General features: G+C 41.1%; 1 protein-coding gene, 1 non-coding gene and 1 pseudogene across 2 annotated transcripts; 2 read left to right on the forward strand and 1 right to left on the reverse strand.

The window, feature by feature from the left end:
• Window positions 1-6,520: 6,520 nt before the first annotated feature.
• On the forward strand, window positions 6,521-6,638 carry LOC126102494 (5S ribosomal RNA; annotated as a pseudogene).
• Window positions 6,639-15,701: 9,063 nt separating this feature from the next.
• On the reverse strand, window positions 15,702-197,729 carry LOC126101247 (brachyurin-like). Its single transcript, XM_049911934.1, has 8 exons — window positions 197,657-197,729; window positions 176,511-176,639; window positions 157,738-157,891; window positions 98,588-98,760; window positions 90,382-90,480; window positions 65,412-65,498; window positions 29,985-30,124; window positions 15,702-15,881 (listed from the first exon to the last, which is right to left on the reverse strand). The coding sequence occupies exons 1-8, from the start codon at window positions 197,727-197,729 to the stop codon at window positions 15,702-15,704; spliced, it is 1,035 nt and encodes a 344-aa protein (XP_049767891.1).
• A 35,624-nt stretch (window positions 197,730-233,353) lies between these two features.
• Trnat-ugu (transfer RNA threonine (anticodon UGU)) lies at window positions 233,354-233,427 on the forward strand. The gene has a single exon. It is a non-coding gene; the product is annotated as a tRNA-Thr (tRNA).
• The last annotated feature ends 54,931 nt before the right edge of the window (window positions 233,428-288,358 follow it).

The following is a 288,358-nucleotide window of genomic DNA, read 5'->3' on the forward strand; positions in this document are numbered from 1 at the left end:
TGTATAGTACGATAGACCATTAATGAAATTTATTCCAGGTCTTACAGAAATATTTGAGTTGTGAATCCTGTGTTCACTGCTGAATGTTGATACTTGAGGGTGGTTAGACTTTTGTGTGGTGCGTTGCTTCTATTTGGCTTTGAATATGTGTTTGACAACAAGTTTTCTGGACACATTGTGTGTTCCCACCTTTCGCCATACAAGGGTGTGGACAGAACCACTTTTCAGGCTAAATCTGCTCTTATCTGAGTAAAGCCTGTGACCCCCATCTCTGTTGATCCAGACTGTATTCTATCGAAACCATTGGAAATGGAGATGCTGATGTGGGGATTTCAACGCAATGCAATGTACTTATCGTTGGCAAAGACACCAACCCCTATGCATTAGTCACTAACTATCGATCGTGAGACTGTGTGCCCTGCAATCGTGTTAAATATTGTTGCAACTGCACCTGCTCTTTGACATTGATCCCGTCTTTCCTGTTGCACAATTTAGTGGTCGTCTACTGCTGTAGCTGACCATGCTCCTTAAGGCAGCAGTGCCTGTGGTTCGGAATGCTCCCCATGCAAGTGAAAAAACGCTGTGAGCAATACAGTTCACAGTTCATCTTTCTTCCTGTTTTTAATTGGTGCTTCCCTGTGTGATGTCATTCAAATATCGTCTTCCGTCCATGTTGCAATGAAGAGCGATAAAACTGTTACACTGTTTTCAGGACATCATCCAAATATTGTCTCCAGTCAATGTTGTAACGAAAAGCAGCAACATAGTTCGCTGTAATTGCTCGCTGATTGATACACATTGTTTTCCCGTTCCTTCAAGTGCCTCGTGTTGTGGGGCCAGCCATAATTGGTGCTATAGTCATGCTGATCTCGCACTAAGTGACATCCAACATTTCTTGTAACCGAGCAAGGTAGCGCAGTGGTTAGCACACTGGACTCGCATTCGGAGTTCAAACCTGCGTCTGGGAATCTTGATTTACGTTTTCCGCGATTTCCTTAAATAGCTTCAGGCAAATGCCGGTATGTTTATGTTTCCTGTGAAAAGGCACGACGGACTTCTTTCCCGATGCTTTCCTAATCCGATGCGATCGATGACCTAGGTGTTTGGTCCCCCGAATCAACCAACCATTTCTTCCACGACTTGGACTTATCTGTCAACGTGCTCCTGAACAGTAACTCATTTACACTGAGTAGTTGATATGCTGTGTTACTCCTTAAGGTCTGCAGGACAGTGTTTAACCAAAGGAACCATTTCCAGAAGCACATAAGAAACAACCTCAAGGACATCAAACTGAGTCATGCGTACATAACAAGTTTGCCAGTATCGGTTCTACTGTTGCAGCTATCCCCCTAGCCATTGCTTGCCGACGAGATGGCGCTGGACTGCGAGAGTGCACGTGTGAGTGGCCACAAATGGGATATATTCCGGTGTTGGGCTTGATTCTGGAAATAGTTATCTCGCGTAATTCGTAGTTAGAGGTCCCTTTTGATGGCGGATGTGTGAATGCTCCATATTGGACGAACACTGTTATAAGGCGGCGGCCTCGTATGTGATGAGTGACCGGCGTCATCACACAGGTTTGGAACTGGAATTTCTCTTACCTCACCGTCGATAAGATCAAGTCAAATCTGGGAATTTTTGCTCGCACTTATCGTAGACTGCGGTGAGGCTCTTGAGTACTGGCTTTAAATTCATGTTAGTATTACGAAAACAGTCTTAATCGCGTTTTTATGTATTTAGTACCGACCGGTTCAGCCCATCGCAGGGGCCATCTTCAGGGAGAACATACTGTAAAATTACAATATGTATCTTAGACAAAACTAATGACAATTATACATTATGCTGAGAGAAGTGTCAGCTATGTCTATTACCAGTTTATGGTATGGATATCATCATTAGGACACCGACACGCTATATGACACATAAGATTATCATAAAGCTATGTAAAACTTAAAGTAAAGGTCTTAAGGTCATGGTAGGTGTCATGTAACTAGAAAACTTATGGACGTCAGTTACAAAGGAAAACATAATGGTAATTATCGTATATATAGGATGATAATTAAAAAAATTAAAATCAAACTTACAAGAAAGGAAAAGTATCATCTTACCTTAAGACATTTACTTTAAGTTTTACACAGCTTTATGATAATCCTATGTGGCATGTAGCGCGACGGTGCCCTAATGATGATATCCATACCATAAACTAGTAATGGACATAGCTGATACTTCTCTCAGCGTAATGTATAGTTTGACAACTACATAACTACTTAGAAAATATTTTCTTTTATGCAACTAACAGCAACACGACAATCCGACATCCGTTAAAGATCAATACATCGTCACTCACTAAATATCGTTTATACAGTCATATTAAATATAAAGGCAAAATGTTCGTATTTTTGGGCGGACGCCTCTACACACAGTGTAGGCTGCGAATATCTTCTGCACTATGACGATGGATTCCCCCTGAAGTGTGGTATCGATCCTATCGTTGCCTAGGCGACGGACAGCAGCGCGGCAAAGGAGGCAGCCATATTGCGCCGCTGCCAGGACAACAGCGTCCATAGGGCTTGGACTAGGCTACAGATAACATCGTAGCAGAGTGGCAGTCATGTTGGGCCACTACCATGGCAACGGCGTCCACAGTACCTGGACTAGAGGGCTCTGTACATACGATTACAGATAGGCACACTTAAGCTTGTTACGTTATTAAATAATAGAAATAGGATATTAATAAGTATAAAGTAAATATAATACAGACAGGAAATTGTTTCCTTCCCCCATAGTATATTACGAATTAAGATAAAGTAACATACTAACGTTCTTTTATATGTTTGACGTAGAAAAGTATTTCACGTACTTTTTTATGTTTACTTATATAACAGTGTTTTTTAAAATGAACATGGTTTCTTTAAATTGTAAACCTAACACAAATTGTATTTACGCTTCAATTTTTAAGCCTAGACGTCTGCCATTGGTCACCGCTGGAAGCGTTGCTTATGCTCACGTGCTCATAGCTTGCTATATAAACCCAGGCAAAAGGTAAATTCCTTACAGTCTTCGGCCACACCCTAGCAGACGTGACGTCACCAGCAGTCGACCAGCGGGTAAAACACTATATTTACGTAATCCACTCTTATAAGATGGTTGTTATTAGTTTTTTCCAAGATATTTATTGTAATCTTACAGTATATTCGCCCTGAAGATGGCCCCTGCGATGGGCTGAAACCGGTCAGCACTAAATTAAAAAACGCGATTAAGGTTATTTTCATAATACTAAGTTAATTTTATATCAATCGCTGTTACTGCACGACCATGTTGTCCAAACATTTAAATTCACGTGCCCTGGTTCCCCATGCACCTTCTTAACAGTTGTGACATTACTCCCATCTAATACTGTGGGCCAAAGTCACCGGTACCTCTTTTGACAACTAAGCATGTAGTTTGTGATGGAATGTTCATTAACTGCGTAAGCTTGTTATTTATTGAGCAATGTGAGTGCCTCGTGGTGTGTGTAAATGGTGGCTTTCTGTTTTGTAGTTTCGTAGATTCCCTCATCTGCCTTTCGCCTCACGTTGTCAGTGTGTTAAGTAGATTATTATTTGCTTAAACAGCGTTCTAGGCGCCTACTCTTAAGGTAGCCTACAGTATTTTTCTTTTCTCATGTGTTATCCAGTGTCATGTGTTCTATCAACGTAGTACTTATTCAGTTTATTTTGTTGTTGCGTTAATTCCTTCTTAAACTTGCTTTACACACTGGCTTTGACTGCCATATTGTTTAATTCAATGTGTGTCTTACAGGACATTTAATCCCTTTTTTGAAAGTTTGTGTCGGACATCACAGTATTTCTTACTGCTGTGACGTATGTCATATAGAAGTGGTAATACGTTCGTTAATAGTGATCTACTTTGTAAGACATGTGGCCAGTCGAGTATTTTAGATCCATATTATTTTCCATTCATTACTTTTTGTGAACCAGCCCTCTGTCCAGTAATTAGTCAATTTCCTGGACCAGCAGCGCGGAGTAGCCGTGCTGTTTAAGACCCCATGTTACGGATTGCGCGGCCCCTCCCGTCGGAGGCCCGAGTCCTTCCTCGGTCATAGGTGTGGGTGTTGTTCTTAGCATAAGTTAGTGTAAGTAGTGTGTAAGTATAAAGCCCGTTGACCTCAAATGTTTTGTCCCTTAAGATTTCATACACATTTTACCACATTTTTTCCTGGACCTTGCCCAGTCAGTCAATAGGTCTGAACGTCTACCACTGTTACGTCCCTGAAGTTAAGAGTTGTCTTAGTCTGCTACTGGCCGTAGCCCCTCGCCAGTGAGAACTTTTATAGTTATTTATGGACTTACTGTGTCTTCATAAAATTTCAGGCGCATCCGAAGGTACCTCTGCCATTTGTGAAGCTTGCTTAAGTGGCTGCCAGCCGTTAACTAAGTGTATGTCTTTTCTTTAAAGTACTGTAAAAATTGTAAATCTTAAAATTTCGGTCTGGCTGTAATATCTGTTTGCTTAATCTGTAACTATTCTTGTTACTCTCTCTGCAACAGGTCACAACACTTGAATATTTTAATCACGAAAGTACAATTGTATGAAACTTACAGATTAAGTAAAGAAACACTGACTAGAGACAGCCTGTAATATAAGCTCCAAGAATTGTTTGCTAGGCCACTGTATTGTGAATCTCACTAGGATGTCATGCATTTTAGGGAAATTTTCGGCAAACCTTAAACCTGCTTCACTGATTCTAAACATGTTTCCGTAACCACCTGCCATTTATTAAAATATGTACATGCTCTGACGTATTTAAATACCACTTAAGCTCAGTGTTTGTGAAATATGTAGGCCTCTAAAATTTCGTGTTGCTTCATCGTGGTTAGTACTTTCATTGGGCTATATGCGCTGTGATGAAACTGTCTAGTGTAAATCAATGACTTCGCTTTTGTATTTTTAATCTTTAAATATTCCCTGTATTTGCGTTTCTTATTCAAAAACGAATTTGTCATTAGGTTTTACGCAATTGCTGTAATTGTTTAGAATAATTTTCGAATTACTTTGTTAAATATACCTGTTTGCAACAAATATTTTGCGGAGCACTCTGATGACGCAATGTTAATTCTGCCTAGAGCCAGTTTAATAGTTGCTAGGTCAGTCAGCGATTAACTACTTAGCAGCTGTTTGATTATTCATTCACTTTTTATTACTGCAACAATTCAAAATTTAAGTATCGATTATTTACCCCTTAACCATTTATTTTACTGTTCTTAGTTTAATTCCTTGTTAAGTGCTTGTGATTGTGGTCCACTTAATGGTGTACATTTATTATGTGATTTTAATTGTATTTAATAAATTATTTTTTTATAACTCCCTTTTTTATGGTCCCAGCACTTTCGCACTCCGCAACCAGCTCCCCAACAATTCACAAACATAGGTTCACAGACATAAACATCACACGCCATACAGAAGGTTAACCACCCTCACACACCAACATACAGAAGTAAACCCAGCATTCACAGATGAAGTATTCTTGTAAGAACTAACATAAATTTCATTAATGGATCATCATAATAGATGGAAAAACCCATAAACAAAACCATAATACAATAGTATAAAATGAAGAAGAACAGAACAATGAAAACCACAAACGAATTTGTAACACAAATAAAGAATGTACACATTCCACTATTACCTTCTCACATTTATTTTCACATGGAGCATATGTACACCTGAGTACCAGCTGCAGACACAGTAAAATTAACTGAGGGGAACTCAATGACATACCACAGAATACCACTAATAAACTCTGAGAACCACCCAATAACCTTCAAACAACAATATCTCAAAATTACTTCAAATTTAAAAAAAAAGAATACATTGTCTGCCAGTAGAATCTCCAACTCGTCATTTGCTGATTATTTATTAATTACAGTCCGTAATCCCAAAGAAGTTCATGACATCAGCATCCTGCAAACAGGGCTTCAGGCTTAATATTTGCTGAACAGTTAGACATTTTCAGACACCTTAGATTCATTCTTAATGAACAGTCGCAGCTACATAATAACAGTATAAAGCTATTATATAGAAATACCTAAGGTTTACTTCTCTATTTCTTCGGAACAGACTCCAAAATACCGTTTCCCTCTCTTCTTTTCATTAAAACATTGTACTCGTTCCATTGAAAAATGTATGTAATATTTGGTGTTCTGTTGTCTAATATGATTTTTCATTTTGCGTGATACTTGCTCTTCATACGTGAAGATGTATCCTAGTTACAATTTTTTTTTGTGAATTAAGCAGGTGGTATATTTGACTGTTACTAGATGGTGTGAATTGTTTTGTGTCCATATTGTGGCAAATTTGACGTATTATCCTTTTAGTCTGATACCACATCCAGAGACTTTTTGGTATTGAAGCCCTTAGCGGCGTGTACTGTACTATGCTAAATAGCTACAGGTTTACTAGCAGTTACCAGCCTTATGTCAGTTACAGTGTGGTTTTGACATTACCTTCTGAATGAAGTGGCAACGGCCTTGCCGCAGTGGATTCACCGGTTCCCGTCAGATCACCGAAGTTAAGCGCTGTCGGGCGTGGCTGGCACTTGGATGGGTGACCATCCGGGCCGCCATGTGCCGACGGAATAGTAGCAGCTCCTGTCAAAGAAAACCAGCGTAACGACCGGGAGAGCGGTGTGCTAACCACATTCCCCTCCTATCCGCATCCTATGCTGAGGATGACACGAAGGTCGGAGGGTCCCGATGGGCCACTTGTGGCCTGAAGATGGAGTGCTTTCTCAAGGAAGTATTCTTATGCAACAAGAGCATTATTGCTCTTAAATTTGTTGGTCACTTGCTACATGTTGGTGCAGTCTTCTTATAAATCTGTTTGCAATAAAAACTTTACATACCATAATTTTTCTGTATGTTAATGTTTCTTAATAACCTTTTAAGTAACTGTGTATTTTCTGATGAATACATTCATATGAGGTGGTGAAACTTGATTAAAGTAAAACTTTGTTGCAACCAGTAGGCTGTTTTATATTTATTGGATTTGCTTTGTTTTGGCCCAAGTGCAAAGTGCTTTCCATGCATGTTTTTGCATTCGGCTGTAAAGCTAACACCTTATGGGGAAAAAAGTTTTGCTCGAAGGAACGTCGTTTCATAGAATGCCCAATTAGTTGTGTCGTTTCTGTGAAAGCTAATATGTTTAAACGTTTATTTGAATGGGGAATGATATTTATGAAATTTAACCAGCGGCTTTAATTTTTGAGTTTAAAATACGCTGAAAGATGTAATCGTTTAAGTGGATTCTGTATGCAGCGTATGTTTCTTGATGATGATGATGATGTTTGGTTTGTGGGGCGCTCAACTGCGTGGTTATCAGCGCCCGTACAATTACCCAATCTTTGCTCAGTCCAATTTCGCCACTGTCCTGGATGATGATGAAATGATGAGGACAACACAAACACCCAGCGTATGTTTCCCTATATTAGTGGAATCAAGGATAATTCGGCTACAACAAGAACACAACACAGCTCTGTCCCTGAGTCGCTAACAAAGACAGTACGATAATCCTAAGCAAAACTGTTTCAGGTCGCAGTAGGAAATGAAGGTACATTTAGACCCAACAATTAAAACACACAGGAAGTGCAGACATTGGCTCTGACAGGACATTTATTGAAATCAGTGGGGAAGTGGAAAATCTGTGCCATCCCAGGACCCCAACCCAAGTATCCTAAACACTTGGCAGATGCTCTGACCTCAGATGCCATATGGACACAGAGGCTATTGCTACTGCACAGACCACCTCAGCATGCCTGCCGTCAGACCCAAATTCTGAACTCAACCACACACTACTAATGTAGTGCCCCTTGCCCATTATCCTCATTACTCACGGCATTTCGTCGAATCTCGTTAAGAGTTCGAGCGTGTTGTGCATTTGCAGTGAAGAGATCATTGGCCGTCTCACATTAATTATTCATAAGGTGTCTGCTTTGTGCCAAGGTTTATTAGCTAACAACTTCCATACTGAATGCATTTTACTTGCTAATTATAGCAGCTTACGTTTTATAATGTTGTGGTTTCATTGCTATCTCAAGTCTAGCGAACCCTTCATTATGTCTGGGACCAGAAGGTCACAACAGAAACAGTTAATATTGGGCATCCTTCCGAGATTCAGTACTATGTCTCATACTTTTCTCGTTCTGTGTCAATGACAAGTCATCAGTTTGGTCTCACAGGAAATGCAACATATATGCAGATGACCTACGCTTATATTTATGTAATGAAGCAGTTAACTTGGTGGAGGATCTCGATAATGTTAATAGTGACATTTGTATTATGAAAGGGCACTACAATCAACCCAGACATGTTTCCAGACCAGCAAGAGACTTGTACAAATTGGACTGTGACGCATTGATGCAGTAAAATGGCATTGGTAACTAAATGATTGATTGAATAGGATTTTATAACTTTCCCCTCCAACTCCAAACACAGACCAGTACGAGGAGCCCCTGTTAGGCCGAGTAACCTAGTGGAAAGTTGGGTAATCAATCCCAATGGGAAGCTGGGTCGATGAGCTGACAGAGTTGCAAGGCTGGGAAATTAACCTCAGCTTATGAGCTAACAAAGAGAAAAGCAATACAAAAAAACGCTATGGGAGCCCAACCCCACAGAAAAGCCAGCAACCTTGTAAGCTGTGATGGAAACACCTAAGGCTGAACAAGAAGCAAGCAACCGTTCTTCATAAAACAAATTAACATGTTTTCAGAGCTACTAGTAAGCTTCGGACCGATGATGAAAATACCAGACGTTGACAATGGAAAAGAAATGGTATATGATTCGGAAAAGTGAATCTGAGAAGTCTATACAAAGCAGAAGCTGCAACCAGCGTGGTGAAAGAAATTCGGAAATATAGACAAGATGTAACTCCTGTGCAAGAAATCCTGTGGGAAGACTCTGGCAGCCTCTGTGACGAGGATTATACTGTCGTTTATGGATCCTGTGAGCGAGTACATATGCTACGTTGTAGTTTTTGAGTGAGAAAGATCTCGGCCACTAATATTTTAGAGTTTCTGTCTGTCAACTCAAGAATCTCTGCCTTAACAGTAAACGCAAACCATAAGAAGACGACTTTTGTGATCACAGAACAAAGTACCACTGAAGTGAAATACCAGTTTTACACTCATCTCAAAAATTGACACTTTAAGATGCTCACCGATGATATGAATGCTAGAATTTATAGGAACAAGAATTCCAAGACACCATAAGAAGACACAGTCAACATGAGCAAAGCGACAGTTGTGTGAGGTTCATCAGCTTCGCTATGTCGACAGGTCTATTCGGCACCAGCACGAACTTCCAGCGTAAGGACATACATAAAGGCACCTGGGTGTTAGCAGGTGGGAGGAAAGTAAACCAGATAGACCCACATCATCAGGGCTATAAGAGAAAAACGATATTAATACGTTTTTCAAGACGGTTCAGGGTACAACAAGTACAGTGTACAGGAAGGACCAGCGATAAACTATAGAAGGCTGTCAGATACTATTTTGGAAGGTTAAAAGATAAAGCAATGAAGACCGATTATCAGATGCATTTTAACAACGGTTTCGAAACGCTTGGTGAATGGGACGGCAGTGAAGGTCTTGAACAAATGAGGATAGACGTTAAGAGCCCAGTGACAGTCACAGCAAAGGAAACAATCAAGAGAAACCTAGTTGGAAGAAATGGTTTGGAAACGAATGCACGGATGGTACGAAACAGAGACAAGAAGTCAGCAGAAAGTGACTTTAAGAGACAGATCTGGTGCAGGGCAAAGCACGATTTGAGGGATTTCGAAGAGCATCTCTGAGAAAAACGAAAAGAAAATATCTTAAGGACATCATCATTGACGTGGAAGCAGACTTAAGAGGAAAAAAGACCATGGAAATGTTCCAAAATGTGGGCCGACAAAAGTTTGCCAAAGACTCGGATGATAAAATCCTGACCAATGATAGTGAAATCGCTGAAAGCAACCAGCTTCTCAACTGTGATGCAAACAAAGTACAATTCAGTTTCACAGCTGGCACAGACTACCCTCCAACTACATTGGTTGAAATCAAAATGCATATCAGGGGGTTAGGAGTATTAAAGTACAAGCGAAAATGATCCAGGCAGGTGGAGAGAAACTTGCAGAACGACTAAACTGGCTGATACAAATAATCTGGACCAAGAAGAATACCAAGAATGGAAAACGACCCTGATCTATCCACCTCATAATAAGGGTGAAAAATTGAAGTGTGAAGACTGTCGAGGAATCGTCCTGCTTAATTTATGCTACAAGATTCTGTCCAACTTTCGCATACATAGAACTCAGCCGATCCCAGAATCATTAATTGGTGAATATCAGGGAGGGTTTCGGCCAGGACGATCAACAATAGCTCACATCTTCCCCAATCGCCCATTGAAAACCTGAGAGAGTAAGGTAAAGACCTCCAAACTTTCGTCGTAGACATCAAAGGCTTGTGTTTGCATGTACCACAAGAGAGTGTTCAGTTCTCTAAGAGCGGCTGGAATGCAGAGAAGCTCGTCAATAGTGGAACGATCTGCGTCAGTGAAACACATGGTAACGTGAAGAGGGAAAGTCGTGTAACAAGTGACTGACTTTGTGAAATGTCTCAGGCAAGGAAATGCTTCATCTCTTTCTCTATTCAGTTTTTTCCTCGAGAGTGTCATATGTGAGACTTTTGAAAAGAACTTTGAAGAGATTCAAGTATAAGGGACGAACATGGCATATCTAGTCTCTGCAGATGACATCTGCTCAATCAGCAGCTTTGAAGAGGAGTTAATGCAATGGAGATAGCATCCAGCAACAACAATAAACCAAATCAAGACGATTACCTCGGTATGAGTTGTCAACAAGGTCAGGATACTGAGTAATTACAGACACTGCGGTCCTACAAGAAAGTCTGCGAATTTAAATAGGAGCATCCTTTTCACAGAGAACTTCTCATACAATGGTAGAGATCAACGCGAGGGCAAGGGCAGGGGCTGGAAACCAATCCTTCTACAGCCCAAAGCAACTGCTTCTGTCCAGATGTCTCTCCAGACAATTCAAAATTTGGCTACGTAAAACCCTGATCAAACTTATGGTACTCTAAGGCTGTGAGAAGTGTAGCATCTGAAAGCAGTGCAAGCTAGCCTATGGTGGCGGAAATTCTCCGTCTGCCAAACGACTAAAAGTCGTAACCAACACAGCCAAGAGGTGCCACGTTTATGAATAGCACAAGGAAATCTGACTTTCGTAAACAGTGGGCCTTGTGTGGAAAATCTAATGAGCTGACTAACTTGACATAAAATTAATTTATTGCCTTCAAACCCACAACAAAATAAATGACATTGTAGGAAATGAGAAAAGGTGCTGTTTACAAATTAATAACAAGGACTACAGTATCACAAAGAAATTTATTAACTAATATCAAGGACAAAAGAGAACAAGCATATAATGAGAAACTTTAACGGTATAACATTTCGTGAACATGAACTCAGGTTGGTTGGCAACGGTCTTGGGGAACCTAACTGGAATTTCCGTGTTCATGAGACTGGCTACTGTGAGTGGAAGAATGCCAGTCTAGGCAAGAACATTCTGCTGTATCGTTCCACTGACTGGTCTCTTGCGTCAAAATATAATTAAGCATGCAATGGACACCGGGAATGACTACTGCGAGTATGATTCTGCTATAAGAAATACGGCCATGACAACGATTGAGAAGCTCCTGATCTTGCCGAAGCTGCACAACGTTACCAGTTAGGTGGTGTAAGACGAGATGCTGTCGTCTGCGTGCGGGTGCTGCCGAAGCTGCTGGGTTCGGTGGTGGATCGTACTGCAGGAGATGACCCCACGTCCACTGGTGATTGTCTCACGTGCGCGAACATTTACAGCTCATTCTGCAGAAACGGAAGATCCCTAGCAACTCTACTTCTTGACAGTCGAGAAGCAAGTCCCTACATCTCCCGTTGCTCAAAACCTTCCCAAAAACAGTCGTTTCCTTCGATGTTCTTGAGTAATCCTATCATGGCCCAGCAGTGGTTACTGTACCAATCATTGTTTTCTAACTAGGAGACTCGATCTTCCTCAACTAATCACTGCAGTGCAGTAATCATTCTGTTCTCTGAAGAAACAGTACACAATGCCTAGAGGTTCCGCAGTTAAACCCCTGGCGCATTTCACAAGATGAGGGAAGCTTCTTAGTGAAAACAAGCTCGGCCTCATCCATAAAACGAGTTAGTGGGGGCCGTTTTGGCGAGGCGCAGCGGCACCTAAGAAATGCGACATCGAGAGAAATGCGTCGTGCTGTCTCACAAGGCACGCTGTTCTTGTAATAAAAACGTTAGCCAGGTGCCAGCCCAATCCTGCTTTACCTAGACCCGCAGATGGGATCAGGAGACCAGACTCCCACACTACATCCATTTGCTAATGAAGCGGTTAAGATCCCTGGCACCTCCAGTTTCTAAGGAGTGTAATTTCGCATCCAACCACGGCGTTCCCACCCGCTTGCTTCGGCCGCTAGTGGAACAAACCTGACTGCCAGAATGGCAGCCCGTAAACCAGTGCCCTGGTGGTCCCATATCCAGTTTCTGTTACTAGAAAGTGTGACAGACAATGACAAGTTTCCACGAACCCACGTGCTGCTCAAGGAAAGTTCTAAAGGTACCCCTAAAGCAATGGTCACCTCCAGCGTCCAAAATCTGTCTCAGCTGTCGAATTAAGTTCCACTACTGCTACTCAAGGCATGAAAGTACTGTGATATCAATCGGTGGTTTACCGTAACCCTAAAAGTCCATCAGATAAATATAAATCAGAGAAAATTTAGCTACACCAAAGGCAAATGAAGTTCTATGATAATCACCGAAACAAAAATGAAAGGGGAAATGCCTGATGGATATAACCACGGCAGTGGCCGGCTCAGAATGCAGCACTTTCTTTCAGCGGGATCGTCATATTTTAGAGGAAAGTGCTGTGGACGGTCTTTGGTTCGTGTTGGATGCACACACTGGTGAACAGAAGGCCAAACACAATCATGTGTTAGATAAAATATATTGGGATGCCAATATAGCAGGAATCATATTATGCAAGCTACTACAATAGGCTGGACATGTGGCTCGGATAGGAGACAACAGGTTGCCACAGAAGCTCCTGGATTTCATCCCCACAAGTAGAAGACCCCCAGGAAGACAAAGGAAAAGATAGAGCGATTTCCTCCAGGAATACCTACAACAGCTAACGATGGATATGGATGAATGATGGAAGGCAGCGATGGATACACGGAAACTTGTAGCAGCTTGCAATTCCTTGGCCTGATCGTCTAAAAATAAAAGTAATATTATAGGATATGCCTTTTCAGAACAGCATAGAATATAGCATTAAGATGGAACCCACCCAAATCCCAAGCATTCATGGTTATTTATTGGAGGCTTACTTGCTCCACATTCTGTAAATCTGTTATCTGTAAACCTAAGCTAGTAAACCCAGAAAACTTACAAATTTTTGATTTCACATCATTGTATCCCTTTTTCGACTAATTTCAGATGAAGTCCTGCCCCATCTGCAAAAACATTATTTTGCTTTACGAATGGTGACCCATCAACGTCCGATTGCAATTTCTCCAAGCTTACACTTGTACAGCACTGTTACACTTACACAGCACCAGTTTCCCTCCTTACGTCAATAATAAGTCTCGTAGCGTTCCATTATCATCACAGCACGTTGAAGAGCTATACTGAAAGACACACACAAATAAACATATGTACTCTAAGCCCAGAAACCACGCACCATGAAAGAGTCATGCAAATTGACCAAAAATTGATATTCGTGCAAGTATCAATGGAAAATGCAAAATTGCTAACTTTGGTGTCAGATTAATGAATCTGTGCCTTTGCAGAAAACAGGGTAAAAGTCGATACCAGGATGCAGAGTCTTCACGAATTTCCTCCTGTGTACTCAGGTGGATTGTTAACTATGTCCGCAGACTGTGTGTTAGCAGTATACGCAGATTTTAACGTTGGACAAGGGACATGCAGTTGAGATTAAAAAAAAAAAAAAACAACGCAGGAGTAAGCTGTGAATCAAGGAGGAGGTGGTCGACATAGGGAGATGACAGAACGTTAGAACCAGGTACTAGTCAGAGAGGCATTCACAGCCCCATATTAATCACTATCTTCGATCCCACGTACAAGTGGCACTTCAGTGATCACAAAGACCATTATTAAAAGGTTCACAGAAAGGGGGCTGAGGTTATGGCACCCTTTGAACTGACTACCACTGACATCTGTATTCTAAGAAGTCCATCTGCAGTGGTGTCAGGCATGTTTGGTGTGGAATCTCAATTACTGGAGTAGATCTGTCTTCGGTGATGAGTCCCGCTTCGCACTGAGCCCAGATGACCAACGAAGACATGTCTGGAGACGTCTCAAACAGCCGTAGGACTCCAACCTGTTTGTCGCCTGCCTTAGGTCCTGACAACCAGGAGTGATGTTGTGGGGTGCCACTTCATTTCATAGCAGTACCGCTTTCGTTGTCATCCGCGGCTCTCTTACAGCAGAGCGATAAGTCGACGAAATTCTACGCCCCAATTTGTTGACCCTCGGGGCTAGCCATTCTGGGCTTAAGTTTCAGCAAGACAACACCATCACGCACGCAGCAACAGTTTCCACTGCTTACCTTCATGCTTCTTAAACCCTACCTCGGTTAGCAGGATCACCGGATCTCTTCCCAATTGAGAAGTTTGCTACATTATGAGCAATCCCCCCCCCCCACCCACACCCCCCACCCCTCCTCCCCGAATCAGCTTTGCATGTTGGCGATCGATAAGCGACAATTGGATGGAATTAGGAACGATGTCGCTCAAGAGCATATCCAACACTTCTGACAGTCAATGCAAAGCATAATAAATGCCAGCATAAACGCTAGGGGGGTGGACCAACGTGTTACTGACTCGCTCAGTTACTGAACCTCTGAACCTCTTCCCCTTGAATGAATCATTACATCTACCGATTTCCGTGTGATTCCGATAATTCCTTCGAGTTCTTCCTTTTTTTCAGTTTATATACCGGGTGTCTCTCCTTACATTTGTCAGTCACATTTCCTATAGTGTTTCGAAGTGGAATTTTACATGTCCATTCGATAGAGCGGTCCTAAATTAGTCTAATTTGGTGTTCGTTTTTGCAATATGGGACTTCAGAGCATGATTAGCAACAAATATTCCAGCAGCGACTGATCAGCGATACTGCATGGCACTAGCCGTCACAGCAGGATAGGGCACAATACGAGTCACTGCTGGCTCTCAGGTTATTCACCGGGCCTTTTGCCCAATGTCGTTAAAAGTAAAGTCGTGTTGGACTAATTTAGGACCGCTCTACCGTGTGGGCACATAAAATCGGTTATAACCAGAAACAACAACCTGTCGCTTTTCGTCGACGCTCGACACCCAATGTACCACGTGATGAACGGTATTTGCTTGGCCTGATTCTAGCTACAGAGTGCGAAAACTAAATTGTAGATATTCAGTAAAGCACCAAGGACTATACGCCAATGAGTCTCAGTGGGAACAATATACACTGACAAGGGTACATTTTACCAGTATATTTTATTTATCTTATTTCCATTAGGTACATATAGCTGCAGATACTGGAGCAGATACAAAAGTCACTGTTCACGAGTCATTACTACTGTGTCGAATTGATCTTCATACCGGCTGCTGATTCGATCCACGTCAGATAACTGGTGACTCGGGTGAAGGCAACTGGAATTCCTTGTTCGCAACCCCTAACGGATCCGAAGCTGACCACGCCGACGAGTATGTGTCCTCCATTGTGGTCGACCGTGAGAGGACCGCCGCTGTCTCCCTGTGACAGAATTTGATGCACCTCTCAAACATATATGCTGGACCGATGGACGAAATGAAAAGGCATCGAAAGACGAAGCCACCTAGTGAAATTTTCATCAGAGCATTACTTATTTTTCGCTAACACTGAGTTTTAAGGATGACGTAGGAAATTCATGTGGAAAGGATTGGCTACACTGGAATGTTTCACATTGATTATATAGTAGTAAGACAAACATTTCGAATCCAGATTTTAAAATAAACCCAATAACACATCTACTATGTGATAACCAGATATCCGCCATACTATTGTGTCTGAACAACAACTGACATGTACTTAGAAGAAAGCGATCTTCCAAACATCGCCTGAGAGACGTTACAGTCTGCACCACTCGATCTGTGGCGTGTTTGAGAACATCGTAGGTGTACTGTTCATTTATTAATAGTTGTTCATTCGTTAACAATACTTAATAGTTGTTAATTTACTAACAATACTTAAAAGTTCAGTAGTTAAATCATTATATTATTCTGTAAGCTAGGAACATACGAGACAAACTGTGTGATGGAGTAATACTTTTCTACATATTTTCATAGTAACTACGAAATCAGAGCTTTTATGAATATAATAATTTCCGTATTTGTGATGGGGAGGGGAAGGAAGGAGGATTGAAATAACAGAGGTGACAGTTGGAAAAGGAGGTAGATAGTTTGATGAAGCAGATAATGAGGAGGGTGGAGGGGTAATCGAATATTTATAAAATATTTGAGACACATTTACGTATCCCAAACACTTTAAGTAACCATTATAAATATGTGTTTATAAAAGTATTGGCGAACATAGTCACATTTTAAAGAGACATTTAAGTAACCATTACGAGTATATGCACTTACGTCTACGTCTCTAACTGTTAATACATTAAGTGTCAAATCACATATAAAACAGAAAATATGTTAGGTGAGAAGCTACTGATATAAGCAGATGTAAACAAGTGTTTTGACAAGGACAGGAAGTTGGAGGGAGCAAAATAACTCATTCGACTAAAAACTACAGGAAGCAGTTTAACATTTGGTGTAATGTATGTATTTACACATCTGTAATGCTTACATTTATTCTCACATAAAACAGACATAAAATAAAGTTCGGTGTAAAAATCTCAGTGGTTGGGAGAATAGGGTATTCTGTAAACTGGCAACACATAAAAATGTGCTGAGTAATAGCACATTTATAGATTAATTCCTATGGCTGTTACGTAATGTTGATAAACACAGAGCTAAAGTACGTACAAAAATAAAAATAAATAATTTTTTTAACAATATTATTTTAAATGTGTGGTGGACGGCAGGGTAGGTAGGAATATACAAAAATAAAACAGGGGAGTAAATTGTGGAGAGGCTGGTATAAGCTGTAACGTGAAAAAAGGAGGTTGTTTGTTTGAGGAAGCAGATGATTTGGGAGGAGGGGTATATATTTACAAAATATTTGAAAATATCTTTTAAGCCACGTGGAGTGGCCGCGCGGTTAGAGGCGCCATGTCACTGATTGCGCGCCCCCTCCCTCTGGCATAGGTGTGTGTGTTGTTCTTAGCATAAGTTAGTTTAAGTAGTGTGCAAGTCTAGGGACCAATGACCGTAGCAGTTTGGTCCCACACGAATTCACACACATTTGAACAATTTGAACATGTTTTAATTTTCCAAGCTACCTTAAGTAACCACTAGAAATATGCAGGCTCATTTAGTGTTTATAAAAGTATTGCAGAGCATAGTTATATATTTGATAACTCATTTAAGTATTCATTTGAATTATTTGCACCCATATCTCCATTTGCAACAATCAAACACAATAGAAAATAAGCTACTGAACTGTGAAAAAGGAAGGAAAATAGTAACACTGAACGGTCCAAGGTTAATTTGTGCAACATCATCGGCTGAATACAAGTACCACGGCGTCTACGTCGTGTGGTTCCAGTGTTGAACTGCTAAGTGGGAGATCTGTGTTCATATCCCCTTCCTGTCCAGTTTTTTTTTTTTTTCAAAATTAAGAACTTTCTACCTCATCATTGATGGGTCTGTTCTCCTTCTGTAATCTTGGTTATTGTCATACCGTACATTGCTTATAGCCTACGAGACACGTGTAATAATGTATTACTGTTGTAAGTAAATGTGATGAATAGTGAAAGCAGGTGAGATGACCTCTCACAGAAATGAAAGCAACAAATGAATAGGTGTACACTATGTTACAACAAAGGAATTCTACAGTCAAAACTTCAAATACATATCGCAAGAGGCATAAGGTGTGGTACTTGTGTAGAAAAAATAGGAGAGATGTACGTCTAGACATCCCTCCCTTACACCTTGCTGTTGCAAATGGACGTTATATCATGACACAGACACAAATTTGAATACAGCTAACAGATACGTCAATGACAGGACGAACAGCTCATAAGTTTGTTAAAAAAAAGAAAACGGGTAAACGATGGAGCCTCTTTGCACTCCAACACTGTGATCACATTACCATGACGCCGTAGCTATTCAGGTTTGGTCGGTGTTGTACATCTTGATCGTTCACTGCCTCTATTTTGTTTCTTTTTTCATAGGTCGGTACACCTTTCTCCTGTTTTCATTCTTGCCTGTGTTCAGTTTTTGATGATCTGTCCATAGTTCCATCTTGCCACTAAATCTGAGGTTGGTGCGATGGGGAGGTTGTAAGAATAATGTAAGTTAGTTTACACTCGTTAAAATATTTTGTATATATGTTACTGTAAAAGTAAGATGATTGGTAAATCCTAGAATGAACTAGTGAAACCAAAGACTTACCATCACAGTGTGGTAAGAGGCCGAAATTTCTTATTATATGCATAGATTCCTAACTTTTACCAAGAGACGTTGGTAAATGTTAGGATGTACCCATACCAAATGGTAAAACCGTGTTCATTAAAAAAAACCGTTCTAAAAAAATGTTATCTTGTGAACGTTAATTTTTGTTGCAACAAGGCTAACTATTGTGATATTTCGAATTACATAATATGGAAAATGATTTACACAAACATTTTTCAGTTGAACACTTCTTTAAGCAATTTCACATTTTGAATCCTTGTCCTCCAACGAAAGATTGTTTGGCAACCACTTCCCATAGACCAATTTCTTCTCTTGCTACTTCTTCGACGTTGATAAAATATTCCTTGCACAATGTAAATTGGCTCCTAGTGTACAATGACTTCAGTTTACCAGCTTTGGTACCAAGCTGATAAAATTCATCATCCTTAATATTTATCACTACTGCTATTACAGATTTTGCATCAGTTCTTGCCCTGTCTACATCCCGTACTTTAATTCTCGCATTCTGTCCAGCTGAAGGTTTTGGAATTTTGTGACATGAGATTGCTTTCATTTTCTTTGCCTACAATTGAAGACCTTCTTTGGCAGCTTCTCAGCTCTGTTTCACCTTATTACCACTGTTGGATTTGTCAGCGTCCCGTTACAACCATCAGCTGGTGCCTGTGTCTCGTCGTTAACTGTGTCTCTGGTGATTCCTCACCTGCTGCCTCCGTTCCTTCTGTTCCAGTACTTCATTCACTGGGCATCAATTCCTTGGCCGTCATTTTCAATTTCCTGTGAGTCAGTGGAAGTGGTGTTTAACATTCTTTCCAAGTCTTCTTCAGTGTTTATATTTTTTTATTTTCATTGGAACCCCAAACTTGGCTTCATATGGTGAACATTTGATCCCTTCAAGATAAGCCCTAGTTTTCACTGTCTTTACAAACCTCAGCCCTTCAGACCATTTTGAAATTTCATTTGTTTCCATCCAAGTTGACAACATATTTTCGATATCTTGATTTGCTCTTTCGACTTATCCCTGAGACTGACTGTGCCTCAGCTTCCCGTGTACGATATTTATATCATTCCACAACCCACATAAACTTTGAATAACTTGGTTACAAAACTCTCTACCATTATCAGAATTAAGGATACTTGGGGCACCAAAGGTGGTAAAAATGTCAAAACGATGATATGCTACTTCATGAGCCCCTTTAGAAGTTAGTGCAAGGAGAATAACAAATTTTATCAAATGATTTTGTTATACAAGTATGAACTTCGACTTATTGTCTGGGTTTGCCTGCATGTCGATTAAGTCAATTTGGCGTCGTAAATTAATTTCACTGTGTATGACAATTTTCACTACAACATCCCTTTTCAGTGTTTCTTGTTTTTTTTTTTCTGACATGGTTCACATACTCTCAGATAAGTAACGATTGATTCAACGGTCGCATTATTACGATTCAGTTCCACAGTCATTCGTGTTCGGCCGCCATGGGCTATAGCAATGTGGGTCTCATGTGGTACGTTAAACAGTTCATCAAAACGAACGTAATAACGAATTTCTTCTTTTTCCAATTGACACCGGTGCTGTGAGTTTCTCAGCACCGATGTTGAGAACATTATATCGCTTCAAACGTCCCTAATGAATAGATTTTTTTATTGAAAACGAGTTTTGCATTTTTCACTTCACTTAAAAGAATATTACATTGCTCAGCAGGTACATAAAAATTGATGTCCTCCTTCTTATTCACTGATTCACTTAAAAGTTAGTAAAATCTGTTATACATAACATTACTTATTCTGATGGAAAGCTTCACAAGAAGCATCACTAAAACGAGTCGCAAAGATGACCATACGTTAGATGCTCGATGCAGCGGTGAGTGGACTGAAAACTCATAATTGCCAACAAAGAAACTTATCTGAACACAGAATTGGCAACAATGAAACTTATCTGAACCTGCACGACGCAGGCGGGAGTCTTCGATCCAGCTTTTACCAGTTTGCGTTGGTAAATCCTAAGATTTACAAATGTCTCTTGTTAAAAGTTCGAAATCTATGCATATTTTGAGAAATTTGGGACTTTTACCACACTGCGATGGTATATCTTAGGTCTCACTGGTTAACTCTAGGATTTACCACTTATCTTACTTTTACAGTAACATACACTCCTGGAAATGGAAAACAGAACACATTGACACCGGTGTGTCAGACCCACCATACTTGCTCCGGACACTGCGAGAGGGCTGTACAAGCAATGATCACACGCACGGCACAGCGGACACACCAGGAACCGCGGTGTTGGCCGTCGAATGGCGCTAGCTGCGCAGCATTTGTGCACCGCCGCCGTCAGTGTCAGCCAGTTTGCCGTGGCATACGGAGCTCCATCGCAGTCTTTAACACTGGTAGCATGCCGCGACAGCTTGGACGTGAACCGTATGTGCAGTTGACGGACTTTGGGCGAGGGCGTATAGTGGGCATGCGGGAGGCCGGGTGGACGTACCGCCGAATTGCTCAACACGTGGGGCGTGAGGTCTCCACAGTACATCGATGTTGTCGCCAGAGGTCGGCGGAAGGTGCACGTGGCCGTCGACCTGGGACCGGACCGCAGCGACGCACGGATGCACGCCAAGACCGTAGGATCCTACGCAGTGCCGTAGGGGACCGCACCGCCACTTCCCAGCAAATTAGGGACACTGTTGCTCCTGGGGTATCGGCGAGGACCATTCGCAACCGTCTCCATGAAGCTGGGCTACGGTCCCGCACACCGTTAGGTCGTCTTCCGCTCACGCCCCAACATCGTGCAGCCCGCCTCCAGTGGTGTCGCGACAGGCGTGAATGGAGGGACGAATGGAGACGTGTCGTCTTCAGCGATGAGAGTCGCTTCTGCCAAGGTGCCAATGATGGTCGTATGCGTGTTTGGCGCCGTGCAGGTGAGCGCCACAATCAGGACTGCATACGACCGAGGCACACAGGGCCAACACCCGGCATCATGGTGTGGGAAGCGATCTCCTACACTGGCCGTACACCACTGGTGATCGTCGAGGGGACACTGAATAGTGCACGGTACATCCAAACCGTCATCGAACCCATCGTTCTACCATTCCTAGACCGGCAAGGGAACTTGCTGTTCCAACAGGACAATGCAAGTCCGCACGTATCCCGTGCCACCCAACGTGCTCTAGAAGGTGTAAGTCAACTACCCTGGCCAGCAAGATCTCCGGATCTGTCCCCCATTGAGCATGTTTGGGACTGGATGAAGCGTCGTCTCACGCGGTGTGCACGTCCAGCACGAACGCTGGTCCAACTGAGGCGCCAGGTGGAAATGGCATGGCAAGCCGTTCCACAGGACTACATCCAGCATCTCTACGATCGTCTCCATGGGAGAATAGCAGCCTGCATTGCTGCGAAAGGTGGATATACACTGTACTAGTGCCGACATTGTGCATGCTCTGTTGCCTGTGTCTATGTGCCTGTGGTTCTGTCAGTGTGATCATGTGATGTATGTGGCCCCAGGAATGTGTCAATAAAGTTTCCCCTTCCTGGGACAATGAATTCACGGTGTTCTTATTTCAATTTCCAGGAGTGTATATACCAATAACAACTGTTAGGGTATAGTTAATTTTACCTACATTTATGTTTACATATTTTACTGTAATATAATTCTAGAGTAAGGTAATGGAAGTATCACCACAAATAAAGTAGAATTTAATAACCACAGAGAGTGCCTTGCACAAGCTCCACTGGACACATGGATGCCCAGGTGAATGTTCCCCAGAGCATAATGGAGGAGCTGCCAGCTTGTCTCCATCCCACAGTACAGTTGTCAAGCAGCTGTTGCTCTGGAAGACGACTGATTCGCGCCCTCCCATCGGCACTATGGATAAGATATCGGGATTCATCATAGCATGCAAACTCAGCCACTGCACCAACGTCTGATGTCGATGTCATGGTGTTAACACTGACACTTGCATTGGTCGTCGGCTGCGGAGGCCGTGTCGTTAGCAGTGTTTTGTGCACAGTGTGTTCAGACACAAATTCAGCCCAGCATTAAATTCTGATGTTAGTTCTGGCAAAGTTCGCTGTCTGTCCTGTTTTAACAGTCTGCCCAGCCTTCGACATCCAGCATCTATAATAAAGGGTGGCAGGTCCAAACCCACGTTATTTGGATGTGGTTTCACCTTGGTTTCGCCAGGTGTTGAGGACGCTCACCACAATACTTCTCGAACAAAGGACAAGTCGTGCAGTTTCCAAAACTGCCGAGCCTCCAGGCCATCACAATATGCCCTCGGTCAAACTCAGATAGATCACGCACCTTCGCGATTCACTACGCACTGACAGCACGCTCGCTGGTACTACATGCACAGTGTTTTAGACTGACAAACAGTCATTCCTCTCTAGGAGACGCCGATATCGCCAGGAGGGTTAATGTCGATAGTAGGTCGATGGACATAATTTTCTACCAGGTCAGTGTACGTATCAGTTAATGAATAAAATGGATACATTAGACCTTACATTTCCAGTAATGACACACAAAAAATGTTGCACAGAGGAACTAATTAAAATACATTCTTCCTTATATTTTAAAACACTTAAATAGGTAATATGGAAAAAATAATAAGTACTGGTTACACTATGAGTTTACATACAGGGTGGGGAAAAATTGTGTCACGAAATCTTAATCCTGTATAGGAAGTGCCAATAGGACCGAAAATTACTAAATTTTTAAACTATGGAAATTGGCGCAACGCGGTCGTATTGGCCGCGTGATCGCCCTGCTGCCGGATTCTCTGGACAACGCATGACCGTGAATGCCTTACCTGCCGGAGATCGCTATGTATCGAAGTCGGCCCGCGCGATCGGTGGTAGCGTGCCAGCCTTCCACTCTAGGGGCAAATTCGCCAGGGTACCGCCACATACATTGTACTTTCATGATAAGACGTACCGGGAAAAAAGCCGTCAACAGCTGTTAGTTCTCGTACAGAAAGTGTTTCACAAATTGTGTCGGCCCTGAAAAGTACCTTTTTCGTAGCTAGGACATTGTTTACTTATAGCAGGTGCTCTAACTGGCGACCTTCTGACGCGACACAAGCTTGATAACGTCGAAGGGTGTTTTACCTAACTCTTTCAAAGATTTCTGACATTGCCCTGACGTGACTGGCGGCATGCTGAATGTGATCCATTAATTCCTCTGCTTTTCTAGGTGGTTCGCGTCCGGGTAGTTTAACGAGAACCTTGAAGAATCCACACAGGAAAAAGTCCGGTGGCGTGTGGTCTGGTTATCGTGGGGGCCATGTCCTACGAGCACCTCTGCCAATTACCCGGCCGTCGAAGAGCTCTTTTAAATGTCCGCGCACAGCACGACTCTTGTGTGTGGGCGCCCCATCATGCTGCAACTACATGCGTAGCCTTGGGTCCACAAGATCATCTTCCAGCAGGCCAGGTAGAGTTTCTTGCAAAAAGTGAAGGTAATTTGCCCCGGAGGTAGACGGACAGGCCCAATTAGATGGTCACCCACAATGCCTGTCCAAATGTTGAGCGAAAATCTTTCCTGGTGTCCATTGACGTACGTGACGTGGTGATTTCCCTTTGTTCAGTAATGAACGTATCGAGTGTTGTAAAGGCCATCCCGATGGAAGATGCACTCGTCGGTGAATGACAAAATGGCAGAGAGGTCGGAATCTCGTGCAACACATCGCAGAAACCACCGACAGAACCCTAGCCTGTATTCATAGTCCACCACAGAGTAGGGAAATCCCATGGCCAATAGTAGCTCGTGGCGCCAAGTTTCAGTAGTTTAAAAATGGTGCGTTGTCGACCTATACAACACTACTAATTTTGGTTCCTACTCGCATCAGCTATCGTGACAGTCTTTCTCCGCCCTGTAAGTAAGGTTATAGGTACATATAACTTAATATGGAAAAAAAGAATTTATACTTCCAATTGTAAGGCAAATGGTAGAGAAAAGTTACACAGTCGTCATTCAATGTATGGGTCTATTCTAGTTTAAAAACCTATTGCATTCTTGGGATATAAAACAGATATTTGCAGAGGGTACAGTATTTGAGTAAACAGATACACACTAAACCGTGGCGGGATTAATTTTGGCGGGCATGTTACTCTACTGGCGCCACTAACTACTCGTACAGCCGATATCGATCCCGGTCGTATGCCAGAGCTGGGGTTTTGGTCGAAGATTGTGGTGTTGCATTTAGCAGGCCATGATACCTGCAGTTAGCGGGAGGCCACGTGACTGGAAAGTGGATCTGGCAGCACTCCTACTGACCAGGCGTGAAGCTCATGAAGGCGCGAGTTTTTAAGTTGATTGCAGGCAAACTTTAAGTACTGATAGCGGCGACTGCAGGAAGCGCAGCTGACGCTGTGCGAAACCTCGCCAGGAAGCACCAACGCTGGAAGTTGAAGCATTACAACATCTGTACATCACTTGCACGGACTGGAGGCAAAACCACCCCTGTCCCGAATCCTGGAAGTCAGGTATTCTTCCCAACTGAGTAGAGTGTCGATCTTTTATTTGTACTTGTTATCGTAAGCTACATCTGTGTTAATGTTGAATTAGACTCTTCATATCCATTAGAGCTACGAGTGATTGTGTGCAAGGTCACCAGCCAGTGGAACTAATTTTAATCTGTTTGTTCCATATCATATTCATTGCAAGTGTATGAAACACTCTCTGTTGTAAAGTGAGTTGATATAATTGGGGCTGTAGTTTAGTCTGTGACGAAGGCAATGCACTGTTAAAACAGGGTGTGCCCTGGCATTTGGATTAAGTTGATATTTCCTACATCTTATGTATTGTCATTGGTAGCCATATTTGGGCAAATTACTGTTTTCTTTGCTATGCATGTTGGCAGGGTAGTTCTGGCAGCGACCGACGCGTTTAACGTTTCCTGGGCCAGGAGCAGAGATGTTTCCTTCCTGCTGCGGCGATACTCTCGTCCTTCCACGACGTCTGGGTTTGCCTGCAGCCAGGTATCTTTATCAGCTGCCTCGTGTTAGCTCCCGTTAAGATACTTTGAACGTTTTTGTATGTGGCACGACAGAGTGTCCCCCAGTTAATTCTGGAACTCTTGATCTATTCAAATATTGAGAGTTGAGCAAGCGCACAAGCCTTAATGTGTGTGCAGTAAATCCGAAGTTCCTTGTGATTATATTTGCCCTTTAAAACTTGTTTGAATCTTGCAGGCCCTCTTTTGCTACTTCTGGGTCGTGTATAGTTTTAAGGGCTTATAGTTATGAGTGTGAACTTTTTTCTTCTTCTGCAGTCGTTAGCTAATTCTTCCCATTGTCAATCTTTCTTGTATGTTGTGGGATTGTGCATTTGTTTAATGGTCTTTATTAATATTCCTGCTTGTGTGTACCAGCTGGGAGTTATAATGGTCACCTAGTCGTAGATATTGCTATAATCGCACTATTTCACTCCCATTTTCGGAGCTTGTTAGCACTTGATGTTAGGTTGGTGCCATTAAAATGCATTGTGGTAATCGCTGCTGCTTGCTGGATCGCTGCTGTGTCTCAATGCTGATGCTGGCTCTAAATGTCGTTGTCTAGGGGTAAAAAGATGAGGTCCCGTGTTTTTTATGTGCTTTTGATGATAACTAACGAGCGAAACCAACAAATATTTAATCTTCAAATATCTATTACTCTGGTAGCCATCTTAATTCCACTGTCCAGCAAAGACAATGACACAACACAAAGTAGCACTTCCTTTACATGTGTTTTTCAATGTTTATCCACCTCGAACAATAACACCCATACACTTCACCAAAGTGACATTCAGACTCCGCTCCCGACCCTTCTTGCTGCTTGTATTTATAACCTTGTCAAAGAACTACTAAAAAGAGATATATTTTATATGTACATCTGTTATCGTAATTTGTGCAGAAAAGTTATTAATTTATTTCGAGTGACATAATTTAACAGGTTATTAAAATGACATACAGATTTGTTGACTTGACAGAATTATTCTTTGTTACAAAAAGGCCGTTTTTTAGGAGTTTGTCAATTGACTTCTCTAATTTGCGTAAATAAGTAAATAACATGAATTATTAAGAATTACATTGGTTTTCGTCTAAAATAGGAGTGTTTACGTAAATACTGAGTGAAAACGGTCCTAGTGAATAAATAGGTTTCACTGGGTGATTTTTATTTAAGGAGATCCAAAATACGTCAGCTGGTCACTATTTTTCGTACTTCATATTAATTATTTAAGACGAACTTAGTGTTTTTACATGATGATATTTGCTGTATCAGTGATCAAGTGATATTAACTTTTGTGTGGGTCAGTTGTACAGTATAATTTAATGAGTTGACTGTTTATGGAGACATGTTATACAGTCATTGTTAACATACACAATAACTTTTCTATAATCATACATACTCGTTAAACTGGTTGAATTTGGAGGATATCGTATACTTCGGTAAAGTAAAGCCTTTAATAGGTTCCGTTACAGAGTCACGTTTAAATTGTATGCCTTCCCAACTTTTCTTTTGTTTGGGGGATTGTGTATTTTACTGCTTAAGGGGTTTTATTAAGGTTTATAAATTAAGGGCTTTGCAACAGCCACAGTCACTAGATTGACTTTTTGTCCTTTTTCATTTTGGGTGGTCATTGTCTATTTGTTTAAATTTTAACCACGGTTGGGATTTTTTTAGTACTTTTAGTGGCAGTCATTTGTAATTCATTTTGCCACTAAAACTCAGTTTGTTGCACAAACTTGCACTCACACCTAGTTGGTGCCACTTATTATTCGTGTTTGGAGACATATGTACATTCCTGGTTTTAAGCCCTGTTCTTAATGGTATAAATTGTTAGTTTTCTATTAATGAACTGATTCTGTTAAAGTTCTTTAAATTATCATGAGTGTTTTAATTTGTAATCATGATAATTGTTAAGCAATAAAGTGTATTCCATGAAACAAAAATGACAAGATATAAAGCTCTACCTTCGATGTGTTTTCCTTAAAATTATCCCAGCCCTTGTTTTGAGGTATCGCATTCATTAAATTGTGTTTAACTAATCACAGTTACGTAAAACCTCTGAAGAAGGCAACTAATTGAAACAATTTGCTAAGAATATTGTTCTAAAGTTACCTAATAATGTTTTGTTTTTAATTCTAGCTTCTCATTCAGAATTTATCAGCAGATATTTTTTACTTCACTGTCTGTTTCAGATCCTGTTGCGCTAATTGCCCAGTTTATTGTTAGTTTCCTATTAACACTTTTTGCAGTTTTGTAGTATTCATTGGTCTTATTACTGAAGCCACTAGTTTTGTATGTATCTAATTGCTGTTTGATAATTCCAGTTATTTTACTAGTTACTTGGTTTTGTTTCTCAACTGGCAGCTTTGCCATATCTAAATCAACTTAAGTGCAAGGAATTAGGTTATTAATTGCACACCCTTGTAACTTTTTCAACCATTTATTTAAAACATCAGACTCTTTTTCAGTAAATCTAATATTTGTTAAATTCTTTATTCTCCTAAGAAATCTGAAGTTACTACATACTACTAGAATAAACATACATTATGCTCTACCATATTACCTTCATTGACTAAAGTCATCACATGAACATAATGTAAAGGTGGAACCACTTTTGCTAACTTCAGATGTGCTAGGTATAGTTTGTCACTAGGTTCTTTTTTTATGTCTGAGTTGTTTGTGCAGACACAGGGAGATTTGCTTAATTTGCAAAGAAGGAATATAAAACTAACCAATGCAATAAAATGTATAAAATTTAATCAAAAAATGTAAGGTAAACAAAGTTATACCCTAATAAATCCTTGTGATGACCAAGTCCACCTTAAAAGCAGTGAAACAAGCAATACAGGTATGTGAATGAGTGTGGTTATCACAAGTTGCTTTCACTAACTTGCTCCAATGAAAGATGTGAACATGGATGTAAATAAAGTTGTATTCCAGATGTGGATGTACAAAATATTTTAGCAAATGTAGAACTACCTTCCGCTATTGTTACTAATGTTGGTTATACTTCTCCCCTTCCCCATCCCTCACATTTGTTTCCACTTGTCATTTGTCTCAACCACTTTACCATGCTTTATTTCCAATTATGTTTGATTGATGAAAATGCAGATAAGGATGCATATAATTCTAAGGAATATTTAAATGTGTTTTCAAAAATATAACTATGCTCTCCAGTACTTTTATAGACACTGGATGGCCTCATAGTGTCTAATGTTACTCAAGGTAGCTTGGAATATGTAAATATTTCCAAATATTATGTCAATATTTTGTGATCATTCCACCCCATACCCACTCCTCATCACCTGCCTCCAGAGATTTCTCTGATCTTATACGTAAAATACGAAAACTATAGAAAGTATTTGGAATCACTCCATCATACAGTTTGTATAATATGTTACTAGTCTGAAGAACTACATACTGAATTAACCACTGAACTTTCAGATACTGTTAATAACCAAACAACTATAATTTTACATTTGAGGAAATATTTTATGATACATTTATTTTCCTGTGAAATTTTTATTTCCTTAATCTGTGTGCACATTGTGGTTTACATGTTGATGAAGCACATGTTCAAAACACTTTACAAAGCTTTTATACATAGGACTACACAGATTTTATTAGTACTTCAGTAAGTTTTATAACACAAGTCCTACAAACATTCCTTTGGACACTCACTTCTACAGGCTACCCCCTCCCCCTAAATTTGCCCCCTTCCTTGCCACCCACACCACTGCCACCCTTACCCTGTTTGAATAATGTATCATGTTCTGTTGGCTCCACAGCTGCATCCAAGTTCCTTCCCCCTCACCACCATTTTGTCATCACCAGTTTATACTTCCACTGTTTATTCTATTTTTTACTTGAAAATGGCTTAAGACCGAAAACTGGGTTGTATAACAATAAAATAGAAATTATTGCATGCAAGTGGTGCCAGCATCTTCCAGAATAATTTATAATGACTGTGGCCCCAGCCAAAATAAAAATTATCATTTTATTTAACAAGCTACCAAAGAATATAATTAGACTTTTGAAAAGACTGGCACTTTGAAGAGAAAATTCGATGGTTTTCTCTTGGACACTTCGTTTTCTTCAATCAAACAATATCGTCATGAACATAGACAAAAAAGTTACTTGCAGTGTGAATCATAATATAATATTATTAAGCTGTATTATTTAACTACTTAATGTTCTTGTACTGTGTTACATTTCAATAAAATGTTCTACTTTCAAGAATTTGATCGCCTAAGAAATTCATTAGCACTAGTTTCATGTAATTTGATGCAGTGCTCGAGAGTGAACTACTCACATTACATGTGCTCCTGTTTTTGTCTCCTTGGGCGCATAGAATGGATGAAGTCACCGACATCCTACCGTAGTACTTCCAACATTTCTCATTGGAGATGATGTCCAACGTTACCTTCTGCAGATATGCCGAAGTGCCATCCACTGTAGTCAGAAAAAAAAACTGCAACAGTTTTTATTTCCATTTGTCTGCTAATGGCAATTTCCATTTAAAACCTGAAACACAGTGGTGGTCCTTGTTATAAAACAAAGCTCAAAGCCTCCTTCCACTTGTCAGGGAAGATCCACTAGAGTTTTCATTTCCACCTGTCTCCTAATGAGAGCTACCATTTACAATGTAAGACAATGTGGTGGTCCTTGGTATCATACATCCTTCAAAGCCTGTGTTGTATATGAAATGACTCAAGAGTAGTATGGTTACAGGTAAGCTGGTTCACATTCAGCAGCCACAGCTAGACAACGCTCCAGTCATGGCACTGCAGTCAGTGAAGCCAAGTTGGTGCTGTCCAGAAATTCAAAACCAAAGAGGGTGTCACTGGGAAATTCAAAAATGCAAGAAGGCCATGGTGGAAAATTAAAAGAACCATTGTGTTGGGTTAAATCAAGTTGTGAGAACGAAGCCTTTTGCGATGGCTGTGATATGTAAAATGTTCTGGATTTTCTTGTCGCATCAGTTGCGGATAAAATTTCTAGCTTTCGATTATAGCCTCCATCATGGGTCAGCAGCAACTGACTGTCTTCATTACTGCTGTGGTGGCCTTATATAGCCCGTGGACAGTTTCTGATTGGTTACTTTGTGATTGGTCAGCGATTACAAACTGCTGTAACAGACGGTGTCAATGTCTACGCTGGTGGCGCCACCGCTTGGATGGGAATGTAAACACTGCAAGGAATGTCTCTGCTGCTTCTCTGCATTGAGCGCTCGTTTCCATGCACAGCTTAGATAGTATCCGCTATTACGGTTAAACTTCTTTACGCTCATTTGTATTTCAACAACCTCCTTGATAACAGAATCCCGGTATGTAGAGGCATGGGACAAAGTTCGTTTCTTCAAACAGTATTTTATGTCTGTTAGTGAGGCTGCGATCCGCAATTGCCTATTTCTCTAGTTCTCTATTTTTAATATATCGTTGGTGTTGTACGCAGCGGTCGGAAACAGTACGAATGGTCTGACCTATATACAGTATTTGCTACCACACTCACAGGAGATATTATAAATTCCAAGGACTCTGAGGTCGAGAGTGTCCTCAACAGGGGGCATCATCTTGTTAATTTTCTTGGAAGACGAAAAGTCCGTCTTATACCCTGCCTAACCAGGACTCTTCCTGTTTTACTGGATATAGCGCCAAAAACAGGAAGAACTGCAATCGGTGGTTCATCCTGTGAGTGTGCAGCATTTTCACGTTTCCTTTTCTTGGAGAACGGGGCCTTTATATCGCATGCATCATAACCAGTCTTTCGTTAATAAAGGTTTGAATTTTGCTCATGTCATGTACTACACCCATCAAGGATCTTATCAGTGCTGCATCTTGCACAGGACGACGCCGACGAATTGAGACTTATTGCCAGTCGCGTTTTGGCCTCAGCTAAGCCTCCCTAACTTAACATCAGTAGAGAGGAAGGAGAGGGGCTCCGTTTACTTGGGAGAGATGATCTTGTCACCTTAACAGCTGGCAAAGGAAATGCCACTGTCGTTCTTAATACTACCGAATATCATAGTAAAATGACATCACTACACCAACACTTCCCCGCCTTTTGGAAGACGGCCAAGGTCCTGATGTTCAGGAAGCCGGGGAAAGACCACAGCCTTCCACAAAATTACCGACCCATCAGCCTTCTGAGCTCGCTCAGTAAGATTGTTAAGAAGGTGATTCTCAAACGCATCACTACGCTCTGCATAACAAATGACATCCTGAGACCGGAGCAATTCGGCTTCAGGAATCACCACTCCACAACACAACAACTCCTACGGGTCGTGAAACATATAAAATATGGCTTCAACATAAACAAAGCTACAGGGGCGGTGTTCCTGGACATCGAAAAGGCCGTCTATGGCACAACGGCCTCATCCGCAAACTCAGCGACGCGGGATACCCCGACGGGCTGCTGCGTCTAATACACTCATGCCTCACAGACAGGAGTTTCGACACTGACGTGTAGGGAAAACAATCAACACGACACGGTATACACGCAGGAGTACCCCAGGGAAGCATCCTAGGGCCTCTACTGTTTAACCTTTACATAAACCATCTCTCAGCCACACACAACACAACGATGGCAATCTACGCGGATGACACAGCCATCCTCGCGCAAGATTGGAAACCATAAAACATTACGTCACGCTTACAGACTGCGCGCAGAGTGTTAGAGTAAACGTCGACAATTGGGCGAAGCCGTTCTGTTCACTAGAAGACCGAAGCAACTGCGCAAACACCGCTACTGCAGACCAATAACTCTACATGTACGCCCAATACGTTTCCGCGAGAAAGTCAAATACCTCGGTGTCTGGCTCGACCGGAAATTACTCTGGGGGGACCACATACAACACATGATCAACCGAGCTAGCGCGAGGCTCAAACAGCTCTATCCTATTCTCAACAGGCGTAGCACACTGAACAGAAGGGTGTCAAGGTCCATGTACATGACAGTTATCCGACCCCTGATGACGTACGCAGCTCCTGTCTGGGGATACGCTGCGCCTACACGCCTGCGCCGTCTGCAGCTCATACAAAACAAAGTACTCAAATTCATAAGCAATGCTCCACGATACACACGCGTCGCGGACCTTCACCGGGAATACCGACTTGAGACTCTCACGGAGGTAATCCACAAACTCACCACAAGACTATACAGAAACTCCAGACATTCGCAGAACCCGTTTATTCTGAATATGGGGAACTACGACCACAACCATAGATGGAAACATAAAAGAACAAAAGACATACTTGTAAGAACCTAACATCTATGGCCAAGCATACGCAAACATAACGGCACAGGCGAGCCCCTCTTAATCAGACACCATTACTGGATGTCCAGCTGGAATACGCTGCCGAATAACGGGCACCACGCAGGGAAGCCGTACCGTACACTGCATGCAGACAAGCTCCACACGTCCCCCACACAGCGAGATGATCTATGGCCGATCTCCCAATACTGTATAACGATCTTGATTGTTCCAGGAATGTAGCAGCTGCGGCAACTGGGATACATCGCCATCGCTTGCCACGGTAATGATGCATGATACCTATACTAACAAATCCAACCTTGCATGAACTATCGCAGCTAGTAAGCCACTACTGCTCTTACTACCCATCCCACTGTCACACAGGTTTTTTTCCCACGGCACGAGCCATGGCACTTTTTCCCTCTATTCTTCAAATCGCTACCCTCACTCGCGTTTCGTCCACTATCTATCACCTGATGGACTGTGTTAATGCGAAGTCTTACCCAGACGCACGGATAACATCACAGCCCAGCATCCTGTGATCCACTTACTAGATAACTAACATGTTTACGGAGGTGACAGTAGAACTTTTGGTTTGGTCACCACGTTGGTGCGGGCGTGGAGGGGCCCCATCTCTGACTATTGGAGCACAGTACGTACAAATGTCTTAAACGGGACCCAACTTTGACATACAGCAGATAAACTACGGAGCTAGTGAAGAATTTCGGTCTACCAGATGATGTTACGAAGGATCTCAGTCCGAGCTCCTAGACCTCCCAGGTTGTACGTACTACCGAAGATATACAAGGATAAAGTTCCCTTGAGACCTATTGTCAGTGCAATTGGTTCTCCTACCTACAAGCTGACCAAATACCTGACAAAGTTGATAACTCCTATAGTCAGCCTTTGTGACCTGCATATCAAAACAACCCAGACGTTCACTGAGAAAATCAGATTATAGTCGGTCCAAATGACATTTTAGTCAGCCGGGATGTGGTATGGCTGTTCAAAAGTGTTTTCGTGGAGGACACTTCGAAAATGCTGGCAGATCTTTTTCCTCCTGAAACTATAAAATTGTTGTGGTATGCGATGACGACCACCTACCTCTTGTACGGCAGCAATTTTTATGAAATGACGGAGGGTATGGCGATGGCCTCTCCGTTTCCTCCATCATTGGCTAACTTTTTTATGAAGAATTTTGAGGAACGTGCATTAAATTTGGTTGCCCTCCGTCCATCCTTATTTTTTCGTTATGTTGTCGATACATTTATGATCTGGCAACATGGCGTAGAGGCTCTCGAACAATTCACGGAACACATGGTTCAAATGGCTCTGAGCACTATGGGACTTAACATCAATGGTCATCAGTCCCCTAGAACTTAGAACTACTTAAACCTACCTAACCTAAGGACATCACACAACATCCAGTCATAACGAGGCAGAGAAAATCCCTGACCCCGCCGGGAATCGAATCCGGGAACCCGGGCGCGGGAAGCGAGAACGCTACCTCACGACCACGAGCTGCGGACGGAACACATGAACAGTATACATCCGAACATCAGGTTCACTGTCCAGATGGAGAAGGAAGGAAAGTTTCATTATTAGACGATTTATATCTTAATGCACAGAGTTTCCATCATCCTGTTTAGAAGACACCCGATTAGAGCAAAAACTGTTTCTGACGAGGACCATTTGAAGTCCGAAATCAACCACCTGAAGTACGTGTTCCGAAAGAATGGATACGGTGCACACTATATAAAGCCCCCTTTTCCAAGAAAAGGAAACGTGTAAATGCTACACACTCTCAGGATGAGCCACCGATTGCAGCTCTTCCTTTTTGTGGCGCTATATCCAGTGAAACAGGAAGAGTCCTGGTTAGACGGTGTATAAGACCGACTTTTCGTCTTCCTAAGAAAATTAATGAGATGGTGCGTACTGCTTGGTCAGGATCTGTAGGGGGGGGGGGGGGGTTGGAGATAGAGAGAGAGAGAGAGAGAGAGAGAGAGAGAGAGACCATTCTGGAATCCATGCTCTGCCCACAACTTCTGGAGGCCCATGTGACATTCCTTCCACGTTTCCCATGGATGGCTTGTTGCAGGTGACACTTATTAGCATGCCTTATTAGCGTTATCCAACTAAGGAAACCTTCCTCGGCCAGCAACATGGGCTGTTTCTGCTGCTCAAGTCGTGGAAAGAGTCCTGTGAACATATACAACCTGTAACACGAGAAAAGGAAAAGGAAATTTTACAATTCACTAATACTAATAAATAATTCACGAACTCTTCCACATGGGTGGATTTTCCTTTCCAGAGGAGTGGTGACTCACAGAGCGTACAAAATGGTGTCACATTCCCTTTCAAAGGCAACTTGCTCTGGTAGAAGGGTTACAAGCAATGGGATAGTGCAGCGTGTATTGAAGGACATTCTTTGAAAGAGGATTGATTTTATTAACAAAATATTCAACAAGGAGGACATCCGAATACTGAATTTGCTATATGAATCACTATAGTATTGCTGGATGTAGCATACTCTAAGAACTTGTTCACTAAAGATCAAGTAGACAGTATTTTTTAACCGAATCATACTCATACACTGAATGTTACAAAATATGTTATAATTAAGCAAACTTTGATTAAGAAAAGATTTTTGTAAGTTGATACAGAGAGTAAATAAGTTCATCGAAAGAACATTTTAAAACATTAATGTAAGTAGTAAAAAAAATATTGTATTTTCTGCACTCATAGTGCGGCAAAACAGCAGCAAAGAAACTGTCAGAGACACTTTGTCACTTCATGTGATGGTAATCTTAAAATAATGTTAACAGTTACACATCACGATAAAGTGCCTCCCATCACATCAGCTTCTATATCGAGTAGGCTCTCACATCGAACTGACACAATGATACACAAGTACACAACACAACAGTGTTCACCAAGCTACAGAGCTTGCTCCCCAGGATACCCTCTGAAACCCACATCATGGACTTTTAATGATCTGAAGATGATTGAACCACTATCGAAACCGATTACCTAATTAGTAAATTTTAGTAACTTACATGCAATCCTGGTCAGTTTTTATTTAAAGACATTTATTAAGTTCTCAGATAGATAGGTCAAAGCGTGCAACAATATGTTATGCCATTGTAACTGTGTTATATCGAGCCCCTGCATCCATCGAACAGATATGGAACTAATAATGAGCAAGTAATACAAATGTTTCAGTTTCTTCACACAGTAATGAGAATTCACATCTTTTCATAGTACCGCAACTGGCGACAGGTGACCCTTTCAGATAAATCGAATTTTATGCCTTATCAGACAGATGGCCTTTGCCGTGTACAGTGTTAAATGTGTGGTTGCTAACACGGTGCAACAATCGTCAGAAGGTTCAAGGCTGGAGAGCATTCCGTGACTGATCACATTCTGGTAGGCACAATGCATCAACGAGGTATGCATCTTTCCTTGGGAACCATGTCCACTGCTACGTACAGTTTTTTTCCTCGGCATGATGGCATCTACCAGCTGGAGAATATAACTTGTCACGCAGCTCGCATTGTATGCGCGTGGTTCAAAGAGGATCAGAATTTTACCATATTCTCCTGACCACTAGACTCCCAATTTTAAAAACCAACCTAAAAGCTGTGGGACCATACCATTTGGGCTGTTCGCGCAGAGGTTCCTCAGCCGAGAAACCTAACGCGGCTGGCCACAGCACTGCAATCGGCCTAACTGCACATCGCTGTCGATACCTTCCAGAACTCTACTCCATGTGCTGAAGCATATGCAAAATTTTTGTGCACATAAAATCCAGTCTGAGGTGGAAAATTAGTTTTGTGCAATTTCAATTTCACGTAAGCAAGCTATAACTATTTTATGGACTTATGAATTTTTTTTTTTTTTTTTTGAGATTAGTAACATTCCTTGGAGCCACTTCAAACAGTAAGATATTTACCTGTCATAAATGTCTGTGGCACATCGTTTTATTTAGGCATTTACAATGCTACTACCAGTATGTGTTGACATTTTAGTCTTGGACTGCAGAATGGTTTTATTTATTTGGATGTTTTATTTCAATTACACAAATATCCTCAGACCGCCTAGGCATCCGCACTAGCTTGCACAGCCACTGTACTGGATGTGGGTTACACAGCATTTTGCTAACTCTACAATAGGATTAATGGCTGTGTGTATCTAATGCAACGTAAACTAAGCAAAACGTCTTAAATGGCAACTTCACTTCAGTGTCTCCCTTATGTTTTTGGGTGGATGTTATCAGCAGTCTTTTCTCTATTCTCGTCTACAGAACTAGATTTTTTACCACTTTAGCGAACGAATGGCTGTTTGCTACCATACACCACAACAAAAGTGTGTTTCAGATGACCCACTGTAAATGCAGCTTGGTAGTGTGGAAAATACGTAGCACCACCATGGAAATATAAACAGCATCTAAATACTATGTTCATTAGACAGGAAGACACTTATTGGACCATTTTATAAATTCGGTAAGGTGATGTTTGTGGCCTTGTATCTCAAAGGCAATGTAAACTACACAGAATATCAAAATTTCTACTTATAGTCAATGTCTCCATTGTCTGAAGCATAATGTAAGGTAATATAGATTTCTGTATGTTGCACCAGTACAGAATTCATTTCCTGGAACACTTAGAAGGTATAGCAAATATACTAAAGAGACTGCATACACTATGCTTACCACTGTAGGCCCACTGACACCTGCTACCCCAATAGTGGTGATATGTGAGCCATGTGCATTTTTATACTGCCTTAGTTTTATGCTCAAAATATTTAACAGCGGATGGTTTAAGTCTGACACATTGGTTCTTTTTGTTGAAACCTGTAGAATAATATTGTTCGTAGGAACAAATCGTAATATGGAAATGGCTTTATTTGATAGCATTGCGAAGAATATTCTCCTATATGGAGAACAATATGTTTCTCCACTTTAAATATAACACCTCTATATGATAGTTACGTCACCTTGTCCCCACATGCTTTACAGGCAGTTAATTAAAACTGTCAAAGTAAAGAACTTATTTTTTAATCTTTCTCATTCTTGACTGTCTGGAAGATTTAATTGCACACCAGTCAACTCCAGAAGAAAATCTGCAGTATGCCATTAAAAATAGCATAGCATCTGTTTTGGAAACCACCCGATAATTCACACCACTGGAAGTGCCTGACACAGAGTATAGTGACGCACACTGCAAATACTATTTGCTTACATTTAATATATTTAGATGTCTTCCATCACGTGAAACGTACCTTACACTCCACAGTCATAAATTTTAGTTTATAGTCTGATAACACCGCGTTCCTTAGGCAAGGAAGATGTAAGAGATTCTTGTAGTCACATATCAAGGTAGTTTATAAAGTTGATGAAATGGGTATTCATAACTTTGTTCACTCATTGGCTTGAGATTTGACATCTAAATTTGTTATGTGTCATTCATCTATAACTGACGATCACCGATGTTAAACAGTCTTTTCGTTGCTTACAATAACATTACCATTTCTCTGGCAGTCTTCTTCTTTCACACAGATGTCATGGTATGATGTTAGTTACTAATGCATCTCCACTTTGTTAAAAATCTCGACGAAAAGCTTGTGGTATAGTCACGGACATTAGGTAATAGTCATCTACACGAAACTGCTTCATTATTTCAGGTACTTGATATATTAAAACATCTATTTTAACGTATAGAAAATCTGTTTGGATAGTATAGCCACAGGATATGTACTTTAAATGGTTTCCAATGCTTTCTTGCCAATTTCTCTAATAACGTCTTTCTGTCGCAGTAATGGCCCTACGTAAGAAAAACGGTAGTTTTGTCTTGACAGCATGTCTCTAGAATGTTTCGTCTGTTCTCTATGAAAGTACAGATAAGTGTTATCGCCCAGATATGTGTTATCATCCGCCTCTTACATCTAGTGCTTACATTAAAGCTCAACAGGTTCTGCCACAAATTCCAAATACGTACACTGTATAATGTTTTTAAGAGTGAATCTGTAAGATTTGTGTACAATTACTAATGTGGTGATTTTAAAGGATTCAAGCATATAGATGTAGGCAATGAATTATAATCATTGTTTAACAGAGTTGAGTGTTCTCCATAGTATGCATCGAGCTGAAATCTTGAGTCGTTACTAGGTTACTAGGTTATCGTAGTGTACACGCTGCCTCTGGCGTCCCATTCCTACATGACAAAGCAGTTGTTGCCAAATGATTCGCAACTGTGTAATACACTCCTGGAAATTGAAATAAGAACACCGTGAATTCATTGTCCCAGGAAGGGGAAACTTTATTGACACATTCCTGGGGTCAGATACATCACATGATCACACTGACAGAACCACAGGCAACAGAGCATGCACAATGTCGGCACTAGTACAGTGTATATCCACCTTTCGCAGCAATGCAGGCTGCTATTCTCCCATGGAGACGATCGTAGAGATGCTGGATGTAGTCCTGTGGAACGGCTTGCCATGCCATTTCCACCTGGCGCCTCAGTTGGACCAGCGTTCGTGCTGGACGTGCAGACCGCGTGAGACGACGCTTCATCCAGTCCCAAACATGCTCAATGGGGGACAGATCCGGAGATCTTGCTGGCCAGGGTAGTTGACTTACACCTTCTAGAGCACGTTGGGTGGCACGGGATACATGCGGACGTGCATTGTCCTGTTGGAACAGCAAGTTCCCTTGCCGGTCTAGGAATGGTAGAACGATGGGTTCGAAGACGGTTTGGATGTACCGTGCACTATTCAGTGTCCCCTCGACGATCACCAGTGGTGTACGGCCAGTGTAGGAGATCGCTCCCCACACCATGATGCCGGGTGTTGGCCCTGTGTGCCTCGGTCGTATGCAGTCCTGATTGTGGCGCTCACCTGCACGGCGCCAAACACGCATACGACCATCATTGGCACCAAGGCAGAAGCGACTCTCATCGCTGAAGGCCTAACGGTGTGCGGGACCGTAGCCCAGCTTCATGGAGACGGTTGCGAATGGTCCTCGCCGATACCCCAGGAGCAACAGTGTCCCTAATTTGCTGGGAAGTGGCGGTGCGGTCCCCTACGGCACTGCGTAGGATCCTACGGTCTTGGCGTGCATCCGTGCGTCGCTGCGGTCCGGTCCCAGGTCGACGGGCACGTGCACCTTCCGCCGACCACTGGCGACAACATCGGTGTACTGTGGAGACCTCACGCCCCACGTGTTGAGCAATTCGACGGTACGTCCACCCGGCCTCCCGCATGCCCACTATACGCCCTCGCTCAAAGTCCGTCAACTGCACATACGGTTCACGTCCACGCTGTCGCGGCATGCTACCAGTGTTAAAGACTGCGATGGAGCTCCGTATGCCACGGCAAACTGGCTGACACTGACGGCGGCGGTGCACAAATGCTGCGCAGCTAGCGCCATTCGACGGCCAACACCGCGGTTCCTGGTGTGTCCGCTGTGCCGTGCGTGTGATCATTGCTTGTACAGCCCTCTCGCAGTGTCCGGAGCAAGTATGGTGGGTCTGACACACCGGTGTCAATGTGTTCTTTTTTCCATTTCCAGGAGTGTAGATGTCTTAACAATAGCAGTCTGCAAGGAATAAAATGGTGTTTTAATCCTGTGGAAGACAGTCTACATCGACAATTGGTGGTACTGTCTGTCAACCTTACGTATTGACACTAAAATCATCATTCTTCAACGCTTGTCAGTGTTTTACAAAAGAAGATTTAATACCACAGTGTAATCACAGCAATGACATTTAGAGCTAATCTATTAGGTGTTATATGTCTCTATATAGACTGTTGATGTGCAGTATACTCCTTTAACAAGAAACAGTTATATTCTTTGGACATACATAATTACCTCAAGCTGTAACAGAGTTGTGGGCTAAAAAGAGAAAATGTACCTTAAATTTCTTTTACTTCCGTCAATGACAGCAAAACTGTTTGGTTCTTAGACTACCGATTTCGGCCAGCGATGACTATCAGCAGACTTGTTTCACAACATGTCCAATACAATGACGCCACAATGGCTTCGTCAAGAAATACTCACTAAATCATCCTCTATTCGTCGCACATGTTTAAAATTTGGTGTAAACTAGTTCACAAGGCGGCAGCGTCTTCCTATTAATGACGATATTGTTAAAAGTACTTGTTTATTTCAAAATATTTTTTTGAATACTAGCGCTGTTAACAGGATGAATGCTGGCACTGTGGCCTCGCTTACATCACATTTTAAATATGTGTGACGAAGGTAAGCTGATTTTATGTGTATTTGTTGATGATGACACTACGACCTCATTATATTCGAATACGTTGTAAAACAGCTCTGAAAATCATCATTGCTGACCAAAACGTTTTGTGGTCATTGATAGAAATGATCCAAGTTTTCCCTACATATAATTATAGAACATTTTTTGGCTAACTCTAACACAGAAATTTCCCTGTGTATCACTAATGTAATATAAAATACGCATGATGTCGAAGAATATATTTATCTCCTAGATCTCCCACATCCGAACAATCATGTAACTAACACATGTAGTAAACACTTTTGAATCCATCATGTCTCTGCAAGTATGGCAGCGTGGGACCATTTTCCATTAATATTTACAGCAAATGCAGTTATCTTGTATCCTCCTTTCACATCCCGATTTGTTCCATGTATTCTGCTTAAAGTAATATTTGTGCCTTCCTTACACATCGACAGTGATCGATACTTGTTTGAGTAACAGTTTATAGTTTTCATTCATGGCAAAGGTTTCCACATTAGTTGAACTTAAAAGAGTAATTCCTTTAATAGGGATTGGCCTTAGTCTATTTGATACACAACTTCTTCTTTCTTAACACCTGTGGTGTAACATTAATCATGGAAAGCGCAGTAGTTTATGATACTTATTATTTTTCTGTCGAATACTGCATACAAGAAAATTAAAGAGACCTTTGGTGAAAAGTTGTATGAATATCAAGAGCTCAGATGGAAACCCAGTTCTAAACAAAGAAGGGAAACAGAAAGGTGGAAGGAGTGTATAGAGGGTCTATACAAGAGCGATGTACTTGAGGACAATATTATGGAAATGGAAGAGGATGTAGATGAAGATGAAAAGGTAGATACGATACTAAGCGAAGAGTTTGACAGAGCACTGAAAGACCTGAGTCGAAACAAGGCCCCCGGAGTAGACAACATTCCATTAGAACTACCGACGACCTAAGGAGAGCCAGTCCTGACAAATCTACCATCTGGTGAGCAAGATGTGTGAGACAGGGGAAATACCCTCAGACTTCAAGAGGAATATAATAATTCCAATCCCAAAGAAAGCAGGTGTTGACAAATGTGAAAATTACCGAACTATCAGTTTAATAAGTCACAGCTGCAAAATACTAACGCGAATTCCTTATAGACGAGTGGAAAAACTGGTGGAAGCCGACCTGGAAGATCAGTTTGGATTCCATAGAAATATTGGAACACGTGAGGCAATACTGACCCTACGGCGTAGCTTAGAAAATAGATTAAGGAAAGGCAAACCTACGTTTCTAGCATTCGTAGACTTAGAGAAAGCTTTTGACAATGTTTACTGGAATACTCTCTTTCAAATTCTAAAGGTGGCAGGGGTAAATACAGGGAGCGAACTCTATTTACAATTTGTACAGAAACCAGATGACAGTTATAAGAGTCGAGGGGCACGATAGGGAATCAATGGTTGGGAAGGGAGTGAGACAGGGTTGTAGTCTCTCCCCGATGTTACTCAATCTGTGTATTGAGCAAGCAATAAAGGAAACAAAAAAAATTTGGAGTAGGTATTAAAATCCATGGAGAAGAAATAAAAACTTTGAGGTTCGCCGATGACATTGTAATTCTGTCAGAGATAGCAAAGGACTTGGAAGAGCAGTTGACCGGAATGGACAGTGTCTAGAAAGGAGGATATAAGATAAACATCAACAAAAGATAAACGAGGATAATCGAATGTAGTCGGATTAAGTCGGGTGATGCTGAGGGAATTAGATTAGGAAATGAGACACTTAAAGTAGTAAAGGAGTTTTGCTATTTGGGGAGCAAAATAACTGATGATGGTCGAAGTAGAGAGGATATAAAGTGTAGACTGGCAATGGTAAGGAAAGCGTTTCTGAAGAACAGAAATTTGTTAACCTCCAGTATTGATTTAAGTGTCAGTAAGTCGTTTCTGAAAGTATTTGTATGGAGTGTAGCCATGTATGGAAGTGAAACATTGACGATAAATAGTTTGGACAAGAAGAGAATAGAAGCTTTTGAAATTTAGTGCTACAGAAGAATGCTGTAGATTAGATGCGTAGATCACATAACTAATGATGAAGTATTGAATAGAATTGGGGAGAAGAGTAGTTTGTGGCACAATTTGACAAGAAGAAGGGACCGGTTGGTAGGACATGTTCTGAGGCATCAGGGGATCACAAATTTAGCACTGGAGGACAGCGTGGAGTGTAAAAATCGTAGAGACCAAGATATGAATACAGTAAGCAGATTAAGAAGTATGTAGGTTGCAGTAAGTACTGGGAGATGAAGAAGCTTGCACAGGATAGAGTAGCATGGAGAGCTGCATCAAACCAGTCTCAGGACTGAAGACCACCACAACAACAACAACAACAGTGTGCACAATCTCCACTCAAGGGTATGTTAATACTGCTGCGACACGAATAAGCACTGGCGTGGATTTGAGGAATCCTTGTAAATTTCGTTCAGCTATGGCTGGAACACAATAGTTAAGGGACTGGGGAGGTAGTAGTTATGGGACTGACTGGCACATCGGATGACAGGTGCAGGCAGTGCTGATATTCAGCAAACAATTCTGCTGGGCAGGTGGGAAGGCACGGCGAGGAGGACACTGCATACAAGTGTGATTCAATCAGGGCAACACAGGGCACTGACGCGCTGTGAGGAAGCCGTATGTTGCATTTACAGCAGTGCCTAGTGACCTGGTGTAAGGACCGAAGCAGGTTGAGGAAAACTTACATTGTAATTATTAAAGAGCACTCCACTTGAATCCTTCAAAGGCGTAAGGAAAAGACGTGTAAATAAACGAGCCCAGAGGCTCAAATCAGGCAGTTGTGTCGCCATTCTGTCCGCGTCTAGAACCCGAGAGAATGGAAAGTTGCAGACCGACCTCTTCGACCTTTCGGTGAAGGATATCGGCGGTCAGCCTGCCTGCTGAAACTACCTCCAACCTCTGCGGCACGGACGCGTCATAGCCATGGCGGGGGGCGCTGCACCGGCGCGAGGAGCGAGAGGGCTGCTAGCCTCCACTCTCTGGTAGCGTCCCCCGCCCGACTGCAAGCTGCCGTTCTCAGGGGCGGCGCCGCGGCGTGAACTCGCGGCCTCCCGGGTGCAGAGCTGTCTGCGATCACTGACTGAGCTGCCCCGGGTGGACGGGCGGAGCTGCTAAGGCTCACTACAGCAAAAAAATGGCTCTGAGCACTATGGGACTTAAGGGGCTCCGGAAAGGCTCAAAATCATGAAAAGTTCAATTTTTACTTTTTTGCGTTCTGAATCTGCAGACTATTACCTTTTAATAGATATATAATTTATTCAATTCCGAAGACTACAACTATTTTTAATTTTTTTTGAAATGTGTTCTACATGGGCGTGACCCACTGTGGTGCTGTTAAACTGCTGTCAAATGGTGTTATTATTAACGTCCCTGTTCATCAGGTACATTTTAGTGATGTGAGATAAAGTATGTGTTGTGGCTAACCTGTGATGGTTCAATATATATCGCTGGTGTGATTGTCGGTTGTTTCATGTTTATTTACTCTGTCGTTATATCGAAAATATTCGTAATTAATTCTGTTTCTTGAGTCTCTGTTTTGTTGAAGTATAATAATGAGTAAAAGTAAAGTTGCTGTTGCGACTTTCAATGATGGCAACATTGTAAGGTGCAAGGTATTTAGAAATATGGGAATGAAGATAGGTTCTAACATGGTACGAGCGATGCTTGCTTTAGACAAGGAACGCCTTCGGGCTGCAGACAGGGCTGTAAAGAGTCTAGAAATACAAGCAAGAGTAAACAGGAGGAGGAACAAGAGGAAGCTGGAGGAGGAGTTTGCAGAGGATGAAGATAATCCATCCTATGGACCTGGAATGCAGTAAAAAGTTAATCCAATCTTTGTCGCTCGATTCCCAAAACTTTTATTTTCTCATACTAATTACATGTTTTCTAAGGATCTTCCAAACATATTTGTTTCAAACTTTCAGTAAATGTTACACAGTACCTTCTGCATTATTTAACACAGCCTTTTTCCAAAAAACTGTATATTTTTGAATATATAAATAAAAAATTGCAAAAAAATGTTGTGAATTTTCATTACAATTGAAAAAAATCATCTTTAATAACTGAATTAAAATTTTGTAAAATCCCTCTGTTAAGTTGTAGCCCATATTCCAATAAATAATCTGTAAAAAGTTCAACTTCCTACCTCAAATACTTTGTGAGGAAAGATGTAATTTATAAGCGTTATTTTAACATTGCAAGTATAGGGCGTTCCGGAGCCCCTTAACTGCTGAGGTCATCAGTCCCCTCACTACAACACGGCGGTCGGCTGCTTCCCTTCACCGAGGGAGCAGTCAGCCACGGGCGCAGTTAACGCACGCAGCGGCCATTTAGCCGTGGCGTGAGCAGGAGCGCTATGTCTGCAAGGCCGGCAGACCGGACGTCGACGCTGCAGGTTCCGGCATTGGTACTGGCGCTCACCCACGCACGCCGGCTGTGCGCCGCGGTCAGTATAAGGCCCGATGTGTACCTTAATTGTAATAAAGTCAAAGACACATTTGCCTGCGTTTCTCTTGACGCTTCAGCATGAGTTACCTCTCTCCCCCAAACCAACCTCTCGGTCGTTCTAACACACGTTCTACAACCCCTGAGCTCGGGTATAACCAACCTCTGCTTACACCTTCATTGCTCGTGCGAGTAACACTCATCATCCACATGACTTTCTTTCTCTGTTTTGTCTGACTGGATTGGACTGAGTTCCGGACATTTTCTGTACCTTCCCGCTGACTCTCCATCTCTTGGCTTGTCATTGAGTTACGCAGTTGCATTACTTATGCAACATCATTATAGCTCGTAGGACACTGGTCATCCGTGTGAGCTCTATTGCTAAGTGTGTCTTACTTTATGGCCTTCCTAAATTCAATCCAACTTTCATTTGCGTAATTTTATAGTCATCGAAACTAAGTACAGTTAATTTGCTTTTTACCTAGAATACTAACCTAAGATAAGTAAATATTCTCTTTACTTTTATTTTGTGAAAAAAATCTCAAAAGGTAAAAACAAAATCTAGGACACAGTTTAGCCCAAATCCTGCTGTACGACTGAAATGGTTCAAGTGATGAGTAATGAAGATTCGGACAGGGCGAGGATTCATGAACAGATCAAGAAGAGTCAGAACATGATGAATTTGAATCACTGTAAGAATTAATTGAAGAGGATGTATTTCTTTTGGGGAAAATGGAATAACTAAATGGAGGGAAAACAAGTATCCTTCTAACTTTAGAACAGGATCTTGTAATATAACTATGCATTTACCTGGACAAAGAAATTAAATTCGTATAACAAAGACAGAAATAGATATTCAGGAGTTATTCTTGGATGAAAATATAATGCACGTTATTGCAACATGTACTAATATTTACGTCAATGTAGTTTCTGGTAACTTTTCCAGCGAAAGTAATGCTAAGGAAACAGGTGTGACACAGATAAGAGCTTTCATTGGGTTGTTGTATACACGTAGATCTCTAAGATGTTCTAGAAATAATTTGTCGTAGTAGTGGGATACTTCAAAGAGCAACGAACTTGAATAATGTTACTCATGTAAGAGTCAAAACCGATTCAGCTTGCTCTTGAGACTTCTGAGGTTTGATATCATCCTTGAGACAGGTGTTCGCAAAGATATTGACAAGTTGGGTGCCATAAAATATTTATCACACAGTATATACCTTACTGCATATGTGTCTTAAATGTATTATACTTAGATTTAAATAAAACACTCCTAAGGTCATTCACACACACCGTTCAAAGTGTCCGAAAGCACTGTTTATGATGTGGACGACACCCGCCATCCAAGCGAGTGACTATGTCAGGAAATATAGCGTAAATAACGGATGGTTAAGCAGATACCAACGGGAATGCACGTTTATGAACATATTATTTAGTATATCCCCTAAGCAGTAAATATTCCCGAGGCCATAATTTTACTGCAGTATTACAATATGTGACAACTTTCTCTTAGTATTTACAGTAATTCTATTCCTCTTACATATCCAGATTTTTTCCAAGTTCTACAAATATTATAGATACATACTCTGCTGGCACATTTTGACCCAGAAACTACTACTGAAGTTCCTGAAGGTGCTAACGTGATCATGAAAGTCATACATGACGTCATCAACAGACTTGAGCTTCTGACGTCATCTGTCTTACAGTGATGTCATCGTCTTTGTCGGTGATAAGCCACGCCTTCTTTTCCCTTCTACTCCCTTCTCTCGCCAGGCTCTCCTTTCCTCCCCACCTCCCCCTCATCCCAACCATTCACAGTGCAGTGCTTAAATGAAACACCCAATAAAAAATTCAAGAAGGCGGTCATAACCCAATTGTTTTAATGGGAAATTTAAAAACGCCTCCTATACTCTTTCCAATCGCATCAGAGCATAGTACTAGAATGTGGATAGAAATTGCATCAGACAAGCAGTAAAAAAGTTACATTCCATGAGCTCGAAAGTCAAAGAAATAGGTCATAAGTCAACAAAACCATTCAATCTAAGTATCTCAATTGTGCCTTATACCCTTCCTCTCCTCTTTTTAACAATCCAAAGTGTACTGTTAAAATGAGGCATAAAATGGCACCACGAAGACAGTAAAATATTATGGGTCCTCTGCCTGAAAGTAAAAGATCATATAGTCTACATTATTCCTCAAACCAACATTCCTTTTCTTCAAGATGTACTAATCAAGCAGGGATGAATGGAGGATCGTTACAAAGATTTTCGACAGGCTTCTGACATTGCATGCCGATTTTGCGCTAAAACATACTATCTGTGGAAATTTTTAACATAAAAGACAATTTTAATTATGATAAGTTAAAGGGCATCAAGATGCCCAGCTTCATACCTATATTTTACGGAGCTAACTAATTAATCACGAACAAGATGCTCTGTTTTCACAGTATTGCATTAGAAATACCATTTTACTTCTTTTAAAATAATTATCAACTGGATTATTTGTGTACAGCATTTTCATAGATAATAAACTTGACCCCTCCAGTAGTCCGTTATCTCTGCCCGTCGTATAAGTTGACTTTTCTGAACGAATATGTTTCCTGAAATGACAAACATATATGCCATTGTCGCCTTTAATTCTCTTTAACTATTTCTGTTAAAGCGTAATGTTCTTACATAAATTATAAAGTGCAATTAAAATCTCAGATTGCAGTTAGAAGTTATTGTGGCCTTAGTGACAGTGCAGGTAAGAAGAGAACACTACATTCGTACCTATGCATTTCGCATTTACTTATTTCTTTGTGTGTTGTATTCAAACGTCTCATTAAACTTCTATTCAAAAACAGGTAAATGTAACTACTACAGTCGAAAGTCAGAAACTGCAGACTATTGATGACAGTCAGCTATTGTCATGAGGAATAAATTACTTTTCTTTACATTAGAAGAGGGCACAGATGGTTATTTTACAGGTTACTAACTTTTCTCACCTACGCGTCAATAGTTATATCATTTATGTACACATACAATGTTCTGGCATAAAATTAAATTGATGACAAGTTAAAACCTGTGCATTACTCAAGTAAAAATTGTGTAAACTTGCATACCGCTTCCATAATGTTAAAATGTCTCCAAGGTCAGAGATATTCATTATGTACGTAAAATGGTGTACTGGATCATTTACACACATATCTCTGTATAATCTATGTTATACTAAATACACATGTGCGCTCTCTCTCTCTCTCTCTCTCTCTCTCTCTGTATTTTGTGTGCCAAATATCGTACTCCTTACACAGATGTGATCGCTCTCATGGTAAAAAATCATTTATTTCTCTGTATTTTATATGTGAAATAATGCGCTCCTTAAATAGGCATGTTATCGCTTTCAGACAAAGTAATCATTTCATCTCTCTCTCATTTGCACTATTAGGCAAGAGCAGAGAAGGTTATTTTAAAGATTCCTAACATGTTCCCCCTACGTGTCCACAGTTTCCCTTCTAATTGTCCACAATTCCCCTCCTAGGTGGTCATAATACTCCTAGGTATCCACCACTCCCTCTAGGTGTCCAACATTCTCACTAGGAAACGAGTCACCATATAATAAAATGATGCTTAAGGGTAATGCAAAGAATGGACAGTGCAAGCAATGATGGTAAATAAAACTGTAACAAATTAAAGCAAAACTATTACAAATATAACAAATTTCCCTAAAATTGTTAAATTTTTGTAGAAAATACATCGACTGTTTCTGAACTTGTAACAAATTTCCCCAAAATCGTAACAAATTGTTCTCTGTGCTGCACTTTCTCATTAAATCTCATCTCACGTAACTGTGTAGACATTTTTTCCAATCTTTGTAGACATGAAATGTCATATAACAACTTTCTGCGGAAAAGTATAAATATTTAAGCCCTCTGTTTCCGTCACTAAAACATACACTTGCGTACTATACACTTGTGAAGGAGGATCTGTGCAATTCGTCACTCTGTAAGAGAGAGGTAAGCCTAGTTCAGGGTGTTATGCTCACACCTCTCATATTTTGTGATAAAATGCACCACAGCTAATCAATTGACAGATATACCGACTAACGTTATGCTACATGAAGCTAAGAAACTACAGAGTAATGGAAAGGAAAAAAGAAGAAATATTTTGCATGTACTTTTTATTTTCTTTTTGATCAACCAGGATCACGTATCAAATTCAATTCCCGTTCTTTCTGTGTCTTTGTTTCCTATTTTTCCAGTGGTCCCTCACTGTCTCCCCATGTTGTCTTTTCCTTTCTTCTCTCAATATTGTTCCCAGTTTCTTGTTTCTTCTGGTTCTCAATATTTTATTCTTAAAAGTATTTCTTCCTGTTATTTCTGATTATTTGACATTGTTCCTTTCTACTTCTTTCCTTATTTCTGTAGTCTTTGCTACTGTCGATGTTTCTTCCAGAAATACAGGCATATCTGTTTCGGTAGACTCCTCTCATTCACTCAGTAGAGCTGTTGAGAAAGATTAATCTTTGCTTAGCCGCTACTTCTGATATTGTCTCTATACATTTGTAAATGTGTACATTTCTTTTTATTTTCAACCATCTGTAGTTTGTATGCACCCATTATTTTTCTGATAATCCATCTTTCCAGCTTACAGTTAATCGTTAGGCATTCACATCCATATAAACATTCTCATTGTACAACAGTGGTATAGTGTTAAATTCGTTTTTAGATATGTATTTCTTTTTGTAAATATTCATCAAACCATGTATTCTTTCTATTTTCTTAATTATTACATCTCTTAAAGCTTTTTCTAGACCATTTTGTTGTATAGTTTCTCCATGATATTTAAATTGACTTATGTGCTCTCTTTTACGTATTTTTTTCAGCTGAATTTTTTTTTCAGCTGAAATTTTGAGACCAGTTCTATTTGATGTGTTCTTCCAGGAGGTTCTTCTCAACAGCTGCTTCTGTCAGATTTACTGAAATTATTGCAAAATCATCTACAAAAATCAGGCCTTTTACTTTAATTGCATTTTATTCCCTTCCCAGGATTACTGGTTTAATTTTGTGAGATGTTTACAATTTTTTTTTCTTTTAGGAACTCAGTTAAACAGTAAAGGTAATAAACTTCCCTCTTTTCTAACACAAGTTTTGACTTCAAATGACAGAGATACATGTCCCATGAATTTAAATTTAAATTTCGTATTTGTTAGAGTTCTACAAATTATGTTTGTTAATTTTAATGTAACGTCGAATTTTCTTCTTATTTTATGTACTGTTTCTGTGTCTAGGAAATCGGATGTTTTCTTGAAATCAATAAATGATAATTTTGTAGGTCCAATTATTGCTTTTAAGTATGTTCCTTTCAGGATTGCCCCTTTCAAAACCCAGCCTAATATTCTACAAGTTGCTTGTCTAAAGCTACTACAACTCTGTCGAGTTGAATTTTCGGTAACATTTTGTATGCCACTGGCAGAAGTGACACTCGTCTGTAATTGTTGGCATTTTGATTTTGCATACAATGTCATTCCATGCATTTACATTCTTTACAATATTGAGTCACACTATTGTCGATTTTTTTACATTATATAGATTTTTACAGGTATTTGTATTTTGTACAGTAAAATCGAATTGCGATGGATCAGTAAATATTTCAATAGAATAAAGGTGGTATTCACTTCAGGTTATAATCTACAACTTACATTACTTACATTTCTACACTATTTACAATTCTCAGTTCTCAATTGGTAATGGCCTCGGGCTAGTGTATTTACTTTATCAGGAAGTACATGGCGTTTTTCTCTTGTGGTAATAAAGGAAGTTTCTTGTCTAGTAATCAAAACTACTTGCTGCTTCGACTGAATGACAAACTATAGAATGGTGTTTACTTCTGAATCCAAGACGCAAAGCCTGTACTTGTAAATGATTAGCCTATTTAGACAAAATTATTTTATGCCATTTGCTCGGCACATTACGTACCCAGACTCGGTCTTAAAGGCATATCGTTTTGGAGGCAAGTCAAAATTGTACATAATACGTTATTAGCCCAACTACGTTTTTATTAACCAGTGAAATATCGTATTTGATTTTCGTTGGGAGTCCCGAAGTATGGAAACGTTTGTGAACATCACTCCCAATATCTTCGTAGAAGTTACGGGCTTTAATTTGTATGTGAGGCTACTGTGGTCTGTATAAAACAGTTTTACACAATTTGGCGGTAATTTGTTCAAAATATATCTTTAGTGATCGCTATTCCCAGTGTAATGGGTTTATCGAAGGATGCATTGAGTCTGCTAAGTTCGATGGCGACTAAATGTTGGTTAAAAGGATTCTTTGGAAACCCCACTTTTGGAATTAATACAGCTGCCCCAAAACAGCCCTCGCATGAGTTTAACATTCTCCTCCTTTACATGGGGTTCCCAAAACCGGATTCCGCAAAGCGATTTCCCAATATCGCATTTGGGTGGTCATGTAAAGACTTCAAAATCTATTCTGGAAATCCGCTTCTAGTTGCCGGTTTCTCAATCCTGCAATAGATTTTTGTGCCCATATAAAAGCATCCGGTTTTGAAACATGTTTGGACTATCAGGTTTTGTCTTGTTTTTAAAAAAATTCGATTTATATATATAAAGTGGCGTTCTGTACAGTGAGGGATAGGTAGAAATATTAGACTGAAGCTGAATAAACCTTTTCTAACTGAAGAGAAATAGCGACTGTACTGCCTCAATCAGAAGCTGTAACAGCTGTTTTCCAGGCGCCATATTTAACTGGCCTACCAAATACGCATCAGACCGCATCAGACATACAAACAGCGAAAAATGGTTTCCGAAATTCGGTTTTCGTCTTTCGGAAGATGTGTCACATGTACACTTAGAGAATCAGCTCAGACTCATTCTGTGCACTAGTGCGGTTTTGTGCGTTAATATCTTTGTATGGCTTCATCCAGGAAGCTTGTGTAAGCGATAAGACTCGATTAATCTTTTCTGAAATCAACTGATTTTATAAATATTGTTTCAAATTTCTGTAATGAATGACATATTTTTTCTTTGGTGTGTTACTGTCGGATGGTGTCGCCATTTTCTCCATTTTCTATGGACACAGAGGCAAATGCAAAAATAACTACTGAATATGGCCTTCATTTATTTATTCATAATTGCAGCCTCTGATTTGAAAAGCTAATATGGGCCATACAAATCACATTTCCTTGGATAGTAATAAATTTATATATTAACTATTTACTTCTGATACTTGTTTTTTAAATACTACAACTAACTCTACAACTACAATAAAACCATTAACCAGTCATCCAACTATTAATACTAGTACAATCCCTACAGAATCAGTACTCTATTTGTTCATTTATTTTAATGCTTTTAACTTGCTACTGGATCCGTCTTCATATTACCCCGATCAACAGTTATTATGTGTTTGACTCCTTGGGCGTCGGGCAGCACTTCAGAAGCGTTTCATCTATAGCAAGCAATTCCCCCTGTCACTGTTACGTCTTCAAGTTAACACTTCCATAATCACTTGAACCAATGCCATGTAGAATCTTAGGAAATTATTTCATTTGGTGGTCGCCGACCTCAGTTATCTTCTCTCCATATGCAGAGTACGATATTTAGTCCGGATGGCACGGTTGAATGCTTCCTAAGTCTTCCTTGGCTTTCCCGATACTGCGGTTGCAATATCGTCCAAGATGCACCAGGTAGACTCGCTTCTTAATGCTGCTTTGGGGTCCAGTATCCTTAATACCAGCCGTCCATTACCCACCACATCTTCATAGAGGACGCAGTCCTATATTGTGTGTCCTGGTGTGACCACAATGCCTGGGCGCAGCTGTCATTCACCTACTGCTTTGATTTTGTATAGATGCGTGTGATACAGGTCATGGCCAGTCAGGTTATGTGTCAGTCAGCTCTTTTTTTGGTCACCAGTATACTGACTCGTTTGATGCGGCCCGCCACGAATTCCTTTCCTGTGCAAACCTCTTCATCTCAGAGAAGCACTTGCAACCTACGTCCTCAATTATTTGCTTGACGTATTCCAATCTCTGTCTTCCTCTACAGTTTTTGCCCTCTACAGCTCCCTCTAATACCATGGAAGTCATTCCCTTACGTCTTAGCAGATGTCCTATCATCCTGTCCCTTCTCCTTATCAGTGTTTTCCACATATTCCTTTCCTCTCCGATTCTGCGTAGAACCTCCTCATTCCTTACCTTATCAGTCCACCTAATTTTCAACATTCGTCTATAGCACCACATCTCAAATGCTTCGATTCTCTTCTGTTCCGGTTTTCCCACAGTCCATGTTTCACTACCATACAATGCTGTACTCCAGACGTACATCCTCAGAAATTTCTTCCTCAAATTAAGGCCGGTATTTGATATTAGTAGACCTCTCTTGGCCAGAAATGCCTTTTTTGCCATAGTGAGACTGCTTTTGATGTCCTCCTTGCTCCGTCCGCCATTGGTTATTTTACTGCCTAGGTAGCAGAATTCCTTAACTTCATTGACTTCGTGACCATCAATCCTGATGTTAAGTTTCTCGCTGTTCTCATTTCTACTACTTCTCATTACCTTCGTCTTTCTCCGATTTACTCTCAAACCATACTGTGTACTCATTAGACTGTTCATTCCGTTCAGCAGATCATTTAATTCTTCTTCACTTTCACTCAGGATAGCAATGTCATCAGCGAATCGTATCATTGATATCCTTTCACCTTGTATTTTAATTCCACTCCTGAACCTTTCTTTTATTTCCATCATTGCTTCCTCGATGTACAGATTGAAGAGTAGGGGCGAAAGGCTACAGCCTTGTCTTACAGCCTTCTTAATACGAGCACTTCGTTCTTGATCGTCCAATCTTATTATTCCCTCTTGGTTGTTGTACATATTGTATATGACCCGTCTCTCCCTATAGCTTACTCCTACATTTTTCAGAATTTCGAACAGCTTGCACCATTTTATGTTGTCGAACGCTTTTTCCAGGTCGCCAAATCCTATGAAAGTGTCTTGATTTTTCTTTAGCCTTGCTTCCATTATTAGCTGTAGCGTCAGAATTGCCTCTCTCGACCCTTTACTTTTCCTAAAGCTAAACTGATCGTCACCTAGCGCATTCTCAATTTTCTCTACGGACTAAGAAATTTCATTTTTAATCTCTCCCTGATGTTATTCTCTTGTCTGTCCTGAAGTGCCCCATTGATTTTGCCACAGTTGTAACAGGTGATATTTTATTACCTTTATGGAGTTGCCCTCAGTCGCAAGCACTCTCCATGCTCCCATTTGATTGCTTTTCTTCAACCGGTAAAACGTTCCTCACTTCCTAACTTTCATGTCCAGTGGGTATATTCCTAGAATTACTAACAAAGTATCATTCGGCGTAGGGCAGTATGCGCCCGTTAATCTAAATAGCACTTGTCATTGAACTCTTCTCTCTAATTTGGCGGCTTCACTAGCTACAATCTACGAACCCAAACGCTCGAACAATATTCTACGACTGACGCTAATATAGATTGGTAGTACACTCTGATTGTTTTCAAGGGACGCCGAAATCGCCTATTTGCAATTGTTGTAATTTGATTCATCACATTTCTCTGTTTTCTGCCTGATAAATCTATAAGATGTGCAATGTTACGAAGTTCGGCCGAAATACCCCTAGATATCGTTACTGCGCTTCTCCTGATAGTTACATCTTTTGATTTTATTTTATGGTTCTCTTTCAGAAGGAGGTACTTTGTTTTGTGAGGTGCTAGTAACAGTTTTACACTTGGTCACCAGCCCTCAAGTTCGTGTAATGTCGCATTACATTTGTCTTGTATAATTCTTTGGTAGTCACCACCTACAACGAGCAGCATGTCATCTGAAAATGTTACCAGCCCACTTATGTTACCGTTGTCAAGCAACTTCCACATTCTAAAACTCTGGACCACACTCTGATTCCTGCGAACAGCCTTTTCTTTTTGTCTTCGTAATTTTCTTTCCTAGGCATGTTAAAGAAGCACGTCGCCCGTGGCAATAATCAATCAGGAAATTCTACAGTGCTTTTGGACATTCCATATATGAAAGGTGATCAAAGAAAGGCAGCCACCATAGGTTATCGAAAGCGCCAGCAATATCGATCTTGAGCGCTGGAGTGTACGAAGAATGAATATTTGTCGCTATCGAAATTGCCTTATTAACTGCGTCTTCAATTGACTTACATCTTCAACCAGTAAAACGTTCCTTTCTTCCTAACTTCTCAAGTCCAGTGGGCATATTCCTAGAATTACTAGCAAAGCATCATTCCTCATCCTGTGTAGCGGTCCATGATCTTGTAATCTTTTCCATTATAGCTATTCACATTTTTTGCCAAGGACATTCAAAAGACAAATTGCTCTGTAGGATTTGAGTGTCATTGGATCCTTATCTTGCCCTTTACTACTTATTATCGCTTCAACGTCCTTCCACGGTGCAGGGACCATTCCTTGAAAAAGACACCCATTGTACAATTCGCGCATTTAACTATCTAATCGGTCACAAAGGGCTTGTATTACTTCACGAGGCCCTGGAGATTTTTTCTTTTTCAATCATAAAATTATTTGTTTAATTTCTTCTTGTGCGAAGGGGTACAAGCATTTTTTGTTTCTGTACTCTTCCCATAACATCTATGTGCCTTCTTTTCCATCGTCAGGAATTAGTGCATCCATTAGCAGAGCACCTGACTGTTTCCAACTTTGTTGCCGTCCCATCATTCCTTTTGTGCGTAGATAAATCTGATGGTGATCGTATTTTTTTGCAGACTGTTTTATATGGTACAGTGATTGGTTTCTAAGTTAGCCTCCACAAATTGCTTCCATCGTTCCATTTTTGTTTTCCGTAAATCTTACTTAAAATGTTGTTTAACATATTAATATATTCTTCTTGGGTCATGCTGCTCTGGTACAGCTTCCTGACCGTTCTAGTTTCACATCCTAATCTCTGCAGCGCCTCGGTCTAGATGCAAGGCACTCCTTTAGAATGACCTCTGATCACAGGTATCGATGCCTCCATTGATCTGAGTATAGCCACCGCCAATTCTTGATCTTTGGCATCTACGTTATCTCCTGGCGATTACTTCCCAGACGCTGAAACATCCTTCTTGGTTCTTCCATGTTAGCGTCCTTGATGTTGTACTTGGGTCTTATGCGCATGTTTTCCGTGGCGTCTTGGGTTTCCCTTCCAGTGATGGTATAGTGTATGATATTGTGGTCACTCGAAGTCATTCCATTCTCTCTTCACAAGGCGCGCCGGTGCCATGTTTGCTGAAGTGCTAAAGTATTTGACGTTGTTCTGACCCTCTCTTCGTAGGTTGGCGGATTGTGTGGGTGCATTCAATACCTGTAGGTTGTGTCACATAATGGCTTCTTCTGGTTGTCTTCCACAGACATCAGATAGGCGACTATGCCTCGATACTGACTTCGCATTTGCATGCATGGAGTACACAAGAGGCTTAGTTCGCTCTAGGTGACTAATATCCTTTAGTCTTAGCAGATACTCGCCGATCTCATCACTAAATTGAAAATGTATGGAGACCAGGAGGCAGTTCACCATTTTGGTTAAATTTTCACACAGATTACGTGTTCCGAACAATACTGTTATATTCTTGTCAATGTTATGGTCTTGTTAATTACTGTTATTGCTGCCCACAGTACGTTGCCTTTGTGTGACTATCTGGACAACTATTGGCCTACTGGGGATCTTTCCTGCCTTTGCATACGATTCTTGGAGGAACAACACACCTAACTACAACTTTCTGCCACTCTCCTAGTTGCTGACACTTCTCAAGGCATTAAGCTGTCCCATGTTTATCTCCATTAGGGATGATGGGTATATATTCGCCGATCTTGCCCTACTCGCCAGTAATGCTATGCTATACGACCATGCATCGTCACAAAGTGTTTCTACGACGTATCTAAGAAGAATGATTCCTTTCTTCTGGCAGAAACCTGCTTCAGTAACATCTCCAGTTTTTCCACGTCCGATGGCAGATTGCTCACATTTATATGTATTCTATCTACGATATCAGGTATAAGAAAAGTAATATACTCTCATTTTGATGCTTATACTTTGTACGTATATATGTATGTGTGTATTTACTGAACTGGGGACCTAGAAACGATGGGGACGCTTCCTCCCCGCCGTAGCCCTTAGTTGTACACAACCCCACAACAGGCTACAGCAGTCGACTCACCCCACCGTTGCCCCACACCGAACCCAAGGTTATTGTGCAGTTCAACCCCCAGTGGATCCCCGCGGGAACGTCTCATTCCACACGAGTGCAACCCCAATGTTTGCGTAGTAGAGCAATTATGGTGTACGCGTATTTGGAGACAGTGAATGCACAGCAATCGCCGAGATAGTGTAACCGAGGCAGAATAAGGGGAACCAGGCCGCATTCACCGAGACAGATGGGAAACCACCTAAAGAACAATCCAGAGGCTGGCAGGCACACCGGACCTCGACATAAGTCCGCCGGGCGGATTCGTGCCGGCGATCGGCAAGCCTTTTCGCTCGGGAAACAGCGCGTCAGACCACGCGGCTACCTGGGCGGTCTGCTTATACCTTACTAGAAGTCTTAATGGTGTAGTAAACGTCATCCGCCTTCAAGTACAGTGAGTTATATAATGTTCTCTATGCTTTCACAAATCTGTTGCGGATCGGTTCTGGTGTGACTTATTGTTTAGTTCCTAGTAGTAGGTGTAACCTGTACGAAATGGCTCTGAGACTACTGCTGCTTTTGTTGGAGATTCGCGTCCCGCATTGGCGAATCTTCATTTACTTCTGTAAGCCGAGCAGTGTATTCGTCGTGATGTGTGCTGTCGCAGTCAACGTACACTTGTATAGCTTGTGTCCTCAAATCCTGGTCGCCTGTATCGTCTGACAATCCTACATCCACATCTGACTTTGCTTCTCTGTTATACCACATAGTTCACACTTTTCGCCAAAACTAATTTCCTGCCTTTTCGTAAATGCATGATGCTCTGCTTTGGTCCATGTCGTATGCACTTTCCTGTGGTGCTTATGTCTCACTTTTTGCCAGAAATTCCTCACTCTTTTGGCATCCCACCTCCTCCTCGATGGAGTATACGCAAGATCTTCTAGGATGCACCCTGCGTTCGAATGGTGTCATACATCCTCCAACGCAAAGCTCTGGACACTATCTGAAGGAAGACATTCAAAATTACATACAGAAAGGTGCTACACTACTGCAAGGTGTATAGGCTATTCACATCAAGAGATAAGATGTAAGATTCCTCGATTTTACCATCATAGCCGAGCATGACTGTTTTTGGCAGCTGCACGTTGCAAGAACAATGAACATATCTGCCTCAGATGAATCGTTCAGTATCGGTAATAAGCTACAGTTCTGCATTATTAATTTTCAGCAGAACATCCCACGCCAAGCCAGGTCAGGTAGCACAGTGTGATGGATCTAACTCATACGTCTTAAGGTAGAGCCTGTGAAACTTCTTGCGTAAGTTAGTGAGCGCGAATATGTACCACACCCCATTGCTTCGCCCATTAATTAATTTTTAAACTTTTCGATTGACAGTACGCGACTTTCCAGTAAAATTGATTCATTACTCAGATATTCACATAGGAAAAGTCCCTTCTGATCAACTCGACAGAACTCTCGATCATCAGGAAAACGTACCCTCATTATTTTGAGTTCATTTTATTTTAAGTGTGAGGGAACTTGTTAAGACATTTAGCGAGCTGATGAATCGAAATTTCGTTTTTCATCTTTTATCTTGAAGTATTACTGGAACCCTCTATAAATGATCGGTTATTTTACATATTTGATGGCTAAATAGACATTTAAGCTGGATTTAGTTTAGCTTATTTTTCATTTTCGTCCACCTTTATTCACAAACGTTGCTGGTGGACATATACCCACATTAACTGCTAAGTTTGTGAAATATGAGAGTCACTGTATAGTGACACCTATAACTAACATTTCAACGGGATTGCACTGCTCCTCGGTATGTAACTATGAAATGAAAATTGTTTCGATGTTTTAAATTGTCTTCCTCAAATGATTTCTCTCAAATCTTTCCAGAGCAAAAGGCTGATTCCTCATTGTGGGTAAATACCATAGTTCCATTTTGTAATAAAAAACCATTTACAATCGCAGCAACTGCATAGAGCTATTGAGTCGACCATTGTGTGCAGTATCTGCTCAGTACAACTGAAATTCGAAGTATTCTTGGTCATAGCTGCACTGTATGTAGTAAGCGAATCTAAATGATTAATGCAAATGCATCTGATCGGATACAAAATCAGACACAGTAACACAACGGCAACTAACAATTTGTTCCAATATGCATTCCGTAGCGGTATAAGTAACCAAAGGTGATTTAGCTTCATACCATAATTTGTAAACTATACATGCTCCTTTTCACCAGTAGGAAATATTGTGCAGACCACTTTAATTCGACAGAGTCAACAAAACATACATTAACAATTCCTCAGAGTAAAACTAACATAGACCACGTTCACATATAACACCATACTGATTGGGAGTTTTGCTATCCCGTGCGACTCGGGAAATATTTTGTAAAATAGAGGTGACATATATCTGTAATATCAAACTGCAATATAAATATATTATTTTAGAGGCCGGACAACCGCAGCCTCAGTTCCAAACGGCGAATAAAATGTCCATACTCGCTGTAGGCTATTATTAAATGATTAAATAGTTACGACCAGTCTCGTATCAATGAAGACGAATTTGAGGTGTGAGGATTTTTTTTTTTTTTTTAAGAAAGGGTCATAGCGCGGAAATGAAAGACTTTTAACAGCCAGTGAGGACGATTTCATTCACCATGTGCAATATAAATAGATTGTCATGTATATCATGTCTGTGTTTTGTATTATGTAGTGATGCGATCTAGAATTCCTTGTCTTCCGCTATACCTTCCACAGTGTATGTTCAACATACAGTTTTATAATGCAAAATTACAGTTGGGAAAGTGGCTTCATGGACTAGAATATGATTCCATAACCGAAAAAATCAGAAAGTACACCGAGTTCGTAGTACAGAAAACAAAAGCCACACTGAAGAAAAAACTAGCCAATCTTATAAAGCAACCTGACAAACTGAACCAAAACAGCAGAAGGAGACACACATTCTACACACCCTTCCTCAACTACACCGACATAATACTTACTGTAGAAGAAGAGGCACTACTCTGCAAAGGTTTGAAACAAACCTTTCAAGTTCCACTGGACCGAAAGAACCAAGAAAAGGTCATCACTAGTGCCATGCAGATCTCAACCACCGCGTTTAAGAAGCAAACTGACAGAATAGCAGTCCGCCACAAAATTAACGAAATTATTGAGAAGGAAATTGCAAAACCATTCCCATCATACAAGAAAAGAGAGGAAAGCCTTACACATACCATTAAAACTAAATTAAACATGATTAATGCAGTAATTGTAAACGCTGACACGGGTAACACAGCTGTTGTAATGGATGGAGCAACATATGTAGAAAAAACTGTAGCCAAACCAACAGCATTATCAGAGATACTTAAAGATCCAACAGCCAGAATACAAAAAGAGATTAAACACATTTCAAACAAGATCAACTTTCTACTCACCACCTAAGAAGCAAGAAATATTGTAACAATGAGCCCACAAGCACCTTGCCTTAGATGACAAGCACATATACACAAAAATGGGACCCCATCAGCCCTATAGTGAAGTATAGGAACAGCTCAACATTCAAATTCAACAAAATACTCTCCAAAATTCTCAAAGAAGCATATACATTCAATAGTAAGAGAACACTTAAAAATACAACAGTATTTACACGACATGTCAAAAACATAGAAGTACCTGATGGAGCCACACTTGCCTCATTTGACATACAAAACCTTTAATCCTCTGTGCCAATAGACCCCACGCTGCAAGTAATCAATGCCAACCTATAAAGGCACAAAAAAATCCTTTCAACTCACATTACTGAACTAATGGACCTGCTTGAATTCACAATTTCATACAACTATTTTAAATTTAACAATAAAATCTACAAACAAACAGATGGTATGGCAATGGGCTTGAATCTTTCAGGATTGCTAGCTGAAATATTTATAAGTAACTTAGAAGACAAAATCCTCAATTCCAATCACAACCTCCCCAAAAAAATCATCTACTATTACCGATATGTAGATGAAACCATCTTATTAAGCAAACGCACTAAAGATGATATCAGTGAGTTGAACCAGTTATTCAATAACTCCCATGAAAATATAAAATTCACAGTTGAACATCAAATATATTACAGAATAAATTTATTAGACCTTACCATTAACATAAGGAATAACATACATCACTTTGACATTTATCGGAAGCCTACCACAACACATACTGCAATCCACAAAACCTCTTGTCACCCCACAGCCCAAAAAATGGCACCATTCCGGTGTATGAATAATAGAGCTATCCAACTACCACTCTCTGAGGAAATGTGATCAAGAAATTAAAATAAAAAAAAACAAACAGCTATTGCAAATGGTTATAGCAGCTCCATAGTAGACACCCTAAAACACTCAATAATGGCAAAGCAATCACAACACAAAAACCAAAAAGAAAGTAACATCTTCCATACAACCCCTTTCTAGGTAACATTTCATATCAGATTGTCAATGTCATCAAACGAAACGGCATAAGCATATCCTTTACCACAGAGAACAAAATTGGACAGAAGCTATCCCACAACATCAGCACATGAAACCCACTTCACCACAGAGGTGTGTAGAACATTGAATGTTTGGACTGTGACTGCTTCTACATAGGCCACACAGGCAGATCATTTGAGATTAGATTCAAAGAACACATTGTAGCACTAAGAAACAGAAAGTACCACACATCAGCAATAGCCACCCACCTGCATTAAACAAAACACCATGTTAACAACACAAGTATCAGCATCCTACACTTCGATCAAACAGGCAGAAAACTAGACATCCTTGAAACACTCCAAATATACAAACACCAAACAAAACAACCTGAATCCATCTTAAATGACAATATTTACAATAGTATCATCTCTGTTTTCAGCAACTGCCTACATCACTAAAATTGCAGAGCATGCATGCGCTCACGCACAGACACACACACACACACACACACACGCACACACACACACACACACACACACACACACACACACACACTCATATCCCAATATTTGCCATAAATATTTAGTTATGTTACCATGACAGCCGCCAAGTGTACAAGAGATTGACCTCATTTACACATATGTGATCACACCCACATTTTGTACCACTTGTCAGCTTGAAAGTATATCTACATCAAATACTAGCACAAATTTCATATCCATCTGCATATTTTTAAGCATTAACCAATGTTTTACCCCATCCTTTAGGCAATTATTACATGTGAAAGATGTAATCTTAAGACACCTTGCCTTGTGCAGTTCACTTTTATACAATCAATTCTTTCCTCCCTCTCCCTTCCTCTCACTTTCTCTTTCTCTTCCTCCCCCTCTGCCTCCAGCCTTTCATATCTATCTATAAATCCCAACCAAACTCGTTATTTGTATATAATTTTACCACTGTATCCAATATGATTATTGTACTTAATGTTTGTATCTCTTCACCTGAATGTATAAATTCTTATGAAGTTTAAGCTATTTTAAATTGTCAAAATCAGATTTATATACCACCTGAAGTATTTATTCCAACAAATGTATTTGAGAGCTCAAAATAACACCTCCAAATCCTTTAAAATTTATTCTGTAATAATTTTTTATGACATATATTCTTCATACTTTGTGATAATGTTTTCTCTTGTGCTATATGATTCATGCACACAATAGTGTCCGATGTCATATTTGTTTACAAAATATGACAGTATACGTGTGATGTGTTACAACAGTAAATGGATGCCATGACCACTGGAGGTACTTTATTTTAGTTGTTTTATGTTTACCGTTAGATAAACGTTTAATTTTTTGGCAAAACAAATCCAAAACTATGTTCTAAAACAGGGTTTTGTTTCTCCACTAGATAGTGCCACAAGTTCCTTCAAAAAATCGTAACACAACACACACACACAAATGTCATACTAAAAAATGTAAATCCACCTGATGATGTAGATTGAAACCTTTGAAACGCGTCGTAGAGATAAATAAACAATGACTGGTGACAGTAAACATGTTGCTTCATTATGTGTCAATAACAGTTACAGTAAAGCCTAACCTAAAATGTTCGTATTTAGAGAGATATTTCTTTTTTCTCTGATCTGACTTCATAAAGACAAAGTTGCAAACTAGTAAACAGTAGGTCTTAGGAGGTTGATTAGTCAAAAGAACTGCGGTCTTGAAAACGTGAAAACAGGTATCCAAGAAATACCTAGGCTCCTAAAATCAAAGCGTATTTTCTACCCCACAAGTATATGTGTGTTTTATAAATTGAGACTCGACAGCAATCCATTCGAGATCGTCTAGTTTAAAACGTTTTGTTCCCAGTTCCCTAATTATACAAATAACATTATTCGGTTAGTCGAAGAAGGGGCTATTGCGTGACTAAATGTCAAAAAATTGATTGCTTAATTATTTTCTTAAAATTCTCTGTAGTTTTCTGAAGAGAAAAGTTTACTTCGAGGAAATGGTACGATAGAAAACTCCAAAACTAGAGGAATTTAAAAGTGATTGCACACGTGACGGTTACACCACGTCACGCAGAGAGACCTATTAAAAACAGAATTTTGTTCTCAGTTGTTTTTTATTACTTTTTATGTTTCTAATATTGGCTAACGTGTAAAAGCATCATGGTTGCTTCGCTTTTAGTCATACAGACAGTTTACCAGTTGTTTTGCTGCTGCATATGGAAATGCATACCAATAATTGTTCTGGCGGGACTACATAGATGAGCAGCGTGAATGCACTGTTACTTTTAGTGATAGCACAGGTTTAAGGTTATGGAGTAGATGGGAGTGCCTGGTGGACTATAACTGCAAACAGCTTACATTGCCATTGACTGCAGGAGAATTTTCGAAGCAGAGACATCATTGTTGGAGGCCACCAAAGAAGGAAGAATACCAAGTCTGAAAAAGAGAAGGGAGAAATCTTAACACTAGAAATTAGGTGTACATAGACCTTGGGATGCCTTAATGATATGCAAGTGATATGGAGATACGAGTTTTAACTTTAACTTGAATTTCTCGAAAGTACACTTCTTTTGATGTCCTGGTACAAACTGCTTAAAAACTGGTAACGATAGAGGGCTGACGTTTTGTATACTCTCTTAGAACATAAGACATCACTTATGATTTAAATTTAAAAATTAAAGACTTTTTTAAAAAAAACGATTAGCTAATTCCTGAACTTTTTACAATCGTTATTAAATATCTTTTTATCATAATTTATGACAGCAGCATCTTTTTAAAAGCCTGCTCTAAGATAATAATGTCGAGAACTTCTTGAAAACATCAGACTTCTACTTTTTTTTATTTCGAGATACGTGTAACTATATTGTACATAGAGATTAACTGGCTACATTTAATTTACAACGCAAAACAGAGTTTAGAAAAAAGTATGAGACCAAAGACAGTGGTCTGCACATCAAAATATTCCCAAAAGATCTGTCAAAAGATGGTACGAATTAAATGGACTTACAAGTCTTATTCTTTGGTCCATACTATTTAGAAAACTGACGAATTTTTCAAGATTAACCCTTCTCTTCACAAACCAGTCTTCCTAAGCCTACCAAGGTAGCCTTCTTCTTCTGCAGATTCTTTGCTGCTGCTGCTGCTTCTTGCAATTTTATTCCAGCTGTCTGACAAGACTGCAGATTCTGTAACATTGAAAGAAAAACATGTCTGAGTTGTATTCACAAATATGAAATATATATATGATAGACTGCATAACAAGAATATGAATACTTACATATTTTCGAATTTGCTCTCTCACTCCCAACTGCTTGCAGAGACAATGATTCTACTTGCAATTGTTTTTCCAACTGCTAGATCAGATATCCAGGATATGAGTCTGCTTTCACTTCAGAATGTCCAAGTACGTTTACAGCGCTGAAGATACAGCAGAAATAGCTTCATCGAGTTGAAGCTGTGCTTTTTGTACACTCTGTCTCCCTGAAAATTTTGGAGTAGTGGATTCTCCAGAAATTTATTGCCGAATAGGAGCTTGTAGACCGCATGAACTCTGAGTTGTATTCATATATACGAAATATACATTTCCGGCTCTGTTCACTCGGCTCTCAATTGATCCAGCATGTTGATGATTCAGTTGGTGAAAGAGAAATGCCATCAGCGTATTGAAGTTATGCTTTCCGTACTCAGAACTTTTTGCACAGTCAGCAGAGACTCGTTCAATCAGCAGACATATCTCATTTCATGTGCTGGGTCAAAGATTACACAAACCACATGAAATCCGAGATTTTCAGATAGACAATAACTCCAAGATGATGTACCATGTGTTGAGTGGCATCATGAAAAAAAGACAACCTGTTAGCGTATTTGAAAAATAATCTTGTTCACCTTGTCATTTGCGGTGGTGAGAGCAGCAGTCTTCTGTATTTAAGAGTTGTAGTGTGAGATATGCTGTCAGTTGTTTTTTAGATCATGAGTGAATGACGGTGTTTAAAGCCATAGCACAGATCACAATTAATTGCCTCATAATATTGATTCAGCACACAGGTGGTTAATAAAACCATGAATCCACGGTGTGTAATTACCCTTATCGTATCCATTTTCATTATTTCAGATGGTTACTAAATATGCACGAAAGACAGTGCGAGGTACATGGTCTGCAGACGGTTTACGAAAGGAGAAATAGGTTGTTTTTGGAGGATAATTGGTTAAAAAGAGGAGCTGAAACTCTTAAAAATACGTTTTAACGCATTTCAAGAGAGATTATAGAGTGGAAACGAATGGGACCGGAAGGGACGTCCTACATCGTACCAAGTAGCTGTCGAATGAAGCCATAAGATGATTATCTTTTTCAGATGGATAGGAAATAGACTGCAGAAGATTTAGAAAAAGCGAAACAAGGTGTTGACAACTTCAAAATACCTCGTAGCATACTGAAAATCACATTAAAGAGTGGACTTGAATTGGAGCTGAGGTTAGGAAAGAAATTTGCATTCCATGCTAAGATCCATGAAGTTACAAAGTGTATGAAATGTGACTTTTCACAAAATGCAGTTCAATGTCACTTCCATTAATTAATATAGATTAAATTGTTAAAACTTCGTTAGCTGTGTAACAGTGATAACGAAATAATACGAATCCACCTGTGTTTAATGAGGGGTTTCGCAATCAATATGGACTTTACTACGTCTGACGAAAATGATAAAGTAGAAACTAGGAGGTTGTACATGAGGACATTCCTTCAGTTGAGAGACGTCTGCAAAAAAAGTTCATTTCGCATATTCACAAACGTTTCATGCAATTGTTACATGTAGTTTTGCATCTCGAACAGTTAGCATTGGATTATAGGAACAGATTCCGAGAGAACGTATTTGCTTCAGCAGCGTGGACCGAAAATCAAAGCGTCGTTATGTTTGGCCCCAAGTGTCGTAATTTTATCTCGTGAAACTATGGCGAGTGCTTATCGTCTCTCGGGAAACATGGGCGACTGTGTGAAACTACTACAACGCACATTAAAAGGAAAAAAATATGTTTTTACTGCATTTTTTTCAGCGAAGCTGCAATGCAGCTGTTATCTGTCTCCTCTCCAACAGGTTCAAGACGATAGAGGATGAGTTCCCAGGATACCGCTCAGGGAGCTAATGTTTCAGCTGGAGAACACTCAGAAACTACCGTATAATAAGGTAGCAAAGCTGCCGACAAATGTTAACTAATCACATTGTTATCACGTTTTTGCTGTAGACTTAGCAGGTATGCATACTATAAAAGCAGAAAGACTCGCTAGGACGCTTTCAGTTCATGCTGAACTGTCAGAGGGATAATTATCATCAATACAATCAACATCTTCTCAAAATGGATGTACAGCTTACAATGTTATTAATAAAAATATATACGTATTTTGCTTATCACTCAGTTTTAGTAATGCATGAAAGCAGGAATTCCACGTTAAACAAACAGAAGAATCAGGAGAGCACGGTTAAGACTGTAGACATTTGAGAAGGGACGGCGCCATCCAATACTGAGCGTGACAACAACCTGTGCGATCCTGTTCATCTGAAAGACTGCGTGGTATATCTACCATCAACAATCTTAGCCATCAGTCCCGCCAAATTCAGGGTCTGTTCGTCACGGAAGAGTGAGAAACATGGATACGGTTGATTCCGAAAATATTGATATGTAGTTGTTTGTGAAAAGAAATGTCAGTTTTCATTCACAATCATACAGTGGATCCATGAGAGATGTTAGTTCTTGAAGAGAAGACTGTTGTGGTTCCTTGTTTTACCCACAAGAGTCTTCATTTCTCACAGACAAAGTCATTGGCGATATAAAAGACTTTGCAGAAGCGAATGATAACAGAAAACACTCTTACATCAGAGACCATGTGTTGCTGATTCTGAGAACTTTCTTGTTTTTTAAATGTACGATATGTACGAATTTAGTTACTACACAAAACCGTTTCTGTTACAATATAACAAACTGTTCGATTCCTATGTTAAAGATATAATATTCATATTGTATGCTGCTTGCCCACACAATGTAATTCAGTCTCATTTCGATTTTATTAGGGCAGATACAGTAGTCACACCTTGGTTGTGCACAGGAGGTGTCTCAGATACATACTCAAATTGGAACAATCTACTGCCTGCAGTAGATGATTTTCTAAAAAATGTGGGAAACAACATAGATTGTGCGTTACGTTCATATACGCCCATTGAGAGAGATATGTCATATCTCTCTCATATCTTTTTTGTTTTCTAAACTTTTCATCAGCTTTATCGAACGCCAGAGTTGGAGATACGAAAAGATTTGAGGGACATTCCGTTCTTGGGATCAGTGGACAGACCATTCAGCTTAAGGAGACGGTGGAATTTCAGCTTTCTAGGTCTGAGATACATGGAGAGTTGTTGGTGTTTGTTCCAGCTGCGATATTAGGATTTAACTGAAATCAGCACCGTGAGAAACTTAGGAACGTTGAGATCAATCTAGAGAGGTTTTTCAGCTATAGTTATTCTTAATTTTATCATTTCAGTGGTTTTGCAATTTGGACACGACTTTTGTTACAGTGAACCTTGAGTTACCATGACTTGCTCGTACGCCATGACTTGCTCGTACGCTTTCCCAGTGCACGTACTAATTTTGGTACATGTCTAACCCGTCCATTATGCCATTCTAATCGAATTATTTCTGCCACATGATTTACAGTCGATTCCATCGTGAACTTTGGAAATATTACCACTTTTATACTGTGTTTCCTAGAACCTTGCGGAGCACAATATGCGTATTTATTGTAAATGAGACAACTTGATGCTTCGTGTATTTCTTTTTATTTTGAAGGAAGACGTTCGTCATATTCCATTTATTCCACGTATGTAGATCTTTGTGAAATAAATTTCCAGTAATTTAACTCCTCTTGATATCGTTTCAGTAGCTAGTTAAGCTCATGTTACCTGAACATAGATTACCGGAGGCCACCATCAGCCATACTGAGCTGTGGGGGACATTGTTTCTTACGACAACTATGTTTTCCAAATCATATATACAGGGTGAGTTACCTAACGTTACCGCTGGATATATTTCGTAAACCACATCAAATACTGACGAACAGATTCCACAGGCCGAACGTGAGGAGAGGGGCTAGTGTAATTGTTTAATACAAACCATACAAAAATGCACGGAAGTATGTTTTTTAACACGAACCTACGTTTTTTAAAATGGAACCACGTTAGTTTTGTTAGCACATCTGAACATATAAACAAATACGTAATCAGTGCCGTTTGTTGCATTGTAAAATGTTAATTACATCCGGAGATATTGTAACCTAAAGTTGACGCTTGAAACCTCCGACGTTCGGTTGCGTGTTGTAACAAACACGGGCCACGGTCGGCGAGCAGTGTCATGCGCATACTTCATCGTCACCGCTTTCACCCGTTTCATGTGTCGCTGCATCAGCAATTACATGGTGATGACTTTAATCATCGAGTGCAATTCTGTCAATGGGCATTAACAGAGAAAGCGTTGCAGTTCTACCTGTTAACCGATGAAGCGGGTTTCACAAACCACGGGGCAGTGAATCTACGGAACATGCATTACTGGTCCGTGGACAATCCTCGCTGGCTCAGACAGGTAGAGCGACACAGACCGTGGACTGGCGACCACCTCATTGGTCCTCACTTCATAGGAGGGGCCCAAAAAGCTGCAACATACATCGCGTTTCTACAGAATGATCTGCCAAGGTTGCTCGAAAATGTCCCACTGGAAACGCGTCGACGTATGTGGTATCAGCATGATGGTGCACCTGCACATTCCGCAATTAACACTAGGCTGACCCTTGACAGGATGTTCGACGGGCATTTCATAAGACGTGGAGGACGCATAAATTGGCCAGCCCGTTCTCCTGATCTTACACCTCTGGACTTCTTTCTGTGGGGCACGTTAAAGGAGAATGTGTACCGTGATGTGCCTACAACCCCAGAGGATATGAAACAACGTACTGAGGCAGCCTGCGGCGACATTACACCAGATGCACTGCGGCGTGTACGACATTCATTACGCCAGAGACTGCAATTGTTTGCAGCAAATGATGGCCACCACATTGAACATCTATTGGCCTGACATGTCGGGACACACTCTATTCCACTCCGTAATTGAAAACGGACACCACGTGTGTACGTGTACCTCACTCCTCATGGTAATGTACATGTGCGTCAGTGGAAAAGACCAATAAAAAGGTGTTAGCATGTGGACGTAATGTGCTGTTCCAGTCTCTTCTGTACCTAAGGTCCATCACCGTTCCCTTTGGATCCCTACGTAATTCGGTGCTCTCCGATACACACGATCGAACAGCGCAGGAGTGGTACTCAAGCGTCAACTTTAGGTTACAATATCTCCGGATGTAATTAACATTTTACAATGCAACAAACGGCACTGATTACGTATTTGTTTATATGTTCAGATGTGCTAACAAAACTAACGTGGTTCCATTTGAAAAAACGTAGGTTTGTGTTAAAAAACATACTTCCGTGCATTTTTTACGGTTTGTATTAACCAATTACACTAGCCCCTCTCCTCACGTTCGGTCGGTGGAATCGATTCGTCAGTATTTTATGTGGTTTACGAAACATATCCAGCGGTAATGTTAGGTGACTCACCCTGTATATATACATATATATACATATATAAAAGGGTCGCCAGATGTCTGAGCATCAAAGTTTAATACAAAATTATATATATATATATATATTATTTTGTATTAAACTTTGATGCTCAGACATCTGGCGACCCTTTTATTGCGTCATTAGTAGAATTAAATGGCAGCTTACGTACACAGTACCCCATAGTAGTAGGGCAACTTTCATTTTTGTTCAGCGGGCTAGGCTGTTCTGTTCCTTGCCACGTAGTGCTGGATACATTACAGTTAACTCACCCTGCCAGAGGTCGTGACTGGTCACTAATAAGGATGATGACGTTGCTGATAAGAGTGATAACGTCAGGAATTCAAGTTTACTGATGATGTCATGTAAGACCTTCCGACGGATGACCTCAGCAGTTTGGTCCCTTAGGAATTCACACACGTAAGAGCCTCGTGTTCAGATGACGGTCACTTGATCACCTTCAAGATTTTAAGGAGATGATTCAAGGTGAAACTGCACCAAAGATTTGGTATCTACTTTACTTTTATGCGTAAATGTATATGCAAATTAATAAACGCTATAAATAATGATGTTTCCTATTGGTTACCGTTCTCGGTGTATTGGTTTCTCTAACATCCAACCATGACACAGATTACGCAAGTTAGAATACGTACATATTGCTTGCAGGGGTGCTTTCTCTTCCTCATCGAAATGTCTGTCGGAAAAAACATTCCTGCCCTCTGCAAGAAGGGGATCACCAGGGAAACTGTACGCAACGTTCAGAATGTTTAACAGAGATGAGTTTCAACTGTAGAGTAATGATATAAAACTAATTTGTACGTCAAATCACAAGCCAAGGAATGAACAAAGTTAGAGGAATTCATTTTATAAGTGTTTTATAAACTGCCCTTACAAACGTTTACTAGAAACGTTACGTCTTCATTGGCTTAAATTTAATGTACTATTTATAACTGTGGAGAATGTATGTTGATGCGATGTGTTTGGCATTATGGAAGACAATCTAAACCTATTAAATTCAATCAAATAGTACTTACAATGTAATGTGCTCCGCTGTACTTTTTGCTGATCACTGCCGCGTGGTGTGAATTGTTGGATAGGTTACAAAACAACTCCTGTGCTGTATTTAAGAGCGTTTCGAAATTTGGCTGGTGAGACAATAACAAGACATATAAGTTACGTGGTGTGGAAGTAAGCCTTCCAGACAATCTAGAACGAGGAAAGATTATAAACTAAACTGACGGAAAAAAAATCGCAACACCGATAATTAGCTGTGCGACACAAACGAAATTTGGCAGGCTTGTTTGTACATCTGAAAGAATATGATAAACTATGTTCTATTTGCCTGGAATTTCAATGAATGTGCTTAAGGTACGTCGGAAATGTTCAGACAGACTCCAACAAATTCAACGAAATTAGGTAGAAAAGATGCATGAGTGATATGGAAGGCTATAGCCAGAGACTGTATTCCTGGAACATTCTGAAGCTCTTAACGTAGTAGGGGATGTTGAATGATTAATAATGATGCTATTATAAGTCTCAGAAACAACTTATTGACGTATCAGGAGAAAAATACTAGCTGTTTAGACGCATTTGTCTGCTTGCTCAGTATTTATGGAATTCTTTTGAACTACTAAGCTATTACCCAACTCTATACAGCTAATTCTTATCTCTCAGTTTGAAAAAGAAACGTTTAATACAACGGAGAACTATTTATAGTGAATTCTTACAATGATTATGAAAATATTGGCAATGTCAGAGTTCGAAACACTGAGACAGGAAATTCATTCTCGGTTCTCAGTAACTGATGAAGTCCCAGAACTTTAGCTCGTCAGATTTACTAAATTAGTTTACACAAAATTTTAACATCGCACTTGTCTACCAAGGACGTTGCTACAGCTAACACTTACGAAATTTCTACAATAACAAATCTACAGATTCTGAATTTGTATTTAGAAATTTGAGTCAGTTAAATAGTGAATTATTATATGGATCAGTTATAATTATGTAAAGGATTAATCGTTAAGTTGAAAATTAGCGCAATTATGATTCTTGCAAATATGTTACGTTGATCACTTTAGTTAGTTTAGTCTCAGTATACGGCATCGGTATTTAAACTAACGTTGTCCCAAATTCTTACGGCTGTTAGGTGTCGAAATATGCGATAAGTGAACGAAAAACAACAGAAGTACGGTAAAAAGAAACTTATCATGTTCTTGATACACCTCTTCTTACTGTTATCACACAATTTCACATTCAGTACGCGGCTTACAGTAAGTTAAATCACAGAAATGGCGAAATTATGATTACGTAGCGTGCTGAACTGTGGTAGTCACGTTTTCTCGCTTCGAATGTACTAGTCTCGAATATACACCTACTTTTCCTCAGTCAGTAAGTAAATGATGTCTGTTTGCGAACGCATGCATTCTCGTGCTAATGCAAGAACAGTCTGGCACCAAACAGTTGATGCTATGTGAGAATGTACTATTTAATAATAAGAAAGAAACACAACTAAATGCCACTGTTGGTCTCACTGAAGGCATTATATTTTCCATGAATAGTCTGTATGTACACCGTACTGAGAAGGTGCTAAATATTCTGCACAAAAATTTTACATTCTTCATTCATTATGCAGAATAATCGATAGCAAATCGATATTTCTGACAAATACTGCTGACTTAGTTTATAACGAAAAACAGTTTTATCAGTTGAAGAACTCTTAGCTACAATCCATTTCAATTCAAAGTAAGATTAAAGTATAGTATCTTAAATGTGTTGTTGTTTTCCTTTAAGGAAGATATCAAGATTTCGCTGAAAATTTGCCTATACGTGCTCCACCATGTCACGATCTCTTTGTTGACATGTCCCGCTTGACAGCTTAGTTTACTTGTCTAAGATGCTGTCACTCATCCTTCAGTACAGAATACGGTTGCTAGGCTATTCAAGGTAATAATATTCAAATTGTCGTTATAGATTTACTTGCTTATAGATCCACTTTTTTTACGATTACCTTTTATTATATTTTAGAGGATGTTTTCTAATCATACACTGATTATGAATATAGTTACAGTCTGTGGTATCTTAAACACAACACAATTTTATTACTGTTTTTAGTTTCTTGTTAACCTTTACAGCTGAAGATATCATAAACGTTCTACTACCAGGTTCTAAGAACTTTTAATACTGTGCTGCTCAAGAACCATTTTTTTGTTCTAATTTCAAATATAGTATGTAAAACATAACATTTTATGTCCGTGAAAGTATTTATTTTCAATTCTATATATTATATGCTCACTAACTCTTATGCAATCTCCTTGCAGTGGGTTAAACCCACACTTTCTTCATCCATTTCCCGACTGGAAATGGGGTAAGAAAGGTTCTATGAACTTATGTCCGGAAATGCACGGTAGCCACGGTAGATGGGGCTGACGAATGAAATTTCCTCTGACCTCGTGTCAAGTCTTCCTTGTGTGTTGCAGGCTGTGTGTTTGACGCAGCGTACTGTCCGGTATTCAAGTCGAGAACAAGCCAAGATGGTATTTGTATATGGACAAACAAATGGAAACGGTCGAGAGGCAGCACGGCTAACCGAAGACAAGTACAGTCTCAGACACCAGCCACACCACACAACCTGTCAAGCTCTTTTTGGGAGTTCATCTGATCATGGGTTACAACATGCTGAGGTGTTACTTGTAACAGGGTTGGTCTCAACATCCTGTAGAACCTGGTCTTCCAAATCTGATGTACACACAAGCCTCCTCCTGCCTGCACGCTCGTCTGTCTGATAGAACCCACGGTCACACAAAAGCCCACAAATGGCTTGAAATGCTGTGAGATGTGGTTGGTGTTGGTGTTTGTTAGGGTATTTGTTTTGCTGTAGCCGTGCTGCCTCTCGATCGTTTCCATCTGCTTAGCCGTACACAAACACCATCTCGTCTTGTTCTCGGCATGAATGGCGGACCATTCTGCTGTTTGCAGTACGCTGCGTCAATCACACACCCTGCAGCACACAAGGAACAAATGGCACGTGGTCAGAAGAACTTCTATTCGTCAGTGGCGTCTACCGTGGCAACGGTGCGTTTCCAGACACATGTTCATAGCACCGTTTTCTTCATTTCCAGTCAGAAATCTGTCCCTGCAGTTTATCGCTTTTATTAATGTTCACCCTGTGTAGTTGAATGATGAGCGTCGAAGAACCTCGCATGATCCTCGTGGGCGGTGATAAGAACTTTTTCACTGTACGCGGATGAATACGCAATTCTTTATGTTATGAAGCCAAGAAAAATGTTTCCGTACTGATTACTTCGACTTCTTATATTCCAGTCCTACCAGTCTAAATGGGTCTCCCAATGAAGTACAATGCTTTCACTCGTACCTACTATACCTTCAGAATCCGTCACTACTGGGAAAATAAAATCGCAATTCTCCCCGATTGTTCGGTATTTGGTCCGATCCTCTGTTCGTAGCAAACCAGTGGCATGTCCAATGAAGAAACTTATACACATGCTTGAGTATAGCAATTTTATTCTGCGTGGTCTTTCTCGAGAAAGTTCACATATCTTGGATCTGACGATGATCGCGTCGAATTAAACATCTCCATCTTATATTAATATCTTTCACTCAGATCTTCTGATTACCATAAGTGCAGTCTTTTCTTATACTCTATCAGTTTTACCACTTGATGGGCCTATGACTCCCTCACATCTCTCCCCGACTTCAACGATTTTGTATGAACAGTATCGCAGAAACGCTGATTATAGCCAGAACATAACCCTGTCTGCTCCACTCGATCACACGACCACATTCTCTCTTACAACAAAATGGCTACCTTTATTTTTGTACACTCCGACTTACCACGTAACAACTACCCTCATCTCCAACCAGAGCTTTTTTCATTTCCATAGTCCCTAACTACGGCATTATATAGTACTGGACGCCCTTAAATATTATTGTATATAATAGTATAACTGTATACAATAAAAAATTATTATTATGAATGAAACACACACAACACTAGTGTAATATTCTACAATATTTGTTATTCATTGCAAGAAGCGGCTTTCTGCTGTTGCGCATATCATCAGGTACAAAGATAAGCATATGGTGCAGTGAAATTTTGTTGGAACAAAGACTTTAAACTAGTGTATCTACAGAATATCTTCATTTCCAGAGACGAAAAATGTTATTTCAGTTACTTTAATTCCTCTCGTTGTGTTAAAAAATTTACTTTTTAGAATCACAGCTGCTTCACTCAGCTGTTTAGTATCACTGTTATATCTTGTATGATTGTAATTTAGGACCTATTAAAGACAAGAGTATTTTGTTCAGCCATATCACTGGAATATGTCAGCAACGTTTATTATTCAATTATTTCATTCCATGTACAATTGTTGCAGTTTGTCTACATTTCATTACTTACTGTCTCACGTATTTCATATTGGTTAAATAATCTTACGCCACATTTCTGATGGAATAACCATTTTGTTTTATTTATAATTCTAACTTTAACATTTTTCCGCGAACAGTCAATCAATGTAATATAATTATTATTTTCATTTCGTTATTCGGCCATCTTAGATCCACAGTAACCTTATAACAGTTATGGAGGTATTTTCTCATGTTTGTTTCTTCGTTTAAGATTTTTTTTTCATCAACAATCTGTGTTCAGCTTGGTGTTAATCTATGTAATATGAGTTGTTTTTCTCTTCCACAGACGATCTGATGCTTTTATTTGATGTGCCTTTCGGTTCTGCAATCGGTTTCTTTGGATGTCTCTTGACGTAGATGTATCCCGATATTCTAGATTTTAGAGTCAGGTCAAATAAGTTGAAGATGCTTTTCGTCCAGTGGGGTCATCCATTGTTCACCCGAGGCCATATAACTAAATCTGCGCTTCCGCTTTGATTTTTTCTCTCTCTTTGAATTTACTTAGTTTTTAGAATTTTGTTTAGGACCAAAAATATTGCGACTCCTTACTTTATAATTCTGCTTGTAAATATTTCACATAGAGGATAAGGAATTCGGACGCATGGAGCTGCACTACTTTATAACAGTGTTGAAATAAAGTATTTCGTTATATAGGGAAAAGAAGTTTTTGTCATAAATTTTCCATGTTGAAAGATGGTGTGTGTGTGTGTGTGTGTGTGAAAAAAGCATCAACCTCTCACAGATACCGACGAACAAACTCTGATATTCCAATAATATACAAAATGAAATACGGAACGACTACCAAACAGTTTCTAAAGCTAACTAACTCGACTAAGCACCTTTAAATACTCACAGAGCACACAATTACACACGAATTAGCACAGCGTATGTAAGGGCAGAAATTCATGAAAGCAGTAAGTTGTACTAATATGTGTTAGCTTCTCACTTACAGCGATCTGGTGAACCATGGGGCAGTTTCCATAATCGTGTACTCATCGGCTGACTGAAATGCAATAGTTCACAGTCTGAAAAATCGTTTAATAGTGCTCCCGTAACTCCCGTTTGTGAAGTGATAGTAATATAATAATTCAGGGATACAGTATTAGGACACGTAATATATCGGCGACAAGCGACTCAGCAACATCCGTCATCTTACCGAATTGAAATCCTGAAAAACTAGCTAGCATGCAAAGGGAACGTACTAAATTTTATCGTTAGCCTCCAATTTTACTCACTGTGCGTAAAATTAATCGTGAAAATGAATTTCACCTCAGCCATCACTTTGTCTAACATCATGACAAAAACTTGGTGGTGCCCTATTTGAAGCACATTTAAGTAAAGCATGAAATGAATATATTTCCAGTAAATCGCTGCACAATACGTGCAGTTGATAATAATCATGGACAGAAATTACAGTCTCATGTTTGAATACTACCGAAAGTACTCTTTACAAAAACAATCTTCTCTTCACAAAAGTAATCCAATACTGTAAAAGACAAGCTTCGACGTGGAAGATATAATAGAATGACATGAAGTCTAAATGATTCAGTAACAGGCCTCCAAATATTTAATAACTGTCTGTCTCTTAAAGCTTAATCCACTGCATGTAAGTATGCGGAAGTACAATTGTATCGGGGCATGTGTGTGATGTCCTTAGGTTAGTTAGGTTTAATTAGTTCTAAGTTCTAGGCGACTGATGACCTCAGAAGTTAAGTCGCATAGTGCTCAGAGCGATTCGAACCTTTCTTTTTTTTTTTTTTTTTCTGTGGCACCCTGTGACGTTAATCTCGTGCTAGGGATGTCGGTTATCGATGAAACAAGCTGTTTCTGCTTATATCGGTTTCTTTCCACGGCAGTTTAATCTGACTATTAGAACTAGACAAAATAACCGGTTTCTGAAATCAGCGATTTTTTACGCATAACTTTTTTTGTAGTAAATGTAGAAATTGGGCAGGGATTGAAAAATTTTGTGTCTCTCAGTTTCAAGATACATAGATGCAAAATAGTAAATTGAGTAGGCAAATAAAAGAAAACTTAATCCGTTCACCGTTCGCCGCTTTTCTCTAAAAGTGATAAGTGCTTGAATACTACAGAAAATCACCAGTATTCTCCTATTACTTCTAATTTTTTGAAACTCTACTCAAATATCATGTTGTACTCGGTGTCATACCACCACTTCGGCATTACGAATAGTCAGTGCTAAAGGGTGAAAACTGAGGTTGATCAACTCTATTTTTCTTGTTAATTTGTTCGTTTTCGAGAGCTACACGCAGATAAAGGCATACTATATAGGCAAAAGCAGCAGATCAGCAACTTTCTATTTTTATCGTATAGTGTGAATGAAGTGTTGATGAGTTTTTAATTTACTACTATAATTTACTTCCCCTCTTATTATTTCATAGAAAAGGCAGACAAATCCCTAATCTAGTAAAGCAAATTAAGCTTTGTATTTCATCAGTACATCACTTCCCCAAAATATTTCCAGACTAGGGCCGCTGCCATTCTGCAGTACAACGGATGTCCGGAGACGGCAGCGAGAAACTACCCTACATACCACGTCTTGCACGCTGCATGCACACGAGTACCTTAAGCTACGATATACGGCAACGCGGACAGTATCGTCTCAGCGATGCTGCAGCAGTCCATATGGCGTATGCTTATTGCTCACTTCTGTCGGCGTTGTTACTAAATAGCACTGATCACTTTTCCCATTTTCTATTGTAAAGCAGTATTTCAAATCAATGCAAATTTTATGAATAAAAATTACTCCTCTCTTTAAAAAAAGGTTTATTTAAAAATTGATATTTCAGTTCTTTTATTCGATTATTATCAAAAAGTAAAAAATCCCTATTATAGTCAAGAGCAAACAAACACTGAAATACTTTCAGAACTGAAATATTGGTATCGATTTTTTAACTGGTCTGTTTTCACCATCCCTACCTCATGCTCGGCGACGTTTGAAGCAACGAGATGTCAACACACTCGAAAAAATGGCCAAAGCTCGGAAGTTCATGTGACTTCTAAGGTGGGTCAGTTATGCCGGATTGGAACCGAATTTCACCACAGTTCTGCCCATTGCATTTGTGGTTGTGTCACATGGTGGAAAAGACGTCACATCCACTCTTACCCACGTTTCAGCCCTGCTCTTGATGCTTTTGCCATAGAGATCATAACCGTGACGCCCACCATTCAAATTTTCTTATTGGTAGTCGAGGAAAACATCTCAGACACTCGGCCGCCCACTATCGTCAGGAAATACCTCAGCTGTTACCACAAACGTCGTCAATGGGAACTGGAAACACTGCTTCTCTTGGAGCGTTGATTCCCATAAATCTCTTTGTTGGAAACGACAGTTGCCAGTGCAATGAACAATAAGACGGCGTTCTTGACGCTCTTTGACACCGCTGATTCCCCACAGAAAATTCAGTGCTTCGCTAAGGAAATATTGGTACTGCAATCCCATTAAATGTGTTCGCATCTCACTGGCGTGTAGGGCGTAAAACATGAGGGCTGAAGAAGCATTTTCTGCCATGGGTCAATTTCAAATTTCGTCGCATGGTTTTTAACGGTCCCTAGTGGACACATCCCGTATACCAGTGCAACTGTTTCGGTCGCGCTACACTCCAAAGGCATGTGATCGTGTTCGATAAGGTTGCAGGCCTACGATGTCCTTAGAGACATCCAGCCGGGGGCGGGGGGTGTCAGAGTCTCAAAGGTTGTCAACAACTACATCGTCTTTCTCATCGCACTACGACTTCGAAGTCAGTGGGAATCAACGTCCAGAGGGAAGGGGTGTTTTAATTGACACGTTTTACGGCACGCCCTGTACTTAGCCACGGTGCGTAGGACATATTTTTCTCTCACACTGGACATCGCTGTTCTAAACTCTACCGCAGACTCGTCAAAAAAAGAGTTGAAAGGTGGGTACGAGACAGTGTGACGACATTTTCATCATGTGACACTTCCACGAATGCGTTCGGCTTCATTGTGATGAAATTTTATTGCAGTGTGGCACTGTTAACCTTCCTTACTCACATGAACTTCTGAGCTCTGGCCTTTCTTCCGCATGTCCAACACCTTGCAGTTTGAAACGTCGCCGAGTCCGTGGGATACGGTGTAGGACGCCACGTTTTTGCACCATTACAGAGGAAGGACCTTTGAGAACATATACTACTAGCCATTAAAATTGCTACACCAAGAAGAAATGCAGATGATAAACGGGTATTCATTGGACAAATATATAATACTAGAACTGACATGTGATTACGTTTTCACGCAATTTCGTTGCACAGACCCTGAGAAATCAGTACCCAGAACAAACACCTATGGCCGTAATAACAGCTTTGATACGCCTGGGCATTGAGTCAAACACAGCTTGGATGGCGTGTACAGGTACAGCTCCCCATGCAGCTTCAACACGATACCACAGTTCATCAAGAGTAGTGAATGGCGTATTGTGACGAGCCAGTTGCGTGGCCACCATTGACCAGACGTTTTCAATTGGTGAGAGATCTGGCGAATGTTCTAGCCAAGGCAGCCAGGACAGCAGTCGAACATTTTCTGTATCCAGAAAGGCCCGTACAGGACCTGAAACATGCGGTCGTGCATTGTTCTGCTGAAATGTAAGGTTTTGCAGGGATAGAATGAAGGGTAGAGCCACGGGTCGTAACACATCTGAAATGTAACGTCCACTGTTCGAAGTGACGTCAACCAGAACAAGAGGTGACCGAGACGTGTAACCAATGGCACCCCATACCATCACGCCGGGTGATTCGCCAGTATGGCGATGACGAATACACGCTTCCAATGTGCGTTCAGTGCGATGTCGCCAATCACGGATGCGACCATCATGATGCTGTAAACAGAACCTAGATTCATCCGAAAAAATTGACGTTTTGCCATTCGAGTACCCAGGTTCGTCGTTGAGTACACCATCGCAGGTGCTCCTGTCTGTGATGCAGCGTCAAGGGTAACCGCAGCCATGGTCTCCGAGCTGATAGTCCATGCCGCTGCAGGCGTCGTCGAACTGTTCGTGCAGATGGTTCTTGTCTTGCAAACGCCCCATCTGTTGCCTCAGGAATCGAGGTGTGGCTGCACGATCCGTTACAGCCATGCGGACAACATGCCTGTCATCTCGACTGCTAGTGTGCTAGTGATATGAGGCCGTTGGTATCGGCACGGCGTTCCGTTTTACCCTCCTGCACCCACCGATTCCATATTCTGCTAACAGTCATTGGATCTCGACCTACACGAGCAGCAATGTCGCGATACGATAAACCGCAATCGCGATAGGCTACAATCCGACTTTTATCAAAGTCGGAAACGTGATGGTACGCATTTCTCCTCCTTACACAAGGCATCACAACAACGTTTCACCAGGCAACGTCGCTCAACTGCTGTTTGTGTATGAGAAATCGTTGGAAACTTTCCTCATGTCAGCACGTTGTAGATGTCGCCACCGGCGCCAACCTTCTGTGAATGCTCTGAAAAGCTAATCATTTGCATATCACAGCATCTTCTTCCTGGCGGTTAAATTTCGCATCTGTAGCTCGTCATCTTCTAGGTGTAGCAGTTTTAATGGCCAGTAGTGTAGTTGCAGAATAAATATTAAAGTTTCTGAAAAAGGTAAAATCTGGATGAGGAATCGAAAGTGCCAAGAAACTGGCAGCTTCCAATGTGATTTCGTAAGATGTTTCAATTTCTCTGCCTACTATTACCAAGGCTCCTTCATCTAGTCCATCGTCTGCAATCTTCTCATCCAGATATACAAAGCTATACGAACTTTTAGTGTTTCATATCTAGCGTTTATTATATTTGGAAATAAGGCTTTTTTTCGAAAGATAATTCCAAGCGAATTTGTTGCCTTACTTCTTTCAATGCACTAATTTGTATTATTGTTCCAGAACTTCTGTCTCCGTGGGTATCTCAGCTACGAAAGCTAAAGTATATTCGACTCCATCCTTCTTGGTCTCAGTCCTCAAAAATACACTCCTGGAAATTGAAATAAGAACACCGTGAATTCATTGTCCCAGGAAGGGGAAACTTTATTGACACATTCCTGGGGTCAGATACATCACATGATCACACTGACAGAACCACAGGCACATAGACACAGGCAACAGAGCATGCACAATGTCGGAACTAGTACAGTGTATATCCACCTTTCGCAGCAATGCAGGCTGCTATTCTCCCATGGAGACGATCGTAGAGATGCTGGATGTAGTCCTGTGGAACGGCTTGCCATGCCATTTCCACCTGGCGCCTCAGTTGGACCAGCGTTCGTGCTGGACGTGCAGACCGCGTGAGACGACGGTTCATCCAGTCCCAAACATGCTCAATGGGGGACAGATCCGGAGATCTTGCTGGCCAGGGTAGTTGACTTACACCTTCTAGAGCACGTTGGGTGGCACGGGATACATGCGGACGTGCATTGTCCTGTTGGAACAGCAAGTTTCCTTGCCGGTCTAGGAATGGTAGAACGATGGGTTCGATGACGGTTTGGATGTACCATGCACTATTCAGTGTCCCCTCGACGATCACGAGTGGTGTACGGCCAGTGTAGGAGATCGCTCCCCACACCATGATGCCGGGTGTTGGCCCTGTGTGCCTCGGTCGTATGCAGTCCTGATTGTGGCGCTCACCTGCACGGCGCCAAACACGCATACGACCATCATTGGCACCAAGGCAGAAGCGACTCTCATCGCTGAAGACGACACGTCTCCATTCGTCCCTCCATTCACGCCTGTCGCGACACCACTGGAGGCGGGCTGCACGATGTTGGGGCGTGAGCGGAAGACGGCATAACGGTGTGCGGGACCGTAGCCCAGCTTCATGGAGACGGTTGCGAATGGTCCTCGCCGATATCCCAGGAGCAACAGTGTCCCTAATTTGCTGGGAAGTGGCGGTGCGGTCCCCTACGGCACTGCGTAGGATCCTACGGTCTTGGCGTGCATTCGTGCGTCGCTTCGGTCCGGTCCCAGGTCGACGGGCACGTGCACCTTCCGCCGACCACTGGCGACAACATCGATGTACTGTGGAGACCTCACGCCCCACGTGTTGAGCAATTCGGCCGTACGTCCACCCGGCCTCCCGCATGCCCACTATACGCCCTCGCTCAAAGTCCGTCAACTGCAAATACGGTTCACGTCCACGCTGTCGCGGCATGCTACCAGTGTTAAAGACTGCGATGGAGCTCCGTATGCCACGGCAAACTGGCTGACACTGACGGCGGCGGTGCACAAATGCTGCGCAGCTAGCGCCATTCGACGGCCAACACCGCGGTTCCTGGTGTGTCCGCTGTGCCGTGCGTGTGATCATTGCTTGTACAGCCCTCTCGCAGTGTCCGGAGCAAGTATGGTGGGCCTGACACACCGGTGTCAATGTGTTCTTTTTTCCATTTCCAGGAGTGTATAAATAGGTTCCGAAGTTTCAATCCGTGGCCCCATTCTTGAGTCATTTGTCTGTTACACAGGGACAGGATTGGTGTATGTCCATCTCCTTGTAAAGCTTCAGATTTGATTACAAAGGATTTAGATAAATATATTTTGAATTTTATTTTCGAATTGTTGTTAGTAAGCGTTGCATTAGTAATCACTAGTATCATTTCGCACAATTCCCAATAGTGTTATGTGACACAGCATAACCAGAACAGTTACATACCATCATAACCATTACAGAGGTAGATCTGTACTCCCTTACCACTGTTTCCTCATGCATTATTTCTTGTACTGTCCACTCACCTTTTCAAAATCCTCTTTCATCTAATTTCAGTTTATGCTCGAATTATTCCATTCTGTTTTAGACGGTGTGGCATAGAAAGCAGTAATATATATGTATAAGCGCAGATATGTTTGTTAGTGACTGAGGACAGTGTAATTAACAACATAAATCAGTATTTACTTCATTTACAGATTAGTAACTATAGCTGTTAGGGGTAATATGTTCTTAGCTTGGTTAGAACCTCCAAATAAGTGTAGCTAGAGAAACATGTTAACGCTCATTTTCCCTTGGGCAGCATGTCAGGTGTTTAAGTGTGAATCTGTGGACGCAAAATGGTTAGTATGCCCTGACACGCATATTCCATATTGTGGTGCAGTTACTACCATGCAGAAAACATCAGGTAGTTAATTATTTGATGTGTTAGTGGGAAGACTGTTAGATGCAAAGAAAATACAACTAACACATTGAAGCGGGTAGATATTAAGGTACCAGTGATCACAATATCAGTACTTACACGCCTAACACTCTGTATGGACCGTTGATGGTATGGAAGGTTCAATTGAGTGTTATGTTACTGACAAGTTAAGGTAGAGTGGCAAGGCCGGACAGGTAAGCGAAAGCCGTCACACGGCCAGAGGTCCAGCAGCAAGCCAAGGAAGAAAATGTGTAAGTAGCTGACAAGCTAATGAGTGGATGTGGTTTGGATTACCACGGCAGGAGGGGGGGGGACGGGGGAGGCGAGGCTACGCCACCACATGACTGTGGAAGGTAACAGCACGCCAAGGTTGTGTCTGTATCTAAAGCTAAAATTTACTTTGTCGCCAGCGACATTAAAATCCCTTCCAAATGAGTATAGACAATCTAAAGACGTTGATGTCGCATCAAATAGACTATTCCCGTAAAATATTGTCTTGTTTGTACAATTAATAATAACAAATTTATTAACATTTATATGTGAAATTGTTTACAGCACCAGTAACAAAAGCTTTTGTTCTTTGGTGCTCACAATGCAAAATATGTCCTATAATGACATGAAATTTATGTATGTCACCCAGTTACATGGCTCTTTAAATGGTTTTCATTTTATAAATTACTCATTATGAGCCCTTTTCGGCATACCGTCATCATCAAGTGTCTTGTAGATACATAAGTAAGTGATAGTCTTAATATAACAGTCTGTAGCTGTGATCATAAAAGCTATAATATATTCGTTTGGTGTTTTTACCTTACATGTAATATCGTTGCTGCCATGTCCCATGTTTTTTTTTTAGGAAAATTAGTTTCTCTGTAGATGTGTGATGGAAAAACATATCTGACTTTAGGTTTTTATTTATGCTATTTTTCTCTTGACAGCTTGCATGACAGTGGATAGGCGCTGTTACATGTTTACATAGTTACCACTATATGTTAGTTACATGGAGAAAGGTACAAACATGCTGCAAATTCCTACATGAACCAGTGTTTATCAAACAGCGCAGAATTGGTAAGAGAAAATATCCACGTCACTAACAATTGCTGTTCAGGATAATGCGGAATACAAAATAAAATTTGTGTTAGTAATCAGACAATATGTAACTAAAGAAATAGGATAATCAATTACACTTCCTCGTGCTTGTGTAGTGTACGTGTTTCAATCACTTAAAACCCATATAAAACTGAATTCATCAAATGGTGGTCAGGCATGCTGTAACACTTCTAAGGAAGTCAGTCACAGAATACAGCTGAGGAGGCAGGAGGAGTTAGTTTAGGGGAGTGACCTCTTGGCACCACATTGCAACTTGACAATGTATTCATTGCGAATTAAAGAGACATTTTGTACTGAAAATTGTTGTTAGACATATGGTATTCAGGTAGACTTGAGTGAACTGTTAAATGTGCGGATTTTTTTTCAGATAATCGTTCAGGTACATTGCACAATGTGAGTGGCAAATGTTAAAAGCTGCCTGTGTGCACTCAGATTACTGTAGCTGTACTGCTATCAACTCCTTTTTGTGTCACAATATAAAATATTGGCCTTCGCAACTCCCCATCAAATGTAACTTGTTTGTTGATGTAAATAAAATGGAGATTCAGTATTGTACCAGTCTCAGGGTACACCCTTGTCCCAATGGACTGTTCTTATATCGTCTTATTTAATTGAAATTTATTTGTGTTTTGCAGTTTATTAATCAATAATTTGCTGGGGTTTTATGATTCATAAAATTTCGTTAGGATAAATGCAATAGTGCACAACCAGATGCCTAGACTAGTAATTGAACCTCTATATGAATTTATGCGTGTTTGTTCGATCTTCCCTCGCAGGAAAGTAAAAAGTTACTTCATATGATGATTAAGATTACGTTACATTAGGTTACGTTTACTTTCATTCCAATTGATCCACAGTGAGGAGCTTCTCCAGGATGCACAACATGCCAGAAGAGCAATATACATGACATATATTTACAACTAAAACAAATAAGGTAATGTATCTTTTTAATGGACACTGTTTAAAAGGATCATTTTACAACACTCATTTACTAAGATTGCATTAATGCACGGAATTTAAAAGTAAAAAAAATGTTGTTTTTCATTTATAAAGTAATAAACATATAACAAAACTACTAAATACTTATTTACAATAAACACATCACTAAACACACACACACACACACACACACACACACACACACAGTCAGATGGTTCTACTGAGAAATGGAGTAGAAGGAGTTGGCCAGAAATAAAACCTTTAGGCTTCTCTTAAACTAAATTTCATTGGTTGTTAGGGTTTTTATGGCTGTTGGCAAGGTATTGAAAATGTGTGTTCAGGAATAATGCACACCTCTCTGTACAACAGGAAATGACTTTAAATCCTTGTGAAGTTTATTCTCATTTCTAGTATTGACTCCATGAACTGAGCTGTTGGTTTGAAAAAGTGATACATTTTTAATGGCAAATATCATTAACGAATAAATATACTGGGAAGCATTAGTTAGTATCCCTAGTTCCCTAAACAGGCCTCTGCAGGGTGTTCTTGAGTTCAGATCACATATAACTCTTATTGCACGTTTTTGGGCCCAGAAAACTTTAGCTTGGCTTGATGAATTACCCCAAAAAATAATCCCATATGACATTATGGAATGACAGTATGCATAGTATGCCAGCTTTTTCATTTTTATATCCCCTATGTCTGACACAATTCGCATTGCAAATAGAGATTTGTTTATATGCTTCAGCAGTTCTGTGGTGTGCTCCTCCCAGTTGAATTTATTATCAAGCTGTAATTCCAAGAATTTAATGCTGTCTACTTCTTATATCTGCTTGTCGTTGTATGTTAGACGTATACTCATGGGACACCCCTTACAAGTTCTGAACTGCATGTATTGTGTTTTTTCAAAGTTTAGTGACAAAGAATTGGCTACGAACCAGTGATTAATGTCCACAAATACTTCAGTAGTCGATCTTTCTAAGAGTACACTTGATTTTCTATTTATTACAATGTTTGTATCATCAGCAAACAAAACAGTCTTGGCATCTGGTAATGTTACTGATGAAAGGTTATTGATATATACAAGAAAAAGTAAGGGTCATAAGATGGAATCTTGTGGGACCCCACATGTAATTAGTTCCCAGTTGGATGACGCCTGATAGCTTGATACATGTCTCTTTCCTAATAACACGCTTTGTTTCCTGCCAGAGATATAAGATTTGAACCATATTACAGCATTTCCTGTTACACCATAATATTCTAATTTACTTAAAAGGACATTGTGATTTACAAAGTCAAATGTCTTTGACACCAGCTGCCTGCGAGTTTTTGTCTAATGAATTAAGTACACTTTCACAGTTAGTGTAGACAGTATTCTCAATATCAGATCTCTTTAGAAATTCTAACTGCGACTTTGACTGTATGTTATTTGTGATAAGATGGATATATAGCCAATTGTATATTAACTTTTCAAAAATTTTTGAGAATGCTGGCAAAAGTGAAATTGAATGGAAATTTGATGCTATTTCTTTATCTCTCTTCTCAAACAGTGGCTTAGCTTTGGCATATTTCAACCATTCAGGAAATATTCCACTGATAAACAACTGGTTACACAGATAGCTTAATATGTCACTAAAATCCGAATCACATTCTTTAATCAACTTCGTTGACATTTCATCCTAGATGTTTTTGATTTTAAAAATTTTATTATGATTGACATTACTTCTGCTGGGATAGTGAGGTTCAAATCCATATTATGGAAGTTACTAGAAATCTCTGGTCTGAGGTATCCCATGCCAGCAACTACAGAACCTGACAATCCCATCTTTTTAGTAACAGTTATAAAATGTTTGTTAGAACGTTCTGCAACACTATACCCATCTGGCGCCAACATATCATTTACTCTTAATTCTATTTGCCCCTCTTAATGTCTGGTTCTACCTGTCTCCTCCTTCAGTACATCTCATATTGTCTTTATTTTGTTACCTGATATGACTATCTTTTCCTTGTATTATATTTGCTTTGATGTCTGTGTTACAGTCTTTAATATTTTGCAGTATTTCTTGTAATGTGCTATAACATCAACATCAGAACTGTTTCAGATTGACGGATACAGTTTTCTTTTTTTTTTTACAAGATACCTCAGTGCCTTGAGTAATCTGTGGCTTCTTTGTAGACCTTGTCTAATGTGGGTTAGTTTTGGGGGGAAACAGTGTTCAAATAAGATAAGCACTTTATTAGCAAAGGTATCATATTCTTCATTCATTCCACAAGCACTGTAAACATCACTCCAGTCAATATCTCTGAGGAGTGTCCTAAAATAATCCATTTTTGGCTTATTGATTACCCTCTTGAGTTCAGATATAACAGATTTTATATCCTGTTCAGCATTAACATAAATCAGAAAGACCTGTATGTCATGGTCTGAGAGGCCATTGACTTTTGGTTTTGTAATATAATTTTCTTCATTGGAGTTTTCTATGAAGGTATTATCAATGTCTGTTTTTGAGCAATTGGCTACACTAGTTGAAAAATTTACAGTGGGAATTAAGTTGAATGACAGTGATACTAACTCAGATATGTCATTTGGAAAGTCTTTAAGGAAATCTACGTTGAAGTCACCAGCAAACATTATTTCTTTGTTTTGGTTGTTAAATGGGCAATTACATCTTCAAGGTGGTTTATGAACAGATTAAAGTTACTTGCAGGTGCTCGATATACACTTAGTACTATGAAGGATTTTTTGTGAAATTCTACTTCTGTTGCACATGCTTCCATATGGTGTTCTAGGCAAAATTGATGGATGTCTATGTTATTAAATTTATGACCATTTGTGATAAATGTGGCCACACCTCCTTTGTCCATTACTGCTCTACAAAAGTGAGATGCTAACCTAAATCCTGTAACACTTAAAAGTTCTACACCAGTGGTCACATTACGTTCAGAGAGGCACATTATTAATTTCAATTCATAATTTCGTTACCATGAGCCATTCCTTTCTTTGTAGGGTATGTGACAAAAAGTTGTGCATTGCTTGGGACTATTCAAGTGCTACTATGTATATTCAAATCTCCATTGATTGTAAACTTATGTGAAGGATGATTCTGGGCTCATTTCGAATCCTCTTGAAGTTCTTCTTTTACTATGGTTGTATGTAAAAAAATGTACTTTTACTTGAGATACAGACCTCCATTATTATGCTGTTATGATGTGTCCTTACCAGACATACCTCTTTTTTGCTTGGATACTGTATTTAATGTCACAGCAGACCAGGTAAGGAGACAATTAAATTTGATCTATCGGTTTATTAGTTCTCGTTGGAGTATTATTATTAGTATCACTGTTTATAAGTAGTAAGTGTACAGATCATTTTCTGTAAGTTTTCAATCAATAGTGTCATTAAAAATAGCATCAAATATATGAAAATACTGATTCAACATATCTTTCTCTTCTGTTACAATATTTGCCATTATCCTTTGTAATATTATAGCTAATATGCTCATTTAAGTAAATTGTAATCTAAAAATTCTTGTGTGTTCAACGCTATTATCTGATATAAGAGGTGATCTGAAGGACCAAATGGGATCAGATAATTGGTAACTATTAATTCATCCTGAAGTACCATTGTAAAAAATCAGGGATTATTATGTAAGAGAGCTATAGCTGACAAAGGAATATGCAGGAGGATGGTACTTCTTGATATCCATGTGTCTTATGCACGTTCTCAGAATTTCTGTAGACAAGGAATTACATTTGTATGCACTTACAGTACTATGAGGTGTTTTAATATATGAAAATAGTAACTTAACTTACTGTCTGCTGTTCTGCCCCAACCAGAAGCAGTGGCTTTATAATCTGCAAATGTCTCATTAGCAATCGAATATGAAGGCAGGTCCACTAATTGGATGTACGCTGTAATAATAATAAGAAATATTCATTTGAAGCATAATAACAAAACGATAGCCAGAAAGTGCATATGTCACTTTAAAACACTGTGTACAACTTGTTTCTACCTTGCTGTAGTTTGTGAAAGGAGTCCACACTGTACCCAAAGTCAGTTAGCGCATTGTCACTAAACCCATTAGCTTTCATTTTTAATTCCAAAGTTTTTAATTCTAAAGGTGTGGTAAGTAACTGCATAAATTAGTTAATGTTTAACCTAAGGAAGAGGAATGTAAGAAATGTAAATTAGGTCTTTTGACTTCATTGATTTTTTCATTACCCAAGCACATTGCTGCTCTTTTAAATGCAACTTCATCAGGACAGAAGTGAACAAACATCAAACTGTCATCAGTTGCTCAGATATGGAAATTATTGTCATCTCAGGACAACGGAAAAATACAATGGTGACCATTAAAATACCAACATCATGAAGGAAGTATTCTTGATATGTCAAATTGACATGAGTGTGTTATACACTTGTATACAACCTAGTAGAGATACCATTTTGGACTGAAAAAGATAGAGTAACTCTCATGATCATACATGTTGTATGCATTACTCTTCTCATGAAAAATCCAAGTTTTAGACCTCCTCTTTCTTGTGCCTTAATCGCAATCTCGAAAAAATCGGTAAGAAATGGCACTTTTTTACTTTCGCCTCAGTACTTTGCTCCCAACAAGTTTTCTGCAAACTTTAAAGTTTCACACAAAACATGACAGAAAATTCGGAACAGCTACTAAGACACAAGGCTGTGAAAATCTGGAAAGATGTCTAGAAATCACAAAAAGTTAGGTAATTAGTAATTCACTTTAATAACTTTTTTGTAGAGCTGGTACACATTGTATAATAACCATTGTTGTAGATGACTTAATTTCGCAAGATTCATACAAAATATTTGTAATACATGCCGAGAAATACTGCATTAACAAATGTAGTGAAAGTGGAATTGAAACTGAAAAAGCCTTCCTCGGTCAAAAGTAGTACTCCTAAATGTAATATCAGCTTTAAGCAGCTACTTATGCAATATTTAAATGTAGATCATGAGAGTCATTTAATTTCCTGACAACAAGTACCTCTGTAAAAGTAAACACACTCATTTTCAACTCATCTATATATACTTACATACAATTAAAAAGTAGATCTTAAATTTTATTTTAATGATAAATACGAAAAATTTATATTGTGCATATTTTTGTATTAATTATAAAAGTATTAATTACTGTAAAATTGTAACATTAATTGTAAAATTTCATAAGTTTCTGTTATTTTTGCTCATATGTTGACGTATGCATTCATCACTTCCACCAATTGGCAGTGGATCTCGTAACTCGTCTTCTTCGATGTTGAATCCAACGTCTGATAAATTTCCGTGTAATTCGAACAACACTGAACATATACAATGGAGAATCGAAGTCCTGCTTTTCTACAGCAGCATTTGCTGCCACAAATCTTTTTGCATTGGCATGAAATCATGTTAAGAAATGCCTGTAGACCGTGTCTTTTATTCATTGGCGCTGTAGTCACATCGCCAATATCCTTTTTCCGGCCCCACTTCAGGACGTTTTTTCCATAAACTCATCATTGTCTGAACTTGCAGATAAGTTCTGCATGTGTGATAATGAACTGCATTCTTAGCTGGATGTAATGATGATAAGGTCCCATACTCCGAGGAGTGTAGGGGACGACGTGGGAGACCTGCACCACCGAGTAGCCAAGGTCCTAGCGGAGGTTGTTTGCCGTTGCCTTCCTCCGATCGTAATGGGGATGAATTATGATGATGAAGACGACATAACAACACCCACTCATCTCGAGGCTGGAGGTAGGCGTGCTAAATTGGATTAGATGTTCGTAGCAGCTTTAGAAAAGCGAAGAAATTGCAGATCGTCTATAGAAGTTTTCAAGACACCTCCATAAAGTTCCACAAGGAAATTTTCTGTTTTTTCCACAATCTTCCCTTCTTGTGCAGCTAGATCTTTCGAAAACAGAATAACTTTTACTGTGGGAAAAATCACTCCCAAGTGTAGTGCAAAATTTATGTTTCCTCTGTCGAAACAGAGTACAGGTGATATCTCAACCAGTTATTGCAAGGAGAAGAAGAATGTTGTCAATAACATCTTTATATCTGAAGAACGTTTTAATGTACAGTGCATCTGCTATGTTACCCCTTATCTATTTGCAAACCACATTGTCTGGCACTAAAGCCATCATCAAACCCGAAAGATGAATGTTTCTCCCAGCATACAGAACAGAATCGTGTTCAGAAGAAAATGAAATGGTAGTTTTCACAATCAACACATCTCTATCCTTTATTACCTGCTTGGGTATCATTTGTGTTCGCTGAAGTTCCTTCTGGAGCAATGAAATGAAGCAGGATTTTTTTTCGTCTTTTGATAACAATTTATCCATTGGCATCTGCCGAAACATCAACGAGAACTGCCGCACAATATTTTAACCAGAAGCGAACAGCTATTTTGGTGTTTTTTGCTCCTTTTATTTTCTATTGCGGGATACCCACCGAAGTCAACCACAAATGTTGACCATGATGTCGCTGTGAGTAGGCCACAAATCGTTTTGAAATGGCAGAAATACATTCTTTGCTCTTACCCATGTCTATGTCACTTGGTTAGGGTATCAAGGGAGCGTAAAATCTGGACTTTCTCCCTTTGCGAATGCCTTCCTCAGAAAAAATTATAGTGGAACTTGAGAAAGTTTGAGCTTGATGTAGTTCTTCAGATCATCAGGCTGCTTAGAGACGATCATCCTGTTGTAAAGCATGAAAAGATTCAGAGCTATTTTTCCTTTTTTCATTTTTATATGGGTAGAAATTACCGACAGAGACGCCACTGCATAGTTACGTCAGAAACGCATGTTCTCAAAATTTCTGTTCACAATTCTATCTATTCCAGTTGAAGTCTTCACCTTCACTCGCTCCATTACTTATTGACATTAAATATTTAACAGTTGGAAAAGGATTGTGACTGTAAAACGGCTGTGTTAGCAAATTAACGTCACTGTTGTCCCTTGCGACATGGGAAGATGTCACGTCAATGTGTTTTTCCATAGTACCCCATTCACCCCTGCAGAAGTTCTCAATTTCGTCAGTTGCGTTTTAAAATGCAGCTAACCCTATAGTCTAGCGAGTGAGGAAGCTGTCCGGTACACCTTGTCCACGAGCCATCTCACCAGAACTCTTCACTGTTTTCATGAGAGTTTGCTCAAATTTCACATCCATTGTAATATTATTCATATTAACATCCATACTAACGTTATAATTACGAAAGTAACACCGTTTGTTACGCTTTCACGACCAAACTGTTGAACCGTTTTTGATAAATTTGATATGGAGATGGCTCGAATGCTGAGGAAGAGTATAGCCTACTGTAGAGAGTGAGTAGAAAACCATTTTTATTGATTTGAAGGGTATAACGCCTTTCCCCATGAACCATGGACCTTACTGTTGGTGTGGGGGGAGGGGTGGAGGGGGGGGGGGAGGGATTGCGTACCTGAGCGATACAGATAGCAACCACAACAGTGGGGTAACTGTTAAGAGGCCAGACAAATGTGTGGTTCCTGAAGACGGGCAGCAACCTTTTCAGTCGTTGCAGGGGAAGCAGTCTGGATGATTGAGTAATCTGGCCTTTTAACATTAACCAAAACGGTGTTTCCTTTTGCTTGTTCTGCGAACAGCTGAAAGCAAGGGAAAACTACAGCCGTAATTTTTCCCGAGGACATGCAGATTTACTGTATGGTTAAATGATGATGGCGCCTCTTGAGTAAAATATTCCGGAGACAAAATAGTCCCCCATTCGGATCTGGGTAGGGACTACTCTGGAGGACGTCGTTACCTGGAGAAACAAAACTGAAGTTCTACGGATTGGAGTGTGGAAAATCAGATCCCTTAATAGGGCAGGTAGGTTAGAAAATTTAAAAAGGGAAATGGATAGGTTGAAGTTAGATATATTGGGAACTAGCGAAGTTCGCTAGCAGGAGGAAAAAGATTCCTGGTCAGGTGAATACAGGGTTATAAATACAAGATCGAGTAGGAGTAACGCAGGAGTAAGTTTAATAATGAATAAAAAAATAGGAGCTTGGGTAAACTATTACGAACGACATAGTGAACGCATATTTGTAGCCAAGATAGACACGAAACCCACGCCTACCACAGTAGTACAAGTTTATATGCCAACTAGCTCTGCAGATGATGAAGAAATTGATGAAATGTATGATGAGATAAAAGAAATTATTCAGATAGTGAAGGGAGATGAAAATTTAATAGTCATGGGTGACTGGAATTCGAGAGTAGGAAAAGGGAGAGAAGGAAACATAGGGGTTGAATATGGATTGGGGGAGAGGAATGAAAGAGCAAGCCGTCTGGTATAATTTTGCACAGAGCATAACTTAATAATAGCTAACACTTGGTTCAAGAATCATAAAAGAAGGTTGTATACATGGAAGAATCCTGGAGATACTAGAAGGTATCAGATACATTATATAATAGTAAGACAGAAATTTAGGAAACAGGTTTTAAATTGTAAGCATTTCCAGGGGCAGATGTGGACTCTGTCCACAATCTATTGGTTACGAATTGTAGTTTAAACTTGAAGAAACTGCAAACTATAAGAACCACAGGTTGTAAAGAGTTTCAGAGAGACCATCAGGGAACGATTGACAAGAATGGGAGAAAGAAATACAGTAGAAGAAAATGGGTAGCTTTGAGAGATGAAATAGTGAAGGGTGCACGGGATAAAGTAGGTAACAAGACAAGAGCTATTAAAAATCCTTGGGTAACAGAAGAGATATGGAATTTAATTGATGAAAAGAGGAAATATAAAAATTCAGGTAATGAAGCTGGCAAAATGGAATACAACCGTCTCAAAAATGAGATCGCAAGCAAGTGGAAAATGGCTAAGCAGGGATGGCTAGGGGACAAATGTAAGGATGGAGAGGCTTATCTCACTAGGGGTAAGATAGATGCTGCCTACAGGAAAATTAAAGAGACCTTTGGAGAAAAGAGAACTACTTGTATAAATATGAAGGGCTGAGATGGAAAAGCAGTTCTAAACATAGAAGCGAAAGCAGAAAGGTGGAAGGAGTATATAGAAGGCCTATCTACACAAGGGTGATGTACTTGAGGGCAATATGATGGAAATAGAAGAAGACGTAGATGAAGATGAAATGGGAGATAACATACTTCGTGAAGAATTTGACAGAGCGTTGAAAGACCTAAGTCGAAACAAGGTCCTGGAAGTATACAACGTTCCATTAGAACTACTGACAGTCTTAGCCCTGACAAAATTCTACCATCTGGTGAACAAAATTTATGAGAGTTCAAGAAGAATATAATAATTCCAATCCCAAAGAAAGCAGGTGTTGACAGATGTGAAAATTACCGAACTATCAGTTTAATAAGTCACAGTTGCAAAATAATAACATAATTCTTTACAGACGAATGGAAAAACTAGTCGAAGCCAACCTTGGGGAAGATCAGCTGGGATTCCGTAGAAATGTTGGAAGACGTGAGGCAATTCTGACCCTATGACTTATCTTAAAAGATACATTAAGAAAAGGCAAACCTACATTTCTAACATTTGTAATCTTAGAGAGAGTTTTCGCAATAAATAAAAATAAATATTACAGAGTGACAGTCAATGAAATATTGGGAAAAAACGTAAATTAGTTACAAACTACGGTGTGCACACACTTTATGCAAGATGCAAACGTCACTGCAGGTATTCGGGCTTAGGTTATGATATGTTCGATATGCCTACCATCATTGACGGTGATGTGGTGCAGACGAATAGTGAAATTCTACATGACCCGCTGAAATGTCGGAACATCGATGCTGTAGATTAGCCGACCGTTGTGACCGAGCTGTTCTAGGCGCTTCAGTCCGGAACCACGCGGTTTCTACGGTCGCAGGTTCGAATCCTGCCTCGGGCATGGATGTGTGTGATGTCCTTAGGTTAGTTAGGTTTACATAGTTCTAAGTCTAGGGGACTGATGACCTCAGATGTTAAGTCCCATAGTGCTTAGAGCTATTTTTGCAGTCGATGACCTCCTGAATGGCTATTTCCAGCTCATCAAGGGTTTTGAGGTTATTGCTGTACACCTTATCTTTAATACAGCCCCACAAAAAGGAGTCGCATGAGTTCGGATCAAGAGACTATGGCGGCCAGGAGAGGCTCATGCCAGTGGCCTCTCGCTAACCCAGAGCCAGAATCCGGTCCCAAAGTGCTCCTCCAGAACATCAAACACTCTCCTGCTTCGACGGGATCGAGCTCCATCTTGCATGAATCACATCTTGTCGAAGTCAGGGTCACTTTCGATAATGGGGATGAAATCATCTTCCAAAACCTTCACGTACGGTTTGATAGTCACCGTGCCACCAAGGAATATCGCACCGATTATTCCGTGACTGGACATTGCACACCATACAGTCACCCGTTGAGGGTGAAGAGACCTCCCGATCGCGAAATACGGATTCTCAATCCCCCAAATGCGCGAATTTTGCTTATTGACGAACCCATCCAAATTAAAGTTGGCTTCGTAGCTAACATAAACCATATTAATTCCCATCACGCCCCGCGGTTAACCGTGCAGTTTGAACGTCCTAACGTAAACCGTTCAGAACATATGACGATTTTATATCACATTGTTCAGTAATTGATACACTGTACATTGTTTATAAATTCATTTAGTCTGAATGTGAACCAATTTAATGGCTGAACCGTAATGAGAGTTTTAAAGAGGGTTGAATAAGTTGTGAGGTGGTGCATTAAGCAACCCTGTATTGTTTGGTAACGACGCCGTCGAAGAAAGTGAGTGAGTGCGTGAAGTTAGTTAGGATCAGAATAAAATGTTTACCTGCACTCTTGGAAACATCCATGGCCAAAACAGTACCTCCAGTAAGCACACAATCTCAATAACACATATCTAACTTCCTTCATGCATTCACGCTTTAACAAGTTTTGAGGACAATTGCATCAGCAAAAATTTAAAGAAACGGGATGAAGATGTAATGTTATGAGACCATTTTTCCCAAGTCTCTCCCATAACTAAATAAAACCAGAGTTAAGAGGGCCAATAAAATCGAGCTATCTAATTATCGAAATAGTTTTGTAGAGTTCATTCAACGTTATTGCCATAATTGTACAAACATTTAAAATGAAATAAAAATACATATGACTCTGCAACCAGCAGTATTAGTTGATGTTATCATTAATTCTATGACCCTTGAAGACTATTCAGTCAGGTACATGAGCTCACCTTCTTGGTTGTATCAAAAGATATGTCATAAGCTGATCTTATTTTTCCACTCAGGGGACTGAAATGGTACTTCACATAAGCTAAAATCACAATCGGACAGCAAACTAACTAGAGGCGTAATGATTACTTCATGAGGATAAGCTCCAATAACTGCAACAAGTTCCATCTTAAGCGTGTTACCAACAGCATAGTCGGAAAATCCATAGTGTATATCAAACCAGCATCTACGTGACACAATGGCGTCACAGTAACCAGCCAACATACACTCCTCAAATTTAACACTCACGTCTGAACAAAACAGATATCTGATACAACAATAACGTGTACTTCTGTGCTTGTATGCACTCGTTACATTATCACATCGTTCTTTCCAACCATAGCTTCCTCATTTAGAGCTATTAGCAGGTGCAGTCTACCTACATTTCTCTCCCCCAGAACACGCTATATCACAAAATTTCACTTTTCTACACATTTTAAAGTGTTCATGAGTGATACTATCATTACTAGGCAGCAGCAGCAGCAGCAACAGTAGTAGTAACAGTACTGGTAGTACTAACTTTATTAGTTTTTAGTGATTGTTTTTATTCACATTGTCCCTACATGCAATCCAGTCATTTCATTTGTATTAAAAGCATTTGATTACTGTTTGTCACATTAAAACTATCATTATTTATTAGGTAACTAAGATGAAAAAATACTTGTGTGTGAAACCCTAGTCCGATGTGACTGATATGACCAGTTGAAATATACAAATAAATAAATAAAACCAAAGAAACAGAAGAATCATATCTTCCGTCGAATGTAAACTTACAGCTTAGGGCTACTTCGGGTTTCAGGAGGACAACAGCCACGTCATGTTTGAGAGACACGCTACTGTAGGAAGGGTGGACTACACCCTCGCGGCTGTAAATGCGTACCAAGTTGTCCTCCCAGTCGAAGGAGTACAGTTTGATGGTCCCCAGCGTCACTTGAAACGTATGGAAACTGTACAAGGGAAACAAATGTCCAGAGACAGTTTTAAAAAAATTATATCCGAATCCTGTATTACAAATAAATGACATCTTAGTAATAAAAGTTATATAGGGTGTTAAAGTGGAATCGAGAGGGAAAATTTAGCACCACAGAGAACCAGAGAAAGAAAAAGGCTTCTAAAAGTACCAGAAAGACTAGAGTCAAAATGCGAAAACGAATGTTGTAAGTGTCTGAACATCTAATGGGGATAGTGGAACAAATGGGTAGATGAGATGAAGAAGGACATGGGAGAGATTAGTACCATACTAGAGATAGTATATAACAAAAATAAAGACTAGAGGTGCAATGAAGATATGGTTCAAACGGCTCTGAGCACTATGCGACTTAACTTCTGAGGTCATCAGTCGCCTAGAACTTAGAACTAATTAAACCTAACTAACCTAAGGACATCACACACATCCATGCCCGAGGCAGGATTCGGACCAGCGACCGTAGCGGTCACGCGGTTCCAGACTGAAGCGCCTTTAACCGCACGGCCACACCGGCCGGCTGCAATGAAGATATCAGAATTTTATTAGATTACCGACATGTTGGTAAGAATTCGGCCAGATTAATGTGTGAAATTTGGTATGTGAAATTTGGAACGTTGGATTTCTTGGCCGACATAAGCAGATGCGTGATTCGACGAAAGGGGCTTTTGCGGTCAGCCACGCTCGTCAAAATAAGGATAGTATCCAGCAGCTAAGCGACGGTTTTTGCTAAGGAAATTGCAGGACAGGATGAGCTTCTAGCCAGCTGCAACCATGGTCCAATATACGAGACGTATGCTATGGTGGCTTCTGCTACAGTATGAAAGACGGCTACATTCAAATACTTTTTAATTCTGTGATAATTCAGTGTTTCATCATAGCGCAGATCCATACGTACCAGCATACTCAACGCACTGAGGTGGAACTATTGAGAGAATATTATTACAAAGATCACTTAAGTCAGGGAAGTTATATTATCATAGTAAAAGCCATTTAAAATTAAAAAACTGCTAAATTCTTTATAAGCAAGGTATTTGACGATAACTTAGGACTCTAAACATCATCCCTGAAAGCCACGCATCTGTAGACAATTTTTTTTTAGTTATTGTGCTTCTTACATGAGAATGGTTGCATCGACACGGCATTGTCATTTAGAATATGGATGTACGTATGTTGTTATATCTTTTTGTTATGTAAATGTGTTACACCATCTGATACTCCACACTAACACAGCAAATGAAAGTAGTGTGGTGATTCCCAAGTCACGCTTTATTAACTGTTTCTGAGTTATGTAACGAAAAGGTTAGTAGGCCAACGTTAGAAAAACCCTTGTAACTTAAAAACGGAAAATTATTCGTAAGACAGTAGGCATGCTTATTCACATACAGAGATATGTAAACAGGCAGAATATACCGCTGCGGTCGGCAACCATTATATAAGAGGACATTTGTCTGCCGCAGCTGTTACATCGGTTACTGCTGCTACAATGGCAGCTTATCAAGATTTAAGTGAGATTAAACGTGGTGTTATAGTGCACAAGTGATGGGACACAGCATCTCCGAGGTAGCAATGAAGTGGGGATTTTCCCGTGATACGATTTCAAGAGTGAACCATGAATGTCAGGAATCTGGTAAAACATCGAATCTCCGACATCTGTCCGGCCGGAAAATGGTCCTGCAAGACGAGACTGAAGGGGATCGTTCAACTTGACAACAGTTGCAACCGTTCCGCAAAGTGATGCTGATTTCAGTGCTGCGCCATCAACAAGTGTCATCGTGCGAACCGTTCAACGAAACATCAACGATATGGCCTTTCGGAGCCGAAGGCCCACTCGTGTAACCTTGATGACTGCATGACACAATGATTTACGCCTCAACTGGACCTGTCAACACTGGCATTGGACTGTTGATGACTGGAAACATGTTGCCTGATCAGACGAGTTTCGTTTCAAATTGTATCGAGCGGATGGACGTGTACGCGTATGGAGACAACCTCATGAATCCATGGACCCTGCATGTCAACAGGCGATTGTTCAAGCTAGTGGCGGCTCTGTAATGGTGTGAGGCGTGCTCAGTTGGAGTGATATGTGACCCTAGATACGACTAGATACGACTCTGACAGATGACATACACGTAAGCATCCTGTCTGACCTCCTGCATCCATTCATGTGCATTGTGCGTTCTTGCGCAATTCCAACAGTACAACGCGACACCCCACACTTCCAGAACTGCTTCGCTTCAGAATGGTTACAGGAACTCTCTTCTGAGATTAAACACTTCCACTCAGTTCCCTCCAGCACTACTTCAGACATTAGTCGAGTCCATACCACGCTGTGATGCGGCACTTCTGCGTGCTCGTAGGGGTCTACACGATATTGGGCAAGTGTATCTCTTTCTTTGACTCTCCGGTGTATGTTTTAACGTGTATTCTTTATTATTTGTTTTAAGCGCTTATCCACTATATCCGTGATTAATTAGTTATGTCTGTACTTTTCTATGCAGACTATTTCGTTTGATCTCTGTAGAACCGGTAAAAATGACTTTTCATTTAAGTCATGTGCCTAATTTGTAAAATCGATATCACGAAAATGGTGGTCCATTTTATAAACTCTGAGTAAATTATGCTCTTTTGGTGGGGGAGCGAATGTTCTTGTTCGTGCGAGCATAGAACCGTTCGCGTATACTTATTCGTGGAATGGCGTTTGGAAGCAAGGAACGATTCGGGGGAAAGTTGAGCTGGAAGACACTTTCTGTCGAATGAATAGGGGACTTGTGTGTCACGTTTGGTACAGGGTATGCTTGGAGACCTTTTAGGCGCTAAAGTGTTGGTTTCTTGGCGGCACGTAGACACATGAATACTTTAATATTCGTTTGCACTTATAAAATTACCGAGTGGTGTGGTACTCAGCCTGTGCCAATTGCGTGGGACGTTCACATTTTGTGAGCGTCAAATAATGTGCAATGTTGAACTTTAACTTACTGAGATTTCACTTTTCGAATTCAAGCTAGGTGTAGTACGAGAATCTGCTTGAAAATTCGCATGTGTGTTAATATGTTGATTGCCGTAAGTGGTTCAAAAATGGTTCAAATGGCTCTGAGCACTATGGGACATAACTTCTGAGGTCTTCAGTCCCCTAGAACTTTGAACTGCTTAAACCTAACTAACCTAAGGACATCACACACATCTATACCCGAGGCAGGATTCGAACCTGCGACCGTAGCGGTCGCGCGGTTCCAGACTGTAGCGCCGAGAACCGCTCGGCCAACCCGGCCGGCTGCCTTAAGTGAACTTTAAGCATTTATGAGTTGGCAAACAAGTTGTGTTCAGTTAACCGGAATAGAAATGTGTTTTTCGCATAGCAGTGATATCTACATAGCATTTCGGGATTCTGTTGCCATTCTAATCACAGATTCATGCAAGCTAAAATGCATGTGAAAAATTGTTCAGGTTTTAATAATTTATTTTAGGGTTACCATTCTTAACAGTTTCAATGTTTGACTAAATAGATCGGTGCATTTAGGTGAAATCTTCTGTTGTCGTCTGCATCAATTTATTCATCAGAATAACGCTTTTAACAATTATGATTATTATTCAGTTTTATCGCTACTTGTTTGGTTTAATAATTCTCATTATAAGCAATGCAGCGAGTTCAGTTGCTGGGCCTAAAGGCAGAAGTTCATAGCTCGACCATGTTACTATCTGGACACAACGTTCTAAATTGAGCAGTTCATTGCCGAAGTACCACTCATAAGAGGACGTTATAAACAGTCTTCTCGTGCACGATTTAGATTAGAAACAGTCCGTAGGCAAGCCATATTTTGCTGGAGGAGCTGCCTGAAAGCAAACTTCTTCCTGAGGATTAGGGAAACTTAGGTATGAATGGATCAAGAAATTCTCTAAAGAAAAAGAGAGGTACAAAAGAAAACCTTGATTTACAAGCGACTAGGTGTTAGGTGCAATAAGGACAGGAGCAAGAAAACAAAGAGAAGTCTCCAGTTTTAAGAAACTTTGTGCACAATGTTACAGATCATGTAAAAGGAGATAAGTATTAATGATTTGAAGCTGAAACAAGCCGATTCATATTAGAAGAACAAAGATGTAAAATCATTAGTTTAACTCTCTTGCAGTTGTGTAAACGGCCAAAAGTAATTTGATATAAGTCAGTTCGACTCTGCATTTGTAACCAAACAACAAACCAAGTAATAATGCATAGTGCTAAGACTCAGGTAAAATTTACATCGTTCATATGTTTATTATGCTCTTCATTTCTGTTCATCCACTGGGAATCCACATCCACACTAAAACAGCTGTTAGATACTTAGAGTGCTCTCGCAGTCATTTACATGTAATAGTAAATGGAGAATCCAAGGGAAGGGATGGATGGGAGTTCGCAACCTCCAGCCACACAGGAGATTGTGGTACCGAACAGGGCATTGTGGTAATGCAGCAGTGAAAGCTGTAAACTTGTGTCGGACCGAGACTCGAACCCGGATTTACCGCTTCTCATGAAATGTTTCCTTAACTACTTTGGCCGTCTGGACACGTTCCCTGACCGTCTCAAACTACCAACCTGTCACCCACTGCAATGAAGCCGCCTCATCACGAGTGGTGTCGTTCTGTCGGACGTGCCAGCAGAACAGATGTCACTCAGAGGGTTCTCTGATTCATTAATTGGTTATGAAAGTAATAATTAAAAGAGTGTCTCCAGATTACTATCCCTCATTCTGCCAGTAGACTTCGCATTGAGAGACACATTGTCTTCCATGTTTGTCAGAATGCCTTGAAACTGGCTCATCCTTTAATGTAGTTTCACTTGTTCTGAGCCATTACGCATTATATGAATACGTCGTATGTAATAATTTTCTTCTCCTACCTGTCGATTTTCTCCCTTTCTATAATAGTTGTCGATGTTTACGATCTCTATGGTGGCAGGTGAAGCTGACCGTGAAGTATGATAGTTCTCTTCCTAGGACGTGGCTCCTGTGGTTTGGTCGCAGGTGTTAAGTTGTGACCCGTCAAAGAAACAAAACTGGTCGTATAAGTCTTTATTCCGTAACAATTACATCGGTGGTGACATCCGAAATGCCGCCAAAGGCCCCTGTGATGTAGGCGGCCACAGCCAGTGAAGTGTGCGGGCATTGGCTGTAGCCCCTCAGAAGCGCGGCGTGTTTCGGTCGTGGTCGGGCGATAGCGACTGTTGCCAAGGTCATGCAATGAAGGCTTTCACGACCGGATGGTACTGTTGTTGTTAATTCTTCCGGGTTATATGGCCGTGGTCCATGGAATTCTTCTATTCCTAACGTTTCGTCCAATCCTACGTTGGACATCTTCAGAGGTATGGCTGGTCCTGCTGAGTCCTGCAGGACTCAGCAGGACCAGCCATACCTCTGAAGATGTCCAACGTAGGATTGGACGAAACGTTAGGAATAGAAGAATTCCATGGACCACAGCCATATAACCCGGAAGAATTATCAACAACTGTTGCCAAGGTGCTGCTGTCAACACAGCGGCAGCAGGCACAAACCCATAGGTGGTGCCAGGTGGCGAGCAATGGATGGGCAGTACATGGCCCAGCCTAGCACCACTGATAAGCTCAGCGTTACTGGGACAGGCAGGATCAAACCACGAACTCCAATATGGATTATATCACTGTCGTGTGCCAACACTGAGCAATGGATGGGGTGGGGGGGGGGGGGGAGGGAACAACAACAGTGACATTCATATGTTCGCACATGGTGAGACAAACAGCGACAGTATTCGCCATGCTCAGGCAGTGACAGGTGGGTAACAGATGGCACAGACTCGACCCCACGGCCCAGAGTTTACAGACACCAAGTCCGCCCATTCGGACTCAGCACAGGCAGTAGTCTGCAGTTATTGACAGTAGAGTCTGGTGGTACCAGCTTGCTGGGTCATCTCAGGTGCCACATAGTCATGGACATCTGCTAATGACTAGTGGCTGGTGGTGACTGCAGAACTGAGAGTCTAAATTCGTCAGTACATACACAGTCTGGGCTGCCTAGTGTTCCTCCAATGGCAGCGCTCCAAGCCTCTATATCAGCCGACCGAAGTGGCCGTGCGGTTCTAGGCGCTGCAGTCTGGAACCGCGAGACCACTACGGTCGCAGGTTCGAATCCTGCCTCGGGCATGGATGTGTGTGATGTCCTTAGGTTAGTTAGGCTTAACTAGTTCTAAGTTCTAGGGGTCTAATGACCTCAGAAGTTGAGTCCCATAGTGCTCAGAGCCATTTGAACCATTTGAACCTCCATATCATAATGGATCAGAGTTTCTGGGTGTAATCGTTAAGCGATTATGACATCGGTCTTTCTGTAGTGCCAGCGCCACTAGTAGGCTAGTCGTTGCTGTCATGTGTCACATCTTCGCCTTTCATAAACACTGAGTGGAATCTTCTGCAGTGTCAGTGTACTGAACGCATCTTCTTGCACACTGTTCTTGCACGAAAGCACCTAGTTCCTTCCTTAGGTCGCTTGTGAAACATTCCCAGTGACATTACTTTGCTGAAAAGTTGAAGGAGCATTTTGATTCACCAGGTGGACTCATGGCGCAACACTATTTTCAAATGGTTTGAAATTCATGATATGCTCTTGAAATGGATATTGTTTCATGTCTCATTAAACGTAATGCTACAACCTGAACTGATATGAGAGTTCTATATATTTGTACACATTTTATCTCTGAGCAGTGTTTTAAGCTATTCTTTTAATACATTTTTACTCTAAATCAAGTAGATCATCATCAAGGCCTACAGACAAAGTGGCAAAAAGACCAGAATGAATAACTCTTAAATTTTCATTCATATTCAGTATCTGAATATTTTTAATCAAAGCAACAACAAAAAATACTAAGTCAAGCATCAACATTGATTTCGTAATTATTACTACTAATAGGCTAAAATATATTACTGGCTTCCACGATTGTAGCGATGTAAATTGGGAAACTATTCAATTTATACAAATTTGCAATTGAATTTCTTACAGACAGAAATACTGACTCTTATTTCTTTCAGAGAAAGAAGCATCTAAAGTATTTGTACTCTTCCTTTCTTTAACAATAACTGAATCGTGCTATCAAAATCCCAGCATTCCAAATAATTGGGACCATGTTTTTGGGGAAACTCTTAAAAGCAGTCAATGTCTTGGCATTTGCTATTTCATCATTTGACGTTGAGCAAAATTTATCATCTGTACTTTCCAGTCAAGGGATAGAGAGCTTGACAATGAAAAATACAAATTTTTTTGAAGAAATGAAGATTTTCTGATATTTTGTGTAACGATCAATAGAGCTTTTCTTGACAATGAAAAAGCAATGAAGGATTTATATGTTTGTGGATATCTGGAAGCAGAAGAAATTAGGAAACTTAGGGGGGATGTTTTATGAAATAAATAGTACTATAGCGTTATTAGAAAGGGGTTTAGTTTAAAACCTATCGGCGAAGTAGAAGAAAACAGGACTAGTAAACGATGAAGTGATTTAGCGGTCTGTAAACTACCATATACATCACGCATTATATAATCTGGGATAACCACAGCAATCAGTCACACATAAATTTGTATTTTATTGTAAATCTAGGTAGATTTCATCTTCAGTATAGCCATCGTCAGTGCTAAAACTGGTAAGAAACATAGGGATCAGTCATTTGAATTGGCTGTAATCTGTAAGCTAGCTGTTTTCCACCTTAAACGTTGCACAGAAGACAAACATACCGATTAGTAGTGGGTCATGTAAGAAGGCTTGCATGTGCACATGTTGTTAAAATGATTTTAATCAGCCCATAACTCATTCACACTGTGGGTGCTGTTTACAATCCTACACAGCCAGCCACAATGAATGCTATAACCAGTATCACGTGTTATATGAGAATGCAGGCTTTCTCGGCGAATCTCGATGATAAAATCTTCTCGGTTGACAGCCGAGTCAATGTGTTGTTTTCCAGCAACGTTTCAGCAAGTTTCTTGTAAGTAGGCTGTTTAGGTTCTTACATTGGTAACGCCGCCGCCACGTAGCGCTCTCTGTATGAAAATCACTGGCTGTGCTGTGTGCAGTCTATGGCTAGTTTGCATTGTTGTCTGCCATTGTAGTGTTGGGCAGCTGGACGTGAACAGCGCGTAGCGTTGAGCAGTTGAAGGTGAGCCGCCAGCAGTGGTGGATGTGGGGAGAGAGATGGCGGAGTTTTGAAATTTGTAACACTGGATGTCATGAACTGCTATATATATTATGACTGTTAAGGTAAATACATTGTTTGTTCTCTATTAACATCTTTCAATTGCTAACTATGCCTATCAGTAGTTAGTGCCTTCTGTAGTTTGAATCTTTTATTTAGCTGGCAGTAGTGGCGCTCGCTGTATTGCAGTAGCTTGAGTAACGAAGATTTTTGTGAGGTAAGTGATTTGTGAAAGGTACAGGTTAATGTTAGTCAGGGCCATTCCTTTGTAGGGATTTATGAAAGTCAGATTGCGTTGCGCTAAAAAATATTGTGTGTTAGTTTAAGCAAAGTCATGTATAATTGTTGAAAGGGGGCGTTTCATATGGCGACCCTGCCAAATTTTTTGTGGGGAGCATGTGCGCTATGTAAGTAGGCTGTTTAGGTTCTTATATTGGTAACGCCGCCGCCACGTAGCGCACTCTGTATGAAAATCACTGGCTGTGCTGTGTGCAGTCTGTGGCTAGTTTGCATTGTTGTCTGCCATTGTAGTGTTGGGCAGCTGGACGTGAACAGCGCGTAGCGTTGAGCAGTTGGAGGTGAGCCGCCAGCAGTGGTGGATGTGGGGAGAGAGATGGCGGAGTTTTGAAATTTGTAACACTGGATGTCATGAACTAGTATATATATTATGACTGTTAAGGTAAATTCATTGTTTGTTCTCTATTAACATCTTTCAATTGCTAACTATGCCTATCAGTAGTTAGTGCCTTCTGTAGTTTGAATCTTTTATTTAGCTGGCAGTAGTGGCGCTCGCTGTATTGCAGTAGCTTGGGTAACGAAGATTTTTGTGAGGTAAGTGATTTGTGAAAGGTACAGGTTAATGTTAGTCAGGGCCATTCCTTTGTAGGGATTTATGAAAGTCAGATTGCGTTGCGCTAAAAAATATTGTGTGTCAGTTTAAGCACAGTCATGTATAATTGTTGAAAGGGGACGTTTCATTCTTACTTGCCATCTTCAGGCGAAGCCATCGAAGACTAACGAAGACGTTCTCCACTCCGCCTTATGTAGCGCGCTGACAGTATTGCCGCGCATGCGTCACATTCGCAGTGACAGAATGACCTCACCTCAGCTCCCTCGCTGGTGGAATTGCAAGAATCAGCCGTCTGTGGCGTTGTCGCTCGCCGCAGTCACCGGAGCATTCTGACGTCTTCATCTGGAGCAAATCTCGGAGATGGCGGAATTCTACGAATTTAAATTTCTCATCAAACTCATTCACGGGGAGGAAATGGCCTCACATGTAAGAAATTTCGACAAGCCACGTGGCAACAGAGCAAAACTTTTTAAGTTCCTTAAGATTTTTAATGTGATGTCGGGACCACGGTATAATACCAGACGGTCACTGCGCGGTAGATAACGGAGAAGGCTATTGTGAAGGAGAGAGTTTGTTATACGAGACGAAGGCTGGATGCCATTTCAGAAGAACTGTCCCAGCTACATCTGAAGATAACGGTACGTGTTTCTTGGGACTAGGTTGATGGGGTGACTTCAGTCAGGTTTGATTGTGTGTATAAGGATTCAAGTTAGCGGTAGACGTCGAAATTTGAACGCTTGGTGCCACAACAGCTGTCGCCACAGGAAATATGTTTTGTTGTTAACTTCACGGAGAAGTATTTGGACGAATCGACGAATGTCTGTTTTGGGTAAAGGACTCAATTTTGCACCTACACAAAGTGCAGTACCTCTGGTAAGTTTCCTGAGTGGTGTTGAAGAATCTGTACGACGGCTTCCTATGGACGCTGCCGAAGACATAAGAAGGGAAACTTGTCGTGCTCTCTTGAAAGCTCCTCCTTAACGTAATAAGATAACCTCTGAAGAAAGGGCTGGTACACGAAATCTCCAAGAGGATCCGGACACAGTGGTGCTGAAAGTTGATAAGGTAACACAACTGTTCTGTTCCTCGTAGTTTGTATTTGAAGAAGATATATGGTCTACTTTGTGATACTATGTACAGGAAGATTGATCACGACCCTACAGCACGTGTGCTACGGAAGACATGTACACTACTGAATTCTCCCTCGTCACCTCCAGAGAGCACAAGGGGTTAAGACCACAAAGAATGAATGGTCTTCCTAAAGTGCACAGGGAAGGTCTTCCTTTACGGCTTATAGTGAGTAATACGGACGCCTCCAATATTATTTATGTTATGATGACGACGAACGAATCGTCGCCAATGTGAATGACTGGTGGCCAATGATAAGTAGAAACATACAAATCTCTTCTTGGCATATACAGCAGGTTTGTAAGTGAAGTCGATAAAGAGCAGGCTGCATGGTCTGGGTTTCAACGACTAAAATAATTAGAGGTCGTTAGTAAAAAATAATACATTGTACTTAACTGGTAGTACAGGAGTCTTCATAGTCAGGATGAATATAATTACAAACAGAGAGCTACACAGACATCACATAGGTCATACTTTAACTAAACGCCTTGTTAGAGGTTGCGAACTATCAGCTGAAGGCTAAACGACCTTCTTACTTGACGTCCCGAGCAAGAGTGGCCGAGCGCACGCTAGAGACTTGTTGCAAGCCCCGGAGCGGCGCTAGTCTCGACTCGCAGGTCCAGCGATACTAGTACGGACCGCGTTCGATAACTCCATTCCCCTAACAAGTGTGATATCGAAAGTTGATACCACAATTTAGCCAAACATCTTGCTTTCTTGGTGAGACCATTGGTTAACAAATGTCCACATCATATACAGAACTCTGCCGATTTTATAAACAGACTGGGGGCTCTCCACCTAAGTAGTTCGGAACTTTTAGTGAGTTTTGATGTAGTACCTCTTTTTACAAAGTTACCTTTGGAAGATTCCTTGGCACTAATTGGTAAACAGTCTTTCCCCAGCCTATCTTATGTTTAACGAAGAATATTTTGGACAGATTTACGGTGTGGCCATGGGCAACCCCTTGTCTCCCTCGGTGCCTAGCTTTTTTATGGACGATTTTGAGGAAAGAGCACTTGAAGCAGCGGTTTCTAAACCAACTATCTTTTAGAGATACATGGATGATGATTTCGTAGTGTGACCCCACGGAGAAGATAAGTTAATGGAATTTTTACAGCATCCTAACTCCATTCATGAGAACATTCGATTTACTATGGAATTAGAGAACGATGGTTGTCTCTCATTCCTGGATGTGAAGAGTGACAGTTCAGTGGGACATTCCGTTTACCGTAAGCCCACTCATACTGATTTGTACTTTCAATCACCAAGTTGACATGACCTATCCCAAACCATGAGTGTGCTTAAAGTCCCATTTAAGGACAGTGTTCGGAGACAATGGGTACTCGACCTGGAAAATTAACAGGGCATTCTAAGCCAAAACAAAGCACCGGGAAGTGGATAAAGAGGAGAGCAAAGTCCCTAGTTTTTCTTCCTTTCGTGGAAATATTTCCTTCAAAATAGCAAGATTCCTTAATAATTTTCAGATGAAATTGATTCCCCCCCCCTACAAAGTTTTGGAGCTGTTGGGGTCAAAAAAATGGTTCAAATGGCTCTCAGCACTATGGGACTTAACATCTGAGGTTATCAATCCCCTAGACTTAGAACTACCTAAACCTAATTAACCTAAGGGCATCACACACATCCATGCCTGAGGCAGGATTCGAACCTGCGACCGTAGCAGCAGCGCGGTTCCGGACTGGAGCGCCTAGAACTGCTCCTACACAGCGGCCGTCTTGGTGGGATCAGTAAAGGATAATTTGTTATTGCGGAAGACGGGAATTTACGAAATATGTTGCCAGTGAAGTATGGCCTATGTAGGACAAACAACACGCACAATGGAAGAACGTTTCACGGAAAATAAACGTTGCACTCGGCTCCTGCAAGTCTGCAAGTGCGGAACATTGTATCTCCAACGGACATTCAATGGAGCATGACAAAAACTTACTTTTGGCCACAGCAACATCTTTTTGGGATTCCATTATAAAAGAATTCGTTGAAATAAGCATCGCAGAAAATATAATGAACTGTGACAGCGGCTACCAGGTGCATAATGTGTCAAAACCCGCCATCTCCGAGATTTGCTCCAGACGAAGACACCATAATAGACAACTGCGGCGAGCGGCAACGCCGAAGACAGCTGATCCTTGCAGTTCCACCAGCGAGGGCGCTGCCGCCGGGCGGTGTGGTCCTTCTGTCACATGACTCTGACGCATGCGCTGCAATACTATCAGCGCACTATGTAAGGCGGAGCGGAGAACGTCTTGGTCTCAACTCTGATCCTCCCTCCCCCTCCTTTCCTCTGTCCTTTCCCTGGGCTCCCTCTTCCCCCCCCCCTTCCGTCCTGTTTCCTCCCCACTAAACCTCTCCCTACCTCCCTTCTCCCCCCCAGTCCTTTTGTATTCCCCTCCTCTGTCTACCCCCCTCCCTGTCGCGTCTGCCCCCCACCCCTCTTATGGGTCCTCCTCCTCCATCAGCTCCTTTCCCAGTTCCCCCCCTTCGCTTTTACTCTCCTTTCCCCCCTTTTTTTTTGTTTTCCCATCTTCTGTCCCGTTTCCCCCCCACCTGCTCTCGACTGTGGTGTCACATTTACCAACTTTTTAGTGCAGTGTTCCAGTGACTAATCAGTGTTGTTTGTCTTTCTCGTGCTGTGAACAGAAACCATGCTGTTGCTAGGTGTGAATTTTATGTCTTTTGCGAACGGAATCCAGACTGTCGCCGTGTTTTTTTATTGTCTATTGTTTTCCCTGTCTGCTCCGTATGTATTTTTATTAGCATCATCATCCCTCTGTTGTTTGTTTTAAGTTTCCCCGATTTCTTTTCGCCTTGTTACTCTCTAAGTCACCGATTTTATCGCCTGTTTTTTTTATTCTTATTTGTTCTCCTGATCTTTGTCACAAAATCTGTACGCTGAAGAGCGGCATACTAAGCTGCTGCCAGCCCGCCCCCTTCGTGGGGAATTGAAACTCAATAAAGAAAAAAAAAAAGTCTTGGTCAGTCTTCGATGGCTCACCTCAAAATGACTGGCAGTTGTCCAGTTGAAAAACGACGAATGAATTTTACGACGACCAGCTGCAATCCCCAAATTTTTTCGACCAAAACAAACGTTGTTAACATTCAACGTCTTTATTCTTCATGTCTACTCCACACTGTAGTGCGTAAGATATCGACGCGTAACGTTATCATTGCTTGAGAAACAGCTTGCTGTAATCGAGTTTCGAATCTAAGAGTTCGTCACCCATGGCGCACCCTCTCCTTCAGAGACAGATACCTGCAACAATCCGATGCTTTAGGTTCACTGTCAGCGATCATCCTCTGTACAGTCCCAACTTGGTTTCGTCCACCTTCCATCTGTTTCCACAAGTTAAAAAATATCTTCAAGGACTGTACTTAGATAATGATGAGGGGGTATAAGCAGAAGTGAGGTTGTGGCAAGAAAGTCAAATATTGTAGAGTGTCAATATCACAAACCTTTTATATTCTTCGCTAGGGTGACTGTTGGCAGCTCAGTAGTATTGTTCATATTACTTTGAGAAGTGTATGGTTACCGATTTGGAGTCGGTTATCAGACTGTAAATGTGCTTGTTTAGGCAGATAAAACTGAATGGTGTAAAGAAGAATAAAATGTGGTAAGTAGGAAGCAAAGCGGTGTGTATGTGGACGCTTCCTGCGGTTTGCAGTAGGTAAAATTGACAACGTGCTGGAGGAGAAATAAGTATGTAAACAACAAGACCAAGGTGTAGAATGTTAAAAAGGTTCGCTTTATTTACAAAGCTTAAACAATTTTCACATAAAAATTTCGGAGGCATCCTTTTCACCATGCCCTCTTATATAGGGAGCAAAATAGCAGGCGGATTCATATCTCTGCAGGGTCTTGGCCTCACCAGCACACAAGGTCATTTTAAACAGCTCCCAAAATTGGAATCTTCTCATTCGTACCTGCTCACGGACCAGTGATTTCTCCATCTTTTCCAGTAGGTCCACAAATTGGCCCTTCTCCATCAAAAGCGAGCACATGATCGGAACGCTAAACTCGTTTTCGATCAGACGGGCAGCGAAATTACGTTCCTCTGCCTCGTCACTTTGGAAATGAATTCATTAACTTAGACAGTGAACACAAAACAGGGAGACATATTTACCATAAATTTAATTATTTTTATGGTGATGTTTGTAATCTTGTAAGACATAACGCTGTCTTCATGAATAGTTGAAAAATAGTGATAAACGAATGGACTGACAGCACAGTGAAAACACTCGAAGGACATTAAACACTTGAAAAAACACTTGATAAACACTGAACACAATAGAAGAAACATTGACTCTTAAAAATGAGCATTTTGCACTTTCCCTAAAACTGGAAAAGGACCTGCCGTGGGATGGTTGTTTGTTAATGAAAAGGTAGATGGCTGTAGAGGGAGATAAGACGGCGGTGGTTGATTAGTGGTTTAGGGGTAGCGTCTTGCATTAAAATCAAAACGTCTCCAGTCCTGGCTTCAAAACCCGCCACAGCTTCATTAATAATCAACATTGGTGGTCGAAAACTTCCGGCATAAGAAGTTACTTCTGGTAAACATTCCGGGAAGTATGATCGTGGTCCATGAAACTCTTCAGCTCCTAACGTTTCGTCCAGAGCTGCGCTGGACATCTTCAGACATCTTCAGAGGACTCACCGGAGGAGAAACACCCCTCTGAAGATGTCCATCACAGCTCTGGACGAAACGTTAGGAGCTGAAGAGTTTCATGGACCACGACCTTACATCCCGGAAGGTTTACCAGAAGATATGTCATCCGGTTGTGAAAGCCTTCATACTATGATAAGCAGTTACCCCCATTCTGTCAGCGGCCTTGTCAAATAGGGCGGAGGAGCGGACAAAGCTTCAGGGTATTCTCTTGTCCTTGGTGTGGGGAACTGTTCCTAAGGGCGGATGAATTAGCAATGATCAACGGCATGAAGATGCCGAAGACAATGGAAACCACTACGCTAAAGACACATAATGTCTATCCACAGGACATTGGCGAAAGATTCCGAAATAGTACCCATACAGATCTCCTGGAGAGTACAGCCAAGGGGAAGGTGACCATGAAAAAAAGATTGATTAACAAGCGAAAGGATAACGTTCTACGAGTCGTGGCATAGATTGTCAGAAGCCTGCAGAAGCCTGAACGTGGTAGGGAAACTAGAAAATCTGAAAAGGGAAAGGCAAAGGCTCATTCTAAATATTGTAGGAGTCAATGAAGTGAAATGGAAAGAAGACAACGATTTCTTGTCAGATACGTATAGGCTAATATCAACAGCAAAAGAAGGTGGTATAATTGGAGGAGGATTCGTTATGAATAGAGAGGAAGGGCAGAGTGTTACTGTGGGCAGTTCAGTGATACCCTTGTTATCACAATCGACAGCAGACCAACACCGACAACGATAATTCAGCTGAAGATGAAAAGATAGAGAAAGTATATGAGGATATTGCAAGGGCGATACAACACGTAAGGGGAGACGAAAATCTTATAGTCACAGCAGACTGGAATGCAGTTGTAGGGGAAGGAGTAGAAGAAACGGTTACAGGAGAATATGGACTTGAGACAAAGAACGAGAGAGGACAAAGGCTTATTGAGTTCTGTAATAAATTTCAGCTAGTAATAGCGAATACTCTGTTCAATAATCACAAGAGGAGGAGGTATACTTGGAAAAGGCCGGGCGATACGAGAAGATTTCATTTAGATTACATCGTGGTCAGACAGAGACTCCGAAATCATTTACTGGATGTAAGGCGTACCCAGGAGCACATATAGACTCAGATCACAAACTAGTACTGATGAGAGAGTAGGCTGAAGTGATTAATCAGGAAGAAGCAATACCCAAAGAAGTGGGATACAGAAGTACAAAGGAATGAAAAGATACGCTTGAAGTTCTCTATGCTATAGATACAGCAATAAGGAATATCTCATTAGGCAGTACAGCTGAAGAGGAATGGACATCTCTAAAAGAGCAGTCACAGAAGTTGGAAAGAAAGAATAGGTACAAAGTAGGTAACTTCGAAGAAACCTTCAGTAACAGAAGAAATACTTCAATTGATCTATGAAAGAAGCAAGAATAAATGTCACGGGAAATTCAGGAATACAGAAATACAAAACGCAGAGAAATGAAGCAAATAGGAAGTGCAGGGAAGCTAAGACGAAATGTCTGCAGAAAAAATGTGAAGAAATCGAAAAAGAAATGAGTGTAGGAAGGACTGACTCAGCATATAGGAAAGGCAAAATCACCTTCGATGAAACTAGAAGCAAGCGTGGTAACGTTAAGAGTACAACGGGAACTCAACTGTTACATGCAGAGGAGAGAGCGGATAGATGGAAAGACTACACTGAAGATACATATGAGGTGGAAGATTTGACTGATGTGATACAAGAAGAAACAAGAGTCAATTTAGAACAGATAGAGGATCCAGTATTAGATCTGAATTTGAAAGAATTTTGGACGACGTAAAATCAAATGAGGCAGAGGGAATAGATAACAATGCATCAGAATTTCTAAAATGTTAGGGGTAAGTGCCAACAAAACGACTATTCACTTTGGTGTGTAGAATTTATGAATCGGGAGACAAACAATCTAACTTTCGGAAAAATATCATCCACACAATTCCGAAGACTGCGAGAATTGTGGCACAATCAGCTTAACAGCTCATGCGTCCAGGTTGCTGACAAGGATAACATACAGAAGAACGGAAAAGAAAACTGAGGATAAGTTAGATGACGATCTATTTGGTTTTAGGAAAGGTAAAGGCGCCAAGAGGCAATTCGGAAGTTGGGGCTGATAACTCATGCAAGACTAAAGAAAAATCAAGACACGATTTTTCGACCTGGAAAAAGCGTTCGACAATGTAAAATGGAGGAAGGTGTTCGAAATTCTGAGAAAAATAGGGGTAAGGTGTAGGGAGATATTGATAACATATAGTATGTACAAGGGCCAAGAGAGACGATCATGCGCGAAGTGCTCGAATTAAAAAGGGTGGGACTAAAATTCAAGGTCAAATGGTATCAATGATACGATTCGCCAATAACATTGCTGTCGTGAGTGAAAGTGAAGAAGAACTACACGATCTGCTGAATGGGATGAACGGTGTAGCCAGTACAGATATGTGCTGGGAGTAAATCGAAGGAAGGCGAAGGTAATGAGAAGTAGCAGAATTGGGACTGCGATAACGTAACACCAGGATTGATGGTCACGAAATAGATGAAGTTAAGGAATTCTGCTACCAAGGCAGCAAAATAAGCAATGACGGACGAAGCAAGGAGGACATCAAAAGTAGACTAGTACTAGAAAAATATCATTCCTGGCCAAGTGAAGTCTGCTAGTATAAACATAGGCCTTAATTTGAGGAATAAATTCATGAGAATGTACGTTTGGAGCATAGCATTGTATGGTAGTGAAAAATGGACTGTGGGAAAACCGGAAAAGAAGATAGAATCGAAGCATTTGAGACGTCGTTCTACAAACAAATGCTGAAAATTAGATGGACTGATAAGGTAAGGAATGAGGAGCTTCTGCGCAGAATCTGAAAGTAGTATGTGTAAGACACTGACAAGGAGAGGGGACAGGATGATATTACAGACACTGTATGATCAAAAGTATCCGTAAACCTGACTGAAAATGACTTACAAGTTTGTGGCGCCTTCCATCGGTAATTCTGGAATTCAGTATGGTGTTGGGCCTCCCTTAGCCTTGATGACAGCTTACACTCTCGCAGGCTTACGTTCAGGTACGTGCTGGACAGTTTCTTGGGGAATGGCAGCCCATTCTTCGCAGAGTGCTGCACTGAGGAGAGGTCACCGATGTCAGTTGGTGAGGCCAGGCACCAAGTCGGCGTTCCAAAACGTCCCAAAGGTGTTCGTTCTATATGATTCAGGTCAGGACTCTGTGCAGACCAATCCGTTAGACGGATGTTATTGTCGTGTAACCACTTCGCCACAGGCCGTGCATTATGAACAGGTGCTCGATCGTGTTGAAAGATAACAATCGCCATCCCCGAACTGCTCTTCAACAGTGGGAAGCAAGAAGATGCTTAAAACATCAGTGTAGGCTTGTGCTGTGATAGTGTTACGGAAAACAACGAGAGGTGTAAGTACCCTCCATGAAAATCACGATCACACCGTAACATCACCGCCTCCGAATTTTACTGTTGGCGCTCCACACGCTTGCAGATGACGTTAACTGGGCATTCGCCAAAACCACACCCTGCCATTGGACCACCACATTGTGTACTGTTATTCGTCACTCTACACAACGCTTCTCCACTGTTCAATCGTCCAATGTTTATGCTCGTTACACCAAGCAAGGCGTCGTCTGGCATTAACCGGCGTGACGTGTGGCTTATGAGCATCCGCTGGACCATGAAATCCAGATTTTCTCATCTCTCGCCTCACTGTCATAGTACGTGCAGTGGATGCTGATGCAGTTTGGAATTCCTGTGTGATGGTCTGCATAGATGTGTGCTTATTACACATTATGACCCTCTTCAACTGTCAGCGGTCTCTGTCAGCCAACAGACGAGGTCAGCCTGTACGCTTTTGTGCTGAACGTGTCCCTTCACGTTTCCGCTTCACTATCACATCGGAAACAGTGAACCTAGGGATGTTTATGAGTGTGAAAATATCGCGTTCAACGTCACCTGACCACGTTGGAAGTCAGTGAGTTCCGCAGAGCGTCCCATTCTGCTCTCTCACGATGTCTAATGACTACTGTGGTCGCTGATATGGAGTACCTGGCAGCAGGTGGCATCACAACGCACCTAATATGAAAAACGTATGTTTTGGGGGTTGTCCAGATACTTTTCATCACATAGTGTATGTTAAGACATCACATAATGACTTCCTTCGTACTAGAGAGAGCTGTTGAAGGCAAAAACTGCAGAGGAAGAAAGAGATTGGAATACCCCCAGAGAGTAATTGAGGATGTAGGTTGCAAGTACCACTCTGTGATAAAGAGGTTGCCACATATGGGGAATTCGTGGCGGGCCGCATCAAAACAGTCACAGGACTGATGAAAGAAAAGGAAGTGTCGGTGATGAGGTCTGGTAAGAGGTGGTGATGCGACAGGGATGCCAGTGGGGGACAAGGCGGTAGGGGTAGGGCTGATATTGGAATCTAAAAACCTGAAATGAAAAGGGAGTGAGGAGCGACAGGGATGGAGAAGAGAAAGAGGTGTGATATGGGAAGAAGTTGAGGAGGGAGCCCTTGGGATTGTGGATAGAATGGAGTGGATTCAGTGTTGGTAGACTGGGTGTATGTTAGTTGGACTTCGTAGTCCAGGACCGACAGTTGAAATTTCTCTGGGAGAAGATGTGGATGGTGGGCAGTTGGAGGGTACAGTGGGACGTGTAGGTTGAGGTGCGGCAACACACTAGGATTGGAAAGGCGAGGGGACACAATAGGATTGTTGCAGTCGAGTTTGGGAATGGCACAAGTACTTTGGAGGTGTCCAATGTGAGTGAGGAGAAATCGGAATCTGATGATTTGGTAAAGGATGATTGTTGGAAAGTAAGCAGATATGGTTAGTGAGACAGATAAGCATGACATTCGAGGATGTGAAGAGACTTATAGAACTTGCATGGTGCAAACATCCATGCAACATTTGCGTAGCAGAGGACGTGGTAAATCAGGGATTTGTTTGTGTAAGGACCTTGGAGGGGTGTCGTCTGCATGTACAACTGGTTAGCAGGTTTAGTACTTTCAGTCTGTTGTGGGCTTTCTGTTAGATGGAGTAGGTTAGTTTTCCACATCAGTTGTCAGTGGAAAGTTAGCCCAAGGTATTTTAGTGAGTTAGTTAGCTGTGTAGGGTGATCGGAAATAGTGAGACAGAAGTCGTGGTGACGGGAGGTGCAGTTGGTGCATCCTATAATTATTGTCGGCGTTTTGGAGGGGTTAATCTTATGGAGCCATTGGGTACACCTGGAGGTAGACTGATTACGATGGAGTTTGACGGATCGTTGGGATTTCTGAAGCGTCCGATAGAGGCTGGAGAAAGTGGTGTCATCACCATACTGAAGAAGGTGGGCGGAGGAGGTGGTTTTGGCGTGTTGGCAGTGTATAGGAGGTAAGGAGACAAGAGAAAATGGAACCTTCGGGTAATCATGCAGTCGGGTAGAAGGTGTGGGCTGGGTGGTTGGGTAGGAAGGATCCAAGAAGGTGGTCATAGTTTATTGAAAATGCATAAGTTTGGAGTTTGAAAATGAGACTGGAACGCAATATGTGGTCATTTGCTTCCTCCAAGTCAAGGGAGACAAAGATGTAGTATTTACGGTTGTTGAGCTGTTGGAATAGGAGGTACGTGAGGCACAGGAGTTGATCGTCAACAGAGAAGGAGGGATGGAAGCCAAACGTGGTAATAGGAACCACATGATGTTTGAGCCGATGTCGGTGGATCTGAAGGGAGAAGATGGAGTCAAAGACCTTGATAAACGCTGAGGTGAGAGAAGTGAGGCTGTACAAGAAGGTATTAGCGAGGGGTTTGTTCGGAATTAGGAAAAGTAAATGTGTTCACATTCTATCTTCCTCCTTATATAGTAGCGTTCGTTAGTTTTTCAAGTGAGAATAAGTTGCCACTGACGAATATTGTATTATTTTTTTCCCCTAACTCTACGCAACAGCTTCAAATGCAATGTTAATATCATTGAACTAGTTTGAAGTTGTCAACTAGCCCTTTATTATGCGCTCTGGCACCTGTCATTTCTTCATAGTACTATGACACTGTAACCCAGTGGGCTCATTATGATTTGTGTTAACAGGCAGTATTTCTAATAAGTGCAAAAACGTATTTGTTTTAAATAGTATGTGACAGCGATTTTTAAAACATTTATTCATAGCCTCTTTTGCATCAAATGTGTAAAGCTTGGTTCACTTGTTTCATTAAACAGAAAGCAATGCTTTTCCTACACTTCACTTCTGTAACATTTCAATTTGGTTCTTGTTATCAAATTTAGATTTTTAATAATGTATCAATAATATCAGTGTAATAATTTATATCTTGTGTCTACACTCCTGGAAATGGAAAAAAGAACACATTGACACCGGTGTGTCAGACCCACCATACTTGCTCCGGACACTGCGAGAGGGCTGTACAAGCAATGATCACACTCACGGCACAGCGTACACACCAGGAACCGCGGTGTTGGCCGTCGAATGGCGCTAGCTGCGCAGCATTTGTGCACCGCCGCCGTCAGTGTCAGCCAGTTTGCCGTGGCATACGGAGCTCCATCGCAGTCTTTAACACTGGTAGCATGCCGCGACAGCGTCGACGTGAACCGTCTGGGCAGTTGACGGACTTTGAGCGAGGGCGTATAGTGGGCATGCGGGAGGCCGGGTGGACGTACCGCCGAATTGCTCAACACGTGGGGCGTGAGGTCTCCACAGTACATCGATGTTGTCGCCAGTGGTCGGCGGAAGGTGCACGTGCCCGTCGACCTGGGACCGGACCGCAGCGACGCACGGATGCACGCCAAGACCGTAGGATCCTACGCAGTGCCGTAGGGGACCGCACCGCCACTTCCCAGCAAATTAGGGACACTGTTGCTCCTGGGGTATCGGCGAGGACCATTCGCAACCGTCTCCATGAAGCTGGGCTACGGTCCCGCACACCGTTAGGCCGTCTTCCGCTCACGCCCCAACATCGTGCAGCCCGCCTCCAGTGGTGTCGCTACAGGCGTGAATGGAGGGACGAATGGAGACGTGTCGTCTTCAGCGATGAGAGTCGCTTCTGCCTTGGTGCCAATGATGGTCGTATGCGTGTTTGGCGCCGTGCAGGTGAGCGCCACAATCAGGACTGCATACGACCGAGGCACACAGGGCCAACACCCGGCATCATGGTGTGGGGAGCGATCTCCTACACTGGCCGTACACCACTGGTGATCGTCGAGGGGACACTGAATAGTGAACGGTACATCCAAACCGTCATCGAACCCATCGTTCTACCATTCCTAGACCGGCAAGGGAACTTGCTGTTCCAACAGGACAATGCACGTCCGCATGTATCCCGTGCCACCCAACGTGCTCTAGAAGGTGTAAGTCAACTACCCTGGCCAGCAAGATCTCCGGATCTGTCCCCCATTGAGCATGTTTGGGACTGGATGAAGCGTCGTCTCACGCGGTCTGCACGTCCAGCACGAACGCTGGTCCAACTGAGGCGCCAGGTGGAAATGGCATGGCAAGCCGTTCCACAGGACTACATCCAGCATCTCTACGATCGTCTCCATGGGAGAATAGCAGCCTGCATTGCTGCGAAAGGTGGATATACACTGTACTAGTGCCGACATTGTGCATGCTCTGTTGCCTGTGTCTATGTGCCTGTGGTTCTGTCAGTGTGATCATGTGATGTATCTGACCCCAGGAATGTGTCAATAAAGTTTCCCCTTCCTGGGACAATGAATTCACGGTGTTCTTATTTCAATTTCCAGGAGTGTATATATTTTGTGTGGATTTAGTGTATATTGCAATTTGTAATGAAATGGCACCAAGTACAGGGGCACCTAAAGTTAATATAATGGACGCTGTGACTGGCTGTGTACAATTGTGAACAGAATCCCTAGTGAGAATTCCGTTATGGGCGTGTCAAAGTTATTTTAGCAACAAGTGCACATGCAAGCCTTCTAGGTCTGAATTACTCGCTACTAAACGATTTGTTTGTCTTAACTTATAATATTTGAAGTGGGAAACACCTAAATGCTTCCTGGTAAATCAAGTTCAAATTACTTTTAGCGTTGATGATGGCATAATGTAACTGAAATCTACCCAGATCTGCAATAAAATACAGATTTATGTGTGACTGAAAGCTTTGTTCATCCACGATTATAACATTTTCATAGTCACAATTGTAATGGAATAGAACCTGATATGTCATTGATAAATGGGATAAGAAATGTGTTAAACAATTTATGTAGCAACCCTAAGAAAATGAAATATCTTCTAAGGCTTCTCAGTGATACACAAATTTAATTTTTCGAAGTTTCCACCATTATAATTATTCTCTGAGTAAAGACGTATTAATATAAAGAAAGAATCGTTTTGAAAACATTGTTGTCAAGCAAAATTTTTTACAAAACAATTTCTATTAGCACAAGCAAATTATCAAAATTCTTACAACAGTACTGTAGAAAGTCATACAGTTTTTACTTTAATAGTGACGAAAATGTATATGCATCATGAGTTAACTTTTGAAATTTAATTTTTTACCTATTTTGAAATGGCTCCAATAGCGAATTATGTGAAGTTAATGTTCTAGGAATACGGAATGTACAGTATGTTCTTGAAGTAGATGAAGTGAAAGAAAAGGACAAAAGTTAACCAATGTGAGTTTTAATGTACTAAAGATGTGTAAATTCGATAAAGTAGAGGAAAACAATTAAATGCCCGCAGTAACCCACCATGTATACGCAAATAACTACGATTTCAGCTATAATGATTTAAAACTATAACTGCTTCTTGTCAAACAAATTCCGGTGTGGTAGCTCGGGTTGTAAATCCAACCTCAACTCCAGAGGTAGTTCTTCCTGAACTTCCCTTAGACTCTCTAAGTAGTGCTTTGTTTACAGCAAATTTATCTCTAGCTGGCCTCTTACTGCCTACTGCATAGCCTCTTGTAGTTCGGTCACTTTCCCTCGTGCTTCCGAAAGACTATCTTCTACGTACTACAATCATTTTGTCATTACTACTTCCCTAGCTAAGACGTACTTTGTTTTGTAGTTCCCTGATCACTCTGGCATACCGCATTACCGCCCTAGGCAGTGTCACAGTAGTTGTGCTTTATTTAATACCTCCTTATCTAAACCTCACCTACAGGCAGGAATACCTATTACTTTCCTCCCCCTTAAATTCATTGTAGCTCCATAGCTGCTTATACTAATTGAACTAAATCTATACCTAACCAAAAAAAATTATTAAATGATATTTCCTAGGCCTTAATCCATACAGGTTCCTCATCATCGTTTCATTTAAAACCTCTTGTTTATTTTCCTATACCTTTCTGCTCACTCTCGATTTCTGGTCAATATCTCCTATTCCTGGAATAACTTGCAGACTCCATCGAAAACGGAATCATAATATTTACTGGCGACGTAGTCTCTACCACATTCTATGGCCCCTGATACTTTGCAAAAAAGTTCTTAGAATTTCCCTTCGGCGTATACGAAGCTCACAGCATCACCACTGACCAACATTATACTGTGGCATACTTGTCGTATTGCTCACAGCCTCTTTCAGTTTCTCCATTGTTCGTGTATTTGCCCTCTGTAGTCTATTCCAAAAGTCCCTAATCGCTCTGCGAAATTCTTTAACAGACTCTCCAGTCATCCCTTTCTTTGCTTTCAATATGTCGAACAGTGATGGCATTTTACGATCATATACTCTTTTATATGGCCGAAATCCTGTATTCGTATGCTGCCTTGAGTTGTAGGCGGAAACAGCGTACATTACATAGATATCCCAGTTGGTGTGATGAGAGGCAATGTAGAATCCAACCATCTTCCCGATTGCCCCATGACACTCTTCCAGTTCTTGCATTAGCCTGTAGATGGAGAGGACTCTTCCTTAACTTCTTCACATTCAGCAACCTGCACAGTTTCTTGAATAGATCTGACAGAAAGTTCCCTGGTCTGTTTCACACACACCAAACTTCAATATCGAATTATTCACAAATGCTTGTGTCACTGTTGCTGTGTGCTGGTCTGGCATTGCGATCATTTCTATGTGCTGTGAAAAACGCTTTATGATAGTATTTACTTATTATACTTCTTCGACATGCATGCAATTCCACACATACTGATTTGCATCTGTCTGCCTATTACTCCAGTAATACCTTTCCGCCTTTGTTCTGTCGGTCGATCTGCAAATCTGTGACCTGCTAATATGTGATCATGAGCTTCTTGTACCACCATATTCCTTAGCTTCGCTGTTCCACTACCCGCTGTCTCAACTTGGTTTCTCTGTATAACAACCCATCCTGCATTCAAAACTGTGACTGCTTAAAATACTGCTTACATTTGGCATTCGCCCTTTGTCCAGCTTGCCATTCCTTATGCTCATTATTACCCCCAACATGTAACGCTGCTACTTTTCTACTTAAGCCATCTGCATTTCCGTGCTTCTTCCATGTTTTATGCATAACTTCGAAATCAAATTCGCTTAGTCTTACTGCCCATCGTGTCAACCTACCGGAAGGATCCTTTAACAGTAACAACCATTTTAATGCCGCATGATTTGTTATTACTATAAACTTTTTACCGAACAGATAACATTTGAAATAAGTGATTCCATAATTATGGCTCAACATCCCTTTTTCCATTACGAAATAATTTCTTTCTGCGGAATTTAGTTGCCTTGATGAGTAAGCAACCGGATTTTGTACACCTTCTACCTCTTGTGACAATACGCAGCCAAATGCATCGCATGACATAGCAAATTCTGTATTAAAATCCAGAAATACCAACATCGGAGTGGCGTTGAAGCTTCTTTTAGCTCCACAAAAGCGTGCTGGCACTCTTCTGATCACACAGATTTAGTACCCTTTTTAACAATTGCGTCAACAGTCTGGCAATACCTGCAAATCCTTTTATGAACTGACGGTAACAGTTCACAAGTCCTAAGAATGATTGCAACTTCTATCTGTAAAGTCACTCTACCATCATATAATGCTCTGTTCTATGTCATTATCTAATTGTTACGTATCTCTTGTTTGTTGCAGCTATAGCCGCGAATTAAGTGAAGACGGCTCAGAGACTACACATTTCTGACCGTGATCGGATTGCAGCTGGTATGGAAGAATGGCAATCGCATGTAATGGTAGAGACGGGAGAGGGACAGACACACGGTTCTGGACGTGAAAACACTAAAGAGACTGCATGCGAATTTGTTGCGTGCAGGATCTGTTACTTATGAAAGGGGTGCTTCGCCCTCACAGAAAGTTGTCGCTGAAGGGTTAGACCAAGCGCTGTTCTGGCGTTTGCGCAAAGTCCCACGAAGTCCTCAAGCCGACATCAGAGGGAAACTGTTCGTCCAAGCATTGTCACCAGATCACTGTGATGTTAGAATAGAGTTTGCTGAGTCATCATTACGGTGGGTGGAAGAATAACCAGTTCCTGGAGTTTCGAGGGAAAAGTTGCAGTCACTAGAATTGACCCCACTGGATTTTTTTTCTGGAGATATTTGAAAGAGAAAGGGTATGCTAGTGATTTGGCCGTATTAGAAGAAGTCATTAGGAAATAGTGTGCGTGGAAATCGAATGACATGTTGCAACAGTCTGTTAGCAACAGTGCACTCTGACTGCAATGGTGAGTTGCTAATGCTAGTGTCTATATGGAAATATGAAATGGTAAGGACCATGATACATAACAGATCTGAAAGCAACCATGTAACGTTGTTAATGACTGAACAATAGTTAAATAAAAATATGGATACACGTTTACATTCTATATTGTACTCCACTGGGTATATAAGAACACTCCCAAACCCAGATTAAATACTGTGTCACAATTTCAAAGAAACTGGTGGAGAACTTTCAGAGATTTAGGATTTTGAACAAATGAAATGTGATTATGTGTGTGGGTGTGTGTGGGTGGGTGTGTTTAAATATCTACTGAGTTGCCAACCCAGTAGATATATAAAGAAATATGCATTTGAGTGCAGTGTTATGTCAAAATTTCAAAGTAATCGGTGAAGAACTTTGAGACAAATGCAATTTTATACATACTAACATTTACATCTATGTAAATAATAATGTAAATATTTGCTTTGGACAAAATCGTAGCTCTCTGAAAGCTATTCACCAACTACTGTGAAATTTTAACATAACATTGAATTCAATATGCACATATTTTTATACAGTATAACTACTAGGTGGCCAAGTCACTATAATACACAAACATATGTGTAACAAATGTAAGGCAAATCTATATAACAATGTAAATGTACATATGTACAAAGACCTAATTCTCTGAAAGTTCTTCAGTGATTACTTCCAAATTTTGAGACCATGTAGCATTCAAATATGTGTGACATTTTATGTATCTATTTTTAAACATATACTTTTTAAAGACATACATTTTACATATATATAATATATAAAAATATGTAATATATAAAGGGGAAATGCCATTACTAAAATTTCAAAAAGTGCTTGACTTATTTACTTCAAATACATTTAGATGGAGATCATATATATATATATATATATATATATAATATTAAAAAGTGTACTTTATGTTTTCTTTCTTTCCAGTTATCTAGGCTGAGCCACACCTGTGAGTGACTGGGACCAGCTAGTATTATAATAACTCCCATTAGAAAGAATTCAACAGATGAGATTCAAAATAATGTTTTCCAAAGAATTCTCAACTGATTTGGAGAAAATAGACTCTGTCTAAATTTTGAAGATGAACACTATATTTAGTTCTCAACAGGTAGACACATAGCAGTAACTGATGTAGCACATGAAAAGGAGTCAGCAAATAGGGTAGATGCTCCAACTTTTTTGGTGTATACGTACACAAAAGCTTCAACCGAAAGATGAATATTACTGTCCTTCTCAGACAGTTATGCTCAGCTATTTTTGCTCTTCGTATAATATTGTTAATCTTGGAAATAAAGAAAACATTGTCTTTCTCTTGATTATACCAGCCAACAGAGAACATTGTAACTGGGATTAAATAAATCTTTGTTAACGACATCGGCCACATTTATAACGAAAAAGACAATCAAAAACTTGAATTAGCTCTCATTTCCAAGTTATAAGAGGGGGTGGGTGGGAGCATTTAATTATTATTGTATTTTTCTTGCATTCATTGCATTTCCCCTCCATATAGGCTTCAAAATCCTGCTGATGGGATTATATATCAAATGTTGTCAGCCATACATTTGGGTCTGACGGATAGCCAAATGGTAAGGCAAGCACTTGCAATAAGCGGGAAATCCATGTTTGTGCCCCAGTCCAGAACAAATTTTCATCGTCGTCATTCCATTCTACAGCTGATGTTCATCATAATTGGCAGTGGCGAATTCATCTGATGTGTTACAGGGGTGTGTATTTTGTCGCTACTTTTAGCTTCTGTTCGTAGCAACAATTGGGATGGGAAGAGGAAGGGAGGTGTGGAGCATGTTTCATTTAAGTTTAGTCTTCAGTGTGTTACAAGTTAGTGATCTGTTTGTGTGCTGTAAGAACGTGTTACTGAAGTGCAGTTAGCGTTTTTGTTCATCGTAGTTAATATAATCCAATATGTCTCGCAAAGGTATAAGCAGCGCTGACATTTTTTAACATTTGCTGAGAAGCTACACTGAAATAGCAAAGGAGGCCAATAACGCCATATATTAGAAAGGCGTACAGGCTACGCTGAGGCTGTGACATCGACGAGTAGGACAAGCCCTGATATCCTCAAGTATGTTGCATATCTTGTGTCTCGAGTCATCATTTGTGGTTGTATTGTAAAAGATTTTCCATGGGCTTCGCTATACCCAAGCTCTGGCGAGAACCATCATACCACGTGAATGGGTGTTACTTCTGTATGACGACTCCATTAACACATGGTATTTAAAAGAAGAAAACGCCTTCCTTGACATATCCTAACCTACCGTCGGCCATGTGACCAGTGCCTCATGGAGACGGACTGCCTATTCCTACCCCATCTGAATGTGATGTTGATGAGGGCAGTAGTGAAACTAGTGCCGCACCATCATCTTCAAAACACAGTTCGCCGAAAGATCCTGAGCCTGTGTGTAACGATTCACAAAATAACGAGATTTGAAATCAACGACCTAGCGGGATGTCTGGAATTGCTAAGATATGAAGCTGGATTTTTGATGTGAAGATTACAACAATGGTAAATGTGACTGCGTTTCATAACCGCCATATGCCTTTCCTTCCATTTTTCGAAAGTGGAAAGAACTTCATATTTTGTTGTGATGTACGGAGACTTATAGCAGCTATGGGAATTGATAATAAAAGTGATTAGTGGAGGTTGTTTATCAACTCCTCCAAAGTCTCAAGTGTGCGCCACTTCATAATGGCAATGTGCTTGTTACCATCGATTTGGACTGGGTATGCACCTTAAATTATAGAAACATATGATGTCATGAAACAGTTATTCTTGCAATTGAACTATGACAAGTTTAAATAGCAGATTTCTGGGAATCTGAAAGTCATGAACATATTACTTGGGCTAAAACATGGTTACACCAACTTCTGCCGCTTCCTGTCCCTCTGAGATAGCCATGCCAAAGTGCTTCGCTATAAAGATAAAAAAAAGATTGGCCTAAACGTCAATCGTTTGAACCAGGATCTCACAATGTTATGCATGAAGCAGTTTTCGAATCCAAGAACATAACTCTCCATGCTGTTCACATAAAAATTGCCTTAATGAAAAACATCAGAACATAATTCTCCATGCTGTTCACATAAAATTTGCCCTAATGAAAAACTTCTTTAAGACTGTGGATAAAACTGGAAATAATTTCTCTACTTGTGCGTGAATTTTCACATCTTAATTAGCTGAAAATAAAAGGGGGAGTCTTTGAGTCCCTAGGAGCGTGACTGTACAGAGAGGAACATTTCAACACCAACCTGAGGTGTGAAGAAAAGTTAGCTTGGGGCACACTTGTTCAAGTGTCAACAAACTATTTAGGAAACAACAGGACAGAAAACTATAAGGATCTTGTGTTAAATCTTCTGCAGTGCTATGATAGACTGATGTGTAAGATATGTCAATAAAGTTACATTTTCTAGATTCCCACTTCAATTTATTTGCTGGTAACTATGATGCTGAAACCGACGAGCACAGAGAACGTTTCCGTCAACAAAATTGGGACATGGAAATTGGATACCAGCGAAAGTTGGGTGCATAAGTGTTAGCCGATTACTGCTAGATACCAATCAGGGAATCACCATCAGAAAATTACAAACATCACGCAAAGCAGTTGCGATTCAGTAACCTTGCTCCATGGGAAAACGCTAACAAAAGTCATCATAACTTCAAAAGGAGAACTGATCTTGCATTCTTATTAACATTTCCGCTATCAGCACACCTGAGAACTTAAAGATTAGCTGTCTTAATGCCAGTTACAGAATAAAAATAAAATTCTTTGGGCTAGTTTTACTAATTGTACTGTTGGTTCAATTGGTAATAATGCTTTTTATTCTTTATCTATCTACCTATCTTATTTAGTAATTCATAATTATTAGTTAACCTAAGATTATAATGTGAGTTTATGTGAAAATAATATTCCATTATGATATTCAACAGACCTATGGAAACACAGATGATTTTTAACCTTTTATAGATATTCATAACAAAAATTTCAAATTATTATTCAAACTGGCTTGAGGTTATGTGTCAATACATAGACCGCTTAGGTATATGGGATTAATAACAGAATGAATTTATAATTATCTACAACATTAAACAGGACACATATCTTTTAATCATTTGGAATAACATAAAGTAAAATTTTAAAATTCTCCAAAATTTTGGCTTGAGTTACTCATAATCCACTATCAAAAGATTTGAACCTAAACTGGCACCTAAAAGGCAGATGAATCAGCGATGATAATGCAGAAGGAAATGGAAACCACTGCAGTAAAGATACATAAAGTGTATAAAAAAGTCATGTGGCCTGTAATTGAATAAATTGTCATGATGATCTCTCTATTGCCAAACGTTTCCCCGGATTAGTCCCCATTTAGATCTCCAGGAGGGACCTCCAAGTGGGAGATGCAATAGTGAACAACAGCATAACATTCCTCTAGTCAGGGTATGAAACACCTGAACACTGAATTTGGTAGAAAAGCCAGAAAATCTAAAAGGAATATTTGGGGCACAGTCTAGATCTAATAGGATTGAAGGAAGTTATATAGAAGGAAAACTATGATTTGTGGTCCAACCAATATAGAGCTATATCAACAGCCGCAGATAGAGGTGTAATGAGAATTATGAATTATGAATAGAATTTTAGTACAGAGAGTGCATTACTGTGATTAGTTCAGTAATGCGTTTGTTCTCATCAGAAGCGATGGCAAATCTATGTTGACAACAATAGTTCAGATATATACACTGATGTTGCAGCCACAAGATGAAGAGAAAGTTTGTTTGTATATAAGTCTATATATCAGGAGTTTGAAGTGGAAGCTGAAAAACTAGTAACAGTAGTTAACAAATTTAAACTTTTTTTCTGCATCTTGTTTGTAAATGGGTGGATTTACCTTATTTTCATGTTCTGAATACACTGGTAAAATTAGTTTTTCTCTATGACGTCACATTTCCTACATACACAGCAGAATAAAACATGGTAATAGCGAAAATTGACACAAATAAGTAAAAAAAAATACGCAATACTATTTTGTATGTATATTTGGGAGTGATGCCAATAAAAGGTCCAAATTAGTACAGAACATATTCTTAACCTTTAATCGTCTTTGGTTCTTTTTTTTTTAAATGCGACGACGGAGTTCTTATTTTGTTTGCCATTTCATCACTCTCCCTAACAAGACCGCAGCAGTAGTCACCCCTCATCAAAGGGTTCCAGTGGTCTCGGTAACGGTGTTCCATGGTAAGAATGTTTTGGTGAAAGCGTTCAATTCAACATGCTCACCGCTTACAGCTCCCAAATTTTCTGGGAAGAAATCAAGGTGAGAATGTAAAAAGAGAATTTTAAGCGACATTCTACACCCCATGTTCTTATAGTTGTCCAACAGATTATCCACAATGGTAACATAGCTTTTGTCTTATCTGTTACCAAAAAAGCCCTTCCAATTGCTTCAAAAGAAGATCAAGCAGGTAACTGGGTATCTGTGAGTTTGGTACCAAAGGTTGGATCTTTCAGCAATTTTCTTATTTGTGGTCCAACAAATATACCCTCTTTCAGCTTTGCCTCACTTAATTTGGGAAACTTATCTTTTAAGTGATTGAAAGCCTCACCTTCTTTATCCAGAGCTTTTACAAATTTCTTGATAAGGCCCAACTTTGTATGAAGAGGAGGTTTAGGCCAGTCTTTGACTGTATAGTGGTTTTTGGTGTCACAGTTGTACCGAAGGCAGCAGTATTTCATGAATCTAGCCTGTAAACCTATAAGGAGTGCAACAACTTTTAAATCACAGCAAAGCTGCCATTCATGATCCTTATTTTTGATTGCCTCTAGCAGCAAGGCCATGGTTTCATAAGTTTCTTTCATGTCTACTGCGTAAGCCAAAGGTACCGATGGAAATGCATTGCCATTTTGCAGTAGTACTGCTTTCACGCTGGTTTTACTGAAGTCAATATATAGACGCCACTCCTGTGGCTTATGTTGTACACCTAATTGCATCATCAGACCATTTAAATCTCTACATGCACACACTGAACTCTGCATATCGAAATATTGATCTGAAACAGGAAATATTAGTCCCTGGAACTAAAAGGTTCCGTTGTTGCAGTCTCGACCCCAAGAGATCAGCTTGCTGTTTCGAAAGTTTTAGATCGGGAACCAAATCGTTCAATTCCTTTCGATAAAAGAGCTGAGGTGAAGTGTCATGATATTGAGGGTAGTATTCTTCTATATGTTCAATACTTTCTGACTCACTTGACATGGTATCTGGTTCCGTGGCTTTCAAGTTACAGACAGGAACAGGCCACCCCTCATCATGGGGCACAGGCACAACCACTGAACATACATTTCGATACTTTATTTTATGTCTAGTTTTGCTTGAATGTCGCGAAATATTTGTAAGACAGAAGTAACAGTCTGAATAATGGTCATTGGGCTCACACCACATCATTGGAACAACAAATGACGTGGCTCGGCGTTTTCCTTTCAACCACTCGATTAAGGTTGTGATACAGGTTATGCAGGCAATATGAGGTGCAAAATTTTTATCTTGATCAAAATACAATTTATATGCCTTGTTAACCAAATCAATGATTGGCTTTGTTTGGACTTTTGGAGTGAATTTCCCATACACATAAAAAAAGTTGTTGGTGTAGTTTAGACAGCAATGAGATTTACTAATTGCCATTTTTCTTAGTTTAAATTTTAAACACAAGACGTTCGCACTCTCTTTCACAGGAAACACTCACTGAGCATCTCTTTCACACCACTTGACTACCACACCAACCATTTACTGACGATTTGTAGACATTTTAGCTCTCCTCTGCAAATCAGAAACAAACAATTAAACATCAAAACAGAAGAACAGCAAAAAGCAAAATACTGAATACGAAAAACAAAAAGACGTTTAAAAACTCAAAAATGGTACGTGCTAGAACATTTTGAAAAGTGTATTCGGATTCTACACACCAAAATACATACTGGTTGATGTATCACACCCCAGATATAAAATGGCTGTTTACTAGTGTTATCATGATGGTTGGAACGTTGTTACAGATGAAGGAGTAGAAGAAAGGGTTACAGCAGGGCATGGAATTGGTAGTGGGAATGAGAGATGAGGAGAGAAATGAGTTCTGCAACAAATGTCAGTTAGTAGCAGTGAATCCTCTGTTCAAGAATCAAAAGAGGAGGAAAAGCATGTGGAAAAAGCCTGGGAAGACGGAAAGATTGTAGATGGATTCCATTATGATCAGATATTAGGGTGTAAGGAATACCCAAGAGTAAATTCTGGCTCGGATCACTATTTAGTAATTCCGTAAAGTAGACTGGAGATGACGAGCATTAAACGAAAGAATCGGTGTGCAAGATAGTAGCATACTGAGGTGATGAAAAGATGAGATGCGTCTGGAGTTCACTACAGACGTGGATAATGTAATAAGGAATAACACAGTAGTGAGTTCCGTCGAAGAGGAGTGGGTATCTCTAAACCGAACAATTAGAGATGTTGGAGAGACAAACAATGGTATGAGGAAGAGGACTGCGAAGAAACCGTGGCTTACAGAATAAATACTTCAGCTGTTCAACGAAAGAAGATAGTATAAATATTTGAAGGGAAAGACAGGAACACAGCAGTGTAAATCACTGGCGAATGAAATAAATAGGAAACATAGGGACGCCAACGCTAGGTGGCTACAAGACAAATGTGAAAGAATAGAAAAAGAAATAATCATTGGAAGAAATTTTCTAGCCCATAGAAAATTAAAAATAGTCCTGACTTAAATTAAAAGTAAGGCCGGCAACATTAAGATGCAGTAGGAAGTCCACTATTTAACCCAGAAGAAAGAGCGGTTAGGTGGAAAGAGTATGCTGAAGGCCTCTATGAGGGAACTATCTCATGAGGTGACAGACGAAGAATTTGGTGTCTAGATGAAAGGGATAGGGGATCCAGTATTAGCCATAGAATTTATGAGAGCCTTTGGAAGCCTTATGATCAAATAAGCCAGAAAGTCTAGATATCATTCTATTGGAATTTTGAAAATCACTGGGGGAAATGGCAAAAAACGACTTTTGAAGTTGGTGTGTACAGTCTACGAGACTGGCGACATACCATCACACTTTCGGAAAAATATCATGCGCACAGTTCCTAAGACAGCAAGTGCAGATAAATGGGAAAACTGTTGGACAATCAGCCTTACAGCTCATGGATCCAAGTTGCTGCCATGATAATATACAGGAATCGGAGATAAAACTCACGATCTCTTAGATGACAACCAGTCTGGCTTTAGGAAAGGCAAAGGCACCAGAGTGGTAGTTCTGACACTGCGGTTGCGATAATGGAAGCAAGTCTGAAGAAAATTCAACACGTTCATAAGATCTGTTGTCCTGGAAAAAGCGTTCGAAAGTGCAAAATGTTGCAAATATAAATTCTGAACAAATAGGGAAAGACAGGTAACATACAATGTGTGCAAGACCGGGAACCACAGGACTGGAAGACCAAGAAAGAAGAGCTTGGATTAAAAAGTGTGAACGACAAGGATGCAGCCTTTCACTTCTAGTGCGGAAGTGACGGACACAAACGAAAGGTTCAAGAGCGGGATTAGAAATCAGGGTGGAAGAGTATCGATGATAAGATTATTCGCTGATGACGTTGCTCACCTTAGTGGAGACTAAGAGTAGTTACAGGATCTGTTAACATGGCACGAATAGCGTAATGAATACAAAATATCGATTGAGACTGAAACGAATGAAGAGGAATATAACGAAAAGTAGCAGAAATGAGAATAGTAAGAAGCTCAATATCAAAGCTGTCCATCACAAAGCAGACGAAGTGAAGGAAATATTCTGACTTAGAAGCAAAACAACCCAAGGAAGGAGGCAATAAAAAGCAGACTAACACAGATACAAAGGACAATCCTTGGCAAGAGAAGTCTAATAGTATCAGCATAGGTATTAATTTGTCGAGGAAGACAGACTTTGGAATACATAAAACATATAATTGAGGGGGAGACCAAGAGATGAATACACTAAGCAGATTCAGAAGGATGTAGGTTGCAGTAGGTACTGGGAGATGAAGAAGCTTGCACAGGATAGAGTAGCATGGAGAGCTGCATCAAACCAGTCTCAGGACTGAAGACCACAACAACAACAACATAATTGAGGACAAATGTTCGAAGTGCTACTGTGAGATGAAGAGGTTGGTACAAGACAGGAATTCGTGGCCATCCGCATCATACCTGTCAGAAGACGGCAGATGACTCAAAATAATATAAGTATTCAATATAAAAGTTCAATAGTAAACACTATACTGGCAAGAGATTAATGAAAATTATGTTTGTCACAGAACCTATCATAAAATATGAGGTAAAGATTACGAAATTAAAAATTTGAATAATGAATGAATAATGAAGGAGGATTCGAAAATAAAATGAGTGTAGACAGATCAGGTAAAATATTTGAAAAATCCAAATCTGCTTAAATATTAACAATGTAACAAATGTAGTTCGCTATTTGAACATTCAGCAGAAGAAGAAAATCATCAAAAAAACTTATAATCAGGCACTAAAAACCATAAAGAATATTCTGCATAGGCTTCAGAATTTTATGAAGAGAATAGAGTCTATTTTATTTCGCAGTCAGTAGTTTGGGCCTAACTACGCCCTCTTCGCATCTAAAGTCAGAGAGAATGGGAGCTATTACAGGTATTAACTAAAGAAGATGCCAATAAAAACTATCAACGTTTCTATGCTTTAGAAGTGAATATTAACAAACTGAACAGAAATCATATATTGTTATAATTAATTCGTAATATGCACTGTTCTCTGTTGATAAAATTATAAAACAAGATCACTGTTTCCCTTGTCACAACAGTACACTGTCTTCTTTGTGCCTCTTAGGCCAGTTTAGGTTGTTAATATGTAGCTGGAATTTATGTGTATAGACTGAAGAGTCAAAGAGTAAAGCAAAATTTGCACCAAGGCCAGTAATCGAATCAGGGTCTCCCGCTTGCTAGGCAAGTGCATTGGCCATTAAACTGCCTTGGCATAGCAGTTTGCGCATCCACATGGATTGCCCCGGCATGCGTCCCTCCTCAATCCAAAGTCTCACTGCCGCCCCCCTCTTCTTTAAATTTCCCGTTACACACGAACAGGATTTCCGATGCTCTCCATCTTCCGGAACAGCAGCATCGAACGTAAACAGTATATCCAACTTGAAACCCAGACGCAGGTACTTATAAATATAAAATGAAATAATCTCAGGGACTTTACTGGTCTCATACAGATACCATTTTATGAATACAGACTGAAGAGGTGGTAATCCGTGCAGTTGTGTGAACTGCTGTGCCAACGTGGCTTAGTGGCTAACACACCTGACTTGTAAGCAGGCGACATGGGTTCGATTCCCGACCTTGGTACAAATTTTCACTCCTCTCCTCAGTGTATACACATAAAGTCATATTTGTTTGAGACAAGTAAACTCTCTCAAACTGTGGCATTTCAACTGCACGCGTAGCTTGAGCTTAAAACGATTACAGTGAAAATTAATACGATGATTGAATTTAACTACACTATTGGCCATTGCTACACCAAGAAGAAATGCAGATGATAAACGGGTATTCATTGGACAATTATATTATACTAGAACTGACATGTGATTACATTTTCAAGCAACTTGGGTCCATAGATCCTGAGAAATCAGTACCCAGAACAACCACCTCTGGGCGTAATAACGGCCATGATGCCCATGCAGCTTCAACATGAACAATACGAGACTGGAATAAAAGGGAGAACCGATAGAAGTACTCAAAGTACCCTCCGCCACACACTGTCAGGTGGCTTGCGGAGTATGTATGTAGATGCAGATGTAGATACCACAGTTCATCAAAAGTAGTGACTGGCGTATTGTGACGAGCCAGTTGCTCGGCCACCATTGACCAGACGCTTCCAATTCGTGAGAGATCCGGAGATTGTGCTGGCCAGGGCAGCAGTCGAACATTTTCTGTATCCAGAAAGGCCCGTACAGGACCTGCAACATGCGGTCGTGCATTGTCCTGCTGAAATGTAGGGTTTTGCAGGGATCGAATGAAGGGTAGAGCCACGGGTCGTAACACATCTGAAATGTAACGTCCACTGTTCAAAGTGCCGTCAATGGGAACAAGAGGTGACCGGGACATGTAACCAATGGCACCCGATATGATCGCGCCGGGTGATACGCCAGTATGGCGATGACGAATACACGCTTCCAATGTGCGTTCACCGCGATGTCGCCAAACACGGATGCGACCATCATGATACTGTAAACAGAACCTGGATTCATCCCAAAAAATTACGTTTTGCCATTCGAGCACCCTGATTCGTCGTTGAATACACAATCGCAGGCGCTCCTGTCTGTGATGCAGCGTCAAGGGAAACCGCAGCCATGGTCTCCGAGCTGATAGTCCATGCTGCTGCAAACGTCGTCGAACTGTTCGTGCAGATGGTTGTCGTCTTGCAAACGTCCCCATCTGTTGACTCAGGGATCGAGACGTGGCTGCACGATCTGTTACAGCCATGCGGATAACATGCCTGTCATCTCTACTGCTGGTGATACGAGGCCTTTGGGATCTAGCACGGCGTTCCGTTTTACCCTCCTGAACCCACCGATTCCATATTCTGCTAATAGTCATTGGATCTCGACCAGCGCGAGCAGCAATGTCGCGATACGATAAACCGCAATCGCGATAGGCTACAATCCGACCTTTTTCCAAGACGGAAACGTGATGGTACGCACTTCTCCTCCTTACTCGTGACATCACAACAACTTTCCACCAGGCAACGCCGGTCAACTGCTGTTTGTGTATGAGACATTGGTTGGAAACTTTCCTCATGTCAGCATGTTGTAGGTGTCGCCACCGGCGCCAACCTTGTGTGAATGCTCTGAAAAGCTAATCATTTGCATATCACAGCATTTTCTTCCTGTCGGTTAAATTTCGCTTCTGTAGAACGTCATCTTCGTGGTGTAGCAGATTTAATGGCCAGTAGTGTAAAAGTACCCAAGCCTGAATAGCACACCAAAGTATATGCACTTCAGCTATTCCTTGCGCAATCCAGGACGCTGTAGTTCACGGATAAACGACCAGATTCCCTTGTCTAATGGTCCCGTTGATTAACACAATGCTGCAATAGCAGCAAAATGTGTTACCAAAATTGTGAAATATAATTTGGGTTCAGTCTGAGATCACACTAGCACGTATAATAAAAAAAATTAAAGGATATTTTTATGATGCACGCCAGATGATAGCGGTGACAACTGATATTCACTCTGTATCTGAGGTGAGGATGAGCTGATTCAGCCGAAACATGTCATTTCAACATTAAAGTGTACCTAATGTAATCTGATACATAATGTAGTAAAACTAAAACATTTTAGAAACTTTTGAGAGTTTTGTGGTGCAAGGTTTTAGTGCAGTGCGATCGCCAGTTTTATCATACTAGTCCACGAAGCAGAGACTAGCATCAGTAGTACTCTATTTTAATTTGAGAAATCATTCTTGCAATGGCTGTAGGATGTTGGATGTAATTGCAATTTATTTGCTACGATAGGATATGATAGGCTATAATTTTTTTTCATTACTTCATATTATGGTACGTCTTTCAGAAATACGAAGATGAATGTATTTGAATCATTTATACATAGCGCACGGAAGTACAAAAATGCGGAAACACCGTGAGAAACGCTATGCTTGAGCTTAAATGCAGATGCTAGGCAAGCCCGCAGGTTGCGCGGTTGTATTTCAACACGAACGGCACCTATGCAGTGGACTCAATACGTCGCAAGTGTTAGACGTGGTCATAACAGTGTCCTGCGTAGTTGTGAGTATATTATGTCGACTGCAAGTAAAATCGTGCATGGGCAAATCGTCGGGGCTCGTATAGCTGGTGCTCGTATTGGTGGTACTTCCGTAAGCAAGGTTGATGCTGTTGTCTTCAGTCCTGAGACTGGTTTGATGGAGCTCTCCATGCTACTCTATACTGTGCAAGCTTCCTCATCTCCCAGTACATACTGCAGCCTACATCCTTCTGAATCTGCTTGGTGTATTCATCTCTTGGTCTCCCTCTAGGAATTTTACCCTCCACGCTGCCCTTCAATGCTAAATTTGTGATCCCTTGATGCCTCAGAACATGTCCTACCAACCGGTCCCTTCTTCTTGTCAAGTTGTGCCACAAACTCCTCTTCTCACCAATTCTATTCAATACCTCCTCATTAGTTATGTGATCTACCCATCAAATCTTCAGCATTCTTCTGTAGCACCACATTTCGAAAGCTTCTATTCTCTTCTTGTCCAAACTATATATCCTCCATGTTTTACTTCCATACATGGCTACACTCGATACAAATACTTTCAGAAACGCCTTCCTGACACTTAAATCTATACTCGATGTTAACAAATTTCTCTTCTTCAGAAACGCTTTCCTTGCCATTGCCAGTCTACATTTTATATCCTCTCTACTTCGACCATCATAAGTTATTTTGCTCCCCAAATAGCAAAACTCCCTCACTACTTTAAGTGTCTCATTTCCTAATCTAATTCCCTCAGCATTACCCGACTTAATTCGACTACATTCCATTATCCTCGTTTTGCTTTTGTTGATGTTCATCTTATATCCTCCTTTCAAGACACTGACCATTCCGTTCAACTGCTCTTCCAAGTCCTTTGCTGTCACTGACAGAATACAATGCCATCGGCGAACCTCAACGTTTTTATTTCTTCTCCATGGACTTTAATACCTACTCCGAATTTTTCTTTTGTTTTCTTTACTGCTTGCTCAATATACAGATTGAATAACATCTGGGAGGGGCTACAACCCTGTCTCACTCCCTTACCAACCGCTGCTTCCCTTTCATGCCCCTCGACTCTTATAACTGCCATCTGGTTTCTGTACAAATTGTAAATAGCCTTTCGATCCCTGTATTTTACCCCTGATAGCTTTAGAATTTGAAAGAGAGTATTCCAGTCAACATTCTCAAAAGCTTTCTCTAAGTCTACTAACGCTAGAAATGTAAATTTGCCTTTCCTCAATCTATTTTCTAAGATAAGTCGTAGGATCAGTGTTGCCTCACGTGTTCCACCATTTCTGCGGAATCAAAACTGATCTTCGCCAAGGTCAGCTTCTACCAGTTTGCCATTCGCCTGTAAAGAATTCGCGTTAGTGTTTTGCAGCTGTGACTTATTAAACTGATAGTTCGGTAATTTTCACATCTGTCAACACCTGCTTTCTTTGGGATTGGAATTATTATATTCTTCTTGAAGTCTGCTGGTATTTCGCCTGTCTCATACATCTTGCTCACTAGATGGTAGTGTTTTGTCAGGACTAGCTCTCCCAAGGCCGTCAGTAGTTCCAATGGAGTGTTGTCTACTCCCAGAGCCTTGTTTCGACTCAGGTCTTTCAGTGCTCTGTCAAACTCTTCACGCAGTAGCGTATCTCCCATTTCATCTTCATCTACACACTCTCCCATTTCCATAATATTGTTCTCAAGTACATCGCCCTTGTATAGACCCTCTATATACTCCTTCCACCTTTCTGCTTTCCCTTCTTTGCTTAGAACTGGGTTTCCATCTGAGCCTCTGAGCCATTGACATTCATGCAAGTGATTCTCTTTTCTCCAAAGGTCTCTTTAATTTTCCTGTAGGCAGTATCTATCTTACCCCTATTGAGATAAGCCTCTACATCCTTACATTTGTCCTCTAGCCATCCCTGCTTAGCCATTTTGCACTTCCTGTCGATCTCATTTTTGAGACGTTTGTATTCCTTTTTGCCTGCTTCATTTACTGCGTTTTTATATTTTCTCCTTTCATCAATTAAATTCAATATTTCTTCTGTTACCCAAGGATTTCTACTAGCCCTCGTCTTTTTACCTACTTGATCCTCTGCTGCCTTCACTACTTTATCCCTCATAGCTACCCATTCTTCTTCTACTGTATTTCTTTCCCCCATTCCTGTCAATTGTTCCCTTACGCTCTCCCTGAAACTCTGTATAACCTCTGGTTTAGTCAGTTTATCCAGGTCCCATCTCCTTAAATTCCCTCCTAAGCAAGGTAGGCGAAGCGTTTAGTGTTTCAAGAAGCACGGTGTCTAAGATTTATATCGCACACAGGGTAAGCGGAAAAACATAATCCACTAATTCACAAAGCGAAAGAAAGTTTGGTTTGAGTGATGGTGGTAGATGGTCGTGGAAGAGGACTGTGACGAAAAATAAGGGGACGACTGCTGTAAAAATCGTTTCAGAATGGCATGTCGTACTCACGAACTCTGTCAACACCAAAACAACAGGAAGGGCGTTCCACAAGCAGGGAAATGGAGGTCAAGGAGAACCTACAAAACCAATCAACAATGTTGCAAATGCCTGTAACAGGGAAACGCGATGCCGAAGCCAGAAAACCTGGCCTACCGAGTCTTGTTTCACACTGTCCCAACTTCTGGCCGAGTTTACACCCGAGAACTGAAATATGATGGGCGTTCTGTGATAACTTGGGCAGACATATCGTGACATTCCACTTCAACTACACCAATGGGTACTCTTCTAGGTCTCATAACTAACAAAGACGATGTTACTGTTTTGGCTGATCACGTCAATTCCGTGATACAATATTTCTTGCGCAATGCTGATTCTGTGTTGCAAGACGACAGGGCCGCTATCCACACAGTTCGTATCGCTCAGGCCTAGCTTTTTGATCACGAGAATGAATAAGTGCATTTTCCCTGGCGACTACAGGTAACACATCTCTAAATTATTGAGACTATGTGGGCCACTTTCGAGAAAAGGGTTCGTGACCGGACCCACATTCATCATCGTTATCTGAATTTTCCATTATTTTGTACGAAGAATAGGATACGATTCTCTTAAAACCCCTACAGTGCCTATATTTATTCATTCCCAAACGAGTGGAAGCTGTTTTTAATGGCAACGGGTTTGCTAGGCCATATTAGGCATGGTAATGTGTTCCGTTTTTTGTGTTCCCGTACTTCTGTCCACCCACTGCAGAGTGACTGGCTTCGCGCAACCAAAGACGAAACATACGGCTAATGCAGAATGTAAGAGACTGTTGTGTACATAGTTCCGCGTAGTCAGCGCGTACACAACTTTCCCACTAGAGCGCGCCCCGCTAAGCACAACAGCGCATGTGCAGTGCTCGTCCGTCTCCGCACTACGAGATGGCGCTGCCATAGAGACGGACCAAATTCTGCTTCCGCCGATCCGCGTATTAATATGTAACGCAGTCAATGAGATTGCTGCTAATGTAGAACCTTTTCTCCTCGCAGATCACACTAGCGCAGTGATACATGAACATGCGAGGTATTATAACGAGTGTACAGACCTCCGATCACCAGTCTGCATCAGACTGCATTTGTCTGCAACTGTCTGTACCAGTCTATAGTCAAGTTTCAGTCTGCCCCTAATAAGATTACCATATTCCTGTACATAGCCATGAAGATAAATGTATAGACACTTTTGTCAAGTATCAGAGATAAATGTGAGAATAAGATTAACGTACCAATACCAAAGGAACTTCCGATTGTCAATTGTAAATAGCTTCCAGAACCAAATTAAGTTATTTTTATGCTTGTTATTATTTTAATAAATGTGTGTGAAAATTAATCAAGATCTGTTTAAAGTTGGTCACTGTCAATCTGCTACTCTAAGCGTGCAAGTGGCATTGCTATCATCTGACCTAAAGGCAGAAGATAAACACGCCATGATAAGATCATGAGACATATTGCTGACTCTCGCCTACTTCGTTAGAGAGACAAGTTAAATAATCTGATGGTGTGTGTACTGAAGGTCTTACAGTACGCACACCACAGAGACCCATTCAAAAACCAAACACTTTGTATTTATGTTAAACATTTAATGTATTGTTGAATACACACAGATAAGGTTATAATGATTTGTTTATAAGCGGTGTTCAAAAAGTCTCTCCGCAGTTCCGTATGACTGTAAGTCGCTCGTGCCGTATGCCGCAGTGAATACACCGAAATGAAACTCAGTGAAATACAAGTTATTAATTTATTTAATATTCATTTTTACTTACAGATTTTCACATTAAATGTTGAATGTGTCCCCCTGTTGACGAATACACAATTCAATTCGTCTAATCATGTTTCCAAACACAGGCTGTAACATTTCTTCTGTAACAGAATCAGTGAAAGTGGATATTGCAATTTTCAATTCATCGATAGATTTTGGACGGTTATTTCAGAGAGTTGATTTCGCTGCACCCCAGAAGAAAAAGTCAGGTAGTGTTAGGTCAGGCGATCGCGGAGGCCAAAGTCCCTGTGAAATTATGCGATCACCAAAAACATCAGCAAGCATTGACATTGAAATGCGAGCTGTATGCGCGGTTGCACCATCTTGTTGAAAATAACCGTTCCGTATTTCACTTAACAAACGCTCTCCTATGAATCGGTACATAATATCACCGCAGTATCCTTGTGCGTTTTTGTTTCGTTGAAAAATATGGGACCCACAATCTGACGTCTAGAAATTTCAATCCAAACTCCTATTTTCACAGAATCAAGTGGTTCCTCTTGAATACACAATGGATTTGCAGTACTCCACATACGAGAATTTTGCGAGTTCATGTACCCAGATAAATGAAACTACGCCTCATCAGTGAAAAACGTTTCATGAAGAATATCCCTCATATTTTGCTGAACGAAATTTTTGAACCATTGACAATAATGCAGTCTCTTGCTATGATCAGTATTTTTCAGTTCTTGCACGACTGACACTTTGTATGGGAAAAGTTTTAATATTTTCCTTACAGCTGTGTAGGCTGTTCCAACACTAACATCGATTTCATGGCCGAGTTTTCTTAATGACTTGTTCGGACTCACGGACATTTTATCGGATATATCGAGTAGTTTGTCCTCAGACAAAACGCTAGGACGACCACTTCTTGGTGCATCTGTCACTGAACCCGTAGTTCGAAATTTGTTAAACAAGTCTCGCACAGTATCGCGGTGTGGGAGTGTTGTCTCCAGGACAACTGAAGTAAATGTTTGACGAACTGAAACTGTGTATTTACCGCCAGCTTTGAACACTTGTTCGACTAAAAACACACGTTCTTCAGTAGTTAGCATTTTGACAGTGACAAAAACGAGACAAACGAACAAAGGAACTAAAATTAACCGTTCACGTCAACACGTAACCACACACACGAACGATACTACTGACGCTGGCTGAGATAAACGGAACAGTGGAATGTTGGGAGAGTCCACTCGAAGGGAAGTAAGCCAGGCAGGCGAACAATCATACGGCACGCGCGGCTAACAATCATACGGCACTGCGGAGAGACTTTTTGAATACCCCGTATAAAAATTTAACATACTTAAGTTTTGTAAGAAATGAATGAAGTGCGATTGCTTTATTGTAGGAAAGGAGTCGTGTAAAAAGCATACAATCATTGTTTCTCTCAGAGGGACGGGGTGATGGAATTGAAATAATAAAAGCCGCCTTCGTCAAAGCAGGATCTGGCACGAGGCGCTTGGACCGCACATCACTCGTGGAATCTGTGTCGCATCAGCTGATGGCGCCACCAGGAGTCATTACCTCGCCAGGATCTCCTCTCTTAGACTCCTGCTGAAATTGCCAGCGTCTAAGTGCCATATGGCCTGGGTTAACGACGACAGATGTTAGTCTGGAGCTTAGTGACGGTTGCCATTTGCATAGCTGTATAGAGGAAGAATATCGGCATCATCACTATGATTTCTGGAGCTCATTAAAATTTCTCATAGATGCATACCGATGGTTGCTGGTACCACTACACTGTCTCAAGCTGAATAATTATTAACTTTCCATGAAATATGTGAGACTTTAACGCATGTCTTCATACATCAATACCATTGTTGGATTTTGTGGTTCTATTCTGTGCAAAACTTTTCTTTCTAAAAAGTCTCACTTAACTGTGTCTTCCTCATTAGGATAATGGATAGAAATTTAACTGCAAAACAATCATCACGATATTACGGATAATACAATGTTGTTACAGTTTATCGCTTGGCAAAATAAGAAAAATCACACTACACGTGGTCGTGACAGCACTCTGTTCTTTCAGTACAATGGCGAAAATGACACAGCCAATCAGAAATGTTGCACGATGGCACTGGTCATAATTATAATAGTTGTTAATACTGCTCTGAGGTCAGTCGCATGGCAAGGCAGTTCTCCTACTGGCAAATCACAGCGTAATAATCTTTTGAACATTACTGATACTTAGCAGAGCCAACGGCCTTGCCGCAGTGATAAAACCCCGTCAGATCATCGAAGTTAGGCGCTATGGGGCTGGGCTAGCACTTGGGTTGGTGACCATCCGGTCTGCCGAGTGCTGTTGGCCAGTGGGGTGCACTCAGCCCTTGTGAGGCAAACTGAGGGGCTACTTTGTTGAGAAGTAGCATGTACAGTCTCGTAAACTGACTTACAACCGGGAGTGCGATGTGCTGACCACATGCCCCTCCATATCCACATCCAGTGACGCCAGTGGTCTGAGGAGGACACGGCGACCGGTCGGTACCGTTGGACATTTCGAGGCCTGTTAGAACGGAGAATACTTTGCAGTGTGTTGTGTACATAGTTCCGCGTAGTCAGCGCGTACACGACTTTCCCACTAGAGCGCACCCCGATAAGCACAACAGCGCAGGCGCAGCGCTCGTTCGTCTCCGCACTACGAGATGGCGCTGTCTTAGAGATGGACCAAATTCTGCTTCCGCCGATCCGCGTATTAATATGTAACGCGGCCAATGAGATTGCTGCTAACGTAGAACCTTTTCTCCACACGGATCACACTCGCGCAGTTATACCTGAATTCGCGAGGTATTATAACGAGTGTACAGACCTCCGTTTAGTCAGTCTGCATTAGTCTGCATTAGTCTGTAGTCAAGTTTCAGTCTGCGCCTAATAAGATTATCACATTCCTGTACATAGCCATGAAGAGAAATGTATAGACACTTTGTCAAGTATCAGAGATATGTGAGAATAAGATTAACGTACCAAGACCAAAGCAACTTCAGATTGTCAATTGTAAATAGCATCCAGAACCAAGTTAAGTTATTTTTATGCTTTTTATTACTTTAATAAACGTGTGTGAAAATTAGTCAAGTTCTGTTTAAAGTTGGTCACCGTCAATCTGCTACTCTAAGCGTGCAAGTGGCATTTCTATCGTCTGACCTAACGGCAGAAGATAAACACGCCACGATAAGACCACGAGATATATTGCTGACACTCGCCTACTTCGTTAGGGTGACAAGTCAAATAATCTGATGGTGTGTGTACCGAAGGTCTTACAGTACGAACACCACACAGAGGCTACACAATGAGGCATAAGAGAGGGCTAGTATTTGTTGACACATTGACAGTTTATGTCAGATAATAAATGAAACTGTCTTCGCAAACCTTCGCTACCTGGTCAAAAACTTTCGGTCATCCTAGGAAATCCGGAACTGACCACTAGACGTCTCGAGCATAGAAGTAGGCGGGGAGTATCATGTTTTTCGTGGTTAGGGCGTGGTAACACTGTTGCGCTTAAGAAAGTAGCAAATGTTAAAGAATATGAACACATTTTACAGCATCGTGCGCCGCACACGATAAAGGTTAAGTCATTAAAGGTACAAGGTAGTGCTCAAATAATGTGTCCCGCAACGTGTGTATGCGGGACGCTAATTGTCCCGCTTTATGGTAAACCTGGCCTAGGTTAGAAAGAAACCGCATTCAAGGGAAGTACATGGGGCGCGTTGCGTACATGCAACGGTGTCGGGCGTGTGGACAATGACAGCAGCCGCTCACACCCACGCCGCCCCTGGAGGGAGACAAATGGGTGTCGCACGCGTTCGGCCACTAGCCCGCTCGCTCGCTCCCCTCCCCCCGCTGTACCACTGTCTCGCGTTACGACGGCGCCGTGCAGTTAGTACACACTACTTATCACAGAGGTTCGGTGTTTTTATGCGATTCATAAAATAAATAGTGTTTAGTGTTTTGTTGTGCACTTTGCTATTATTATTACTGAACAGTTCGTTTGGATTTTAGTCATTTCTGATTCAGAAAAGACAGTGAAAAAGTAAACTACAAAAACTGTAAACTGAAGTGTTCCTACCGGCATGATTGGAATAATTCGTATCCTTTTTTGAAAAAAGCTGCTACGAATGCGCATAAAGCTTTTTGCAACATGGGTATGAAATCATTTATGATACCACACGGAGGTTTGAATGATGTAAAACGGCATGATAGCGTCCCAGAACACCAACAGGGTGAAAGATCTCGAAAGAATACTCAGACTTTGCAGCAGCTTTTAAAGTGTGATGTATTCACGACACACGAGGAAAAAGTGACAGCTTCAGAGTTGCCCAAAGTTTATCATGGCGTAGACCGTAACTTGTTGTACAGTTCTATTGACTGCGATTCAACCTTATGGCCCGTGATATTTAATGATTCCCAAATCGCGTCAAAAATATCGCTCGGTAGAACTAAAACGTCCTCTTTCATTTCCAAATTTCTGGCTCCAGCATCAATCTAAGTGTAAGTAGGCTGTGTATGTTTTCTTATTGGCTATGTTACGTAGCGCTCTGTGTGCTAGTTTGCATTGTTGTCTGCTATTGTAGTGTTGGGCAGCTGGACGTGAACAGCGCATAGCGTTGCGCAGTTGGAGGTGAGCCGCCAGCAGTGGTGGATGTGGGGAGAGAGATGGCGGAGTTTTGAAATTTGTAATACTGGATATTATGAACTGCTATGTATATTATGATTTTTCAACACTATTAAGGTAAATACATTGTTTGTTCTCTATCAAAAACTTTCATTTGCTAACTATGCCTATCAGTAGTTAGTGCCTTCCGTAGTTTGAATCTTTTATTTAGCTGGCAGTAGTGGCGCTCGCTGTATTGCAGTAGTTCGAGTAACGAAGATTTTTGTGAGGTAAGTGATTTGTGAAAAGTATAGGTTATTGTTAGTCAGGGCCATTCTTTTGTAGGGATTTCTGAAAGTCAGATTGCGTTGCGCTAAAAATATTGTGTGTCAGTTTAAGCACAGTCATGTATAATTTTTCTAAGGGGACGTTTCATATGTCGACCCTTAGCCAAGGATACCTCACTGGAATCTTCTGATTTTTTCTTGTAGTTTGTGTAATTAGTGTAGATTTTGTTTATTGCTAGCGCGTAATTGTAGAGAGAATTTCTGTTGTAGTTGTAGTTTTTCATTCTTGTACGGTAAAACAGTTGTGGCATGCATGTAGATTTGCACAAAGTATTTCGCAGCTGCGCTTGCAATTAACTAGATATTATTTTCAGTGCTATGTTAATGTGTTCGCCTATTGTTGCTCTTCAAATTGTGTTTTTCTGTGTTATCGTGTGAAATATTGTGACAGTAATGGCGTGTGAAACACGTAATACTAGGCTCCAAAGTAAACTGAGAAATGACAGTGAAGACGAAAGCAGTGTGTTAGCGCCACCGAGTAATGAATTAACTAATGTTCAAAGTAGTAATTTGGTAATTGTACACAGGGAAATGGAGCGGGCTGCAAACAATGGTGTAGACAGTGAAACAATTAGTGAACAGGGAAGCATTATCGATCGATCGGTCGGCGACAGCTTGCCTCAGGAATCCGAAATGACAGGACACAATCTTGCAAATACTGTAGATTCAGGTTTTGCATCCTCACCCTTTTCTCAAATAAGTCAAGACACATTTTTTGCTTTTCAAACTGCGAATATTGCCGGTTCAAATGCATTGCCGAATAGCACTGAGGAACATGTTTCAGACACCAGTGCATTGTTATTACAATTAATGCAACAAATGGGACAAAAGCTTCAAAAGTTAGACACAATGCAACAAAATCTTCAAAAGTTAAACACAATGGAACAAAATCAGAGACAAACACAGCAAAAGCTTCAAAAGTTAGACACCACACTTGAACAAACACGTGAAGATTTAAATACTGAGTTACATAACATTGAATCGAAATGTCAAAAAGTCTGTAATGACGTAAAAACACAAATTTGTGAGCATTTTCAAACTATTTTTTTGCGGCATGAAAATGCATTACAGAATCACGAAGCAGCCATAAAAGAACTGCAAACTATTGTTCATCAAAATCATGAGACCCTGCAAGCTAAAATTGACACAGTTGCATCTACCGATTCAGTTACGCAACTTGCAAAAACTCAAGAAAACTTAAAGAACACAGTAGATACTCTGAAAATTGGTTCAGAAAGACACATGGAGGAAATTAGTTCATTATCAGAGAAAGTAGTTGAACTTTCGAATCAGCTAAATAATTTATCTACAAAGGTAGATGATAATCTGAATGACACAAAACCGGTAGTCTTTAATGACACAGAAGAGTGAGAACAAATTAGGAAACTGAGACAAAATCTGAATCAAATTAATACGCAACACCAAAGATAAATCCGGGAAGTACAAGATCAGTTGGCACAAGTAATACAAGAATTACGTATTTCAGAGGACACTCGCGCTCCAGTACGGGAAGGGGGACATAGAAATACGGAACAACCACAAAATAATAACACAGGACACTTCGGAAATTATGAAAGAAATTGGCAAGGTACACCGAATTTTGAGATGCAACCGCCGAAACGACGTAACAATGACCGACATGCGACTCGCCGACATGATGATTTTGACTATAAGCTGTTCATTACTACATGTAAATTCAAAACGTTTAAGAATTCTGGCAACGACATTCATCCACAAGCGTGGCTTCATCAATTCTCTCATTGTTTTCCTCCCAACTGGTCATTAGAACACAGATTAGAATTTATGTGTGGCTACTTAGAGAATGAACCAGCTGTAAGAATACGATCGGTCATTCACGATTGCCACAGTGAAGGAGAATTTTACCATGCCTTCCTCTCAGCATATTGGTCTCAAACCACACAAGACCGAGTAAAACATGGCATCATAATGATGAAACATTTCGAACAATCTGAATTTTCCAGTCTTGTGAAATATTTTGAAGACATGTTGCACAAGAATCAGTACCTGTCAAACCCATACAGCCCCTCAGAACTCATCCGCATTTGCTTAATCAAATTACCTGAACATTTACGGCATATTATTTTGGCAGGACGTTGCAAAGACGACATTGATGCTTTTCAGGGACTCTTACAAGAATTAGAAATTGACACTGACAACTGCGGAACGCGAAAACAGGAACACAACAATTACAGGCCACATCCGTCGCAATTCCGCGATGAAAGAAATAATAACTGGACACGACAAGGCTATTCTCACAACACAAATCGTGACCAAAACAGACACCACCCGTATGACAACATTGGCAGAATAATAGTTACAGAGAAAGATCGCATTTCCATAGTAATGAATATGACAGAGACAATCATAGAAACAGACAATATGGCAACCAGAACAATTATTATCAAGGGAGACGGAATAACTTCAGATGCAACAGTCCAGCGCACAGTTACGATTCAGGGAGAAATTCTCCACCATGTGACCGACAAGAAAGAAACTATGGAATCTACCGACATGACGACAGACGATATGATCGTAACGACAGACCTGAATTGCATCAGAACTGGCGGGATTCAAACAGAGCAGGGCACTCTCGGCAAGGAGAATTTGTAGAAGTTAGGTCTCCTAATCCCAGTAACGATGTGCACCAACAAAGAGACAGACAATGACTCGCACCGCAGGCAGCCATGTACGCCTGCTGGCTCAGAGAAAAATAACATAGAGGCTAACCTTGAGAAAAATTCCAGTATTCTTTACCGACGTGTACCGCATGATAATTGTGTTGAAGTTGAAACTGCGTACTAGGAAGAGTAAAAGGTTACACCACATTTCACATGTAAAACCGTTTATTGAAAGATAATCTGCTTTTTAACTTTGTCTTTGCCATAAAATTTTTCACTTCACGCTACTAGTACAATTTGTCACACTGAGAAACTGTTAACATGTAATAATGTTTTGAAGTTAACTATCCAGTCTAGAACCTAGGGAACATATTTAGACAGTATTTATGAGTGCATTGTTATAGTGAACAGACGACACAGTGTTATTGTGTGTGTACATTCTTGCTTGTTAGTTGCACGATTACGTAACGACTATAAGGCTCACATACTTCAAACATATACCGGCACTGCTAATGAGATTTTAATGCAACATTTTCGTTTACTTGAAAATACATTCTGGATTTAAAGTACTTTCTGTGAGATACCAGATGACACAGTGGTTAGTTTATGTGACAGCTACACGATTTTATCACGACGCTACTAATGAGTGACAATTTACAATGTTGCTTTTGCGGTGTTTCTGTTTTAAATCTGCACAGTTTTTCTGAATTATTCTGGAAAGTAAAACATGTTTTAGTAGTAACTTTTGTAGTATAGCTACAATGAGACAGCCTCTTTCATAGCACAACAATACATTACATTATAGTACTTTCTTGATCACGGTAAGGTAGGTAATAACTACGATATCTATACGCAAAGCATTTCACTTTCGTTTATGATGAGGTACGTACATTGGCTTCTGCAGAACTTCTGCTTTTGGAGGACAATAACTACGACACTTCCACAGAGATTATCCTACAGCAAGACGCACATTTAGCGCTACAGGACACGTATTTGAGTGATTAATTTTGCACTTAAATCATTTATTTTTAAAGATATTTGAAGTACAATGGTACAAAGGATTTCCGTGATACATTTCATTCCATTGCTGTACTCTGTAGCACCTGAGGGTATAATTACATTAATCCTCAGGGGGTACATGCCTACATTGTGTACTATGTGTCTGGCAAGCACAAGGAGCCCTAGCTAATATGGTATATAACTTTACACATCGGTACCATATTCCTCTAACACATAAATTACACAGCTATCTGATCATTTAACAGAGAAATAAACATTTTTTTACTACATCGATGACACGTGTTTATGCAATTACACTAACTTCACCCTTATGCAATTGTATTTTATCTGTAATTTGTGATCTGTTCATATATGTTTTCAGAACCATTGTGATACTATGAGAACTTTGAATGAAGTATTTGGTATGAGATCATGATTTTTAAAGTACGTTTGAGGTAGATGACACTATTGAAATGAGCAGAGAATTTTCTTTAGGTTTTGAAGTTATTGCAGAAAGCTACGACGTTTTTGAGATTTGACTGAGGTGTTATGATGTTATTTTTACGACGACGATGTGTATTATGCTGTTGAGGTATGTTTATGATCAATAAGCCGATGTTATATGAGGAATTTGATTATGCTACATATTTATTAAGATGAAATATTGAAAAGTGTCGACGAATATGTATATGTGTAGTAAGGTAAGGAATAAGGAGTAGTGGTTAGGGACACTGATTTATGAAAAGGATGTTGGAAACCAAGAATCATACTTTAAGAGTTATGAAATGTATGTAAATGCGTGAATGTATTACAATACCGACGAAAATTTTTTGGACAATGTTATATTCAGAGGATTTTGTTTCTACACATTTGCAACGCAAATTCTTGACCTGTGAAATATTTTTATATGAGACTGTCACTGTAGTGGAAACTGCTGTCATAAATATTTCCGTAAGAAAGTTAAGTGACCACCTGCACATAATGTGTCATTGGCACCCAGCTGTGTCAGACGCCTGGAGAACAAGCCATTAGTGTGTGCCTTTTCAGAGGCACAGGTAGAAAAAAAGAAAGGGGAGGCCATTATCCTCGCTATTGACATTTCCTTGTTGAAAGCATACTGTGGAGCTCATAATTTATGATATTTACTAAAATGCCTAATGAAATGATGAGAAACATTTTACATCTATTGCCTTTGTAGTTGAGAGATTGCTTATTTTGTTTAATATCTGGTTTCCAGCTGTGTTGCAGCATTAGTTTTATAAAATAAACTTAGATGCATTTGCTAATGTGAACACTTTCTGTCAACAGATCTATTAAATAATTATTTTATGATCCACATTCTTCGAAAAAGGAGCTCTTGGAATGGAAAGAACAATAAGAAGGGACTGATAACAATAACTGCATATATAATTTTCTTTTCGAGTACTTGGTAATTTTTTGTAGAATTCGTTTTTGCGGTGCACCACTTTAATTACATAGACATTAAGATGTGAATATACATTTCCCTTGTCTGCATTATTGTCTTTAGTGTAATGTTTTTTTCTGCTTGAGCTATGTTATGTTTAGATATAAGTTATTTCATTTGCTGCTGCTGTTTGTTGGGCATAGTGTTACTGAATTTGACTTTGTGTTACTCTTCTAAGCCAGTTTACCACTGATTTATTTTTCTTGTTTGCTGCACATTGCCTTATGTTACTTGTAATATTGCAATTGCTTTGCTAATTTCTATAATGCTGCTTGCTTTCTCAATTTGCATTTTTTATCATTGCTGTTTGTGTTAATTGTTTTGTGCTGCTGCATTGCCTCGTCCCTTGATATATATATCTGAGCTCAGTAGATTTAAGTTAGCTTAAGAGGGGTAGACTATATAAGAAACTGACTATGGAGAATAGGTAAAGAATGCATTGCGAAGTTATATGAAAAAGATTTGGGCCAAAATGAGTATTGTACAATCAGAAATAATTATTTTGAAAGAAATATGAATAGACTACAGGAAGGAGGTATAGATAGGACTTTTTGGGAATAATGATGAATGAAGGGAGATCTCCAAGAAGCAAAGAAAGTTTTGTTTGCAAAATACTGCAATAAGACAAAACCTGTCCTTTCCTTGTGTTATCCCACTATGTGTTTATGTACCCTTGTTTATATGTCTTTTCCTGTCTTTATGTGTTTAGCTGATGAGAGCTATGTTGTAGAATTTTTCTGATAATATGTTATTTTCTTTGTAAAGGTGTTTAGACATTATTTATTCTGTTTTGTTTTAATGCTCATGTGTGAAATTGATGTTTCGAAAGTTATTCTGATCTTTTATGTATGTACTCATGTCATAATTCCTGTAACAGTAATGTATATGTTATTTCTATTCTTTTGTAAAACCTATTACTACAAACGTTATCTGTATTGTTATGTTTTAATGATGTATTTTGAACCTTTTTAATTGTATTTTCATGTTATAATATTGTAATTGACACCAGTTCATCGAATTAAGTAACTTGTAAGCATTCATTTGACTGCACACATTTCTGTTGGTCATAGTAATGCACAATATGTGAGAAGTTGGGACTGTTAGTGTTTGCACGTGTGTCACTAATTCAGCAAGGGACTGAATAACAGCATTGCTGGTTCTAAGGACAATTCCAAAAACTTCGTGAGTGTACAAGTGGTGGTTTATGGACTTGCTATCTTCTCTGCAAGACTCTTCGATGGTGATTGTGCACCTGCACAGTCGCAGCAATGGCTGCTGGCCATCTCTACAAGGACTACAGTGGGTCTACACCTTTGATGACCCACCAATACCATTATTTCTACAAGGACTACAGTGGGTCTACACCTTTGCTGACTCACCAGTACCATTATTTCTACAAGGACTGCAGTGGGTCTGCACCTCTGGTGCCCCAGCAATACCGTAATCTCTACCAGGACTACAGTGGGTCTACTCTGTGATGACCTAAATACCAATATTCTTCAAAACTTCGACTGACTCTGCTGTGGGTTTGCTCTGTTGTGGCCCATTACCTGTCTGCATGTCAAGAGTCAGCACTGTCTTTCCGTTGGAAGGACAACACTACTTCTTCAAGACTGCATGGAAATCCACTACTTCTGTGTGCAATTTCGTTTACTAAAGAGACTTTGTGAAAAAAAACTGTAATTACTATTATGATGAATGATCAGGACTATCTTTATGGACTGTGAGAAAATTTACCTTTTGACCAACATTGTATCAATAAGTGTGTGCATTTGATATCTTTGTTATTGTGATTATGAAAAATTTTATCAAATCATTATTGGCCACTGCCCAAAACAATTTCTAAAATTTTTGTGGGGAGCATGGGGGCTATGTAAGTAGGCTGTGTATGTTTTCTTATTGGCTATGTTACGTAGCGCTCTGTGTGCTAGTTTGCATTGTTGTCTGCTATTGTAGTGTTGGGCAGCTGGACGTGAACAGCGCATAGCGTTGCGCAGTTGGAGGTGAGCCGCCAGCAGTGGTGGATGTGGGGAGAGAGATGGCGGAGTTTTGAAATTTGTAATACTGGATATTATGAACTGCTATGTATATTATGATTTTTCAACACTATTAAGGTAAATACATTATTTGTTTCTATCAAAATCTTTCATTTGCTAACTATGCCTATCAGTAGTTAGTGCCTTCCATAGTTTGAATCTTTTATTTAGCTGGCAGTAGTGGCGCTCGCTGGATTGCAGTAGTTCGAGTAACGAAGATTTTTGTGAGGTAAGTGATTTGTGCAAAGTATAGGTCATTGTTAGTCAGGGCCATTCTTTTGTAGGGATTTCTGAAAGTCAGATTGCGTTGCGATAAAATTATTGTGTGTCAGTTTAAGCACAGTCTTGTACAGTTTTTCTAAGGGGACGTTTCATAAGATAGCGTGGAAAAACTAAGGCCATGTGTGTTTTACAGCATTTCGAGAGATCCGCCACATCACGTATATACACTCCTGGAAATTGAAATAAGAACACCGTGAATTCATTGTCCCAGGAAGGGGAAACTTTATTGACACATTCCTGGGGTCAGATACATCACATGATCACACTGACAGAACCACAGGCACATAGACACAGGCAACAGAGCATGCACAATGTCGGCACTAGTACAGTGTATATCCACCTTTCGCAGCAATGCAGGCTGCTATTCTCCCATGGAGACGATTGTAGAGATGCTGGATGTAGTCCTGTGGAACGGCTTGCCATGCCATTTCCACCTGGCGCCTCAGTTGGACCAGCGTTCGTGCTGGACGTGCAGACCGCGTGAGACGACGCTTCATCCAGTCCCAAACATGCTCAATGGGGGACAGATCCGGAGATCTTGCTGGCCAGGGCAGTTGACTTACACCTTCTAGAGCACTTTGGGTGGCACGGGATACATGCGGACGTGCATTGTCCTGTTGGAACAGCAAGTTCCCTTGCCGGTCTAGGAGTGGTAGAACGATGGGTTCGATGACGGTTTGGATCTACCGTGCACTATTCAGTGTCCCCTCGACGATCACCAGTGGTGTACGGCCAGTGTAGGAGATCGCTCCCCACACCATGATGCCGGGTGTTGGCCCTGTGTGCCTCGGTCGTATGCAGTCCTGATTGTGGCGCTCACCTGCACGGCGCCAAACACGCATACGACCATCATTGGCACCAAGGCAGAAGCGACTCTCATCGCTGAAGACGACACGTCTCCATTCGTCCCTCCATTCACGCCTGTCGCGACACCACTGGAGGCAGGCTGCACGATGTTGGGGCGTGAGCGGAAGACGGCCTAACGGTGTGCGGGACCGTAGCCCAGCTTCATGGAGAAGGTTACGAATGGTCCTCGCCGATACCCCAGGAGCAACAGTGTCCCTAATTTGCTGGGAAGTGGCGGTGCGGTCCCCTACGGCACTGCGTAGGATCCTACGGTCTTGGCGTGCATCCGTGCGTCGCTGCAGTCCGGTCCCAGGTCGACGGGCACGTGCACCTTCCGCCGACCACTGGCGACAACATCGATGTACTGTGGAGACCTCACGCCCCACGTGTTGAGCAATTCGGCGGTACGTCCACCCGGCCTCCCGCATGCCCACTATACGCCCTCGCTCAAAGTCCGTCAACTGCACATACGGTTCACGTCCACGCTGTCGCGGCATGCTACCAGTGTTAAAGACTGCGATGGAGCTCCGTATGCCACGGCAAACTGGCTGACACTGACGGCGGCGGTGCACAAATGCTGCGCAGCTAGCGCCATTCGACGGCCAACACCGCGGTTCCTGGTGTGTCCGCTGTGCCGTGCATGTGATCATTGCTTGTACAGCCCTCTCGCAGTGTCCGGAGCAAGTATGGTGGGTCTGACACACCGGTGTCAATGTGTCCTTTTTTCCATTTCCAGGAGTGTATATATATATATAATTATTTCCAATAATTGTCAGTTTCTACTCTCCAAAGAGTGGAATCGGCATCTGCCTGTTTGATTTTTATGAGGACCCGGATGAAAAAGCGATCGATATTTATAATAATATAATAATTAGACTCAAAGCGCGGGATTTGGATTTCACGAACGTATAGCCTTCTTTGCCGAAGACCCTAATGTTAATTTTGGCAAAAATAATTCAGTTATTTTCTCAATATAATGTCAACATCTTGTCTGAAGGGTATTCAGAACATGTGGTACACAATGTTATCCGTCATGCTAGGGGGAAGTGCAAGTTTCAACTGTCCAGTTGTAGTAGGAAAATATTTTGATGACAACCACGCAAAGAAAACGGAATGATTCCTTCGATTTCTAGATAATGCTTTAAAAATATTTCAGAGCGCCATCATGTTTTTGGATAAAAGTAATGCTTTATCATGTGAAACCTTTAACATCTAAACAGATTTAGGCCTAAAAATAGAGCAAATAATTAACTAAAAATTCTTTGGGTTTATTTGCTCAAATGCCCTCAACAGCTTCGCAGTTGAACAAGAGTCTATCAAAACTGTTTTGACTACATGGTACAAAAATTCATGGAAATACCTGGACGATCACTTTGATTTTTCAAAAGATAATAATTAGGCAATAACGGGAATATTTGCATTGGAAAATACATTTTTTCGCAAGGCTCTTTATATGTGTTGAGAAAACTTATCAGTCACCAAACTCACAGATCTAGACGAATATTATAATGAGTTCTGCAGTGTTGAGGAAATTGTAAATAAAATTACTGAGAAGCTTAAGCAAACACCCCCGTTAAATTAAAAACAAAATCTATCTATGAAGTATTTAAGCATTCTAATATACTGAACTTATTAAATATTTTCCAGTTTACTGTGTTCATTCCATGTTCTAACGCTGGTGTTGAGAGGGCATTTTCACTTTGTGGAAACGGCTGACTGATTCAAGAAATAGATTGAGGGCTGAACACGTAAAGGCGAAACTGGAATTAAACTTTAACTTTCAGTAAAGTTGTGAAGATTTTTATAACTACGCATTGGGGAATAAAAAAAACGCTCAAATGTGGCAAACCGCAAGACAAGTACTCCTTCAAAAAGAAAAACTAATTGATTGAGCAAAGTTCTGTATTTACTGGTTTGTATTAAAATTTTTATGATGATTATTTTGTGAAAGCCAAGATTTATTTTTGTTTCAAATTATAAATAAAACTGATAAAAATCGTTACAATTGTTTTTCTCTCGTTTCTGTACATTTCGAAGTAGGTCCAGCTTTTTTTTGTTTTTTTTTTTTTTTTGTCAGGTCCCGCATATAAATTTCTGGTTTGCTTCGTATCCGTGAATAATAGTTGATGACTCAAACTGTGACCAACTACCACGATTTTTCATTAACACCAAAAATTAATGTAGAGCAATGAAAAATGTATTCCGCTAACTTACTCTTCGACGCAATGTGCCGCAGAGAGGACGGCGGACTTGGAGATGAGCGATGCACCGCAAATCGATGAGTAGTCAGACACCATCAGCGCCTGGTACGGGATTTCGCCGGGCTGCACCTTTTTCCCTCCGACGATGCGCGAATCAGACAACGCACCTTTCAAACAGATAGTGGGATGTCACGTACCGTGATACTACAACTACCAAACATGCACTCTCAAATCGCAATATTAAGATGTATGACTGTGGTTTGATAAGTATCGTAAAAAAAGCAAGGAAAAATGTTTGTTTCGTAAGCACATCACCTTATTTCCCGACACTGACTCCTTTAAAGTATATACAGTTGGTCCAGCGATCTTCCAGCTCTTTCATCCCACTTCAAAAATACGTTCTGTCGAAATCTGTAAAATACTCGTTGACTATGGCTATCACTTCCTCTTCTGATGAAAATCTCTTACCACCGCACCAAAGTTTCAAGTTAAGGAATAGGAATAAGTCACTTCGGGCTATGTCTGGTGAACAGGGTGGACGAGGAACCATTTCAGAGCTCATTTCATGTACTCTTACCATCGTTATTGTTAGTGTGTGGGATAGTGCAGTAACCTGGTGAACGAGCACTTTTTGCGTGCCAACCTTGGTCTGTTTTCAGCCAACGCAAGTTTCAAACTTTTTAAGTAATTCTGATAGGAAAAGTGAACTAGAAGTGTTATTAACAACATATAACTTAGTGCTCAATTTACCTACACGTATAGCTCAAGACAGTAGCACTCTAACAGATAATTCATTTGTACAGAAAGAGAATGTAAAACGAACACATGCTTTCCCTGTGGTAAATCGATTGTCAGACCATGATGCACAATTGATTAACTTACAAAACCTAACAGGATGACACTTCAGAAACCATTAAGTAAAAGTGTGAGGATGCTCAGCCCAGTATCTACAGAGCACTTCAGAGAAAGTTTAAGAAATCTTAAATGGGGAAGTGTATATAATGAGCCAAATGCTAATAATAAATGTAGCATACTTCTTGATAAATTTATATCCCTTTTTTGGCATTGTTTCCCAAAGAAAATTACGAAATGCAACACCACTTACTTTTCAAAGAAACCTTGGGTTACTACAGGTATTAAAGAGCCTTCAGAAAGAAAAAGAAAGCTGTATGAGACAGCAAGAACTAGTAAATATCCAGAAGTTGTATTACACTATAAAAATTATTTTAACACTCTGAGAAAATTTTTAAGGAAATCAAGAAATACGTATGTTAGAGAAGAAATTAACAACTCCAGCAATAAAATCAAATCAATATGAAATTCTGTTAGAAGGGAGACAGGAAATGTAACCGCTGTGGTAGGCAGTATTACTATTAAAGAGAATGAGACAATCATAACCAACAGTACACAAGTAGCTAACGTATTTAACAACCATTTCTTAAGTGTAGGAGAAAAAATTGGTGAGAATAGTTCAAATGAAAAAGCCAGGCAGTACATGGAAGAGTCGGTTTTGAAATTTTTTTGTCAGTTTATGTTTCACCTGACAACCTCTTGTGAAATAAGTAAAATTATTAAATCTTTGAAAACTAAATGTTCTGTTGTAGTAAATGACATCTCTAATAAGATATTGAAACAACAGCTGATGTTCTGAGTCACATATGTAATGCGTCAGTAACTCAAGGTATTGTCCCAGACAAGTTAAATATACCATTGTCAGGCCTCTCTACAAAAAGAGGGACACCACATATGTCAATAATTATTGGCCAGTATCCTTGCTTACACCATTCTGAAAAATCTTCAAGAAAATAATATACTGAAGAGTGGTTAGCCATCTTAACAGTACTGGAATCACAGTTCGAATTTCAAAGATGCTGTTCCACTGAGACAGAAATATCCAATTTCACTGTCCACATAATAGAGTCTTTACATAGGAAAATGTCACCAATAGGAATCTTCGGTGACTTGTCCAAAGCATTTGACTGTGTGAACCACGACATTATGTTACAGAAATTACAATTCTATGATATAAATGGGATAGCATATGGATGGTTTAAGTCGTACCTACAGAACAGGAAACAAAATGTTTCTTTATATGGGTCACGTGATTTAAATAAGTTTGCCACTTCATCTAACTGAGGTAAAATTACATTAGTTGTTATGCAGGGTTCAATCATGGATCCCTTTCTATTCTTGATATACGTGAACGACCTCCCTTCTTATCTGAAACAAGAAGCTGAACTGACACTGTTTGCTGATGATAAAAGCATCATTATTAATCCACTAAAAGAAACTCCAATTGAAAACGATACAAATAAGGTCTTTGGAAAAGTCATTAATTGGTTTTCTGCAAATGGGCTTGCTCTAAACTTTGGAAAAACACAGTACATCCAATTTTCTGCTGGAAAAATACAGTTCCTTCAATAAATATAACACACCAACAGAAGTCAGTAGACCAGGTAGAGAACACTAAGTTTTTGGGTGTACATATTGATGAGAATCGTAATTGGAAAATTCATATTTTCGATCTTCTAATGCGATTAGGTTCAGAAACTTTCGCAATCAAAATAATTTCCAATTTTGACGATATATAAATTAGTAAGCTAACATACTTTGCATACTTTTACTCTCTGATATAATACAGAATAATATTTTGGGGTAACTCAACACTTACACAAAAAGTATTCACTGCTCAAAAGAAAGTGGTTAAAATAATGTGTGGGTTTCATAGTCGAACATCTTGCAGGCATATTTTTAAAAGATTGGGAATACTTACAACAGCCTCAGAGTACATTTACTCACTAATGAAATTTGTTATCAACAACATGGACCAGTTTAAAAACAACAGAAACATTCATGATTATAATACCAGAAAAAAGAAAGACTTACACTATCCTTTACTCAACCTGTCTTTGGCCCAGAAAGAGGCAAAATATGTTGCTATAAAAATTTTTGACAAATTACCAGACGAAATAAAATGTCTGACAGAATGCAGTAATAGCTTCCAAAATAAATTGAAATCATATCCCCTTGACAACTCCTTCTATACCATAGATGAATTCTTGAATAGGAATAAATAAATCTATTAATATAGAATATGCATGTTGTGCCATTTAAGGGAATGGGGTAAATAATATAAATATTAATCTTTAACACTGTACTGTAATATATATATATATATATATATATATATATATATATATATATATATATATATATATATATATATATATATATATTAAAAAATCTTGTATCACATGTGCATTTCTTGTGCACTTGACACTTTCCACATCATAACTGCTTCCATAGCGTGCGATTGATCAATGGAACACGCAACCAACTAACTAAGTAACTACCTAACTACAACAATGAAGCACTATAGGATCCGGTTATGGTTCTCCCTTTTTCCAAGTAATCTATGAGGATTATTTCTTAGGAATCCCAAGAAACAGCGCCATCACCTCAGCAGCTGACAAAATGGTCTTTGCTTTCTTCTGTGAACTGTCACCGACATTTGCCCGTTGCTTTGACTACCATTTGGACTCTGGCCCAATGTGCTGAAACTTTGTACCGGACTCACTTTTGCTCCACTTTGAACAATCACGGCAACCACCTCGCACACAGACCCTACATAGAAAATTATTCATGAAGGATTTTACACTCTCGCTCAGTTGAGATGCCTATAGTCTCAGCAGTTTCACGAATTTTTATTCCGCGGTCTCGCATTTCCGTATCGTGGATTTTGTCAACCGTTTCCTTTGTGGTGACCTCAACTGGACGGCGGGAGCGCACTTCGTCTTGGGTACTTGACCCACCACTTTCCAGGACGATGCAGAGTCCGCGTGAACTTCATCCAGTTCTGCTTTGATTTGCGCTGTAGTCCAACCCTTCCAATGCAAATGTTTAATAACCGCACGAAAATCGGTTTCCTCCATTTCAACGACAGACGGCTGTCAATCACGAACTTTACGCTTTATATTGTTGAAATTCCTTAAACGATCCTCGGAATAAACATGTTTATCAACCATGTAGGGGGAACAAAAATGTTCCATTCTTCAGAGAAAATTTACCAGACTTGTGAAACCATCCTGTTGTTGTATTTTCGGATGATGGAAGGAAACTCATTCAATAATTTGTTTTTCGTTTACGATATTGTAAGAAGAATTGCGACTTATCAGCACTGCTATTCAACTTGTACGTCGAAGAGGCTATATATTATATGTGTTGCTCCACTTTTCACTTTTGAAACGTTCCTTTCGTCCGCTCCTCGAAGCTTCCGTAGCTTCGCGCGAAATTACACTCGCGGCAGCGGCGTGAACACACGTATTCTTGGTGAAGTGCGCCGCGCCGAGCACATTATACAGCGTGCTGTTCAACGGATTTAATTGGAAACGTTCATTGGCTGACTCAGTAATTCTCTGTATTGCTACACATTCAAAATAATTTTCAGTTAGGATCATCAGCCTCACGAACTCCTAAGTGTCAAACGTTAAAAGCTCTGTAGCTGCCTAACTACTTCTAGGTAAGATTCCGTGACCCGACCACTGCACTGAAATATATTCAGCGATAAAACACTGAACAGAAAGAAATCGCAACAGCAAATAATTAATGTAGATTAATGAAATGTAGGGAGTACTTTTGTCTAGGTAACATATTTAAGTGATTAACATTCCAGGATCACAGGTTAATATAAGCCCCAGATAAGTCATAGCAAGTGTGAAATGCTGGTACATTAACAACCGATGTAGCCACCAGAATGTTGAACGCAATCATGCAAATTAGCATGCGTTGTGTTTGACAGGAGCCGGATGTCAATTTGTTGGATAGAGTCCCATGCCTGTTGCAGTTGGTCAGTCGATATAGGTACGGTTAATGCTATTTGTGCATGACGTTGGAGATATCATCAGATAATGTCCAATATGTGCTCGATTGGAGATATATCCAAGGCAACTTTTCGACACTCTGTAGAGCATGTTGGGTTACAACAGAACTATGTGGGAGGAAAGGGGGGGGGGCGTTTTCGCGTTGGACAACACTCACTGAGATGCTGTTCGTGACTGACAGCACAACTGGTCGAATCACCACACCGACGAACAGATCTGAAGATATGGTGTGTAGGATAACAGCAAGAGGGCTCCTACTGTCATACGAAATCGCTCTCCAGTTCGTAGCTGCAGGTGTAAGCCTAGTGTGTCTAGCACGCAGACGGTTGGCTGCAAACCCTCAACTGGCCTACTCCTAACCAAAAATAGCCATCACTGGCACGCAGACAGAATCTACTTTCATCAGAATACGCAAGAGATCTCCACCCTGCCCTCCACTGAGCTCTCGTTTGATACCACTAAGGTCGCAAATGGTGGTGGTTTGAGAGCAGTGGAATGCACTTTACAGAACTGTCCTTGAAGTAATCGACTTGCAACAGTTCGTTGTAGTACTGTGGCCCAGCTGATGGTGCAGTCACGTAGAGTGACTGCATTCCTACCAAGTCTTTTTGCAGCATCGCAGAAGGAATATCGAGATCCTCATAGTCCTCTTACATGACCTCTTTCAAACTCACTGAGTTGTTGATAACGGCGCCTAGTTTCCCTAATGGCATTCTGGACAGCTGATCACGTCCTATCTCAAAGGTAAATCGTTGCCCACGGTTGTTAAAGCGTGTATTCAAAGCAAACTTTACTTGCATCCCCTGGTGGTGCTCCTAGCAAATTTTAATAAACGTCATCTTTCAGATGTAGAAACTCGCCTGTCACGTTTATGTCGCACAGCTCCTTCTTGGTGTTGATATTTTTTTCTGTCATTGTAGTTCAATACAATGTATTCAACTGGTCACTATCAACTACTGCCAATAATCACAACAATACGACTAAAAGTCAATAGGAAAAGAAGCACAAGACAAATTTCCGTGGAAACAAATTGATACCAGTGGTATGAATTAAAGCTAGCCAAACGCCACACTTTTATCCAACACCACTGCCAGTAAGCTAATGTCTCCGCCCTCTGTTCAGATACGATTTTTACCGAACACGTCCACCCTCACTAATCCGCAACACACGCAGAGAAAAACATTGGAATGGTTAAGCAGAATTCGATGCCCGCGCACGGGAATGCTTTACATGCTTCCCGCAGCGGGAAGGTAATTTCGTTGGTCATGAAGGGTCGATAACTTTAGATTTCCGAAATGTCCGCTCCAGAGGGCCACATCATCCGATGAGGCCTGCCAGCCCACTCCTCGCCTTCGCGAGCTCCACATGCGCTGCACGAATAACTTTAACTTACAGGTCTTCTAGCCAGTCAGAATGAGGACCAGGATGTAGGCTTTCTCACTCCTCATTTCTTCCGTGAATCGTTCGCTAATGCTCCCTCTAAAACCCTCTGCAACCTCGGGTTCTTTCAGTTCATCCAGGTCCCATCTCTTTCAGTTTCTGCCTTTTTATAGCTTCTTCAGTTTTAACCCGCTTTTTCATTACCAATAAATTGTGGTCAGAGTCCACATCTGCCCTTGGGAATGTCTTACAGTTTAAAATCTCGTTCCTAAATCTCTAACAATAATGTAATCAATCAGAAACCTACCAGTGTCTCCAGGTCTCTTACACGTATACAACCTTCTCTCATGATTTTTAAATGTACTGCTAGCTATGATTAAAGTTTGCTCTGTGCAAAATTGTACCAGGCGGCTTCGTCTTTGGTCCATAGAGCGCCTGTACTTCACGGCTAATTTGTAGGCAGCTTAGGATTTTTCCCAAGAAGAATCGTACTGCTGTCCCACATTCATCAACTTTGGAGTCCGCTTGAGGTGCTGCGCCATTTCATTCTGACAATCTGATGCAACTGTTATTCTTGCCACAGCATGACTGTGCCTGCTGCACACTTCTGGCTATGTACCGCTCTTGTTGCGCGATGGCCATAGAGTGCGACAGCGTTTATCTTGATTTTTGAAGTCACTAAGTATGTTACTCCTTCTGCTATTTTATACTGAAAATTTAAAAAAAAAAGAAAAAATTAGTTCCTTCTTTCTGTGAAACAAAGACATATTTGGCACTTAATGTACCGCACGAATGTGACACTCCAGAGAACCATCGACGTCTAAGTGGTGCAGCTGATAATGTCTTACCACTATCGATAGTAGTATCCCTCAGAACACGTAAGAGTACGTTTATTATAACGGGAAAGAAATTCCTAACGAATTCCTGACAATAACGATTTTGACGCCATCGCCAGAGTTTCGGCGTTACTTAATTAAAGCAACTACAGTGCAGCAAGTTGTGGGGCAAGTGGGCAGGCATAGATGCGGTGCTATGTAATTTCACAAGCGAGCCAGTTAGTACACCTCAGGGCGGCAGGATTAGCCCGCCCAGTCGTGGCGCCGTCGCAGAAAGCCCCTGCCAGCTGGTATTAATTCCACAACACCCGTAATCAGGGATGCTCAATCCGCCGATCCCGATCGACCGGTCGATCGGCATGGTTTTATGAGTCGACCTTTGAAATCCTTTGTCAGAAATCTGTTTAAATGATTTTTTTTTTTTTTTTTTTTTTTACCATGAGCTTCTCGCGTGGTATTTATAGGCGGTAAAACTCACAACATTGTCTCTGCCTTTAACACTCGCGCCAAGCAACAGTCTTCCCTTCTGCATGAGGTTACTACTCGCGAATCGTAATTTGATGCATTGTGACCAGGGGTTGTGGTGACCGGGGAGAGATCTCAGGGTTCGCTGCAGGCTGTGGTGCGGTGTGCGGTGCGGGGGGCGAACAAGCTCCGTCCCCAGTGGGCAATACAAATCTGGCTGCGGGATTTAAAAAAAAAAAAATGTTCAAATGTGTGTGAAATCTTATGGGACTCAACTACTAAGGTCATCAGTCCCTAAGCTTACATACTACTTAACGTAAATTAGCCTAAGGACAAACACACACACCCATGCCCGAGGGAGGACTCGAACCTCCGCCGGGACCAGCCGCCTGAGACCGCTCGGCTAATCCCGCGCGGCTTGCGAGGTTCAGCGAAACAACAACGTGCACTGCGGAGGTAATGATAAGTTAAACGCTTTGTGTGCTATCGAAACTCAGATTTCTGTTTGTATTGACATGTCAAAAAACCACCTCATCACTCGTTTTCGAAACAATTCAGATAAAAACAGCGCAACGATACACACCACACCGACAGCACAGCTCCGCGATAACGCAGTCAATACCGGCGAATAGGCGCTAATAACCGAGTCATTGAGCGCCGGTGCCTCCAAATACACACACACACACACATACACACACACACACACACACACAGGCGAATCGAAACCACTACTGTACGATGTCTCACCACAGCTGTCGAGTGCTATCGATCAGGACCTGGGCGTCTACGTGCTAAGTAATAGTTCTCACTCAGTAGGAGTGCAGCTAAACACGGAAGACATTCCACTTTCACAGTGAACTTTACGAACAGCTTTCTGTTGCAATGCATAAACGTAAGTTTATATGTTTTATGTGTAATGCTACTTTAGTCATATCTAAAATTGGAAATACTGAACCCCATTTGCAACAACCTGCAAAGACTTCGAATTGCAAGCCGCTGTTGATAGTGATCAACAAATACCTTTGGACGAAGAACCTGCAAAGCAGTAAACGGCCAATGTGAGAGCACTAAACACAGGGTTTGAAAACGGACTTTCACCTTTAAAGGCATTGGTACTTTTTCTAGCATTCGTAACTCAACCTTTCCAAAGAGTCGATGTGGAAGATATTTCAAGTAAAATGAGTACTCTTTCCACTTGCACTGAGACTGAACCTGAAGAGGAAATTATTCGATTTCCAAATGGCATTTCCTGCAAGTCAGAATACAATGAAGATAACTTTCGGAAATTAATGAGTGGGAAAACCTAATGTAACACTTTAAACACGGCATCCTATGTTTTACCGTTTTTTGAATCAACTTATCAATGTGAGGTAGTGTTTGCAACGATGAACATATTGAAATCTAAGCGTAGAAATAAACGACTGATGTCCATCTTTCAGGCTCTGTAAGGTTGGCCCCGACAAATTATTCACCAAACTATAATAAACTTGGCAATGATATGTAAAGCCAAGTATCTCCCAAATATTTTTCAACATTTATGATGGTGTATATTTTAATTTATTCACGCGTGTGAAATCTACATTTCTAAATGGACTAAATTCCATGTAGGAGATCTCAAATCGAAAAAGGATGATCGTCCCTGCTGTAAGGTAATCTGTTTTCTGTGTGTTCCAGACTTACTTATCAGCTAAATATAATTTTATTTTTAGGATTAGTTCATGTTTTCGTTTATTTTCTGCATTACTACGGCTTCCAGCTCTCATTCAGTATGTCAGCGTTGGATTCAAATTTTCTGGACTTTGTAGGGAAACATTTTACCAGCGTGTGAGGGGCTTGGTGTGGGGAAGGGAAGTGCCATTGAGGTGCAAGTTGGTGCTATACAAGACTTTCTTCACACCCATACTAATTTACGGCTCAGAGACTTGGACTATGACTAGAAGAGAGGAGTGTAGGATACAATCCAGTGAAATGAAGTTTCTGACAAGTATGCTAGGGAAGACGAGGAGAGACAGAGTGAAAAATGAAGATGTTAGGAAGGAAATTGGAGTGGAGTAATTGATTAAGAAAAATGAAAAAAAAATAGATTAAAATGGTCTGGGCATGTGAAGAGGATGAGAGAGGGAAGAATACGAAGAAGAATGATGGAGTTCAAGACTGACGGCAAAAGGCCAAGAGGAAGACCGAGAACAAGATGGATTGATACAATAAACATGGGTTTAAGAGGGAGAAACCTGCTACGACCCAAATTGCCAAATTGTGGAAGAATAATGGTGGAAAGACCGAGGAAAGTGGCGCAGTACCATTGATACCCCAACCTGACCAGATGTTGGATAGAGAGGAAAGGAAGATGATGAACTAAAAGAATTGAAAGTAGCTACGAAAATGATATCGAAGATGAAAATAGCCCTTGTTACAACAGAGAACACGAAATTACTTCAGAAAAAAGCCCTGATCCGTGAACTAGACAATGAAGAGTGAAATGAAAACAGATAGGAGGCAAATATAGGTATAAGTAGTCCTCTACTGAACCTTGTAGAAGTGTGAGAACACCAGCCCGCAACTTGGCAATGGAAGTTCGTACACTGAATGCCCCTAGAAGCAGACTGGGAGACTAGTGCAGTCCACGGGAACCGTGCGACTGTTCGTTTGGCACAGATGTGTTAGAAGAAATTGTAATTCATACTAATGTGAAAATATCTTTACAGCGATCAAAATTTCCTGATTAGCAGCGCATGGAACTATGAGACGAAAATGTTATGAACTTAGAGCACTATTTGGATTATTACATTTTAGTGTCACTTCCAAATCTAGTCATGGAAATTTACAGTTTATGTTTGCAGCAGGCGGCACCGGAAAAGATATTTTCTGTGCTGATATTGCTTCACTGCCTAAGATTTGATGATGTGACCAGCAGGGACAACAGAAAGGAAAATACCCTGCAGCAACGATTTTTGTATTTTTAGATGAGTGGTTCACAATCCTCAGCAATGTTATAGCATACGTTCCCGTGTGTGTGTGTGTGTGTGTGTGTGTGTGTGTGTGTGTGCATGAAATGCTAGTTGTTTTTCGTGGGAGATGCATATCTATGGTTTATATGGCTTGTAAACCAGAGACATAAGGGCTCAAAATAATTTCTTTAGCTGATGATCAAACAAAGTACCTTCTGATTGCCTATTTATACATAGGAAAAGACAGTGATGGCGTTGACTTAACACCAGAAGGAAAGAAATTTCAGAAACTTATTCAATCTGTCCTGAAACTAGGGCAGCCCATTTACGGTACATACTGTAACATTACAGGTAACAATTACTTTGACTCTGTTGAATTAGTTTCCGAATTGAAACTTATTTTGCTATACTGAGAAAGAAATAAAAAGAAAATAACTCCTGTATTCCTGGAGTCTAAAGAGGCATGTGGAAGGTTCATCACTTTACGGCTTCACTAATTACAGAACATTTATTTCTTATGTCCCTACAAAAGGAAAAGCTTTCATGTTAATTTCCGGTATGCATTAGTCAAAAAGAGAACATCTCAAAACAAGAAAACCAAACCAGAAATAATTTCCTTTCAAAATAGCACAAAAATTGTAGTAGATCCTCTTGACGACAGCACAAGCAGAGCACCACGCAGATGGACTCTTGCTTTTTTTATGCAGTTTTGAACATATCGGCATGCCGGAGTGGCCGAGCGGTTCTAGGCGCTTCAGGCTGGAACCGCGAAACCGCTACGGTCGCAGGTTCGAATCCTGCCTCGAGCATGGATGTGTGTGGTGTCCTTAGGTTAGTTAGGTTTAAGTAGGGGGACTGATGACCACAGATGTTGAGTCCCATAGTGCTCAGAGCCATTTTTTTTAACATATCGGAGGTAGCTTTTATGAAACACAAACATCTTGCATGAAGTACATACCTATTTCCCGACCTGAGTGCATCAAAGTACAACCTAGATAGAGCACTGAATCCTACCTCAAAGCAAGACTGATCAATGACAGACTACCAAATGAATTAAGAATAACGATTTCACAAATTTTGACAAAACTTCTCCGAAAATAACAAATATCCATTTGAGATTCACAAAAGAGATGATGCACTACGTGTGCCCCTCTCTAGCTAGAAAAATACCAGTCAATATTGTACCTACTACAGTCCTCCACTTAGCCATACCTGTCTTTTAGTGATGTTTAAAGTGTGTGAATAGTAGAACTTCCACATTTGTGAAAATTTGTGTATGAATTCATACGCGAAGTTCATTCATAATTTCAATGTGTGAATATTGAACATCTGTAAAAAGTTGTGCATCAATTGATATATGAAATTCATTCATTCTATCTCACATTTTGTATCTTCATCTTGCAGCGATATATTAAAGTTTTATGTTATTTGTAATACACTAAACTAGTTTGAATTTTTATGTTTCACTTTTTGTTATGCAAGGTTACATAAACTAGCTACCCTATTGTGACCTAATTTCAGGTTTTTATGTCAACATATTGTTTGCATTCTAAAATATGTAAACATGACATTTGTGAATAAATATTTGTGATGAAAGTAAAGCAAATAACTTTTCATGGTTAACACAAAACGGTATTCTTTTGAACCCAAAGACACTATTTATGATACAAAGAATCCATAGCTCCATGCGAGGGTTAACTGTTACAGTTAACTCCAAGCTTTGGCACTTGTTTCTCCATATACTAATACTGCATTTCATTCACATCTACATTTACATCTACATCTACATGATTACTCTGCAATTCACATTTAAATGCTTGCCAGAGGGTTCATCGAAACACAATCGTACTATCTCTCTACCATTCCACTCCCGAACAGCGCACGGGAAAAACGAACACCTAAACCTTTCTGTTCGAGCTCTGATTTCTCTCATTTTATTTTGATGATCATTCTTACCTATGTAGGTTGGGCTCAACAAAACATTTTCGCATTCGGAAGAGAAAGTTGGTGACTGAAATTTCGTAAATAGATCTCGCCGTGACGAAAAACGTGTTTACTTTAATGACTTCCATCCCAACTCGCGTTTCATATCTGCCACTCTCTCCCCCTATTACGTGATAATACAAAAAGAGCTGCCCTTTTTTGCACCCTTTAGATGTCCTCCGCCAATCCCACCTGGTAATGATCCCACACCGCGCAGCAATATTCTAACAGAGGACGAACGAGTGTAGTGTAAGCTGTCTCTTTAGTGGACTTGTTGCATCTTCTAAGTGTCCTGCCAATGAAACGCAACCTTTGGCTCGCCTTCCCTACAATATTATCTATATGGTCTTTCCAACTGAAATTGTTCGTAATTTTAACGTCCAGGTACTTAGTTGATTTAACAGCCTTGATAATTGTACTACTTATCGAGTAATCGAGTTCCAACGGATTTCTTTTGGAACTCATGTGGATCACCTCACACTTTTCGTTATTTAGCGTCAACTGTCATCTGCCACACCATACAGCAATCTTTTCTAAATCGCTTTGCAACTGATACTGGTCTTCGGATGACCTTACTAGACGGTAAATTACAGCATCATCTGCGAACCACCTAAGAGAACTGCTTAGATGGTCACGCAGGTCATTTATATAGATCAAGAACATCAGAGGTCCCAGGACGCTTCCCTGGGGAACACCTGATATCACTTCAATTTTACACGATGATTTGCCGTCTATTACTACGAACTGCGACCTTCCTGACAGGAAATCACGAATCCAGTTGCACAACTGAGGCGATACCCCATAGGCCCGCAGCTTGGTTAGTAGTCGCTTGTGAGGAACAGTGTCAAAAGCTTTCCGGAAATCTGGAAATACGGAATCAACTTGAGATCCCCTGTCGATAGCGGCCATTACTTCGTGCGAATAAAGAGCTAGCTGCGTTGCACAAGAACGATGTTTTCTGAAGCCATGCTGATTAGGTATCAATAGATCGTTCCCTTCGAGGTGGTTCATAATGTTTGAATACAGTATATGCTCCAAAACCCTACTGCAAACCGACGTCAATGATATAGGTCTGTAGTTCGATGGATTACTCCTACTACCCTCCTTAAACACTGGTGCGACCTGCGCAATTTTTCAATCTGTAGGTACAGATCTATCGGTGAGCGAGCGGTTGTACACTCCTGGAAATGGAAAAAAGAACACATTGACACCGGTGTGTCAGACCCACCATACTTGCTCCGGACACTGCGAGAGGGCTGTACAAGCAATGATCACACGCACGGCACAGCGGACACACCAGGAACCGCGGTGTTGGCCGTCGAATGGCGCTAGCTGCGCAGCATTTGTGCACCGCCGCCGTCAGTGTCAGCCAGTTTGCCGTGGCATACGGAGCTCCATCGCAGTCTTCAACACTGGTAGCATGCCGCGACAGCGTGGACGTGAACCGTATGTGCAGTTGACGGACTTTGAGCGAGGGCGTATAGTGGGCATGCGGGAGGCCGGGTGGACGTACCGCCGAATTGCTCAACACGTGGGGCGTGAGGTCTCCACAGTACATCGATGTTGTCGCCAGTGGTCGGCGGAAGGTGCACGCGCCCGTCGACCTGGGACCGGACCGCAGCGACGCACGGATGCACGCCAAGACCGTAGGATCCTACGCAGTGCCGTAGGGGACCGCACCGCCACTTCCCAGCAAATTAGGGATACTATTGCTCCTGGGGTATCGGCGAGGACCATTCGCAACCGTCTCCATGAAGCTGGGCTACGGTCCAGCACACCGTTAGGCCGTCTTCCGCTCACGCCCCAACAGCATGCAGCCCGCCTCCAGTGGTGTCGCGACAGGCGTGAATGGAGGGACGAATGGAGACGTGTCGTCTTCAGCGAGGAGAGTCGCTTCTGCCTCGGTGCCAATGATGGTCGTATGCGTGTTTGGCGCCGTGCAGGTGAGCGCCACAATCAGGACTGCATACGACCGAGGCACACAGGGCCAACACCCGGCATCATGGTGTGGGGAGCGATCTCCTACACTGGCCGTACACCACTGGTGATCGTCGAGGGGACACTGAATAGTGCACGGTACATCCAAACCGTCATCGAACCCATCGTTCTACCATTCCTAGACCGGCAAGGGAACTTGCTGTTCCAACAGGACAATGCACGTCCGCATGTATCCCGTGCCACCCAACGTGCTCTAGAAGGTGTAAGTCAACTATCCTGGCCATCAAGATCTCCGGATCTGTCCCCCATTGAGCATGTTTGGGACTGGATGAAGCGTCGTCTCACGCGGTCTGCACGTCCAGCACGAACGCTGGTCCAACTGAGGCGCCAGGTGGAAATGGCATGGCAAGCCGTTCCACAGGACTACATGCAGCATCTCTACGATCGTCTCCATGGGAGAATAGCAGCCTGCATTGCTGCGAAAGGTGGATATACACTGTACTAGTGCCGACATTGTGCATGCTCTGTTGCCTGTGTCTATGCGCCTGTGGCTCTGTCAGTGTGATCATGTGATGTATCTGACCCCAGGAATGTGTCAATAAAGTTTCCCCTTCCTGGGACAGTGAATTCACGGTGTTCTTATTTCAATTTCCAGGAGTGTATATTATTGCTAAGTAGGGAGCTATTGTATTACAGAAGTTCTAAGTTTTTCAGCTTTGTTTTTATTTAGTTCGCTAGTCTCGCCAATAGAGAAATCGAAGTTTATTTCAGACAACAATTAACACCATCGTTATACTTGGAAAAAAACATGATGAGACAGTGTTGCATTGACAATAATTAATTCACAATCGATTTTGGTTACAGACCAACTTCACAGTGCTGTATATACAAACAAAGCAAAACAAAAAACCTAACTAAAACAAAAAAACAATGACCACTGAAATAAAATGCAATGTCCAAATAAATACAAAAGTTTGAGATACTTACAATTCTCTCTCTCTCTCTTTCCCATCTTTTCCGGTGACAAAATCACATTACAATGTCTTTAGACAGGAATGAATAATATGGTGTATCTCGCATACAAATACGATCCAAGGTATCTCAAAGGTCGGGAGGAGGGAGGAGTAACAACAGTCCTCTCATTATACCTAAGACTATTTTGCATGTTGTATAATTTGGTTTCGTGTTTTAAACAATCACGATGTGATGTTATGACTTCTGATTCTTTTGTCAGACTAGATCTACAGTGTCTACTTATCTACATGTACTACATCTGTTGAGCACTGTTACCTGTATGAGTGTAGGTTCCGTAACTTGAGATAAAAAGCTTTGAGGTTTGCCGACGACATCGTAACTCTGTCAGAGACAGAAAAGGACCTGAAAGAGCAGTTGCACGGAATGGACAGCTTCTTGAAAGGAGAGTATAAGATGCACATAAACAAAAGCAAAACGAGGGTAATGGAATATGGTCTAATAAAATCCGGTGACGCTACGGGAATTATTTTAGGAAATGAGAAACTTAAAGTAGTCGATGAGTTTTGCTATTTGGGGAGAAAAATAACTGATGATAGTCGAAGTAGAGAGGATATAAAATGTAGATTGACTATGGCAAGGGGTGCGTTTCTGAAAAAGAAAAATTTGTTGACATACAGTATAGATTTAAATGTCAGGAAGTCATTTCTGAAAGTATTTGTGTGGAGTGTATCCACTTATGAAAGTGAAAAATGGACGACAAATAGTTTAGAGAACAAGACAATAGAAGCTTTTGAAACGTGGTGCTACAGAAGAATGCTGAAGATTAGATGGGTAGATCACGTAGGTATTGAGGAGTTACGGAATAGGGCTGGAGTGAAGACGAATTTGGTACAACTTGACTAGAAGAAGGGACTGGTTGGTAGGACACATCCTAGGGCATCGAGGGATCACCAATTTAGTACTGGAGGGAAGCGTGGAGGGTAAAAATCGTAGAGGGAGACCAAGAGATGAATACACCAAGCAGATTCAGAAAGATGTAGGTTGAAGTAGTTATTCGGAGATGACGAGGCTCGCACAGGATAGAGCAGCATGGAGAGCTGAATCAAACCAGTCTCTGGACTGAAGATCACAACAACCACAATTTTGGATGCTTTCTCATCTGTGGCATATAATAGTATAGGTACATAAGGAGACATGGTATACATAGCTTATTCGTTTTTCTGAATGATTTTGATTTGTTATACTTCACTGCAAGAATGTATAGGGACTTATGCGTTTATTTTCGATGCAGGTGTCTATATGTAAGTATTTTATGTCTTAATATAGAAGTTTAGTTCTGTTCATTAAACTCATGACGCATTCGAAATGTAATTCAGTTTCAAGTAGGCGATGTTTTTATGTTACTTGGCTGTATTTGGGCATTTGATATTGGCTGCAGTGTTTGTGCGTGCAGGGAAGAAAATAATGTTACGTATTTATATAAAATCTTCGTGTTCATCATAGCAATTTTTCACTGTCTTTTACTTCTTAAGTTACAACATTATGTTGCTTCCTTTTTTGTATTTGTATTGTCTTTGGCCGTATGAGTTTTGGCTTTGCTTTGTGACCTATTTGTTCACACTTGTTTGCTCGACTGCTAGTATTTCACTTGTTGTTGACTGAGCCATTGGTATAGTACTGAATACCTGTGTTAAATGTTTCTTACGCTTCTAGATTGACCAAGTTATTCATTCATATCTAAAGACATCATGAATCTCAAGTGATGTTGTCACTATAAAAAGAATTTTTCGTAAGTATCTGAAGCTTTGGAATGCGTTATTCATTGGAAATTGTATTTTGTTTCGACGTTTGTAGCTTTCTCTTTTGTTTTGTTTGTATGTATAGCACTGGGAGGACAGTCTATGACCGAAACCGATTGTGAATAAATAATTTACGAAACAGCACTGTCTCATCATCCGTTTTTCCCGACAACAGAGAAGTGTTGTTTGAAAATACATTCACTTGCACTCGAGACCGAGGTATTGGAATCTCATCCTCAGGGCCCTTCTAGATGGGGCAAGGCTGTGTTATTTGGTACCTCAAGGGTGCAACAGTGATTTCACTTTTCTTAAATGGCATCAGGTTTGCATTTGATTTTAGAAATTATTTATTGGACAATTTCAGTTTCAGCCGTTGGATCATTATCTAGTGGTGCTGCAAAGGATTTTGCTTCAGCACACGTCACACTTTAAAATTCTTTGACGTGTATACAGAGTGTTACAGAAAGGTACGGCTCAACTTTCAGGAAACATTCCTCACACACAAATAAAGAAAAGATGTTATGAGGACATGTGTCCGGAAACGTTTAATTTCCATGCTAGAGGTCATTTTAGTTTCGTTCCACCTACGCTCAATGGAGCACATTATCATGATTTCATACGGGATACTCTACCTGTGCTGCTAGAACATGTTCCTTTACAAGTACGACACAACATGTGGTTGATGCACGATGGAGCTCCTGCACATTTCAGTCGAAGTGTTCGTACGCTTCTCAACAACAGATTCGGTGACCGATGGATTGGTAGAGGCGGACCAATTCCATGGCCTCCACGCTCTCCTGACCTCAACCCTCTTGACTTTCATTTACGGGAGCATTTGAAAGCTCTTGTCTACGCAATCCCGGTACCAAATGTAGAGACTCTTCGTGCTCGTATTGTGGACGGCTGTGATACAATACGTCATTCTCCAGGGCTGCATCAGCGCATCAGGGATTCCATGCGACGGAGGGTGGATGCATGTATCCTCGCTAACGGAGGACATTTTGAACATTTCCTGTAACAAAGTGTTTGACGTCACGCTGGTATGTTCTGTTGCTGTGTGTTTCCATTCCATGATTAATGTGATTTGAAGAGAAGTAATAAAATGAGCTCTAATATGGAAAGTAAGCGTTTCCGGACACATGTGCACATGACATATTTTCTTTCTTTGTGTGTGACGAATGTTTCCTGAAAATTTGGCCGTACCTTTTGGTAACACCTTGTATATGTAATCGGCAAAACAAAACCCTTGATTTCACTTGCTGACAGTGGATTTGAATTGGTGTTGATAATAGACGATAAGAGCCCAATCATATAACGAACATAACCACCTTAAAATAATCCTTAATGGATGAAGATGATGCTATTAATCAAATTAAACAGGCAAATCACGGCGTTACCAGGCAAAGGTACCATCTGTTTCTGCATCGGTGGCTATATATCTTCCTACTTTCAACTGTCAATAGGAAACAACAGCAAAATTAGTTATAACGCAAAACATATTGTATATAAGGTTAGAAATTGATTGCAAAGGGAACTCATTTATCATGCAAATAGAGCAATCTGAAAAACATAGGTCTCTCACTGGAACTAGCGACTGCTGCAACATCATCGGGGCACTTGTAGTTGGTGCAGCCCCCAGGAGTTCCATCAGAGGCGCACCAGCAGATGTTACACTTTCTCATGAAGGGCCGTCCCGGTTTGCAGCTTCTATCTACAGAAGGTCAAAAAACACAATTATTAATCACACACAAGCTACGTGCAGTTACTTTGTTTTAATGTGTTTTTTCTGTGCTACTTTATAAGATAGATATTTATTTATGTGTACACTTTATGTAAAAATTATGTATAAGGTTTGTAAGGAATGGTTATATCAAAAGTTCTATGGCTTGTATTTGCACTGGTTTCATTTCAAAATGTGTGACTTTCCTAAGGGACCAAGCTGCTGAGGTCATCGGTCCCAAGACTTATACATTACTTACACTAACTTAGACTAACTTATGCTAAGAACAACACACACACCCATGCCCCAGGGAGAACCCGAACCTCCGGCAGGAGGGGCCGCGCAATCCGTGACATGGAGCCTCAAACCGCGCGGCCATTCCACGCGACGGTTTCATTTCAGGAGTTAGACAAACTTAGGAAATACTGCTTTAAAAAGGTCTTATTCCACCTACATAGGAATTTGTAGGAAAAACATGAGTCGCACAGGTTTCGTTTGATTTTTCACCAAGTCTGAACATCCAGTATTTGTAATTAAAAGTATCATGAAATTTTAATTAATATTTAGCAATACTGTTAGTAATATTCATTCACAAAAGTTTTCTCATATAACCTAGTGACAATAGTTTGCCTTTGACGTTGTGAAGTTCGTAATTAACGTGAAACTAGACTAAAAACATAAAAAAACAGATACTAAATGCATTACACAAACAATTATGACCTATTCCAATACTTCATGGTCCTTCTTATCATCATTTTAACAAAGCACATTCTTTGACTTGAAGTCAGATAAAACCGTCCACCACTTCAGGCATGATATCTACAAGTTCTGTTTAGTCTCTGTGTTTCAAGATTGATATTTGCTTTCCAAATACATATGTGAGCACTAGGAATTAACAAACTGTGAGGAAATGACAAATTGTGTTATCCCTCGGCGTGACTTGTAAAAAGTAGTGGCCTCCCAAGACCTCAATAAGAAGACTTTAAACCGCAGTTTTAGTAAACATGTTGAAATCTTCATCACTGTAAACTTTCTAAAATTTATATTGTTACCATGTATAGAAACTTGTGGTTTAGTTGTGTGTCAGCTAACACTATAAAAGGTTCTGAAATCCCGCATATTCATTTTACAGACTATAAAAGATTCAGCCAACCTTGCTTGCTACAGCCTACCAGATGAGAAAATCTACCTCCGATTACAAAGTACTACTACGCAGCTCATGTAGACACTAAAGTATATAACAGCTGAGCAGCGCACAGGCACCAAATTATGTTTTGTGCTTTGGGACCATATGAAATCGAATATCAGAGAAATCAGGGAAACAGTTTTTTTTTTTATGTTGGTGGTATATACATTATAGGTCTCCGGCACAGATAAACCTGGTTTGATAAATATTTGTAGGCCATATGCACACATGTTACAATCTCATAATCAAAGACGGTTTCCTTTAGGCCCTTATCGTTTTCGGGGTCTCAAATTTGCTTTTAAATTCAAACGGGACAATAACGGACGTAAGGGCTGTTAGCCCCTTACTGTACATTTTCGTACGTCTGTGAAATCAAAATATGCTGCTGGATGTCATCCTGCTTCACGCCAGGCGTTGTAATGTTCTTGTATAGTCCTTGGTATGTTCTCCACAATGTGATAGGCACTACGATGTTCGAGTCTGACACTGTGTTCGATGGCAGGCATCGTGAGGGCATCCTGTGCTTGAGGACATATCTCGAGACTGTAAGATTGGGCAAAATGTAGGAGGACCCTGTGCCGATATTGCACAGCACCAAAATTACCCACTGTTGTGAAGAAAACTGGCCGTTATCTGCACATGATTCCTGGCCACAACATGACTGCCTCACTTCCTTGTTGAACCCATGAGGTTCCATACTTGATCCATACACTGTTAGCTGACCACCTCCATACAATTCCAGGATCATCAGGCAAAAGTCGATTCCTTCAATCATCAGTGAACAAAACTTTGTAATTTCTGGGTTTAATTTTTAAACTTCCTGCACAGAAATTTCTTTTCTTCATGTTACTACACTGCTGGAACAAAAATTAGTATAACTGGAAAAACGACGTCGATATTGATCCAATGACTACATATGCTATCTGGGAGATAGTAGATGCACTGGCAATGTTCTCAGCGTTGTCTTTCAATAGATACTGTAGTGGCATAGCTACCAGGGAACCATCTGTATCTACCTTTCAATAGGGTGTGCTCGCATTCAGAAGGTTCCATGTGGTGCAAACTTGCAAGGTAAGCAGGCAATCATGACCCGGAGACGCACTCGTGCTTCTTATAGGCAACTGAGTGATTTTGAAAGGGCTCAAATTGTGGCCTTGCCGAGAATTCGCACACAAGTAGGACGTACTGCGTCAGTTGTGCAACGATATGGGTATCAGTGATCATGTGAACAATTTCACACGCGCAGAGGAGATTCTGGACGTCCACGCAGCACAAACGCCCGCCAGGTTATCAGTATTGTACGGGCAGTAGTGGCAGTTCATGTACCTACAACACATACACTGAAGAGCCAAAGAAACTCGTATTTTTAATGGCATCCGTCCATCCTTTAGGGATGATGGTGTAGCATGCTTGGTTCAGAGTCTGCAGCGTCTGCTGTGGCTAAAAAGTCCCACTCGAGGGTGGCAGTCCCTATTGCAGTTTCGACATGTGAAATTTGAGGGACTTCGAACAGAAGCCGCTCTGTCTCTTCGCCTTGTCCTCTTCCTGATTTTTTCCTGTGTGCGTTCGTCCTCTGAGAGCTTGACGTCGTTGCGCACAGTTACTCGCCACTTGACACGGTCATCTGCAATGCTTTCCCAGTGACTTGGATTGATTCTGGTCTTGGTCAGGTCTCTCTTGCAGACATCCTTGAAACGAAGGTGCGGTCGTCCCACTGGCCTCACACCCTCCTGAAGTTCTCCGTACAGCAATTGTTTCGGTATCCGTTCAGGTTCCATGCGCCTGACATGTCCCAACCATCTTAGACGTCGATGACTCAGGAGTGCAAAGATGCTGGTTGTGCTTGCACGATGAAAGACTTCGGTGTTGGGCACTCTATCTCTCCATGAGATCTGAAGTATCTTCCGGAGACAGTGGAGATGGAAGTTGTTGAGTCGAGATTCATGCCTAGAAAGAGTTGTCATGTCTCACAGCTATAGAGAAGGGTGCTTATAACACAAGCGTTGTAGACTTTTAATTTAGTTTTTGTGGTAAGCAGTCCGTTGTTCCATACTCTGTTTTTCAATCTAGCCATGACAGATAATGCCTTTGCGATTCTGTTAGTAATTTCAGTGTCTATGGACAAGTTGCTACTTATTGTGGGTCCCAAGTACCTAAAGTCATCCACTACCTGGAGAGGATTGCCATCAATGCTGATGGATGGAAGGTTGGTAGTGCTCTGCGCCATGATCTTAGTCTTTTGAAGGCTGATGGGTAGACCAAATTTTTCACAGGCATTTGATAATTTGTTTATTATATACTGCAGCTCATCTTCTGTGTTCGCTACTAGAGCTGCATCGTCCGCATATAACAACTCACGGATAACAACTGTATTTACTTTGGTCTTGGCCTTGAGGCGAGCAATGTTGAAAAGATTTCCATCAGACCTCGTATGTAGATACACTCCCTCCTCAGTCTTCAAAGGCAAATCTGAGCAGAAGGGAAAAGAAAATCCCAAATAATGTAGGAGCTAACACACACCCCTGTTTCACACCGCTATTAACAGGGAATGCTTTTGATGTTTTACCGTTGAAGCAGATTCTTGCTTGTGTTTTCACATGGAAAGAGACAATTATCTGTAGTAGTTTAGGTGGGCATCCAATCTTCTGCAACAGTTTGAAAAGCCCCTTTCTGCTCACTAAATCAAACGCTTTAACAAGGTCAATGAAAGCACTATAAAATAGCCTCTGCTGCTCACGACATTTCTCTTGTAGCTGTCTTAAGGAGAAGATCATATATACGGTTGATCGGCCGGGCCTGGAGCCACAATGCGATTCTGGGTAGATTCTGGAAGCTAAGATTTGTAATCGCATTAGGATGACTCTTGCATAAGCTTTCCTGGCTACACTTAGTAATGAAATGCCTCGGTAATTGTTACAGTCACTTCTGTTCCCTTTCTGTTTATATAGAGTAACTATCTTCGAATTTCGCATACTCATCGGGACATAACCTTCTACCCAGCTGGTTGTGATAAGCGAATATAAATATTTGAGAAGAACATAACCTGCCATTGCAGCAGTACGAACCGATCTAACAACTGCTCCAGACACTTGTCTTTTGTAGGCGTAGCCGACCACAGCGCCGTATTCTGCCTGTTTACATACCTTTGTATTTGAACAAGCAGGCCTATACCAGTTTCTTCGGCGCTTCAGTGTACGAGTGCTTGCGAACCGGTAATTACCAGTGGGTTTACGGGTACTACGGTCTCTGTGGCTATAGGCCGGCTGTTTGTTCTGTTACTTGTGTGACTTCCAAGTTGGTCTGGCTGAGAATCTTCCAGAAATGAGGGGCGTGCACCGGAAACAGGATTTGACGCATTGTTCCTTTGGCCGAGCAGGTCTGTAGGCGGACGATGGGCTGTCGTTAACCACATGTTTCCTGGGGGCTACAAGTTTTCCACTGTTCGTCATCCCACAGCGGCTTTGAGCTACTGTTTGTTCATCGCGTCGGTGCCAAGACCACGCGGCACCAATAAGGACTGACCTTCCTACCCGTCGTGAGCGTGATAATTGTGACTGGTTCGCTTGCTGCGCGTGTTTGTGCCCTCTTGCTTCTGTATTGGACTCGGTTCAGTCTCCTGTTGTTGTTGCTCCGTGTGCCTGCGTCTGGCAACGAGATTTGAGGAACATGTCGCCCGTTTCAAAACATAATATCTTCCATTTGGTAATTATCATAGAGTTATAATTTGTGTGCTTAAAGTTATTGGGATTTTGTAAATTCCTTGTGTGTTCAGTGTCATTAACTGCGACGTCCGAAACATTTTTCGTGCATGTTATCTTGTGTACTAAATCGCCAAGTCGCTTTCTTTAGTTATTTGAAGCCCGCAAGCTTACGCGCCTCACTGGAGCAAATCTTGCTGCTTGTATTTTTGTCGTCTATACTTCCAACGCAAACTTGTGTATACGTAGGAGAGGTTCATCAGCCAAACGTTCACGTCTTTCTTCCACCCAGGTTTATCATCCCACGTGACTGTTAAATATTAACTGTTTTTGCCTCGTGGCGTAATTTGAAGCTGAATCTCAATTAGCCGCTGGACTTCATTACTATCAGGTGTAAATGGGAGTAGTAGCCTTGGCCAGTTACCATCTTGTAGTGATTTTCACAAATGTCTGTCTACGATGTTAGCGTGTAATCTGATGGCTTAAGTTTCACTCGTTTTTCTTAAAAATTGTTTCTCTGTTCATCAGGCTATCGTTGTATGTTTGTGCCTTGGGGCATGTTCCCACTGGTTGCTTAGGAAAGGAGGAGCGTGATGAGCAGCTTATTGGAACTGCCCTAAATAATTTCGGGTCCGTTTGTCTGGACCACACTGCCCGACATGTCGTGGTTTCACAGTGAGCAGCTTCTAATGTTGCGTTTTTCCTTCTTTTTAATGAACCCCTTTTTAGGTAAACCTCAAGGTATTTTAGTCAAAACACTTTCAAGATATTTTTGTGGACTACGCATATGAAGAGTCTTTTTTTCAGAACCTTTGAAGAGAGTGTTACGTAACTTCAATTGCTAAAGTGTTAACCTGCTTTTCTTATTAAAATTTGCTTTAAATATTTCAAGAATAGTAGACAATGGCACACAAGATTTGTATATTTTTGTAAACACGATAACAGTTGTTGTTAACTTAAATTTTCGTATTTCATGTTCCCATGAATGACATTTGCAGACTTGAGAGCAAGTGTTTGAATTAACGCTGTCACCTTTTGTTACTTGATCTCAATGAAACATCTGGTAAATTGTCGATCGGTTATCAGTAATTATTTTAAGTAATTTAATTTAATAGTTTAGTCTTAATTTCAAGGTCCTGGGGTCTGATTAATAAAGTGATTTTTCTGGCAACTGTTAATAAAAATCTTCATACGAATTATGTCCAACCCTTATTTGGCCTGGTTCTTTCGCTCCCAGACAACCTTACGCCAACTGTGCGTACCAATCTAAAAGAGTGTACTAATTTTGTTACCGTCGGTGCATAAAAAGAGACTTTAACACAAGAAAACGAGGCACTACGAAGGATTCATCTGAATGGGACAAAAATCAGTAACTGTGACGTATGTGTATAGACAAATATATGATTACAGTTTCAGAAGCGGATGATTTATTCAGGAGAAAAAGCTTCACAAATTTGAGCAAGTCAGTGACATTTTGGTACACCTCTGGCCATTACGTAAAATAGTTATTCGGCTTGACACAATTTTATAAGGATGTTGGATGTTCTCCTGAATGACATTGTGCTGAATTCTGTCCAATTGACGACTTGGAGCTTCGAAATTCTTAGCTCGTTCGAGGACTCCACTCATAATACTCCAAATTTGCTCAGTTGGTTAGAGATCAGGCTACCTTGCTGGTCAAGGTATGGTTTACCAAGGACGAAGACAAGCACTAGAAATTCTCATTGCGTGTGGGCGAGCATTATCTTGCTGAAATGTAAACTCAGGATGGCTTACCCTGAAGGCCAACAAAAGAGGACATTGAATATTGTCGACGTAACGCTGTGTTGTAAAGGTGCTGTGGATGACAACCAAAGTATTCCTGTTTTATGTAGAAGTGGTACACCTGATACTCGCGCCATATAGTAAGCCACAGCTGGAAAGGTATTCCATCACTGTATGGGGAGCCTCCAGACACGTCTTGGCTCGTCAATGGGGCTCAGTTCGAAGTGGAACTCGTCACTGAAGACAATTCTACTTCAGTCAATGAGATTTCAGGCCGAATGTGCCCGACGCTACTGAAAACAGGGTTGTTGGTGTACAAAGGTCAATAGTAGTCGGCGCAATGGATGCCATGGCCTCAGCTCACTTTTTGTGAGCTTCTTTTAATAGTTCTTGTGGTCACTGAAACATCAATTGCACGTCTGATCAACGATAACAACCAATACTGGGGTGCTAGGTGCTCACGTTCTGTCGTGGTTCTTGCTCGACCACTTCCTTGTTGACGCTGTGTTCAGCCATGATTCACCCATTCCTACCAACATTGCCGAATAGTGTCATTGCTCCTATTTAAATGTCAAGTGATTTGACGGATACTCCAACTGGCATCTTTGAGCCCAATTACACATCCTCTCTCAAACGCTGACATCTCCATATGCTGTTTACGCTACTGTCTGCGAGGCATAGTTACTGTCCACCAGAGTACGCGGAATGAAATTCTCAAAGACTTTATGCCCTGGTATCGATAGATCCTCTGTTGACTATCCTCGCCACGTGCGCAGTGAAACTGCGCTGCAGCAATCAAATATTAAGCCATCAGCCATCGAAGTTTACAGTTTTGCATTTTCCGTAGCGACACGTAAGAATATCAATTTGTGACTGATTTGCATAACTGTTTTGTGGTGCATCGCCTCTTCCTTTTTTTTCATTAGAGTGTATGTTGTCTTCTGCAATCTGTAACTAGATATCAATTTATATCTTCTTCTCTTCTGATTTCCAGTTATCTTCATCTCAACAGACAAGTGGACATTGCCACAAATCAGTTCTGCTTCATTGAGGCATTAATCTAGATGCTTCTCAGCATAATTCCATTTCTTGTATTTAACAGCCATTTTAAAGAAGTGAATTCAACATATTATTACTGTGGCGTAAGAGAGAATGCAAACATACTTAGAATATTATTGAATGCACGCTGGTCAAAGGATAAATGCAGTGCTCAGAATATTTATCTGTCTCAACTAACCTTCCTCAGGTATACGTTCACAAAAGCCACTGCTAAGTAGCATCGGAAGTAAAAAGATAAACGTTCTCTCGCTTGGGGAAAAATACTTTATATTACTGAAAGTCAAGGATAAAAACCAATCGTCATTCATACATCGTGATTTTAAGAACATGTGAGCATGCTTACTCAATGACTGTGTTGAAGCAGTCCCATTATTATCTAGCTGGATGCCACACAAAATTTTACAATGATCACAAAGTCTCAAACTTTCCGCTTAATTGTAGACTTGTACACCCGCACGGAGCATGGTGGTCACTGTTACTTCAAGAACATGACCTTAAGATCGTGTCTGTCAGATGGTAGCAACAATGTGGTTGTGGTCACATTGTTTCATCTCCCACAAGGATTGAAAAATTTCACATCACACATAAACCAAGAACACCAATTCCTGGTGTTTGTGATGAAAGTGGCCATCCAATATTGACATTTTCTTGATGATAGCAAAAATATGATAGATCTGCAAGATGATGATCCTAATTGGTACGGAATATAGCAAAATCTTTTAGATAGAAATCATGTGCAGCTCGGATCCCACTATCTGCTGGAAATCAATGTTTCATACTGTTGAAGAAGTCCAAATCGTGAGCTATGATGAGTGTGCATTTTACACAAAACAACAGAAAGACTGAGTTAACACACACACATCAAGTAAGGTCATTTTGGAATGTCGAAATATGCAAACGAACTTAATGAGTGTTGTTACTTCCCCGATATGGGACGCAGGGTTCAGTAAAAGATTAAGATGTGCTTCATTAGTCAAATTACAAAGCCACCATCCTTTGCCACAAGGAAGTATTGCATATTGTTGTTCCATATAAACCCACGCAATTTTGACTATTGACACCTATTAGCCTCTCCCCCATTCGAAAGTTGGTATACACTAAACGGTAGCAATGTTCAGTATTTCACTAAGTATTTGCACCCGTACCCTGCCTGGAATGCCACCAGTATGTCAATTATTTGGGACTTTCAGACCAACTACCTAGTCTGAGCTACTCCCTAATTGTGGCACAATATTTGCACACAACAATTTGAAATAATTTCTCTGGCAAAATGGAATCAAATAAATACTTATTTCGAGGTATCACCCTGAAGGAAGTTCTGTAGCACGATGTTTTTGATACCCAAAATGGTTCGTATATATTTACATGAAGTGAGAACACGTACAAAATAACTGGGCAGATTTTTGGAACACTTCGAGTGAATAGACAACAATTTCGCTAATATGTCTATAGGATACGTGTACCATGAGTTATTATTTCACCAGTCAGAGAATAATGAATTGTATAGGCCGATTCCTAAGATAGTGTGAGACAGCCACTACAAACTTTCATAAATTTACCCACAAAAGCAGACCAGAGAAATTCCTAATTTGACAAGGAAGTTGCTCAACTTCAGGACTATAAAGTTGGTGACTTAGTCCTATTTTAAAACCACCCTAAGTCTTATGGAGAAGATTGTTTGAGATTGCACATATCTATTATCCTGCGTTGTATTTACTGAGCTTTCCTGGTTCAGAAAAATACGAGATTTATATCTGTATTAGGATGTAAAATCGTTTTATGAATAACCAGACACACAGGACACAAGTTTTTTCTTAAATCTGCATGTAGTTTTTAACATGAATTTGTGAGAGACATTGTGTAGCATTGTCCTATGGTTTGTATGTTTGTTAGCGAGTAAGATGTTTGGATTTTCTTCATGTTTGCATGAGAATGTTTCACAGTTGTAGTAGCTACAGACCTCAAACGTTATTCACTTGGACTATGTATTTCATAGTGTTATGTGGCAATTCTGTCCCAAGATTGCCATACAACGTATTTCATGACATAATACGCTCCTCCCCTTGCTCCATGTAGTCACTCTTATGTTGCTTCATAACTGCAGACAGTATTCAGTAGTTCCAGTGACTACCCTACTTATTACCACTTCTCTGCCCTCTCTTTTATTATGGTGAGGGCATGCTATTTTCTGTGGAGCTGAAAGCGGCCAAGCTGGCGAGCATGAGAAAGGAGGTTACCATTGCCGTAGGGATGCCCCTTTTCAAGAAACCCTGAACTGGACTACTCCTCGATCATACGGAATGAAGAAAATGCTAATTGTTTACTACATGACTATAAGCAATTTGTTCCACCTATAATTTCTAAGCATATGATAACTTAGTTTCAATATTCTGTTAAAACAAAAATAAAAAAGAAATACGTGTCTTTTTTATTGTTATTTGTAATCTATGGATTTGAAATTTAAACATGAAATGAAGTTTTAAATGAACATGTACAGGCAATGTAATAAGTTCGCTGTATTGTATTTCTGAACGCATATTTTGCGTGGCTCTTGGTTGCTTTCAGTAGTCCTTCACCAACTCTCCCCCCCCCCCCCCCCCCCATCTATGCTTCAGAAAATTCTAGAATTCACCACAACTATGGGAGAAAAGGAAAATTTATTTGAAGTCCTCTTTTCACTATGGTCATGGACTTGCGATTTCTGTCTTCTCGCCACTGATTTTTCGTCATATGGAAGTTCTTTTCAGTAAATGAGTTGCTGGTCGAACTGAAAATATGTATGATATAAACGTAAGCAATTTCGATCGGGAGTTGTCGTTTGTGGTCTTCTGCTTAAACAAATCTAGTCGTGTGCTGTATTTTTATAAAAAGTCCAGAATATTCATTCCGTAAATGACAGAATTCATTGTGTAAGTGATTTCCATCCAGGTTGAAATTAAGCTTGTTTGTACCCTTTAAAAAATACTGCCATTGCAAACGAAATCGTCTTGTTCTTTAAGAAAAAAACTCATAATCAAATTCAACAAACTGTTCTTAGAAAAGCCGAAGTTTTGGGATAAATAATCAGTATAATGTCACAAGAAAGATTGTGCATCATTTTCAGAACGCATATTCTGTGGTTTTAGTGTTTCTTCTGCGACTTCATAAACTTCCTTTCCTAAGAATTTTCCTTGTTTTCTGCTCTCTAGCTTGCTCTTAAGGATCCTTATCAGTCTGTCCAGCTCAACAGAAGTAACTGAGCTGTTTTCCAGTTTTCTAATACCAGTTTCAAACAGGAGCAAAATATACTGCAGAAAACGTAGATAGCATGTAGGAAATGAGTGTTCAGTTTCTTCAGGCTCGTGCTCCACATTTGATGTAATAAACTGCCATATCAATCTTGAACACACTTCCTTGCCCTTTGAAATAAAATATGACTTGTTGGCTGGCCATCAATACACAATTCTGTCAATTGCAGGAAGTAGCGCGTGCTATCTTGTACATGCATGTTGTAACGTTTCGTTAATCTCTATCGGCACAAACCCTGAAAATTCCCTGTGACTGAAAATTTGATGCATAGGAAAAAAAATTCACTGTATATTTTGAGAACTAATGCCTCTACATCACAACGAAATGTTTTCTGACAGTGTTTTACACTATTATTTATGACACGGCAGTTGCAACACTGTATACATTTACTTGATTTAGGTGAAAGCCATTAGATTCTGTAGTGTTGCATATTGCATCGAAAATGTCTTTGTCAGTTTCTTTAGAGTGTTCATAAAAAATGTAGCAATCTTTGACGTATCCCGTGGTGGCATCCGGCCACCCTCCGCCACTAACATTTCCAAACTCTACAGTAACAACCCAGACCCAGCAGTCGCTGGAGCGGGATCCAGATACAGCAACAACCCACGTCCGCATCGCTTAGCGTACTGCGCTAGGCGTCGTTCACCAGCATGGCGTGCCGCCAGTAGGGTAAGCACACAACACGCCATCCGAGCCGTCATGAAATGAGATAAGCCGGGCAAGGATTTGAATGTATTTGTGACATCAAGGTAAAAGAGACGTCGAGCTGAAGTTTTATTACCTTCACATGCAAATGCTGTTGTCGACATAGTTGCGGACATTCCAGATAGAACACTATGGGTTTTCAGCCTCTTAATAGGACGTGAACGCTTTGCTTCTAGCTGTGCAAATGGGTGTTTGACAGTTGTTGCATAGAGGGCAGCCCCTGTGCACACTGCGGAGTCTGGTTCGCCCTGCATCATTTGGCATCAAATGGGGACACTTTTGTGTGTTTTTTTTTTTTTTATTTATTCTATGTGGAGCCGACAGGAAGTGAAGTGCTAATTTTGGGAAAAAGGGGCTGACATGCACTGTACTTACGGGGCACCGGATGGAAATGCTCAGGCTGACCAACGATTGTACGTTCGGAGGTTTCCGAATCGACGAGTGCCAGATCCATGCACATTTATTGCCATCCCCATGTCCCTACGAAAGAGAGGTTCACTTGAGGTACGTTTTTACTGTCACGTTCTCGTAGTGGCACATATGCATTCAAGGCCATTTCGAAATTCCGTGTACTCAGCTGCGAAGGCCTGACGGACGCAGTCGTCAACGCACGTGTGTCACCATGGCTTGAAGAGGGCGCATTGCTGGAAAACACACCCTAAACAAGATCGCGGTGTGTTGCCCGGAAAATGGGTGCAAGCCATTCCACGATTTGGCTTGTGTACCATGAAGATGATTTCACCCCTGCCGCTTTCGGAAGATCAAGCCATTAACCCAAACGGTTTTCCACGTCGAATTGAATTCTGCCAGTGGTTTCTGCAAAGGTGTGCCACTCACTCGGACATTCCGAACGCTGTACTTTTTAGGGATGAGGCATCCTTTACCCGAGAGAGTATTTTCAACAGCCACAGTCAACGCATGTGTCGTCGGGAAAATCCGCACGCCGCCTTTGTTCATGATCACCAAGATTACTTCGCTGTCAAAATTTGGACTAGCTTGGTAGACGATAACCTGGTCAGTCCATACATGATCCCCGAGACTAAACGCAAACAGATTTTTCTCAGGCATACGTAGTCCTCAGTATTAAGAGTATTCCGTAAAACAATATCAGAATTTAATAAAAGTATTCCAAAAAGGAGTAATACATTCACACTTGCCGACTCCTATCAAAGATAAGTAGTAGCCTTGCAGTTTGATTAATAACGAATGCGGAATTAAATTTATCAAATGGTTCAAATGGCTCTGAGCACTATGGGACTTAACTTCTAAGGTCATCAGTCCCCTAGAACTTAGAACTACTTAAACCTATCTAACCTATGGACATAACACACATCTATACCCGAGGCAGGATTCCAACCTGCAACCGTAGCTGTCACGCGACTCCAGACTGTAGCGCCTAGAACCGCTCGGCCACCCCGACCGGTAAAATTTACTCCTGGTTATCGAGTTATTAGTAAACTTACAGTTTGATTAGCAACCAATTCGAGATAAAATTTATCCCTGGTTATCATCTTATAGTTATTCAAAGTCACTTCCACAATATTTATATAGCTTTATGCAATTTTATATAGTTTTATGCAGGTCATATTCAGCTGTGAACTTCATGAACTATGTCTTGTTTTTAGGAACTGCTTCGCACTGATGTACAAACATACTTCGACTGATAGACACTGGGGAGGAGGACTTACGAAAGAGGGTTGTACATCAATTTTGCAACCAAGCGATAGCATAGTTTAAATGGAGGGGTGGTGGGGTTCACAACCTAATACTTCAAAACGTAATTTTAAAATTTTGCTCCACCCTTTAAATATTTCACTCCACACGTGGGAACATTTGTTTCGTGGTTTTCAAGATCCACAGTAAGTTACGTCGTCGTTCAAGTATTTGCTATGCCTATGCTTGCCGTAACAATATGCCAATGCTTCCCCTTCATATCGCAGTTCCAGCTGAGCACTACTCTCTAATACAAATTCTAAATCCCCTACAGAATTATTGACCATTATATTCCAGGTATCCTCCACAAATTCGATAGCAATTTGGTTTTGAAAACATTTTCTCCTTCTAAATCGGTAGGCCCCAACACTTCTATACGTGTTAGTCGCGCAAATGGCGTCACACTTCTCTGAATAACTCCCGCACTAGAAAGAGACTACTCTTCTTTCCCTCAGCTTGAGACAAAAGTTCTCTCGCTTCCCACGCCCGGGTTCCCGGGTTCGATTCCTGGCGGGGTCAGGGATTTTCTCTGCCTCGTGATGACTGGGTGTTGTGTGATGTCCTTAGGTTAGTTATGTTTAAGTAGTTCTACGTTCTACGGAACTGATGACCATAGATGTTAAGTCCCATAGTGCTCAGAGCCATTTGAACCATTTTGAACAAAAGTTCACATTTCTTTATTTTTCAGGGTGCATACACAAAAATAGCTACTGTGTTGATTTAGTCTTTATTAACGAAAGTACAGTTTAAACGCTGCAAAGTGTACGTAATAAAGAAGTGAATAAATCCTTCCAGCAGATATCGGCAGTTGATACTGGTCGTTTGAATCCTCGCAAATTGTAAATCTTCGACTTTCTTCGTAACCGATGCTTTTATGGATCAGAATGTGCCTTACTAGAAACCGATGACAAAGTGTAGAGAAATGGCACAATTAAAAGTACATTAATAAAAAACATGTTCAAATGTGTGTGAAATATTATGGGACTTAACTGCTAAGCTCATCAGTCCCTAAGCGTACACACTACTTAACCTCAATTATCCTAAGGACAAACACACCCACCCATGCCCGAGGGAGGACTCTAACCTCCGCCGGGACCAGCCGCACAATCCATGACTGCAGCGCCTTAGACCGCTCGGCGAATTCCGCGCGGCTACATTAATATTTCACTCAGAAAATCTCTGTTTTTACACTTTATGATCATAGCTAATAACATTGTTTGAGGTACTACGACAATAAATGATTTGCAGATTAGTCGCTTCTAATGCTGTTGATCGCCAGAAGATAAAAGCAAAACGAACATGACTAGAACAATCACAGAATTTAAATTAGGTAATAATCACAAATATATCCTTACAGGGAATAAGAAGTAACATATTCAGCAAAGCCGGCCGGTGTGACCGAGCGGCTCTAGGCGCTGTCGTCCGGAACCGCGCGACCGCTACGGCCGCAGGTTCGAATCCTGCCTCGGGCATGGATATGTGTGATGTCCTTAGGTTAGTTAGGTTTAAGTAGTTCTAAGTTCTAGGAGAGTGATGACCTCAGTTGTTAAGTCCCATAGTGCTCAGAGCCATTTGAACCATTTGAACCATATTCAGCAAAGAGCTAATTTGAGACGAAATACATACAGATTACAACATATTGAGGATCCCGAATGCTAGGCAATGGACTACAATGTGTTTACCAGCAGCTGCAATGGCCTACTCGATACTAAGTTCTCTGACTTTACTGTTGGTAAGTTAACTGCATTCAGTCAAAAGTGCCAGATATTTCCAAACTGCGAGTGCTAGAAACTACCTCTCGCGTATACATTTCATCTTTCCTATTATTCATAGGAGTAAAGTTTCATTTCACTCATCTGAGTTGTTACTTTGCAACCCAAAATTAAATTTCAGTAGTTGTACTTTCACTAGTAATGTCCATTACCGGATATCGCTTATCAGTTCGTGATGCAACCGTTTGTAATTCTAGTAAGCAGAGAACTTTACGCACAGAGAAGTCTTAGCTTATTTATATTAGGGGAAGTCAAATGAATTCGAGACAGTTGGAAAAAAGTAGGTGAACTGTTTTTTTATTTAAAAACAGTCGCTCTAACTCTTGATACGTAAATCAGACTGTGACACAAGATCCAGGCGTGCTCTTCTTTGTCCGAAGCAAATCGACTGGCCCACATGTTGCTAAGGTTGTTCCTACTACGCGGCACAACGTTTCAATTTTGCACGCCTGGGTACAATCATGGTTTCGTAGGCAGCCACAAACATTTCTCCATGAACGTACTTACACTCTTGTTTCACAGTCAGATAAATGTATTAACAGATTTGGCGACTACTTTTGTAATAATAATTTACTTTCATTTCTTCCGTCTTACTCATTTACATATGACTGCCAACGAAAATGGACTTCTCCATAGCCCTACTAACAGAATGCCCACACTCATTCTTCTTAACTACTCCGTTTATTCGTACTTAGCACTTCTCATCTTAATGGGGTATTACACACATAAATGTGTCATCCCGATCGGAGAACGTGATACAAAGCACCTAAAAAAACTAGACGTCTGTACCCTCTCGCTCTGGCTATAGCAATAACGTTATTTATAAAATAAAAATTTCTTGGCTTTAGTCATGTTTTTTCTAGTATTCATTGACATCGGGTGTTTTGTCAATACTTGCAACAGCAGATGCCTAATTGTTAGTTATACATACACTCCTGGAAATTGAAATAAGAACACCGTGAATTCATTGTCCCAGGAAGGGGACACTTTATTGACACATTCCTGGGGTCAGATACATCACATGATCACACTGACAGAACCACAGGCACATAGACACAGGCAACAGAGCATGCACAATGTTGGCACTAGTACAGTGTATATCCACCTTTCGCAGCAATGCAGGCTGCTATTCTCCCATGGAGACGATCGTAGAGATGCTGGATGTAGTCCTGTGGAACGGCTTGCCATGCCATTTCCACCTGGCGCCTCAGTTGGACCAGCTTTCGTGCTGGACGTGCAGACCGCGTGAGACGACGCTTCATCCAGTCCCAAACATGCTCAATGGGGGACAGATCCGGAGATCTTGCTAGCCAGGGTAGTTGACTTACACCTTCTAGAGCAGGTTGGGTGGCACGGGATACATGCGGACGTGCATTGTCCTGTTGGAACAGCAAGTTCCCTTGCCGGTCTAGGAATGGTAGAACGATGGGTTCGATGACGGTTTGGATGTACCGTGCACTATTCAGTGTCCCCTCGACGATCACCAGTGGTGTACGGCCAGTGTAGGAGATCGCTCCCCACACCATGATGCCGGGTGTTGGCCCTGTGTGCCTCGGTCGTATGCAGTCCTGATTGTGGCGCTCACCTGCACGGCGCCAAACACGCATACGGCCATCATTGGCACCAAGGCAGAAGCGACTCTCATCGCTGAAGACGACACGTCTCCATTCGTCCCTCCATTAACGCCTGTCGCGACACCACTGGAGGCGGGCTGCACGATGTTGGGGCGTGAGCGGAAGACGGCCTAACGGTGTGCGGGACCGTAGCCCAGCTTCATCGAGACGGTTGCGAATGGTCCTCGCCGATACCCCAGGAGCAACAGTGTCCCTAATTTGCTGGGAAGTGGCGGTGCGGTCTCCTACGGCACTGCGTAGGATCCTACGGTCTTGGCGTGCATCCGTGCGTCGCTGCGGTCCGGTCCCAGGTCGACGGGCACGTGCACCTTCCGCCGACCACTGGCGACAACATCGATGTACTGTGGAGACCTCACGCCCCACGTGTTGAGCAATTCGGCGGTACGTCCACCCGGCCTCCCGCATGCCCACTATACGCCCTCGCTCAAAGTCCGTCAACTGCACATACGGTTCACGTCCACGCTGTCGCGGCATGCTGCCAGTGTTAAAGACTGCGATGGAGCTCCGTATGCCACGGCAAACTGGCTGACACTGACGGCGGCGGTGCACAAATGCTGAGCAGCTAGCGCCATTCGACGGCCAACACTGCGGTTCTTGGTGTGTCCGCTGTGCCGTGCGTGTGATCATTGCTTGTACAGCCCTCTCGCAGTGTCCGGAGCAAGTATGGTGGGTCTGACACACCGGTGTCAATGTGTTCTTTTTTCCATTTCCAGGAGTGTATATACCACAGCTCTAATTCAATAACTGAGTGTTAGGTATCTGCTGATATATATAGACATATAGACGTCCAGCATTTATCAACAGGATGCCTTTAGACAAATACTGTTATCACTGTTATCAGTCGATGCCTAACACTTACTTTATTGATTTATAACTCTAGGCTGTATATAACTGTTGGGCATCTCCTGATGACAGCATGTTGCCAAAACACGTCAGTCAATGAATATTGGATAAAAAAAGGTGTCTAAAACCAAGAAACTGCTATTTCATAAATAGTATTATTGCTGTAGTGAGGGGGTACAGACGTCAAGATTGTTTTAGGTGTTCCGGATCGAGAACTCAGGATCGGCCTGACACGTTCGTGTGTTTATTACCGCAGGGTTTCGCATAGTCCCTTCAGGAATTCCACGCAGTACCTTTCAAATGCATACGGTCGATTTTCTTACCTGTCCTACCTTAAACAGAGCTTGTGCTGCGTCCGTAATGACCTCGTAATCGAGAAGACGTTAATTCTCACCTTTTCTTTTTTGTTCGAACAATGATTTGTAGTCCAATTGCAACTATCCTACAGTATCGCTACGGTCAGTAGCATTATTCAAACTTTTACATGTTCCATAAATTCATTGAACGGTGCACATTAACAAGTAATATTTCTAGACAGGGGCAATAACATCCGGAATATAAACACAGTCTTGGACAGATGGGGAATCGGAAGAATCGGTAACGTGTTTAAATGCTGCTCTTGTAACTGGATACTGCTATGAGGCGAGGAAAACTACAGAAGCATGACGTAGAGGGTCATTGAATGATTAGAGACGCAGGGTGATAGCTTTGAGCATTTACTCTGGAGTCTAAGAACATTTTGTGAAGAAACAGTGTATACTACGCCATTACTGGGCAATTTAAAACTAGAAAATAAAAATGAAAACCAACCTACAGTCGTTGACGTACATTTTCTACTGAAAATATGCACGGAGTGAAATTTTGTTACAAGAATCTGTGTACCGTCAGTATGCAAGTAACGGCACTGTGGCGTCCGAGTGCGATTAATTCTCATTCATATATATTCGTTAATGAGTACTGGAACTACGAAGAAAACGTGAGACTCATTACTCACCACAAAGGCTGACAGTTGTTCAGAAAAGTCTTCAACTTGCAGAGACGTAAAAGCGTGATTATTTATTCAATTACACAATATGTTTCATAGGAACGAAAGCACGTTTTAAATCCAACCTCAGTATTTTTTTCTCGAAAAGTCCAACACGCGCACCAATTTTTCATTAAACACTAGTATAAATGACAAAATGTTATTACTGTTGTTAAAAGTAAATATGTTGTTCTACTAACAGTGTTAGTATCAAATACGAACGTTTATATGCTTACAAAATTTAAGCGAAAGAGGCACCATGTAATCATACTCCTAAATGTATCACGTATACATCAACGTGACTCGATCTGTATTATTTGGAGAAGTACCATACAGATAATCTATGGAAAGAGAACCTAATCGAGAAAGTAAACTCCATAAATATAACTTTTCAGTTAATCTTTGACATCTAATAATGCGCCGTTCTAAGTGCCATGCCTTCTATCATGCGTCTCGTAATATTAAGACGGCGTTCTATAGATATCAAGTGGAGTTGGTGAAGTGAAGTGTCGTGTGACTAGGGCCTCCCGTCGGGTAGACCGTTCGCCTGGTGCAAGTATTTCGATTTGATGCCACTTCGGCGACTTGCGCGTCGATGGGGATGAAATGATGATGATTAGGACAACTCAACACCCAGTCCCCGAGCAGATAAAATCTCCGACCCAGCCGGGAATCGAACCCGGGCCCTTAGGATTGACAGTCTGTCGCGCTGATCACTCAGCTACCGGGGGCGGCCAGTGGAGTTGGTGATCGGTTTTTAGCAAGGATTCATTATTCCCGGCAGTTGTTGCGCAGTAATCAGCATCCAAAGCATTCATTATACATTTACTGTACTTATCAGATGTGTGTTGTTTTCAGTAGTTTGTAGGACATACTTGTACATGCTGCATTCTTCCTTCCTAATATACAGGGTGATTCATGAAGAAATGGTTCAAATGGTTCTGAGCACTATGGGACTTAACATCTATGGTCATCTGTCCCCTATAACTTAGAACTACTTAAACGTAACTAACCTAAGGACATCACACAACACCCAGTCATCACGAGGCAGAGAAAATCCCTGACCCCGCCGGGAATGATTCATGAAGATATGCAAATATTTTAATACGTTATCCTACCAGTGAAAGTAATGGAAAAAGTTCATAATAAACATAGCTCCGCAAATGTTTAGTTACGGAGTTAGGCTTATAAAAAATTTTGCCTGAAATTTAGCAACTTTGCTAATATGAAGCCATCGCAAAAGTGTACGAGGTTAAAGTAAAGCACGATTTCCATTTATTTTGTTGTTATTGATGTGATGAATCTAATAAAACATGTCCCATACGTGTATTTGCAGTAGTTTTCCAGATGATCCAGAGAATCAAAGGTTATTACACAAGTAACCTGTTTACTCTCTATTAACAAGGTAGAAACGTTCATGTCAATGTTGGCAACCGTTAGTGAGCTATTTCAGTCGTTTCCTAACCTTGAAACGATTTAGTTTTCTGTATTGTTCACTTCCTCAACACTGAGCTTTGTTTTTTTCTGGTTTTACATGAATTCACGTCTGATATGGTATTAATAGAAGCAGTCTGACACACTTCATACAGTTTCAGTTAACGTTATCGCCATAATTTTTCCAAAATTAAACTTTACAACTTGTGTTGAAAAATTTGTGCAATTGTGTGGAATTAAAAAAAAATGAAGTGGATCAAGTAGTTAATAAATTAAAAATTTTACGAAATTCGTTCTTTGCTTCTCTGGATGTTCTGGAAAACAAGTGCAGAGAAACGTCTGCCGGCCGTGGTGGCCGAGCGGTTCTAGGCGCTACAGTCTGGAACCGCGCGACCGTTACGGTCGCAGGTTCGAATCCCGCCTCGGGCATGGATGTTTGTGATGTCGTTAGGTTAGTTAGGTTTAAGTAGTTCTAAGTTCTAGGGGACTGATGACCCCAGAAGTTAAGTCCCGTAGTGCTCAGACCCATTTTTAGAGAAACGTCTGGGACATGTTTTATTAGATTCACCAGATGAATAACAACAAAATAAATGAAAATCGTGCTTTACATTACCCTCGTACAGTTTTGCGATGGCTTCATTTTAGCGAAGTTGCTAAATTTCAGACAAAATCTTTTGTTAGCCGTAACTCCGTAACTAAACATTTGCGGGCCTATATTTATATGAACTTTTTTCTTTAGTTTTACTTGTAGAATAAAATATTAAAGTATTTGCCTATCTTCGTGAATCACCCTGGATAGATCACTTCAAGATAGGGAAGCGATGCGAAATTTAAAGATTCGGGAAGTGAAATTCGACACAAGTGACGTGACTTCCGTTTGATACTCACTTTGGTTATAGGTACACACTGTCGTCAGAGCAAAGATCGCCAGGGAGACGACGAGGAAGAGTCGTAGCGCCATCTCCGCAGATGCTGTCCCTGTAGGTGGCAGTCGCCGACTGGGCTCTACTCTTATCGCAGCGGCATATTATCATATACACGTCGTCACCCAGCCTTGCTGCTCTTACCACAGCCTCCCTGCGCTTACGAGGACTCTCGACCTATCCTAATAAGGGAGGCACATTTTTGGATACCAACTCTTATTAGAACGACGTTTACCGTGTCACAGCCCGCATGAATGTCCGCCAACGATGAAAAGTACACAATAATAAAGTAAAAATTGCGATCTTGCGATTCTGCACCAGAAACTGAACCAAAATGCCATGTATTTCATCCAGGCACATTTCGCTAAGACAACTTATAACTATGAATTATCCAATATTCGGGCACTTCGCAAAACTGTCAGTCCCGGTTACTTTTTAAATACGTCCTCTGTCTACAACAGACCTGGAGAACGTATTCTGCCAAATCGAAACAGTTGGTGTAAAACGTGAAGAATTTCAAAATTAACTCTGGTCTCAGAAATTTTACGCAACTTCGCTGTTAATTGAACATCAGAACGAAAGAGAATTAATGTCGGCTGCCCATGTATCATTGCACAGCTCACATTTGCCCCCTGTGTCGTGCCAAACGACGAGCACGTTGTGAAAAGGCCTATATTAGTTACCTACGGATCTGATGAATCCGTGATGTCTTGAGAACCACCAATCCCATGAAACCACAAACTCTGGGCATGCTTCAGCGGCCACCATGCAGCGCTGCTGTGGAACATTGTAACAGTAAGTGGGGAAAGCAATGATGGTAAAAAAAAATCCACAAAAATCCCCTTACCTTTGAGGAGTGCTATCGTGACGATGTTCTGGATAGTCGATAAGGCGAAACCGTCGTAGCGGGCAACCTCTTAAGTATGCAAAATATCGAAAAATCGATACATCTGTAAGTGGTATCTATCATTGGGATATATCAGTTATCGATATTCGGCCTGTGTACGACCAATAAGTTCCAAAACGCCGCGTGTGGATAAATCTCGGATTCTAATGATCGCGTACATAATGTATCGCGTATTATGGTCTGCCATTGGACTAGCGATGATTTGTATACCTAACGAAAGAACGTACACTGAAGCTGTCCTAAAGTGCAGGGACAAAATTTAACCATTCCAAATTTCCTCCTGCCGAAATAAATCGTGGAAATCTGTTGGTTCTGGCTGGTTCAAATGGCTCTGAGCACTATGCGACTTAACTTCTGAGGTCATCAGTCGCCTAGAACTTAGAACTAATTAAACTTAACTAACCTAAGGACATCACACACATCCATGCCCGAGGCAGGATTCGAACCTGCGACCGTAGCGGTTGCTCGGTTCCAGACTGCAGCGCCTAGAACCACACGGTCACTCCGGGCGGCTCTGTTGGTTCTTTTGCTTTAGGTATGGTTTAAGGAGGATCTTATGCGGGTTATAAAAGTACCTTTTGTTCATGAGTGGTTCTTGACGAGACCCCAAAAAAACCATGATCTTTGGATACGAGAAGCACCAGTAGTGGGGATGTCCGCTTCTATAACTCGTATTCATGGAAAATCGTCGAAATTTTCACCGTATATACTTAAGATGATGTTCTCCCGGAACTTTGAAACTTCTTCTGATATCATTATCCGAAACCAAGATTCAGAGATTCAAAGTTACCGTAATTATGCAGAAAATCGCTAAATCATATTTTAGCCATTTTTTTCGGTGGGCCGCGAATATCGAAATAATCAACTACAGTAAATGACACAAATTTTAATCGTACATTCGACAGATATTCATCTAGAAATTCCATTTTTCCGCTTTCGAAAATCTGTATCCGTTGTCAAGCTACCTTCAAAAAACCATGCTTTTTGGTAACCAAAAGTACCAGTTGTGGGAATAGCAACTTCTACAGTTTCTATTCATGGCAAATGGTCGAAATTTTTATCATATGTGCTTAAGATGATGTTGTCCAGGAACCTTGAATATTTATTTAGTATCATTATCGGTTACCGAGATCTTGAGGTTCAAAGTTAACGTGCTTATGCTTATAACATCCGGCCTGTGATAGTGTTAACTAACGTAGTGAACACATAGAAACCGTTCTAGCGTCATCGCAAGATTCTGGAATCACCAATCGAGGCTTTTAATCAGCATATTCTCACAATGAAATTATATAATACATTGTCACTGTACAACAAGAACTTCAGGCCTATACAAATATGCCCAAACGGGTACTGAAGTGACAAAAATGGTTAAAATGAGTCCTAATAAGCCTGAGAAGAAATTAAAATGACAGAAAAAAATTACGTAGAACTGGAAGGACTGCTAGTTCAATAACATATTTCTTATAATATTTTTACTTTTTTTAAGACTCAGTTTAAAAGCCTGGGGTTTTCGATGATCGATGAGCAAAGTAAGCTGGAAAAATATAAAGCAAATAACTTTTATGCGTATTAATTTGTCCTTTATGTGTGTCAAAGCTTATAATTGTATCCAAGTATGTAAAGAAACTGTGAAACCATATTAACCTACAGAATTTGTTTTGCATAAGAAGAACATCCTACTGTAGCAGGGGAAAACGGGAACCAAGTGGATTCGCCACAGAAGGGCGTAAAAACGAAGCGCTGAAAAAGCATAAAACCCTTCGCTGCTTTGCATTGGGTTCAAATTTCGTAGAATGGTTTTGACGATCGCTTGCGGTTCCACACCATAAACCACAGCAAAAATCTCACTACACTCCAAACGGGATATATCCCGTTCAGTGTGGGTGCAGCCCACAATATACGTAGAGTGGCGCTGAGACGCACACAGGCTGGCGGCAGTGTGGAACGTCGTGTAGAGCGTAGCCCTGTTGCTCAGCGCACGGCCAACTCTCATTTTCGACGGTAAAATGTGTGAGAATCAACTTCCCAAGGAAAGGAGTGTTTTCACTGACGCCCTCTATGCCGCCCCCTGTGGTATTTTCGTGTCAGTTCTGAGCATCGTTGTGTCTGAAATGTTTCCCTCGTCCACCCAAAGAAAACCACGTGATTTCAGTGCTCGATGTCACGGTTGTGACATCCATCGCAGAGGCGGCAGTAGAAGGTGTGAAATGTGGGGACGAGGGGCTGAAGACCGTCCCATCGGGTGACATGTCGACGATGGCGTTGGGCAGAACTATGGTGAAATTTGGTGCCAATGAGACATCGTTAACCCCTTTAAAGCTCACGAGAACTTCTCAGCTGTGGCCTTCTTTCGCTTTTGTCGACACTTTGCTAGTTGAGGCGTCGTCGCAGAATGCCAAGCTTTTTACCATTACAGAGGAAGGTTGTAGGTACCGTTGTAAACTTATGCGTTGGAATGGGAGACAAGTAGGGGGTTTCGAAAAAGTCATCCGTTAATGTTGTTTCACAGTGTAGAAAAAGTTTAACTTGTGGCACATGATCTACGGATCAAGTACTGATTCCCAGTGATGTTCTAACTACCACGCATCAAGGTGTCCTTTAGTTAGAGTGAGATAGTTTAAAGAAATTACACTTAATCGTTTGGTGATTGGGCACAGCTTTTTGATTGGCGACAGAGGTTTTGCAACAACAGTCAAACGAAGAAAAGTAAGCAAGGCCTTTGATCGGCAAGATTTCCACAAGACTATTGACAGCTAACGCTGTGAATCCATTCGATGTAGTTCCAGTGCATATAGCTGACTTATTTAATTTTGAATATACTGTTGAGACATTATCGTTAATGGAGGGACGTAAGCTCTCGAAATGCGGTTTGATCCAAGTGTCTCATACTCATCCTTCTCAAAGAGCTATATAAAATTTCTGAAGACGAAATACCATGGTAGATATATACCATGTCATACTTCATCTGAAAAACCACCCATGTTTTGAACTGCAAATCAGAAATTCATGTTCACAATGTTGCCGTTTCTGCCTCAGCAGCATGGGTAATTTTACAGAAAACTTTTCAACATCCGATCCCAAGAATGGAGTTGCATAAGAAACAGAAGACAATACTGTGGCATTATTTCTTGACTTTTATTATGTTATTCTATTGCAGAAAATTTACAAGAGATGTAAAATGGTTTTTGTTGACTGAAGCTCTACCAGTTAATAATTATTACTGTGTGTCCCTACTTATGATATCACAAATAAAATGTTGTACATACTGACACATAAAATAAAACCATTTTTAATTGCCACTCATAACCAATCAGTTTCCTCATGTCGGACAATGTCAATTTTCTGAGCTGTCTTATTATTTTTTGTAGTGATGAGGTGGACAGCATTAGCCTACTCTGTTGCACAAGAGTACCTTTTCAATTTTTGGAACAAAAACTACTTAACTACAAAACAGAAGTACATTGTTTTAGGTTCTCTTGACAAATAAGAGATTTGGCACTTAGCACTTCACATTTCCACTCTTCAGATGATCCTGCATCAATTACAATGTCTTTCAGCTATTCACGTGCCAACTGAGCGGTATTAACACTGAAATATAAAAAGCTCTCAATTGCTTAATGCACCTTAGACTAAATAAAAACTATGGAAACTACTGACATTAATAACCATCTAATCAGTAGTTATCAAAGGCCGGTTCAAGATTAGAGACAAGCGTTCTGGACCTCTCGAAGCTCCACATATACCGATTCCGCTATGAGTTTGTGAAGCCAAAATTCGGTGACCACAAATTACTTTGTACGCATACAGACGATTTCATCCAGTGCTTGAAAGGCTGCGATGATTACCAAGTAATTAGGTACAACAACGAAGTGTTTGACACATCTGGACATGCGGTCGATAATCCTTACGGAATAACACCACAAAACAATAAGGTTATTTGTCTGAAGAATGATGAGGCGAATGGTTTGCAGGCTGTGAAGTTTATAAGACTGAGGTCAAAGATGTGCGCATGTCATACAGATGCAAGTGCAACCCAGAGCCGGGCTAAAAGTGAGCATCATACAGCGTCAAAGGCTGCCTCCGTAGAGGAGCACAAGAGATGACAGCTTGAGCCCATTTGCAACGTTCCACATGTGGTTCCATCTGGTAGATACTCCATTTCAACTAAAAGTCGGACTGTTACACCACGATGACAAACGATTCATCTGTGGGGACTGGATAGAAATGCTCCCGCAATCACATTATTCGCTGAGTGACTAAAGGTGTGTTTGGTTAATTTATTTTTAAGTAGTAGATTTGTATGTGTGCAGTAGCTGAATGAACCGCTTGTTATAGTTGCGCAGGTGAGAATGTGTGAATTATTGCACATTATGTAGCATATACACTGATGGACAAAAAATCGCAACATCAAAACATAATTAACATAGAGTACTGTAATTTTGGGAATACAATTGCATTAATGTAAGTGCAGGATAAGCCATTGCAGAGGTGAAATTCTGGTACTTTAATAACCGGTGTAACCACCACAATGCTGAATGCAAGCATGAAAACATGTGCGCATTGTGTTGTACAGATACCTGGTTTCGGTTTGTGGTACTGAGTTCAACGCCTCTTGCGCTTGGTCGATCAATACAACTTTATGCTGTCTGTGGATGACACTGGAGTTGTCATCCAATGGTGTCACACATGTGCTAGACTGGAGACAGATGAGATGATCGAGCAGGTCAAGGGAACATGTTGATACTCTGTAGAGCCCGTCGGATTACAACAGCGGTATTTGGACGACCGTTATCCTGTTGAGAAACATCCCCTGGAATGCTATTCATGGAAGGCTGGACGACAGGTTGAAACATCAGACTGATGTACAAATTTGTAGTCAGGGTGCGTGGGATAACCGCGAGAGTGTTCCTGCTGTCATGCAAAGTCGCAGCCCAGACCCTAACTCCGGGTCCAGTGTGTCTAGCACACAGACAGGCTGGTTGCAGGCCGCCAGCTGGCCTCTTTCTGACCAGCAGACAGCCATCATTGGCAACGAGACACTACCAGCTTCCATCGGAAATCACAACAGACGTTTACCCTGCCCTCCAATGAGCTGTCGCTTGGCACCACTGGGGCGGTGGTTTGCGACCAGTGGAATGCACACTACAGGGTGCCTGGCTCGGAGACGTCCTTGAAGTAACTAATTTCTAACAGTTGGTTGTGTCACTGTGGTGCCAACTCCTGCTCAAATTGCTGCGCATATGCAGTATGATGCGCCACGGCCACAAGCTGAACTCGGTGGTGTTCCCTCTCGGTAGTGGCACTTCACCACCCAATCTTGCGACCGTACATTGTCGTGTCCACTGCTACCAGCAATTATGTATAGTGGCTACTTTCCTGTCAGTTTTTTCTGCATTATCACAGAACAAGCGTCCTGCTTCTCGTAGCCCTATTACGCCTTAAGGGGGGTAGGACGTCAAACGGGCCGACTTGGAGCAGGAAAGGCACCACAGGACGTTTTAATTTCCAGTGTCTATAATTTTACAAATAAATTCATAAAACTTTGTCAGCAACACTAGGAAGGATTCAGAATTCACATTCATTGCAGTGGAAGTTCGAAAACATAACAATATAATTTTTTTTTCACGTGCGACATTTCATCAATTTTTCACTTACTAATGGCTGCATTTGTTGCTATAGGTACACTTTTCTTCACAAGTTAGAGAGATTCTTCCATGAATTTTGCACAGCATACATACCATACTCACAGTTGTATGAAACTTTAGAATTTATTTAATTTATGAAAAAACGAATGAACTGTTATATTTTAAACTTCATGTTTAGAAAAAACTCAAATTTTATGGTTAATTACCTCGATTTTTACCAAAGTATTTAATAGATTTGGAAAATTCTTGCGTTTCATACACCTTTAAGTATGGTTTGTATACTGTGCAAAATTCATCGAAGAATCTCTCTTACTTATGAAGAAAAGTGTACCTATAACAACATATACTGCCAATAGTAAGTGAAAAAAATAATGCAATTTCACATGTAAAAAAATCATTTCGTTATGTTTTCGAACTTCCACTCCTATGAGTATGAATTCTGAATCCTTCCTGGTCATGCTGACAAAGTTTTATGAATTTATTTGTAAAAGTATAGACAGTGGAAATTAAAATGTCCTGTGGTGTCTCTCCTGCACCAAGTCGGCCGGTTTGACGATCTACTCCCCTTAAAGGTACTCTCGTCTAACATCAAGGTACCACGTACAATCTCAAAAGAAACAGACTCTCATGACCGTTACAGTGTGTATTTAAAGCAAACCTCATTTTCCTCCTCATAGTGGAGCTACTAGTATCACTCTTACGCAGCTAGCAAGAAGTTTGAATAGACATCATCTTTCAGATGTAGAAACACGCCTATCAGATGGAAGACACAAATATAGAAATAAATGAAAAACAACATATTAAAAAGTTAAATGTACTATTTAAGTTTTTTATGTAATGTATATAACTTTGAAAAAGTAGTAGTTTTGTAGATAAATCAGTGTATGTAAGTCGCAAAATATGCAAATAGCAAATTATTGTACATAAGAAAGATATGATACTACGTGAAGAGTTTGACAGAGTACTGAAAGACCTAAGTCGAAACAAGGCCCCAAGAGTAGACAACCTTCCATTAGAACTACTGACAGCCTAGGGAGAGTCAGCTCTGACAAAACACTACCATCTTGTGAGCAAGATGTATGAGACAGGCGAAATACCCTCAGACTTTAAGAAGAATATAATAATTCCAATCCCAAAGAAAGCAGGTGTTTAAAGATATGAAAATTACCGAACTATCAGTTTAATAAGTCACAGCTGAAAAATACTAACGCGAATTCTTTACAGACGAATGGAAAAACTTGTAGAAGCCGACTTCGGCGAAGATCAGTTTGGATTCCGTAGAAATCTGGAACACGGAAGGCAACACTGACTCTAAGACTTATCTTAGAAGATAGATTGAGGAAAGGCAAACCTACGTTTCTAGCATTTGTAGACTTAGAGAAAGCTTTTGACAAAGTTGACTGGAATACTCTCTTTCAAATTCTGAAGGTGGCAGGGGTGAAATACAGAGAGCGAAAGGCTGATCTCCGATGACGTATAGTGGAGCTTAGTAGGAAAACATTCTGGCTGGGGGAAGATGTTGTCAATGTCGATCTGTCGTGAGGAGAGACCAGTGTACAAGACAGTACAGTTAAACAGTAAACAATGATGTTGAGGCTTAATTAGCATGACTGTGTGTCTAGTGACACCGGAAAATCGCTATGAGTGAATGTGGCGCCTGGATTACCAAGTTGTGTATCCTTGAACTGCTGGAGATAGTGACGTATTGGACGCAGCGTTTTGTTTGCTGAGGCATAGTATTGTACATGTACAAGAGAGAGACAGAGGCCATGTAGTACCCACCAGTGGTGATATTTTTGGCACTGAGAAGGTTAAGTTTTTGAAGGGAACATTGTTCGCTACATTGGGGTTTCAGGATGAAGAAATGAAATGAAATGAAATGAAATGTCGTGTGGCTAGGGCCTCCCGTCGGGTAGACCGTTCGCCTGGTGCAGGTCTTTCGAGTTGACGCCACTTCGGCGACCTGCGCGTCGATGGGGATAAAATGATGATGACAACACAACATCCAGTCCCTGAGCGGAGAAAATCTCCGACCCAGCCGGGAATCGAACCCGGGACCTTAGGATTGACATTCTGTCACGCTGACCACTTCTCTTTTTGTTTTTTTTTAATCTCATTTTGTTCTCTTTCGTTCGTTGTATCTGCTCGGGGCGGACGTCGTAAGACACCCGTTTCAGTTCGTTGTTGATCGATTAACTCAGTTTTTTATTACAGATGGCAGCTAACCCTCTGACCGAACACGCTGAGCTACCGTGCCGGCAGACACTCAGCTACCGGGGCCGGACTCACGCTGAAGAAGATTGCCATACGGGAGGTGTAGGCTATAAGAGGTCAAAGTATGCTACTAGGACTGCGTATTGTGAAAAATTAAAGCATTTTAAGGGGACTCAAAGGTCACAGATAGCGAACCTGTTGCTAGAATTTTAAGATCTGGTTTTTCTACATGGGCCGTGGCCCGCTACACCAGTAACACAACACTAGATACCGAAAGGCAACGAAGCACCGATATATTGGAAACCATACAGAATACCACTATCTCTGAAACCAATTTTGGAGAGATTTATTAATCAACAACTGGATGACGGTATAACGAATGAAAGTAATAGCTCATGACGGCGGGAGCTATAATTGCAAGCCAAGTGAATGTCTTAGCCAGGTGGTAGAGGATATAGGTTCCTTGTGCAAGGGTTTGTCAAAGCAGGATCATGAGATGATAGTGGGTGGAGTGGGAAACAGTATTGATAGGGATCAGGGCTACAGTACTGAGGGAGACCTGGTGAAAACAGCCTCTGCAACGACCTATACCAGCGTTGAGCTGGTGCCTGCTTTCGTGCAGCATGGTCAGCCCCTGTTGAACCGCTCTGTTAGTAGGGCAAATATGGAGTTCGATCAGTTGCGTAGGGCAGCCACTCTGTCAGGCATTGGATTGGTTCCAGTCGAGGCTATTGATAGGGAGGATTTCACAAGGCATGGCCTACGCCTCAATAAGAAACGGAAGCGTAAACTGGCAGGGTTGTAAAGCGAAATCCATAAGGCGGGACACTATTACTCATGGATGTACCTCTTTTTTAGACTAATATCAGTGTCCAATGAGCAGTTCAGGCAGGCAAGTGCAAAAGAGGTCCCAAACTCACAAGATTCTCACAACACTAAAGTAAATAATAATGTTACCATATTTAACAAAAATATTGGTGGATCAAAGAAAAAAGTAGATTCTCACAATAGTAAAGTAAAAAATAATATTACCATTTTTCACCAATCTATTCCGGGTTTGAAGAATAAAGTAGATAAGCTCCTCATTTGTTTAGGTGACATTGAATCTGATAATGTAATAGATATACCATGCCTGTCTGAGCATCACATTGTGTCTGAAATGGAAAAGGTAAATATCAGTGATTTTAACTAGCTGCACATATGAGTCGAGAGAATAAGGTGAGAGGAGTTGCCATATATTTCAAAAGTTATCAGTGTAAAACGCTCAGATACAAAAAAGTTTTGTCTAGAGCAGAATACAGAAGCATGTGCCTGTCAACTTAAACTGAAGGAAAGTTCTTTTATAATTGTAACAGTGTATAGGCCCCCTTCAGGAAACTTTCATTTATTCCTGAAAAACTTGGATGCCTTGTTGTGCTATCTGTCAGATAGGGGAAAACAAGTTATTATTTGTGGAGACTTCAATAATGATTGACTGAAAAGTGTAATAGGAAGAATGACCTGGAAGTCTTGCTCGGTACTTTCAATTTGACATCTATCATTAATTTTCCTACTCGGGTAGTAAAGGACAGTAGCACATTGATAGATAACACTTTTATAGTCCAAGATAAGTTTAAAAACATAAATTCTTGTCCTGTTGAGAATGGCCTTTCTGATCATGGTGCTCAGCTACATGTTACAGTATATGACATTGCTCCTTTCAGTAATTCAAAACTACCCTCCAAAGTTGTGCGTTCAGTTAATGACTCAACAATTAGAAATTTCAGGGAAAATCTTCAGCAGTTAGATTGGGATGAGTCGTACAAGGAACCCGATGCTAATTTAAAATATAACTTATTTCATGATACACTTGTAAGAGAATTTGAAAACTGTTTCCCCAAGAAAGTAGTTAAATCTAATTATAAGAAACCATGCTAAAAACCTTGGCTTACTAAAGGAATAAAAATAACTTGTAACCACAAAATGGAACTGTATCTAACAACAAGAAAGAGTAATGACCCAGAAACAGCCAAATATTATAAAAACTACTGTGCTACATTAAGAAAGGTTATTAAAAAGTCCAGAAGCATGTGTATCATGTCTGAGATTAATACCTCTGATAACAAAATCAAAACAATTTGGAATATTATTACAATGGAGACAGGGAAACCAAGAGTACAAGATGATGGCATTAACGTCAAAGCAAATGAAAACTTGGCAAACAACAAGCCGGAAGTTGAAAACATTTTCTATAATCATTTTTTAAATGTTGTAGAGAAAATAGGATCTAAATGTTCATTAGAAGAAGCAAGGCAGTTAAAGGAAGAGGCCTTACCCACACATTGTGATACAACTGAAATTTCACCCACCTCTCCTTCTGAAATTAGGAAGATAATAAACTCTCTCAAGAATAAAAGCTCACATGGAATTGATGGCATCTCCAGCAGGATAATAAAAGCTTGTTCCCAAGAGAGAAGTGGGATTCTTGGCCTCATATGTAACAGCTCTCTGAAGCAGGGTATTTTCCCACACAGACTGAAGTATGACATTGTTAAATCAATGCATAAAAAAGGGGATACATCTTATGTTAACAACTACCACCCAATCTCTCTTCTGGCTGCCTTATCCAAAATTCTTGAAAAAGTAATGTATTGTGCAGTAGCTTCACACCTCAGTAAAAATAAAAGTTTTAACAAAATGTCAGTTTGATTTCCAGAAATGTTTTACAACGGAAATGTTATATATACTTTCAATAATGCAATATTAAATGCGCTGAGTAACCGGAAGTCACCGATTGGGATTTCTTGTGATTCTCAAAGGCTTTTGATTGTGTAAATCATGGAATACTTCTAGATAAGCTCAAGTACTGTGCTATGAATGGGATAGCGCTCAAAAGGTTTAAATCATACATAACTGGAAGAGTGCAGAATTTTGAAATAAGGAGTTAACATAATATGCAAAAAACTGGTGATTTCTCAAACTGGGGAACAATCAAGAATGGGGTGCCGCAAGGTTCGTTCTCGGGTCCTCTGCTGTTCTTAATATATATTAATGACTTGCCATTCTATATTCACGAAGATGCAAGGCTGGTACTTTTTGTCAATTATACAAGTATAGCTATTACACCCAACAGACAAGAATTAACTGAGGAAATTGTAAACGAAGCTTTTCAGAAAATCATTAAGTGGTTCTCTGCAAATGGGCTCTCATTAAACTTTGACGAAACACAGTATACACAGTTCCAAACAGTAATTGGGATAACACCATTAATAAATATAGACTTCGATCAGAAATCGGTAGCTAAGGTAGAATATTCAAAATTTCTAGGTGTATGCATTGGTGATGGGTTGAACTGGAAAAAACACACTGAAGATCTGCTGAAACGTTTGAGTCCAGCTACTTATGCTATTAGGGTCATTGTAAATTTTGGCGATATACATCTCAGTAAATTAGCTTATCAAGCCTATTTTCATTTTATGCTTTCATATGGCATCATATTCTGGGGTAACTCATCATTGAGTAAAAGAGTGTTCATTGCACAAAAGCGTGTAATCAGAATAATTGCTGGAGCTCGCCCAAGATCATCCTGCAGACACTTATTTAAAGAGCTAGGGATCTTCACTGTAGCCTCACAATATATATATTCACTTATGAAATTTGTTATTAACAATCCAAACGAATTCAAAAGTAGTAGCAGTGCACATGGCTACAACACTACGAGAAAGGATGATGTTCACTACTCAAGGTTAAATCTAACTTTGGCTCAGAAAGGGGGAATTACGATGCCACAAATGTCTTTGGTCACTTACCTAAAAGCATCAAAAGTTTGACAGATGGCCATATAGAATTTAAAACGAAATTAAAAGAATTTCTGAACGGCAACTCCTTCTACTCATTAGATGAATTTCTGGATATAGTTAGTGGGTAATTTCCCCACCCCCACAAAAAATTAAGTGTCATGTGATATTTTGTGTAATGTATTATCTTGTAGAGACACCTTTTATTAACCTGACACGTTCGATATCATTACGAAGAGTTGCATTCATGATCTATGGACCAAGTACTAGTATAATCTAATCTAATCTGCAAAACTTTCAATGTGACTCTTGACACTATCCAAAAGTGCTGGCGAGGCGACTTTCTTTACGTGACTGCTCCTTTTTCCCTCTTCACTCGCACATGCTGCTCTTTTTACACTTGTCTGCGTTACTGCGCATGAAATCTCTTTCTCTCATACGTCTCTAATTTACAATATGTTTCAAAAATGTTCAGCGTCTCTGCGTTTGTATAACTTTTCTAACACTTCTGCAGTTCACTGAACATGGATCTTTCTTGCATACTCTTGTAACATGCACTATCCTCGATGAAACGTAAGATTCTCCGCGCTGCCGTCTGATTCTGGAAATATTTTTTGCCCAGTGCTACGAGTGTTTTAATTTTACTTTAATGGGCTGCACTTCGGTAATCTCATCTTCAGCTGCACATTATACTGTCTTCGTTAGTAAGGGTAGCATTAAATGCTTCAAAATAACGCTAATTCTTCTTCACAGCTCTGCATCTGATTCATCATTAGGTGATAGTTTGTGTTCCGAAATACGGGGAGAGATATCAGACGGTGAATCTGAATGAAGGTTGTCGTCACTGAGAAACAAAGTAGAAGGCAAAGCGACTAATTCGGGATGCTTCTCCGTCATGACACGCTAAGAACAAATGATACCTGCAGAAGGACAGAAACGTGTTTCAGTATATTGCGTACTTTACATTCAAAGCATTTCTTCCAATTAACCTGACCAAACATTACAACACATTAAAAAGATAATTTTTTGTCCCCATTTATTGCCTATAGGAAATAATAAAACGGGAAAGGCAAATAAATTGTCGCCATATGATTACGTAATGGTGGTGAAAGCACTGTACAAGTTCGAAAAAAAACCAGAAAATTCCTGTGAAACAACTAAAGTCGTAGAAATCAGCATGTTACGACACCACATACAAAGGAGACAAGCACCACAAAATCGAAGCTATACGAAGTTGAAGATTGTGTACCAACATACATATTCTAGCTTCATGTAAGAAAGGCAATAAAGTAACCCACTGTAGATAGCATAAAAAGTGCCGAAACACGTCTGGGTAAAACAAAACTCCAAAGGTGTCTTGCATAAGGCGGAATTCCTCATCCAGTTTTCTTAGCAAGCACGGAACTAAGAAGAACTGCCATACCACAAAATGACTAGGTAACTCAAGATATCTACTTCTAGGATTATAGTCATCATTGGCAGTTCGTATTATGGGACGACTGTATAACTCAAGATACACTGGCGTCCAAAATTATAGCAACAAAAGGAAATTTTGCAAGGTTGCTTTCATTTTGCAGCAAAACAGTATAAACATGTGATAGGAAAGTAGAAACAATGCAAAGAATTCAGAACCTAAACAACTGCAACATGGCGTAACAGTAAACAAAAATGTTCTTCGTTTTTCCATCTTAACGCATTTGCACACAAATTCTGACAATTGATTACTGTGCTCAGTATGGGATGTCACCCCCTCTGCTAGCAACACAGGCCTGACAACAATGGGGCATGTCGTGAATGATGTCATCAGGCTCATGTTGAGGCAATAACGCCCATTCTTCCTGCAGAGCTGCTCGCAGTCTTGGAGAGTGTTTGCTGGATGCTGACATGCAGACCACCTCCCCAGTGCATCCCAGACGTGCTCTACGGGATTCAAATAGGGAGAGCGAGCAGGCCACGCCATGCGCCATGCTTGCAATATCTTTCATTTCCAAGAAAACATCAACCACCCATGCAAACATTATCGTCCATCAATAAGAAGTCTGCACTTCGAAAACACTGCAAATGAGGTCCCCAATAACGATCCTGTCAGCTGTTAAACCTTGCCTATTCACCCAGACAATTTCATGAACATGGGTTCGAGTGGTAAACATAATCCCTGCCCACACCATTAGCGATCCTCTTTGATATTGGTCTCTTTCCACAATGTTTGGTTCCAGAAATTGTGTTCCACGTTCCTTTCAGATGCGAATCCATCGATAATCACTCTCAAGACTAAATCGTGACTCATCTGTGAAAACAACATCGGCCCACGGTTCGACCGCCCAGGTGGCATGTTGATGAGTCCACTCTAGACCTTCCCATCTGTGAAGACTCGTCAGAGGTAGACATACAACTGGTCTGCGACAATAAAGGCCACTCTGCCGAAGCCTCCTGCACACCGTTTGCCTCGATAAAACACGTCCAGTGGATGGCGCGACATCACTTGCTAGTTGCCGTGCAGTACTAAGTAGGTACCACCATGTCCTTAGAGCCAGTAACGGTCCTCCCTTGTCAAGTCACACTTGGTCGGCGCTGCCCTGGTCTTCGGGATACATATTCGGTCTCTGTGAACTGTCGCCACATCCGAGAAACAACAGAACGATTCACACTAAGCCATCGGGCCACATCAGTTTGCGACTGTCCTGCTTCCGTTCTTTCTATGATCAACCGTTGCAGAGAGTCTGATAGGCATCTTCTTTGCGCCATACTGCACCGTCTGTGACTATGTACACAGTGAATGTGGATGTAGGGCTACCCGGCAAACACTACCTCGTTTCATAGGTGCCTTGACGGCAACGTCGGCATGATTGTCCGTTGACCGGAATACCATCTTCCGTGCAGGTAAAGATCGTACGACATCTGGTAGATAGTTTGTTTGATTATATCGTGAATTACACATAGGACGAGGATATAACTGTTTGTTGCTTTAATTTTGGACACCAGTGTATATATACTCATGGTCGGAAAAAATAGAACACCTTGAACGACTAGAGATAGGACGTTGATATTCACAGGACATTTCTGTAGAAATGGTTAGCTTTAGAAACACGTCGACCCGTGGGTTAAAGGTAAACATCGATATCGTGGCGCAAAATGTGCCTGCGGCTCTCGTTGCCGCTATAAACCGAAGGTAATGGATCAGTGTGGCTTGAGCAGACGTGCAGGATGCCTCGCAGACGTAGGCGCGAATCATACCGTCAAATCAGTGAGTCTGAAAGAGGGCTCATTTTTGGCATGAGAGAAATACAGCCGTCTGGGAAACAGCTGCTCGTGAGGAAAGAAGTATCTCAGCAGTGCATGTGTATGTGCAGAATGGTTCATGGAAGACCGTAGAACACGAAGAGCGTCATGTCGCAACACCCAGACCACCTCCCGAGAAGATCGACACCTAATCCGAATGGCATTGCAGGACAGCTCTCCGTCCTCCTCGGTTCTCACGCAACACTGGAGCAGTGTAACACGTCGCACACAGTCACGGGGTAATAGTCCATCGCCGTTTATTACAGCATTGGTTACGTGTGCGTCGTCCACTTCTCCTCCTACCTTTGACGAATGTGTAGAAACATGCCAGACGGCAATGGTATATGGAACGGTATCACTGGGGACAGAAAAGGCATCAAATAGTGTTTTTGGGCGAATACATGTTATGTTTGTTTGAAAATGATGGCCGCATTATGGTTCGCCTCAGACAGACGGAGTGGCATCACAGTTACTGCATTCGCACAAGACATACAGCGCCAACCTTATGGTATGAGGTGCTACTGCGTATAACCGCAAAACACCGTTGGTGCGTGTCCAGGGCACTATGACCAGTGTGACCTGCGTAAATGAAATCCTCTGACCCGTATCCATACCTTTTCTGCACAACACCCCAGACGCCATATTTCAGCAAGACAATGCATGACCACATGTTGCTACACGAACACGTGCCTTCTTGGTGCCACAGGATATCAGCCTTTTGCCCTGGCCCGCCAGATCACCAGACTTGTTGCCAATCGAAAATGTGTGGGACTTGGCGAAACGATGGCTGCAGCGCCGTGATCTAATGCCACTCACCACAGATGAACTTCGGAACCGGGCGAATGCAGCATGGATGGCTATAACATGGAACGCGATTCGCGCCTTATACGTGTCGATACCATCACGCATGGAACATTATCAGGGCCCATGGCGGACCCTGTACCAGCTAGGCAACAGGACTCATGCTGAATCTAGATGACTTAAATCCTAATCATTTCTGCACAACATACTAAAGTACATGTCCTGTGAATATGAAGGTCGTATGTCTAGTGGTTCAAGGTGTTCTATTTTTTCTGAATATGAGTGTATTTGTAGCACAGAAACACTCCCTGGTTCAATATTTTCATATCTGCTGAAATACATATTGTGTCCCAACAATAAATCCTGAGAGATAACCAGTTGTATCATTGAATAAAGCTCATCCAGTAGGCGAGAGTCACATAGGTAATTCAAAAGTAGAGAGAACCGAGTTGTACTAAGCTGACGATACAAGGCTGCACAACATATAAATACTTTCAGAAAAATGATCCTAATACTTAATTTTAGCCGGCCGGAGTGGCCGTGCGGTTCTAGGCGCTACAGTCAGGAGCCGACCGACCGCTGCGGTCGCAGGTTCGAATCCTGCCTCGGGCATGGATGTGTGTGACGTCCTTAGGTTAGTTAGGTTTAATTAATTCTAAGTTCTAGGCGACTGATGACCTCAGAAGTTAAGTCGCATAGTGCTCAGAGCCATTTGAACTTAATTTTATATTCAGTCTTAAATATTTCGTTTTTTTAGAAATGATTTGCATTATACTCGTACTTCTAGTCTGCATTTTCTGTTCTCTCTCTTCGTCTACCGTCTTCGCTTATTTTCCTGTGAAATAACAAACTCATCCTTGACTTAGTGATTCATTTCGTAAATTAATTCTCTTCACATCACCCGATTTACGAACACATTTCTTTACTCTTGTGTCACTTGTGTTCATTTTCGTCTTATAATCTCCTTTAAATCTATCTTCCAAGCCCTTTAACATCAATAATAGAACTACAATATCATCAGCACAACTAGTGATTTATATCTCTTCTCTCTAAACTTTAATCTTATTTTTCAAAACCCATCCTTGATTTCTTTTACTGTTTTACAGATCGAATAATTTGAGTGGTACTCTACAACTTCCTCTCACTTCCTTTTCAACTAAAGCCTCTCTTTCATCCATTTTAACACTTATAACTTCTATTTCGTACCTATACTAGTTGTATTTAAACTGTCACTCGCTTTATTTCATCCTTGATAAACACGGAATTGAAAAAAGTGTAAACTATTCATAATCATAAAAATCTTTTTTCTAAATATACAAATTGTGTGAATGTGGATTTGCCTTCCTACAACCTTTAATCTGCTTTGAGAGACGTTATTGGTACTGCACTGATTTGCGCATTATATTTCTCTGGAACCCAAAATATATTTCACCCACGTAGGTTTTAACCAACTGTTCAGTTGTGCTCCATACAATTCATGTCAGTATTTCAATACCAATGTTTATAAGCCTGATGACTCAGGCCTGTGTTGGGAGTATCATAACTTCTTGAAGTCTAAGGGTACTCCCCCCCCCCCCTCTCATTTTAATTTTTCAATGTAATGCTTGTCGGTTCTAGGAAGTATTTTCATAAATCTAAGGATATGTTGTCTAATCCAAACACCTTATTTCGACATTAGTGTTCGAGTGATATGCCGAATTCTCCTTTTATCTTACAGTTTCTTTCCTTTGTTCCCAGTATCATTATAGAAAGGAGAATGAGGCACAAGAACCCTAAAGTTTGGATAAATTTCGAAAGAGTTTTCGAGTCATTGACTATTCATGAAAGTTATTGAACAAGAGTGAATGAATATTGATATAAAAGTCAAATACTTTATATTGCTTAATAACATAAAATTGCAATTCTCTGACTTATCTTCTGCAGACGGTAGCGAAAATTTTTCTGGTAGCCAATAGTTTTTATACATCCAACAGCTGCCCTACATGAAACAAACCCATAAGAAAACACGTTGGTACAAGCTTCTTACGACTTTTATGTTAGCCATAAATTGTGTACGTTAGAAACCGTAAAATCAGTCCATAAAACGTACCGACGCTATAAAGGTTATCAAATCATAGCCACTCATCTTGCGCCAGTGCTTTGTCTTGCAATTACAAACACGCACTGTTAAAAATAATGAGGCTAATAATTGTTTTTATTGTTACCGTATCGGAAAAACGGGCCTTAATAGCTGGGGGACTGAGTATCGTTCGATGCCGTGTTTAACAAAATCTTTCCCTGTTAAAGAGAATGCAGGTGTATTTACTTTTGTGTCTCACTCTGATTCCGCTCACCGGAACGAACATTGACGCACTCCTAGACGCAGTCATTGGATGGGGACAACTTCCATCGCAATGCGTTTACAGGTTTGCAGCCACAGAGAAACTGTAGATGCATACCTGTCAGAGAATACTATATCGTTCTTAGTTACTCTTAGAGTGCTCCTACCGAGAAACCACATAATGGACCCAGTCACTCCCTGTGATAGCGCTGAGGTCTGTCAACTGCCAGCACTGTGAACTGTTATGTTGGTGATATGTTTGTCACAGAGCACGGTAGCAACGTCTTTGGCGCCTCTTCTAAATTCTGTTACACGGCGAGAGTGGTTAAAAGTAGCATCACAGTAATAAGTCTACAAAAATTGCAGTATGACGTTTCCCAGTGCAAACAAAAACACACACACAGACACACACACACAGACACACACACACACGCACACGCACACACGCACGCACACACATACATACACACGCACACACGCATGCACACATGAGATGAGTGAGAGAGGGAAAGGGCGAGGGGGTGGGGGGACGAAAATACTATAATCATGTGTACTCTCAGTTTTAAAACTTTTAGCAGTTGCAAATTGAAAACAATACAACAACTCAGATATTACAGACTTTTAAAAACGTCTTACGAGCCAATCTGCAACACATTAAAATATCAGCCTCGTGGAGGCAGGGAGTCAAGACTCTTCAAAACTGTAAGTTGCCTATCAAAACATAGTGTAAGGCCCCTCTCGAATTTGCTTCTAATCCCACGCTAAAATATTAAAATTCGTATAGTGAAGATGTGATATACAGTGATTTGCACGCCCCAAACTCCAATCGGAATACAAAGTCGCGCCTTAATGGACGGTGCCCTATTCGGATGAGAATATTTTCGTCCCGACGGATTGACCAGTAGGAGGTACTTGACAGCCGAATCATTTGCTTTACTGACTGTTGCTTGGTTTCTCCCTTTCAAATTTGCAGCTCTGACATGATAGTGAGATCGCAGCCGGCAGGAGAATCGTATATTGTGTGTCTTGCAGGGCTCCTTGGCTGAGCTATTTCATCGTTTCCCCACACATCAGAAACAAACTGGCTCCCTGTAGTTGAGAAAATATTCACGATAATTTGCATCTGTACTCGCAGATTGGTACTAAAATTATTGGGGTCTGGATCGTGAATGATCCGGGCGACGAAGTACGTATAACTCTAAAGTCGTAAGTGTGGGTTGGCCTCTGCTTTGCTTCTGCCCTAATGACAGCCCCAGTCGTATATGACAGCTTTCGGCAGGCAAGCACCAATTGAACATATGAAGCCCGGCGCATGTTGCAGTAATAAATAAACAGTAAAACACGTTAAACAAAAATGAGAGAATGTATGTTACCGGTTACTAAAAATGGTGATAACAACAGTGACGAAGTTAATTAGAATGTTTGATATTGCATCTACGTCTACATCTACATTCAAACTCCGCAAGCCACCTGACGGTGTGTGGCGGAGTGTACCTTGAGTACCTCTATATGTTCTCCCTTCTATTCCAGTCTCGTATTGTTCGTGGAAAGAAGGATTGTCGGTATGCCTCTGTGTGGCCTCTAATCTCTCTGATTTTATTCTCATGGTCTCTTCGCGAGATATACGTAGGAGGGAGCAATATACTGTTTGACTCCTCGGTGAAGGTATCTTCTCGAAACTTTAACAAAAGCCCGTACCGAGCTACTGAGCGTCTCTCCTGCAGAGTCTTCCACTGCAGTTTATCTATCATCTCCGTAACGCTTTCGCGATTACTAAATGATCCTGTAACGAAGCGCGCTGCTCTCCGTTGGATCTTCTCTATTTCTTCTATCAACCCTAACTTGTACGGATCCCACACTGCTGAGCAGTATTCAAGCAGTGGGCGAACAAGCGTACTGTAACTTAATTCCTTTGTTTACGGATTGCATTTCCTTAGATTCTTCCAATGAATCTCAGTCTGGCATCTGCTTTACCGACGATCAACTTTATATGATCATTCCATTTTAAATCACTCCTAATGTGTACTCCCAGATAATTTATGGAATTAACTGCTTCCAGTTGCTGACCTGCTATATTGTAGCTAAATGATAAGGGATCTTTCTTTCTATGTTTTCGTAGCACATTACACTTGTCTACATTCAGATTCAATTGCCATTCCCTGCACCATGCGTCAATTCGCTGCAGATCCTCCTGCCTTTCAATAAAGAAAAAGATACAAAGTCTTATGAGGCCGTTACATAAAATAGAGGGTGTATCAAAAAGGATCATACGATTAAAAAAAACTATTATGTTATTTTAGATATGTGCGTTAACAGTGTACTGTTGGAAAGATCCAACTCGCTACTTTTACATGAGTCCCGCTAGGTTACAACAGTATGTGCCCACTTGAGTTCTAGTAAAAATGGGTTCGGGGCAATAGAATGCGTTTTGTGTTCTAAGTTTTGCTCAATGCGGATCAGTGATAACTGTTCAGCGTGACTTCGTACTAGGTATTTTGTAGATCCTCCTACAGCACAGAGCATTAGATGATGGCATGAATTCCGAGAAACAGACTGTTCGTGAAAAGGCAAATCCAGCAGCGGATCGTGATGTGGATGTTCACAAATGTTTAGATTTAGATAAATATGAGACTGTGAAATTAATAGCACCTCCTGTATAACATAAAATCACTGCCAATATTATTAATAATAATAATAACAATTATAACAGTAATAATAATAATATGCATCAATTGTCTGAAAAAAGAAACAATTGTTTACGGATAATTTTGTTTTGTACATAATTAAGTACTGTTTACGGCAAGAACAAAATAACGTGTAAGCTTTCGTTACTCTCCGTTTCGCATTTTTGTGTAAGTGCGAGTTCTCGTGTTTTTTCTATTTCTTCGGACACATGTAATTAGTTAACGAATAAACTTACGGACTGAAAACCAGGCATTCTTACGTTGCACCCACGCAACAACTTACGCATATTATACACTTCATTGTTTGCTTGTAGTCAGGCTTATTTGATTTCGTCACTTTATCAATCAACGGATCTCGTCTTGGTGGCCCTAATTCGTTTGCTGTTAACTTTTCCTGGTAATGTTCTTTTCTGTTACCGCTTAAAACATTCAATAGAGTTCATCATGACACTTCACACTAAAGCGATTCCAGCACAGTAAACAATCAACTCCAACACAAACTGCCGTTTCTGGAAATGATTAAATTCATGTAGTGCTGTCTACCAACATGATCACTTGACTAGAGTAGAAATGAGGCGCTGACATGCATAAGGACCAAAAGCACAGCGTCGTCGATCCCACATTTAACTGAATATCAAAGAAACCAGAGAGGCAGCTTTTCGTGAATGTTCTTGTATACAGTTTGACGAATGTTCAAATGCGTGTGAAAACTTATGGTACTTAACTGTTAAGGTCATCAGTCGCTAAGCTTACACACTAACTTAAATGATCCTAAGGACTCGAACCTCGGCCGGGACCAGCCGCACAGTCCATGACTGCAGCGCCTAGAACGCTCGGCTAAACCCCCGCGCGGCTGTTTGACTAATGAACATGATCCACCATAAGATCAACAGATGTCAGAAACATGAATAAATGCTACCGTCACGCAATCGACGATGACGTTCTTTATGGTTCTCGGCGCCTCAGATAGATTACTGTATGATAAAATCCAAAACTTAATGTACAGGATGAATCAAAGAAAATCACCCGATTTAAAAAATATATATGTAACTATTACGTTATTTGAGATATGTGCGTGAACAATGCACTGTTGGAAGGAGCAAACTCTCGAGTTTTACATGGTTCAAATGGCTCTAAGACTCAGAACTAGTTAAACGTAACTAACCTACGGACATCACACACATCCATGCACGAGGCAGGATTCTAACCTGCGACCCTAACAGCAGCGCGGTTCCGGACTGATGCGTCTAGAATCGCTCTTCCACAGTTTTACATGGTTCCCGATAGGTTGCAGCAGTGTGCGCCCACTTCAGTTCTAGTAAAAATGGTGTCGGGAAAATAGAGAACGTTTTGTGTTCTACGTTTTGCGCAGTGCGGGTGAGTAATAACTGTTGAGCGTGACTTTCGTACTAAGTATTGTGTGGATCGCCGGCCGGAGTGGCCGTACGGTTCTAGGCGCTACAGTCTGGAACCGAGCGACCGCTACGGTCGCATGTTCGAATCCTGCCTCGGGCATGGATGTGTGTGGTGTCCTTAGGTTAGTTAGGTTTAAGTAGTTCTAAGTTCTAGGCGACTGATGACCTCAGAAGTTAAGTCCCGTAGTGCTCAGAGCCATTTGAACCATTGTGTAGATCGTCCTGCAGCACAGAGCATTAGACGATGGCATGAATAATCCCGAAAAACAGGTTTTTTTGTGTAGAGGCAGATCGCCGGGCCGTTCCCGAGTGTCTGACGTAGACGTCGAGCTCATCTGCCATAATTTCACAAAGAGTCTGCAAAAATCTGTTCGCCGTGCAGCTCAACAGCTCAATAAGCCCCCCATGTCCGTCTGGCGTATGTTGCGTCGACGTTTACACGTGAAACCATACAAAATTCAGCTCCTGAAAGCTCTTCGTGAAGGTGACAAACAAGAACGTCTGGAGTTCTGTAATTTCGTTCTTGGCAAGATGGAAGACGACAGTTCTTCTTCTTCCACATTTAGTGTTTAGTGACAAGGTAACATTCCATTTAAATGGAAAAGTGAACCGTAATAATGTGAGAATACGGGGTACAGGATAACCACATGAAGTTGTACAGCATTAGAGGCACTCTCCAAAATTTTGTGTGTATCGTGCAGTTTAACGAGAAAAGGCGCATGGTCCACTTTTCTTTGCTGAGAACGCTGTCACAGGAGGCACTTATCTCGATATGGTTGAGAACTTTCTTTTCCCCCCATTGGAGACTGGTTCGAACGATTTCGTTTACTAACATAATGAGACACCGCCACACTGGCATCTGGAAGTGCGGGAATTTTTAAATCAAAGGATTGCTGAATGATGAATCGGACACACTGCACCAAATGATTCAGCCCTACATTACTGGCCTCCACTGTCACCGCATCTGATTGTATGTGTATATTTCTTGTGGTGGTTTATAAGACTGTTTATGAGCCTCTGTTACCAACAACAATAAATGAAGTGAGACATCGCACAACAGCAGCTGCTGAAGCTAGGACATGCTCGCTGCAGTGTGGGAACAATTTGAATACCGCATTAATATATGCCATTCATCTCAAGGAGGGCATATTGAACAGCTATGAAAAGGTATGAAAAAATCTTTTTGAGTTTTCCGTTAGTCAAAAAACAAAATTCATTGTATGCATTTATTAGTATCAGAAATATAGACGTTCCAAATCGAATGATTCTTTTTGATACACCCTGTATTTAAAACTCTGACGATCTCCATCTACTGTTAAACAACTAAAATCGTTGCTAAGTGCAGTTAACATGGCATGGAAAGTTAATTATATTTGTCAAATTCCCTAGTTAACTGTGCTAACTTGATAGCAACACCAAAGTCCAGGTTTTGCCTATGTGTTACACTGTTACTGTAAAAGTTCTTTAGCGTTGCCACTTCACTATCGACTAAATTAACGATGAAATAATGTAGCACTCGAGCCAGATGAAATTTCTCCAGTTGCCAAAACAAAAATCGCTCAAAATCAGCGTGAAATCGTTTTACTCCGCACGTATTGCTCAAGCTCTGTCATCTACAAAATTTCACTTTGTTTAAACAGCGTGGCTACACTGCAACCTATGAAATTAATTTCAACTCCGGCAGCACGCTACCGACACACTTCAAACTCAAACCGAAATCATTATATTTGTTTGATAACTGCTTCTACTTCATACATTTTTTAAAATGTGGATGTGTTTCACTGCTGTGCAGTGTAAACCACTATGCGTAAAAATGAATTACTGGTGGCACACACTAATGCAAAAGACTATCGTAAAAATTGTCAGTATGTTACCATATTTTTCGGTGTCAACAGGCATTCTGAGTTTAAACTTACACGTTCGACATTACAGTGGGAGAACGCATTTATGATCTACTGAACAAGCTAACAATTAACCGGTCGTGCGGTAGCGTTCTCGCTTCCCACGCCCGGGTTCCCGGGTTCGATTCCCGGCGGGGTCAGGGATTTTCTCTGCCTCGTGATGGCTGGGTGTTGTGTGCTGTCCTTAGTTAGGTTTAAGTAGTTCTAAGTTCTAGGGGACAGATGACCATAGATGTTAAGTCCCATAGTGCTCAGAGCGATTTGAACCATTTTTAACAATTAACCGTCTTCTGTGAATAACTGGACGGAATGCTGACCGATAACCTCGAAAACGATCGATATCTCGACAGGTAATCGTCCTTTTCATTTTAAGGTAGTTTCCAATTCGTGCCATGAAAACGACAGGGATTTACGTGTCGAAATACTGGCATTTTTGACGAATTTATCCAACCACATTCTCGCAAGTAATACACTCTTGGAAATGGAAAAAAGAACACATTGACACCGGTGTGTCAGACCCACCATACTTGCTCCGGACACTGCGAGAGGGCTGTACAAGCAATGATCACACGCACGGCACAGCGGACACACCAGGAACCGCGGTGTTGGCCGTCGAATGGCGCTAGCTGCGCAGCATTTGTGCACCGCCGCCGTCAGTGTCAGCCAGTTTGCCGTGGCATACGGAGCTCCATCGCAGTCTTTAACACTGGTAGCATGCCGCGACAGCGTGGACGTGAACCGTATGTGCAGTTGACGGACTTTGAGCGAGGGCGTATAGTGGGCATGCGGGAGGCCGGGTGGACGTACCGCCGAATTGCTCAACATGTGGGGCGTGAGGTCTCCACAGTACATCGATGTTGTCGCCAGTGGTCGGCGGAAGGTGCACGTGCCCGTCGACCTGGGACCGGACCGCAGCGACGCACGGATGCACGCCAAGACCGTAGGATCCTATGCAGTGCCGTAGGGGACCGCACCGCCACTTCCCAGCAAATTAGGGACACTGTTGCTCCTGGGGTATCGGCGAGGACCATTCGAAACCGTCTCCATGAAGCTGGGCTACGGTCCCGCACACCGTTAGGCCGTCTTCCCCTCACGCCCCAACATCGTGCAGCCCGCCTCCAGTGGTGTCGCGACAGGCGTGAATGGAGGGACGAATGGAGACGTGTCGTCTTCAGCGATGAGAGTCGCTTCTGCCTTGGTGCCAATGATGGTCGTATGCGTGTTTGGCGCCGTGCAGGTGAGCGCCACAATCAGGACTGCATACGACCGAGGCACACAGGGCCAACACCCGGCATCATGGTGTGGGGAGCGATCTCCTACACTGGCCGTACACCACTGGTGATCGTCGAGGGGACACTGAATAGTGCACGGTACATCCAAACCGTCATCGAACCCATCGTTCTACCATTCCTAGACCGACAAGGGAACTTGCTGTTCCAACAGGACAATGCACGTCCGCATGTATCCCGTGCCACCCAACGTGCTCTAGAAGGTGTAAGTCAACTACCCTGGCCAGCAAGATCTCCGGATCTGTCCCCCATTGAGCATGTTTGGGACTGGATGAAGCGTCGTCTCACGCGGTCTGCACGTCCAGCACGAACGCTGGTCCAACTGAGGCGCCAGGTGGAAATGGCATGGCAAGCCGTTCCACAGGACTACATCCAGCATCTCTACGATCGTCTCCTTGGGAGAATAGCAGCCTGCATTGCTGCGAGAGGTGGATATACACTGTACTAGTGCCGACATTGTGCATGCTCTGTTGCCTGTGTCTATGTGCCTGTGGTTCTGTCAGTGTGATCATGTGATGTGTCTGATCCCAGGAATGTGTCAATAAAGTTTCCCCTTCCTGGGACAATGAATTCAGGGTGTTCTTATTTCAATTTCCAGGAGTGTACATCAGACTGCGAAAAGCTTAACATCTCCTTGGGCAATGAGGTGAACATTATATCTGAATACTTCACAGGCTACATATTCCTAACCAATAAAAGCTAGGAAGTTCTCATGCACAGTGTATGCAACTGATGTGTTGACAAAAACGTTTTTAAACCATGAACCTTTAAAACCAAGAAAGATCATTATTTTGTTTCAAAGTCTACACTGTAATACCGTCTATTATCTGTGTCCATGTCCGAACCAAGTAAAACTAGGATGATATGTTCAAGGCTTTCATCCATCTTCACTTCCCTGTGAAAGTCTTATTTTTGAAACACAGTTTGTCACGCTGAAGGGAGATGCTGTCTATTGCTTCAAGCACAAGCCTTTCTGTGTCTGCTATCTTGAATGTTTTGTTTTCCCCCCACATCGCTCGTAACCTGCACGCAAATAAATTCTATGGAATTATACTGACAGTAGTGTGTGAGTAAACGCAAAACTGTGTGACCACATTCACATAAAAGAAAGTAAAATTTGTACGTTGTGTCGATGACTTTAAAAGTTAACGAGCTGCAAGAGTTCAGCACGAATCTGGCTTCTACTGTCCGGAATATTTTTATTTTTCCGCCAGAGCACGATATCCCCTTTCCTGGTGGTCGTACTTGGTCATTTCTGTAACAGCTGAATGACAACTGGCACGGTAATTACAATGACCGACTTCGAAGCTAGGTATGGCAAGAATAGTTCTGTGAATCACTTCTTGAGAGCGACAGCGTTCATTTCCGAATGGTAGTCACAACTGTTTTTCTTACACCTGAATACAAGTTTACTCTCAGGAACAAAATCAGAAGAAGAGCCAGCATGCAGGTTAAGTATGCGAGAACCCTTTCCTAAGGGAAATTTAAAACCACCAGTATCATCACTCGTTTTTCAGGATGTATTCATGGAATGATTCTGATCCATCCATGTTTCATCAAAGTAATACACTGTAGAACCACCTCCACCTCTTGGGTCGTGCATCTTTGTAACAGGCGTGCTTCGTGCTGCTTCCATGTCGCTTCTTTCAATTAGAAACTCTTTTCTTAACATGTTTAAAACGGCAGGCCGCGGTGGTCTAGCGGTTCTATGCCAGCACGGTAGCTCAGCGTGTTCGGTCAGAGAGCCGGTTGGCCTCTGTAATAAAAAAACTGAGTGAAAGGATCAACAAAACGAACTAGACTGGATGTCATGTGACGTCCGCAACGACCAAACACAACGATCAACAACGAACAAAATGAAAAACAAAGTTTAATTTATAAAAAAAAAATTAAAAAAAGGCGTTCAGTCCGGAACCGCATGGCATGGATGTGTGTGATGTCCTTAGGTTAGTTAGGTTTAAGTAGTTCTAAGTTCTAGGGGACTGATGACCTCAGATGTTAAGTCCCATAGTGCTCAGAGCCATTTGAACCATTTTGTTTAAAGCGAATGTATTTTAAAATTCTTTACATTGACGAAGGGCTACCTTTGAAGCCAATTTGCTGAAGCGTTATTGTAACAAGTTTTTGTGATGTTGGGTATTCCCTTCTTATGTACGTTTCAAACACGGAGCGCTTTAAAACAACTTTGTCAAAACTATTCGTGTTACAAGTTTCTAGCGATGTCGATGATTATCAGGCGACACGAAAACAAAATTTCCTGTGTTTTCTGCAGCTCCAACGCTTTTGTTTACCATTCTCTGTACAGCACCGACACTTTTGTTTACCATTCTCTGTACAGTTCTCTTGCCGACACGTGCTTCCGCAGTTTGTTCTTGAGTCTTGAATATTTCAAAAATAGAAGTATCGGTTTCAGATTCAAATTTGAAGAAGTTATAAATGCGGGACGCAAACCTCCTCGGCTGCTTGTGAAGCATCTACATCTACATGATTACTCTGCGGTTCACAATGAAGTGCGTGGGAGAGCGTTTACAGAACCACCTTCAAAAACTGTTTCTCTACCGTTCCCCTCTCGAACAGCGCACAGAAAACACGAACCCTTTTTTCTTTCCTTGCGAACTCTTATTTCTCTTATTTTATTATGATGAACATTCCCCCCTAAGTAGGTGAACGCCAACAAAGTATTTTCACACTCTGAGGAGAAAGTTGGTGACTGAAATTTCATGAGAAAGTCCTGCCACAAAGAAAACCGCAGTGGTTTTGATGATTGCCACAATTCGCATATCGTATCCCTTCCAGTCTGTCCCCTACTTCGCAAAAATACAAAACGAGCTTCCTTCTTTGACCTTTTTCGGTCAGTTCTATCTGATGTGGAGTAAGTAATCTCTTTACGAGGTGCATTCAAGTTCTAAGGCCTCCGATTTTTTTCTAATTAACTACTCACCCGAAATCGATTAAACTGGCGTTACTTCTCGACGTAATCGCCCTGCAGACGTAAACATTTTTCACAACGCTGACGCCATGATTGCATGGCAGCGGCGAGGGCTTCTTTAGGAGTCTGTTTTGACCACTGGAAAATCGCTGAGGCAATAGCAGCACGGCTGGTGAATGTGCGGCCACGGAGAGTGTCTTTCATTATTGGAAAAAGCCAAAGTCACTAGGAGCCAGGTCAGGTGAGTAGGGAGCATGAGGAATCACTTCAAAGTTGTTATCACGAAGAAACTGTTGCGTAACGTTAGCTCGATGTGCGGGTGCGTTGTCTTGGTGAAACATCACACGCGCAGCCCTTCCGGACGTTTTTGTTGCAGTGCAGGAAGGAATTTGTTCTTCAAAACATTTTCGTAGGATGCACCTGTTACCGTAGTGCCCTTTGGAACACAATGGGTAAGGATTACGCCCTCGCTGTCCCAGATCATGGACACCATCATTTTTCCAGCACTGGCAGTTACCCGAAATTTTTTTGGTGGCGGTGAATCTGTGTGCTTCCATTGAGCTGACTGGCGCTTTGTTTCTGGATTGAAAAATGGCATCCACGTCTCATCCATTGTCACAACCGACGAAAAGAAAGTCTCATTCGTGCTGTCATTGCGCGTCAACATTGCTCGGCAACATGCCACATGCGCAGCCGTGTGGTCGTCCGTCAGCATTCGTGGCACCCACCTGGATGACACTTTTCGCATTTTCAGGTCGTCATGCAGGATTGTGTGCACAGAACCCACAGAAATGCCAACTCTGGAGGCGATCTGTTCAACAGTCATTCGGCGATGCCCCAAAACAATTCTCTCCACTTTCTCGATCGTGTCGCCAGACCGGCTTGTGCGAGCCCGAGGTTGTTTCGGTTTGTTGTCACACGATGTTCTGCCTTCAATAACTGTCGCACCCACGAACGCACTTTCGATACATCCATAACTCCGTCATCACATGTCTTCTTCAACTGTCGATGAATTTCAATTGGTTTCACACCACGCAAATTCAGAAAACGAATGATTGCACGCTGTTCAAGTAAGGAAAACGTCGCCATTTTAAGTACTTAAAACAGTTCTCATTCTCGCCGCTGGCGATAAAATTCCATCTGCCGTACGGTGCTGCCGTCTCTGAAACGTATTGACAATGAACGCAGCCTCATTTTAAAACAATGCGCATGTTTCTATCTCTTTCCAGTCCAGAGAAAAAAAATCGGAGGCCTTAGAACTTTAATGCACCTCGTAGAAGAACTGTTGCATTGTTCTACCAATAAATCGAAGTCTTTGGTTTGATTTCCACACAACGTCATCCATGTGGTAGTAGCATTTTAAGTTATTCGTAATTGTAATCCCTAAATGTTTAGTTGAATTTACAGCCTTTAGAATCGTGTCTTTTATCCTGTAAACGGAATTTAACGGATCCCTTTTAGTAATCATGCGGATGACTTCAGACTTTTCATTATTTAGAGTCAGTTGCCACTTTTCTCACCATACAGATACCTTTGCTAAGTCTTTTCTATTTTTTTAAATCTCTGATGACTTTATGAGACGGTAAATCACAGCACTATCTGCATGCAGTCTAAGAGGGCAGCTCAGATTGTCTCCGAAATCGTTCATTAGATCAGGAACAGAGGAGCGTCTATAACACTTCCTTGCAAACGCCAAATATCACTTATGTTTTACGCGATGATTTCCCGTGAATTACTGCGTACGTTGATCTTTGACAGGAAATCACGAAACCAGTCGCACGACTAAGAAGATACTCCACAGACACACAACTAAAGTTGCTTGTGAGAAACTTCACGTTTATTTCTGTCACATGACGTTTTCTTTACGAAATCACACTAAAGCGTTTACAGATACACGTTTACAGCAGTAACGCTACAAGAAAGTAACATCTGAATGAATAATTCGGTCGCTCTGTGAATGAAGCCGCATTGTCGCAAAATACAGCAACAGCGCAACACGTGGGAAACAGATTCCGCAGTCAGTTTGTAAGTCGCGGCTAGCCCCTACGAAAGAGAATGAATCTTATTGGCTAGTAGTAGTTAATGGTGAGGGATGCGCAGAACGGCTGAAAATAGGGCCGCCTTCCAACATGACGGAAGCTATAATTCTAACACATAGTAGATGCGTACACCCATGACGTGTAGTACAATGCCTACATGGAACATAGTAATCTGAATATTTTTGTGTCTAATCCAAATCAGTTTTTTCATCAAAACCATTTTTGCTCGTGGTAGATTTTCACAAAGAAACACATTTTGTATTGGTGAATTATTTTGGGACCCCAGACGGTACCTTACCTCTAGAGATCCAATACGGCGGCTGGTCAACATTTTATTTACTGGGTTCACGATACTGTGGTGTTACAAGCCCATTTCAGCGAAATAAAACAACTTCAAACATCAAAGCATAAATTTAGGTTTCTGTTTTGCTTATCAGACAAATATCAAGTACTTTAGGAGGATTTAAGTTTGGTTCAACAACATGAAGGCTAACCAGCAGGCAAGAATAAGGTGTTACAGATATTAAACTAAATGTTACGTTGTGTTATATAAGTATGGATACCTGTATGACCATAATTGAGAATAGTCAGTTTACATTTTCTTAATTTGTGTCTTGCTCACTTTTGATGGAAGGTTAATATTTATGTGAGACTTGGTAACGACAGAGTCTATCATTTAAGAGCGTAAGTAATATCCATTCGCTATGCAGACTACATACAAGTTCCTAAGCCGAATCCCACGCCTACGGAAGGTGAAGTGCTTTCGAATTCATTGTGGGCTCTCTGTCCGGGAAAAGTAACTTTGCTGATCGCAAAGGATCACTAATTGCCGATTTCAGTAAAAGCACTACTAAACAAAGACTCTGCCCTAAAGCGCCCACTATGTGCCACCTCAGTCCTACGAGGGCTGCCAGCAAACTGCCTGACTTCACGAACTCCAAACCACTCCAAGAAATTATTTAACATTTAGGCCTTACAGCAAAGCAGAATAAGAAGCAGAATGTAACTATTTTCATTGGCCATCTCTTCCTGCCGCTTATAATGCTTCAGGCGGTGTTCCAGCGTACATAAGCTTCCCTGCAGTGGATGCTGGAAGGCATCGGTCGTCCTGCGGACATTAGTCGGCCTTGAGGCGGCCTCATTCACCCAGACCACCCACTACCCGTTTAGGAAGATTAGAGGAAGACTGGAATATCGACGGAAAGCTTAACGAAAGCACATGTTAGCATAAGAGGAAGGGCAAGAACGATAACACTGATGAGGCTACTAGATACAATGTACAGGGTGTTCGAAAAGTTTTTCCCTGATTACATAAATTGATAACTCCGGCTAGAAGTAAGATACAAATATTAAACCGGTGTCTAATTGTGTACAAACTATCAAAGTTTTTTTCACACAACTTCGACATGAACACCCTTGGTAGCACGGAGCACATCTAGGCGATATTCAATTTCCGTCATTAGCCAACATCACTGGAGGGATCGATTCAACGACTGTCGTTATCCGTCGCCGCAGGGTTTCAAGATCTGGTACACGTAGTTCGGTAGACCTCGTCCTTGACATAACCCCATAAAAAGAAGTTTAATGGGGTTATGTCAGGAGAGCGTGGAGGCCAAACCGTTGGCCCATCACGACCAATCCATCGCCCAGGAAAGGTCATTTCGAGATAGGCACGGACGTCCAAATTGCAATGAGTCGGTGCACCGTCTTGCTGAAACAAGAGATCGGGGTGATACTGAAGCAGCTGAGGAACAGCATACAGTTTCAACATGTCGAGATACACTGCAGATGTGATGGTAGCCTCAGCGAAAGAGAATGGCCCGATAATTCGATCGTGCAATAGCGCGCACCAAACATTCACCTTTGGACTGACTCTGGTGCACTCCATGACCTCGCGAGGTGGTTGTGAACCCCAAATGCGCACATTATGGCGATTCACTACTCCACTGACAAAAAAGGTCGCTTCGTCGGAAAAGGAAATTCGTGAGGATAACCATCATCGTCCTCAATACGTGATAGCATTTCGATCGCAAAGTCATATCGACGTGTACTGTCATTGGGCAACAAGGCCTGAACGATTTGCACTTTGTATGCACGAAACAATAAACGTTTGTGTAAAATGTCATGGAGAGAGCTTTTTGGCATCTGTAATTCACGTGAGGCCCTCCGCACCGATTTCTTCGGACTTCGCAGAAAAGACTGCTTTACAGCTTCCACCCTGTCTGCTGAGGTTCTTGGTCGACCAGACCTCGGAAGGTCAGCAACCGATCCTGTGTTCTTGAACTTCTCATACCAGGCTTTAATGCTCTTGACATCAGGTGGATTCCTTCCAAATGTTGTCTGGAAGTGTCTCTGCACTGTGGTTTGGTGATCGTGTCTCATGCTACCTCAGGACACACTGTGCCTTCTCCTGATTGGTTAACATGGCTTCTTGGGCACTGCACCTCATCCGATACTTACGTACTGCGAACCTAAAACAGAAAAAAAAACTTTGATAGTTGTAAACAATTGGACACAAGTTTCATATTTGTGTCTTACTTCTAGCCTGAGTTATCAATTTATGTAATCAGGGAAAGTCTTTTTCGCACACCCTGTATAACCTTAATATCTCAGATTAATTTTGTTCTATGAAGACACGACGTGCTCTGCTCCAAACCGGATAGTTTTGGCAGCAATCAATACCTATTGGCTGTACACTGAGCACTTGATTCGTGGGCAGTTGAGTTTGTACAGCGTGGTGGTTTGACGAACTCGTTCGGCCCTAAAGCAGCGCTATTTGTTGGGTATATACGGACTAACAACAAGCCAGATAAAAATTAGTTTATGCAAAAGTAACCTCTGGTCGTGAAAAGGATAAATAACTTACAAAATGTTTGAAAGACCACTGACTGCAGTATATCTTCAAGTCTTCTTCCCGCCTAACACTGTTAACTCCCAACGTTCCCGTTAGGTGGTATGCTCAAATGAGTTATTCCAATAGTCATCATGGAATCGCATAACGGTGCAGAGAGTGCGCAGTGTAGTTTATGGATTCATGAATCCAAATCCGCTACAAAAGCTCAGAGACAATTCAGGACAAAATTTTTCAAGTCACCACCACAAAGACAAATTATTGTTAACTGGTACAATCGTGAGCGACCAGCAGTTTCTGACGCGGCAACTGAACGTGTTCGGCAGTCTTACATCGTAGTCTGGGTAAATCAACGGGAAGTGCCAGCTTAAAATTGAATGTGTCTAGTGTTACAGTGTGGAAGATATTACAGAAACTCCTGCCATTCAAACCATGCAAATTGGAACAGTTGCAAGCTTTAGGATAAAGTGATAAATAAAAACGAACTGCGATTTGTGCAGAAATGTCTAATAAAATGCAGACTGAAGATGATTCTCCTAATAAAGTTGTGTTAAGCGACGAAGCCACCTTCAAAACGAGCGGTAAAGTAAATCTGCATAACGTTCGGATATGGTGTGAGCAGAAACCACGTCACATAATCTTACACGTGCAGAAGTCAACTAAAGTAAATGTATGGCGGCGTATGCAGGAACAAGATTTCCGGTCCTTTGTTTTTTGCCGAGACAACAGCAATTGGCATATTGTACCTGGACATACTCGAACATTATCTAACGCCTCAGTTACAACTGGATATGGTCGCAGAAATTTTCCAGCAAGATGGCGCGCCATCACATTATAATCTTGACGGTGTCACGTATCTCCGTAGGGATGTGTAGACTTAGATTGAACGTAAAGGAACAATACCCTCGCCCCACAAGCACTTTATTTAAGTTCAATGGTTGGTTGGTTTGGGGAAGGAGACCAGACAGCGTGGTCATCGGTCTCATCGGATTAGGGAAAGATTGGGAAGGAAGTCGGCCGTGCCCTTTCAGAGGAACCATCCCGGCATTTGCCTGGAGCTATTTAGAGAAATCACGGAAAACCTAAATCAAGATGGCCGGACGCGGGATTGAACCGTCGTCCTCCCGAATGCGAGTCCAGTGTCTATAAGTTCAATGGACTTCTGTGTATGGGGTTACTACAAAAACAAAGTATTTGTTATACGAAGACAGTAACTTGTTCTCGAAAGAACAGTTACTGTTGATGACCGTGCAGCTTTTCCCTGGAATAAATGATGACTAACTGAAAACCTCCTGTCGTCAGCTGAGGTTTTCAGTTAGTCATCATTTATTCCAGGGAAAAGCTGCACGGTCATCAACAGTAACTGTTCTTTCGAGAACAAGTTACTGTCTTCGTATATATAGTTATAGGCTACCCAGCCACTGACCTTCGTCTGTGCGAATGCGCACAGGTTGCCCAAACTCTTACGGGAATCGCCAAAGCGTGCGCGAGTAATGAGTGGGCAAATGTCTATAAGGTACAATACATATGTAGAATTGTGGACAGTTGGGAATGTGAGTCTCACGGGAAGCGTGCAAGGGATAAGTCCTTGCAGTCGCGCTATTGATCTGTGTCCTCGGTGGCTCAGATGGATAGAGCGTCTGCCATGTAAGCAGGAGATCCCGGGTTCGAGTCCCGGTCGGGGCACACATTTTTCAGCTGTCCACATCGAGGTATATCAATAACACTTGTCGGCAGCTGAGGTTCAAAGTATTTGTTCCTGCATTTTCGCGAAACATCTACGAGCTAAGACCAAGGATACCACAAGCAGTTGCCACCATACGTCAATACTTGCGTCGTAGGATTTGAAAGGAAACTGATTAAAGATGTGTCGTTAGTCGTCTTACAAAAGGTAGACACGTTGAACATCTGCAAATATAATTTTAAAATACATTGCATTCAGTGCTGCATTAAATATTTCTGTAATTTATTTAGCTTTCTCACAATTAAAGGTGACGTTTGTATAACTAACTTATAAACACCATGTACTCTGGTACCTCTATTGCATTTTAAGCCATAATAAAACCTGGAGTCTCTTCTAATTAACTATTCTTCTGGATGTTCTTCGGTTAGGTCACTCCTTCGCCTTCCCATTCACCATTAAGTTCTTTGGTAACAATATTCATGGCTTCATAGCGCTTGCATCACCTTTACTGTAATTTAACACAGCGTGGAGCTCGCTGTTTACGTCATACTCTCCAAGCGATTAGGCATTTAACAGTTTGATTGTCTGTGTAAATCTTGCTGTCACGATTAGGAGTATGTCGTCGTGCCTCCTACTAATGGATTTAAGAGTCCCCACAAATCCCTCCAACGCTTTATGCAAGCAGACTGGCGACATTGTGTTTAACGTACGTTCCACACTTTTGATAACATTATAACGTTATTTACTACAGTTTTCAGCTCACGGAACTACGGATTGATCACATCCATAGACAACCATGGGGGGTCATTTCCTCACTGTTTACGTCATTTTGCACGTGTGGCTTATGCGATGTCACAGTGATGGCTAATACTAAACCGCTTGCAGAGTGAAGTTAGACAGCGAAGCAATGTGATATCAGCTCATCTCACACTAACTTTAAAATTTCTCACTCCTCACAGTACCTGATTTTGCAGAGTGTTTTGTCGAAGTCCGTTGTAGACAGATCACATATTTACAAAGAAACTGGGAAATGAAACGTTTCCGTAATGAACGAATACTGAGCAAATTCCAGTTATAAGTACGTAGAGAGAAGTGTGCTTGGATGAAGAGCGTTGTATTTTGGATCAATTTCTGGGGCACAATCACAACGGCGCCTTCTTCACTTTATTAGTTTGTAATTGTTCTTGGTAGATGCGATTAAAACGCACTGTAACAAGTTTATATTTCATTGTAATCAGAGTTGGCGTCAGGATCGTGTCTCCGTTGTCATGATGGTTCAGGAGTGCCGGTAAGCGCAGAGAGTATTGCGTGACGACGTGTATATGGAGCGACGATAAGAGAACACGCCAGTCGCTGACCGCCAGCTGTAGGGACACCACCTCAGCAAAGATGGGAATGCGACTCTTCCCCATTGTCTCCCTGGCGTTCGTTGCTCTGACGACAGCTCGTTCCTCAAATTTCAGTGAGTATCAAACGGAAATCACGTCACTTACGTCCTGATTCACATCACTCGCCTGCAAATAATTCATTCTGAAATGTGAAATGTTGTATAGGTGACGGACTGCTACGAATTCTTCTCATTTAAGAGGCAGCCCTTATTAATTTTATGCTTTTATTGTATCTTGGCGTATCAGTTATCAAAGTATATAGACAGTGCGACATTTTTATGTCGAAACACTTAATACGGACATTTCTGTTTTGCGGAAGTCTGATAGGAAGTAATTTATATTCAAAAGCGAATTTTTGTTCCGATGAGAGACGAATTACATGCGTTGTGTATATGGCCATTTTTTACTGTTGTCGTTTCTATTATTAGTTGTAGCTTAAGGATTCTAGATTGGGTGCGAAGTCGACAGATTGGTCGTAAGCTGGCGAAGCCAACGAATGTGTAAGCAGAAAAACTGGTTGTGGTGACGTACTGATTTTTACAGTAAGCGGAGGCCTACGTTAGTTTGGAAGGTAATAGTTTGGCTGTGAGCTGGCGAAGTCAACGAATATGGAGACAGAAAAACGGGTTGTGGAGACAGACTGACCTGTAGCATACGCCGACGTCTAGGTTAAGTATGGAGGCGATAGTATGGTTGTGAGATGGCGAAACAAACGAATGCAGCATTGAAAAACTGGTTGTGATGAGAGTGTAGCCCGCGGTCTAGGTTAGGTTCGAAAGCTACAGCTTGTTTGTGAATGTAAAAGCAGAATGTAAATGCAGAAAAACCGGTTTTAGTGATACACTGATCTATAGTCAAGCCCAAGGCCTAGGTTAGGTTGGAAGGCAACTGTCTGGTTGTGAGTTGACGAAGCCAACGTATATGAAAGCAGAAAAACTGGTTTTGGTGACCGACGGATCTGCAGCGTAGCTCGCAGTGTGTGTAAGGGTGTAACTCCTTTAAAAGCATTGGCAGTGATAAGCAGGTAGTATTGTTAACTTCCATTGCTACCTTTAGTATGTGCCACACTGACTTCTCTGATCGGACCACATCGAGTGGGGCTTTGTAACGGAGCTTATGTGGTGCCACCCAAAAGAAAACTTTTATCGAAGCGTAAATATTTTCACAGATGTAACGTATTTATTTTCTAGGCTGACTTTGTTAGTCAATAGTCACATTAGAAGGCAATAATAGATGTTAATGTTATATATGGTATTCTTGTAAGTAGCCAATGAGAAATACCGAAACAGAGGACTTCAGCCTCTTTTGAGCGGATAATCTGAGTTCACTCCGTTGTGTTTTCAGTCATATCTCCAAACGAGTTCGCTTAAGGGACCTTGTCCTTATGAAACACGCAGGCAGTGTATCTAGGTGGTGTGTCTCTCACGGTTTTATTGTCAGGAATAGAAAGAGTCCTAAATGTGGTGGGAATATGAGCCTTATTTCTCGTACGAAACGTACAGGAGGAGTGCAGTGGAGCTGCCAAATGACTGGTCACAGAGATAGTTTCAGCAATCAAAAACAATTTGTTTGTTTGCGGGAAGCGAGTATCGAAAAAATTGTACAGTTAACTTGTCTATAGATGGAAAAGGACAGAAATTTTTATCACCGATGAACTGCAGTTATTCAAGAATGTAGTCGTTGATTGCTTAAGCTTCTGCAGAAAAGTTTGTATTAAAATGTGTCTCAAAGAGATTGAGAAGCTTAGTGGCGACGAAATCACTGAGGTGATCAACGAAGCTGTGTTCGTAAGAAGAAAATACAGCAGAGGGAAAAAAACAGGAAGATAGCTTTTCGGAGGAAACCAAGCGATTTTTTCAGACGTACAAAAAAGGTAATGCTCAGTATCATCTGATAGTATATCCTTCCAGGAAAGACAGTAATTTCCGACAGCTTAAAGTTGTGCAAACTGTAGTGACTTTCCCTCTCTTCGTGTATTTTTATTTGCATTTACTTTATATATAATGTTTACGAATGAATGATCGTATTGATCTTACTTGGTCGGTAGTTACGCGACCGGAATTGCCTATAATCATTTACGTACATGCGCGCCACAGCAACTCGGTGTGTGAAAACAATGAAATGGATACAGTGAAAAAGCGCAGAAAATTGCTCTGCGTCTGTTACTGTTAACGATTTGACATTACGTGAGCAAAATATTTTGAAATGTTTATAAAATTAAGCTTGCGGACCAATATGTCTGATAAAGCTTTGCGTATGTGATGTCAATGGTATGAAATTGTTTGGGTTTGCCCGACACACAACGTACATTATAGAGAGGAATTGCCAATACAAATAGTCACGTAATTAAAAATTATTGTAATAAAGTAATCCTTAGTATTTGAGCATCCAGAATGAAAAAAACTCGACTTCGGTTATGTGTTCAGTATTTGTCTTCAAGTTAATTCTTTAATAAAAAAATTCACTGTTATCAGATCTCGTGAAGCGAAATCGATCAAGTCAGAACATTTTATTACGTAAACAATAAGTAAAATTATTCCTGGGCACTCACGTTTTATGGTATCATTAAAAGACTAAATATTCTAATGATTTTTATTCCTGAAACATTATTGAAGAAGGCAGGTGAAGCGCCCAATTTATTACGTAAATATAAAGGTATAAGCGACTTACGGCCGCGATCCAGCAATGATCTCCAATGGCTTATGGCCGTTAGAAAACTGTTACATATTTACTTAATAATTCAAGGAGAGGAACTTTTCAGAACGAGACAAAGCAGGTTAATATTTCAACTATTGTATTACATTCTGAAATTAAATACAAAGAAATACAATACATACGTTTTCGCTTTACAATTAGTAAGCGTCAGAGGTGCTATTACACAACAACTTTCTTCTCGTACAGCGAGACAAAAGAGAGTTGGTCAGTTTTCTCTCTGGTGGTGCTTTGTATGTTTGTTACACCAAAGAGTTTGATGAGTTTATCCAAAGCAAACATTTTCATCTACTATTCCTTATACATTTTGTATGCTGTGGACGCACTGTACTGGCTTTCATTTCACTCTTCACCATATTTTTAGAACACGACACTGTTTCCTATTTTATAGAGGTGGCACATATAAGACTTAAACAGGGATGGCACAAAATGCCGTGAATGATGAAAGGTTCAGGCATTTTACAGTTAACCCTAAAGTGACGTTTAAGGATCCTGAAACGTGTGCACACACCTGTAATAGACAAAGACCTTGTAAAAAATAACTAGACTCACTGATGGCGCTGCAGTCACGGGATAATTTGAACCTTCGGCTGGACGCCATTATAGTGGTTGTAGTCTGATGTGTTGTGTAGTACTGTTGTTTATGAAGACCTTGATTCAACGTTGTATATTTGTTGGGGCGTACATACAGTATTTGTTACTCGTAATTCTACTGTCTGTACGTTCCAATCAAAAGAAGTACAATGTTGAAGAGTTGTGCAGTGATTAATTGTATAAATAAATTCGAGAAAGGAACGAATATTACATTTCACAGGTATGTGGATATTTTAAGTTGTTTTGTATGTCAGTGCACTTGCTTAGTAAATGTTTTTGTAACACGGTATTAGCATAATGTCTGTGCATACATTTGCAGGTTTCCTTTCTCAAAACCACAGCTGTTACAAAAATGGTTACACGCTGTCAGGAGGCAAGATTTCCGACCGACAGAATACCATTTTATACGTTCCGATCATTTTGAAGAAAGTTGTTTCCTTGAAAATTACGTAAATCGCAGAAAGCTGAAAGATGATGCTGTTCCATCCATCTTTCGTTTTCCAGACTGTATACAGCAGAAGAAAAATGTTTCTTTGTGAACCACATTTTATTTTAACTATAAAAGTTAAGTTGCAAGCAACACGAAGTTTGAGTTAGCAGGCTTTTTATCGTTATAAAATGCAACTGAATGTGTGCAATTGTAATCTGATTTCACAACTTCTCTCGATGGAGCAGTTGTTGAGTTTTATTTATTATATGAAAAAACCACACATATAAACTGAAGTGTACATCTTCGAAAGTAAATATTGTGACTAATGCGATACTGGATGCCTACCTGAAGTCTTGTTTGTTGTAGTTGGCTGATCGGTAGTGTTTTCATGGTCTAGGTTAGGTTGAAACTTGATAATTTGGTCGTGAGTTCCCAAAGCACTACGCCATATATAACGCACTTTTCGTCATAAAATCTAAAGCAAGGTAGAGTCATAAAATATCTATTAACATAGTGGGCAAATCTTCGAGTATTTTTATACATTTTGCGTACATCTATCGTAAATGAACTACGAAAAATGCTAGGGATCCAGTGCATAACTTTTAGCTACGGCAGATTCCATGTACTACGTAACATAAATTCATAAACAGTGACTAGTTGCTGTTTGTTCATAAATTAAAAACTACACTCCTGGAAATTGAAATAAGAACACCGCGAAATCATTGTCCCAGAAAGGGGAAACTTTATTGACACATTCCTGGGGTCAGATACATCACATGATCACACTGACAGAACCACAGGCACATAGACACAGGCAACAGAGCATGCACAATGTCGGCACTAGTACAGTGTATATCCACCTTTCGCAGCAATGCAGGCTGCTATTCTCCCATGGAGACGATCGTAGAGATGCTGGATGTAGTCCTGTGGAACGGCTTGCCATGCCATTTCCACCTGGCGCCTCAGTTGGACCAGCGTTCGTGCTGGACGTGCAGACCGCGTGAGACGACGCTTCATCCAGTCCCAAATATGCTCAATGGGGGGCAGATCCGGAGATCTTGCTGGCCAGGGTATTTGACTTACACCTTCTAGAGCACGTTGGGTGGCACGAGATACATGCGGACGTGCATTGTCCTGTTGGAACAGCAAGTTCCCTTGCCGGTCTAGGAATGGTAGAACGATGGGTTCGATGACGGTTTGGATGTACCGTGCACTACTCAGTGTCCCCTCGACGATCACCAGTGGTGTACGGCCAGTGTAGGAGATCGCTCCCCACACCATGATGCCGGGTGTTGGCCCTGTGTGCCTCGGTCGTATGCAGTCCTGATTGTGGCGCTCACCTGCACGGCGCCAAACACGCATACGACCATCATTGGCACCAAGGCAGAAGCGACTCTCATCGCTGAAGACGACACGTCTCCATTCGTCCCTCCATTCACGCCTGTCACGACACCACTGGAGGCGGGCTGCACGATGTTGGGGCGTGAGTGGAAGACGGCCTAACGGTGTGCGGGACCGTAGCCCAGGTTCATGGAGACGGTTGCGAGTGGTCCTCGCCGATACCCCAGGAGCAACAGTGTCCCTAATTTGCTGGGAAGTGGCGGTGCGGTCCCCTACGGCACTGCGTAGGATCCTACGGTCTTGGCGTGCATCCGTGCGTCGCTGCGGTCCGGTCCCAGGTCGACGGGCACGTGCACCTTCCGCCGACCACTGGCGACAACATCGATGTACTGTGGAGACCTCACGCCCCACGTGTTGAGCAATTCGGCCTCCCGCATGCCCACTATACGCCCTCGCTCAAAGTCCGTCAACTGCACATACGGTTCACGTCCACGCTGTCGCGGCATGCTACCAGTGTTAAAGACTGCGATGGAGCTCCGTATGCCACGGCAAACTGGCTGACACTGACGGCGGCGGTGCACAAATGCTGCGCAGCTAGCGCCATTCGACGGCCAACACCGCGGTTCCTGGTGTGTCCGCTGTGCCGTGCGTGTGATCATTGCTTGTACAGCCCTCTCGCAGTGTCCGGAGCAAGTATGGTGGGTCTGACACACCGGTGTCAATGTGTTCTTTTTTCCATTTCCAGGAGTGTATATTGTAGTAACGTATTTAAATGAGACGTTATGTTTTTGACCTAACTCTAGGGAAGGCATTTTGTAACCAAAAGCGATGTATAAACATTCGAAATCCGCGCGTCAGTTTACCACTCTAATGGCCGCCGGCCAGCTATTCAATTTGTCCGCTCTTCACAGTCGACCACTTGTGCGGTTGTGGGGGCCTGGTAATACATGACGGTTCTAATGACCGGAGCACTATGGGACTTAACATCTATGCTCATCAGTCCCCTAGAACTTAGAACTACTTAAACCTAACTAACCTAAGGACATTACACAACACCCAGTCATCACGAGGCGGAGAAAATCCCTGACCCCGCCGGGAATCGAACCCGGGAACCCGGGTGCGGGAAGTAATACATGACGTTTCGTAAATATAAAAAAATGGTACCCAGGCACCATAAAGATAGAGTGTTATTTCGTTGCATTACAGGCCACATCCGCAATAATATAACGATGGTAACACTTGTGTTCAATTACGTATAACGTGCATTGTGTACCCGTCACACTCTGCGAAACTTCAGTTCCGTCGAACTGCGATACGGACTGTGCTAAAGGATGCTATATTAAGATGCAGTATTTATTTCTCCCGCGACTGAACCTAAAATATCATTCTTATTGACTTCAAAAATCAGCTGTACCGTCATTAGCTTCCCACCATCGCTCGCGGCAGGCGTTACCAGCACATGCATACCTACGGTCTTTTGTAAAGTTTTATCTTTGTTTTAGGTTGAGTGTAGGTGTAGTAGACTCTTTCTTAGGCAGAGTGTATTAATTTGTTTGTCCCCTCCCCCCCCCCCCAATGGAGTATCATATTATACTGAATAAAATCACTTCAGAAATCAGCGAATATATTTCTCCGACAGATTCCATCTTTTTTTTTTTATAATTATGAGGCAATATAGATTGCAATGTATTTCAAACACATTCTAACAAAAGAGTAAGGGCGGAAAATAGCTTACTATTTAAACCAATAAATATCATTTAACTTAATACGGGAGTCTAATTATTTATTAATACACATTTTTTCCCTGAACTCCAAAACAGTTACCAAAAACTATTTTAAGCAAAACCAAATTTTACAATTTTGTCGGTGGAGGACCCTAACTCTCCTTTTGTTAAGCGATATTCCATTCCCCCAACCCCTCCCACCCATTAGCCCCTCACCCTTGACCGACTTCTAGAATCACCCTTGGTAATCAGAGTTTATATCATAGTATCCGTATGTAAACACTAAGCTGCAGCGTGAAAGCAGATGAAATCTGATTTAAAAAATAAAAAAGAGACAGTAGGCAGTAAATAAGGGATAAGGGAAATTCAAAAACATTTTACGTAGTTGCATATGTAGTGGTGTTGCGTAAGTAGAAGTGATGGAGCCCGCCGAGTTAGGAAGAGACAATGTTTCGAAACACCTATTGCTATCGAATTTCCTGGAGTTATGTAACGGTCGATAATCGTGTAGGAAAGTCAAGTTCTATAGTAGAAAATAGTGGTCTGTTGGTAATGGAACATGAAGAAGAAACATTGGCTGATTTGGAGGCAGCTAACGTACCGAGAACGAATAATTCCCACGAAGGCGTAAGGCTACGAATGAGTCGCAAGCTATGAAGCAAGTTTTTTGAAGTATGGGCCGAAAATTTTAAAAACAAACCGAGAAATTTACAAATACGTACCAAAAATTTTGAAATATGAACAAATAGTTTTCAGTTGTGGACCAAAAGTTTCAGACTATTTTATGAAGGATTGGGAGCTGACACTTCACCTCTTAAACTACGCCATTGATTGTTTAAGAGCTTGAGGTTGTAGAATTAAATGCATGATCAATTTTCGTATTCGTTCATCGGAAGTCCGGCCCCGTTAGCTGAGTGGCCAGCGAGGCGCAATGCCACGCCAAAGGGCTCGGGTTCGATTCCCGACTGGGGCAGGAGATTTTCTCCGCTCAGGACTGGGTGTTGTGTTGTGATCATCATCATTTCATCCCCATCTCTGACGCGCAAGTAGTCCAATGTGGCGTCGAATGCAATAAGAACGTGCCCTCGGCAGCCGAACTTTCCCAAATGGGGGACTCTCGACCCACAATGTCGTACGCTCATTTCAATTTTTTTGTTCATCAAAAGAATATGTACTGCACGGCGTTAAATCTCTGTATTTGCGTCTCCATGTTTTTGGGTCTAGTCCGGACGGGTATTCTGATTATGTTTGTTGCCGTAGCATCAATTACGAACTGGACGTCGCTCCCTTACTTCGCTACTGCTAGTAGCGAACTGGGGTATGGGCGAGCAGATGCACAAAGATTTCCCATTCTAGCGTTTTTCGAGTTTCCCTACTGACGACAGCTCTCTTTGATCATGAGACACGAGAAATGGTGTTATGTGAAACTTAAAATCTCGGGTTAAACCAGGTCTACCGTCAAACACCATTGCATATTTTTGTAACACACTCCTAAAATCATTGCATTGTTGAGCGGTTGCAGATTCTGTTGGTTTTCGAATTATCTATTCCTTAATATCGGTCACAGTAACCGATTCAGGGAGATGCCAATTTATATAACCGAACCAACTATTTAGTGTTTGAATCTTCGTGCCCTGGCAATATTTACCATAGGTTTTGGTAGTTATTTGCAATTCTACCTCTACCTTTATGCCGTCGATATTCAAGTAGTATACTCCTGTATGTAGGTCGATCACTTCACCCCTTTGGTGGAAGAACTACATCCTCATCATTATCAAAAAGTCTGCAACCAGGAATGCACATAATATTGGTGAATTTCTTAGTCAAAGTGAATCCAGCCCTGTCACTTGATGCTTCGAGATCTGGTGCCCGTCACTCCCAGAATCCTGCAATTGTTAACAGGAGAGGTGGGTACCAGCATTGTTCCAGAATTTCGATAACGTCGTTTTGGGGGTCAACACAGTCGAGATTAGATTGCCGAACCTGACATGGATGGACGATCGTTATTATCTTATACTTCTCGCATTCGAACTGAATTATCCCAGTTCTGCTTACTAAGTCTATTCTGCTGCTACTGTTGTGGTTACTGTTGTATCCATAACCCATTAGCTTCCTCTTGCTAAAGCCATGGTTTGGTGCATAATTCATATTTCCATTGCGCTTGTCTCTGGGGACATAATTTCGTTCATTGTTGTGACCTTCCGGATAATTGTGACTCGAAACTTTTTTCTCCGCTATCGTTTCCTCTGGGTTGCCCATTGTTGGATGGCGTCTTCGTAACTTCTTATATCAGATCTATCGTATCCAATACCTGTAAGAACTCTTTTCTGAATTTGTTTCTGGAAATTTGATTTACTTTTTTTGTATATGTGCTGGTATTTTTGCCTTTAATATTATAATTGTGAGTACATCTCTGCGAGATATGTGATGACCCCAGTATCTCGTTTTATCAATATACTTCTCAAAATATTTACGGAAACTTCCTTGCCACATACAAAATCGCCACTAACACTTGTTCAAATTCGTTATACGTTCTGCAATATTCTGCAGTTTTTACGGTCCATATTACATCGTCACTCTGTATATATGCACTCATGAAGACTCATGAAGCTTAATTGTTGATCATCCGAGTATCCGACCAAGAATTGACACAGTTCCGCGAAATGCACAAATGTACGCAATGGGATGAACAGATTTCTTTTCCGGCAGAAAAGTTTGGCGGATTATATTTTCTTCCAGCAGCATCGCAGCGTGTAGAGGTGCGGCCCCCAATTATTGAGCATCGTTAAGGCGTAAAGCCAAGCGCCAGCACGCCAGTCGGGAACGAAAGGGAAGGCTGTGAGAAGGAGTCAGCCAATCGCGCCGCTGACCGTACCTCCCTCCAGGACGACAACGCGATAGCAACGACCCCTATGTGAAGAGGACATACGCCCCGCGACCTACTGGTGGCGCCCGGTTGGATAGCAGCTTCAAGATTACCGATTTAGATAGATAGCCATTTCGATAGCAGTTCAGGAAAGACTCTTATCAGTTAGAGACGAGCAGTCACTGCAAAGACTGATTAGTCGCATGCTGCCTTGCTTGCGACACATCTGTGTAATTGCCTAAGTTAAGTATTGTATTTGATTAATTGTAATAAAACTCATTAAACGACATGTTTGACTATTTGTCTAGCGAACCGAGTATGCAGACTTCCTAGACGCTATAAGATTGATAACGAGGCTGGACGAAACAAAGATAGTATCATGCAATGTTGTACTTGCCTGCTCGGTTGATATTTATTGTGGACTACATATTACTGGTTCAGGTATAGAATTACTTTCTAAAACGTGCCCTTCGGACTGATCATCCCACGCGATGTCGTTAATTTTTGGAAATTTGTGGTAAGGTCTTATGCGACAAAACTGCTGAGGTCATCAGTCCCCTCAGCTTACACACTACTTAATCTAACTTAAACTAACTTACGCCAAGAACGACACAGGTAGGACACGAGCCTCCAAGGGGGGAAAGATGTTAACTTCTGCGATTTCTCTCTCAATATTTTCTTATCGTTGTCTTACAGCATTTTTTTTTCTATGCAGGTGTATCCTGACCTAATTCTTCCGTCACAGTTCATAGTTCACTTCCTACAGGATCTTTGGAACGGTTATGTTCCTCCTAAGTTTCGCTTGCAATTTTTTATCCGCCACCTTTAGTTGGTAGTTCAAATGGCTCTGAGCACTATGGGACTTAACATCTGTGGTCATCAGTCCCCTAGAACTTAGAACTACTTACACCTAACTAACCTAAGGACATCACACACATCCATGCCCGAGGCAGGATCCGAACCTGTGACCGTAGCGGTAACGCGGTTCCAGACTGAAGCGCCTAGAACCGCACGGCCACACCGGCCGGTGCCACCTTTAGTAATCTAGTATTTAATAGTTGTACGATGCAAGTTTCCTTTACGGATGCCCAGACATTAAGTTCTTTCTCGAAATGTTTTCCTTGCATTTCAAACTGCTCTTGCAGAGCTTGCACTTGTTCTACCGCAAAATTACTCATCCCACTGGGAAGCATTTGGACATTTTGGCAAAGTTCAAAACACGATTGTTTTATCTCGCTTATCTCGTCGCTTCATTTCTGCACCGCCTCCTGCTTACCTTCATACGCTTTCCTTAGTCCCGATATCTCGACATATAATTTTTTCGCCATCTTAGTCTGTTTTTCTGGAAGTGCTGTAAGCTCGAAGGTAAGCGCGTCCTGCTCCTAAGCGACCTCTGAAACCTTTGCCATTTCTGTAGCGATAACCTCCTGGTCTTTCGCTGTTTCAGTCACAGCCGAAAACATTGACTCGATTTTTTTCAGTAATTCAGTCATCGGATCTACCGGTCGTAATTCGTCTGTACTCTTTCTGCTAATTCTTATTACAACGCGACAAGACTATCACGCTCGTGATCTATGTTTACCTGTCTAGAAATCATTACTATAACTTGAATTTTAAACAAAACTTAATGTAATGTCAAAATACACACATTAATAAAGTTTTGTAGCACCTCTGTTCCGAGAGTCCGGAACCTGAATAGAAAATTGGAATAGAGATCACCATAAACATCATTTCCACCCTTTTAACTGCTCATAAAAACCACAGATTGCATGTTGTACCACCATACAGCGAGACCTTCTGAGGTGGTGGTCCAGATTGCTGTAAACACCGGTACCTCTAATACCCAGTAGCACGTCCTCTTGCATTGATGAATGCCTGTATTCATCTTGGCATTCTATCCACAAGTTCATTAAGGCACTGTTGGTCCAGGTTGTTCCACTCCTCAGCGGCTAATATTAATGATTATTAATGAATAAATGCAATTATTTTAGTAGCTGTGTGACCGGTTATGAAGTCTAGTAACCAGTTGGCCCTAACTAGTATTAGCACGCAATATGACTGAATAAAATAAAAATAAAGGATGACAAGGAATTTCCATTAACACAATTGATTAATTAAGTCCCCTGCAACTATAAAAGCGACGAAACAACAAAGCACACGTGTAACTGTTCTGTGAGTGATAGAGTGACTCAACGTACATGTATCTGGCTCGGTTCTTTCTCAATACGACAAAATATTTTAAACACCATTTACAATGAACTGATTGAAAAACCAGAAATACTATAATTGCACATAGAAACCAGAATTACAATTCTAATAAATGAACACGTGCCAGATGCTTTGTTGACTGTACCTGTGGGCAAAAGGGATTGTCGTTAAAGAAAACTTTAATACCTTTTTACCTCATTATATATTGATGAAAATACTCCATTACACCAGCATCATAAATCAAAAGCCCATCTCCTTTCTCAAATATATTCTGACAATTGCAACTTCTTCCATCTATACGTTACACCAACCGAACAGCGTCTACTCTCTCGCCCAACAGAACAACTGCCCTCGACATCCTCTGAACTACAACCGCCCAGTGGAGGCGGCGGAATAATAATCTTTGGCGCAATCTCTGGCGCTGTGACTCAGTGTAGCCACCTTCCATACGCCCCTCCTCCACGGGCTAGAATTTTGTGGTTTTTTGCCAGCACTGGTGATGAAAGCACCACCAAATTCGTCCAAAAAACACAAACAAAAATAAAAAATGATTTTAATAAGTAAATATCACATAACTAAATAAATTTTGGCTTTGCACTGACTATTCAATAACCTAATATATAAAAATACAGTAAGGAATACATATGCTTGCACACATGTGATTTTACATAATAGTTTACGCAAATCTCACTTCTCAGAGTAGTTTAACAGTTCAATCAATGGCACCAGCAATGACGAATAGGTGCAACAGAGAGTCTCATAACATTTCATGAACAGTATATACACAATAAATCAGTTTACACAAATATTCACATAAAATCTTTTCAATAGTTCAATAAACAAGTACCACTCCTCAGAGTAGTTGACAGTTACAACAGGAGCACCCAGCAATGGTCAACAGGTGCAAATAGCAGTCCCATAACATTTCATCAGCAATATTTGAACAGCTCCAACAGTGGCACCCAGCAAAGGTGAGCAGGTGCAGGCAGGAATGTGTGACATCACATCAATAGTTGCAGTTCCAACAGTGGCACACAGCAATGGCGAGCAGGTGCAGACAGCAACAAGTGATATCTCATCAGTGGCTGAGCAGTTCCAATAGTGGCACCCAGCAATGTTGAACAGGTGCAGACAGCAACAGTTACATCATCTCAGTAGCAGCAGTTACAACAGTGGCACCTAGCAATGGCGAGCAGGTGCAGGCAGGATTGAGTGACATCACACCAATAGTAGCAGTTCCGACAGTGACACTGGCACCCAACAATGGCGAGCAGGTGCAGGCAGGAATGAGTGACATCACATCAGTAGCAGCAGTTCCAACAGTGGCACCCAGCAATGTTGAACAAGTGCAGGTAACAGTCCATAATATTCAGCAGCAATTATTAAACAGTTCATCAGATTTCATCAGCAGAAATTAAACAGTTCATCACATTTTGTCAGCAGAAACCAAACAGCCCATCACATTTCATCAGCAGAAATTAAACAGTTCATCACATTTCAACAGCAGAAATTAAACAGTTCATTACATTTCAGAAACTAAACATTTCCAATTGGCACCCACCAATGATAATAGGCGTTAACATGAACAACAGTTTGAATGCACACACAATTGCTTTTACAAAATCATTATCAATGCTGTTACACTAAACATACAAATTATAATAAACACACAAATGATATCAGATAATTATCATATCAACTATTACAAATACACAAATATCAGTAAACCTATAATATTTATGGGTGTCAGTGCAAGCCACAACAAAAAAGTAAAATAATATTTAGGAGATTGGTTGGTACCAATTATTTGGGATTAGGAAAGGAAAACACACAAAACACACTCACTCATCTTTCATCCACAAGTATGTGGATATACTGTTGTGTAATTGAATAGTGTTAACTGTGTAAATGTAATTCTGTCAAAATTTAATGTTCAACATGTGTATCAATTAGTAGTGGCAGCAGTGTATAATAGTCAGTAGTAGTTAGTCAACGTCATAGTCATCATGTCAAGACCAATGTTTGCCAAGCCACATCAAAATATACGGTTGCTGAACAGCTGTCAGTTTGGCAATGTATGCAAATACTTATTTCCCCCCCCAAAAAAGTATATACTGCTCATTGATTTAACAATGTGTGTGTGTGTGTGTGTGTGTGTGTGTGTGTGTGTGTGTGTCTGTGTGTAGACAATCTTCCTTCCACTGGAGTCTTCTAGTCTGTCATTTTCATCCTTCTTGTTCTATATAAACCAAATATATGTATATATATATATATATATATATATATATATATATATATATATATATATGTGCTCCTCACTTATCTTACCTCTTATCCACCAAAACTATAATAATCATCAGCATCACACAATCTCAATACTTCAATAATACCTATTCAATACGTCGATACATATAAACCTTATCACCAATATCATTTCACTTCCATGAAAACTCTTTCCTCTAGTCAGTCTCCTCCAACAAGTACAGATAAAATCCTAGTACAAACTTCAATTCATCATCCCATACAATCCGAAGACACAATGTCCACACACACCCTCTGCGTAATCCACCTGAGCCAAATCTTCTACTCATTATGCATTATAAAATACATTGTGGTTACCTTGTCTATCATAAAATAAAAGAAATGCATACATGACTCCTAACAGCCTTCAGTTTGAATAACTTTCAGCAAGTAGGTGCGAGTATACAGTGTTAATGATCACATAAGAATATGAATGAATAAATCGTAATATTTCACAGTGTATACACCACTTCAAGAATCATGGCAAAACAGAAGCAAACATGTGGAGTATTTCTTTGTGTCAAGTGTCACTTGCTATTTCAATTGCTCACGAAGACAAACGAGACAAACGATGAGACTTAATTAACAGCTTTTGACCACCTGACAAAGTTTTTAAACGACCAGGACGTTTAGCTGATTTCTCTCTTCTAGCAGCCGCAGATGCAATATTTTGTAGAGCCAGGTTGACAACTTCAGAATGCCGCAGTTTCCGTGTAGGTGGAAAAGGAACGATTTCAGAAATACGATTTGTCGGTGCTTTATTTTTTTATTTTCAATATAGGCACTAAAGAAGTTGAATCATTAGGGAGTTCGTTCAGAATGTTTTGAAAATATGAAGATACTTATGCCACGTTCTGTGATTATGATGACAATAAAGACGACACAATTTATTGATTTCCTTCATCCATCTCTCTGAAGCGTTAGATTGAGGATGAAAAAGTGAAATGAAAATTGGTTTAATCTTACAAAGCCGTAGAGTACGAAGCCAAATTTTAGAACGAAATTGTGATCCATTATCTGATATAACTTTATCAACATGATCCACTTCTTTAAGAAAATGTTTGATGAAAGCATTAGATACTGAACGAGCTGTTGCTTTGCATAAAGGTGTAAAACACACATATTTTTATGTCAATTCCACTACTACCATAATGTATGCAAAACCATTAGTAGAACGAACCACTGGACTGAACAAATCGACTGCAGCCATCTCTAATCTCGCTGGAATAATAGGAAACAACGGTGCTTTGTGAGAAATAGTTGGCGGCTTAGCCTTTTGACATAATTTGCATTTATCAAGAACAAATCGAATACGTTTTACCATATTACTGAAGTAGCAATTTTCTCGTAATTTATGAAAGCATTTTCTGGGACCAAAGTGTGCATACCTGATATGTGTATACCAAATCAATTTATTAGCCCACTCATCAGGAATGCAAACTAACCAAAGAGTTGTCAACCGATTTTCGTTTAAAAAGAATATCATTACGAACTAAATAATACTGTCTAATCGCTACGCTTTCCTTTCTCTTCCACTTATCTTTAATGTCCTTCCAGATTGGATCTATTGTTTTGCTCCTTAGCGATGTCCTGGAGCGAAGACGAAATGAAATTTTCAAACGCAACACCTTGAATATAAATCAAACAGTAATTGTTTTCTTTGCAGTCTTTCAAACCCATAGGTGCACGTGATAAAGCATCAGCAATAATATTAGAAGAACCCTGGGTGTAAACAATACTAAAATCAAATTTCTGTAGATACAGTGCCCATCGTGATAATCTTCCATGTGTTAATTTTGTTGACATAAGAAATTCCAGAGCTCGATGATCGGTGTAAACCTTAATACATCTGCCATACAAAAAGATGCGAAATTTTGTGAAAGCCCAAAGAACAGCCAAAGCTTCAAGTTCTGTGATCGAATAATTCTTTTCTGATTTAGAGAGAACATGACTTCCAAATGCAATAGTTTTCTGTACTACAACGCCGTTTTCTTCTATCTCTTGGAATAAGTGTACACCTAGGCCTTTGTATGATGCGTCCGTCGCTAAAGAAAAATCTTTAGATAAATCCGGGTGTGAAAGAAATGGAGCAGCAACTAAAGCATCATGAAGTTGTTCAAATTCTAATTGTGCTTCCTCATCCCAACACCAATTAGAATTTTTTCCAGGAAGTTCACATCAACGAGGTGTAGCCAAATTGTCCAATCTAACAAAGCGTCTAAAAAAATTACAGACATCAAGGAAACTACGAACATCACGTTTAGTAGTAGGAACAGCATAATTACGAATAGCGTCTAGTTTCTCTGGATCAGGAAGAATACCTTCTGTAGAAGTTCACTGTAATACCAACTCTTGCAAAAATATGTAATAATGAATCCAAAATTCTGTTATGCTCACTCCAAGAATATTTAGCAGTAAGAATATCGTCAACATATGAAGTAATATTGTTACAGAGATAAACAGGTAAAGTGTCATTTAAACCATGAATGAATGCTGCTGAAGATACAGTAAGACCAAAAGGTAATTTCCGAAATTGATAAAAGTTACCAAAGGCTAAAAAAGCAGTGTATTTTCTACAATCAGGGTGGAGTTAAATTTGCCAAAAACTTGCATGGAGATCAATTGTGGATAAAATTTTAATTCCATGCAAATGTTGAAGAAGTTCATCTAAATTTTGCGGATGGTCAGTTTCAGGACTGATGATATTATTTATCTGTCTGGAATCCAGAACCAAACGAATTGACCCATCCTTTTTAAAAACAACATGTAATGGGCTGGTATAAGGACTGATTGCTGGCTCATTAATGCCTTGATCTAACATGTATTGAAGTTCGTTCATAACCTTGTCTCTATAAGCCAAAGGAATAGCGTACGTTTTTCCCCGAAATGGTGTGTGTTCTTTTACTTTAAATAAATATTTTACGCCTTGTATAGTTCCTGTGTGATGACTAAATACTGTAGCATGTGAGGTCAAAATTTGGTGTAAGTCTTCTCTTGCAACGTCATCTGTCACTTCAGCTTTGTTAACCGTTTCATTAATTAATTCTTCACTATTAATCATATCATACATTGCATATCTGTATCTATTGTCGTTGTCATGAATGAACAAATTGTCATCATAATACTCAGCGAAAACATCAGAAGTAAGAAACCTTAAACAATTTGTGTCTGATTCATATTTCGTTACACACTCGAAAATTTCAAACATCTCGGCGTTCTGGCAACAGTCAAGTTCACACTTCCTTCCTTAAAGTTTAAAATTGCTTTATATGTGTTAAGAAACTCCATACCTAATATAATTTGTTCAAATGGTTCAAATGGCTCTGAGTACTATGGGACTTAACATCTGAGGTCATCAGTCCCCTAGAACTTGAAACTACTTAAACCTAACTAACCTAAGGACATCACACACATCCATGCCCGAGGCGGGATTCGAACCTGCGACCGTCGTGGTCGTGCGGTAATATAATTTGTGTACTGAGTAATGGAACAATAATAAAATTAGCAGAAAATTCATATCCTTGACAAAAGAAATTTAAGTTGGTCTGTTGTTTGACTTCCACACTTTTTCCAGAAATAGCTCCTCGAATTGTGGTTTTAGAAACAGGTAACACAGGACAAGCAATAGTTCTTACACATATACGAAAAACTGATTCGCTAATAACATTGAATGGGCTTCCAGACTCTAAAACCACGGTGAACTTATTCTTACTCACACGTACTTCAATAATAGGATGTAAAAATGCGTCTACATTATTTTCCTTTTCGTCTAGCAAAATATCTCTCATGTCTTCCAAGCGTACGTAGTGTGAAGTCATAGTGTCATTACTTTCTGAACCGTCTATACTGCTGCCAGAAGCCGAAGCTACAAGTTATTGTCGATTGTTTGCGTCACGTCTTGTATTATTCATGTCACTTCGCGGATCAATTTGTACGATTTGCACCTGTCTCTCTGAATTTCTGTCACGTGGAGGATGCCAGTTAGATCCCTCCTGTCTGTTAGATGTAAATTCTTGGTTGTGTCTGTTATTAAAATTTCTATTTTCCTGGCTATCTGCATAACTACTTCTTGTGTAATTTCGTCTGTCACTTCTGAAATTATTGTTAGGTCTACTACCCTGGTTGTTTCTGTAGTAAGAATTTCTATTATTGTATGAATAATTTCTGTCTTGATGATACCGATTACTGTTTCCGTATGATTGATCATTCCGGTAAGAATTTCTGTTATTATAATTGTCTGTGTAATTTCTGTTACAACGTCTGTTATTGTCATACGGCTGGTATCTATTGTCCTGTCTGTTTCGTCTGTCATTTTCAAAATTGCCGCTATAACGTCCGTTCCGATCAGTATCCCTTTTCTCTGAAAATCTATTGTGATTACCGTTGCTGAAAAAATTACAAGAAGCTCCGTCGTCGTTGTCATACTCAAGTTCTTGTAGCAAAGTGTTAAAAGTTTCAATGTCGTCTTTACATCTTCCGGGTAAAGTAATGTGTCTTATCGATTGTGGCAGCTTAGTTAAACAAATACGAATCAATTGAGTCGGGCTATAAGGGTTGGAAAGGATTGATTCTTTCGAATCATGTCTTCAAAGTATTTTGCCGGCTTGCGGAACTCTGACTGTTTAAAATTACGCTGCATAATAAATGTCTGATTCTGTCTTGAGTGTTTTCGGACCAATATGCCGGTAGAAATGCATGATAAAAATCATTTAAATTATTACAATCTCTAATAAGTGCGCGCATGCGCGTCGCCGGTTCGTTTTCTAAATATCCACACATAAATTCCAGTTTGTGACTAAGTGGCCAATTTGGTGGACGTGCGTACATAAATTGACCTAACCATGAACATGGATGTATGTCATTATTAGTATTGCGAAAGATCTTAAATTAGTGGCCAATTTGGCGGAAATGCGTACATAAATTTATCTAACCATGAACATGGACGTATGTCATTATTAGTATTGCGAAAGATCTTAAATTTCCGAACAGTTAAAAAGTGTTTATAGTCAATGTTTTAGCCTCGTGGCGACAAAGACCTACCGCGTCCGTCCCGTTCCGAATGTCGATTATTGACAAGTTCGCGCGCCTGGCGCTCTCTTGTTGCATCTCGTAAATGAAATAAATTATTTTCTTCAAAACCCCCTGCTATTGATGATTCTAAATTTCTTCTACTGTCTTTTCCTACGATTTCTCTTCCAATTTGTTTAACTTCCTTTCGTAAAGCCTCAAATTCCCTTTTAACGCGTTCATTAAATTTTCCCTGATTTTCAACATGTTTATTTACATTCTGGTACTCTTCTGTTTCTGCAAATGGTAATGGAGCTGTATCATCTGAATCTCTGTCTCCATTTAAACTAAGACTTGTCAATTTATCTGAAATCTCCTTAACTTTATCCGATAAGTCATCTATTTGTTCTTTCTGTTTATTTATGTATTCCGTAAGTGTCGCGACTCGGGTTTCAGTATTTACACATTTAGTAGTTAACTGTTCATATTGTTGTGTTAGGTTATTTATTCTGTCATAAGGTACGGATTCCTCGATTCTTTCAAAAATTTCTTCCTTATCGTGTGCACGTTTTAAATTTAACTCTGAAAATGTTTGTACTATCACACGATCTCTTTCTTCCTGTTCTCTATCCTGTTCCTTTTGTCTAATTTCTATTGAAGTTAATCTATTATTGTGAGCATTCAAAATCGGTTATACTTCTTCTCTAATTTCTTTCTTTAATTCATCTTTCATGTTTTTAAAACATGTCCCTATTCGTGAGTCTAACTGTATTTCCATTGTTCACATATCAGTTTTAATTGTTGCAATTTGTGATCCCAAATTTAATATTGCATACATCAACTGCTCCATATTAACTGGTTCGAAATTCTTTTCACCCCTAACATTTCCCATAAAACTAACTTCTTTCGTCATAGCCGTCAAGCTATCTGTGTTCGATACTATTCCAGAATGATCTATCGTTAATCTCGTATTCTGAAAATTTTTGGACTGTGAAAAATTTTGAACTGGTTCGGACTATTTTCCCGGCTTATTAAATTGTTTTCTACTTCTTTATTCATCATACTGTTCTCCTGTGTTGGCGAGTTCGCCATGTTAACAATTTCGTTATTCTGACTATCCATCATTCTTGCCTTTTTCATCGATCGCGTAATCGTTTACAAAACATACAAAATTCGTCACTATACGAAAATTACACACAATTGATTAATTAAGTCCCTTGCAACTATAAAAACTACGAAACAACAAAGCACAAGTGTAACTGTTCTATGTGTGGTAGTGTGACTCAACATACATGTATCTGGCTCAGTTCTTTCTCAATACGACAAAATATTTTAAACACCATTTACAATGAACTAATTGAAAAATCAGAAATACTATAACTGCACATAGAAACCAGAATTACAATTCTAATAAATGAACACGTGCCAGATGCTTTGTTGACTGTACCTGTGGGCAAGAGGGATTGTCGTTAAAGAAAACTTTAATACCTTTTTACCTCATTATATATTGATGAAAATACTCCATTACACCAGCATCGTAAATCAAAAGCCCATCTCCTTTCTCAAATATATTCTGACAATTGCAACTTCTTCCATCTATACATTACATCAACCGAACAGCGTCTACTCTCTCGCCCAACAGAACAACAACTGTCCTCGACATCCTCTAAACTACTACCGCCCAGTGGAAGCGGCGGAATAATAATCTCTGGCGCAATCTCTGGCGCTGTGACTCAGTGTAGCCACCTTACAATCCCTCAGAGTGATTGATGGGTCACGACGTTCATAAACAGCTCTTTTAAATCTATTCCACGCACGTTCGATAGAGTTCTCTAGTCGATCGATGTCGTTATCCTGAAGGAAGAGCGAATTTTCGTCCATGAAGACGAATGCCTCGCCAATATGTTGCCGATATGGTTGCATTATCGGTCGGAGGATGGCATTCACGTATCGTACAGCCGTGTCGGCGCCTTCCACGATCACCAGCGGCGTACGTCGGCCCCACATAATGCCACCAAACAACAGCAGGGAACCTCCACCTTGCTGCACTCGATGGACAGTGTATCTGAGTCGTTCAGCCTGACCGGGCTGCCTCCAAAGACGTCTCCGACGATTTTCTGGTTGAAGGCATATGCGACACTCATCGGTGAAGAGAACATGATGCCAATCCTGAGTGGTCCATTCGGCATGTTGTTGGACCCATCTGTACCGCGCTGAATGGTGTCGTGGATGCAAAGATCGACCTCGCCATGAACGTCGAGAGTGAAGTTCCGCATCATGCAGCCTGTTGCGCACAGTTTTCAGTCGTAACACGACGCCCTGTGGCTGCACGAAAAGCATTATTCAACATGGTGGCGTTGCTGTCAGGGTTTCTCCAAGTCATTATCCGTAGATAATGCAGTAGTAGCTCTTCGGCGGCCTGAGCGAGGCATGTCATCCATAGTTCCTGTCTCTCTGTATCCCCTCCATGTCCGAACAACATCGCTTTGGTTCACTCCGAGACGCCTGGACAATTCCCCTGTTGAGAGCCCTTCATGGCACAAAGTATCAATGCGGACACGATCGAACCTCGGTATTGACCGTCTAGGCATGGTTGAACTACAGGGAATACGAGCCGTGTACCTCCTTCCTGGTGGAATGATTGGAATTGATCGGCTGTCGAACCCCCTCCGACTAACAGGCGCTTCTCATGCATGGTTGTTTACATCTTTGGGCGGGTTTAATGACGTCTCTGAACAGTCAAAGGGGACTGTGTTTGTGATACAATATTCACAGTCAACATCTGTCTTCAGGTGTTCTGGGAACTGGAGTGATGGAAAACTTTTCTTAATGTGTGTCTTTAATAATGGCAATGTATTGCTCTATTCTTACTATTTCAGCACTAACGGTTATTTCACAATTAGTTAACAAGAAAAAAACAGTCAAATAACCATCTTAAGTATCCCAAAACATTAAGTTCACCGCATTCATACCTCCTTGCTTGTCCACGATGATACTTTCCCGTGACGCCACTCTGACTTACCCGTGCCCAGTTTCCACCGTGCTGGGTGATTTGATTGTGTAGGGACGTAGCTGTTTAATCAAAAATGCAAGCTTGCGTTTTTTACGGCTGTACTAATCAATCCGATCTTAGTCTAAAGGTATAAAGGAATCACATTTCATTCGTTAAGTGGAACCGTTCAAGCACTATTTTCTTTTGAGTGCGTGGATTGTGGTTTCACTGTTTATTCTTATCGCCGTGGTTATATTTCTGTCATTTGACTTCAGATTTGCCTTAATTTACTCAGTGTCCGTTCTTTCTCTTCCTCCCTGTGTTTTTTTATTGCCTTCCAAATCACAAACGCTCCGACATTCTAGCCACACTGCATCGACGGTCTCATCCTAGCACAACACACGGTTACGTGACTGCGCTGACTGTTGGGGCAGCATCTCATGCCCTAAATTCCTCCCGCCGATAATTATTCATTGTTCACATTTCCTCCCCCTCTAAAGAAGATTCTTGCAAGGACAGTCTGAGACAGCGGACATGGGTGTGAGAGTTTTGTGTGTGTGATTGTATAAATGTAATGTGTGCTTTTGTGCCTTTCTGAAGAACGCTTTGGCCGAAAACACTCTTTTCGCCGTGCCTGCCTGCTGATTTGGATGCGAATAGCAGTCTATCCATTTCACAGTATAGTTATTCCCTCATTAAATTTGTTGTAAACTATCCACTGCACGTCAACAGGAACAATGTTCACAATGCTGCAAAGTAAAATTTGAAACTAAACTGAAAATGTTTCTCTTTGACAACTCCACCTATTCCTTAGAAGATTATCTATTACTGTGCTGAATAAATGGTGATGGGGAGGAAGTACTGACGAACATCGTGTCTCTTTAATTAAAAAACGATAAGACTGATAAATGACCAGCACGGAGGCATATTTGAAAAAAATGATTTCAATATATAGGGTGATTTTTTCCACCGTGTACAAACTCTAGGGACTGATCGTTAAGAGGATACGGAACAAGAAAGTACCCACTTCTTCTTGGTTCCTGGTAGAGTACAGTCTACGTGTAGCAAAGGTATTTGTGTGATTTGCGGTAGTAAAAATAGTTGTCTGCTGAACCATAATATCGTGCACAGAGTTCTTATTACGTTTATTCCAGTTCAGAACATGTATCACTCAAAAGAAGTGGTTGCCTTTAAAGAATTTCAGTGTAACTACGTATATAGAGTGAGACGTGTTAGGATTAATATGTATTGCTAATTACGTAAGACGACAGTTCAATTCTCATTCTAAATACGGCTGAAAACCACCTGCACCATTATTCATTAGTTCAGAGAGTATCTTTTATTGCAATAATATCATCGAGGTAAAAAAAAGAAGGGAGGTTGCACTCATGGAAGTAAGAAAAGAAGGCCATTTTAAGTAATCCTAAACATAAGCAGGCTCCTGTTTACGATCACTTCCTGCTCATTATTTCTGTCATGTGCATCCTAAAACATGTCCATTATAATTATCCGGGCTGTTATGCCGTGGTCGGTTGATGAATTTAGTCTCAATTCCCAACGTTTCTTCTCCGACTGCGGGAGACATCTTCAAGGGGGTCCGTAGGTCGATGGAAGGTCCAACACACCCACTGCCTCGCAGTCGGCAGCGAGCCAGTGGGTGTGTTGGACCTTCCACTGAGCTACGGACCCCCTTGAAGATGTCTCCCGCAGTCGGAGACAAAACGTTGGGAATTGAGACTAAATTCATCAACCGTCCACGGCATAACAGCCCGGGTAATTATAATTGACATGATATTTCCGGCCGTGAAAGTCAACATTTTAGTATCATCCTAAAACAGTTTTAAATACTAAGAGTTACAATGCTTGCACGAATAACATTATCAGAAAGGGAATTTCGAAAGTTTTTCTGTTCTTGAATGCGTATTTTCTCTAGTAATTCGACACATTTGACCAAGGTAATGTGATTTCTTTTTGTTGATGCATTTCGAATAACCAAGAAGGATGTGATGTGGAAAGGATGCTTTCGTAATGCATTTTATTCGACGCTTACTATATTTGTATCGATAGCAAATGAAGCTGTAACTAATGCCTGTTTGCTTACTGGTACTGCTTCTTGTTAGTCACATTTTCAGTTTTCATTCCGTATGCACAACATTTTTAATCTTCATGTTTGAAAAAAATTTACCTATGCGTTCTTTGTTCGCCCATAAACGTGTGCAATGAGGAAAGAAGCAAGACATGCTGTCTTATCTTGTGCATGTCAACAAAGTAAACGATTATTGAGATTTCAAAGAAACAGAGTTTCATAGAGGTATACATCCACGCAGTATAGACATCTTGTTTTATTGGACTGTCAGGGCATTGTTTCACTGTAGCTTACACATCCTCTAACTTTGAAATCTTAGCTATGATGCGTCATTTAGTGTGTGGCAAATAATATCAATTTACAGGCTAAAAAAAGGTATAACTTTTTAAACATATTTTAACATTGTGGAATGCTATAAATGTGTTTAAGGGAATGGTCTCAAGCGGTTAAAACCCCATAAAATGGATATTCTGTTTTACTGTGTATGTAAGTAATACTTTAGTAATGATTGCCTAACCTATGTACGATCTTTTGAGCAGTAGCCTATTTGCTTCTTTTTTCGGAATCTTTCTCGCCAGTAGCTCTGTCAGTTTATCAGGAATAACCAAACTCAGCACTGTTGGAATGTACACCCACTTTGATTATCTGCTTGATTTTACTTTTGAATTTCATTTTGGGGTTTTCAAAGTATATGTGTTATACGAGATCAGGCATGAAGTCTTAATGTGGGACAGTTTGCTATTAGTCATCTCTACTACAGCTGTAATGTCAGAGAAGGCTTTAGTTCTGACCGTCAGCAGGGACTGTCAGTCCGAGTCATTGCCGCCTTCACGCCAACAATACCCCGATTCTTGTACATGCTGTCTCGTGCACTCAGGGTGTTTAACGTTAGCTCACAGCCCAACAACAGCGTGCCGCTGATACACACCAAATGGCGCCAGTAAAAGTCTGTTTGCCAGTGTTCCCTTTGTGTAAAAGTAATGACCAACCGCATCTTGTCTTCTTGGGAAATTCAGATCAGTACATCTGGGTTTTGTAAACTATGGCACCGTGAACACATGTCCACTGTTGTATCAAAGGCAAACTCGCACAGTAACAGTTGACCCTCATTTATCACAAAGCTATCATACAGCCCTATGAACTGTTGTTCGGTAATAAAATATCGGCCTTGCATGCCAGACAGTGGACCTCGGAATAATTTTTTCAATGTTCACGTGTGTATTAGCTTCCAAAATGAAGACAGCTGCTGATGGACGGTGTTCTTCACCATCTTGGTCTTAATCATAATTTCGGCGGTTTCATGTCTTTGTTCTTTAGGCTATTGTACTCAACAAATTAAAGTCATGTCTTTACCCTTTCAGTAACATAAATTATGGAATACATGCTATTGTACTCAACAAACTAAAGCCATAAAATTTTGAAGGGTAATAAAGAAGCGCGTATCAGCGAGCAGCTTACTGTCGTCTTCCAGGTACATTTCCTAAGCCTCAGCATCTTAATGTGCTCAAATGACCATATCTCGCTGAGAGGGTCGATCTTAATAAGAATGCCTAACAGCATACGGCGGTTTTTATCCTCGAAACACGCACCATTCACTAACCCTATGTCTCTGAGGTAGTGATGAACGGTGAAACGAAGTGTAAACAATATGGGAGTGCCAATATTCCTCGCTGATGTCTATTGGGGAAAATCCAGCACTCGAGGGAGTTATAAGGCGGAAATTAAATCGGACTTTGGGGAATATGTTTCAGCACGAGTCGTTTCCAGTTTGTGAGCAATGTACACAGGCGCAGTACATTAAGTACCACCAATCCAGTCCGTTACACGCAGCTTCAAACCGTCAACGAACAGTGTTAGGCATCCGTAGCAGTGATCAACGCTGGAACTAGCTCGGCGACATTTGTTGATGTGTTTGTCCAATCCTTGGACAGTCATCGAAAGGATAAGCAGGTACTAGGCGATGCAGTGTCACCACAGAACAAGATGGCCATCATCTGGTGGTCATCGTGGACTGAAAACTGTGCCCAATGAACTGCGTCTACGGTTCAGCAATGCCCTAGAATAGCCTTTCTGTGTAGAATGTCTTCCAACTGGATGAAACTGTGGGACCCATTCTGTCACTGTCGGCACGTATTGCTCAAAAACTGAAACCTCTCGGACTGCAACGCGCACTGGATCTCAGTTGCTGAATAGACAACTACAGTGTTCCTGGAGGAGTTCCCCTCAAACCTATCCTACAACAAAGGCTAAATACGCCTCAGACCATACAGTGATTGCTGCAGTTTTTTCAGCGTGACAAACAAACCACGTTTGACATTAGACTATAATAAAAGGGGAAAAATACTGTCTACGCGAGAGTTCGTAAAACCTACAGCACACCCTTTTACCATCCCCTCAGGCAGAACTTTGGTATTTCTTGGCATCACATTAGCCTCTCATTCGGGATGATGGCGGTTCCCTTTTCGGCCATACGGATTTTTATTATGATTCCAGCCTTAAGGATTTACGTTATTATTCCTTTCCTTAAATCGCTTAAAAAATGGTTCCTACGAAGCGGATACAGCCGATGTCCTTTCACATCCTTCTTCAACCGGCCCTATTCTCTGTTTCTAACCAAGTCGACATCGTGGAGGCCTTAAGTACTAACCTTCCATTGTTCCTTATACGTAACAGTGTGCCACGTCCTACGTACTGCAACTAAGAGACAGAAAGATTCCTTGGATCGGAAAGAAATGAACAACGGTGCTCTATCTATCACTTGCACCCTCTTTGTAAATAAGGGTGTCTGTGAGTTTTTTTTAATACATATGACTAATTCTAAGTTTGAGGAAATTCTCCACACTTCAGTCTTAATAAAAGAGGCTGAACGTTGTGTACATGAGACTTTGTAAAACTGACAACATCCCCTGTTCTCGTCCCCCCATGCAAAACTTTGCTACTTCTTGGTAAGGCATTAGCAATTCATTCTGGAAAATGGCGCATGAGACACTACAGATTTACATTTCGGTCATTTCCGTATATCGTTTAAGGTGTGTGAAATGGATGCGGCCGATGTCCTGCATCATTCCCTTGGCTAGGCGTATTCTCTGTCTCTGATGATGTTATCAGTGAAGAAACATTAAATCCTATTCCATCTTCGTTCCCTCTATGCAGCAGTGTATGACATCCTTCGTACCGCGGCTACGAAGCAAGTCTCCAAAAAGTTGGAGTACATAATCATAAACCAATCACCACTTCGCACTGTTTCCACAACACACGTAATTTTGGATGATTTTATTAAGGATGTAGAGAACACTTATTCGATTGGATAAGATTTTTACATACTTCTACATGTACAATCTCCTTCTTCTTACGGGCACGAAATTGGACAATTGATTCACAGATAACATTCGTTTTAAAACAACTGGCGCTTCGAAAAATAGATTCAGGCAAACATGTGACATGACAGAAGAAAACTGTTTCTGAAAGATACTTTTCGCCTGCTGGCAGCTTTATAGACAGTAAATGTCAGGACTGGGAACTTAGGTCACGCCAAGAGAAACGTGTAGAACGACGAATGCTAGGAGCGCACTGTTCAGCGCCCGATGTTGAACATGGTGTTCCGAAGCAGAGGATCCCCACGTGCTCCAATGTTGACCCAATAACATCGTCAGTTATGATTACGGTGGGTACGGAATCATCAAGATTGGACCGCAGATCAATGGAATAGTGTCACCTGGTCGGATGAGTCCCGTTTATCGTTAAACGAGGTCGATGGTCGTGTCAGAATACGCCGTCATCCAAGGGAACGGCTGCTCGAAACATGGAGCGCACCATGTTAAAATGTGTGTGAATTCCTAAGGGGCCAAACTGCTGAGATTATCACTACTTGAACTAACTTATGCTAAGAACAACACACACACCCATGCCGAGGCGGGAGCTGCCGTGCAATACGTGGCATGGCGCCTCTAACCACGCGGCCACTCCGCGCCGCGCACCATGGAAGTATTATGGAGAAGTGCTATGTTATGAAGGACATTCACCTGAGCTTCCATTGGACCGGCGGTAGTAATCGAAGGCACTATGGTAGCGGAGGCATCTTCCAGCAGGATAACTGTTCCTGTCACAGGGCCAGAATCGCGCTGCAATGGTTTGAGGAGCGTTACGTGAACTGACATTGATGTCTTGGCTATCAAATTCGTTTTGTCTGTCCGATGAAACTAACCGGGACGCTATCGTCCGCCAGCTTCGCGCCCACAAATCAACTGCTCGTAAATCACGTTACGTGTTTATCTGTGATTAGGCATCTGGTGCCACAAACCTCTGGAAACCTATCAAGTACTTGTCGAATCCACGGCACGCGGAATCACTGCTGAATTGTGTTCCGGAAGTGGAGCAACACGCTTTGAAGTAGGAGGTCATAATACTTTGACTCATCAGTATACATTGTATGGTCGTTGACGGATACAACCAACAACGTAAATATAAATCTTGGCTTGTGACTTTTGACATACATTTACTAGAACGCTGTAGCCACATTTGTTTATGTACTTCGGAGTGAGGCGATGCTCATCCACTGGATCTAGGGCTGCTTTTATTAATGTTTACAATTTTCTCTTCCATATCATGGTTATATTATCAGTTAAACCTTACTGCAACTGATTTTAATCAAATTTTAAAATTTATTTTCTTCAATGTTGAAGTTTATATACACTGAAGCAAAACAGTGTGACGGTATAAAAAAACCCGAAGGTGACTGAAATGTTGTCAATTAACGTGTATTCTTAGAACTGTTTTCAATTTAGGGACATCCTTTATACTTTCTGATAAACATTTTGTTCGTGTGGAATCTCGGCGTCTGACTGTTCTTTAATTCGTCTGAAGTCCGAAATCTCATGAAAGCAGAAGCATTGATGAATATTTCCTCAGTGAAATGAATGGCTTGTTTCTCGAAGACTCTTAGTACTAATTTTGTTGATTTACGAGACAATGATTCTCTCAGAATTTACGAATTCTATTCAGTCTAATAATTGCTTCATACTATGTTTCCCTTCAAGACTTGCAAATTTTCCTTTATTGTACGTCCACATCTAAGGCCTATTTGACCCTTTGCGTGATTAAATGGCAGTAGCTTATTTTCGGTTAGTGTTAACGTTAGTGAATACCTTAACAAATGATAAATGCTTATATGTGTCGCTAGCCGAATATAGTTCTGATGAAATTGCTGGAATCCATACTGAAAAATTAATGCCACTGTTTAACTGCACAGTTACTTAATTAGCATTGATTCGGTTCTGAATTTAGCTACTATTGTGTTGGAGTGTACCGCAAACTACTACACTGAAGCAGGTGTTCTTCGGTACAGGGTGATAATAATGGTTCAAATGGCTCTGAGCACTATGGGTCTTAACTTCTGAGGACATCAGTCCCCTAGAACTTAGAGCTACTTAAACCTAACTAACCTGAGGACATCACACACAGCTATGCCCGAGGCAGGATTCGAACCTGCGATCGTAGCGGTCGTGCAGTTCCAGATTGTAGCGCCTAGAATCGCTCGGCCACTTCGGCCGGCGGTGATAATAATTAAACTTTCAAAACGCTGTAGGAATAACACCAATGGTCAGAATGACGTCAAACTGCAACGGAATATTATCGGAGAAGGGGAAAACGTATGTCAGAAGAAAAAAATAGTGTGAAAATTAAACAATACATGGCGCTGTATGTGTCAGAATACGTAAATGAAAACACCTGTCATGTGCACTACCCACTGAAGTTGGTATAAACACGCCGGGTACACAGCTTTTCCCTTTTAAGCGTCTGCAAACTTCGCCATGACTACCTCAATGCAGGATCGCGCTCTGCTTGTAAAGCTGTATTACAAGAATGATGACTGTGCACATGTCGCTCTGCAGAAATTCTGGACACTGAAGGGTTTGAAAAAAGGCGTTGGTCCAATGACTGCCGTGGGTCGTGAGAAAATTATTCGGAAATTCGAAAAGACGGATTATTTTGTTGTGCAACCTGGTAGAGGGAGGAAACGAATTGATTCGTCAGTGGAAGCAGTGGCCATAGAAATGCAGGAGGAGACAAGTGGTGGTGTGCAAACGTGTAGTGCACGGAGAATTGTCCTAACATTGGACATTGCCCTGAGCACGGTGCGTAAAATTCTACGTACGATACACCCTTCTTTGCTATCCATTCAGAATTACCCATGCGCACGAGTTGCTACCTGTTGACCTGCCAGCAAGAGAGACCTTTGCTTTACAATTCCTTGCTCGCATGAATGTGGACAATGATTGGCCGTGGAAGATTTTGTGCCGCCCAGGATTAGCCGAGCCGGTCTTCACGAATGCCTTTGAATCGATGGTTGACCCTCTTGGCATCACATCCACGATAATAACGCAATCACAATCCCAGAGGACTGTCTCCATGACTTTTCTAGCAGAGGAGGTTGTCTTGAATTTCTTCTTTTGTGGTGAATGAGTATGCTGGCATTCCATGGACTGCCATTTTGTTCCCGGCGCAAAGTAGTGCATCGAGCTTTCGTCCCCCATAAAGATCCGTGACAGAAAGGCCTCTCCGTCGGTCTCAAAACGCTCCAACAATTCAGATGAAATGGCCTTTCTTTCAATCTTGTGGTCCGCTGTGAGCACTCGTGGAACCCATCGTGAGCACGTCTTTGAATATCCTAGAGTGTCGATCACTGCAGACGCACTTCCAATGCTGATCGACAACTGTAGAGCCAATTGTCGAGTAGTGATGCGCGGTCGACACGAATAATGGCCATGCACGATTCAGCATGTCTGCAGCAGTGGCTGTGACAGGACGTCCTGAGTCTGGCTGATCATGGAGCTCTGTTTCTGCATTTCCTGAGGCTGTAACTTCCTTTACCCATCGCCCAACTGTACTCCTATCAACTGCTACATCGCCATACACTGCACACGACCATTTATAGATGTTCACAACGGTTTTTTTTTCTGCACAGAAGAGTTCAATAACAGCACGTTGCTTCTAACGTGAGTCGTATGTAGACAGCATTTTGTCGCTGTACTTCGGCTCTACCGTCTGCCAGAACGGTTCGAAACCTCACCGGCGCACAGTACAAAAATCAAATGTGAAGTATCAACAAGGACGTTTGTTTATATTAAGGGCTTTTTAAAGAAGGGTGGGGCATTACATATTGTCCGACCCCCGTATTTTTGAATAGCTTTACTGATTGCAAAATGCAACGGATTGTTGACAAAAATTTTCGTACCGAAGTTTTAATTTTGTAAATTCATGGACAGATGCCTTCAAGTTGTTTTACGTTTGTGAACCCCAGTCATGGTAGCAGTAAATTTCTCTTATACGCTGAATAATCGAAGTGTAAGTAAGAAGTTAACTACACGAAACGCTTCTAAGCTGACAATGAGCTCTACAAAAGCATATGACCAAGGCATTATGTTACTTGTACTGCTCCATACTTTTACTTAAGTCGGAGTATTGTGGAGCCTGGGACAATTACATCAATTGTTTATTTAGTATGTAGGAAACAGGAATCGAAGAGATCCAGCCACTGCCTTGAGACAAAAAGCATTAAATACCTGTCACAAAGTGATCACCTGTGGTCAAAATAACATGCTGACTGTCGCCAACTACCAATTGTAGCTCCTACGAATGCAAAGTATGTTAACTTACTGATTTCTATGTCCTACCCGTTACAGCTGTTCTTTCGATAATAGTAACTGAACTAGAATATCCATCAAAGTACTTCGAAAATTCTGCCCTGTTTATAATTTTTTAATATACTTCATTAACATTACATTACTAAGGTGAGGTACTTACTTGGCGGAGCTGCGTTTTGTTAAAGTTGCTAGCCCATTTTAGCAAAGTCTGGTAACAAAAACGTTATTTACTATTTTCCATGTTGATGCTTCTATTCTGATAATCAGCTCTACCAAAGATAGCTAATTCTTTTTCACAAAGGCATTGTATTGTATGTATTATTTCATATTTCTGCTTGAAACGGAACATTGTGGAGCCTTGAACAATTACATCAATTATTTTTTCGTATGTAGGAAACAGGAACTGAAAGCGCCCAAGCAGTACCTTGAGATCCAAAACATTAAATATCTATCCTGTAGTGCTCATCTATGAGCTAAATAATATACTGACTGTCCAAAACTAATTATAGTTCCTAGGCTCTCCGAGCAGAATCCAAAGAAATAGCACGCCGCTTTTTTAGAGGCAACAGGGAGCACGGCGAGTCACTACGACTCCATATATATGTTTAAAATGGGTGTGTGAGTTCCACATTTCCTGCTGGGCGACTTGACCGATTTCAGCTAAACTAGGTAAAAACATCTGTAACTGTTAGGCAACAATCGCTATTGGGGTAAGAACCAGCTGCCTATATAGTTCAGGAGATATGACGTCATAAACTGTTAGGTGTGTGAAAAACTGCCGCATCGTTCATGACGTTCAAATTTATTGTCTCTTTGCTACTAACTCTGCTCGCAACATATTTCGCAGGCAGTACCTACGTATGATGTTGAATGTACTTACACAAATGTACCATTGTACGACACAGTTTAAGATACAAGACGTCATAAAAACTGAGATGCGTGAAGAAATTCTGCCTCGTACATAACAGTTTAATATGTTTATTCTCTAGTACTAAGACAATCCTACAGTCGAGCCAATTGAAGGAAGTTCCTAACACCTTGCAGCGCTTTTGACACCTTTCACCCCATAGCTGAGTGGTTAGAGTGACGGATTGCCGTCCTACGAGCCCGAGTTCGATTCCCGGCCGGGTCGGGGATTTTCTCCTCTCAGGGACTGGGTGTTGTGTGGTCTTCATTATTTCATCCCCATCCGGCGCGCAGGTCGCCCAATGTGGCGTCGAATGTAATAAGACCTGCACCAAGGCGGCCGGACCTGCCCCGCAAGGGGCATCCCGGCCAATGACGCCAAATTCTCATTTCCATTTTTTTACCTGTGAAGCGCAAACGGCTGTAGGCGAAAATAATAGCCGTCTATAGAGCTATGAAGAAGCGTTTGCAAAATCGCGTTGTAGACACGTGAAGCAGTTGCGTCCAGCGTACAGTAATCGTTTTATTATTTCAAAGTCGTTTTTCCGAATACATGGTAATGAATTTTTTTCGATATTACACTACAAATGCAGTTCATTTTTTGTTTCCGTTTTTAATAGAAAACTGGAAAGATCAATCCCCGGCAATGTCGGGTTTGTCGGCTAGTAATAAGACACCCTGAAAACAATAAAAAGTATTCCGTTTCCGTATTATTATTAAAAATGAATGAAGTAAGATATCTGCACTACTGGCCATTAAAATTGCTACACCAAGAAGAAATGCAGATGATAAACGGGTATTCATTGGACATATATATTATACTAGAACTGACAAGTGATTACATTTTCACGCAATTTGGGTGCATAGATCCTGAGAAATCAGTAACCAGAACAACCACCCCTGGCCATAATAACGGCCTTGATACGCCTGGGCATTGAGTCAAACAGAGCTTGGATGGCGTGTACAGGTACAGCTGCCCATGCAGCTTCCACACGAAACCACAGTTCATCAAGAGTAGTGACTGGCGTATTGTGACGAGCCAGTTGCTAGGCCACCATTGACCAGATGTTTTCAATTGATGAGAGATCTGGAGAATGTGCTGGCTAGGGCAGCAGTCTAACATTTTCTGTATATAGAAAGACCTGTAGAGGACCTGCAACATGCTGTCGTGCATTATCCTGCTGAAATGTAGGGTTTCGCGGGGATCGAATGAAGGGGTAGAGCCGCGGGTCGTAACACATCTGAAATGTAACGTTCACTGTTCAAAGTGCCGTCAATGAAAGGAAGGGCACCCCATACCATCACGCCGGGTGATACGCCAGTATGGCGATGACGAATACACGCTTCCAATGTGCGTTCACCGCGATATCGCCAAACCCGGATGCGACCATCATGATGCTGTAAACGGAACCTGGATTCATCCGAAAAAAGGACGTTTTACCATTCGTGCACCCAGGTTCGTCGTTGAGTACACCATCGCAGGCGCTCCTGTCTGTGATGCAGCGTCAGGGGTAACCGCAGCCACGGTCTCAGAGCTGATAGTCCATGCTGCTGCAAAAGTCGTCGAACTGTTCGTGCAGATGATTGTTGTCTTGCAAACGTCCCCATCTGCTGACTCAGGGATCGAGACATGCTGCACGATCCGTTACAGCCATGCGGATAAGATGCCTATGATCTCGACTGCTAGTGATACGAGGCCGTTGGGATCCAGCATGGCGTTCCATATTACCCTCCTGAACCCACCGATTCCATATTCTGCTAACAGTCATTGGATCTCTACCAACGCGAGCAGCAATGTCGCGATACGATAAACCGCAATCGCGATAGGCTACAACCCGACATTTATCAAAATCGAAAACGTGATGGTACGCATTTCTCCTCCTTACACGAGGCATCACAACAACGTTTCACCAGGCAACGCCGGTCAACTGCTGTTTGTGTATGAGAGATCGGTTGGAAACTTTCCTCATGTCAGCACGTTGTAGGTGTCACCACCGGCGCCAACCTTCTGTGAATGCTCTGAAAAGCTAATCATTTGCATATCACAGCATCTTCTTCCTGTCGGTTAAATTTCACGTCTGTAGCACGTCATGTTAGTGGTGTAACAATTTTAATGGCCAGTAGTGTAGATACAAAGCAAAATCAGATGGTACTTTTACCTGGCAACTACGTTGTGTGCATGTTTAACTGAACTAGCAAAAGATCATGGGGTAGCGGCATGACAAATACAGATTGGCGATAGTACCGCGTACAAAAGAGCAGTGATTTGGTGGGGCTATCATTTGTACTTAGGTGATTCAAGAGAAAAGATTTCCGACATGATTATGGCCGCACGTCGCGAATTAACAGACTTCGTACACGGAGTGGTAATAAGAGCTAGACACCTGGGACATTCCGTTTCGGAAATCATAAGGGAATTCAGCATTCCGAGATCCACATTGTCAAGAGCGTTCCGAGAGTACCAAATTTCAGGCATCGCCTTTCAACATGAACAACGCAGTGGCCGACAGCCTTCACTTAACTACCGCTAGCAGAGGCGTTTGCGTAGAGCTGTCAGTGTTAAGAGACAAGCAACACTGCGCGAAATAACAGCAGAAATCAATGTGGAACGTACGACGAACGTATCCTGTAGGACAGTGCACCGAAATTTGGTTCAAATGTTCAAATGTGTGTGAATTCCTAAGGGACCAAACTGCTTAGGTCATCGGTCCCTAGACTTACACACTACGTAAACTAACTTATGCTAAGAACAACACACACACCCATGCCCGAGGGAGGACTTGAACCTCCGGCGGGAGGGGCCGCGAAATTTGGTGTTAGTGGGCTATGGCAGCAGACGACCGAGGTGGATGCCTTTGCTGACAGCACGACATCGCCTGCAGCCCCTCTCCTGGGCTCGTGAAGAATTGGTTGGACCCCAGACGACTGGAAAACAGTGACCTCGTCAGATGTGTCCCGATTTCAGTTGATAAGAGCTAGTGGTATGGTTCAAGTGTGTCACAGACCCCGCGAAACCGTGGATCCAGGTTGTTAACAAGGAAGTGACTGTGCAAGCTCGCTGTGGCTCCATAATGGTGTCGGCTGTGGTTCCATGGAATGGACTGGCTCCTCTGGTCAAACTTAACAGATCATTGACTGGAAATGATTTTGTTCGGCTACTTGGAGGCAATTTTCGGACGTTCATGGACTTCATTTTCCGAAATAATACTGAAATTCTTTTGCATGGCAATGCCCCATGTCGTCAGGCCACAGCTGTTCGCGATTGGTTTGCAGAACGTCTGTACAGTTCGAGAGAATGATTTGGCCTCCCTGATCGCCCGACATGAATCCCATCGAACATCTATGGGACATAATTTAGAAGTCAGTTCGTGCACAAGATCCTGCTTCAGTAACACTTTTGCAATTATGGGCGGTTAAAGAGGCAGCATGGCTCAATTTTTCTGCAGCCTACTTCCAGCGACAGACTGAATCCATGCTATGTCGAGTTGCTGCACTACGCCGGCAAAAACAGGTCCGACGTTATGTTATGAAGTATCCTATGACTTTTGTCAGCTCAGTGTAAGCATTCAACGCTATGGTGCGCGAGGGAGATGTGCAATGGCACCTTAAACAGTGGAGGATTCGCCCGATGCATAACGATCGTCATAGGAGAATGTGGGGGTGGCCAGCTAACAATGTACGTCTGTGGTATGAGGCATGATATGCTGAGAAGGGAAGTGGGGCAGTCATATTTTGACCTACATCTATGTAGGAATGACATCCGTATTTCTCTGCTATAGTGGGTAATGTGGTCCCGCATACTGTCCGATCTTACAGTCGCAGAAATTGTCCTCAGATACAGAATGCCCTCATGAGAGCCGCCGTTGAAACCTGAGGCAGGCATGAGCAACATTCTGTCTGTCCCCTTGTGAAGAGCATGCCAAGGAGGATTCAAATATCACAATGAACGGTTTGAAGCAACACCCAGAAACATATTTTGATTTCACGTATGTATAAAAGTGTGCAATATGGAGCAGTCTGGACTTGCTTTGGTTATTACCCTGTTTTTAATTTAGTGTATAAATTGTTATTTCTTAAAGCTCATTCTTTATTCCCTGCTTCCCTTGAATGTAATCCCACACATGTGTATAGTAGATATGTAGGTAGTGCGAAACAGTTTTAAGGAGTTTTATCTATATTTGTTTAATATCTGAACTGGGACCAGTGCAAATACAAAGTACATGACTTGATATTACGATTATTTACAACCCTTACATATTGTCCTTGTAATAAGTGTAAATGTAAACAATGATATACAATTTTAATAACAGTGCAGAACTGTTTCCACATAAAAGCAAAATAGTTGCATATATATTGCAAATGATTTATATTATGTTCTCTGTGATCAGGGTCTTCTATAGCTGGAAGCTGCAGTCCAGGACGTCCCTTCTTGAGAAGTTGTAACGTGTGCTGGTGCACCTCTTATGGAACGATAGGGGGTTGCACCAAGTACAAGTGCAACGATGGAGGTAATAAAAATAAAAGCAAAGAGTGCTGTAAGTGTTTGAAAATGCTTTGTTTACATATTCATTGCTTCTTCTTACAATCTATTTCTTACTCTCCGTTTTTTTATATATTTTACCATGTATCAAATTTACAATATTGCATATTGAAAACTACAACGCGAAATTAGATGGTACTTTTAGCTGCAAAGATGTTTCGTGAATGTTTAATTTGATTAATAATATCGTCTCCATCACTTAAGGGTGACTTTACTAGGTTATTCTTCGCTATATCTTTGGGGTCTTAAGGCATTTAGCAATAACAATTCAAACACGAAACCATCACTGAAATCAACAAATTAAATCAGTGTTACAAGTTTGAGATACTGATTACCACTGTGTTTTCGGACTCTAGAAGGGTCCCGAGGATGACATTCGAATACCTCGAAGTCGACTGCAAGTGAATTAACAAATTTTAAAGAAATACATCTCTAGTGACTAGGCTTCACAATTTCCGTAACAAAATTCGGTGTCATAGACATCGTGACTGACTCCTATGCAAAGGATCAAGTTTCACTTTCCGGTACTGCCATGGATCTTTCCTTGGTGGTGAGACTGGAACGGAGTGCACCCAGCAAGGTGATGCCAACTGAGGAGCTGCTTGAGTGAGAAGTAGCGGCCCCAAGGTCTGAAGAGTTCACAGCAGCCGTTTTACATCGCGTGGTCTTGAGGCTCTAAATAGGAAGTCAGCCGCGCGGTCTGGGCATCATGTCACGGTTAGCGGCACCCCCTCCCCCTCCCGTCGGAGGTTTGAGTCCTCCCTCGCCTCCCTCGGGTATCGGTGTGTGTGTTGACCTTAGCGCAAGTTACTTTAAGTTAGGTTAAGTAGTGTGTAAGCTTAGGGACCGATGACCTCAGCAGTTTGGTCCCATAAGACCTGACCACAAATTTAAAATAGGAAGCCAAGTTCCTTTCAGTCAATATGTGGTAAATTATGTGCCAAGGCATAGAGGCTATTGTAACAGTGCAGCAAGAAGATTCTTACATGGTGTTATTTACAAAGATCTTTAATTTCTGGGACTCTTTAGTTATCCTATCCCTTTTACAATAAATTTTCTTCTTTACTGTGGAAGATCTGTCTAACGGTGTAGGGCATTCTACTATCAATAATGGTCATCTATCAAATGCTAGGGCAACAGTGAGTAAGTAATAGGTTTATTCACTGGGGATGCGTATCATTGCACACACAATAAGTGAACGAGGCGGCGCAGTCGTTTTTACACTGGACTCGCATTCGCGAGGACGACGGTTCAAACCCACGCCCTGTCACCCTGATTTAGGTTTTCCGTGACTGCCCTTCAGGCAAATGCCGGGATGCTTCCTTTGAAAGGGAACGACCGATATCCCTCCCAATCCTTCCCTAGTCCAATGAGACCGGTGACCTCGCTGTTTGGTCCCCTAACCCAAAACCAACCAACCAACCACACATATCGACAAGACAAAACTACGTCGTCGTTCTTTGTATATGTGTACCACCTCCTCTAACACTCAGAACTAATGCGGTGAACATAATCGACTTGCTGTATAATTCCATTTGTGCATCTACTTTGTGACTGTACTATGACTAGTCAAGTTGATAGAACACAATTTTAATTCAAATACTATTTATTACTGAAGAACGGAACTTCCATTGAAATATATATATATATACAAATACAGTCTATTATTATGTACACAATTAAAGTTTAAATTAAAGTAGAAAGAACATCCAGTTATGTCCTAATTTGGCCATTGCTTACACACAAGTGGCGCATTACTTCTCTTTGTTTGCTGTGCATACTGAGAGGCTTTGTTCGCGTCAGTTATAAACTCTTAGCGTATGCTGCATTCATGTCTTGTACAATAACCATTACCCTAGCGAATGACAGAGGAAATGAAATTGAGGGTAGCAAAGCAAAAACTGAATTGATTAACTCTGTTTTCAAATGTTCTTTTACAAAGAAAAACCCAGAAGAATTGCCCCAATTTATTCCATGTACCACTGAAAAGATGAATGAAGAAATTATTATAGTGTTGTTGAGAAGTGTCTGAATCGTTAAAACTGAAAAAAGCTCTAGGGCCCGACGGAATCCCTGTCAGATTGTTTACGGAATTTGCGAATGAGTTTGCCCCTCTTCTGACTGTATTCTACCGTAGATCCCTCGAACAAAGAAATGGTGCCCAGTTGTTGGAAAAAAAGCACAGGTCTCACCCCACTACAAGAAGGGTAGTAGAAGTGATCCACAAAACTACCGTCAAATATCCTCGACATCGATTTGTTGTAGAATCTTAGAATATATTCTAAGATCAAACTTAATGAGGTTTCTTGAACAGAATGACCCTCTCAATGCCAGCCGGCATGGATTCCGAAAACATCGATCATGTTAAACCCAACACGCACTTTTCTCAGTTGACATGCTGAAAGCCCTGGATACACAGTCAGGTAAATGAAGTATTTCTTGATTTCCGATAAACGTTTAACTCACTACCTCATCTACGTTTATTGCCAAAAGTACTATATCATGGCGTATCAAGAAATATTTGTGACTGGATTGAGGACTTTTTGGTAGGAAGGACACAGCATGTTATCTCGGATTGAGAAACATCTTCAGATGTAGAAGTGACTTTAGGTGTGCCCCAAGGAAGTGTGTTGGGACTTGCAGACAATATTAATAGTAACCTCAGGCTTTTTGCAGATAATGGTCTTATCCGTGATAAAGTACTGTCTGAAAGAAGCTGTGTAAATACTCACTCAGATCTTGATAAGATTTAAAAGTGGTGCATAGATTGGCAATTTGCTTTAAATGTTCAGAAATGTAAAATTGTGCGCTTCGCAAACTGGAAAAATGTCGTATCGTGTAGCTATAATATCAAAAAGACACTTTTGGAATCCACTAACTCATACAAATATCTGGGTTTAACACACTGTTGGAATGTGAAATGGAATGATCACATAGGCCCAGTTGTGGCTAAAGCGGGTGGTAAAATACGATTCGTAGGTAGAATGCTGGGGAAGTGCAATCACTTACAAAGGAGACTGCTTAAAAATCACTTCTGCGACCAGTTCTAGAATATTACTCAAGTGTGTGGGACCAATACCAAATAGAACTCACAGGGGATACTGAACGTATACAGAGAACGGCCACGCGAATGGTCACAGGTTTGTTTGGTTCATGGGAGAGTGTCACAGAGATACTGCAGGAACTAAAGTGGCAGACTCTTGTAGATAGGCATCAAGTATCCCAAGGAAGTCTTAACAAAATTTCTAGAAACAGCTTTAAATGACAACTGTAGGAATATACTACAACCCCCTTCGTATCCCTCACAAAGTGATCATGAGGATAAGATCAGAATAATTTCTGCACGCACAGAGACATTCAGACAATCATTCTTCCTGGGATGCATACGTGAATTTAACGGGAAAAAAACCCTAATAACTGGTACAGTGGGACGTATCCTCTTCCAGGCACCTCACGGTGGTTTGCAGAATGTAGATGGAGATATAGATGTAGATACTGCTGCGCCACGACCTAGGCTAGAGTAATGAACTGCCTAGCATCGATGCAGCAAAGTGACGTCTTAGGGATAGAGGTGGTGTTGTCCTGATGACAGGCCACAATCGAGTAAAAAGACACATTCAAGGTGTAAGACCACAAATTCAATGCACTGACCCCGCGAAATATATCCGCCAATGCTTCTTTAAACCGAAGTTGGGACATTCTACAGCAGAGGCAATGAGTCCATAAAATCTGACTGGGCGAGAAAGCCAGGTTGTATGAAGTGACCACTACGTAACAGTGGCAGCCGACCACGCCAACGTGTTATAGTTTCTGGGATAAAGCACTATCAGCGGGAAAACCCAACCAACCTTGGTCACATAAACAAACACCACCTGAATCAGATAATCTCTCTCATTTGTGCTCAGATGTTCCAAGTCAGTACCCTGGTGTGATCTTGACACTGAATGACGCAGTCTGCATGAGCCACTAACTTCAGCAGGGTGCATACATGCAGTACAAGACTCTACAGAAAGCCACCTGCTCCACACTAAGACTCCAGAAACTGCAGGCGTCCAGCTGAGCAGAAGACTGTATGCAGACCATATGGTGACTTTTCACTGTTGGATCACCTCTTTGGTGACTTTGCTCCGCCACTGACCACCTCCATGGTGGTTCGTGTGTTTGAGTCTGGACAGACAGCTGTCCACCAGCGTTGCTGTACATTGTTCCGAGTGCCCAAATTGTTGCTGGTCACCACCACACCTTTGACGTCGATCATGCTGGGTTCCGTGATTGGATACTGTCCTTGCTGGTGTTTTACTCTACAGCCACAAGGCTGCCAAGGTGGTCGCTGCAGTGTCCGTAACACATTGGCTGTAGTATGTGACCATCGTCAGCTTTTTGCAGTGTTGCTGATACCAGTAGCCATCGCTGATTGCGCACGTTGCCTCCTTGGCAGACAGTCACCGACACCGTCACTTTACACTCCCACAGCCTGCTGCATTATGAATGGACAATAGCCTCGACTCCAGCGCCGATCTTATCTCTGTACTTAAGAAGAATAAAGGAACACTTGATGTTTCAAAAAGCAGCCTGTCGCACCTTGCCGTCACCCTTCCTGCTCACAGCCCACGCCTATGCCAAGGAAGCGGCGCCTAATTCTGACTTACCAACAGCCAATTCCTCCGCCATTGTTGTAGTCGACTTCCAGTCCCAACCTGCTGGCATCAGAGAAGGGCTTACTGGAAAGTAAGCTGCTGCCATCCATCCATCTACAGGATTCTCCAACTGAAACGTCATCGCCAGCTCTCGTTCGCAGTATCAACAATACATGTTGGGCGAGAGGACTTTAATTATTTCTAGTACTTTTTGTATTGTGCATGGCCATGACAGGAAGAACTAGAGTATGTATCCTTATGCAGGTGAAATTTGTGAAAGCGGCATGACCTGCAGACATGTCTCTATTTGTAGAGAGTACTAGAAAGAACTATTTATGACAAGTGAGATGCCAGTAGTGTAATTTGACAGGCCACAATTTACCTTGTACTCAATCAGTACTTGCCAGCGTTATGGGCATGAGGGACATCACTGTTCAGAAACAAGATAGTTCGCTATTCAACGTAAGGACTGAGATGTGAAAAGTAGGATGGTTGTTGTTATGTTTGAGTGGTTGTGGTGGCATCTTTGTTTCCTTAAATTTTTGTGTACTTTAAGTGCGTTTTAATTTTGGTGAAAAGAGTCTGCACGGATGCCAGGGTCACAAAGACGCGATGGCGACTTAGGAAGCGATTGCATCTTTCGTGAAACAGGTAACTGAGCTGATGGATGGTAACGCCGCTTTGGTAAAGCAAGTATATACTTTGATGACAGACAATGTGAGTATACAGAGTGATCTAGCTGGAGGAATACAAACAAACGTTTGGTCCAGAATACCCACCCATCAGTTGAATTCGGCTGCATCTAATCTAACGACTCCATGTGTTAACATTTATTGATAACTTGTATGCTGCCACAAATCTGGGAGGTTGGTCGGATGATGTATGTTTGCACGTGACCGAATTATGCCTGGTGGGTGAGGCGAAGTACGTGTTCTACCATGAAGTGTATTATGAATCCAGAAGATAAGAACTAATCTCTTCCACCCTGAGGCAAAAGGGACAATGAAATGCTTTCATTATGCTTCTGGTAAAATTTTGGCCTATTATGTAAATAGTCATCACAATAATTGAAATATTTACCTACTCTATGTCATAGCTGTGCACAATTTAGATTCGTCAAGACAGCATTGGCTCTGGGCATATGAGGTTTATACATAGAAAGCTGAGGTTGCATATATAGAAAGCTGCTATCACCTTTGGAAGTTATTAAATCTAAAAGGGGGGAGGATGGGAAATCGTTGCAGAAATTTTGAAAAAAGTTGTGGGACATGTACAAACGAGTGAAAAAGACAAATAAAAAAGTGCTTGAGTGGACAACATGCTGAATATAGGATTGGCCAATGTGTCATGTTAGCAAGCCCCTATAGACCAATGAGCAAAACGAAAAACTTGTGAAGAGCCATGCCAAGTCAGAGATGAAATCCCACTTGTAAATGTGAAGTAGCCATTGTCCATGTATACGTTAAGCCTTTTAGGTATATCTTAGGCACTTTACCAGACATGCCAGTGTCGTTACCCACGCTGAAAGTGAACGCTTGCGTTCCAGCATCGCCGGTGGTTATTTTTGTTTTATTTCTTATTAACACGTTGTGAAAGTCCAAAAACCAGCGCATGTGTTAGAAAGAAACGAAATAAAAAGCATGCTGCAGATGCTGTAACTACATCAAAAATATCCGTGTAAAAAGAAGAAAAAAGCGTGTTTGTCGCTTTAATTTATTACCACATCACTATTGAGAAAGAGACAGAAACTAACACTCAGAATGCCTCATGTACTCAGATCAAGTCTTATGAGATATGCGGAAAATCTTTCAACAAAAATAAGTTATATTTAGATCATTACCTAATTTTAATGGAGGTGATACAAATTAATAGTGTACAGAAATATATATTCCATTTGTTGTTGAAATCTGAAGTTTTCGCAGGACAGAGCGGATCAGGTTATGGTTGTGGTTGTGAAAAAGTTGGACAAAACACACAAACTTTATTTTCCTAAAAACACGTTATCACACATGCCCTTTAAAGGATTCGAAACAATACGGCTGAAAGCCCGAACACTTTATTACAACTGCTTTAAGGAATACACGCTGTTGAAGGCCTTACTTCAGAAAAAAAATTATGTAAATACTCGGCTGAAGGCCACACACTGGACGCAGAAGAACTAAGGGCTTAGGGCCTGGATAAAAAGAATTTCGGATAAAGAAGAAAATTTTAAAAGGTTTTAAATAAGTGAATTTTCAAATTTTAATCGGAGACGGTTGAAGGCCTATCTTAAAATATTTCATGTAAAAGTTCCACTGAAGGCCATATACTGAACATAGAACAACTCAAGGCTTAAGGCCTGGATAATAAGGATTTCAAACAGAGCAAAATCTCCATTTTTTAAAAAATAAGTTTTAAACAAAGCAATCTTGAAACCTTATTTTAAGTTGACTGAAGGCCTTATTTTAAAATTGAAACAAACTAAATTAATGGATGGCTGAAGGCCTTGCACGGTACTTCAGACTAAAAGAATATCACAGTCTAAAAACTACGGAACAGTGGTGCTCAGAAGTGTTCCAAGGGTCGGCCTGACGAGGTAACTCTAACATAAGTTTAGGTGATACAGGCAGCCAATAGTAAGACTAAATAATCGGATGGAAACCCAACCCAGGGTCGGCTGAAGGATCGACCAACAACCTAATCAATTCCCTTCCGCCCGACTAATGGCACGACAACGGAAAATATCAGCAAAGACGAAGATATTGGCAGCACCACGTCTTGAAAATTGACGTCTAAAAACTGTCAAGGCACAATAACCACTCAAAATATCATCAACACCAAGGGTGTCGAACTACACGCCTTGCCAGACAGCATCAACATGGCGAGGAATAACACACTGCCGGAAAACTACGCTAACGACCAGGGCAGGCAACTGGAACGTTAACGGCCACAAGGCAGAAAATACCGCTGGTGCACTTCGCTAATAAGTAACAACCAACAAAAACACCATACAGGAAGACGGCTGCAAAATTTCGCCGACTCCAACACACCATACGTTGCTGCTTGCGGGAAGGACCAAGAAAGCAACAACCGGCAATGAACGAAGAGATGTCACACCAGTTGAGGTTTCATAACAAGTTAATTGAGCACTTAACTTCAGTGTCCAGGTTCGGTGGGCGAGGAACTTTGTAGCTCTCGCAGCTAACGCCTCACAAATCCGGCCGCGCATGCACGCCGCCATCGGGCCCAGCCTTACCTCGCGCCGTGGAGACTTCCTCGCTTCTCTGTCCCAGCCGACTGACTGCCACACACATATAGCGGTCACACCAAAGATGGTACAGCAGTCCTAGCATCAATAAGCGCTGCTGCTGCCACTGACAAAGTCAGCAACTCACTATGGTAAACTCACGGAGAAATAAGACGCCACTCGATTGTGACAAAATGCCAAAGAACAAACAGCATGAAGGCGAGCCGGCCACGGCTTAGTTGTTATATTTTTGTTTGTAATGTGGCGGTAGTTAGTTAGTCCAGACCAACACACCAGCGTGCGAGATACCTTTACTCTTATGTGAAACAGTTGCAGTAGGGTGCCATACAGATGTTCTGGCATGGCATCCATACTTTCAGTCGACTAGTTTGCACCAACATATTTACTCCACAGACATCGATTTTAAATGGTTATGAGCAAGATCGATCCAAAGGAATGACAAACTGAAATTGCAAAATAGCGCAATGTTAGTCAGTGGTACAATCCACTATGTTCTCTCTCCAGCTTATTATTCCTAGCACAGCTATAATAAACCTGACTCACCCCTTGTTGTATTGACTGGAAAAACCATTAGACATATTGACACCTCAGATCAAAACCTACTTGAACAACATCCTAAAGCCAGACCTCCTTCATTCGCTGGCTCAACTTACAACGGCATAGGAATGTGATATCATCGCTGACCAGGTGTTCCAGAATGTACGGCACGTTTCTAGTATCAAGTACAGTTCTCCTTCTGACTCTCCTTTGTGTAACCTGTATGTACTAAAAGCAGAAAACCATCCCTACTATCGAGCTCCCAGTCCACCAGCTACTAACAGACTGGGCTAAAATTAGGAAATAGCGTTAAGATGAAAGACCAGCCAATGAATGAATCTTTCCTCATTATTGTTTCAAACACTAAAACATGTGTCAAGTATTGTTGTCCATGAATGTAAATACGTACAATTCCAAAGGTCAGATTTCTTCAAAGAAGGGAGGAATGCTACGTGATAATCTAGTCTGGAGTAATGAACAACCTAGCATCGATGCAGCGAAACGAAGTCACGGGGAGAGAGGTGAAGTCGTCGCGACGACGGAGTACAGTGAAGTAAGTCACCACATTCACAGAGTAAGAACATTCATTTAACACGATGACACCGCAGAATACATACGCCAGCACTTCTGAAAATCAAAGTTGGGATATCCTACAGTAGAGCCATGGCATCCAGAAAGCTGACTGGATGAGAACACCAAGCTCTGTGAAGGCACCAATACTTGACGGTGGTGGCTGAGCACGTAAACATGCTATGGTTCCCAGGCTACAGTGTTAGCCAGCATGGTTCACATAAATACTATTCGAATCAGACCATTCCTCTAAGTTGTGCTCAGATTTTCTCTGTCAGAATCCAGGTGTGTGTGGTGTGTGTGTGTGCGTGTGTGTGTCTGTGTGTGTGTGTGTGTGTGATGCTGAAGGACACAGTCAACGCCAGCCACTAACTTCTAGAGGGCGATCGCTTGCAGTACAACATGATGCAGCCAACCACCTTCTCCACACTTCAAATGCAGAACTGCAGGCGTCCGGCTGAGAAGGTGTTTGCATACAGAGCACATTTGAACTCAGACTGCCAGATGAATTGCTGGATGACCTCTTCCTGTTGGCGACCACCTTCCTGGTGTGTCGTGTTTTTGAGTCTGGGCTGGTAGCTGCCCAGCTACAATGTTGAAATTCACCGGTCCCCGTAGTTGACGCTGTAGTTAATCAACACTCAGTGTACGCATCCACCTGTGTTCTCTGTCTTGCTTGGAACTACGTTTTAGATACCATGCTTCATGGTGTTGTACACTGCAGCCACAGTGTGGCCAAACTGCTCAGATTTTGCATTCGCTCTACATTCAGGGATGTCTTACTAGCAGCCTGCTGTACATTTTCAGTCATACCGCCATTCACAACGCACGTCCAGGCAAAGAGAATGGCGCATCATACCCTAGCATCGTCCACCGTTGCTTGTGTCAACATCCAGCCCTAACAATACATGAGGGCATTACACCCTCATATTTTCCGACCAAAATCAAAATTTCTCATACAAATTTAATTGAAGTATTAAATTTGGATTGGAAATTATAAAACTTAGGAATATAAACTACGTCCATTGATCACTGACTCTTAATTTACAATGCACTTAATAAAATATTATACCAGGTATCAAGGAATGACAACTGTAGCTGATAGTTAAACTTTCAACTACTAAATTATTAAATATCATAACTATATTTATCATTGAATAGTTATACACTAATTGCACGAGAATACAATCTACAGGCAATAAACATTGGCGGATATAGCACTAGAACACTATGTGTGAAGCACTTTTAACAGGTTCTTATTAAGTTACTTTCTTATCTGTTGGTCTCTTACATACAAACTTTGCAGCTGATTTTAAACTTACCACTGAGCGACAGACTTGAAACTTTCAGCATATAACTCGTTTTCGTGTGGGGTCTGTGGCGAGGGTACATCGCTTTTCTGTTTGTCTGTCTGTTACATATATTTCAATTGTGTTTAAAATAACTTCCTGACTACCTAGAGACTTGAAACTTAGATCGGAACTGGATGACAATGTCTGCTGTGAGGTGAAGGGTACTAGGTTTTTCGGCCCGTTTATTGTTCGTTACGAATTTTGCAAGTGCTTTCATATGTGCCTATGTTAATCTCATCGAAATGTTTGTTATCAGTTGAAAAATTTCACACTCACTTGCTACCGGATGATATTTTCGGTAAGACTGTGGTACTAACTGATGCAGAACGACATTTTCTTCTACTTTCCCGGCCGATATGGTCAGTACTGTTTAAAAGGACATTCAGCATCGATATACACTGAAAATCGAAAGAATCTGCTACACCTGCCTAATATCGGGTAGGGCCCTCGTGAGCGCGCAGAAGTGCAGCAACACGACTTGGCACGGACTAGACTAATGTCTGGAGTAGTTCTAGAGGGAACTCACACAATGAATCCCTCTGGGATGTCCATAAATCCGGAAGATTAGGAGGGGTTGGAGATCTCTTCTGAACAGCATGTTGCAAGGCACCCCAAATATGCTCAATAATGTTTGGGGAATTTGGTGGACAGCGTCAGTGTTTCAACTCACAAGAGTGTTCCTGCAGCCACTCTGTAGCAATTATGGACGCGTGAGGTGTCACATTGTCCTGCTGGAATCGCCAAAGTCCGCCAGAATGCACAATGGACGTGAATGGATGCAGGTGATCAGACAGCATGCTAACGTACCTGTCACCTGTCACAGTCATATCCAGACGTATCAGAGTTCCCATATCACTCCAACTGCTCACACTCCACACCTTTACAGAGCCTCCACCAGCTTTAGCAGCCCAACGCTGACAAGCGGGGTTCGTGGATTCACGAGGTTGTCTCGATAATCGTACAGGTCCATCCGCTCAATACAATTTAAAACGAGACTCGTCCGACCAGGCAACATGTTTCCAGTCATCAACAGTCTATTGTCGGTGTTGACAGGCCCAGGAGAGGCGTAAAGCTTTGTGTCGTGCAGTCATCAACGGTATACGACTGGGCCTTTGGTTCCGGAAGCATATATCGATGTCGTTTCGTTGAATGGTTCATCGCTGACACTTGTTGATGGCCCAGCACTGAAATCTACAGCAGTTTGCGAAAGAGTTGCACATCCGACACGTTAAATGATTCTCTTCAGTCGTCGTTGGCCCCGTTCTTGCAAGATCTTTTTCCGGCCGCAGGGATGTCGGAGATTTGATGTTTCCCGGATTCCTGATATTCACGATTCACTCGTGAAATGGGCGTACGGGAAAATGCCCACTTCATCGCTACCTCGGAGATGCTGTGCCCCAACGCTCATGCGGCGACTGTAAAACCACGTTCAGTCTCAATTGAATCCTACGTTTTGCATAAGATCCGCGTTCACATACGATCTGACCTCTTGTGATTTTTGTCTTCGCGGGTTCATAATAGATCAGCCACATGGCCCGCTACCAGTTCACCTACCCGACTTCAGAAATAGCCTTGTTGCAACAATTAGACCAGACACACTAATCAAGGTTTGGGATGAACTCGCCTATCGAGGTAAGCAGTGTCGATCAGAGCACATTTAGACAATTTTCTGTATGTGACGTTTACCCAGGGGAACTATCTTGCAAATTTCTCTGTTTGCCACTTCGAAGATATTCACTATTCCGATACGTCCTTGTATTAAATGTGGAAGAAAAAATCATTTCTAAGAAGAAGGCTGGGTCAATAATTTTTTTTATTTTTTTATTTTTTATTTTACCTTTTTTTACCACTAGGGATTTAGTAATGAGTGTCGATAAAAAGTATTTAAAACTCTTGCACGGACGTTTTGCGATTTCTGACGAGATTCTTTCGCAATATTAGGACTAAAATCTGATGTTGATACATGAAAGGAAAAACAGCGAACTGCCGGAGAATGAAGCTGTTAGTGAGGTCAGGTCACAGAATGCTTGTCGGTGAAACATACAGATTTCCACCATGTACTCAGCCGTAACTATTCTGCCCTGCAATACGGGTACCATCCCTCTCAATACGTAATCATCATCCGTTACAATCAACGGCTTTTACTTTAAAAATTATATTATAACTTAAGAAAGCTCGTAGTCACATACATTTCCTCGCGCTTGCCGTCTCGCAAAAGCGCTCTCCGAAAGCGTTACAACCTTACACAGTATTTCGTATCTCCTTCCTTTCTAGCGAAATCTTGGCTCACAGTCGAATTACTGTACTTATGGAATGTCTTCGCACATATATAAGGATCAGTTAAATGAAGAAGGGACAAGTTGAAAAAATTACGTTAACCGTTAATTATTTCAAAAGAAATCACCGTAACTGCTAATTCGCTTACCGCACTCCCAGGCAAGATAGTCAATGCATTCATGGGAAAATGCTTGCGGCTCTCTACGGAACGGCATGCAATTCTTTCCCCGAAGCTAATCGGCTGGCATAAATGTCTTTCCTCAGGCCTTCAGAAATATGGAAATGGCAGGCGGAGAGATTGGGACTGTAATGGAGGATCCGGGAGCCCTGAAGGAGGTCATTCGTGGCCGTCGATTTGTTTTGGACGAAGAGGTGCACGACTGGGTACAATCATGGTTCTGAAGGCAGCCGCAAACACTTTTCCTTAAAGGCACTGACCGTCTTGTCTCACAGTGTGATGGATCTATTAACAATTATGGCAATAACTTTTGAAATAGTGAACAGTTTACTTACATTTTTACAGGTGCCTCGTTTTCATATGATAGCCTCTTTTTATTAGTCGAAACATAACTTTCACTGGAAATATTAATGCACCGGTATTTTGGAATATGTTGCTGTTGTTGTGGTCTTCAGTCCTGATACTGGTTTGATGCAGCTCTCCATGCTACTCTATCCTGTGCAAGCTTCTTCATCTCCCAGTACTTACTGCAAACTACATTCTGAATCTGCTTAGTGTATTCATCTCTTGGTCTCCCTCTACGATTTTTACCCTCCACACTGCCCTCCAATGCTAAAATTGTGATCCCTTGATGCCTCAGAAGATGTCCTACCAACAGGTCCCTTCTTCTTGTCAAGTTGTGCCACAAACTCCTCTTCTCCCCAATTCTATTCAATATCTCCTCATTAGTTATGTGATCTACCCAACTAATCATCAGCATTCTTCTGTAGCACCACATTTCGAAATCTTCTATTCTCCTCTTGTCCAAACTATTTATCGTCCATGTATCACTTCCATACATGACTACATTCCATACAAATACTTTCAGAAACGACTTCCTGACACTTAAATCTATACTCGATGTTAACAAATTTCTCTTCTTCAGAAACGCTTTCCTTGCCACTGCCAGTCTACATTTTATATCCTCTCTACTTCGACCATCATCAGTTATTTTGCTCCCCAAATAGCAAAACTCCTTTACTACTTCAAGTGTCTCATTTCCTAATCTAATTCCCTCAGCATCACCCGATGTAATTCGACTACATTCCATTATCCTCGTTTAGCTTTTGTTGATGTTCATCTTATATCCTCCTTTCAAGAGACTGCCCATTCCGATCAACAGCTCTTCCAAGTCCTTTGCTGTCTCTGACAGAATTACAATGGCATCGGCAAACCTCAAAGTTTTTATTTCTTCTCCATGGATTTTAATACCTACTCCGAATTTTTCTTTTGTTTCCTTCACTGCTTGCTCAATATACAGATTGAATAACCTCGGGGAGAGGCTACAACCCTGTCTCACTCCCTTCCCAACCACTTCTTCCCTTTCATGTCCCTCGACTCTTATAACTGCCATCTGGTTTCTGTACAAATTGTAAATAGCTTTTCGCTCCCTGTATTTCACCCCTGCCACCTTTAGAATTTGAAAAAGAGTATTCCAGTCAACATTGTCAAAAGCTTTCTCTAAGTCTACAAATGCTAGAAACGTAGGTTTGCCTTTCCTTAATCTTTCTTCTAAGATAAGTCGTAAGCTCAGTATTGCCTCACGTGTTCCAACATTTATATGCTATCCAAACTTGGAATATACAAGACTGAATACCCGAACTGTATGCAGTTTCGTGCCAACTACAATCAGTCAGAAACAATGCGCTGTAATTTTTTCCAGCAAGGCAAGTAAATTCGTAAGCCTTGTTACCTAGCGAACGCTTTCATGGATAAATGCAAATGAATATGGGTTTTGAAAGAGAGATAAATAAATTAACAAGAAACTTTTTAATATAACTCGCTAAATTTTTATATTTTTCTTTAATAACTAAACTTTTGAATTGTTACAAAATAGACCGTAAATTCTAACACAGTACCAAATTTCACGTTGGCAGTTTGCAGGCATTAGCTGTCGACAGCCGTAGCCTGACAAATTGAGCTGCTGTGTTGTCGAATGGGACGGGGTAGCAAACGGAACTCTCGGTGAATTCAGAGCAAATGAGAGTGGAACCCTAAATACGATGGCGTTCAATAAGTAATGTACCAATTTTTTTTTCTCTGCCACTTTCGGTCGAAAAAATGCGAATTTCGCTGTGGGACGCCGTGGAACATTTCCGTTACAGCCCTTACAGTTTCATGGAGTCCTGATACGCCGCGGCGCTATACGTATCCTTCAAAATGGCGCCTGTATTGGAGATGCTTTCGAGACAGAGAGCTTTCAGTGAGTTTCTTTTGGCGGAAAACCAGAACGTCGAAGATATTCACAGGCACTTACAGAATGTCTACGGAGACCTGGCAGCGAACAAAAGCACGGTGAGTCGTTGCTGTCTTCATGGCAACAAGGGCGCGCAAATCTCTCCGACCTGCCGCGTACCGGCCGGCCGCACACAGCTCTGACTCCTGCAGTGCCGGGACGTGCAGACACCCCTATTCGAGGTGATCGACAGAATATAATCAAACGCGACAAGCCAACGCCCCACACACGTCTTTGCACCAGAGCCGAGCTCACAAAACTTCACTGTACTGTTTTTCCTCATCTGCCCTACAGCCCGGATTTCGCACCTTCTTGCTTCCATTTGTTTGGGCCACTGAAGGATACACTCTGCGTGAAGAAGTACGTGGATGATGGAGAGGTTATTGATGCAGCAAGATCTTGGCTCCGTAGTTGACCAACGCAGTGCTACTATGCAGGCATTCAGGCCTTCCAGTAAGGTGGCGTAAGGCCATCTCATTGAACGGAGAGTATGTTGAAAGAAATAGGATTTTCCAGAGTGAAGACCAATATGGTGTATTGGAATCGTCAATAAAACCAACCTCCTATTAGAAAAAAAATGTGTTGCATTGTTTATTGAACGCCCCTTGTACTCGTATAACCGTCATGATCCGTGACTGTCTCCTTTTTGTAAAGAAAGAAAGAGACTGTGGAAATATGCAAGTTAAGTCATACCTAGAGCCCTCACGGAAAGTTCCTCCTTCATTTTAGGTTCCAAAACACGATGGCAATTCTATTGGCTCCCTCGCGAGCTGGTTGACACATGCATCAGCACAAATGAGAGACAAATCGAGCTTCATACTTTTAAAAGATTTCCAAGTCTACCGAACACAGGCAGTAAATACAAACAGGGGGTTTTCGCTTTAACATCACCCCTTCTCATCCAAATCCGCACACGTAGTGGTAGTGGGGAATGTTACTCTGGCAGTATGTTTATAAAAATAGTAAGTCTGGTACGTAGCAAATGTGTTTGAAATAGCTCCAGGTGTTCCTCAGCTATGCTTCGCTTTCACACTTCTCATTCGCACGCTTATGGATTGTACGTGGTTGTTCGCCCCGCAGCGCGTCTTTCCAGGCAGTAAGTAACCAATAAAAAAAATGTTC

This window comes from Schistocerca cancellata, chromosome 9 (assembly GCF_023864275.1).
Source record: "Schistocerca cancellata isolate TAMUIC-IGC-003103 chromosome 9, iqSchCanc2.1, whole genome shotgun sequence".
NCBI lineage: Eukaryota > Metazoa > Arthropoda > Insecta > Orthoptera > Acrididae > Schistocerca > Schistocerca cancellata.

Bases quoted from the DNA above. Each gene is read 5' to 3' on its own strand.
- LOC126101247 (XM_049911934.1), bottom strand. From the start codon at position 197,729: ATGGCGCTACGACTCTTCCTCGTCGTCTCCCTGGCGATCTTTGCTCTG. The intron at 157,892-176,510 runs GTGAGAGACCTA...TCTGTTTGAAAG, and splicing joins TGCAGCAGTCGCTAGTTCCA to GTGCGTTGTCTGATTCGCGC. The intron at 30,125-65,411 runs GTAGGCTTAGGA...TTCTGACTACAG, and splicing joins AGAAGAAGAAGGCTACCTTG to TGGATGGCACTTCGGCATAT.